The 278,625-nt window shown below is 47.9% G+C and overlaps 3 protein-coding genes and 1 long non-coding RNA gene across 9 annotated transcripts; 3 read left to right on the forward strand and 1 right to left on the reverse strand.

The window, feature by feature from the left end:
- The first annotated feature begins 10,095 nt into the window (after positions 1 to 10,095).
- Sim2 (SIM bHLH transcription factor 2) lies at positions 10,096 to 51,297 on the forward strand. The gene is made up of 11 exons (XM_021185166.3): positions 10,096 to 10,867; positions 19,144 to 19,226; positions 21,975 to 22,064; positions 29,345 to 29,453; positions 31,141 to 31,226; positions 34,073 to 34,272; positions 39,659 to 39,765; positions 46,117 to 46,264; positions 47,574 to 47,742; positions 48,139 to 48,547; positions 50,469 to 51,297. The coding sequence occupies exons 1-11, from the start codon at positions 10,693 to 10,695 to the stop codon at positions 50,861 to 50,863; spliced, it is 1,971 nt and encodes a 656-aa protein (XP_021040825.1). The 5' UTR covers positions 10,096 to 10,692; the 3' UTR covers positions 50,864 to 51,297.
- Positions 51,298 to 54,281: 2,984 nt separating this feature from the next.
- On the reverse strand, positions 54,282 to 237,836 carry Hlcs (holocarboxylase synthetase). Of its 6 annotated transcripts, none has more exons than XM_029470266.2 (11): positions 237,785 to 237,836; positions 212,972 to 213,106; positions 201,063 to 201,225; positions 199,879 to 200,810; positions 195,122 to 195,304; positions 158,983 to 159,254; positions 64,760 to 64,827; positions 62,160 to 62,320; positions 59,659 to 59,773; positions 58,013 to 58,226; positions 54,282 to 56,947 (listed from the first exon to the last, which is right to left on the reverse strand). In XM_029470266.2, the coding sequence occupies exons 3-11, from the start codon at positions 201,112 to 201,114 to the stop codon at positions 56,776 to 56,778; spliced, it is 2,169 nt and encodes a 722-aa protein (XP_029326126.1). In that variant the 5' UTR covers positions 201,115 to 201,225; positions 212,972 to 213,106; positions 237,785 to 237,836; the 3' UTR covers positions 54,282 to 56,775. The 6 variants fall into 6 exon arrangements, with proteins under 6 accessions (XP_029326126.1, XP_085688603.1, XP_029326125.1 ...); XM_085832477.1 differs by lacking the exon at positions 237,785 to 237,836 and adding an exon at positions 237,082 to 237,459; XM_029470265.2 differs by lacking the exon at positions 237,785 to 237,836 and adding an exon at positions 228,155 to 228,650 and having other exon boundaries at positions 213,007 to 213,106.
- LOC147000688 (uncharacterized) lies at positions 216,666 to 224,991 on the forward strand. Its single transcript, XR_015045786.1, has 3 exons — positions 216,666 to 216,967; positions 218,230 to 218,353; positions 224,596 to 224,991. It is a non-coding gene; the product is annotated as an uncharacterized LOC147000688 (long non-coding RNA).
- A 15,819-nt stretch (positions 237,837 to 253,655) lies between the features above and the next one.
- Positions 253,656 to 261,554, forward strand: Ripply3 (ripply transcriptional repressor 3). Its single transcript, XM_021185516.3, is given in 5 exon segments — positions 253,656 to 253,845; positions 254,546 to 254,621; positions 258,349 to 258,416; positions 260,380 to 260,555; positions 260,558 to 261,554. Coding segments are annotated over 5 exon segments (552 nt in total). The 5' UTR covers positions 253,656 to 253,744; the 3' UTR covers positions 260,689 to 261,554.
- The last annotated feature ends 17,071 nt before the right edge of the window (positions 261,555 to 278,625 follow it).

A 278,625-nucleotide genomic window follows, 5' to 3' on the forward strand; every position in this document is an offset into this window, starting at 1 on the left:
AGCGATTTAATCCCAGTACTCAGGAGGCAGAAGCAGGCATCTGAATTTGAGGCCAGCCTGGTCTACAGAGTGAATTCCAGGATAGCCAGGGATACACAGGGAAATCCTATCTCAAAAACAAACAAACAAATAAATAAAAAAAATGAAAACTGCCAACCTCTTTCTGAGATGACTGTTAGCACCACTTATGCAGATAATAGGTTTAAGGGAGGTCAAATCTTGTACCCTTAACACAAATACTGGTGCAGAAAAAAAGTTCTGTTTGTTTTACATTATAACCGCTTCCCACCAGTCACATAAACAGATCCAGGAGTTCCAGTGCTGAGAACCTTGCTCAGGTCCTTGGTACACAGGATGCGTTAGCAGGCCAGATTCTAACTCAAAGTTCCGGTGAGACTCAGAACGTTGGCGGTGGCAGGACCTCCCTTTGTCACATAAATGCCTGGCTTGGGTCCAGCTCCCGCCTGAGTCACAGCCTGGGTGAGCGCACTGAGGAGTTCCCAGTCTGAAGGGCCTCATTCCTTTTGCAGCAGGCTTCTTCTAAGCAAGTGTCTCTCTGGACTGCACATGAGTAAGAAGAACGTGCCTGAAGCGTGCAGCCCTCCGTCTGCTTCATCCACCTTCGCACGCTAGGTGCGTCACCACCACATAAGCTGTGCCGTCTGACAACCCTGCACAGGGCACTGATTGATATTTTTAATTATGTATGGGGGGAGAGAGAGGTGTACACATGAATGCAATGTCTGAGGAGTCCAGAAGAGGGCGTCAGATCCTCTGCAGCTGGACTTAACAGGCAGATGTGAGCAGACCAGCGCACGCACGTGCTGGGAACCAAACTCAGTCCTCAGCAAGAGTAGCCATGTTCTTAACTGATGAGCACCAGGCTCCTCAATGTTCTGACTTTCGTTTTGTTTTTATGTTGATAATGGGACCATCTTTTCCCAGCAAGTGCAACTGCTCCAGTCTGGATAACTTAATAAGTTAATTGCTCTATCACAAGCTAGTCCTCACATAAACATTAGCCACTGGCATACAGTGTAGCTCTCTGACAGTGCCTAAGGCGTTAGAAACTAACTCTAAATGTATTCACTGCTACAGGCCACCTGCAGGCTTCAAAGCTTGCTCTGTACCTGGTGGCAGTGGTACACATCTTTGATCTCAGCTCTAGGGAGGCTGAGGAAGTTAGATCTCTGGTCTACAGAGTGAGTTCCAGGACAGCCTGACTATACAGAGAAACCCTGTCTTAGCAAGAGAGAGTGAGAGAGAGAGAGAGAGAGAGAGAGAGAGAGAGAGAGAGAGAGAGAGAGACAAGCTTACCTTACTCCTACCTACCAGGAAGGAGCCAACCTTAAGCAGGGATTGGTAACTCCCTGCAGAGCAAATTGGAGTCAGTAGGGTTGGTTTGGGAAATTTCCCAACTTAGGCACCAAAGTTGCCTATTGCTGACTTGAAAGTCTGGGCCTGCATTCCAATGAATCCCTTCTGACTTCCTGTTTGGGAGTTCCCAGTCTTACTGGTTTAAAAAAAAAAAAAAAAAAGCCAGATTTCTGAGTTCAAGGCCAGCTTGGTCTACAGAGTGAGTTCCAGGACAGCCAGGGCTACACAGAGAAACCCTGACTTGAAAAAGCAACAAACAAAACAACACCAACTAAATTCTACTATTATTAACGATACTCCTATTTAAAATGGTAAGTGCATCTTGGAGATTTCGAAGAATGAAACTTGAGCAGAAGAGAGGGCTCAGCAGGTCAACATGCTTGCTACAACCCCGAACCTGGAGTCCCCAGCGGAAACCTCTAACCATAAGTGGAAGCTGAAGGGTCAGGTGGTCAAGAGTTTGAGGCCATTTTGGGCTACGTGAGATTCTGTCTCAAAAAAAAAAAAATTAAAAGAGAGGCTTCCAAGGCCAGCCTGGACTACATATTAAACAAAATAAATAAAGCCTTGAGAAAATCTTTTGGCTCCCGTCACACAGGCTGCTCTGAAATGTATGGCTCTGTATTAGATCCTCCTGGCACGGGCAGAGGAAGCTTTACCCAACCAGACCTCGGTTTTATTTATTCCACATGGTTCCACGACGTGTTTGAACACGGCATGCTATAATTTTTCTGGTGATTTCTATGAATCATTTTTTAATTATGAATAATGTTCTCAGAGACACTCCTGCAAAATTTTACCCAAGGTTCCCTTGGCAACCCTCACATAAAACATCTCAAGTGAAGCAGCTTCCAGGATCCACACAGAAAACCAACTTCAGAGCAGAGATTCCTAAAGACCCATTAGTCATCTCTAAGCCATCACCCGTGACCTGTCTCTTGATTCCTTCAAAGAAAGCCCCAGAGTGAGGGCCACAAACTGACTTAGTTAAATTCAAATCACTAGTCCAAGGATTACTCTACAGATAAATTTCCTAACTTAATTTGCATGCATTGTTTCTTGTGACTAGGAATTGTCCTTGGGTTTAAATGGTTTGCTTTTCTGTCACCCTCCGAGGGGGAGCAGGGAGGATTGAGTTTTAAGCAATCTGCCATTGGCGGCTTCTTGCTTCTTAGCTCTCAATCCAAGCCACTCAGAAATTATAATGCTTATGTGAGATCTCCACTTACAGTCTTCATCTTCAGAACCCCAGAACTAATGGATCTCCGAGATCTGAGGCTGCAGCTCAACAACAGGGTCTAAGGTTAGCTTGTAGGAAGCCCTGGGTCCTCTCTCCAACCTGCAGAAAACAAGCAAAGGGATGCCTGAGGTGTCCTTATGGACCAGAGGGTGGGGTTGGTCCTGGAATCCCAGAACTTTCTGCAGGTGAATCTCTTCAGGGATCTACTGCCATTCATTTGTCAGAATTGGCTCGGAGATAGATAGACAGACAGACAGACAGACAGACAGACAGGTAGATAGGATAAACAGAATATAAATAAGTCAACTGTTACTGTGGGCTCCAGGGTGCTGCTTAAATGAGGCACGGTGTGTCCTTCTGGTCAATTACCTTAAGTAGGCATCGATAAGCACTTTGCAAATTATTTCCCTGTGTGTGGGTAACAAAAGCAAGCCCCCCAATAATCCAGTAACGAAAGCAGGTCCGCATGTGACCTTTCAAGGATTAAATAGTTTTAAAGGTATTTGACATCTCTGCTTGGTCCAGGCACTGTACACATCTAGCTCTCCTACTCTCTGAAAGCGGCTTCTGCACGTTCCCCACCCTCCACCCCCGCCCCGCCGCCTGCAGGGATTTACTGAGAAGCTGGGGTTCTCCATAAACACTTCAAGCACCCTCTATCCTGGTCACCCTACGCCTAGTGCGGGGCCTGGCAAATGGAAAGTCTCCAAAAATAAATAACTCTGAAGCTTTAACTGGCGTCCACTCCCTCGATTCCGTTCCACTGCGCGCGCTTGCACCTGTCCCCTGTCCCTAAGAAGACAAGTGACTCGCAGCCTGGGTGACAGGCCCCTGAACCCCTGTTTAATTCCAACGAGAGGGAAGCACAGAGAACCCTGTAGCCCGAAAAGAGTCCCTGTGCACATCCGCGGGATGCAAGAAGAGCCAATCCCACAGCGAACAAGAATATTTTGTCCTCAGGTTGGGGGTGAGGTGGGGGAGAGACTTCGAAGTTGGAGATCAAAAAGATCCTTAAACCGCAAGTCGTTTGATGACAAGTGTTAACTTTATTCTCTCTCTCTCTCTCTCTCTCTCTCTCTCTCTCTCTCTCTCTCTCTCTCTCTCTCTCTCCCTCTCTCCCTCTCTCCCTCTCTCCCTCTCTCCCTCTCTCCCTCTCCCTCTCTCTCCCCGTGATTCGTTTTACACGAAAACCAGCTCCACTCTGTGCGGACCGTTCCAAGGTGTTTGCTCTGGCATCTACGCAGATCTCTCTCTCCCTCTCCCCTCCTTTTAAAATTGGAGGCGATTTGGACGGACGAGGCACGTTGGATTTTATTCCTTAATCGGGAGTCACTCCAGAGTCTAACCCAAAAAAGGGCTTCCTTTCCTTCTGCTCCCGCAGCAATTCCACAACGGGGGACACGGAAGCTGAGGCCCGCGCAGGGGTAAAAGACTCACTGGCTTCCGATAGCTACCAGACGGATCCCCACACTCTACCGGAGTTTCAGCGGTCCCAGGCCACTGGTTCCCGTGTAGAAAGAACTTGTGGAGGGGGTTTCGGATCCGGCCCGAGACCCAGCTTATGCGACTTCCCACGCGCGCGAGAGTCACGCTCACTGAGCAAATCTCTAGGTTCAGGAGAGCTGTGGACCCGCTGCCAGGTTTTCAATCTGAAAAAGGCCAGAAAAATCTCATCACCAACACTGGGTCCAGAAGGTGGGGGTCTCGCAGCTGAGCCGCTTCCACCGAATTGAGACTCTTCCCGCGGGAGTGCGAGCCTGGCCCCCTCCCTCCCGCTAACCCCTGCGTACCCCAGTGTGACCCTCAGCTCCGAAGCCCGAAGTGGGGGGGGGGTCTTCAGCGCCTGGCCAAGAAGCTCACATCTGCGTCCAGCTTTCGTTAATTAGTGGCCAGGATGCAGAACTTCTGGCCACCGTTGGCCTTGGGTCCTGAGCGTCACCCCCTCCTCAAACGAAGGCTAAGAGTGTTCTAGATACACACCTCAGTAATCCCGCCTTTTACGTTGGCCTTTAAAAGAAAAAGGGAAACGAAATGAAAACCTGAGCAAGACAGGGAGAGACCGGGCCGGCCGGGGTTTAGATCCGCCACCGCCGCCCAGGCTGTGGCAAGCCAGCCCTGCCTACCCGCTTTCTGGAAACTTTCTCTCCTTAAACTTTGAACGAATCCGTATATTCCAAATTTATTTAGAATAGGGAAGAGACTCCTCGCTGGCAGTTTATAGTATGTTAATTAAACGAAACGAGTTACTCTCTATAAAATATTGAGTCCACCCTGTATTGTAGCCAACCCTAATTTAAGCTTGGGCAACTATCTAGTTACTCTCTATAAAATATTGAGTCCACCCTGTATTGTAGCCAACCCTAATTTAAGCTTGGGCAACTATCTAGTACTTAGGGGGTGAGGTGGGGGCATCATATCCACGTTTTCTTTGATGTCCAGAAATATTTATCTCAGGTGGGTAGGTTTTGTTCTGGCTCTTAAAGGGGATTTTTTTTTTTTTTTTTTTTTTTTTTAGGTTGAGAGTTGTTTTTTTTTTTGAAGGGCTGCTTCAGCGACGTCATAAATGAACTAATCGGGTTTTCAGATTTCAAGGCGGTGTGTAATTGATGTAACCACTGAGGAATTTCAGTACACAGCCCGCTAAGCCTCCTCCTGCTTAGGGGTTTTCAAACGTGATCTCGGCCTCCCTGAAAGCCATAGGGATCGTTTGTAGAGGAAAGTAAGGGCTTTGCCTGGTAGCAGGTGGGCTGCCGGGCCCCCACCAGGGATTTTGAGGGGGCTGTTTTCTCTAAGCTGCTCCAAGAGCCCTTTGGGAGAAACCAAGCTGGTGGTGGAAGGTCAGGTGACATCCACTCTGGGACCTGACTCTGCCTTCTTTTGCTGGAAGGGCCTAGCTTGAAGTTGGGTGGCTAAGTGTACCTGCAGCCTAGGCCCCAGAGTGACCCCCCCCCCAGAAGGTCACTACTGTCCTGGAGGAAGAAGAGGGAGTAGGAGGGGGAGGGACATATGTAAGCCCTCAGCTGCTGTGTCTCTCAAAGACCAGGGAGAAAGCAAGGTCAGGTGTAGAAGACAGAGAATGAGAACACGTGGAGAAAAGGACTACCCCTTCATCTCCAGACAAAATTAAATGGATTCATTTACAAACAGCCTCCAACCCAGCCCTGCGGTCCTCTCTCAGGAACTCTGAGAATACCTACAATAAGCTCCTGGTGACAGTTTCTGTTCCCCTAAATGCATCTTCTTGAGAGAAGGGGAGAGGCAGGCAGGAGTCACTGTGACCCTCTGGAGTCACCATCCTGGAATCTGTAGTCATCCCAGATGACCAGGTCTGGAACTGCTCTTCTCAAAATTTCCCCTGCATCCTAATAACTGGAGCCCTGGGCTTAGAGATGTCGCTTTCTCGTGGGCATGGATAGGCTCATGGGAACAAGAAGAGTTGGTGTCCTGACTCTGCCACCATGGTTGCTGGTATAGGGCTCTAGCTCAGACTCTGGAAACCTGATTTCTGGACCCACCATAAGAAGATAGATATGTCCCATTACTGGGATCAGTTAAATGCCTAGACCAAGCTAAAACAAACACTTTCTCCAGAGGAGTAAACTCCAGCTGGAGGAGAGCAGGAGGGAGGAGGGGAGATTCTATACAACTCAAGAAGGAAGAGGCAGGCTGTTACTGTCTTGACCTCTGCCAGAACAAATTATTCTGAAATTGCTCGGGCTACCTGTAATTATATTTTAAACAATGTGTTTGTTAACATTGTAACTGTGTTGGAATAACAATGACCCCAAGGGGAGTATGTGTAACTTATACGTGGAAGGGAGTGAGGGCAGGAGAGTGTAGTATTCTTAGGGGCAGTTCATACCAGAAAAGACTTCCAGTTAAGAGACAGTTGGATCTGTGAAGCTGGGTGGGAATAAGGCTTGCTGAAGGAAGCGCACATCCCACTGATTGCCTGTGCAGATAATGGCTTAGAAATGAATGTTTCCAATCTCCAAGGATTCAAGATTTTTCTGTTTCCTCCCATAGTGCAGGAGGTTGAAGCTCTTAAATTTCACTTAGAGGCTGGAGACAGCCAGGAACAGGAGGGCTCTCCCCCTTCACACACACCTTGGTGGTGGCTAGATCTCTGATCTCTGATCTGCTTTTATAGCACCAGCTTTCTCGGAGCCCATCATGGGAGAAACATCTGTGGGGGCCTTGATCTCCCGGAAAGTTGGTTTCTGCTGGGGATGGGCTCAGGTAGGCACAGGGTGAGCAGCTTGGCAAGAACAGACCCAAACATCTGAAGCGGAAAATTCAAACAGATGTGGGGCAGCCTGGCCCCACCCCTTTCTTCTTGGGGCCCAAATTTCATCCAGATTAGTTTTCCTAATGGAAAATTTTAAGGGGTGGGGCTGGTGGGCTGGGCTTCTGGTGTGGCAGATTGAGAGCTGGGTGCTCAGCCAGCAGGATCAGTGGGTCACTTCTTCACACCCTCCCTCTGCAGGCTCCTACCAGCCAGTAATTTATAAGTGGTACCCGAGATCCTAGGGTCTCTTCAGCTCTGCCTCTTTCCCAGGGCCCAAGGCTGGTGCTGAAGCTTGCTGCTTAGCTTTAGCCCCAGTGAGCAGACCCTTTCTCCAGTCCTGGAGTCAGAGACAAGTAGTAGATGTACTAAACTATGGTCGGTGCCAATTAAAACTTGTTCAGCGCCTGGCACGGTGCCTCAGTAGGTAAAATACCAACTATACAAAATGAGGACCTGGGTTTGAATCCCCAGAAGCCATGTAAAGAGGGAAGAGGAATCAGGGGTTCTATATTGTCAGCACTGTGAAATGGAATGAAGACAGACAGGCAGGCTGGGCCTCACATGCCCATGGTCTTGCTGAAATAAGGATTCCTCATGACCTACATATACCCATGCATACAACATATTCTCCTCCTCCTCCTCCTCACCTCCTCCTCCTCCCCCCTCCTCCTCCTCCCTCTCCTCTCCTCTCCTCTCCTCTCCTCTCCTCTCCTCTCCTCTCCTCTCCTCTCCTCTCCTCTCCTCTCCTCTCCTCTCCTCTCCTCTCCTCTCCTCTCCACTCCTCTCCTCTCCTCTCCCCCATCCCCTCTCTTTCCTCTTTCCCATGTCAAATGGAGCTGCTGAATTAATACTGTCTCTCAACAATAGACTGGATGTCTGGAGTCTTGCCCTGAAAACCCCATGCTCCAACTCCCGACGGAGAACTCCAGATGGGTCCCGACTACAGGGACCCATCTTCATTATTCCACATAGACTTAAACTCCTTCCTAGCTGCAAATCCTCTAGTACTGAGATACCCGCCCAGAGACTTGGACTTTAGACGGTGGCGCTGGGGACCCTAGTTCTGGGGAAGTGTAGTGTTAACCAATGTTTGGTGTTTGGAGAAGGACTTATGTGGAGCCTGTCTGCTGGGCCTGGAGCTACCCCATACCCACTTCAATTGCGTTTGCCATCTCCTCCCTAAAGTCAAAACGGCCTCCACTGCCAAAACCCAGTCACAAGAGCTCAGATACGCTTTCCTGTTACAAACTGGGAAATTCGTTGAGAAGTTTCAATTCTTGTTGCTTGCCGGGTTTCTCTCACCTCCACTTAGCCATGTTTCTATGATCTGGGTAATCCCTTTCAAGCCGGGGAGGAATTCTCGGGAGTCCATAATTGAGGGTCGGGAATCCTGGGCGTGGGAGAAGCGTTAAACCCTATCGTATCTGCAGAGTGCAGGGCGCATTCCTCGGAGGCCTGCGAAGCGGCGCCAGAGTTGGTCCGCGGTAGCAGGGTGGCTCCGCAGCCCCTACTTGCCCGGAGCGGCTAAAGGCACAGTGCCCCACCGAACTCCCGACAAGGGCTGCAGGTCTGGGCATTGCGTACCCGCGCCACCCGCAAACGTGCTCCGTACACGTGCACCGTACTACTGCAGGACCCAGAAAATCCTGCAAGCGCAGAACCCAGCTCCAAACTCAAAGCAAACTCCAATCTTGAGTTCCAAACTCAAGCGCAAAGCGTGAGCTCCTCCGTGCTCCCGCCTGGTGCGACTTCGCGCCACCTGACGCGCCGGTTTTTTCGTTTTGTTTTTTTAATTAAGGCGCGAAGGGCCGGGGTTTGTGCACCGCCCGAAGCCCGCGACAGTCTACAACTCCTCAAAGGCCTTCGAACTTCGGGTTTTCAAATGGGGTCCCAGAAACGACAGAAGAATCTGCTTCACGCGAGTGGTTAGGAGGCCCAGCTCCCCCGGCGCGGGTGGGGAAGTCTGCAGGACCAGGAGCTAGCTGGTCGGCCTGCAAGCTTCTCTCGGACTTGGAAGAGGAATGGAGGGAGAGGAATGGAGCAGTGGCCAGGACATGGAAATCCCGTGTCGGGCACCGGGTTTCCAAGGTCAGACTCCCTGCACCCTATAACTTTACAGCCACCAAGAGAGCCACGGGGACCACGACTACAAAAAGAACTGCCCTGAGACCTCTCTGCGTCTCTGTCTGGGATCCAAGACGTCTGGGAAATGGCATCTGACCCGCGTCGGAAGATTTAGGCTCCAAAGAGGAGTGTGGATGGGTTCGGGCGACCGCGACCGCCTGGGCACTCGACGGGACTGTAGTACCCGCATCTATCCGGGCCTCAGCAGCAGGGAAGACACAAGATTATTTAACCTAGTGTGGCGCAGTGGGAGAATGTTTGCACTCAGTGACTGAATCTCCCTTCGCCAACTGCCTCTGCTCCATCTCTGAGGGTCGCATCAGCGTTCCGGGTTACCCTGGCTCTATTATTGTCGACCTGAAGCTTTGGCCCAAAGTCGATTGCCCTGTTCCCGCTAGCGCCCCTTGGGTTCAGCGCCCCCGCGTGCCCTCCGGCCCACCCCGTGCGCCCACGGTCTCTCTCTCTCTCTCTCTCTCTCTCTCTCTCTCTCTCTCTCTCTCTCTCTCTCTCTCTCTCTCCAGGAAGGCGCCAGTCTCTTTTCACCCTGATTTCTAGAAGAGAAGGGGCGAAAAGGTCACTTCCGTGCACGCGTGCGTGTGGATGAGTGGAGGGGAAAAGAGTAATTTTTCCTCGGGCCACCCCTTTAGACTCGCGGATCGGCCACCCAAGGAAGGTGCAAGTGTGGGACCAGGATTGCCACCCCGTCGCCGGGCACTTGGCCAGCTGTTAGCGCCGCCTTTTCTGGGCTGCGCCCGCGGGTGACCTGCCCGGAGCCTCCGTGGAAACCAGCACTGCAGCCCTCCCTCCTTCCTCGATCCCAGGCCCTGACACTCAACCTCGGAGCGGGTAGGCGCGACGCTTCTCGTGCACTTACCCCGGCTTACCTTACCCCGGGAGCGCGCCGGTCTCTCGTGGGGACAGTCCCTGGAGGTGGCGACGCGGAGGCGCGCCGGAGACTCACGGGCCGCGGCGGGGGTCGGAGGCGAGGCTCACCGCCCCCACCACGGCCCCTCCCCTCCCCCCTCCCGCGGTCCCGCGCAGCCCAGTCTCCGCCCGAAGGCGGGTCCGCCATAAACAAACGCAGCTCGGTCACACGTGGACCGCGGAGCAGCTGCGCCCCGCCACCGATCGCGGGCTCCGGACGCCCGGACTAAGGAAGCCGGAACTGCCGGGGAGGGCAGGAAAGCGCACCGAGCTCAGGCTCGGCTCTGGCCACTGCCACCTCGCTCCGCTCCCGCCCCATGGCTCCGCGGCGGCCGCCGCCGCTGCCGCCCTTGCCTTCCGAGGGCCCTCGCGGCAGCGGGTGCAAGCCCTCCTTTAAGGGCTAAACAGGGTCGGCGCCTGCTCGCCCGCCAACCACAGCCCCAGGAAGGTCGAGGCGGGAGATACTGGAGACCAGAAGGAAGAGCGAGCTGGAATCAGGTCCAGCCTCCAGCCTCAGGCAGAGAGGGGGGCTGCGAAGCTGGTTTGCGACGGTCTCAGGGCTGGCGCCCTGCAGAAGACGTTGGGTGCTCCAGGCCGGTCCCCCGCACCTGACCGAGCCCGGCACCCCCGACTCACCTAATCCCTGGCGTCCCTGTCCCCATTCCGGCTGCCGCAGCCCAAGCGGGACTCCGCGGGCCTGGAGCGCAGCGAGGTCTAATATGCCCAGAGCGGAGGCGCGATGAAGGAGAAGTCCAAAAATGCGGCCAAAACCAGGAGGGAGAAGGAAAATGGCGAGTTTTACGAGCTGGCCAAGCTGCTCCCGCTGCCTTCGGCCATCACCTCGCAGCTGGACAAAGCGTCCATCATCCGACTCACCACCAGCTACCTGAAGATGCGCGCAGTCTTCCCGGAAGGTGAGGCTGCAGGTGGGCGTCCGAGGCGCGGGGGAGCTGAGCGGCGGGCTGCAGAAAGGAGGTTTCCGTGCGCGGAGAAGCCTGCGCGGCCTCCTGGCTACCGTGGCCGCGTCTGGGGAGGCCGCGCCGGGGCTTCGGCCCAGGCCTAAGCTAAGGCTGAGGGACAAGCTGCGCAGGGCCAGGCGATCCAATCACCTATAAGCTCCGGGCAGAGTCGGGAAAACCAAGCGTTATCCCTGGGTTGGTGTTTGCCAAGCTGACGGGGCAGGCTAGTTCGTTCCTGTTGTTCTTTCCCTGCCCTCTTCTCCTCTCCTCTCACTGGCTTCTCTTTCTTTTCTTCCTTCCATACCAGTCCTAGTCTTTCTTTTTCTCTCTCTCTTTCTCTCTTTCTTTCTTTCTTTCTTTCTTTCTTTCTTTCTTTCTTTCTTTCTTTCTCTCTCTCTCTCTCTCTCTCTCTCTCTCTCTCTCTCTCTCTCTCTTTCTCTCTTCTTCTTCTTCTTCTTCTTCTTCTTCTTCTTCTTCTTCTTCTTCTTCTTCTTCTTCTTCTTCTCCTCCCGCTCTTTCTCCATTATAATTTTTTCCTTTCTCCTTATTTCTCTCTCGCCTCTGCTTTTGCTCCCTCCTACCCCATTTCTCTCATTTTCTGCTGGTGGACAAGGACTCACTGCTCTATCCTCTCGGAGCGGCTGGATGCACAGCAAGGCCCGCGCACCGCAGGCCGACGCTGAGGCTGAGTTTGTGAGCAGATTCGAGTGAGAGACTCATATATCGTTTTCCCTAACTCGCCTCCCTTTGCTCTGGGAAACGATGATATGGACAGGAGGACAAGAAACTGGATAAGCTCGGACACTGCGGTTAAGAGAAAAGGGATTATTTCAATAGTGGCGGGTGGGCCTGAGTGTAACATTTCAGGATTTAAAAGCGCTACAGCGGGCAATTGTCACCGGGCCGCAGCTCTCTTGTGGACGCCGGTTTGTAGGAAATAGCGGCCTGCTGGGTGGACACGCTCCAGCGGGTGATGGGCGGCTGGGTCAGGCAACGCAGTCAATCAGGTCTGGGGTCTGAGGCTGGAGCTGGGGCTGAGGGATTCTGACATTGTCAGAAAGCACCGGGTTCCGAGGCCTGTTGTCTCCAGCACCTCCAGGCTTTAGGGCTGGTAGTGCAGAGCAGGCCTCTTGGAAAGCCAGCGCCGCGGAAGGAAGACAGAGATTTGGAGAGTCGTTGCTCTGGTGGCGACAGGTGTCCCTCGGCCACAGGGCTTCTCCACCAGTGCTGTTGCGCTGGGTCAGTAAGCCCCCTCTGCGGCTGCCTCCCACGGCCTGTGTTTACTTTGTCTGAGTCTTAGCTGAATTTTCCTCCACCACAGTGGTGAAGCTCCGCTGTCTGGTCCGCGGGTGCCAGCCTCCAGTCCCGGAGGGGCCGAGAGTAAGCGCCGGCGAACTTAGAGCACCGGGGAGCTGAGTAGCCAGAGGCCGTGGCTCGGTCTCTGCCCCCCAGGCCCACTTCGGGAGGGCCCTGCTCCAGCACCCTGCGGTCCTAAAGCATACCCAGCTGGGCCCAAGGAAAGTTCCTCGGGATTTCTCCCCCTGTGCTGAAAGTTCTTGGTCCCGGCTCCCTGCTGTCAGGACCCCTGAGTCTGAGAAGGAGAGGTGATTTGCTGCTGTCTGAAGTTTCCGTGGAAGGTTAAAATATGGAATTGGGTTTTATAACAGCAGCAACTTTTCGTTGGTTTCTTTTCCACCGGGAAGAGTGGTGTTAGCCGATGTTCTGCAAGGAGCCTTCCTATCCGCTTGCTACAAAATAGGCTTCGAGATCAGGCCTCCTGCCTTGAGGAGGTTTTAAAACCCTCCTGGGTTTTAAAAATAAAAATTATCAGAAGAGTAAACGGTATGTTGTCAGTTATTTCAAACAAACCAGAGATTAACTGGCGGGGGAGGACTGCGGGTAAAGGACTAAGTAAGCTAGTCTTGTTTGGGAGCTAGCCAGCAAACACTACTAAGCCCCAGGACACTGCTGTGTATAGCACAGTAGCCATTTAAATAAGCTCTCAGTCTGGTGCGTATAAGAAGGCACTTGGCTGCGTGGTTCTTGCGGGAATGGGCCTTCTGTGGGCACTGCCCTGAGCAAGCGTCCCCAGTGCATTGCTCAGACGCTGCCCAATTGGGAGGTGGGGGAGGGCACCTCTGCTTCATAGAAGGTGACTCTAAAGCTTGATACTCCTTGAAGGGGTCAGCCTGGTACCATTTAGCTCTAGAAATGGCTCCGAAATTGTGAGGCCAGCAAAAGGAAGGAGGCAATGCCTTAACTCCCTTCCTAGCAATGCTGTCACAGGAATGCAGTCGGAGAAAGGGTAGCCTAGGGTGTAAGGAACTCACTGCTCACTCACTCTGCGTGGTGGCACCCGTTCCTGTGCTGTCTGGGGCAGTCTTTGTCTTTGGAAGTAGCTCTGTTATGCAAAATAATGTACTCCCTTCTCCAGAGGTGTTCTTCTTGTAATTGATTTAACCTGTTTGGGGGAAACCAGGGTCAGGGTCAGCTGAGGACTGCTGCTTTGAAGTCAAACCAAAACCATGGCTCTCAGGGTCTTAGTGGCCAGTACTGGATACCGGCAGGATCCTTTTAGATCAGTTCTTCCACACAAGTCGAAAAGATTCTGAGCAAGAATCTACCCGCTAAATACAATTTTTGCCTTGAGCAAGGGTGTTTACTGGGTAAGGAAGAATCTAGAAGAGCAGCGTGGGACTTTGGAAGTGGGAAGAATGAATGCCTCAGAGCAGTGGGGTCTCTGTGCCGCCACCTTTAATGCAGTTCCTCATGCTGTGGTGAACCCCAACCATGAAATTATTTTCATTGCTACTTCATAACTGTAATTTTGATACTGCTATGAATCGTGACCCACAAGTGAAGAACCGCTGGGCTACCGCTGCCGCAGTGGAACCCTTCCTAGCTGGGAAATGTGAAGCCAAAGGCGGACAAGCCAACCAACCATTCAGCTTATGCTGTAACTGCGTGGCAGGCGGTAACGGTATGGTATGGCAGGCAATGATGAATGCCTATACTCCAGCAGTACAGAGACCAGGAGAAAGAGAAACTGGAAAGGGTCAGGCAGCGAGGTGTCCTGCAGCTTGGGGAATACCTCCAGTTATTTCTGGGGGCTTGAAGACAATTCTGCCTTCTGTAAAACAGGCTCGTTGAGTACTCAGTATTTGCACAGCATTGTTGTGGATGCAGGTGAGAAAAAAGCCAAGGAATCTTGCAACGGAAAGGGAACACCACTTTGTTGTTGTGCGCAGAAACACCTGAATAGCAAGGGTAGAGGGGCAACTGTCTGGTGTCTAAAGACCTCTCCTTTCTATCTCTGTTTTCTTTCCAGTGCTAAACTAATATGGGGTGGAGGGGGCATCTCATCAAGGCTGGCTTTGTAACAAGGGCTAGAGATAGGGAAGAGCAGGGCTCACGTCAGTGGGGTAAACAGAGCTGCGGCATAGCCTGAGTTGTCTTAGGTCATGTGCTCCGGCTTCTGGAGGAGATTTTCAATATGGGGCAGATAGAGGTGGCTGATTTCTGGGAGCCAGAGTCATCCCTGCTGTAGAGTCCACCAATCCACCTCCTCCAAGAGAGACCCAATGAGCTTCCCCTTAGTAAGCATTCTTCCTCTGGACCCTGGCAGGAGAGACTGGCCCAAGGCTAGCTCAGGATCAGGAGTCTCCATTCCTGCCTTCTTTTCATGTGGGAAGGGGAGAGGCATAGGTGCCTATCCCAATGTACTTAAGAGAAAGCAACACACACACACACACACACACACACACACACACACACACACACACACAGAGGGGGGGGGAGGTGATGTTCAAAGTCTGAATTTTACCAAAACCAAATTCTTTGGATTTTAAATTCAGTTGCACATACACACCCTCACCTCTGTCAAAATACCCACAGGCAATGGACTTAGGTCATGCTTTCTCAAAATGATTTGATTTCAATCAAGTCTTTGGCGAGGACACTCTTGCCCTATGCCTATGCGCACACACCCATCTGTCTTTACAACCATTTCTTTATTCCCACTTTGAGGCCTGAAGCTCCCAGGTCAGTCCAGCCATGGTCTGCTATGCAGCCCCTGGCTTTGGAGCAGGAGAGACAGTCTGGCACTGCAGACTGGGAATGCAGCTCACAGAAAGAGAGCTTCCCCTATGGACTCTGGGCTCTGCCAGGTAGCTTTCTTCTGGGCACTACTGGTGGGTACCACACTTAAACTAGGGCTAAGTATTTATTCAGCCTTGGAGGTTGCTATCTCAGGGGTCTTTGGCCCTGGGGTCAGAGTGTGCACACTCTTGCCTGTGGTGGGACACCCAAAGCTCAAAGCCAACCCCTTACTTGTCCCAGCAACCCAGGAGGAGGTCTTCCTACTCATCACCCACCATCAGCATCTCTTGACCTGCTGATTTGAAATGGGCGTGGGTGCCAGGAAAGGGCTTTTCAGAGACCTGGGAGAGAGCAGAAAGACTCTAAGGTAGGGACACTGGAGCACTGGAGAGGAAGGACTAGCTGTGGTCTCTCCAGGGGAACAAGCCAGAGGGCCAGAGCTCAAGCCTCACCATTATAACCCTGAGGAGGCTATAGCCCTTTTGGCCACCAAGCCCTAAGGATTCTGCGGGCACCGTACGTGTGTGTGTGTGTGTGTGTGTGTGTGTCTGTGTGTGTGTGTGTGTGTGTGTGTGTGTGTGAGAGAGAGAGAGAGAGAGAGAGAGAGAGAGAGAGAGAGAGAGAGAACAGATCCATGTGGGTAGATACTGTGGGGGTGCTGGCTCCTGTAGCAGACCTGTGTGAAGAAAATCAAGCAGCCAGCTCCTCACCCCCACCTGTTCTGAAAGGCTTGGTTTGCAATCTGGACAGTCTCAGTGGCCTGGAACCAGCTTGAAGCTGCCTTCTCCAGGAACATGGCCTCTTTCCCCGCTCTACAAGACTGCTATTTGGGGAAGGGGAGGACCAGGGACATTAGATGCAGTAATGGCTTAGAAGCTCTCCCCCTGGTGCTGCCCACCTTGGTTCTCCCTAACTTAGTCCCAAGAAGATGAGGTTTAAAGTTGAGCAGATTAGAGGTCTTGGGATGGCCTGAAGGCCAAGATTTATGAGATGCCAGGGATGAGGTAGGAGGGTTGTGTGTGTTGGGGGGGGGGCAGGAGAACAGATCTCTGATGTAGAAAGAAGGCCCCCTAACTGGGTTTTATACTCTCTTCTGTCTTTGGCAGGGTGGGGGCCAGACAGTCCCCTCCATAGAAGGAGGGAGGTGTTAATTCCATTAAATTTCTCAAGGCCTTTTTGGGGAGTCTCTATGTCACCACTTTTTAGACGCCCAGTGAGAGAGGGTGGGTGTGGAGCCCCACAGTGTTCACCAGTGCCCAGGCCTTAATTTGATCAGGACCTATCTCCTCTTCCTGGTCACAATGAGTCTTCTTGTTGGTACAGCGGTGTGTGCAAACCCAGGGTCCTTGCATCTGAGTTGCAAGTGGGCAGCCAGCCTCTGAAAGTCTGTTCTAAATGTCTTGTTTTGTAGTTCAGTGCTTGTGTTTTATGGTTTGCATCTGGAGGTACCCCCAAGAACCTGGCTGAGACCCTCATTCTTGCTCATGAGTCCTTTGTTGACCAACTGACCAAAGGGCCAAGAGAGGAGGGACCATCTTTAGCTTCTTGATGTTGGTGGTCTGCTAAGCTTTAGCTGAAGGGCAGGCAATATGGAGACAAGTGCTGACCCCAGGATGTCAGAAGAAGCCACTAGAAATGGGCACCTGGACTTGGCTCCCTCCCCAGCGGTCTCAGAAATTTCTCCCTAGGGTTTTTCCATGCAACCTGGTCTTCTACCTGGGGGCTCCTGGCTTCTCCAGGAGAGGACAGCAGTTGGGGAACCCAATCTTAAGACTGAGAAACTGCAGGTGAGGGTGGGAGGTTCCCTCCCAGGAGAGGAGCAGGTTTAGGGTACAGTGAAATGGACCGCCATTAACTATGAACCCTGGAGGCACCCTCACTTTTCAAATAAATACATAAATCCCTTGGTTAGGTCTAAATAAGGGCCATTTACCTGGTGCCTCAGTTTTCAGTGGTATACTATCATTTTCCAGGACTGGGATTCTTCTTTTCATGACAAACCTTCCTTATTCCACCCCTAAGTACAACCCAAAGTATACTTTTACGGGCTGAGTGAAAATACCTCTCCCACAGCGGTTCCTAATGGATCCGCTGGCAGAGCCATTACCCGGGATGAGGTGACTGGGGCTGGGGCGGGGGGGGGGGGATTGTCCCGTGCAGCTCAGCCACCTCCTGCCAGATTCAAAAGGGGCACGTTTTCAAGAAGTTACAGGAAAAGAATAGTGAGGTACAAAAACATCCGGGTATTTGAATTATACCGAAAAGAGTCCTATGCGCCATGGGCTCCGCTGTTGTGGAGTCAAGACATCCAGGGGTTTTCCAGGAAGTGGACAGAGGCTTCTGTGGGGGAGATCACTCTGAAATGGGAAGAGTCCCCAAAGACTCTGGGAAAAGTCAGTAACGTTGAGGAGAAAGAGAAGCAACTTTCATAGTCAGGGATGGCTCTCTGGCCAGAGGACCACCCAAACCCAGGCAGGCCGGGGAGATGGGAGGGGACAGTCGCCAGGGGACACATCTGTCCATTTTCAGAAACTAAGTTTCCTGGATCCTTACTAAATTCGTTCTTCTCTGTGAACCTCTGGAGGTTGTATACCTCCATTCTTCCAGTGGCTGTTTCGATGGGGATAAAGATCGGATACCCCAGCTTTCCTCTCCACAAAACAAAGTAACTAGCCTGAAGCAAATGGTGCTCTGGGGGGATTAGTGTGCGATGCTTGGAGGGGAGGGGATACAAAACCACCCTTGCTCACAGGCGGAGGCAGAGGGGCCAGGGAGAATGAGCTACGACTTTGCCTGGCACTGGAGGAATTGTGTAAATAGCCACTTCTCTCTGGGAGCAGAAATTAGAGGTCACCCCTTTTTCAGTTCTCAGGAAGCCTGGACTGTACTTCAGGAGGATCAGAGGCCACACGTCAGCAGCGACTCTTAAGGAACCCACTTAAACCTGTCCATATTGAGGGGTTTTGTAGTCACAAGGTTTGCTAAGGCTGGCCAGGGTGTGTGCTTAGAGTGTCCAGCCTTATCCAGATGCCCCTGGCCTGTGGTCCCACACGGGCAAGTAGAGATTTGACCTTGCTTGCAGTTCCCCAGAGGACCGACTGGGCAAGAGCGTTTCCGGTATGGGGCGAAGGCTCGAGCTCAGAGCTCCGCCTTCGAAGAGAGCAGAGGAAAGCCTCTACCTGCCCTTAGCAGCCGACCGTGGGGCGTGGGGAGAGGGAGACTCGGGAAGGGCCTGGCTCTCTTTTCCTACGTGCACTCTGGGGTAGAAGGGAGATGGTGGGAAGCCTCAGCTCTTAAAGGATCCCCTGTAGGTGGAGGGGATGGGGAGAACAGGCAAGTGCCCAGAAAAGCCAACCAAGTGAACTTGGAACCCTGGGATTGAAAAGGACCCGGTTCCGGGAGAAACTGTAAGCTCCCAGAAGACAGGGTCACAGGACCTGATGATTATCTTTGCGGGCTGCGCTCGATGGGAGTGGGAAGAGGGCGGCAGCGCAGATCCTCGGGGGAGTATTTACGGGTCAAATCGATACCCCGTTTGGCTTCCAGGATGGCCAATTTTAAAGCAGATAAGATTACGTTGTGGCATTTCAAATAAAACAGCAATTTCAGAAGCATGAACACGTGAGCGACCCTCAGGAGCAATGGGCCCGACTGGGCTTGGGATGCACGGGGGATGGGAACCCCAGAATTGTGGGCCCGAAGGAAGTTTGTCTTCGGGTTGTTGTTGGTGGTGGTGATGGTGGTGTGTGCGTGTGTGTGTGTGTGCGTGTGTGTGTGTGTGTGTGTGTGTGTGTGTGTGTGTTTGCCGTGTACGTGTGTGAGTGTGTGTATTCTTTTTTTTGAGATGGGATGTCTCTGTGGCCCTGGTTATCTGAACTCACTCTTGGACCCACCTGGCCTCAAACTCAGAGAATCTGACTTTGTCTCCCCCCACTTTAGTGCTAGGATTAAAGGCATGCTATACCTCCTCAGCTGTGGGCATTCAGGTTTACGCAGGGGGACAGGGAGTGCGGGTAGAGGTCGGAGCTGAGGGCGCACAGGCTCGGGGTGGGTGGATTTCCACATGCCTGGCCTGGAGCCCTTGCTTCGATAGGTGCTGCAATTAAATTATTTGCCTTATTCTCTTGTCCCAGGTCTAGGAGACGCGTGGGGACAGCCGAGCAGGACAGGGCCTCTGGACAGCGTGGCCAAAGAGCTGGGATCCCATTTGCTGCAGGTAGAACCACGAGATAACTGTGAGAAGGGTTCCCCTGCGGCGCCTCCACGCCGCAGAGGTGGGGGGGGGGGACCGGGAACCGGAGCGCAGGGATCTGGGAGTGCCTCTGGTCCGAAAAGACCAGGACCCAGGCATGAATCTTAAAAATCCAGATTGTAGTGTCATGCCAGCGCTATCCACCGCCTGTACCCCTCCAGTACCAGTGTTTAATCAAAGACACACGACGCCCAGAGCGGGGCTAAGTCCTTGGCACTTTTGCTTCGCTCGGTGACAGACCTAGACGGGTCACCGTCGGGGAGACAGAGCTGAATTGATGGCCATCCGGCTTGCAAGCAGAGAGCTCCGGCTCTCTAGCTTTGCGGGGAGGGGGGTAGGGGAGGGGAGTTGAGGTAGCCGAAGCAGAATCCTCGCCTGTCCTTGCTCCTCAACCCCACCCTACCATCGCTTCTTTTCAAAACTTTTCCACCTCGCTGCACGCCCCAGCGCTTCCCATTTTATTCTGAGAGGGAAATTGAAGACAAGGAAGTTGTAAATAACATCCACGAGGTCGCAGCCAGAATTGGTCCAGTTCTGTGACCCATATCAATAACTCAAATACGGGGTGTTCTCAGGCATTGGGTTTCCCCAGCCTCTATCACTATGTCGACTTCAGGGTTGCGGTTGTAGCTGGGCAGCTCTGGAGCCCGCGGCCACTTCCACATCAGCCCCTGGGGTAGCTGAGGACAGCGCCTCCTCCCTCCCATCTCAAATGCTGGCCTCAGAATCCTGTCAAGGGTGCGATTCAGTCCCCGCACTCCTGTCATTTGTCTCTGCCACCAAAAAATGCCCACTGGTGGCTATTTTGCATTTCCTTCCTCTATTTTGTGTTTTTAAAAAGTTCGCGGAAAGCCCTAATGGCTTAGGTGGGAGAGTCAGCGACCAGCAAACAACAACAAATCCCCCAGATCTTTGAACAGCTTTGCCACAAACCCAGGGTATAGCCTTTAAACTACACATCCTGGGTGGGGGTGGGGTGGGGTGGGAGGGCGGCATTTGAAGCCTTAGCGAACTTTGTAGCAGACTTGGAGAGTGGTAGCCACGAGCCTGCGCACTCCACGGTCGCAGCCAGGAGCCGGCTGTTTTTTCCGTATTTCAACCCCCTTCATATAGTGACATTCATGTCAGGGAGAAACCCGGTGGGTAGTGTGAATGCCCTAGATGTCTTCGAAGTCGGTAATTCCTTAGTTGGTGACACTCCACACTTCCTTTGAGAACAGATTTTTGTTTGTTTGTTTGTTTGTTTGTTTAAGCTACTGCTGGCAACTTTCAATTTTTAATCGTAACTTTTAAAATTTCCACTCATTTCCTTAGATACAGTGAGAGATCCACTTGTTATTTCTTAAACGAACTTCGAGCCCAGCATTCAGATTAAAACGCCAGAAATTGATTTTTATTTTTCATATTTGAAATGTCACCGATTCCATTAGGAAAAATACAACATGGCTGAGTTGAAAACGGAGAAAGGTTTTTAAAAGAGATTTTTTTTTTTTAACCCATAGTGTAAGGAAGGTAGTGACAGGTTAGAAGGCAAAGGATTTGGGTAGCAAACTTCGATTCAGCGGAAGGTTAAGGATATCTTTACATTTTATTTTTCCTTCACTTTTTTGACCATTCCATGCCTTTAAGGGAGTGGGTTTTTTTTTTTTTCTTTTAAGAAACCCAACAGTAACCTGGTTTCAATTACATGCTGTAAAAATAGTATTCATAGCCAGAAATTAATTTGGGATATTTTTATGGGTGTACAATTGAATGCTGTATGAAGCTTTTAGCAACTTTATTGTCCCCCTCCCTTTAAAGTTCCTGATCTTAAAATATGGATGAGTAAATACAGTATTAGGTTTTTCTTCTCAAAAATATTTAGTCTTTTTTTTTTTTCCCCCTTGATGGTGCGGTTGTTATTCTCTTTCTTGTCTGGATTGCTTTTTACAATCTCACGTTATCTCTGGAAGGGCTAGCCAGCTTAGACAGAAATCAGAATTTCATTGGGTTCGTTTGCATTTTTCAGAAGTCGATAGTCTTTTCCTCTTGACGTTGGCAAAGGTCATTTGATCCCTTTCAAAGTCTAAATGCTTGACTCTAGACACGGTCTGGTAGAATAATCGGACATTTTGTTTTATTTCCTCGGGAATGGCAATGGTAGGAATTTATTATTCTAACGGTACTTAGGGGTAACTAGAAAACCGTGGCAAATAAAGGGTTGGTCCTAGTGGTATAAGCCACTGCCAGTTCCCACATTAAGTGGCCTGTGGAGCGGTAGGTGCTCCCCTAAGAACCATAGAATGCCAGATTCGGATTCGTTCTAAGTGCTAAATAGGGCCAAACAATAAAGCCACGGCTGGGCTGCGTTCAAGCTGAGTGGGTTAGGACTTCCCCAATGCTTTGCGTGGTCTCTGTACTCTGGATGTGAGATTGTTTTAAAAGTGCGTTGAAAGCGTTTGAGAGCCTGGCTTGGGGATCAGGCTCTGAGCATTGTTACCTGCAATCCTTAGGGCCCTGGACTTTTAGTCTCTCCTGTAACAAATATGCACACATAAAGTTTTGTCTCAGGGCCCCAGGCAGGCTAAGCAAACACCCTCCCCCAAAGCACTTACCCCCCACCCCCAGCCCTTCTCATTTTAATGGACTCCTCCAGTCCAGAGTCTTCTGGTTGCTGGATTCACTGCGAGATGTCTAACTGCAGTCTCTCACACTGCTTCTTTCTCTTTACAGACTCTAGATGGATTTGTGTTCGTGGTGGCCTCTGATGGCAAAATCATGTATATATCTGAGACCGCTTCTGTCCATTTAGGCTTGTCCCAGGTAGGTACTGTCTAATTCCACGGACCATTGAAATATTAAATGTTAACAGTCTTGATGGCGTCGCCCAACCTGTTTGCGCATGCTTTTATGAACGAGGATAATGTACACTCGTGAAGCCCCCTCTGTGGGCTTCCCTCGACTTACATTTCTACTTTCTTTTTTCCTTTGAGGTTATTGTCAGTATGTCTCAGCTGTGGTCAGCTCTGTTCCAAGATCACTTTTTACAGTCTTTTAAAAATCAGATTTCCTGATCTGTCATTTAGTAATGTCAGGTGGTACCAAAAAGAGCTTTCCTAAGGGGGACCTTTCTATCCGTGTTCACTGTCTGCCTGTGGTACCCGACATTGCTGTGGATCAAGAGGCAAGCGCTCTTTCAACCTGGGTTTTGTGTAGCACGTGCCCTGGCAGGTTAAAAGGGCAGGGTGGGCTCATGGGCTGTTCCCGTGTAATTCAGGGTCATTTTTCCTGAGCCCCCCCCCCCCAATTCGGTGGTTGCTTCAGTAAGCATTTTACATTCTGTGACAGAACGTCATAAAATCCAGCTCACTACTGTTTGCAAGGTCCTGATTTCTTCAGAACTTTTCCAGAGTGCCATTTCTTAGAAGAAGAGCTGAGCTCAGTTTGTCTGTCCCCAGAGGGTTTGCTAGGGGGCTAAAGGCACATCTGGCCAGGGAGAGGCTGAAAGGTCACTCCTATTCACTCCACCCGTGGCTCGTGGTCACAAGGCACATCGAAAACCCTTGTTCTCTGAAGGATTTCAAGTGTGTTTAATGTGTCTGAGGACTCCACCCCTCACTGCCTCTTTTGCCCCACGTCCCTATGACCTTTCCCACATTCCTGCCTCTCTTGTTTTCTTTTGTGATCCACTGGGTTTAACTGGGGGCTTCTGTGTGACTGCTGGCCTGAAGCTACTCACTGGAGCCTAGCGGACTCGCCACTCACCAGGGAGTAGACAGGCAAAGGCAAGGACTGTCTGTGATCAGTAACCAATAGCAGGGCACCGGGGAGGGGTGGGGCCTCCAAGCCCCTCCCTCACCCGTGCCTGTAGTCCAGCCTGGCTATAGGTTGATGGGCCTGTTCCATGCAGATCCAGCACAAAGGCATTTTATAGCGGCAAACACAGCTACTATGAGCTCTGGATTGCAGTTGTGCATCATCCAGAAGATGGGTTCACAGACTTTCTTCATCTTCTGCCTCTTTCACGGTGCTCCGGGCCCTTAGAGGAGGTGGTGGAAGTGTCCCGGTTTAGAACTGGAAACTCAATGTTACTTCTTCTCTTGAGCTGCCATGAGTCTGCACAGTCTCAGCCACCACCCTCCCAGTGCAAAGTGATGTTCTCCGACTAAGTCGGAGAGGAACATGTGTTTGTTTATGTTTTTGTTTTTTTCCAGACAGGGTTTATCTATATAGCCCTGGCTGTCCTGAAACTCACTTTGTAGACCAGGCTGGCCTCGAACTCAGAAATCCTCCTGCCTCTGCCTCCCAAGTGCTGGGATTAAAGGCATGCGCCACCACTGCCGGGCCACAGTTTTTACATAGGTAGGAACTAAATGTTGTTCTACATTATGAATGGTCAGTGTGGCCGATGGTGGAAGATACTGGAATTAGCGATATAAACATGGAGAGACTGCTCTGAGAGACACCCTAGGACTCTGAGCTGCAAGCTTCTTCCTGTAGTTAAGCAAAAATGAGGCTTCTCACTTCCCAATTTCCCTCCCTCCCTCTCTTCCTCCACTCCCCTCCCCTCCCCTTCCCCTCTTCCTCCTCCTCTCTTCTTTCTTAAAATAAGATCAGCTCTTCTGAATACAATTCACTGAGGCTTAGCTCTTGTACCTACTTGACTCATAGGATTGACACACTTGTAAGACTGGAAATACTGTTGACAACGTGAGATTTACTAGTCTACAGGGCTGGGAGCAGAGCTCAGACTTAGAGCAGTAAATGCACTAGTCCTCAAAACAGGAAAGAGAAAGGGAGGGGAGGCAGGGAGGGAGGGAGGAAGAGAGGGTGTAGGAGAGGGAGAGGGAGGCTGTACCTATAACCACGTTTCCATGGTTATAGTTCTATGAATTTCTAGATCATCATATGCAGAAAGCCAGGGCCCTTTAGCTGTACCCAGACTGGTTTATCGTAACTCTTGACTTGATCTGTGCACAAATGACCTTGATCAGGTGATTTTTCGCCTCCATTTGTGATCCGCAAAAACCACCGCAACAGCATTATAAATGTTCCAAAACACTTCATGCACTTTTAGGTTGATCAATCAGCAACGTTTAAAGTATTAAAGTCCCTATTGTTGGATATTCAACTTAGATCTGAGCTTCCTAGCAGTCAAAACAAATCAATTTTACAGTTTTCACTGTCTAGTTAAACAGGCATTTCATGTCCCGGAACCATAGTTTAAATAATAAAGTAAGGCCTCCAACTCTCTCTCAAGGCATGGATTGAACAGCCACCTTGTACCTTATTAGCATCTGAACCCACGCTAGAGCCTTGGGTGGATACCTGCTGGGACTTGCAGGTTATTTGGAATGTGGTGGCTCACCCTAGGTCCTGGGGGAAGCCTAGGATACCCACTGCTTCCAGTAGATGACTTGGTCCACCAGGCAGCGCCTCCTGGTCATTTTTCCTCTTTCCATGTGAGAAATAGGGTGGATTGACTATGAACACTCTAATTAAGAACGACCAAATCATGGGCTAGGTGACAGATCTGAGCCCTGCTCCTGATTAACTCCGCTGAAGAAAAGCTAGGCAACCTCACGAGCTGTGTATCACGTTTCCTTTTGATCAGGCCCAGAAATAAAACTTGGTAGCATCACTTTTGAAAGGGGAGAGGGACCACATGCTACTATGTTGCAAGAAGGCTGTTAGGAGGAATACCTTTTGATTCTGCATCCCCTGAAGAAAGATGGATTAAATAGAGTGAAGCTAAACCAACTGTGTAGAACAACTGGTTTCTTCCTGATTTCTAAGTGAGGCTGTGAGCCCCAGTCAGCAATGTTTAAAACACAGTAACTCTGCTGCTGCTGCAGCCTCTGCTACTGGGGATCTCCTTGCTGATGTCTGGGGATCCCTGGTGAGCTGTTTAAATAAGCAACAACAAAATTTTTTCCCCAAACCCATCTCTTCTCATGATTAACGCCCCAGAGGGGAGGGAAAGCCAGGCAGATCTGCACTGTATAGAACGAGAAGTATTGCATGGGATTCCAAGCCAACTACTCTTTAAAAACATGTTTTGCCTGCTGGGCCGTAGTGAGACATACCTTTAATCCCAGCACTCAGACAAAGGCTGGAGAATCTCTAAGTTCTGGGCCAGCCTGGGCCAAGACAGCCAGAGCTACACTGAGAAACCCTGTCTTATAAAAACCAAAACAACAACAACCATGTTCTGCATCCTGGAAGTTATTTCTGTAAGTAGCAACTGTGAGGTCAATATGACAAACATTCATGTTATTAAATTTATTTACAGTTGGTTCTTAAACAAGATCATTAGAGATAAAAGTGCTGGGGGTGGGGGTGTAGCTCAGTGTTAGGCATGAGGCCTTGAGTTTGATCCCTGGAACAGCAAAATACAATGAAGTAGCGGTAGTAAACTTAGTGCTTTCTGATGAGTGACAGCCAGAGTCTTTCATAGGTTCTAGTTTCATGGTGCCATTCTGTGCTCATAGAGAGTCCAGGTCACACTCAGTGATGTCATCAGTAGATGATGCTCCTGTGGAGTCCAGGTCACACTCAGTGATGTCATCAGTAGATGGTGCTCCTTCCTGTGGAGTCCAGGTCATACTCAGCTGTAGAGGGCCATGGGGAGCACTCAAAGCCACAGTTGTGTGAACGTTCACAGCAAGGGATTGTCCCATGGGAATGGTCTATTTGAGGTAAAAATAATTCTCCATGTGTAGTAAGTCCATCTTCATTTAAAGACCACTATTACATTTTAAAAATAAATGCTGGAATAACAAATCTATTTCTCAGGGATGAATTTGTTCTCTTACTTTGCTTTCCAATTAGCAAACAAATGTGATCGCTACTGTCAAATTCTGGTTTAAAAATAACAATGAAGGGAAAATAGAGCTCTCTGTACATTTTTAGTATCCATATGGTTTAAATCTAACAAAGTTATGTTCCACAATGTCTAGGTAACCAATACTCATTTTCAAAGACGTGAACACATACGTGAAATAGCTGTTTATGGGACACATAAAGAAAAATGGAATATTTGAGAAGGATGCCAGAGACTGGCTAACAAAAATAGCAGCCATGCTGTTCAGGGGCTTGAGACGGAATTCTTTCACTTGGGGAATAAAAGGCACTGACTTATGTTTGTTTACATAGCTTGAACCCTGAATCCCAAACCATCTTAATTTAAAATGCTTCATCTGCTACACTCAGCAAAATGCCCATGCACGTTTCTCAGCAGCCAAGTGACTCTGCCTTTCCACACAGACCCTTTATCATCACATTTATCATATCAGCTTTCTGGGCAGGAAGAAACTATTCAGCAAGGCATTAAAAAGCTCTTAGCGGGAACGCCATTCCTTTTGTGGTCAGCAGGATTTTACAGACATTAAAACAGCTCATTGAAGTGCTGTTTTAATAAGGCTGAGATATGAGACCTGGGGAGTTTTGTTAAAACAAATAGGTATCTTTAGAGTTACATATATTTTGGGGACTGGGGTAAACATAGCTGTATTTCTTTCAGCATTTAAAAGAATGGACACATATATAAATACAGGAAACACCACGTCAGCCATAATTTTGAGTTAAGATCTGCACTGTTATATATTACTCCTTTTTTTTTTTTCTATGAAGACATTTCCGTTGTTTAAAGGTTATTGGGGTTCCTAGACAATCCCATTCATTTTACGATGGACCCCAGAGCTCAAAAGCACCAAGTCCTTCCTTCACAAATCTTGGATTGCCTTGTACTCCCACCTGTCACGAGAACAGAAGCTTTGAAACCAGACAGAGCAGTTTACTTAAAGGGCAGGCTGGGTCTTCAGCAGAGTCTCTGAAGATGCTTGTCTGTAGAGACATCACTTGAGTACTGGTTTTTTGTTTTTTGTTTTTCCCCCAAACAGAACTTCAACCAAGATTAAATGGTCACTTCATTCAGAAAAAAAAAAAAGCAAGGGAGAATAATTAGACAATATAAAATCCATTCCACTTCTGGTTTGTTTTTAAATAAGTTGTTGGAATTAGGGGTTAGGTAGAAGTGGATGGGGCAGGGGCAGGTGGATGGATGGGAGTGATGGACAGGTGTGTGTGTGTGTGTGTGTGTGTGTGTGTGTGTGAAGGGAGTTGGTGGAGGGAAGGAAGCAAAATCAGAAGGAGTTAGTGTTTTGACTGTTGGCTTGGACCTTCCCATCACTTGCACAGTGACAGCCCCCACCCCACCCCCAGACACCTTCAAAGAAAGGCGATGTCCCGGGTCTCAAACAGCTGGCTTCAAGGCTTATTCAAACTTTTTAGGGATTAACAAGAATGTTATTTTTAAAAAACCGATTAATTTTTATTCTCTAATTTTTAATAACATCTCCTGGCCAGGGGAGATGAGTGGTGAGGCTGCTTGTCCAAGACAGAACCCATATGATGGAAGGAGAGAGTCAAATCCAACAAGATGTCCTCTGGCCTCCCTCCACACGTATGTGCCTGCCCCCAGCACAGGCATGAAACACACTCACACACAAATGCACAAATAACAGAGAACCAACCGTAACTCCAATGTGGTTTTGAATCAGGCACTGTATTTTCACAGAGGCAAGTCTGCCCTGGGGATGGCTGTGAAGCCTCAGGTTTAGAGCGTGAGGGTTAAGTAGGTAGCAGGGAGGTCCCCCCTGTCCTCCTCTCCCCATTTGTGTAATATTGGAAGGAAAGATTCCAGGAATAATGAAGAAAATAGAATGGTGGATGCTGTCTGTGAGGTAAGGCTTAGAAACAAAAGGGAACGTGGCCCTCACATCCTGACAGACTGGAGAGCTGGCTAAGGAGGACAGGGAGACAGAGTGGCCTCTCCTTTGCTTCTTGACCTTGGGGCTGAACGCTAACAAACCTGTGGGTCCAGGGAACATGTCACTAGGCTGCTTCCTGAGGTGGCACAGTCAGAGCCCTGGACAGCTGATCCTGTGACCCACAGTACTCAGTGCCAGGTGTGTTCTCAGGACCACTCCCAGCATCTGAAGCCAGGGACAGCACCAGCCACACAGCCTCTCTGTTGTCTTGGTTTACCCTCTGCCTGGGCTGAGAGGTCTTCAGATCCACCTAAGGTTCTTGCCGTCCGAGGGCACTTGGTGAATGTGCTGAGTTTCTCCCTACTGACTGGGCTTTGAGGCCCACTGGTTCTGATGGAGTTAATGCCACCATTCCTGGGGCCCCCTAAGTAATACTAGGTATGCTGACTCAACTCTTTGGATTGTAGTTCTAAAAATAAGACCCACCTCTACTGCATAGGAGTCTACTCCAGGGCCTGTCCAGCATGGCTGTTGCCGAGGGCCTGAATGCTAATACCCTGTGGGGTGTGTCTGGGATGTCTGAATGTTGAGATAGCAACCCCAGGAAGCCACTGTGGCTTCATGTTGCCTAAGCCCCACTCCTCTTCAGGTCACAGGTCATGCAGAGGGACCCAGCCATACCCTGGGTGTGTCCACAGAGGAAGCATAGGCAGCTTGGACCAGGAAGGTCAGAGACTTATTATTCATGGCAACACCAGGAAGCTCTGGCTGTGCCTGGGGCATGGTTCAGTGCTGACACAGAAGGGCTTTTGTCTGAGTGGCACCAGAGTCTTCCTCTGTGGTTCTCAGCTGGTCAGCCTCTGAGTGGACATGGCTTTCCACGGGGTACAGAACACTCAAGGGCAGCTGGTGTCCAGCAGGTCATTCACCTTACTTGGCATGTAAGTGACAGTGGGACAGAGGCAGCTTTTAGTGTTTTGAGATATTCCCTGTCTGAAGGACATTGTTCAAGCCTCTAACCATGGGTGCCGCCTCCACCCTTCAGTTTGTCAACTGTCCTGTGTACCTTGTCCACTTAGCACCCTCTGGAAGCCCAAGCCTGTGCCCTTGGCTTTTTCAGGGGTGAGGATTAGGGACACGGTTCAGAGCCCTGCAAAGAGAAGCTCGTTTCCACCTTTGCATTTGGCCAAGGTGTGAGCTGCAAGGAGAGACCAGAGTCCTGTCCCCATGTGACGTGAGTCTGTGGAGGACAGACACCTGGTCTGTCTTCTCTCCCCTTGTCCCCACTGTGGAGAGACCTATGACATGTCTGATCCTTCCATTCCCTGGCAGGTGGAGCTCACAGGCAACAGTATTTATGAATACATACATCCTTCTGACCATGACGAGATGACAGCCGTACTTACAGCCCACCCACCGCTCCACCATCACCTGCTCCAAGGTTCGTCCTCCACGGCACAGGAAACCAGAATGAAACAGGGTCATGCTCGTACTCTAAGGAGAGGGTTTGCTTCGGCTCCCTAAACCTGCCAGTGTAGGTTTGGGTCAGATTAACAGCTGCTATACTTGTGCCTCAGGGCTGTTTGCTTGCGCTGGTGTAAGCAAGCCTGGGGCTTTGTGCTTACAGGCTGAGTGTTCATTTCTTGTCTCCCACCTTCCTCTGTGTTTTCAGTGGGCAGTTATGGAGTCCCTACTATGTGCCACAAACTGCTCAGCATTGGGTCACAGGCTGTTCCCCTCACATGCTCCTGGTTCAAAATTCCAGCACAGCCTGTTGTGAGCCTAGGCCCACCTGCTTCTTCTGAGGACAGAACCAGGAGCTGGGGAACGTTAGATACCAGGGGGAAATTATATCCATGTAATTTTGCATTTCATTTGCACGTGACTGGAGGCTTTCTGACCATGCTGCAATCATTAGAACCTTGGCTTTCTTGCCACAGACATTACAGATACTTAAAAAGATGTATGCAGTGGATACTTGGAAACTTTCTGAGTGATGAGGCCCATGACCGAATCTTTTTGTTTTGTTTTGTTTTGTTTTTTTTTTTTGTTTTTCGAGACAGGGTTTCTCTGTATTCTCTGTATAGCCCTGACTGTCCTGGAACTCACTCTGTAGACCAGGCTGGCCTCGAACTCAGAAATTTGCCTGCCTCTGCCTCCCAAGTGCTGGGATTAAAGGCGTGCGCCACCACGCCCGGCCCGTGACCGAATCTTAACCGAATCTTAATTTAACATAGTAAATAGGCAGGTACTTATATTCATATTGCTATGTTTAAAGTCTTTGATAATTCTGTACCCACACAGCTGGTTTCTTTTTGAAATCTATTTTTTGCATGTGGAAGTATTCTGAGCAGGGACTTTAGGTTGTGTGCCATGGCACAGATTGTTTTAAAAGCCTGGGCATCACACACACACCTCCTTAAATTACAGTCATGATGAGTGCTAGGAAGACACAGTGTATTCTGGAGGCCCCAGCGTCTCAATGCTCCCTGGCAGTCCCATGAGGGATGCTGACTAGTGGGTCTCCTTACCTGGGGCTACAGTTAATGGTGTGGCCAAAACTTCGTTGTGTGAGGGATGGAAAAGGCCAGAAGATGGCTCAGCAGGTAAAGGCTGAGCCCTGGTGAGAAAGAAGGGTGTTCCAAAATGACAATCATCTTACCAGCTATGGTGTTCCAGAATCTACCATGTAGCTGCCAAGAGGTAAATGTGTCTTTCTCCATCTGCCAGGGACAGGGGCTAAGTTGTGCCTGGCATTTGGTATCTGCTGCCTTAAAGGATTTTAGATGTTTCTGGGCCTTTTGAAGAGTCACCTTGGCACCCATTTCCTCTGTGGCCTGAGAAAGGGTCCGTCAGGCTGACCCATTGGTTTCCAAGGTTCTTGCTACGGTCGTAGTTCAGGCTGCTTTTCCTCAAAGTCTCGGAAACTGTACCAGGATGATCACGGTCTCTTACTGTTTCCTTTTAGACTTTGGTTGTTGGCAGGGCTCTCTGGGTCAGGGTCTGGGTGTGTGTGAGGAGGCATCTGGCTGCTGCTGTATCTGCCCAGGGGATTTGTGGGTGCAAGGTTGGAGTCTGTCGGGGATGCAAGCAGGACAGTTGCTATCTAACGGCACCTCTGCTTTCAGAGTACGAGATAGAGCGGTCTTTCTTTCTTCGAATGAAGTGCGTCTTGGCAAAAAGAAACGCAGGCCTGACATGCAGTGGATACAAGGTACACGGGACTCCTAGTGGAGACAGGAGAGGGTGGCAGGGGCCTTCACTGTGTGTATTATACTCTGCTTCACACTTGAGGCAGGAGAGAGGATGGGGGAAGCCACCATGTCACCTCTGCCAGGACAGAAGTCTTGAGCGAGGCTCAGGGTGGATTATGAGCCCAAAGACCTGGCACTGTACACAGATGTTCCAGGCTGGTTGGATTTCATCATATAAGACCAGGATTGCCATGGCTTAGCATAGATTTTCATCCCCTCATCTACGAGTTCCACTTTGCACGTCACTGATCGGCTCCACTGGACCAGCTGCCCCTGTGTTTGTTGAGCACCCTGGGCAGGGTCGGAGAGTAGCAATGAGCAGTTGATCCACAGAGACCTAACTACCAGAATGCTGAAGAGAATCTGGTATGGAAGATGGTGTTTCACGATAACCACCGAGGCCTCCCAGGTGCCAGGCTCTGACCTCTCTGTGGTACTTACACCCATCTGGCCACCCTGGCCTTCTGAAGGGAGTGACGCTGGCCTTACTTCATCCTCAAGCATGGGAGGGAAAGGGAGAAGGGACGGCATGCCAAGCTAAGTGGCACAGCTGAGACCTTGACCTAGCCCTGGTTGAATTTCCCTGCCAGCTATGGCCACTTGCTGAGGTCACTTAGCAAGCTAAGAGAAGATCAGCTACATGACCAGTTGGTAATAGTCGGCCTCAGTGTTAGAGACGGGAGATTCCAGGGGAGAATCTGCCAGGGATCCCTGAAGGAGTCTCTTGTGCTGTTTTTCTTTGGGGTGAAGGGATGAAGGGAAGTGGAAGGGGGTGAGGAGGCTGGAGGGTTCGGGAAGGGGGTGGAGCTGGAGGCAGCTGAGCTGGCAGCCTTTTCCACTTGCCCCTTGGAAAAGGAGGATGGGTTTGGGGGGTGCTATGAGGTCTTTGTGTTTTCAGTTCTCCTTTTGGAACACACCTCTCTGCCCTGCCTCTCTTTAGAGGCTTGCTTTCTCAGCTGGTGAGATCTCTTTCTTTGACCTTGACCCTAATCCCACTCCTGACTTTTGTGTTCCATGGTTACTTTTTGTATACCTTGAATTAAACCTAGTGCCTGGGCCTCAGTAGGCAAACGCTCTAACCCAGCTCTCCCACATCTCCCGCTTTTACACCTTGATGGATACACATTAATTTTCCTGAAGTTGGGAAGCCTCCTTGAGTCAGGGCGGGAAGCCCTTAGCTCGGCCTGCACCCACCAACCTGTTCCTCAAGAGGTCCCTGTATTTTACGAGTTTCTGCCTGCCACTCGTCCAGCTGTAAACACGTACATCATACATTGCCTGTTTGTCTTGTCCTTGCCTGTCCCATCAGGAAGGTGGGAGAACATGCTGGACTGGAAGGACTTCAAGATTTTTTCCAGCTCGAAACACTGTAAATTTGTGAATCCCGTAGAAAGAATCTTTGAAAAGAGAATCTGTGCGGGCTGTGGGTGTAGCTCAGCTGTAGAGAGCTTGTGCTTGGCAGGCAGAAGCCCTAGGTTTGGTCCCCAGCACGCCATTGGGTGTGGTAGCCCTAATACCTGTAACCCCAACATAAGGGGGATGGAGGGAGAAGGATAAATTCAAGGTTAAACTCCACTATGTTGTGAGTTTAAGCTAGCTTAGGCTATGTGAGACCTGGCATGGGTGTGTGTGTGTGTGTGTGTATGTGTGTGTGTGTGTGTGAATAGAGACAGAGAGACAGAGACAGAGAAGGACAGAGACAGAGAGAGACACAGAGAGGCAGAGACAGAGATAGAGAGAAAGACAAACACAGAGAGACAGAAAGACAGAGACACAGACAAAGGGAAACAGAGACACACAATGCGAAACACAGAGAGAAACAATGATAGAGAGAGAGAGACAGAGAGACAGAGACAGAGAGCTAGGGTTCAGTTGATCACTGTTGTAACAGCCATGGTCCTTGCAGGATTTCAAGTGTTTAAATGGCAACCACAGGTGGAACCCGTGTTTAACCACCGGTGGAAAGTGATTCGGATGCCTCCAGGTGCCTCATTCGCCCTGGGAACTGTGCAGTCTCTCCAGGGTGGTCTTTAGCTCTCTAACTACTGCCTTATTGTTGACTTATTGTTGAATAAAACTTGAATTATAAACAAATTAAAGGTGAACACATTAGCCTGGGGAGTCAGCTCAGTTGGTAAAGTCCTTGCCAGGTAATCGTGAGGACCCGAGTCTGGATGCCTAGCACTGGCCAGAAAATTTAAATAAAGATTTCACTTAGAGTGTTCTTAATTCCCTGGAGTGGTGAGTGTATTGGGTGATAGAAATGTCAGGTTCAATCCTGTTAGAAGTTGGAAAACATTTTAATTCCGGCAAGTGCTCATAGAAAGGCAGCCAGTTCCCTAGTGCTCTTGTGTTCTCTAGTCAAACTTAGCCAGGAGTCACATTCAAGTCCACTGTGTGTTAGTGAGCGTGGGGCAGCCCACCGTGCGTTAGTGTGTTCGTGAGCCTGGGCACCAGCTGTGCATCTGATTTCATAAGAAACAGTTAGGATTTTTGTTGTTGTTGTTGGCTTATGTTTTGGTTTTCCTTGACAGGGTTTCTCTGTAGCCCTGGTTATCCTGGAACTCACTCTGTAGAACAGGTTGATCTTGAACTCAGAGATCCACCTGCCTTTACCTCCCAATGCTAGGATTAAAGGCATGTGCCACTACCACCTGGATGCAAATCAGGCTTTTATAGGCATGTTGACCATACATCTCAACAGGAACTTGGGTGAAGGATGGTCTTCAAAAACAAATGAACAAACAAAGCCAAAACTGTTAAGGCAGAGCGGTGGTGCCCCCTGAGCCCGTGTCTTCCTTCCCAGGTCATTCACTGCAGCGGCTACCTAAAGATCAGGCAGTACATGTTGGACATGTCCCTGTACGACTCCTGTTACCAGATCGTGGGGCTGGTGGCCGTAGGCCAGTCGCTTCCGCCCAGCGCCATCACGGAGATCAAGCTCCACAGCAACATGTTCATGTTCAGGGCCAGCCTCGACCTGAAGCTCATATTCCTGGACTCCAGGTGAGTCTGCCCCCGGCTGTCACCATTGCTGTGACTGCCCAGGAAGCCCCAGTGCTGGTAACTGGTCGCAGATGAGCAAGGAAGTTAGTCATGAGGGAAAGAATTCATGACAGACTTAAGATGCAGGAACTTGTTTTAATGAATTGAATTGCCTAATGTTTGGATTGTAAGCTTGTGATGCGCACTCACCGTACAACATAAGAGGGCTCTCTCTCCCTCCCTTCCTTTTTCTCCTCTTGTCTTCCCCTCTTCCTCTCCCTTTCTTTTTCTTTTCTTTCTTCCTTCCTTCCTTTCTTTCTTTCTTTCTTTCTTTTTGTTTTTGTTTTTGGGGGTTTTTGTTTTGTTTTTTGGTTTTTTTTTGGTTTTTTTCGAGACAGGGTTTCTCTGTGCAGCCCTGGCTGTCCTGGAACTCACTCTGTAGACCAGGCTGGCCTCGAACTCAGAAATCCTGCCTCTGCCTCCCAAGTGCTGGGATTAAAGGCATGCGCCACCACTGCCCGGCTCTTCCCTTTCTTTTGAGACAAGGTCTCCCATAGCCCAGGCTGACCTCAAACTCACGTCCTCCCTGAGGATGACCTAGATCCTCCGCCTCTTCCTCTGGAGCTCAAGGACAGGCATGTGCTTCACATTTTGGTTTCCCTTTGTCTTCTCTGAAAGCTGTAACTCGAATCCTCGCTCATCTCTCCACCACACTGGTAGGACTTTGAAATAAGTGATATTCCATTCTGAACAGCGTATGACGCTCCTACCTCTGTGATAGCCACCATTAGTCAATGGTGAAAGCAGACAGCTCCCCTTCCATGTGGGGAGGCGTGACCAGAGTGTGTGGATACCTGGTGCCTAGGCTGGGGAAGGGAAGGGAAATGAGCTGGAGCAACCTCTGATCTTACCCAGAGAGCTTCAGGTCTCAAGTGTTAAATGGTTTTGTTTTTTGTTTGTTTTGATTGTTGTTTTGTTGTTGTTGTTGCCATGGCTGTCTTGGAACTTGCTCTGTAGACCAGGCTGGCCTAGAACTCTGATCTAGAACAGAGATCTGCCTGCCCCTGCCTCTCGAGTGCTGGAATTAAAGGCATGTGCCATTGCAACTGGCCTCAAAAGTTTACTATTTGACAGCCAGTAGTTATATTTTTACGGGACATCTGAGATGACTTGATTGTGGTGAGCTCCACATTTTGGAATGATCCAGTCTCCACAGATCCTTTTTTTTTTTTTTTTAAGATTTATTTATTTATGTGAGTACACTGTAGCTGTCTTCAGACACACCAGAAGAGAGGGCATTAGATCCGACTACAGATGGTTGTGAGCCACCATGTGGTTGCTGGGATTTGAACCCAGGACCTCTAGGAGAGCAGTCAGTGCTCTTAGCCGCTGAGCCATCTCTCCAGCCCCGTTTCCACAGATCTTGAAGCCTCACCTGGTGTTACCCTCTTCCATTGTCCTTGTGTAGAAGCTGTCATCTGTGCCCACCACTCGATATCCTGAAAGTCTTCAGGAAGATGAAAAGTAGCCAACAGATGTGAAGCAGCTGAGAGCTCAAAGTCTCATAGACTCACTAGGCCAGGTTACCACTTGGCTTGTGGGTTCCTTGGCTGCACAGGCCAAGGTCCTTCTAGGAACTCCAGGACTCAAGCAATCCTCCTGCCTCAACCTTATGAGATGGTGAGATATAGGCATATGCGGTTACTCTGGGCTGCTGATTTTTTTTTTCGTTCTAAGTTTTTCAAGTTAATAGAAAATAGTGTAAAGACTCACATCTATAATTATACCACTTTTGAGGCTGAGGCAGGAGGATTACAATGAGTTCCAGGCTAACCTGAAGCAGATTCAAAGCCAGCTTGGGCTACAGAGCAAGACTGACTCAAGTAAACCAACTCAAACAAAACAAACAACTTATGAAGAAAGGTAAACTAAAGCATTTAAATATCTCACAACATTGACTACTCCACCCATGTATTGGCTCTTTATTGAAAAGAAACAAACCCGTCTGGCCCAGGGTGGGGTGTGAGATGGGAGGTTAGTCGGGATTGATTCTCGTGTTCTTCAAAGCTATTCTAAGGATTGAGAGGTGAGAGAGCATTTCAGGATCACCCTAAAATTCCAGGCAAAAGTGAAACAGAATCATTGGCCAGCACTTTCTAGGGTGGTGGAATTGGTGGCAAGTGCTGTTTTGTTTCCTGCAGAAGCAAGGACTGCGGATGTGGGCCTGGGAGAGATGGTGACAGGAGCTCTTCTGGAAGTAGGCTGCATGTAGGCTGTCCAAGGCTGAAGAAGTGCAGAAGAAAGAACTGGTTTCTTCCACTCGTTGCCTCTGTTCTAGTTAGGGTTACCATTGCTGTGACGAAACATCATGACCGAAAAGCAAACTGGAGGGGAAAGGGCTTTATTCAGCTTACACGTCCAGACACTAGTCCATCACTGAAGGAAGTCAGGACAGGAACTCAAGCAGGGCAGGAACCTGAAAGCAGGAACTGATGCAGAGGCCGTGGAGGGGGGCTGCTTACTGGTTCGCTTTTCTTGGCTTTCTCAGCCTGCTTTTTATGGAACCCAGGACCACCAGCCTAGGGATGGCACCACCCACCATGGCCTGGGCCCTCTCTCATCAATCATTAATTAAGAAAATGTCTTACAGACGGATCTTATGAAGAAAGCATTTTTCTCAATTAAGGCTTTCTCCTCTCTGATGATTCTAGCTTGTGTCAAGCTGACATAAAGCCAGCCAGCACAGCCTGCATGTATTTTTCAGACACTTCGAGAAAACCCCAAGAGATTTCTCTGATGAATTCTCTCAAAGAGGAAAGAAGAGGCCGTGTCCCCAGAGGAGCAACTGGAAGTCTTTTCCAGCTCACAGCACTTAGAAACGTGGAAGTGTCTTACAGGGAAGGGTGGGGTCTTTACAGGGAAGCTAGCTCAGAGGCCAGGCTGCTGTCATGGAGACACTTTAAGGGGGTCGGGACCCTTCACCATCGCTTGAGTTTCTGTCTCCTTGCAGTAAGATGTTCTCGAAAGCCTGTTGGGTTACAGCCAGCTCTGGAGGGACAGCCCCAGATGGATGGTGGGGAAGGTGTTAGCTTGAGGCCCCCCAAGTCACAGGAGCAAGGGTGGTGGGAGCAAGGGTGGGAGCAGCCGCTGGCCACTCACCCAGCATCATCCCAGCACAACTGAACTCGGCTTAACCTGATGTTCGGATCCTCAGGGTGTTGTGGTATTCTCTTTGAAACTGTGGCTGATGCTTTGGCTAAGGTCGGGTGAGGCCAGCCATGTTTGGGGTGTGGCACATCCCTCTGATAGGTTTACAGACACTGGAGATTTGAACAAACCCAGGAGGGCACCCTGCCAAGCCCTTTCCTGGCCTTTAATTTGTAATGTTGCTCAATGGTTTGATGAGAGCATGGTACGTTCGTGATTCTTTAACCACATTCGTATTCTTGCCGATTTAGTCCAAAGGTCCAGGGGCTGGAGTCTCTCAGTTTATGCTGCAGAGATACCTGGGCTGTTTTTGGAGTCAGCCAGCTGTCTTTTACCCTTCCTCCCACCCAGTTAGACTAGACTGGGTTTGCAGTTCTAGTGACCCTTGGAGAAATCTCTAGAGTCCTGAACAAACAGAGCAGGAGCCAGTGCCTCCCCCCACCCCTCACCTGGAACCCTGTTCCCTCTCCATCTTAGAGGAACATCGACGGAAATATACATGCAACTGGAGAGCCATTCCAAGGAAATCTGAGTCTCTGAAAGATGTATGATCCAGATCTGAGCAGATTAAAGAATAAAAATGGGGTCACGTTTCCCGGTTCTGTCTGTGGCTAGAGTTTCGCAACTCTCAAGCAGGGCCCTCAGTGCCAGCCTTCTCCATTACTGTCCCCACCACTCCACCATCTCCTGAGCTGACTTCTTCCCGCTGCCACACTGTTATTGGAATCCTTTCTTCTGCTCTTTCATCTGTTCTTAAACATCTGTCACCAACATGCTTAGGGCCACCTACCTCTTTTAAGGACACAGTTCCCAGCTTGGTTGGGCCAAGTCTGTGAAGCCATACCACCGCCACACACAATTTCACCCAATGGAAGGGGCAGCCCAGTGTGGTACTGATGAGGGCTTAGCTGCTGACAGTCATTTCTCTTCAAAGCGCTGACGTGAGAAATTAATATGTCTGGGACTTGTTGAGAGTAGCGGGATCATGTCACAGGCACACTTGGGAAAGTCTTCTACTCCTGAGGAGAGTGATCACTTCCACCTTCTGGCCCGAACATTTGCAGCCATGGTGCTGTGTTCTGGGGGGTCTGTGGATAATCCCTCACGGATACCAGGCTTAAACAGTTATCCTGTGATTCTCATTGGTAGGAACCACCCGGCTGTAAGATCTGGAGACCAACCACCACGACTGACAGTACCCGATGTAGAACAGTGATTTAAAGAGCCAACCCAGACCCAAGAAGTGGAAACAGCTTCAGTACCCACCAGCAGACAAGGGGATAAACAAAACACAGAGCATAGTATCCATTTGAGAGAGGATAGTATTTAGTCCCAGAAAGGAATGCTCTGCCATGTGCTACAAAGGGAAATGGCCCTTAAACATGCTATCCTGTATGAAGGAAGGCGTAAGTTCAGGCAGACAGGAAGTTGAATGGAGGACAAGGGGCTGTAACAGAAGGCCTGGTGGTATATGAGGGAAGGAGGGCTGGAGGTGACGTTTTGAAGGTGAGGGGTTTCTGTTTGGGATAACCAGAAGGTGTGGGAAGGTGATCATGGTACAGTGTGAATATTGTAAGTGCACATGGTTAATTCACTAGACCATGCACATAAAGTGGTAAGATAGTAAATATTATGGGATGTCTATTTTATTAGAATTAAACAAACGAAGGAGCCGGAGAGATGGTGTAATGGGCAAAGGGTCTGCTGTGTAGGATGATAACCTGAGCTCAGATTCCCAGGAGCCACATACAAGCATGGTGATGTAGCCTCTAACCTCAGCACTGGAGGTCAGAGATGGGGGATCGAATGCATTAGGCCATGCAGAGAACAAAACAGGTTCACGAAGGACAGTCCCCACAGGCCCCCAGAGTGGCTCTCCCCATCACACAACTTATGTCAGTGGTCTGATCAAAGCCTTCCCCTCAGTGCCCACAGATAGGCAGGGTTCGAGAAAAGTTCCGTCGTTAAGCCATTCCAAACATGCTGCTAGCCCGTGGTTCCCGAACATTCTCACTCCCAGTTCTACAGACAACCCTGAGCTAGGATTCAAAGACTTTCTTCCTGTAAAAAAGATCATTCCAACACCAACACCTCCCCACCCCTGAGCCTCTTCACACTTGATTAGTTGGCAAAGCAAATACTGGTTCAAAGGAAATTGCCTAAGAGCAGCTTGACTCATAGAACAACCATCCTCCCACAGGGTGACAGAGCTTACGGGCTATGAGCCGCAAGACCTGATCGAAAAGACACTGTACCATCATGTCCATGGCTGTGACACCTTCCACCTCCGATATGCACACCACCTCTGTGAGTATCAAGCCACCTGGCCAGGGTCAGCTGATCAGGGTGGAGGTACTATGAACAGGGAGGGGACATTCCTGTTGCCTGGGGCTGGTGTATGTGTGAATCATAAAGTCCAGTGTGACTCCCTTTGCCCCTTGCTAAAGATGGCCCCTGCTACCTTTCTCTACTACTTACAGGCATGGTCTTAGTGACAATGTCAGACCTCAATGGCCCTGGGTTCTAGACTGTGGACTTTGAGGTCCAGCTAATCTATGGAATTTGGACTCCAGTTATGAATACCAACAATATTAGTTCAAGAACAGGGTAGAACCCTTAATACATATGACCAGGCACTGGGTTAAGAAATTAAGCAAAGGAGCTGGAGAGATGGCTCAGTGGTTAAGAGCACTGACTGCTCTCCCAGAGGTCCTGAGGTTAATTTCCAGCAACCACATGATGGCTTGTAACCATCTGTAATGGGATCTGATGCCCTCTTCTGGTGTGTCTGAAGACAGCTACAGTGTACTCCAATACATAAAAAGAAAGAGAAGAAGGAGAAGAAGAAGAAAGAAGAAGAAGAAGAAAGAAGAAGAAGAAGAAGAAGAAGAAGAAGAAGAAGAAGAAGAAGAAGAAGAAGAAGAAGAAGAGGAAGAGGAAGAGGAAGAGGAAGAGGAAGAGGAAGAAGAAGAAGAAGAAAGAAGAAGAAGAAGAAGAAGAAGAAAAAGGAAGAAGAAAAAGGAAGAAGAAAAAGGAAGAAGAAAAAGGAAGAAGAAAAAGGAAGAAGAAAAGGAAGAAACTAAATAGACTACTAACCAGTGAGAGAGATCTCTATCTTCATTTTACTTTTAAGGATACTGAGGTTCAGAGACAGTGATGCACTTGCCTGTGGCCAACCCTCAGCAGAGTTGAGTCTTGCTCCACTGGGGTGCCAGAGACACCTTCTGTTCTAGCACAGGGGGCAGGATTTGATTTACCCATGGAGGCAGTTTCAGGACCTCAGGGTTTGGAGACGGGTGTGTCAAAAAATGGCACTTTTCTTCAGGAATACAGAGAATAATTTGGGTGGAATGAAATATCTTGTCCTTCTGCCCTCCAGCCCCTTCAGGCCCACAGAAGGTCTCAGGTACTTATAGGATGAAGATGCTTGGGCAAGCTGGGAGCTTCCAGGTATGGCCTGGGTCATGTCCTGGGTCAGCTAAAGATGTTAGAGGACATTTGCTGGTGTCCCTGGAGGTGGCTGGCAAATCCAGGGGCTACACTGTCCTCTTGGCTATGCGGTGTGACCAGTGATGGTGACTAGGATAACATTTGGACTGTTCTCCTTTCTCTAAGTTCACAGAGAGCCCTGCCATGACCAGATTCCTGGCCCCTTGGCACACAGAGATGAGGAGTTAGAAACTGTGTGTGTGTTTGTGTGTGTGTGTGTGTTTATGCACATATGTAAAGTTATATATGCACAGGTGTGTGTATGAGTGTGAAAGCCAGGGGTCTCATAGGAAGTTTGCTATCTTCACATATTGACCAGGATCAGAGGGAACTCTGACAGGAGTTGTCTGTTGGTAACACAGAATCACAGGCCCTGGGTTCCAGTCCCAATAGGATCAGAAGTTAAAGGCATTGTTTTTTCTTCTTTTTTTTTTTTGTCTTTTGTCTTTCTCTCTTTCTCTTTCTTCCTTTCTTCCTCTCTTCCTCTCTTTCTTTCTTTCTTCCTTTCTCTCTTTCTTTCCTTCCTTCCTTTCCTTTCTCTTTCTTCCTTCCTTTCTTTCTTTCTTTCTTTCTTCCTTCCTTCCTTCCTTCCTTCCTTCTCTCTCTCTCTCTCTCTCTCTCTCTCTCTCTCTCTCTCTCTCTCTCTCTTTCTTTTGTGCATGAGAGAGAGACAGACAGACAGACAGATAGAGACGGTCTTACTGTGTTGGCTGTCCTGGAACTCACAAATGGCCTTGAACTCAGAAATCTGCCTGGCCCTGTCTCTGATGCTAGGATTAAAGGTCTATGACTCCCAGGAAGGCACCCTGATCTATACAGAGAGTTTGGATCTCTTGGGATACATGAGACCGTGTCTCAAAAGGAAAGTATAGGAACCTCACTGGCTGCTGCCTTCCCCACTGGCCCTCAGTCCTGGGGTGCTCTGGGACCGAGTGGGAGCCGTATGCCTCTGAGTTAATGGGGTAAAAGAGGAAAAATTGGCCAGCCCTTCTACATGGCAGTCCCCGTCGTTCTCAGCTAGGAACCGCTTGTGAGTGACATTAATCCCCTGACTCATTCCATGTCTGGTGAGAGCGTGCTTTGCTTAGTCGAGATCTCCAGCAAGCAGGAGAGCAGGTGCCTGCAGCTGGAAGCAGCCACCAGAGCCCCCGAGCCCCAGAGCCCCCGAGCCCCAGAGCCCCCGAGCCCCAGAGCCCCAGAGCCCCCGAGCTCCAGAGCCCCAGAGCCCCCGAGCCCCCGAGCCCCCGAGCTCCAGAGCTCCAGAGCCCCCGAGCCCCAGAGTCCCCGAGCTCCAGAGCTCCAGAGCCCCCGAGCCCCAGAGCCCCCGAGCTCCAGAGCTCCAGAGCCCCCGAGCCCCAGAGCCCCCGAGCCCCAGAGCCCCAGAGCCCCCTTCTCAGTCCCTCCTCAGGCTCCTCTGCTTGGCTGCTGTTCAGCTGTGCCCCAGTCTCCTGTACACAGAAGCCTCTCCTTCCCTGTCTGAGGTTCCCATTGACTACCAGCCATGACCTCATGGCTATCCTCGCAGCTCCTGCTCTATGAAAGGAGCTGAGCCACCCCCACCCCCACCCTCACCCCAGCCCGGTGCCCAAGGCTGTTGTCTCTCCTCTCACAGGAGCACCTCACTGTGTTTGGCTCCTTAGAACCCCACAGAAGTGACATAACTGCTTTCTTGAGGACCTTGCTGTTCATGATGTTTAGATGTTCTGGGGCGGCCACAGCCAACCACTGCACAGCCCAAATAGCTCTTGCAAGAGGCTTTCACTTCTCTACAGTTGTGAGGCACAGGTCCTGTTCAAGATGTCAGCACGGTCCCTCCTCTCCTCAGTATCTTCTCGGTGCTCTCAAGTGCTCAGTCGTCCGTGTGTCTGCTCCCATGCTCCATGGCCCCATTATCTTATAAAGACATTGGTCGTAACGGGTCAGGGCCCATGCCTTGTGCCACCATATTTACCTCTATAAAGTCTCTGTTTCCAAAAAGTCTTGTTCTGTGGTGCTAGGGGTGAGAGTTTCAGCTCTCTGTTTGGATGGCACAGTTCAGCCTGTAGCAGGGATGTTCTTCACACCTCTGATCCTACTTCGGCTGTAGGTGCAGGCCTTTGTGTAACTTGGTAGGAAAACTCCATTTCATGAAGATATCACTCCCTATGATGTCATGGAGATGGGGGAAGCACGGGGTCAAGGAAGCACTGTAAATACCTTACTCTACGGCTTTGTCCGTGTTCACAGAGGAGATCCCACCCTGGCCAAGCAAATGTACTGAGAAGCCAGAATTAATCCTGAGCAGAAAGGAGTAGGTAAAAATGGGTGTCACACAGCAGGGGCAGAGGGATGGCTGTCACACAGTAGGGTCAGAGGGATGGCTGTCACACAGTAGGGTCAGAGGGATGGCTGTCACACAGTAGGGTCAGAGGGATGGCTGTCACACAGTAGGGTCAGAGGGATGGCTGTCACACAGTAAGGTTAGAGGGATGGCTCTCACACAGTAGGCCTAGAGGGATAGTTGTCACACAGTAGGGTCAGAGGGATGGCTGTCACACAGTAGGGTCAGAGGGATGGCTGTCACACAGTAGGGCTAGAGGGATGGCTCTCACACAGTAGGGCTAGAGGGATGGTTGTCACACAGTAGGGTTAGAGGGATGGCTGTCACACAGTAGGGTCACAGGGATGGCTGTTACACAGTAGGGTCAGAGGGATGGCTATTACATGGCAAGATTACTTGCATGCTCTCCACAGATGTTCCTAAAGGCTTGGAGCCTTGAGTAAGCTGCATTTCTGCTTCCCAACCTCCCAGACAAAACACTTTCCCATGTTAAAACAAAATACCCGATTGTTCGCTCTAATTAGAAACTCTCTCTTTGCTAGAACTTTGGAAGATGAGAAGCCGGTCAGATAAGAGTGCTTGTGTGTGGAGCCTCATCTGTCAGCCAGGGTTCCTCAACTGTATGTCAGGGACATATGAATGAGGAAAGATAGTAGAAGAAGATCGAAGTTTGAGCGGGTGTGTGCCCACAGGCCCGTTTGCTTAAGTTAGGGTTACACTTATTTCTGCCGCCTCTCCTCTTTCCTCGGTGTCCAGTCACCAATCGCAGTCAAGCATTTCGGTGTCTGCACAGAGCTCCTCAGTCTCAACCTTCACCCCTGGAGCATACAGGCCCTCCAAAGAAACTTTTGGTCTTTAAACAGAATTGCAGCGAATCTTCCCTGCACACTGGTCTGCTTACATCATGCGTAATTCCTGCATACCCTGACCCTCCAAGTGAGGTGCATGGCTCCAGGGAGCCACCAGCCAGACTGCTTTCTAGAGAGAGCTCTGAGTCACCTGCCACCAGGCCCAGGCTGGGCCCCCACCACCAATCAGCTGGCTGGCATTCCCTGCCACCCTTTTGAACCATTTTCTGTAGGTTTTAGAGTGTTTACAATGCAGCTGAAACCTTTATGTGACTGCCCAACACTGCCAGTCTTTCCAGAAGTGGCTGCTCTGTCTCCTTTATTCCTGCCCTTCCTCTTTTGGAGCCCGTGGTCACCCATGGGCTCTGGCCCTATGGATTTGCCTACTGTGAGCATCTCACATAAACGGACCCACACAGTCCCTTCCTTTCTTTCTAAGTGCCTGCTGGAGGGCACCTGCCTTTGAGCCAAGGAGTTGAGCGATCGCTCGTTCAGTGTTTGCTTTTATGGTTACTCTTTGGAGGTTTGTGCGTGTTCTTCTCGTGCACAGCTTTTCGGTCTGAGTGCTCTGAGTAACCGTTATGAAGTCTCTCTGTGTGTTTAAGTGTGTGTTCATGTGTGCACATGTGTGTGTGTGTCTGTGTCTGTGTCCTTCAGCACACGCTAGCTCCATCACAGCCTTAGCTCCTTCGGCCTTCTCCTCTGGTCTCTGCTCAGGTGGTTTCCGGTAGGGCCCCAGGCCCACCCTGCCTTGAAGATCAGGAAAGTTCTAGAGCATGAGCTTGTGTGTGTGTGTGTATGTGTGAGTGTATGTGTGTGTGTGTGTCTGTGTCTCTCTGTGTGTGTCTCTGTGTGTTTGTGTCTGTGTCTCTGTGTGTGTCTCTGTGTGTGTGAGTATATGTGTGTGTGTCTGTGTGAGTGTATGTGTGTGTATAAGTGTGTGTCTGTATGTCTGTGTATGTGTCTGTGTATGTGTCGCTGTGTGTGTGTCTGTATGTGTGTGTGTATGTGTCTCTATGTGTCTCTCTCTCTGTGTGTCTCTGTGTGTATGTGTCTGTGTGTCTCTCTCTGTGTGTCTGTGTGTCTGTCTGTGTGAGTGTGTCTCTGCGTCTCTATGTCTCTCTATGTGTGTGTTTGTGTATGTGTGAGTGTATGTGTCTCTGTTTGTGTGTATGTGTGTAATAGCTGCCATGCTTTTGCTCAGCTCTCTGCTCTCCACTGGCCACCCGCAGCTCCTGGCATTTTCCTTTCTCCCAGGCTTCCCTTCATCTGCCTACCTGAGGTCTGCAAGGGGAGTAGTGACAGTTTATGGGCACCTAGTGGCTTTGGGGGACTGCTCTGCTGCCCAGAGTGTGCACCCATGCATAGAAGGTGGGCTCATGGGCCCAATTTTCAGGAGCTGTGTCACCAAGTGGAAGGCTTTCTTACACAAGCAACACAGGAAATTAACAGCCCGAGAGAAAAACAAGTAATTGGGAAGAAAATATAAACGGCACTTGAGGAGGGAGCGCGGGTTCTCTGAACACACACGGCCCTGCAGATGGCAAATGTCATGCCAATCTGACGCTTGGTCAGATGCACTAAAATTAGAGCTCTGTTTAAACAACTAAGTCCCTCTGCCCATTAAAGGTTGGGGGGATTAAAACATAATTGGGAGCACTTGGATACTAAAAAGTTAATCAGGTCTTTCCACTCTGTAGGTACTGGTGCTTTCCTCCTGTGAAAGTAGAGACTGTTAAGTCAGGGCTCTTAACAAGAGGGGAGGGACCACTCCAGGGACTGTGCAAAGTTGTAGGTGACATTTCTTCGTGTGTGTGTGTGTGTGTGTGTGTGTGTGTGTGTGTGTGTGTGTGTTGTACACTCACACATGTGCAAGTTTGTATGGTGAAAGCCCACCCACTCTGTTAAGAGTCCTTCCTTTGCCCTGGAAGGCTCTGTGTGTGTCAGGGGGTATGACAGGACCTTCAGAGCTCCAGGATTCATGTCACCTTGTGCTTACAGTGCTCGTGAAGGGCCAGGTCACCACCAAATACTACCGGCTGCTGTCCAAGCTGGGCGGCTGGGTCTGGGTGCAGAGCTACGCCACTGTGGTGCACAACAGCCGCTCCTCCCGGCCTCACTGCATCGTGAGTGTCAATTATGTTCTCACGTAAGTCAGCCGCATTTGTTTCTCTCCTTGCTCTCTCTTCCGTCCCTGTCATAATGCTCCAAGAAGTGTCCCCTCCCATTCCTCATTCTCTGGACGGTTTGCCTCCCTTTTTGTTTTACATTCTGTTTATAATCTGGTAGATCGGGAGCTCCCAACCACTAACGTGTGCCAGGGAGTGGCAGCAAGGATGATGGGGGAGCCTCGCAGGATTATAGCTTATTAGATCCTGGGACTGAGCCCGAGAGAGGGGCCCAGGAAGGGACAGAGTGCAGAGAGGGCGGGTATATGTCCTGTGTCAGTCACATACATCTATCTGTGCTTCTGCCCTCAGGGACAGGCGCTCTCTCCCATTTTTCTGTCTTCTCACATATTCTGTTACCAGTGTAGTCGAATATTTGGTGCCTGGAAGACCCCAGATTTTACTGAAAAAAAAATGTTTTGGAACACAGTCATATCATTGGTTGATGCTAGCTTCTATCTCACGACTCCCCCCATCAGCCTCCCAAGTACTGGGATTTCAGGAATAAGCCACCAAAAGACTCAGATGCAGTTATGTGTAAGTCCACTAGAAGTCACAGGCAAACCTTCCTGGAACACGGCTCAGCGTGAGCAGCGATGGTATACTTGACTCTCAGCCCTAGCTTCTGCCAATGAAGGGCCCTCCTTTGCATCCTGAGCACTGAGGATTCAGACCCCAAGTTCTTTCACAGAGCGATCACCAGGCTACTATGCGTTTTAGGAGGAATGATCTGGCAAAACCACCGGGGAGAAAATGCCTCTGTTCTTTCATTACACTAGCCAGGCCTGGCAGCATCTAGCAGTAACTCTCCCTTTGGGAATGTGACGTTGCCAAGTTGAGTCTGCAGGCTCGACATGAGTCTGTGTGAAAGTAGGCAAGGCTAGGAGCTGGCTCCCCACAGGTCCATCCCACCAGGCTTCTGGATCCCCCAACAGAGAAGCCTCAGGCACACAAACCAGTAGAGGTCATGAGGGTCAAGGGGGTTGCTGCCTATGCCTTGTTAGCATGTCCACTCCTTGCCGTGGTCAAGAGCGGCCTTGGGTTGTGTATGTGAACTGAATGGGTTTGGAGAAAGCATATTACAATTCCCCCATTCTTGCCAAACAGTACTAACCTTGCTCAGAACTCATGGTCACCACACTGGAGCTGCTGATGGCCTCTGTCAGAACCATGTGTCCTTCCATAAGAGATGCTCTGGGACTGGAGGAGAAGCTTGCTCAGGGGTGCAGCTCTTCCTCCACGCATGAGAAAGTCACGCATGGGCATGACTTGCCCACTCTTGCCTTTCAGGGATGTTGAATACAAGGAACTTCAGCTGTCTCTGGACCAGGTATCCACCTCTAAGTCCCAGGAGTCCTGGAGAACCACCTTGTCTACCTCACAAGAAACTAGGAAATCAGCTAAACCCAAAAACACAAAGATGAAGACAAAGCTGAGAACCAACCCATATCCCCCACAGGTAACAAGCACACAGGGCAAGATAGCATCTCTCTGGAGACTCAGGACACCTGGGCATGAACTATGAACAAGGGATGTCCTTGCAGAGAGAGAAAAGGTCCCACAAACAGCTCGGAGGATAAATATATGCTACCTCACTTGGCTTATGGTAATATCAAAATGAAACTTCTCCTCTCAAAGTGTCATTAATAAGCTCTGGGAAGTGGGAAGTGGCAAGGGTCCACAACCATCTTGTGGTATGTGGTCATCTTGGAGAATAAATTCTTTCCACTCAGGGACTTTGCGGTAACACTAGGGTCAGGCCAGCCCCAGCACGAAGGGCTGGGCCCCTCAACCTCTGGTGGGACTAGGAGGTAGCTTACCCTTGGCCTCTCCTCTGTCTTCCCTTACCGTGCAGCAATACAGCTCCTTCCAAATGGACAAACTGGAGTGCAGCCAGGTGGGAAACTGGAGAACTAGTCCCCCCACAAATGCTGTGGCTCCCCCGGAACAGCAGCTCCATTCAGAAGCCAGCGACCTTTTATATGGGCCGCCCTACAGCCTCCCCTTCTCCTACCATTATGGACACTTCCCATTGGACTCTCACGTCTTCAGCAGCAAGAAGCCAGGATTGCCCGCCAAGTTCGGGCAGCCCCAAGGATCCCCGTGTGAGGTGGCACGCTTCTTCCTGAGCACACTGCCAGCCAGCAGCGAATGCCAGTGGCACTGTGCCAACTCTCTAGTGCCCAGCAGCTCATCGCCAGCTAAAAACCTTTCTGAGCCTTCTGTGAATGTTGCTCGGCATGGTCTTGTGCCAAACTATGAAGGTAGGTCCCATTTACACGAGGGGAAGGGCAGGGGTTCAGCCTCAGAAGCAGTGGGTGGTGGATGGAAAAAGAATCCTCATGCTTTGGGCAAACTGGCCTCTTCTGCTTCTAAGCAGGGATTACTGTGCTTCCTATTGCCCATCATGGTCTCGTGGGCGTGAGTTACATCTAACAAGAACACCGGAGATGGCATAAACAGCAGAGAGAAGCTGAGTGCCCAGTCCCCATATAAGTTCTGGCTTTATTCGTGACCTCACAAGGAGGCAAAAGTGATTTTCCAAACCAGCTCCCATGTTTGACCACATTCCAGCGGCATCCTTGAGGTGCCTTTTCGCCGTTCCTCAGAGTGAATGGCAGATGTTAGTTCTCTTCCCAGACCGGTTCTCAAACTACAGAAAACAAATGCAGAAATGGCCTTGGGGACAGAAGCCATGAACAGAGAACAATTGGCACCTTCAAGCCTCTGCTTTTCTCTGTGAAATGGGACCACAGCCTATGTAGGGAGCCTACTTGGCATACTCTAGATGCCTGCTAGTTCTGCAGGAACTGCTAATATGGGAGTAAATGTCACACTTGGATGCTATGGCTTAGGAAAAAGTATCACTAGCCTTTATAAAGTAGCTCCCTGAAGTGTGTGCCCCCCTCCCCAGATACAATCATGTCTCAGTGTGTGCCCTCACACTCCCATGTAACATAATCATCTCTCCTTCTCTCCTCTCTTTCCCTCACTTTGCCTCTCTGGCTTTGCTTTCTGTGCAAACTCTGAGGCTACGACTCCATATTGTGATCAGTCTACAGTTTGTGGCCAAATCTGAGCAGAGGGACAATTATGGGAGAAGTCGGGCCTTTGTGGACACAAGGAGAACATTGTTTTCAAAAGCAGACAATTTAGAAGAGACCCACCAGCCACTGGGGCCCGCCCGCCTTGGCGCCAGCCTGGCCCCGCAGCTATGATCCCACCCTTGAGATGGTTGGATCCCCAACACTCATCTGTGCAAGGGTCCTTCACAGTCAAGGAAAGAAAAGGGGAAAGACCCTGCAAACATCCGTGTGAGCCAGACTTATTTCTCTGTATCTGAGGACTGTCCAATGATATAACACACAGAATCCCGCTTTTATTACTATTTTAAAGCAAAAATGGTTGGCAGCCGCCTGCTTGTCACATTTGATAAGACGGGCCTCAGGGAAGGACTGAAGGTGCTAATTTGAGGCAATTTGTGACCAACTTACTAGTCTTTGGTATTAAAGGAAAACAACGGCCTCATGGGAAAGCTCGGGGGAGTTACTTGAATGGGCACAGTTAATACTTTTAATTATGGGCCTACTAAACAGCACAGGGTGGTTGCCACCCACCCCCACTGTATTGAGAGATTAGTAAAACGGGTAGACTTGGTGCTGTAAAGAAGGGTTGCTTGGCTTGGATTCTGCGGCTGTCCACTAGCTCCACGTGGCTTAAAGCATCTTTTAATATTGATGACACACTGGAGTATTTGGATCTGTTGGTTAAGCGTGTTACTCAGAATGAATCCCACCTGTTCCTCTAAAGCTCCCAGCACGTTTCCAACAATGTGCGCTGGCCTGAAATGCACAAGGGGTGGCACGGACCAACGGAGGAGGACTAAAGATGGAGGGCGCGTGTGGTAGTGTGTGATGGAGGATCCCATGACTCTGTGCGTGATGGAGCAGGACCACGTCGCTCTACACGTGTGTGGGCGCGTGTAGCTCAATGCAGGACCGAGGAGGACCCTGTGGCTTTCTGTGAACGATTGAGGGCACGAGCGTCTCTGTGCAAGGCCACCGGCGTCTGTGGCTGGGCAGGGTTGAGGGTGCGTGTGGCTCAGTGCAGAGCAGAGGATGGACACGTTTCTGAGTGGGCGGCTTCCTTCCCTACAGTCCTCTCACTTGTCTCTTGTCCCCGCAGCGCCCTCCGCAGCCGCGCGCAGGTTCGGCGAGGACCCCGCGCCCCCAAGCTTCCCGAGCTGCGGCCACTACCGCGAGGAGCCAGCGCTGGGCCCTACCAAGGCGCCTCGCCAGGCGTCCCGGGACGCAGCCCGGCTGGCGCTGGCCCGAGCGCCCCCGGAGTGCTGCGCGCCGCCCGCCCCCGAGCCGCAGGCGCCGGCGCAGTTGCCCTTCGTGCTGCTCAACTACCACCGCGTGCTGGCGCGCCGCGGGCCTCTAGGGAGCGCTGCGCCCGGAGCCCCCGAGGCGGCCGGCTCGCTGCGGCCCCGACACCCCGGCCCGGTCGCCGCCTCTGCGCCCAGTGCGCCCCGGCCGCATTACCTGGGCGCCTCGGTCATCATCACCAACGGCAGGTGACCCGCCAGGGCCAGTCCCGCTCGGCAGGGCGGCCCTCAGGGAGAAGCCATAGGCCAGGCCTTCTCTGGTTCCCTTTTCACCCCCAAGGTCCAGCAGATGGAGGGGCGAACTGTATATGCACGATATAAATTAATTTATACAGAGACAACTATTTTAATAGAACTCCGCAGCCGACTTTTAGATTTTTACCGTAGATGCTGGTGTAGAGGGTTGGGACGCAGTTGGAAAATGGGGAGAAGGGACTGCCCATCCCTGTCCAAGGGCCGGTTTTCATGGGGCTGAGCATCCAGGTGTCAATCTGTGACCTCAACCTACCATCTCCAGGGATCTTGGTTTCCTCACCATGAAGCCAATCAAGCCGAGGTCCAATAATGGGAATTCAAGACATTGCATACAGCTTGGCAGACGGATGCCACTTTAAGACCCTCACTCCGCGCCCCCCGCACCCCTCCCCCCCCCCCCGCCGTGGTCCTCTGTTCCCGAGGGGTACAGACAGGGTGGAAAGTCCCTTCAGAGTCCTTTTGGACACTTGTAAACGCAGGATGTTATCCTTGTAAGTCCCACGAGCAGACAACAGTTTCTGCTGTCTTTGAACTCATGCATCTCATTTTTAAATTTAATCCTTTTAAAAATACAAAAGCCAACAAGGCGAGGCTAAGGTGGCAGACATGCAAGCCTATTGTGTGCGTGCACACGGGTGTGCTTCCGAAGCACACTAACAAGCTCGTTCATAACCGAGCCCTTAGGAACTCTGGTTGACACAAGTTGCACCTTCAAAATATGAAGTAGGCATTAAATGCAAAAACGATCTATATAGCCAGGCATGTTAGAGAATGGCCCTGTCAAGCACCTCCCTGGCAACATCCCTCCAGCCCGCACAGATATGCTAGTCCTACGCTTGTGTTTGCTTGCAAGTAGGAACTCCTAAAGCTAGTTAAACTGCATGTGCAATACGGAAACCAGAACGGACTGCACCTTGTGGAAGAAAAACATGCTTAAGGGATGTATGTGTATACATTTAAGCGTTTTCTACATAGCAAGAGCTTCATACGAACATGTTGTGTGTAACAGGTGAATGGAGACCCTTTTTATAAACTTACCAGCAGTGTTTAAAAATAAACTTCCATTACTTTTGTTTCACATTTATGGTTTATTTATGGGTGTACGCATTTTTTCTTTTGGGGTCACTAGGGCTGGGGGTGTGACTCAGTGATCCTCTGCTTGCCTGGCAGGCAGGAGATGCTGGTTTGAACATGAGTATAGAAAGAAAGAGAGAAAATCACTATTCAAAAAATGTCTCATTGCTTTGACTTGGACATCTGCCCTGACCAATAAATATCTGCTTTGGTTGCCACCTTTCAATTTCTCTACACAGGAAATATTGCATCCATTTACTTTAAAACATGTAGATTACATGGGCCTGGCAGTGGTGGAGTATGCCTTTAATCTCAGCACGTGGGGGGCAGAGGCAGGAGGATCTCTGTGAGTTGCAGGACAGTCAGAGCTACACAGGGAAAGCCTGTATGGAAAAGCCAGCCAACCACAACAAAACCCCCCTTTACTTTAGGAAACTCTTCCCACCTATACAGAAAGGTTCCATATTAAAACAATACAAAATGAAAACAAAAAACCCACTGTTGGTATCAGGGCCTCTGAAACCTGTGACATCATAGGTGGGACCTGCACACCTGTTGTCAAGTCAACAGCCACCATATTCCCAGAATCCACGTGGCTCACCTTCCACCTTTACCTGTGATTACATTATTATCCAGATATAAAGAAAAGCCCCCTTGATCTCTCTTTCCCCCTTCTCTTTCTACCGCCACCTTGCCCCTCTCTCTCCCAATAAACCTCACATGGCACTGTTTGGCCTGCGTGGTCCTTCAGAAACCGTGTGACGGTCAAGATCATAACACCCACCACTAATCCATCTAGAATCAATGGCCTGGAGAACTCTCAAAGTGTAAACTTCAGCCTGCTTTCTGTGTCACTTAGTGAGGACCCTGTTTATTCCCTATAGCGTTGGCAAGGTTAGGACCAACAATGTATGTGGAAGGTACTGGGTCATGGGATAGTGGCTCTTAGCACTCGATGCTCTCAGTGTCTGCACATGACAAGCCAAGCTTTTATGCTCACGAGTCTCATGGTTCTTGGAAGGTCTATGTTTGATCTGTGGGCATTAGCACCAACATTTTTCAATAAAGTTCCACTTATCTGCTCTTGCGCCAAGCTGTATCCACAAGGCACAAACCCTGAAGGAGGTTATTGGGAAAGGTTTTTAGCGTGTGTGTATGGGCGGGGGGTGGGGGGATGACCCTGTTGTAGATTTACAAATGATAGTATAAACAAATATAAGGGAGTCTGTGTGTTCCTAAAAATTAAAATGTCTATTAGTAAACATTTCCTTATTTGGATAAACCACCAGTTTTCATAGTCGACAATAGGAAGGACGATTCCTCAGAGAGCTAAACTGGCTTCCAGAGGTTATGGACTCAGACAAGGTTGCCAAGCAGTTACCATGGCAACCTAATACTGTTATCCTCATCCCCAAGGTTCTGCCCTGGTGTCTTTTCTCAACTCTGTGAAGCTTTAATAATGATGTGCTTTCTTTCACAAAACAACAACAACAACAGCAACAACATCATCATCATTACTGTGGGCCCTACCAAAGATGGAGCATGTTGACACAAATGCCAGATCAAATGGACTTGATGCCTAAGCCAATTCAAGCCTTTGGCCCTGCACAGGGCCTCCCAGGGAAAGGAATTCCTTTATGTTCTTGGAAGCCCCTTTCTAGAAAAGCCATTCCACTCATACCTCTGCAGAGACAGGAAGGGGTGGAAGGGCCTGGTTCCCCACCCTGCCCCCACTCCCTTCACCCTTTCAGAAGCCCAGGCCTTCCAGCAAAGCAGTTCTGGCAGCCTATGGGTTTTCTGCAGCACATGATGCAGGCTGATCCCAAACCCAGGCAAGATACATACCATTAAAACCCTCAGGACGAAAGTATCTTTAATGAAGGTTGATCAGTTCTCACAGCGGAAACACCCGTAAAGAACAGAGTCGCCGAGCGCTTGTTTTGGTTAAAAGATTTGGTTGTACTTAGAGCCTTTGTGAACTTTTTTTCCCCACTAGTAAGATCTCCTTTCTGCCAAAAATACATAAAAACTCACAAAGTACCAGGTTCCTGAATTCTTACACGTGATCTTTGTTATAAAAGCATGTTTAAATATCAAATAAAAACAGTGTAATCAGAAGCTACTGGCCATTCTCAATGAGCCCAGGGTTAAAGCAAGAATGGACTGCAGCCACAGTGAAAATCCTAAGTTTATTTTGGTAGAATTACTTTATAGGCATGGGTTTATAGTAATCCTTTTCAGAGATGATTCTTTGAAAAGCTAAAAAATAAAAAAAAGTAGCAAAGGTTTACATTTTTGTTTATTTCAAAAATGCATAGAGATGAACTAGGAATGAGGTTGCTGGCATGTCAGGGTAGCAAAGCCCCTCACTGCTTCAGCTGAGCTGTGTGAGACCCGGTGTTTGCTTACCTGTGCCTTCCAACACCCAGGGGTAGATATGCAAGCAGGGTTACACTGGGAGTAACCTGCTCTACGGCAAATACAGAGTCGGGGTTAGGTGGCCACGTCTCCAGATTAGGAGGCAGCAAAGTTAGGAGACTTGTAAAGTTCCTGGAGATCCCGGGACGCTGAGTGTGTGAATACCCTCGCATGTGGCGGGTACAGTGGCAGCCTTCACACGCCCCATCGGCAGAATGCTCTCTACGATGTGGAATCTGAAGTCTTTGGTTCATGTGAGGCCAAGTCAGGCCAGTGGGGAATGCAGCATGTGCTTCAGGCTATGTTGTCTCTCCAGACAAGGAGTGTCCTGTTTGCATACGCAAGAATACCCCAAACAGTGTAACTACCCCAGGGCCAATCAGCATGCCCAGAACATCTCTGTCTGCTCTGACATGACCACACTTCATTAGTTTTAACTTACAGAAAGGAAATTAAATGATAACATTTTTTTCCCCAAAGTAGAACTATCCAGAATAGGCCTCCAGCTTAAAATAAAACATAGCATGTTTTTCATTAAATAATCCCCCATAGAAATTTCGAATGTAATGATGGCGGTCCTGAGAGATGAACAGCCTTCTATTACAAAGTCTGAGAAATGAACCTTTGCAACAGCCAGCTTGGAGATCTTCGTTCTTGATGATATTTTACAGACGCTCTTTCTCTCTCTCTCTCTCTCTCTCTCTCTCTCTCTCTCTCTCTCTCAGGCCTGTCATTTTATAATTTGGGGTGACGTACAGTTTTATTTAAACTCGCATGAATTTTAAAAAATATCGGAACTAAATTTTATATATGTATCTTTTTCTTTTTTTGAGAAAAATGTTAATCAAAGTCTTATTTGCAAGAAAAGTTTCTTTAAAGTTCTTTTAGAGTCACAGTCTCTCAAACACGCATCAGGTTGGTATAGTTCACCCTGTATTTTTTTTTTTTTTTTTTTGCTTCAAATGGGGCTGTCTCTGCTAGCCTGAGGGTGGATGGATTTCTATACTGAAAACCTCTGGTTTCTGGAGTTGGCCTGACTACAGAAGCTGGATAAAGATGGTACTCGTTTATGACGAGGATCTTGTTCAAAGCTAAGCGATCTGTTCCGTCGTTTCCTTTCCACCCACTTCAGTGGAAGTGGCAGGAAGCAGGAGGGCAGACAGGAACTGGTTCTTTCAGGCTGGGCAGCGATGGGTATGATTCACAAGCTCCACAAAGATGGGAGGTACACGGGAAAGCACGGAGCACATCTGGAAACGCAAACCCAGAAAGGCTTCCTCTCCTTTGTTCTTCCACGGAGACTTTTAGCACATCAAGTTTTGAACATCTCCTTTTAAAGACACACACACACACACACACACACACACGCAAAATCAGGCATGCTCTGCACGCACATACATCTCTCCAAACTGATGGCATTTTTGTGTCAGTCTCTCTCTCTCAATCCTGACATTATGAAATCGGGGGCAGAAAGTCATGACTTACAATACAGTGCTGCACTCAGCCCTGCTTGAGGACACAGGCTTATGGGGATGTGCCATTCTAACAGAGCCTGATCAGCTTAAAAGCTCCAAGATTCCTCCCTTGTGTGGGCAAGAGGGTGAGCCCACGTCTCCACCAGCCTGGGCAAGCCTCTGTCTCTAAGGAAGCCGCCATCATGGCTTAAACATCTAAAACCTGACACATCTGACCCTGGAAAGGAGATAACGCTGGTTAGCAGCGTTTCTGTGGCCATCCTTCAGTCCTGTGTTCCAGGCTACTACAAGAAGCCCAACTTGACAAAGGAAACCAGCAACAACCCTACGTGCAGGCCAACACTTGTGTGTTCTGGGACAGCAGTGAGCATGCCCCTGAGCTGTGGGCGTTCACTGTTTTAACAGCAGAGGGCTAAGGGCCTTCACTCCTTGGGATATATTTGTACTATCTCAGCGCTATTCCCAACCCCTTGCTTCTCATTTCCCTCCCAGTACACACAAATCCAAGCCCACGTGGGGAAGAGCACTTCTATACCTCACAAGGCAAACTAAACTCCTAGGCTAAACTGACCCTTCTTCGCCTGTCAGTCAATCCTCACCAGATGCACCTTCAAACACCCAGTAAAACCACATATATATGTCCCAAATCCCGGGGTGGGGAGAGGGTGGGGGCAGGGAACCCACAACCTGAAGAATTAACAACTGGCCTCTAACTCTGCATTAGCTTCCCAGGCCCTAGGCAGGCAGAGACAACAGTTATGCAAGCGGAGTGCGCCTGCTCAGAGCTCCCAGGAGATCCCAGGAGCAGCTTCCCTGTTGCAGCTTGCTGCTGCTGCTCCAGCAGCAGCAGCAGATCCAAGCTGTCTGGGGACATAAGACGATGTTACTGTCGCTTGGGCACGATGAGGTTTCTCAGCATGTCGAAGGAGTTGCCGTCTGGATGCACCGTCACAACCCCACCATCCTCTTGGTGGACCTGCAGGAACCCGGAGTCATCAAGGCCCACAATAGATGCCTGTGGCCCCTCCGTGCTGCCCAGGCGGACTTGCTGACCACTGAAAATGAAGCACACCAACACTGGGGTCATGGGGGGTAACGGAAGGCTGGGACATCTTGCTCGGTGACTTTCCATTACAAGTGGACTAGGGTCCTGGCGACAGGCTAAGGCGACCTTGGACCTTCTTTGTCCCTGTGAAATGCCCTAATACTTACTCGGGCAGCCACGGGGCCGGGCTGGGGCTTCTGAGTACTGGATGACACTAATTCTGACCCCATTGCTGGTGATTTGTGCCTCCCCTCACCCAGTGCACTCTTAACTGGATGTGCTAAGAGACAGGAAAGTGGAGAGGAACGCCAGGAAGGCAGGGGAGATGAGAGGGGGGCACTGGGGGCCAATGAATATGGCCAAATTACGTTGTAAACATGTGAGATGTCATAACCCCAATTCATCACTTTTCCAATCAATCTGTGCCAGCTAAAATGGAGAAAGGAAAGAGTTTACTACATAGGGACAGGCAAGGTGGCTCAGTAGGTGAGGTGCCTGGTGACCTGGGTCCAAGGGTCCAATCCTTGGAACCCGTGTAAAAATGGGAAGAGGAACACTAACGCCATGAAGCTGTCCCGCCTTCTTGTAAGTTCATGTTGAAAGGCATGAGAGGTAGAGGCTCATCTGACACACTGTGGCTCTCACACCTCAGCTGTAGAGGATACTGGGAAGGAGTGTTAGCACATAGGGCTAGCCTCAGCCTCCTGAGTGCAGATTTATTATAGAGGATGCTGGGAAGGAGTGTTAGCACGTAGGGCTAGCCTCGGCCCCCTGAGTGTAGATTTATTAGATGCTGGGTGCAGGTGGGGCTGCCATTGTCCCATGGGGATCCCACTTTGAGATGAAGAAGGATCTACCTCTCAGACGTGCCTGCCTCCTCATAGGTCACACTAAAGTGATTTCAGTGTCACAGTCTTCCCAGCTCACCCTCCCAGGACCCTGGTCCCTCTTACTCCCGCTAGGCCGACTTAGGCTTTGTCATCAGTGTTAAGAAATCAACTATCAGACTGGAATGTTAAGAAACTCAAGTGCTAACTTTAAGGGATTTTAAAAGAACGAGGAGAGGGGCACTGACCCGTGCACCCAGTATTTATAGTAGAGGGGAAGAACGCCGTCGGGCCCTTGGCCCTGAAACCTGTGGAGCAGTTTCTCCAGCACGGTCACGGCCCTGGCTATGAGACAGTCCGCTCGCAGGGGCTTCAGGCCTGCCCCGTGCTGCTTATTGTGTTCTTCGATGAGGTCGTTGATACAAATGGTAGGATTACTGTTCGTCACATTGAATCCACAGCCTGGGGGAAAAAAACAATTTAAAATAAGCAGCTTGACATTATCAAGGATTCTCAACCCCCCTAATGCCGCGAGCCTTTAATCCAGTTTCTCACGCTGTGGTGACTTCCAACCATAGTTATTTTGTTGCTACTTCACAACTGTAATTCTGCTACTGTTATGAATCATAGTGCAAATATCTGGTACGCAGGGTATGTGATATGTGGCCCACAGAGGGGTCTCGACTAACAGGTTGGGAACCGCTGTTCTAGATAAAGGTACAGATCCTCCCAGCATTCATCCATTCAAAGTCTGAGGGAAGATAATGCTAGCAATTACCATCAACGTGGACTATGCTCTGATGCTAACCCTGAAACCTGTCCTTCTGGACTCCCCAACCGCCCAAAACTTTAAGACTATAACACAAGCCCCACACTCGGCCAATATCAGAGCGACGCCTGTCCTTTAGCTTCCCGAAGTGATCCACTGGCCTCAGTACCAGTGCATGCTGGGTAGAATCTGCACCTAGGACAGTTGCTCACTTAAATGAGGGGTGTGGAGCTTTAGGGGCATGGGGCGGCTGGCCGAGAAAACGCTGCCGGTTACAGCAGGATTGGAAACGTACGGCCTTGTGTTCTTCAGCTGGCACTGGAGACGCGATCCCACGGTTCTGTCTGTTGCTGACTTCTGAGTGACAGGTGGGCTCTCCTGGGAATTAGGGGAGCTTGGTGGTTGGATGCCAGGGTCCTAAAAACTTTTGAAACTGCCTGCAGCCTCCTCCTGGATGTGCAGAGGTGAAGTGGGCAGGGGCTGTATCTTACTTTGACTGGCGAGGGAGTTTTCGTTTAAGGGTGAGTTTCACAGCTAAGCACGCAAGGCCGGCTGCGGATGTAGTGTAGACACTGTTCCAGTTTCACGTCTGTTACTGTAGTAAATACCCCAGCAAGAAAGCAGAGGATGGTGCAGCCACACTGGGCTGGGCTTTCCTGCCTCAGTTAACATAATCAAGACAATTCCCCACAAAGACGTTCACCAACCTGATCTGGACGGCCCCTCGTCCAGACTCCCTCTCCAGCTGATTCTACAGGGGCCAAGTAGACAGTTAAGCTAATCGCCCCAGACATCACCCTATTGCTTATTATAAAATGGCAAAGGATTTGCTTCAGCCATTTCAAGTTCCGTGAGCAGCAGATGCGCTGAGAGACATCTGTTAGGTGTGATACCAATCTGGCACTTTCCACTGCCCCAGCCAGACAGGGGCTGCTGAGCCCTTGAAGTGCTCTCCGCTCATCCGGTCCTCTCTGTATCACCTCGCACTCTATAGTGGCAAGACTAGAAACATCCACCTCAAACCGACACTTGCTCTCCCAGATACAGGCATGCGCAGGAGGCATTTTAATTTTTGCTGTTTTGCTAATATTAAGAAATGCTGGAGGAAAAGTGTTAAGAACTTACCGATGAGGATATAAAATGTTTCTCCCATAAGTGTTGAATTAACCAGAACCCCACCGATCTTCATGAGATCGCTGTAGTAAATATCGTTGGGCCACTTCACTCGCAAGTTGATATCCTAAAGAAAATCTGCGTGTTAATTAAGCAATCGGCCACAGGGCATCAGACAATGAGACGGAAGATGAACAGAATAGTCTCGAAACTAACAGGGCAGGGAATGCGCCCTCTCCAGCTTCAGACAGCTGACCTCTCAACTGATATGTGGGGCATCATACGCTATTGTTTTAAATTTATTATATATATATATATATATATATATATACACACACACATACATATATATATATATATATATATACACACACACATACATATATGTATATATTTATATATATATACATGTGTCTGTGTGCCTTTTGCAGGCCTGGAGCCATAAAGGCCAGAAGAGGGTTTGGATCCCCCTGGGACTGGGGTTACGGATAGTTGTGAACAGCCACGGAGGTGCTGGGAATCAAACCCAGCACACTGGAAGAACAGCCAGTGCTCTTCACTGCTGAGCCATCTGTCCAGCCCTGGGTTACACAGTATTAAAGTCCCTGCTGAAGGTGGAAAGTAAAACTCAGACAGCGCCCATTCAGCATCCGCTCAGCACACTCCCTTCTTGTCACGTCTCTCATTAAAACACCTTTTGCACAAAACAGCCCTGAGGCTCAGGTAGGAGGAGTGCAAATTTGAGAACATAAAGTTGAGGACAGTGGCTACCGGTCTCCAAGTGTGCGGACCGACCTTCCTGCTCTGGCCGAGGCACAGTACTGAGCCCTGTCTCCACACCGCACCGGCTGCATCCTGTGTTGGCTGCACTTCTTTCCTATTTAAATTTACATGGCTCCAGAGCTGTACCTCTTGCACCCAGGGTGGGTACTTAATACTATGCTACTGGACCTACTATTACACACCTGCTAGACAAGATGCGCTCACTGCTGCAATGACTGTCAGGAGGTAGTCACCCATTCTATGATTGCACTGGAGGCCTTTTTATTAGAAGAGAATTCATGACCAACACTGTAAACCTGACCCGAAACCCATGTCTCAGGCCCTGGTGTGTAGCCTATCACTGGTGCTTTACTAAAATGGTCACGTCGTCAGACTCTTGTCAAACTGGTTATGCTTATATATTTTTTAATTGAACTATTTTTAAATTATATTTAGCACAATATATATTTTATACCAATCATAAAAATGATAGACATGTTATTAAATGAACATAAATAGATAAAGTTTTTTGTTTGTTTATTTGATTGTTTTGTTTTTAGTAGAGCTTTAAAATCTTGGCTCTTACTGTGGTACAAACCCAAAATAAGAACAATTGTATGACACTGGAGTTCATTGTAATAAGGCTGAACTTCAATGTCCCTCACATCACCAAAGGATTTTACCTCCATAGTAGCTAAGCTAAGAGTTGACAGTTCTGCTGCGCCAAGGAATGAATTGTAGGAACCAATTATTTGGATGCAGATTTCCTGCTATGGTCAAAGCTGTTTGACTTGAGTGATTGTCGTCATTCTCAGCCCACAGGGAGCAGGTTACATTCATTTAAGAAATGGTGTGTGTATTAAGATGCTCGATCCATGAAGCCACTCATCAACTGTTTCAATGAACAATGCTTCTGCTTAGTTAGTTGGAGAAAATAAAATTGGGAGGGGGATGTGTTAAGGGAGGGCGGGGGAGCAGTTGGAGGTGATAAGATCAAAATACATCACATAAGGGTAAGATAAATGAATGAAAATAACTCCACTCAAAATGGAAGTCATCTTATACAGGACGTGCCATGGTGGACTCTCCTTCCCCTAACACAGTAAGCCAGAGTGAATCTTTTCTTCTAAAAGTTGCTATGGCCACGGTATCCTATTACAGCAACAGAAAAGCAACCAGGAATGGGGTAACCAGGAGTGGTTTATTTGGGCAAGGATAAGGATGCCAGCATGCCTGTCCTTGCAGTGCGGGAGACAGCATCAAAAGAACCTAGCTGTGAACTCCATCAGCCGCAGACTAAGAGCAGCTCTGCCCCTCGGACATGAGGGGAGAGGACAGAAGTTAGCTGGGTCCATAAAACAGCCCCCCTTTAAAACTGAAAACACACACAGCTCCCACCCAGCCCAACAGTCTAATACAATATGTTCATCAAGAGAAAAGAAAAGCTTGTCCTTACTAGGATGCTAAGAGACCTGGCAGACAGCCCCGGAAGAGATTCTGGAAAACACTCCGTGGAAGCAATTACCCACAGTAGCACTGTAAAAGGCAGGCATGCCAGGCGAGCACTCTACCCCTGAGCTGTGGCCCCACTCCAAATGGTGCCACATGCACTCTGGTGACGGCTTTGCCGATTGTGCAAACACATGCTACAGATGGAAAGGCTGAGCTGGGGGCTCCACAGGAAAGGGAAGGACAGTGAAGCCACACACACACCTCATACTCTGGGATAGACCGCATGAAGTCACACGTACCTCATACCCTGGGATAGACCGCACTGCCTCCACCACAGCCAAGGACATCAAATGCTGGACAAATGGAATCCTCTGTCCCAGTTGTGACCTCAGGGGGATGGAGACCAGCAGAGTGGAAAGGGCACAGCCCACAGGGCTCAGCCAGGCATTCGGGCCCCTTCCTGGAAGACAGGGTCTTTGAGAGAAGACTGCTTCCTATGTGGATACTCCCGGAGAACAATGTCCCACTTGAGCTTGCTTGTGCTTCATGACACGCCTTGATGTTCTAGGGATTCATGCGACAAGAGAAAAATGCTCTGGGGTCTGAAGAGAGCTTGGTGAGTAGAGTGCCTGCCACACAAGTGTGAGGGCCTGAGTTTCGTCTCCAGTACTCATATAAAAACCTGGTGTGTACTCAAAATCCTGTGTTGTGGAGATGGAGACAAGCAGGTCCCTGGGGTTCTCCGGCTGGAACAGCCTCTCTGAATCTATAAGCTCCAAGTCCCAAAAAAAGAGACACTGTCTAAATAAATAAATAAATAAATAAATAAATAAATAAATAAATAAGGTGGACAGCTCCCAGTGAACAATACCGAAGGCTGATTCCTGGTTTCCACATGGAGATATATACCATACCTGTACAAATATCTGCACACACATGTGCACGCACATACACACACACACACACACACCGCTGCTGCCAAAACATAATGAGGGTGACCCCTGAATTTTGTGCTTGGACAATTAATGTCTTACAGTGTCTGAATGCTGTGCTACCACATGGCCGGGCATGAGGGTGAAAATGGAAAAGTGCTTCTGGTAGTACTGGCTGTGTGGTCCATGGAAACCCAGAGCCGTGCCTTCAGTGGTAGCAGTGTGAAAGGTTTCGCACTGTTTTTGTGCTGGATTAAATCTGGAGCTCTGTGCATGCTAGGCAAGTCCCAGCCTGAGCTCCAGACTGAATGTTATCAAGCAATCCCCGGGGGCTGAAGAGATGGCTCAGTCTGTAAAGTACTTACAGCTCATGCCTGATGATCTGTAGCACCCACATAAAAGGACAGGCAAGAAACTGGGCAGACAGCTTGACAATAAAGTGGTTGTCACACAAGCATGAGGATACTTGGGGACAGAGGGAGGGGAAACCAGGTGCTGGCTAGATAGACTACTTAGAATTGTCAAACTCCAGGGTCATGGGACAACCCTGCCTCGATAAATAAACTGGAGAGTAACCAAGGTTCCTCCATGCACACGCACATACACAGAGCCAGTCATGGTAGCCTTTGCTGTAACCCAAGTGTGAAAGAGATACAGGTAGGCAGATGGGTTCTCGGGGGCTTTGTAGCCTGCTAGTCTAGCCTATCGGTGAGATCCAGGTTCAGTGACAGAAAGACATTTGATGACACTGACCTTTTGAATGTACACACTAGTGTACATACCAACACACATGTGCAATACACATAAATGCATGCTCATGTATCACAATACACACATGCATGTACACATACACATGCACATACACACATGTACACACATACATGTACGTACACACATGTACATATACCATCATGCACATACAAATATGCACACATATACATGTACATACACACATGCACACACCACTATGCATGCACACATACACACATATGTACACACATACGTGTACGTACACACATGATCCCTGATAGCAAGTCTCTAAGCTGCTACTTATTTTTTTAAAGCTGAAGTTAGGAAAAGAAAATAATCAAACTCAGAGGTACAGGTTAATTAAAAATGCTTCTAGAGTATCATCTTTTAAGAACTCTACCATCTCTGGTGGGAATGGGTGGTGTGCATGCGTGGTGTTTATCTGTAATTTCAGCACTTGGGAGACTGCAGCAAGAAGTTTGGGGGCTGAAAGTCGGCCTGTGCTACATAGCTAGACACCCATAGCTTTTATGCACTATATTTTTCTTCTTTGTCTTATGCTCAAATCAAAGAAGTGGCAGACTCCCATCTCTCTGCTCTGAGCGAGGAGCAGATGTGGGTGGTCTGGTACTGGCTGCTGGCTGGCAGGAACATGACCCATGTTCCTGTAAAGCCTCATCCATGCCTCCTGCAGACGCTGGCAGGGTCTCTGCCCTTGCTGGTCCCACCATGGCTCTGGAACAGCGCAGACTCTCAGTCTGCAAGAGGCAGGTGGTAGAAACCTGCTCTTTTTTTGAGCAGGCACAGATCCAGTGCCATTTCGTGAGGGCTGGTGAGCGGGAGGCCTCTGAATGTGATGTAAGCTTACTACAGACTCCAACAGACCCTCCCCGAGGACCTTCAGGAGAGTAAATGTCTTAGAACTTCGTTTCCATCACAACCCTCAGGATGTATGGGGAGCGTAGGTTAGCAGGCGTGACAGCCATCAAATGCAAACACTGCGTAGTTAACAAACTGTGGACTGGGAGATTGCCTGTGCTCTACTGAAGTCAGTGGGCCTTCTCCTTTTCCCGTGCCCCATTTCAGGGGGCCGTTAAAATGGAAAGACGCTAAACTCGAGCGGTCTCAGGGTTCAGCACACACTGAGCTCTCCGGCCAGGAGACTCGTGGATTTTCGGGAAGGAAAATAACAGCAAGGACAACAAAAGAGGACTGACCTTTGCCCTGGGTCTGCCGAACTGCAATGGCGATTAAGCCCATTTCCTGCGGCATCTCAAACATCAACCTGCAAATGGTGGGAAAAACTGGTCAGTTAGAACGGACACGAAGAGGAGGGCCAGCAGCTCGGACAGAACGGGGACAAGTGTGTGCGTTTGCATGGTGGTCAGGAAGGGCCAACGACCTGCGGAGCTGTAGAAAGGAGGGGTGTCGTTTCCCCTCACAGCCTTTGGTAGGAACCAGCACAGGGGTGAAGCAAGGGGTGAAGGGCAAGAGAGTGGAGAGGGGCAGGGGTGGAGGGAGGAGAGTGGGGTCAGCCTGGCTGGTGCTTGGCTTGACTGCTAGGAGACAGTTCTTTGGACGATGTTATCAAGTTCTTTCCCTTTACCTCGTATCTACCTTCAAGTGACAACAGTGTCTGACATTTGTTTTTACTTACAGTGCGTTTCTGTTTGAACATGCACACGTTTCTGATTACTCAGAAAGCCAATATGTGGGCAGTACAGCATTTAAGAGACACCCCATCCCCTGAGAACTAATTACACTTTAACTGCAGTAAATAAATCAACACCTTTTGAGAATTCCCAAGAACCCTGGATCTGTTTGGGCTTGGGGTCTGCTTTTAGAACAGTTTCACCGAAAAGAATGCAAACGCCTCTTTGGGGTTAAGTGGCAAAGCATACCCGCGTGCATCTCTACCTGACTGGCTGATATCTGGGGCAAAGGAAAACGAGCACACGTCCCAGAGCCCTTCACTCCGAGGGTCTCCTCCAAGTCGTGCTCTCTGCATTTTATTTCCATGCTAAGACACTTCTCCTCCATCTTCCCGCAGTTGCTGATCTGGCACCAATCGGATATAGTTCAGAGCAGGAGGTGTTAATGGCCAAAGCCAAGCTCGCTCGCTCTCTCTCTCTCTCTCTCTCTCTCTCTCTCTCTCTCTCTCTCTCTCGCCCTCTCTCTCTCTTCCATCTAAATATATCTATCAATCATCTATCTATCTATATGTGTGTACTTATATATGTATGTATGCATCTATCTATTGTGAATCTGTCTGTGAATCTATCATCCATCCATCCATGTATGTATGTAATTATATATATGTGTATGCATCTATGTAGCTATCTATATATCTATGTATCTATTTATGCATATCTATATATATATATATGTATGTATGTGACATGTATATGTATGTATCATCTATCAATCTATCTATCTATGTGTACTTATATATGTGTGTACATCTATTATGAATCATCTTTCTGCGACTTTCTTTCTTTCTTTCTTTCTTTCTTTCTTTCTTTCTTTCTCTTTCTTTCTTCCTTCCTTCCTTCCTTCCTTCCTTCCTTCCTTCCTTCCTTCCTTCCTTCCTTCCTTCCTTCCATCATCATTTGTGGGAGAACAGGGGTTGAGCAGGGCAGAGGACAAACTGGTATTACATATTAACAAGAAGCTACAAGTCAGTTTGAAGTATTCTCAAGATTCCTGCAAACAGTACCCCTTAAAGCAAGCCTATGCCCTGTGTAGCTCTCCACCCTCTCCTGCAGGCTAAAAGAACCCCTAAGAGAAGGAAACTGCTTAAAAAACACCCCTTCCCACTCCCACCCGCCCAACACCCGCTGCCTCCCGAAGTGTGTAGTACTTGCATAGGGGAGGAAGCCTATGATTTCTTTGCGTGCAAAGACTATGTTGGGCAGGGTCTGGCTGGTGCAACCGTGGGTCTTCCTCACAGCTGTAGGAGCAGAACAAGGCATTCAGGAGAAACCCAACCTGTGCCAATACATGTGAAACACATCCTCACAGTATTTCTCTTGGACACTATGAATCACTCCTTGAGGTGGAGTATGCCTGCCCACCCCTGGGCACCAAGAATAAAATGTCTTTTGCTTGTTCTGGACAAGGGGAAATTTGTAAGAAGGAGTCTCTGTCTTATAGCAGGGTTAACATTGTCATTTAGGGTCTCCTGTTTCCTAGAGGGTCCCATTCCCGAGTCTGGGTTCCCGGGGTAAATGGAGGAGGGGGGAGGGGCAGGAAGGGGGGATGGGATTGAGCATTCTGTGAATGGACTGCAGAAGCTCTTTGGACGGTGGGTAATGTAGAATGCTCTTTAAACATGTGGACCTTAGACATTCAAGCGCTAGGTACACCCAGCCATGGAAAGGGGTGGGGGCAGGGCCGCAGGAACATGAGTGGCTCAGAAACCAAATGCGGACTTTTAGAACAAAGAGGAGTGATTAAGGGAGTACACACCAAACTGCTAGGGGTTTGGCAGCACTTAACAGACCGTGCTAACGAGCAGAGTGAGTCCGTGCTGCTGAGGCCAAGAGGAAACTCTGCAACAGAGACAGGGGAGGAAAGAGCTAATGCCTGTGCGAGACAACTGGAGGCCGCCAGATTTATTTGTGCTATCTGAGATAACTCTGGGGGCCAAGCCGCACAGCTCACAGTCGACAAAGGAGCATTTATGAACTTTGTCAATGCTGCGTTTCTGAAAATGAAGCCGCTGCAGTCTGCTTTAAGTAGAGAAAAAGCAACCGTGGATAGATGCCATCCTTTTCTTGATGCCCTTGTACCAAAGGGATGCTGAAGAAAAGCCCTGCTTGTGCTGAGCCTGAAACTTCTGCAGCCCTGTAAGGAATCTCTTTGCAGTCCAGATGATCTAATCCCCACACCGAGTGCTCTGATTACAGAGGACAGCACAGGGGTGCTCCGAGCAGACTGGCCAATAGGAAAAGTAAAACGACGAGCAAAAGTTTAACTAAGATGCAGCCCATCCTCTGTGGGGGATCTGGCCCAGCCACGTTCATCGGTTAGAAAAGCAACGGTCTGGGAAAGATCTGTGGGAACAGTTAGCTGAGTCACAGTGTGAGGACCCAGAAGGACAACTGGTGATCATTATAACAAGAGCTCTGACACACAGACAGAACCTCAGAGGGTACGCTGGCCCCAAAGTGCACACTGAACAGCAAAGTTCAAAGGTAACACATGAATTTATCCAACTTACGGGAACTTAAAAAAAAAAAAAAAGAGGCAGGGCAGTCGGATCTCAGAGTTCAAGTCTAGTCTGGTCTACAGAGGCACTTCCACGATAGCCAGGACTATACAGAGAAGCCCTGTCTCAACAAATAAACACACACACACACACATAATCTCAACAGATATGTAGATAAACTGTGAAGATGGCAGTGTCAGACAGTAAGACTCTAGTAAATGCACACTGACCCCCATAAGCAGGCCTTCCTGACACCCATGGATGCCAGCTTTGTCTTCTTTTAAGACCTTCTGACTCAGTAACTATGTTGCCTGCTTCTAGAACTGAGTACTCCGAGAAGAAAAAGGCTACTGAGTTATAACTATTTTCTTTTGCTCCCACTTTCTACTTTGTATTGAGAGATAACCTCCAACCATTGAAGTGCACAAATCTTTTTTTTTTTTTTTTTTTAATTTATAAAATGCACATGATTGTTTCTTAAGGCGATGCTACGGTCAGAGATCAGAATGACTGACCGCCCTGATGGGACAAACGCATGAGAGAAAGAGTTGAGTGTTTGCCTGTAGTTCTAGTCCTCGTCAGCCTGAGGTGTACAAGCAGACAGTGAGTCCTTTTTCTTCTTCATCCCATGCGGCAGTCCCTTCTGCCCGTGTGATCAGGCTTGGCGGTGATCCCGACTTCACTTCCTCCCACCAATTGTTGTTCCTTTTACATGTTATAAAGTTGTTAGTTAGGTGTGTGTGTGTGTGTCTGTGTGTCTGTCTGACTTTGTCTTAGTTACTTTCTACTGCTGTGATAAGACACCAAAGCCAAAGCAACTTAATTGGGGTTTCAGAGGGCTACAGAGTCCATGCCGGCGGAGAGAAGGAACTGAGAGCTCACGGACTGATCCACACAGTGGGGAGAATCTTTTGAAACCCCAAAGCCCTCTCCCCATGACACATCTCCTCCAATAAGCCCACTCCCAACTCTTCCCAAACTGGGGACCAAGTATTCTAATCTACGAGCCCGTGGGGGCATTCTCACGACGCTCTCCCCCACCCTCCATCCCTTCTAGCTGGACCTCTATGATAAAAAAACAAGCCAAGCCTCAGTTGTCTCTGTTCTCTCATGACCCCCTCTGCACATGGTAGGCACATGCCTACTTTCTTCATTCTCTCTCTTCCTTAGAGAGAGCTGCCACCCTGGACCTGCATCATTCTCTCTGTCTCCCTCCTTCCACTCTCTAATCTCTGATGTAGGCTGGGCATATTCAGCACATCCATGAGGTCTCCCTCATTCCTGTCTGCTCGCTGCTGTGTGGTGCAGAACTCGATGCTGGTTCATCATTTGGGTGTCCTCAGACCTTGATCACATGTATGGGGACACAGGGTTGCACCTAAAGTGTCGGAGGTGGGATGCCGGTCAGAGAGCAAGGGCTCGTGTGACTTTGTGAGATATGGCCAGACGCTCCTGACCTACTCATGGACCAATTAGAGATGACCTTCATTCCCCCACATCTTCACTGATGGCTTACAACACTTGTGTGTGCATGGGGCATCCAGTTAGGACCTGTGCACTTGTCTTTTGCCCGTTTAAAGAGTTCTTATGTGTTTGGGAAATGATCTATGCTATCTATTGCAAATATTTTCTTCTAGTTTGCTATTTATCTTTCAGTTTGGTTTATAGTCTTCTACTACTCCCTTTTTTGCCTCTTGTTTTTGCTTGATGGCTAGAGGTTCTAGAGACTCTTCCCCCATCCCTGAGTCATACAGGAATCCACTGGCTTCTTGTGTGTGGATGTGCTCCTGCCCCTTTGATACAGGAACCCACTGGCTTCTTGTGTGTGGATATGCTCCTGCCCCGTTGATACAGGAACCCACTGGCTTCTTGTGTGTGTGTGTGTGTATATGTTCCTGCCCCGTTGATACAGGAACCCACTGGCTTCTTGTGTGTGGATGTGCTCCTGCCCCGTTGATACAGGAACCCACTGGCTTCTTGTGTGTGGATGTGCTCCTGCCCCGTTGATACAGGAACCCACTGGCTTCTTGTGTGTGGATGTGCTCCTGCCCCATTGATACAGGAACCCACTGGCTTCTTGTGTGTGTGTGTGTGTGTGTGTGTGTGTGCTCCTGCCCCGTTGATACAGGAACCCACTGGCTTCTTGTGTGTGGGTGGGTGGATGTGCTCCTGCCCCGTTGATACAGGAACCCACTGGCTTCTTGTGTGTGTGTGTGTGTGTGTGTGTGTGTGTGTGTGTGTATGGATGGATGTGCTCCTGCCCCGTTGATACAGGAACCCACTGGCTTCTTGTGTGTGTGTGTGTGTATGGATGGATGTGCTCCTGCCCCGTTGATACAGGAACCCACTGGCTTCTTGTGTGTGTGTGTGTGTGTGTGTGTGTGTGTGTGTGTGTGTGTGTATGGATGGATGTGCTCCTGCCCCGTTGAGAGAGTCCCTTCCTGAGGAGGATAAGACTTTGGTACAGGCCTGGCTTTTTACTTTTCCAATTCCTGACAGTTTGTCTCGGAACTGTTGGTTGGGAAACCTTCTGTTAATAGACATACTCCCCACCCTTTGCCGTGGAGGTGTGGGACCCCTCCTTCATTTGGTACAGTGTCTAATGCACTCGGGGCTCTCTCTGGAAGGGAATCCTTCTCTGTTGGCATTGGTCCCCATCCCTAACGGTGCTGACGTCACACAGCTTTAGTTACCAAGCACGTCTCAGTACCGGGCGAGCCCCGTCCTCCACACTGCTCTCCTCTGGCCTTTGCAGATATCGAGGGTTTCTGTCTGTCTGTCTGTCTGTCTGTCTGTTTTGTATAAATACACTTTCTGAATTAATTTGAGAATTGCAGCGTTTGTGGAGACAAGTTGCCCTGTGAGCACGGAGTCTAATGTTGCATAAATACATCTCTTTAGGCATTCTTGTCATAATATTTCACTGTTATTACCTGTGATAAAATCTACTGATTGTTATGGGCTAATTTTATATCCTGCCCCTGAATGAATTCCTTGCTTAAGTTAGAGAATTATCACTTCTCTAAGATTCCACAGCAGGCCATCATTCCATCTGCACACACAGTTCTACTATTTTCCAGTTATGCCTTGAGTAGGCATTAGGTTCTGTGATGCCAACATGAAAGGGTTCCCGCTACTTTTGTTTTTTGGGATTTTTGTTTGTTTGTTTGTTTTTTTGTTTTGTTTTGTTTTTGGTTTTTCCAGACAGGGTTTCTCTGTATAACCCTGTCTCTCCTGGATCTCACTCTGTAGAACAGGCTGGCCTCAAACTCAGAAATCCTCCTGCCTCTGCCTCCCAAATTCTGGGATTAAAGGTGTGCGCCACCACTGCCCCAGGGTTCCCACTACTTAGCCTACCAGCAGCACAGCACTTGACTAGATCTCTCTAAGATCTCAAGAACAAATGAACCACCGAGCCATGCAGAAGGGTAGCTCCAACTAGTAATAGTGAGTGGGCTCTTTGGCTCTTCAAAATATCCTTCAAGGATTTGGACAGTACACAGCTCTCTGGTGCCTTTTACTGAGGCAATCCTTAAATGCCCCCAAATGTTCCCAGGTGTCATGACCATGTAATCACATTTTATGGCTGAGGAAGTGGAGGTCTGGGGGATTGGGGGGGGGGCTGGCTCACTACAGAAGACCTGCTGTTTTGTCTTGGGATCTTGATATGTAACCAGGCTAGCCTTGGACTTGAGATCCTCCTGCCTCAGCCTCTCAGCTCTCTCTCTTCACCAGTGAGACGTGAAGGCAGGAATGCCATTAGTCAGTCTCCTCAAAGGCACCTGTGTTAGTTTAACAGTTCTGGGGAGCTATAAGTTTTCCTGGAAGGTTCTGTATAATCAGTCCTAAACCTGAGGAAGGAATCTCTTTTATTTTAAACAACTGAAATAAGATCTTAAATCTTCAAAAATGAAACGCCACCAAATTTGTGGCGAAGTTCCTTTTTCCCCCCTATGAGTCTGGGAAGTTATTTTTCCTGTTTCTATGGATTTTGGTCCCCCCCCCACCCCCATCTCCTTCCCTTCCTCATTCCTCCCTTCTTTAAAGACAGGGTCTCACGTGTAGCCCAGAGGAGCCTCAAATTCTCTGTGTAGGTGAGGATGGCCTTGAACTTGTGAACCTCCAGAGTCTGGGATTACAGGCATGTTCTACCACTCGTGAGCCACGTTACTGTGGGCCACGCCCAGGACTTCCCGCACCACTTTACCAACTGAGCAACATTCCCAGGGAAAAAAAAATCTTTTTTTTTTTTTTTTATTTTAGTTTATTGTTGGTGGTACTGGGGATTGAGCCCATGGCTTTGAGCACAGCAGGCAAGGCCTCTCCCAAGGAAGCTGTTTCCAGCATGCCAACTTCCCTTCGCCGAATTTACATAAAATAATAAAATAATGAGTTTCCTTAGCTACAGAGCCAAGGAGTTTCTGAAGCACCTGGGTGGTCAAAGCAAGCTTCGTGGAATGAGTTTCTTCTATAGAGGGAAGTCCCGCCCTCCCACTTGGGCCCCCATCGAGCCCTTTTCCACTTTATTTCCATCTGTGCTTCAGGGTAATCGTCAGGAAGGACTTCTTACCCTGCCAGCTGGCCTGAAAGCCAGAGCATCTTCCACCGCCACTGCCCTGAACATCACCCTTCCTTCCTCTCAGGCTCCGCCCTGCCAGGGGCAAGAGGCACAAAGAGTGTGCAGGGGAAGCTTAGCACCAGCTCAGCTCCTTGCGCCACAGGACAAGGGGCCTCTTTCTTCAATGCAGGGCTTTGCTCCATGACACGCCGTGTTGGCGGCCCCGGGAACCAAGCCTGGTTCTGGATCCAGTGCTGGAACAGGTACTCATTCAAATCGTTATTTTCCATCCCCTCTGGGCCAACTCTGCTTTCTACCCATCTCTCCACCCCTACGGGACTGGCTTCTGCTGGGTTCGACGTTGGTGGGACTTTTCACCCCGTTCCCTCCCTGAGCTCTTCTGCTGTCTGAGTAGTTTCATTGCTGGCTGGCTCTCAGAGGATTCCTCCTTAAGCCAGCGCCAGCACATCGTCATTGTACAGCATCTGCACGCTTGAGGCGAGCACCATGCCTTTTTTATTCGGATGTCCCCAACTGGGTTCCTGTGTTCCCCCCACCCCCCAGGTTCGCTAATGCTTCCAGGATGGGATCAAGGTGAAGAGGTAATAACATCACAGGCATGCTCCTGCCCCGCCCCCTTCATTAAGAAAAAATTTGTGTATGCACACATACATGAGGAAGTCAGAGGGCAGCTGATGAAGCCAGTCTGATCTGTCCATCACAGGGGTTGCCAGGCCTCAATCCCAGGTTGTCAAGCTTGGTGGCAAGTACCTTTTCCAGCTAAGTGGTTTTGCCAGCCCCCCGGCTGCTTTCTCCTGGGATGTTAGCTTTAGGCCTCAGCTCCTATCAACTGGGAAACACAGGCAAGCTCTCCTTTTTCCCTCCTGACTCAGGGGTCAGAGCATCCTTCCGGGGCCATCTTTAGAGTCTCCACCCCGTGCCACTCCCATCACCCTGGCAACAAGGTCTACAAGGTTTCCCTTCAGGTGAGCGAGATCCTGGGTGCACCCGTGACCCTGCCTGCTGAAGTTTCAGACACAGCCCTGGGAAGCCGCCTTCTTGCTGTGACTTCAACAGGGAGAGGAGAGTCCACACAGCTGGGGTTTCTGGAAACAGTCTTCTCTCTGGTCCTTTTCCTGACCTTTAAAAATAAAGTCTGTGCGTCCATTTCTGAGACTTAACTGCCTTTTTATTTTGCTTGACATCTTAGAATCAACCTTCCATCTGTGTTTGTAAATGCTTTTCTATTTAAAAATCCACCTCCTCCCCCGTCTCTTTTTAAATTTAAGAAACACAGGACCATACTGCTAAAGGTGTCAGGAAACATGCTCAAATAAGGAAGGGCTCCAAAGACGGCCCTGCCAACAAAATGCCAGTAAAATCTGAAACCTGGGTTCAGACACACTGGGAATGTTCCAAAACTTAAGACCTAAAGAGCGTCTCTATTCCAGTAAATCAGCCTCCCTGTGAATGCCATCAAAACCTGAGCTTTAATGAGAGAGGGAATATCAGAGGAAGGGGTGGAGAGGAAAGGGTTTGGACTGGCCTGAAACTTAATTTAAAAACTATTATGAGAAGATTAGTTTCCCCTCCCCCAACCAAATATACAAATCCTTCCTGCACATATAGCTTCATTTTCTCTCCCCCCCAAAAATAAGAAAAAGGAAGGAAGAAGGGAATCTCCAGCTCATGAGACAATGATTCTGCATGTATGAGTGAGTGCATGTGGACACGTGTGTGCGCCTGCGTGTGCACATGCATGTATGCCTGTGTGCAAGTGCATGTGTGTGTTTGTGCACAAGTATGTGTGCATGTGTGTGAGTACATGTGCACATGTGTGTGAGCCTGTGTGTGTGTGCATGGGCATGTGTGTATATTTGTGTGCATGTGTGTGAGTGTATGTGCACATGTGCAAGTGAGTGTGTGTGTGTGTGTATGCATATGTGCCTGGCTGTGTAGAAGCTAAAGGTTGGTTCCAGTCCCTTCCCCTCAGCGAGGCTGGCCTGCCTGGCCCCTCCTGTTGAGTGCTAGGGCTATAGGCATGTGTGGCCATTATCTGACTTTTGTTACCTAAGTGCTGGAGATATGAACTCAGGTTCCCCATGATTACATAGCAAACACTTCATCCACTGAGCCATCTCCCAGCCCCAAGATACACTTTTCATTTTCAAAGTGACAAATATTACCTGCAGGACTTCAATGGATTGAAGTGCCATGCTAACTGTGTGAAATAATTTGATGAAACCAGAAACAAAGTGGGTTTTCACTGAATAAGGAGGATGGTGGGTAATAAAAAGCCACACAGGTTGTTTGAAGAGGGACAGTCACGTGTCCGACAAGTGGGCGTGGCCACAGATCATGCCTAGACATTGGAACCTAGCAGCTGCAGTTAATGACGTGTGTGCACACAATGCTGTATCAGCCCTTTGCAGAGGTGCAGCTTATCAGAGCCAGGCAGTACAGGAGAAATTGACAGTGTGGCCTTGGGCTTTGTAATAGGTACACACCATGTTGTCGTGCCTGCCACCTCTACTTCAGGAATGGGGAAAGGTTGGTTCTGGAAGCTTCCCTAGAGCACCCAGGGCCACGGTTGAGGCGTTTCTTTAATCTCACCAGGAACCTGCAGAGACGGACCATGAGACAGGCCCTTGCCCCTCCTGACAGTGATGGACTGCTGGCTTAGGAATCCTAGGATACGCTTTAGTGAGGGCACCTGTGGGGTTTGCTCCTCTGTTGAACTTGGTCTCCTTGTTGATAAAAGCCCTGAGCAGGGCATATGAAACACTTAGGTCACAGCTGTTCTTGCTCTGGCTTTCCTCTTATTGATGTGCCAGAGCCTCCTTGGTGGTACCTCCTGGATAAGGAGACACATACACACACACACACACACACACACTTGCACACAGGCCACTCCACTCAAGCCGTCTTCTGGCTCATCTGAGGTGCTTCCAAAGAGGCCCTGTGCACCCTTCTACCTAACATGGCTCAGAACAGATGAAACCCCCACGCAGATACCCAACAAGACCATCAATGCACCAACATCAAGGGTCTGTGTCCAGGTGATAAGGTGCCAGATTACCTGTGTTGCTAGCCGGGTTGAAACAGCCCCAAAACGTTGAGGGTTCCTGAGGGAACACTCTCTGGGACACATTTTCTAGCAACACTCTTCCCTGAACATACTTTGCTGGGGACAAACTCTCTCAGGGAAACCCTAGACATAAGCTCTTTCCTGTGAGCACTCCCCTTGGAGTACGCTGTCCCGTGGGGCACACTGTCCCGTGGGGCATGCTGTCCTGTGGGGCACGCTCTCCCATGGGGCACGCTCTCCTGAACATGTTGCAGCCAGGAGTTTAGTTCCTCTGCTTTTCTTCCCTAGTTTGGCTCAAGTTTGAATGTGGATTTATTCCATTCCAAAGCCGCTCAGCTCATTCATCATCTCCCCCAAGCTTCTAGAAAACTCTGTGTCACCGTGACTCCTAGAGATGACGCTTCTGCCTCCCTGAAACCATACAATGCTGGATCCTCTCTGTTCCTGTGCTGGATGCTTGGTGAGGCACCCTTGAGGAAGAGCCTCCCCAGGAAGTCACTCATCTGGCAGAGAGGAGGGGCTGTGCCCACCTTCCACACGTGACGGACTTTCTGGGCACATGCGCAAGCGTGCCAAACACTAGTGTGGGACAGAGAACTTTTGTCAAGGGAGAGGGTCTTAGTTGACTCCCTGGTGGGACTTGGGTGCTGGCATACCTAGGGACATACTGTTCCACACAGGCCCACCAAATGACCCTCATAAAGCTGGAGACCATACACGGAGCTTAGCGTTTAAGGAAACAAAGACTGCCCGGTGCGCTTTTCTCGAAATGAAACTGCCCGGAGCTTCTCATAAGGCTTTTTACGATAAGCATTAAAATGCAAAGAGGAAGATTAAAGTTCCTGCCACAGACGAGGCCTGAGGGGAAAGCGAGGAGGGCTGGCGGGCAGGGGCTGGTGGAGGCTGTGCACAGCATTACAGTTGGATATTATTATATAAAACGAGTGTGTTATTAAAAGGATCCTAAAGTTATAAAAACTCAAAGGAACCTTCAGTGACGATGAATAACTTCTTTGGTAAGGATGAATAACTCACATTTCCTGCAGGCTTTTTTGGGGGGTGGGATGGGGTTGGTTACCTGGCTGAGCTCTTTAATCGCTAATACTTGGATCGGGTTGTTCTTGTAGGACCCCCTGTCTAGGGGCGGGGAATCAGAATGCAGTGTTGGACTAGGAACATGCTAGGGGCCTGAGAGAAGTACTCCCCTAGCAACTGAAGTCCTTGATTATCCTAATTTTAAAAAGGTAACAAAGATTCATCTCCAGTAGCTACCTGAGCCAGGAGACATGGTATGACCTTCCCTGTAGTACAGGGGGTGGAACCTAGGGTACCATGCACAGACAAGTGGTCTCCCAACAAGCTATAAACACAGCCCTCTATTCTCCTTAAAAACTACAACACAACACAGGTTGCTGCATTCAGGCCACAGTAAGAATGAATTCAGTAAGCCAGACACTGTCTCCTGGAGCCCAGGCTAGCCTCAAACTCACTTTGTAACTGAGGGTGACCTTGAACTTCTGATCCTCCTGTCTATACTCTCCAAGTGCCGCCGCCGGGACCGCAGGTGTTTATAGCACGTCATGTGGTGCGGTGCCAGGGACAGAACTCAGGGCATTCTGCATGCCAGGCAAGTGCTCTAACAACTGAGCTACATCCCCCAGCCCTTTGGCTGACTTATGTCTTTGCCTACCTACATGGAAGGTTGCAGAAGACAGCAAACAGGCTCCATTCTGCTCCGCTCAGACCCTGGCAGTGAACCCCCATTCCAGCAGGGAAGCATTTTGGTCAGCCCACCAAGACCCTGTGTTCCAGATAACAAAAGGAAGAATTTTGGAATACTCCCCATTGCAGAACATCGTGATGTCAGCAGAACCAGTAGCAGGTCCGCAGGCCTGTTCGTTTACCACCACTGTCTATCCTTGCTGAGCCAGTACTGACTCTTGATTCTTTTCAAAGTTGGGAAGCTGGGTGTTGAAATATATGCTTTGTAAACAGAACTAAAAGATAAATGGTGACTGCACACTTATCACAGATCTGGGACAAACAGAATCATAATACAAACAAACAACAACCAAACAGGAATAAGTAGGCTTGCCCCAAACCATGGCTGGAGAGATGGCTCAGCAGTTAAGAGCACTGACTGCTCTTCCAAAGGTCCTGAGTTCAAATCCCAGCAACCACATGTTGACTCACAACCATCAGAGTCATGGCACCCATGTTGTGATGATAAAAAGATAAAGGAATTTTAGGATATGCTCCATGGGGGTGTGGTGAGGTATGGGGGGAAGAGGGTGCCTCAGTGGGCCCATGTCAGGGCATCCCTTTCCCCCGAGGAACCAGCCACACGAAGGTATAGTATAGAACAGAGTTTAGTCAGGGCATGGGGAGGGGAGTTAAGAGGGTAGCAGAGGCAGAGAAAGGCAGAAAGGGGGAGAGAGTAGAGAAGTAGAGGCCAGCCATGGCCACATAGAGAGAGGGGGGAAGGGAACGGGGAGAGATGGGGCACAAGACTGCAAGAGGCAAGAGAGAGAGAGGCAAGAGCAAGAGACAGAGGAGGGGGCAAGCAGCCCACTTTGATAGTGGGCCAGGTCTACCTGGCTGTTGCCAGGTAACTGTGGGGGTGGAGTCCAGAAAGAATACCAACAAAAATGTTCTTCATGTAACCCCTAAAATACTCTAAAAGAATATTTAAAAATTCAAACATTCACCAAAATGCAGGAGTCATAGAGAGAACTCCATCTGTAAACACTGCACATCAACAACTGCCAAGCCTCTTGCCATGCATGTGTTGGAGACCAGAGACCCCGAGCACCCAGTCAGTCTGGCAGCTCAGGCCACAGTACATCTAGAATCCCTAGCACCCCCTAATATGTGACTTCCAGAGAGGCGGCTCTTAGCATTTGAAACGGCCTAGTAGACTGCCAAATTCCTGCTGGGTCGGCCAAGAGGTAGAAACCAAAAATTAAAAAAAAAAATTAAAAAAAAAACATGAATGGTTTGTTTTTTAAAAGCAATACATCAAACACAGAAAGGGCTCTTTTGTACGTCTTGTCCATGTGGGAGCCAGAGAGGAGAAAATGGCTCACCCTCCTGGGAGGAAGGCGCTTGGCCTCACCTGTAACTTCTCTTCTACCGTGTAGATTTTTCTCACCCCATTAAATGTAACCCACCCTAGGTGTTTTTTTTTTTTTCCCCAATGTGAGAGAAATAGAGAGTGATGGGGAAAAGAGCCAGCAGGAGAGGCTGGCTGGGCGGTCATCGTGAGCCACACAAGTGGGTGTCACAGTGTCACATGGAACGTGGCTGTCCCCCAGGGTCTGTGAGACAGACATACAGGACTGTCCCTGTGGCTTCTGAAACCAAAAGCCAAAGATAAAAATGAAGAAAATAGGCGGGGGTTAAAAAAGAAACAAAGGCAGGTCAGAACAGGGTGTCTTCTTCCCAACTGGAAAGAAAAGGTCAGCTGGGCGGACACTGGAGGTCTCACGCTGAGGGGCCCACAGGGGAGTCCACAGTCTAAAATAACACCCTTGTGGATAGCAAGCTCAGAGACAGGCAAGATGCAAACGGCCCTTGGGAGCTTGCTCTGAAGAACAGCAAAAGACAATGTAGTCCCTGAGCCTCTTCCCAATAACTAGCTGCCAACAGCAAGCAAACCCATGAGGAGAGAGAGGCTGGTGAAAGACACCTGTGGGGGGTTCTGCAGGCCCTGCAGTAAGCCCTGGGGACAGGCAGCCTTTTCTTCTGTCACAGCAGGAAATCGGGCTTTGGCTTCTGTGTGGGGACAGACAGCTGCCACCTGCTTATCAACTGTCCACCACAGAGGCAGCGGGGACACAGGAACCATGGACATTTGACTGTTCAGTCGTGTGACTTGGGCTAATGCGGAGCAGGAGAGGATGGTCATGCACAGGCTTTATTTCAACAGCCCTGTTTGAGGGAGCCACTGCTGACTTCATCTTCATTGCTCTAAGATGGGGACTGCTCCCATCCCATTGCAGATGAGTGACTGTTAAGAGCACTGGGATCATTCTAAGGGCCTCCCTCGCAGCTGGTAAGAGGCATGCTCACTCCCCACAGCAAACAATTGCTCCTTAGGGAAGAGCTGACAGACAGTCCACATGGCCTCCTGGCCTAGAGACTGGGAACAGGACCAGGAAACTGCAGGGAAAGGCTTGTGCAGAGAGCTGTGTCTGTTTCTGCCTCTAGCTACACAGCAGGGATGTAGAAGATGCTACCCACACACTGTGCGGGGCCACCCCATCCGCTCCCTATCCTCTCACTGGAAGCGCCTTGACCTTCCTGGGAGGGTGCTGTTCCTACACTGGGCTGCTCTGAGAGCTCAGTCACAGCCATGGCCCTCTGGTTTCTGCTCAGAAGGACCAGCCACCAGTGCAGCGCAGCCATGCCCTTCTGGTCTTTCTGGAGCACCTGTTCCGGAGGGGCCACCACTGAGTTCCTTGAAGTGCAGGGAGAAAGGAAGAATGGGTCATGTGCCAGCCTACCCAGGCTCTGGGTGGTTACAGTGGACAAACACCCTGCATTTACCCTGGGAGCTGTCATTCTAGCGTGTGTATGTTGGGGGAGGGGCAGGCTAATTAAGGAGAACGGAGTAAAGAGGCCAGCAATGACCATGGAGTGGGAGGGACCAGGGATGGGCATGAAGGCTGCTCTGATAGGCAGAAAAAGTATAAGCAAGTATCTGAGGACATCTGAGAGCAAGGCCAGAGGCCCCGTTAGGTTTGAGAGAAACACGGTAGCCACAGAGGCTGGAGCCCACCTCTGGGGCCATAGGTGTGCTCAGGGGCAGAGCCAGGGATGTAAAGATCATAACAGAGACTAGGTTTTTTTTTTTTTTTAAATAAGAGTGAAATAAGATGCAAAACGGAGCCAGGTGTGGTCATACATGTGCTCTTTGCACTTGGGAAGCTGGCCTGGGCTATACAGTCCGAGCTGAAATCCCCATTTTAAATGGGTTCACCTGGGGTTCTATGGAACCAGCCTGAGTTGGTCGATGGGCTTGGGGGCAACCAACAAGGAGGTGTTCAGAGGAGCCTGTGCTGACTGAGGGAACGGATGCACAGGCATGTTTGAAACTGTTCCTGTGAGACAGATGGGATCACAGGAGTCTAAGGGTCCTGGCCTGGGAAGAGCTGGACTGAGCTGCAGGTACAGGGTCTGGATTAAGGGAGTGTGAACCACCCATCAGACAGCCTAGGGGATTTCCACAGTAGCCCAGGGGTGGGCTGGGACGGGGCGGGGCGGGGGAAGGCCCGGGGAAGGGAGGATCTAGGATCTTTGTTCTATCTTTACATAGATCATTTGTTCACTGTAACCACCCAAGAGCAGAGACCGACTGGCACCTGTTCTTTCAATTTCCTACACACTCAGTGGCACTCAGTGGTGGCCCCTCAGGAATGGTTGCTCTGCAAATCTGAAATATGCTTCACTTCACGGAGGGTTGGGGGAGGAGTCAAGCAGAGAAGGTGGGATTTCCCGTGAACTCCACTCTCACCCTCAGTCTCTTCCTCAGGACTCGTGAGCTGCAAACAGAGGCAAGGGTTGAAAGAAACTTCTTCCCTGCAGAGACCCAGCCCTGGAGCTCAGAGTCAAGTGCTCAAGCCTTCCGGACAGAGGGCAGAACAGGCGACACATGGCCTTCAAATGTAAACGATGCACCCACATCCTCCAATACACCGAAGACCTTCAACACAAGTGACTTGCTGTTGTTTGAACATGTCTTCCCGAAGTTTATGAGTTAGAGGCTCACACTGATGGCAATTATAGGTGAGACCTTAAGAAGTTGTTAGAACGAGAGGGGGTGGGGCTCTACCACAGCATTAGCAGCTTTAGGAGATTCAGAGAACAGACTTGCTGGGGCATGCTATGTGGCACTCTCTACCATGTTACCGCAGCAGAAGGCCTTGCTGAATTCAAGATCATACTCATGGTCTCCTCAGCTCCAGAATTATAAACCAGATACACTTCTGTTCTCTGTAAGCTGCTCAGTCACAGGCAATTTGTTACAGCGACAGAATATGTTCTGAGACACTACTGAGACAGATTCCACAGTGTCTGTGCTGTACACTTCGCCTAGAACAGTATATGGGTTTCATAAATATTTGATGAATAATGTATATTTAGAGATTTTTTAGAGCCATGCTTAATTCACAGCTCAACAAATATGCAAAAGGATTATTCCTTGAGAGACAAATGTCTGAAGGTCTCATTCACAGACGCAGACAGCTTGCCACAGGTGTAAGCTATTACTAGCTGGACACGTTATGTCTCCCTTCTGGAAGCACCACCAGCGGCGCTCTGGCCATTCATTTCTCTCCAGCACCAGGGATAATGCCCCGTGCAGAGCAAATGCCCAATAAATCTAAATAAATGTCAAATAAATGAGTGAATAAATATCCATTAAAAATTAACTGGACAGTTAATTTAGCTTACTCCCTGGGAAAAAAAGGAAAACAGTAAAACTAGAAAAGTACCTTTTTAATTTAAAAGGTTAATTAAGAACAAGGTTAAAAAAATATTTTGGTGGCTTAAGTAACCAAGCACAAACGGGGTTCAAAACAGCCACAGCTCTGAAAACCACCCATTCTGTGTCATGAAGTAGAGAGGGCAGGAACTTGTTGTGCATGCTCCATGATCCCAGCATGACTGCAATCCTAAAACGAGACGGTTAACTTGGCAGCGATAAACACAGATGTGGAAATTCTAAATAAAATGTCAACCAACTGAAGCCAACAGTGCGCCTTCTGGCTACACACTGTAACAGAGTAGTTTATCCTAGAAATGTAAAGTCGGCTTAGCATCAGAAAAACTCGGCAATGAACTACATCACATCAGTGCTGAGGGAAACCACGTGACTCTCTGGCCAGCTACGGAGCTGATCCTCCATAGCTTGTGGCTCAAGACTGGTGTCCAGATCACTGGACACGTTTAGTAGAATGGAAGGTGCTTTGAGGACTTAATCATGTCCTGGAATGAGCAAAGGTTCTTTTGTTCTTTTCGTAAAAACCTAAATGAGAGTCACTTTAACCGTTATTTTCATTTACAGCTCATGTGCTTGTCAGGAATATTTCATTCTATGCTTTTAGCCCTACTAAAACTTTAGTCTACGGTTCATCTAAAATTAACAAATTAATATTTTTACATACTATCAAGTAAATTTCCCCTCTTATACAGCTATTTGGTTGTCAGAGTACCTATTGAAATAGCTCTCTGCCCCATCCAAGAATACTGGCCCGTGTGGCACACACCTTTAATCCCAGCACTTGGGAGGCAGAGACAGGCAGATTTCTGAGTTTGAGGCCAGCCTGGTCTACAGAGTGAGTTCCAGGACAGCCAGGGCTATACAGAGAAACCCTGTCTCAAAAACCAAAAAAAAAAAAAAAAAAAAAAAGAATACTGGTCCTCTCCTCAAAATTCAATTAGTTTATAGCCTGCACACACTCACTACCCTGTTCTACTGCTACACACCTTTATCGTCATGACAACCATACTATCTGACCTACGAGGTCAAGCCAATTTTTAGGATGTCTCTTGGCTTTGTAAAGATTAGCTGTCTATGCTGAAATGTAGTTTATATATCCAATTAGCAAATCTACATAAGAGCCTGAAGTCAGTGGAGAGATCTGAGACACAGTGATGAGCTAAGAGACTTAAGCAGAGACTAAGTGATCCACAAGGGACATAGGCACTGAGAGACCTGGGAACAAGGAAGGGACTTTTCTGAGCTCATGGACCCAAGTGACTGTGAATGTATTTGGGCTGTGAGATGATCTATATTGATTGTCAATTTGACGGGGTCTAGAATCATCCAGGAGACAGGCCTCCCAACACATTTGTCAGGAATTATCTAGAGTAGGCCAGCCTTTGGGAATGCCTGAGATTATCTTAAATTGGTTCGAAGATCTGCCCTAAGGCATATGGCGCCAGTGAGTGGGCTGGGGTCCTGGACCACATACATAGGTGTGACTGAGCACCTGTGATCTTTACTTTCTTCTTCCTCACTGTACAGGCACCATGACTCACTGCCTCAAGCTCTGGCTGCTGTGATTTTCCTGTTACACTGACAAAACCCTTGAACCATGAGCCAAAACAAATGCTTCCTCCCTTAAGTTGCACAGCCTAGGAAAAGTGATAGTACAGTCAGCCTTTGTTGAAGTAACAAAGTAACCAGGTGTGGGCTCATAGTAGGTTGCATACCATAGGAAAGGTAACTAGTGTAGTCAGCCTTTGTTAAAGTAACAAAGTAACCAGGTGTGGGTTCCTACTTGTAATTTCAGCTCTCAGCAGTCTGAGGCAGGAAAATAACAAGGTCAAGATCATCTTGGACTATACAATGAGATCTTGTCTCAAAAGTAAATAGCGACTCAGTATAGTGCTGGCCATGAAAGAAAGTGTTGGGGGGTGGGGAGGCTGAGTTTAGTACCTAGAACCCACATAAAGCTAGGCATGGAGGCATGTTTGTAATCTCAGTGTTGGGGATATGGAGACTGGAAGATTTCTGGGGCTTGTGGGCCAGCCAGCCTAGCCTATTTTGCAAGTTCCAGGCAATGAGAGACTCCATCTCAACAAACAAGGTGCAGAGGACCAGAAAACAAAACAAAATAACAACAAAAAAACCACGCAAGGTCAGCCTCTAGCCATCATATATATGTGCATACATGTATACCTTCATAAACATACAAACACACACACATACACACTAGATGACAGATAGATAGACAGATGGATGGATAGCTGATAGATTGATGGATAGATAGGTATCTACCTATCTATGATGGATGTTGGATGGATGATAATTAGATGGATGGATAGATGGATGGGTAGACGGATGAAACACAGACATAAAGTGTAGCCCCCAGTGAGCTCTGGTCTGCGAACTGTTTGGTTGTCACAAGCCATGCCAACAGTGCCCAGTACAGCTCTGTCTAATTGGGATCTGCCATATTTCCAAAGGCCAAAGATTCCCTTAGAGTCCCAAACTTAGCCTGGAGGCCCAGTATGTCGATCTAGTTTTCTCACACAATTGGGACTGTAGTTGCACAGGGCCATTTATGAGCAACTAGCATGCAAAAATACAAATGAGACCCAGGTTTCCTGAGGAGAGGCCCCATGTCTCCTCCTCTTGGCTGGAGGGTTCCACATAATTCTCCTTCATGATTCCCCATGAGCCACACAGAGCGTAGGACGGGTCAGCATGCCCTGTCATCAACATCAAAGAGGACCCAGGCAACAGCCTGGAGGATGGCTGCTCTCACTGACTGAGGAAGTTCAGCAGAAGCAGATGTGACCTCCTAAAGCAGTCCATGTGGAAACGGGCACACTTACAAGATATGCCTGGTGGGCCACAGCTACACCATAAATACTCAGTGCACAAGAGATGCACAAAGAGAGACAGGCATTTGCACAATAGGCAGACACTCTGCCGCCAAGCTGTCCAACACAATGGGAACAGACATCAGATCTGGTCGGAGTACTAGAATCACCACAGTTCAGAGGGCTTTCTCTCTCCTGGCCACATCCTCAGCATCTGATGCAGAATGCCTTGTTCATCTGACTAGGCATTAACCCCTTGCACTGAAGTATTAATCCCTTGCACTGCCTAGGGTGTAGGCAGGAGGGGCTAAAATAACCTCCTTGCTAGAGATAGAAACTAAGACCCACATCCGTGGCAGAGTTGGGATTTGACTCCTGATCACCCGACTGTGGGATTCTCCAGTCTGTCCTCCGTAGAGCATTTGCTTCCCCACAAGTGGGAGCCCTTGACTGCGCATTCCCACACTGTCTTCATTACCTTAGACAACCTAACTTGCTGAACTTCAAAGTGCAATCCATCATGATGACACCCCTGCCTGACACGGGAAGTTCCACGTCGACTGGGATTCCCTTCCTTTGCAGTGTGAATTCAACCCACATTCTATCTAGCTCAGTAGTGGAGCCGTGAGGTGCCAAAGCTGTGGCAGATTCATCACCACCACCATGGCTGCTGTGACGGCAGACTCAATGGCATACTTTGCTCTGGTGGAAGCTCACTTATGGACAAAACCTATGAGCTGTGTCACGCAGATGTCCTTCAGGAAGCTGTGCTTATCTGGACAGATTTACAGAAGAAAGGTGAAGGGAAAAGTGGGAAAAGTGTCAGTAGGGCACAGGTGCCCTTCCAATAACTCCCCTCTTAAGCACAAGCACATTAACACCCAGTGCACAACAGGGACACCTCTGACTCTTCAACTGCAGTTGTCTGAAAATCAACTGTGGCAGCTCTCTACCCCGGGACATCTTGTAAATCAGGTTCTCACGTGCCATTAGCTTAAGGCACCTGTACCACATGCTATGATCCCTGAAGAACAGTCTATGACAACCAGGAAGCAGAGAGGAAACTTTGTGTCTCATGGCTCGGTTTTAATAGATATTAAGGCAAGAAGAAGCTAGGCATGAGGGCATGTGCCTTTAAATGCCAGCACTCCCTAGGCAGAGGCAGGTGGATCGCAGAGCAAGTTGCAGGCCAGCCAGGGTTATGCAGAGAAAGCCTGTCTTAAAAACAAAACAAAACAAAACAAAAAACCAGAAGATGGAAGAAGAGAACTAACTCTACCTTGTCTGTAAGAGTCACACAACCCTATGTCTACTTCGACAGTGGAAATCTCATTATTACTAATGGTTCAGGAGTGAACACACCTGTCAGAAATTTGCAAGAATTTCAGTAGGTTGTTTTATTCCTGTTTTGTTAGTTGCGGTATAACAACATGATATATTTTTTAACACTACATCATATAGTATTTATAATACATAATGCAGTTATATATAAAGAACTACTATTTCATAGGTTACCACTAGTGAGACTATGCTTAACCAAGGCAGGCTAACGTGAGCTGAAGGAACCTGACCACGGTGGCCTCCGTTCAATGCTCTCACATGGCTTTCCTCCAAGAGGTGGCTCAGGGCCTCACATATTCCCATCTGACTACAGAGGGAAAACAGAGAGTTGGGGCTCCCAGGGGCGAGATCTAGAAGAGGCACCCTTCACACTCATGCCATCTGGCCACTCAGGCAACAAAGAGGAAACAGCAGGGCTGGGGACCGCAGGCAGGGTGCTCTCGCCACTGGCCACTGTGCATAGTAGACCAGTTGGATTCCATACATTGTTTTCATTGTGCTTTCGACCACGTGCCATCACCCCCCCACCCCGCCCCCCTTGAGCATTCGATTCATTTAGAAAAAGCAGACAGGTTGAGAAGTGGAGAATATAGCACCAAACCCGGAGTATTCCAGCTGAGCCACCAGTCTACATCTCAAGCCTTTTTGTTACTCTGCATTAGACTTCAGGAATAAAACAGCTCTTGGGAAAGACTCAAGCTAGACTTAGAGTTATCCTCCTGCTGCAGATGGTGTAGTGTCACCCGATCATGGTGTGGTCCCTGTGAGACTCAGGAGGACCCAACAATGAGAGTGTGAGCAGGCCAGGCAGCTCTTGACAGTCAGTAGCCATCACCAGTCACTTGAGTGTGGAGGGGGCCCAGGGAGATGGTTCAGTCTGTCAGTAGCGGGCTTGCATACACCTATAAGCCTGACGTTGGGGAGGCAGGAACAGTAGGATCCCTGGGGCAAGACAGCCAGCCACTAGTTGAACTAGTCAGTTTCAAGTTGAGTGAGAGGCCCTGCCTTTAAAAATAAGGTGGAGAGCAAGTGAAGAAGAGACTCCGGGTCAACCCCTGGCCTCCATACACACGCACACTCAATCAACCCTGTCCCTTTAACCAAAAGCAAGGCTAAGTCTAACGCTAGCTGCTATGGTGAAAGCTGGCTTGACCAAGCTTGAAGGCACAGTACACAAAGCTGCAGTATTGCTGAGATAGACACAGAGACAGCTATAGAAGCGACACCCCGTCTATTGACAATGTCCGCTGCCTCCTTCTCTGTCTAAAGTGCCAGCCTTTCTCTGCTAAGGATGGAGGAATCTACATAACATTAAAAGCAATCCTTTTCTCTTCTCAAAATGAGTGGAACGTGCAGTATCCACCCTCGAGTCCAGAAGTACTCGCACAGGGCGACCTTGTGTCCAGCCAAGGTTTATTGCCAAGGTTCCAGTTTATGCCCACGAGGCACGGCGAGGTTCCTGCATGTGGCTGCAGCCTTTGGCTTCCCCTGACAGAGTTCCTGGCTCTGGCAGGTTTTGGCTACAAGATCTATCCTGAGACTGATTTATTCCGCAGTTCCTTTTTCTCTGCATGAATCGCATCCGTGTTGCCAAAGCAAGAGTAGAAAAAAGGGGGAAAAAAAAACAGACTTAAAAAAAATTTTTACAAGGTTAAGAAAAACAGTCTTAATACAGAAATGGATTTGTGATCAAATATCCACTTTGGAAAACTGTCAGGATCAGGTAACGTAATGGACAATTTGGTCTCCATGCCTTCATCGTGACTGAGGGCTGTGCACACACATGCAACCCACACAATTCCAGTCTGACAAGCATGAGGACCTCAGTAAGATGCCCAGTGCCTAAATGAAACTGGGTAGTTGGTCCATGTCTGCAACCCCAGACCATGGGGCAGAGACAGGAGGGTCCCAGGGGCTCACTGGCCAAAACCTTGAACTCTAGGTTCTTTGAGAGACCCCCATCCCAAAATATAAGGGGAGAGCAAAAGAGGAAGATTCTAGATGTCAACCTCTGGCTTCCACACACACGTAGAGAGACATGCACACCCATATGCACACACAGGTGCACATACATGCACACATATATACACACACAGCCCTATGGACACACAGCTATACACACACACTCTCTCATACACACATACACACAGCCATATACACACATACATACACCACACACACACACACATACTCCCCTAATATGGACATGAAGATGCACACACATACATGCACTCACACCTATATGGACACACACGTGCACACACACTCACGGACACACAGGTGCACATGTACATACACATATAGGTACACAGGTACACTAATACACACATATGGACACATAGGTGCACATACATGCATACACAGCCCCATATGGACACACAGGTACACACATACACACGGACGGACACACACACACACACACACACACACAGGTCACGCATGCCCTGAAGCTATGTGTGCTGAAGCAATGTGCCCTGAAGCAGATCTGTGCTGGCTTCCTTGGGTTTAGGTGGCTCCCCCTCCCAGGCTGTCAGGCTCTGGGCTCTGTGTTTATAGGCAGGGTGGCAGGAAGGACATGACCTCTCCAGCTCACAGCGGGTTAAGCAGCCTGATTGAACGCTGCTGCTAATTAAGGGCCCCTCTTGTCTGGCAGGACCACCGGGGTACCTTCTGCACTTGTTCATGACCACTGCACCTCTCTCAGAAATTAACTCTTGATGAGTACAGACAGGGGCCCAGCTGGTCCTCCGAGTCCTCCCAACTAGATAAATGGAAAGTAATCAGAGCACTGCTGACTGCCAAGGGGAGAGGGGCGCTCCGTGACCTCTCGGTAAAACCCACAGTATACTTTTACTGCGGCTTAATTCTCCACACTGGGGGCACTCAACGGAACCAGGAATGGTGTGAGGAGGGCTACAGTGATGGTGACCGCATCCGGGGTAAAGTCCACCTTGAGAAGGGGCTGCTGAAGGAACACAGAAGTGACTTGAGGAAAGCTAATTCCTCCATCAGCAACGTATTTTCGGTTGTGCTGTTTCTCCCCACAACATTGCACAGACCCCAAACAGCTCCTAGAATGGTCTGCAAACGACACGATGTTAAACCCTTCAAATGTTAAATCCTATTTCCTATTGCTTACAGAGGAAGCCTTCCTTAAAGCTAGATTTGTGGCCCCGGTGTCTAGCCCCTCCTTCCAAGTACAGAAAAGAGGAGGCAGGCGTGTTGTTGATTATCTCCTAGTTCCTATGGATCTGGCGGGGCTGTGCTAAGTGCCTTTGGCTCAGGGTCTCCCTCAGCACTGTAATCCTGGTGTCAGCCTGGGCCACAGCCACCCTCAGGCTTGGCTGGGGAGGCTCTAACTCTAAGCTTGTTACTTCCCCTTAGCTCTCTGTAGGCTGTCAATCAGGAGGCTTTTGCCATGGCTCCTAGAGCCTGTCAGCGTGCTTTTCCAGGCTCCCTTTAGCTCTCTGGAACAGGGAGGGAAAGAGTCCATGAGGACAGGGAGAGGAAGGGAGGGGAGGAAAAGGCAGCAAGCAAGACAGACATAGCAAGGAAGATGCCACACTCTCCTTTGTAACTCAGGAATGGCAGCTGTACTACCTGTGTTAGACTTGATTTGTCAGGATGAGTTACAATAGCCAACCTCACTCAAGGTAAAGGCTTATAGGAGAGTACCAAGGGTAGAAGGCAGAGGCCCCTGGAGTGTCATAGCTGCTGACCACAGAGGAACACTTCAGGTGTTGGATGAACCAGGGCCCGACCTTCCATAATGAGCCCCTGGAAACTACACACAACTACACAGCAAGGTCCATATGTAAACTACACACAACTACACAGCAAGGTCCACATGTAAACTACACATGACTATACAGCAAGGTCACATGTAAACTACACATGACTATACAGCAAGGTCACATGTAAACTACACATGACTATACAGCAAGGTCATATGTAAACTACACATGACTATACAGCAAGGTCCATATGTAAACTACACACAACTACACAGCAAGGTCCACATGCATAATATATATAACTACATAACAAGGTCACATGTAAACTACACATGACTATACAGCAAGGTCACATGTAAACTACACATGACTATACAGCAAGGTCACATGTAAACTACACATGACTACACAGCAAGGTCCACAGGCAAAATATACATAACTACATAACAAGGTCACATGTAAACTACACATGACTATACAGCAAGGTCACATGTAAACTACACATAACTACACAATAAGGTCACATGTAAACTACACATGACTATACAGCAAGGTCCACATGTAAACTACACATGACTACACAGCAAGGATACATGTAAACTACACATAACTACACAATAAGGTCACATGTAAACTACAGATGACTACACAGCAAGGTCACATGTAAACTACACATGACTACATGGCAAGGTCATGTGACAGGGCACATACCAGCACCATCGCTTTCACCCTTGTCATTCTTCATGTCCCATAGAAGCAGCATGGCTTCTTATCACAGATGGAGTATTCAGCAAGGAAAATCTGTGAAGCCCAGACCAGGGTAAACTAGTTTTCAGACATAGTTGTCCACTCTAAGATGCCAACTGTTGGTGGCCTGTCCCTTCTTATCACATGTGTACAGACTAGTATAGCTGCTGCTGGCACTCGGCTCAGGGGTGCACCCTCACAACAAAAAGCGCCACTGGTGTGTTGGCTGTGTGTGATGGACAAATTCTGGGTCAAACACTTCCCGGCATGATCCTACTCGTAGACAAGAAGGGATGTCAGTTACTCGTGTGACTTCACATCACTTAGGAACCACAGGTGAGCACTTCCAGGTCCTGGCAATACTCAGGTGCATTTAAACAGACAGTAACAGACCATGTATCCAAGTGGTTTAATGGTCTTACATCAGAACACTACAGATTTAGGAAATCTAAATGAGCTGGCTGTGATAGTATAAACCATTAATCCTAGCACTTGGAAGACAGAGGCAGGTGAATCTCTGGGAGCTCAAGGCCAGCCTGGTCTATAGTCTGAGCTTCAGCCACAACTACATAGTGACACCCCATCTCAAAAAATAAATAGGTTAGTAGATAAATAAATAATAAATATGTATAAAGGGAGGAGGTTGGATAGCATGTGGGTGTAGTACTCATGTGTGGAGGTATGCATTCACAGGTGGGGTAGTATACATACATAGTAGGTAAGTATGAGTATGCATGTGTGTGCATGTGTGTGTGTGTGTGCATGCGTGCGTGTGTGTGGATGAGAGGCAGTTGTCAGGGGTCTTCTTAATCACCCTTATATACCTGAGGCAGGGTCTCTCACTCAACCCCCAGACCTGAATGATCAGGTTTGTCTATCTAGCCAGCTTGCCCTGGGGATCTCCTGACTCCACACCCACTTGGCATTTATGTGGTGTTGGCGGCCCAATGCTGGCCTCATCCTTGATTGGAAGCACTTTACATACTATCTCCCCGCACTCCCCAAAACCTGATTTACAATGAATATTTGGATCATTCATCATCTTGTTACGACTTAATTTGTAAAAAACTGGTTCCTTTTGCTTGTTTTAAAAAATTAAAATGGTATCCCTTGACTCCTCATTTCCTGCTTCTTAAAAATTACTGGGATATTCATTTCAATTTCTCTTCTTAGCTGTGTTTCTTTACGTCTTTAGGTTATTGCACCAGGGACCACAGTCTATGCTATAACTTTTTATAACCCGCCACAGTCAATATTGTACCACTTCCTGTATGATGAAGAAACCTTAGAACCGAAAAGGCCCATACTGACCGCTCTAGGCTGGAGCTGCTGCGTGTACCACATCTACAGATGTTAAAAACCCCATGAGGCCGTGGAATGATCCTTGCTCTAAATAGTTATGTGGTTAATCAGAAAAATTAAATACGGGAAAAGCACACAAAGCAGTGTTTTGTACAAACAATTCATTTCCAGTTTTCCTCCTGGCTCCTACCAGGACCTGAGTTCCCTGTGGCATTATCTCTTCTCCTTCACAGAGGTCCCTTTAGCCTGTGTCACGGAGATGGTCTGCCAAAATGCTCTTATTTCCCCTTGATTCGGGAAGGACGCATCTCCTAGAAGTCAGAGTTGAAACTTCTCTTTTGGGGTTTCATAGAGACCCTCGTTCTGTTCCGTTCATTCCCCTGGTTTCTGATGAGACATCCAGAATTAACCAGACGCCACTGTTATCTGGCATTACTTCTGTCCTCAGGTTTGCCTGTCAGTCCTAGGTTAACACTCTGAAAGAATCCCCCTGGATTGCAAACCCTACTTTTCCTCTTCAGCACTCTCTGAGCATCTTGTATCTACAAGTTTCTATTTTTCAGCAATTTCTTTAAAAATTGCTATCAAAATTCCTTCAATTATCCCTTCTGCTCCACTTGCCCTTTCTCTTGATTCATTTCCTCTCAACTATAACTACTAAGTGATTTATTTTTTAATCTGAGACAATAGAAGAATGAGAACCTGCCTGAAGGGCTCTCATTGGCCAAACCTGGGGCTCGTACTCAAAGAGAATGAATCATGTAGCCAATGATATCATGTTAGATAAAAGCACGCTGTTACAGACTACTGCTTGAAGGAAAGAAAAGATAAAACTTCTTATTCTGAAAATTACTCTTTTTTTTCCTGTTTCAAAAAGCTTTATTTTCACTTGGTCCAAGACTTGGGAGAGGCTCCAGGGCAGTTACAACGCTGCCTAGTGGCCTGGAGGTCCTGAGGTGGGCTGGTGCAGAGCGGAGGAGGGAGGTGCAGAGGCCTCCTAGTTGTGCTTGAGAGTGAGCGGTTCAAAGAGATACTCCCCTAGAGATGCCTGGGGCGTGCCCATCTGCGCTGGCTGTGGCTCTGCCAGCCTAAGGTCAGGTGGTTGTCCATCTTCTTGATAAGCTTCACCTCCTTATCCAGGAAGTGGCTTTCCAATGTGTCACAGAGATGAGGGTCTGTGCGGGCAGAACCCAGGGCATGCAGATCCAAGAGGGCCTGGTTCAGGTTCTTCTCCAGGGCCAAGGCAGCTTCCATGGCCTCCTGGGTTTTACCCCATTCATCTTGAGATGGCTTTTGCATGTCCTGGAAGAGTGCACGGCCCCCTCGATCATTCTCTGCATCTGCAGCAGAGGATGGCCTTGTTGGACATCAATGGAAGGAGAGGCCCTTGGTTCTGTGAAGGCTCAATAGATGCTCCAGTGTAGGGGAATGCCAGGGCGGGGAAGCGGGAGTGGGTGGGTGGGTGGATGGTGAGTAACCTTATAGAAGCAGGGGGAGGGAGGATGGTACAGGAGTTTTCCAGATGGGAAACCGGGAAAGGAGATAACTTTTGAAATGTAAATAAATAAAATAAAATATTCAATTAAAAAAAAAGAAAATGACTCTTTATGAATGAGTAGGTAAAGAATGGAGAACTAATACCAAGGAAAATCAGCAATTTACAAAAGTAAGAAAATAACTGATCCAGGCAAGGACCACGCTGGCTATTGTATTGGAGAACCAAGTCTCATGGTTTGAGACCATGGTCAGCTGACATTTTCTGTCTTAGTCACTCTTCTGTTGCTGTGAGGAGAAGCCATGACCAAGGCAATGCTTATAAAATAAAAGACTTAACAGGCTTACAGTATCAGAGGCTTAGTCCATTATCACTATGGTGGGGAGCATGGTGGCACACAGGCAGACACGCATGTTGCTGGAGCAGTAGCTGAGAGCTACTCATCATGATTTGCAGGCAGCAGACAGACCAAAACTGGTCCTGGCATGGGCTTTTGAAACCTCAAAGCCCACCCACAGTGACTTATTTCCCTCCGACAAGGCCATGGCTCCTAATCCTGCTAATCTCTTCATTGAGTCCCAATGCTCTGGTGACTGAACATTCAAATACAAGAGCCTGTGAGGGCCATTCTTATTCAAACCACCCCACCCTCCTTTAGGAAGTGAGGTGAGACAGCTGTCTAGTACCAGGAGGTAGAGGATAAATGCTCACCTCGAGTAGCCAGGAAGCAGAGAGATAGGAAGGAACCAGGACCCAGTGAAGGACCCCTTGTGAAGTTCCCACCATCTCCGAAGGTAGCAGCTGGGGACCAAACCTTAACCACACAGCCCAAGGAGGGCATTTCAGGCTCGGACCTTCACAATCACAATGGCTTACCCGAAAGGCAGTTTCTATGTATAATGGAGGAGCCCACACTTACTGCCTTCACCAACAGGGCAGGCTCACATGCTAACAAGACTGAAGTAAGCGGCACCAGGTTGGCTGTGGGGAGAGGCGCCTCCTTACTCAGGGCGTTCTGAACAGGGTCAAGTTCTTGGTCTTAACCTCCGACGTACAAGATGCATCCAACTCAAAATGTAGCTGGTGTAGTTTTTTGTTTGGGGAGGGTCGTTTGTTTGTTTTTAAAGCTGATTAAGGAAACATAAGTACGGCAATGCATAACTGTGGCTGCATCTTGGTTAGAAGTGCACAGTCACACAAGACACTTCATACAGCTGAAGAATTTGAACACAGACTGGACACCAACGAGCCAATGTTTCTATGAGCATCAAGCTCACCCAGGAGGGAATTCTTACTGGTAAAAAAAAAGCACGGTAGAGCCAGCAGGAGTAGTATTTCCTCGAAGCAGGTCAAAATATTAATCGCTGCAGAATCTATGTGTGCTATAAACTGCTGTTCATTATACCATTTCTTCAACTTCCCAGAGTGTTTAAACCAGTACTTTTAAAACGTGGGGGGAAATCTATTCTACTGTGTGGTAAGGTCATGGCTTAAAATTGGGGATTAAATCCAGAGTGGAGTGGTTTTCATGGCTCATCCTGTATTAGCACAGAGGGCAACAAGTTGGTTTCTTTCCACCACTCTCTCTTCTTTGACAGTGCCTGGGTAGAGAAAAGTGACTCGCAGGTGGCGCCTACCCATCCCAGGCTGGCATGACTTGTTAACTCTAGTCTAGGAGCAGCCCCTGTAAGAGGCACTCCAATGTTATTAATTACTTATTCCTGGTGTCCCCACCCTGACCTACAATATTCCAGATAACAGAGGAAGCACTGGGGACAGACTAGACACCTTGCCAGCCTCCAAGGGACTGGAGTCTCTGGCCACAGAGAAGAAAGTAAACCATTACAAGTCAGTAGGACCAACAGGATGATGATTCACTCTGAGGGGGGAGGCACAGTTTTGCTCAGGGCTCCCCAAGAGCCCAGTGGACGGATGTCCCCCTACTGCCTCAGGAGGGCAGGCACGGTTTCAAGCACATAGGTCAGATGTCTAGCCTCACAGACATGGATTCCCTACTCAGTCTCCCTCTGTCTTTAGTGCAGCAAACTAACCACCGCAGAGCAGCGGCTTAGAAAACCCTGCTGCTGGTCTGGCTCATACCTGCTGCGGGTCTGGCTCATACCTGCTGCTGGTCTGGCTCATACCTGCTGCTGGTCTGGCTCATACCTGCAGTGGCTGGGGCAGCTTTATCAGGGGCAGAAGAGCCACATCAGCCTGGTATAGTTACAGCATGGTGACAGGCCGCCAAGGTGGTGGCAGTTGGAAACGTAGCCAAAGCTGCATGGGATTTGATTCCTCCTCATAAAGCTGTGTGGGCTTCTACAGTGTTCCAAGAGAGCAGATATGGAAGTTGTCAATTGCTTAAGACCCACGTCTGGGATGCCAGCAGTCGTTGCTGACCCAGAGCCCACCCAAACTCAAAGAGGGGGAGACACACAATTAAATCTAATTTTGAAATAACCCTGCTTAAAAAAAAAAAAAAAAAAGGCAACATCTTGCTCATCTTGCTATGTAGGCCAGGCTGGCCTCAAACTCACAGTGATCCTCCAGCCTCAGCCTCCTAAATGCTGGCATTACAGGCATTTGCCACTTTGTCCAGTTTTGAAATGCTCTGTGTAAGGGTTAAGAGGACACATTGACTTTAAACCATTAGACATCAATATCCAGCCACACTGTAACACAACAGACCCGATCTACTTTAGCATTAAAAGGATACATTTACCTTACACCTGCAAACATCACTATCTAGCCACATTGTAACACAACAGTCTTTGCTACCTGGAACATGATACAACAACACAGGCTTCCCTTACAAAGTCAAGCAAGGGCTCTAGAAAAAATGTACATCATTTCACAGTACAAGAACCAACTATAAACCAAATGCTCTTTCACCCAACGTTCACCATCGCTGGCACTCCCCTAGGCAGGAAGGGAACATGGAAAGGAATCAGGTGTGATCATCAGCTTCAAATTACCCACAACACTGCAGGGAGCCAAAGGCTGGCCAGTGAACTCTGGTGGGTGGGACTCATGGAAGCCAACTGTGAGCGAAGCCCGGGGAGCCAAGTGGGAGAGTGGGTGGAGTGAAGGCACACGTTAACAGCGCGCTCTCACGTATTTTTAAGTCAAAGCTTTATTAGATGAAGCCATTAAGAGAAGGCAAAATATTTATACATGAAACAAATCCAGACTATATGTAAATCAAATCTCATGTTGTAAGTCTTAAAGTGGGAATTATAAATTATAAAGACAGATTTTAAGAAAGGTTTAGGTCTGGGGTGTAGCTCAGTTGGTAGAGTATTTGCTAGCATTCAGGGAGTCCTGGAGTCAATCCTCAGCACCACATATGCTTGGCATGGTGGCACGCGCCTGTAATCCTAGCACTGAAGTGCACTTGTGCACAGACAGGGAGGTTCAAGGTCATCTTTGACTATGCAGAGAATTAGAGGCCAACCTAGGATACATGAGATCCTATCAGAAGGAAGGAAGGAGAGATGGAGGAAGGGAGGCAAATTGGTTGAAGAGCTTAGTTCCAAATTCTCCAACATGTTGCCAATGGAGGCCCTCTTGGGGGCCTAGGCATCCATGGAAAATATCTAGATTCCCTGAGACTGACATGATGAACAAAATATGGGGAGTGTGTGTGCGCACTCGTGCCTCTCACAGAGGTAGGTACAAAGATTCAGGTTCATTTCTTGAAGAAATGTGGTTCTGAAGTACAAATAATTTACAGAGGCCTCTTTTCCACTCATGGTATCCATGTGTCGTTAATCTTGGAGTCTTCGAAACGTCTGCTTCCAGAGACCTCACCTGTGACCCCACCTGCTATTAACATCTGGGGAGGGTGAGGATGACCGGCTAGGAGCTGTGGCTAGCACCCATAGATGGGGCCACCAGGTGGCCACACACAAACTGGCCCTGCATGGCTACAAGGTGTGTGCATAGTGAGATGGAGATCTTACGGAACCACCCAGGCAAAGAAGTATCTCTTGATTGGATGAAATCTAAAGGAGGCATGCTTTCCTAACCTGGCTAGCTCCCACATAACTGACACAAGACCTATAAGCTTTAAGCGCGGTAACTGAGCAGCTATTCCTAACCCTCTATGCTATCTTAGCTACTCCCAGCCACACAGCCTTGTGTTTTGTCCCTCCTTGGCTTGCTCTGCTCCATGTATGTTCTCAACGAGTCCCTTGACAACTCTTCCTCATGCCTGACCTCCCGGTGACCTCTTTCTTCTTCCTCCACCTGATCTCAGCCCTTCTTCTCTTGGACCCTCACCTGCCTTGTGGCAAACTCTCCTTCTGCCTTGCTCTTCTCTCTAGACAGAAGTCCAGCCTTTCTATCTCCTCTGCCCATCACTTGTGGCTCCACCCTTTAGTGACCAATCGGAGAGAATTGGGGATCATCTTTTATACTACACTGATACTGGAGATTCTTCTGTATTCGAGGCACTGCTGTGTCCCGGCACAGAAATCAGCATCTGAATGCACTGAGCACAAGACCCTCCTCCAACGTCTCTCTATGCATCTCAGAGTCTTATCAAGTCAGGAGTAACAGGTCCCCAATAAATTGGGGACAGAGACAAGAAAATATCTGCCCTCCTCAGCACTAGGTCTGCAAGTCCTAACAGATGGTCATGGTAATCAAACGCAGAGATCCCAGAGTGCGTTATCTACTGGATTATTTTATCATTATTGTTTTGAGGCTTCTGAGACAGGGTTTGCTGGCTCAGCCTCCTGAGCACTGGATGACAGGCGGGTAGCACTGCACACAACCTATCTACTGACGGTTAGCTGTGGAGTAACACACAGCCTAGCCAACACGAGAACCTGGCAGAGGGCTTAGAACATTCATGTTTAAAATAAGTCAACGTTTAAAAACTAAGACTTCATAAGGCACCCAGTACAGCTTTTATTATTTTTGAATTAAAGTGTTTGCTTAATTTGTTAAGTGAGTTCCTCAAAAAACAAGCACCACTTACCGATTTTAGAGAGTTTAAGATGGAAAGAACTGTCCAGGTGAAATGGCTTAGCAGGCGGCAGCAGCTGCCTCACAGCCCAGAACCCAAAAAGACTAGGTGCTGTGTGCACTCCTGTAATCCCAGGTCTCCTATGCTGAAAGGCAAGGCAGAGACATCAGAGACCCTTAGGAAACCAAGTCTGGGGAACCGTCCTCTGCTTTCTTCATGGGCTGTGGCAGGTGCACACTGACACATGACTCACACACACATACACACACACACACACACACACACACACACACACAGAGGATTTATCATAGTGGTTTACAGAAGAGAGGGAGAAGGGACAAATTAAACATTTCACATCTAACATTTTCTCCCTCTCAAAGGGAAACAAGTCATACAGTCAAGAACCCCTGAGTGTCATTGCTACACATCTTGCAAATATGTAAAGCACGAGGATACATTTTCCTGGTATTAAGAGTGTCGCTTCGGCAGATTATAAATTCACTCAGCATTCTTCGGCACCGGCCTCTCGGTCCTAAGCAACGCAAACACGCTGCCTAAACACCCAGGGTTCTCAAGCCCCCACTTCCAGTTCTTCCACCACATCATTTCCTGGATAATCTCTCTCATAGCCGAGGCCCAGAGACACACTTCTTTGTGCGCCACAGGTCATCCTGCCAACAGTGAGAATTCACCCTGTGAGAGGATGAGCTATTCAACGGAGTCCTGAAAGAACTGACCAGGGCTGTCCATCTCCCGGGGGTGGGGACGTGGTAGAAACAGATGCTAAGAAAATGGTCTAAGGCCATTTTCAATTGGAAGGATGGGGAGGGTCACAAAGACCGAGTCACATGTCGGCTTCTTGCAAACGATGCCAGCACTTGGTGCCAATGCAATTATGAGTTGGAAAGTGTGTAATGAGCAAAGCAGCCCATAACTCCTCTCGGAACATGTATGCACAACTTATTAAGTGACATTAAAAGCAAAAAGTCATGGCGCACGCTGGAACCTCCGCTCCAAGGCTTACTGCTTTGGGGCATTTGAGTCAAACCCCTTCATCTGGAAGTACCTAACAATGAGAAACGTTAGGTCAGGCGCTCTTGGAGAAACAGCTGTGAGCCCTCTGCCTAATGAGGTGATTGGGCCAGCACTTCAGGTGGCTCCTCCAGTAAGAAGCCCAATAGTTAAGTTAAGTCTAACGTAAGCCTAACCCCCAACCTGCAGAAATGAAAACACTCTTATGTCGTATGTGGGTGTTTTTCTCTTCCAAAAATTTCAAACTGCCAGCTCTCCCACCTAAAGGCACCTGGTGGAAAAACATGTCCTCACGCTCAGTGGACTTCCCTGGAGAGCAGGGACCAGCTCACTTAGTCTTTAGAGGCTTGGCAGAAATTTTCCCTCATGGTCTCCAGCCCCCACCTCCTAACACACACGTATCACTGAAGCCAGAGGAACAGCACTGACCCCTCAAAGCACCATAGCTCGTCCCTTTCAAGACTGTCGCTGAGGGATGGAGGTGAGCGGATGACTGCTAAGACCGCTCACACACCCCGTATTCCATAGAGGAACTTTTCCTTCTTCCAGACATACCGTCAGACTTCACAGAAGGCCCAGCTAGACGACAGGATCATCCCCCAAGGCTACGTGTTCAAGGCTGTATTGAGAGGTGAGGGCATCTCACAGGGGTTGGGGGACTGGTGGAAGGCCTTTCACAGAGGGTGTCTCTGATAAGGATACTGGGACTCTGACCCCTTCTTATCTGTTTCACTTCCTGGCTTTCAGGTGAGCAGCTTCCTCCCAAAACTCCTGCCATTATATTCTGCCTCATCACAGACCCAATGGGGCCAAGCAGCCATAAAAAAGAGCAGCGGCTCTCACCCTTCCTAATGCTGCGACCCTTTAATGCAGCTCCTCGTGTGCTGACCCCAACCATAAAGTTACTTTTGTTGCTGCTTCAGAACTGTAATTTTTCTACTGTTATGAGTCGTAATATAAACACCTGATATGCGGGATATCTGATATTCGACCCCTGTGAAAGGGTTGTTTGACCCCCCCCCAAGGGGTCATGACCCATGGGTTGAGAACCACTGAACTAGAACTTCTAAAATCATGAGTCAAAATAAACCTTCCCCTTTTAGAAGTTGATCGTTTAGGCATTTTGTCACAGTGATGGGACACTGATGGGACACTGACATAAACGTGAATTTCCGTTCAACAAAGGTCAGTATGGAAGGCCCTGAATTACTAGGGCAATGATTCAGGGCAAGCTGTGTCTGTATGCAGCCACAGTCACAAGTCCTAACCACGCCCTATGATGCTAAGCTACAATGTATCTAAGTCAGACCTACTAAACACATTTAGTCTCACCTCCCTCCCTCCTCCTTCCTCCCCCTTCCTTCCTTCTTTCCTTCAGTAAATTAGGATTTTAATATTTCTTTTCTTCCTTGTCACACTTTTTAAAATCTGTGCCTGTCTGTCTGTCCCAAGTGTCCCAATATGGGGATACTTGGGGCAGTCCCTGCCTATGTGGTTATTTCTCGGTTCCCACATCATTCTCGTTGGGGTAGGGTTTGTCTTCGTATCTCTGAGGTATCATGTAGACCAGGCTAGGGAGGCTTCCAGCTTCCAGGTGAGTCTCCTGTCTTCATCTTCCCTCTTGGGGTGGAAGTGCTGGAATTACAGAGAAAGCCACCACAATGGGTTCCAGGGATCAACCTCAGGCCTTCAGGAATTACTTGGCAAGCAGCCTAGCTCACATCTTGAGAGCCCCTAAAATTTCAACTTAGGATATTTTCAACTTAGATGGGTTAATGATGATGATTAAAAAAAAAACAAAAAAACAAAAAACAAAAACCTATCACAAGTTAAAAAGTATCTGCCTCAATACAGTCTAATTGGCACACGGGGTGCACTTACACTAAAGATTTGCCCCGTGTTTATCTGAAACTCAAATTCAACAAGATTTTTGGAAAGTCAGAGCACAAATATTCAAGATGGAGAAGAAGAAATGAACACCTTGCCCTCCTTTTAGCAATCAGCCTAGGAAGAGAAAAGGCTGGGAAGGAAAGGTTGGGGTGAGGGGAGGGCGTGAGGATACAATAAAGGTGTTTTCTATCCCCCGTGCTGCCTCTCAACCTGAACTCCGCTCGGGATCTGGTTGGTTTAACAGGTGGACACTGGCTGGGGCTGGGGGCCGGGCGTCTTCCCTTCTGAGCCTTTTCCAGGCGAGATGGACCCCGCTGACCTCCAGACTCATCACTTTATGAAGCCCACCTAGGCAAGGGATGATGGAGGTGATCTGAAGAGGGACTCGGCCAGCGAGCAGTGAATCTTATCTCTCCCACTTCCATTTAAATTCATTTAACTCTGCCTCCTTACAGTTCCCAGGGAGAAACTACAAAAGAGGCAGACTTGGTTTCAGACACTTAAATGGTGGCCGGAGTTGGGAGCCACGCCCGTGGCCAGGGCACACCTAGGCTCTGGAGTACTCGTGAGCAGTGTGCACGCTTTCTTTCCTCCCACTGGGATGTCCCCAGCATTAACCTAGGCGCTTGGACATATGACAGACGTTCTGCGTAGAATACACAGCCTGAAAGTCAGTCTGATGGTAGGAGGAGATCATCTGCAGTTGCCCGCCAGAGGCAAAGGCTCATGACTTCTCTCCAAGAAGGCGAAGGACTCCCAATCCAAAGCTGACACCTGTTTTTACCACTGTGTCCACCACAATTGGGTGCTACTTCCTGCCGGGGTCTTACTCACAGCGCCAGCCCTCCTCACCTCCCCCCTCCTGCCCCCCAACTCCCTCCCGCTTCTGACAGTGTTGGAGTTCAGGGCTGGGGAGCTGCTGTGTGGCTAAGGGCACTTGCTGTGTTCTACAAGAGCTGGGCCTCATTCCCAGCACCCATGTGGCAGCCCACAGCTGTCTGTAAGCCCAACCCCAGGGTATACATCGCCCTTGTCCTCTTCTGGCCTTCTCAGGGCACCAGGCACACACATGGTGCACAGACATACATGCCGGCAAAGTGCTCATACACATAAGAAAATAAACAAATCTTAAAAAGACGGGAAGCTAAATATAAATATCTCATCTCTTCTGAGTTTCCTTGTAGCTTCCCGCTGTGAGAAACCACCACTCTTGTCAAAGGCTAAGACGGTTGACAGGAGTTCTGATCGGAAGCACGCACACACACAGAGCAGATAAACGAAGCAGCTTTGGTCACTTCTACTTCCTGTATTGCTGAGACTGGCAGCACATGCAAAAATCCACCCTGAAAGCCTCTGATGGTGTGGACAATCCACAAACATGAGACACAAGCCAGCAGGACTCATCGGACGGGCACCCCTTCCTCGGTTCACCACAACCACTGCCTCAGCTATCTGAAATACTTGTTGGGGAAATCACAGATGGCAAGAACCTGCTGGTCCACACAGGCTTTCTCCAGTCAGCCCTAAATGCATGCAAATTCATCTTATAATCAGCCCACCGCCATAGTTAATCTCAGAAAAGTATCATCCTATCCACATTAAAGATGGATGCTCCCCCGTCCCACCCCCTACCAGAGACTGTCCCAGAGAGAAAGGTACAAAAGCCACCGTTAAACTTGTTCACACGATTGGTCACACCCACAAGCAGAAGCAGCAATAGAACCATTTTCAAAGTCCCTTCCTAAGGATGATTCTACCTCAGACTGAGGAATGGTCCCATACAAGGCTGAAGCAGCAGGTCCCGGCTGACCTCAAGAGATGCCAACGCACCTGATGCCCTACGCCTCAGGCCAGAGGTCATCAGCCCTCCGTGATATGTGCTTCCCACCCAGGTTTGAGAGAAACTGGCAGCTGACAGTCCCTTCCCGTACCCGGGTGCCTTGTGAAGAAGGCTTAATGCTGACGCCTCCACGGAGGACCGGTGACAGCTGCCCAGATGTCCGAGCTCCAGAAGAATTTAACTTATTTCCCTCTTCTACTTATTTACTAGGGTGGGGTCTAGTACAACCCAGGCTGGCTTGGGTCCCCTTTATAGTCTAGGATGACTTTGAACCTCTGATCCCAAGAGCTGAGTTTAGGCACGTACACCACACCGCCTAGTTTGTGCAGTGCCAGGGATCAAATCAGGGCAACTCTGCATGCCAGGCAAGCACTCTACCAACTGAGCCACATCCCCAGTCCCCACCCCCACCCCCATCCACCCCCTGCCACACACTCGCGCGCGCACACACACACACAAAACGAAGACATCCAGTGGCAAAACCCCAGGTCTAGTTGGCAGCCCTCCTTCCCAGTGATCTTGAAGAACAGCTTTGCTTGGCTCCAATACACCACAGCGGCCGGCGGTCAGGTGACTTCTCTGAGCAGAGCAAGCATCCCATAAAGACTGAGATTACATTAAAGCGAGAGGACAAAGAGGGGCAAACAAACCTTTTGCACAGCATCTTAGTTTCAAAGCGGGAAAGGATGCTTGCACACACACTGGGCATAGATTAAAAACATGGACGCTTTTCTTGGGATTTACCAGTTGTTATCTTTATTCGGTCTGGACTTAACTGGTTTCTCCTCCTCTCCCTACAGCACTGAGACTTTTCACCAAGCGACCCTGCCTTCTCTAATTTGATTTTCTGGATCCCAGACTTTCATCTTCTGAATCGCTGCTTATCCCGGGTACCGGGGTGATCAGCTCCCCAACAATTGTTTGGTTGATTGTGGCTCAAGATTTAAATTTTCGTCTCAAAGAAGAATTTAAATCTCTTAATTCTCCAAAACTCACCTACCCTCCACCCACTGGGCACCTCCCTCCCTCCCCGGCTTCCCCGCCTGCCTGCCTGGTGCATAAGGTCTTCTTGCCTTTGACATCACTCAACTCTTTGAATAAAAGAGGTTGGAATTTTGTTACCAGCGAAACGAACTCTATCTTGGAGACATCCAAGTTGTGTGGATTTGGCATAAGCTTCTTTCAGAAGCTGCTACTCCGTTATTGGGCCTGTTTGTGCCTAAAAAGAAGATTCTGTGTTCTATTGTGTCCAAAGCTTTCAAAGTACGATTGTTCAATTTGCAAACTGCAATTGGTTAACCAAGCTGAACTTAATTAGCCCAGCGATCCTACAGCCCACATCAAACCCCAGTGTTTGATGTATTCTGCGGCCCTCCAAGCCGCCTACAGCTGGCTGAGGGTCACAATGAAAAGGCAGGCAGGCTTAGGTCTGGGAACTGAAATGAGCCGTTCTGAGTGCGGCTTTCCTTGCGTTTTCTGGGGCTGCGCAGCTCTGACCTCCAAATCAATCCTCTGCGGATTAACATGTAAAGCGGAGCCGAATTAATTTCAGAAAGGGAATATGAGATCAGCCTAGGATCGTACAAAACATCTAACTCCTAAATACACTAACACCATTCAACGGGAAGCTGTCAATAAGGGGAGAGGGGGTCCGGGGAGGGGGAGCCCGAGGATTTGAAGGTTGGAGCAACCTATCAGACTGGTTAACTCACTGCCTCCTTCTGCGGCATGGCTAATGCATTCCTCGAGAAGTTAATCCTATTTCTAAGGACCCTCCTGCGAGGCGCAGGCAGGCCATGATGAATGAGAACTAAAATGCATTAAAATTCTCAACAACTTCACCAAAAGGCACACTATTAGACGCTGAGTGTCCCGGGTAAGACGGTTCATTAAAGGTGCAGGTCTTAGAGAACCCGCTTTTGTCCTCACATGCTGGGGAGAAAGGGGCCTGGGTGTGTCTTGTGATACCTGCAGTCAAAATATTTTTACATTAGGTCATTGGAGTAATCACATACACGAAGTGGGCCTTTTTCATGGTCTGTCTTAACCACGGTTATCTCTTCTGTGCCTGGAGGATACATTTCCAGGGCTTGAGCCACACAATAGTGTCATTAAACCCACTTAAAAAAAAAAAAATCAGACATGAAAGAGCACTTAATTTCCCTTGAAGAACCAGTGGCGTTGAACACTTCTCCTTCCCCCCCCCCCGCCCCCGCATTGTATTTTGCTTGTATTCAATTAAGAGATAATTTAGCCATTTATCAAGATGTGAGCTGAGCTGAGCAGTCACAGACATTCACGACAGCTGCTTCTGCAGCGGAATCTGCAGCCACCAGGCACACGGTGGGACGGTGGCCTGAGGGTGTGTGGAGTCCACAGCTACAGCACAGGGAAGGCCACACAACCCCAGATATGATCATGACAACCATGAGCTCAGAAACACCAAGGACAAAGCACTTGAGACCCTACAAGACCAGAATGGACTCAGAAAACAAAACTGCATGTCACCCAGAGGCCAGAGAGCCTTGGTGGCTCAGGACATAGAAGTCCACCCTGGGTATTAGGTGCCACCTGAGCAGAGGGCTCTGTTAGTTGGGAAGACAGCAGCGGGACACAGGCACACGGACAGAAGCTCAAGCCAGCCCTCACTGTTCCCATGAGTCATGGTGTGCCACCATGGGGGAAGAGGATCCCCAAGGTATCTGACTGCTCCCCATGGCACTTTTCCTTGTGTTAAACATCACACAGGGGACCCTGAAGTTTTCACCCTCGCATCTGCCTCCACCCCTTCTTTTATGACCTAATCAAAACTCCTATAACTAGCTTGTCAGTTTGACATGAGTGGCCATCATGGTGATCACACAACAGTTTCACACATGGACGCTCCTGACCAGGCATCCATTTTGCACATGTTACCCCTAAACCTCACGCTCCTTCAGGTGGGTGGTGTCTGTGTGACAGATGAAATAGATTCAGAGAGGGCAAGGCAGCTGTTAAAGGCAACACAGCTAAGCCACAACAGAATCGAACAGAGAGGTCTTTTGGACTCCAAACTACAGGCTGTTCCCATAAAGAAATGGTGGGGAAAAACCCTAAGGACTGCAGTATGGTTCAGATGCCACAGCCCCAAAGGCTGCAGGGTCGCTCATGCCCAAAGCCGCGTGTTAGCCTTGGGAAGAGAAGCTTTAGATGTAAATGAAAAGCCACACTGCCTAGGCCAGGCTGGGTGTCCTCACAGAGCAGCAGAGGGAGCAGGCAGGCATATTGGGGAGTCTGAAGACTGATGACCATCACCTGACAGCCCTTCCCTTCAGCAGGGGTGAAGCAAGGGGAGGGGAGAGAGCACAGAGGAGCCGAGGCCTGGAGGATGAGCTTGGGAAGTGGGCAGTAGGTGTGGAGAGATCACCCCAGAGCCAGGTCTTGCCCATGCATGTATGATCATCCCTGGACTAGGGGCCCGCTCTGACATCACACTGTCAGGTCTCAGGAAAGGGCAGTCATTGGGAGAAAGAAGAAGAACACATGGCAGTTATCTCTCCACCTGCCCCTTTGTCAGTCAGTAACAGGGCACACAGATACAGGCATGTGTGCTAAGCAGACATGGAACATGGATGCAGGCATGGGTGCTGAGCAGACATGGTACACAGATGCAGACATGGGTGCTGAGCAGACATGGTACACGGATGCAGACATGGGTGCTGAGCAGACATGGTACAAAGATTTGAATGCAGATATAAAGATACACACACAGAGACACACACGGACATATACTAAATAACTGTAATAAAATTATAAAAAAAAACAAGACGGCTATTCTTTAAGCACCAATAAACACAACATTTAATTCAAAGTCCAATCAAAAGAACTAAAACCATGCAAAAGCAAGCATATGGCATGCTGGAGTTCCATGTTCTACTGGTCAGGACATTGCCACTCATGTTTTGTGGACCTGTATGCCAGGTCTCTGTCTGTCTCTGTCTCTGTCTCTGTCTCTGTCTCTGTCTCTGTCTGTCTCTCTCTGGGTATGTATTTGTGTGTGTGTGTGTGTGTGTGTGTGTACATTCCCATAGCACTGCCATATACATAAGAACCAACAGTTTTTTAAAAGTGTAAGAATTCCCCCCAACATAGAGAACTCGTCCTGATTTCAGAAATACTAAAACTGATGAAACAGAATCGAATCAGGCTGAGCTGATCAGACCTACATTTCCTACCAATCCCGGAAATGCCAGCGTGGGAAGCAGGTGAATATTTACTGAGTGGACGGACAATCTAAGAGGTGGTATCGACTGTTAGTCAGGATCGCATGCAAGTCATCCCTGTGCCATCTTTGCTCTCTGTGCTGAGGACTCTTCTCTCCCACTCCTCTAAAGCAGGGAACACTCATCTGTGACAGACCTTCAAGACACATGAAGGGGCTGGCTCTGTGTGAACTGGAGACACACACTTCTTACCCACACAAATCCTCCTGTCTGCTTTTCCTTGCTTATCCGTGTAAGCAGGAATCTAGCCCAGGGGTAGACTGGCAGCAGCCGGGTCAATGATTTCAACTGTGCAGCCTGTGTGTGCCCGTGGTGTGTCTGCTGCACTTCCCTTCCTACACCGACTGGAGGGACGTGAGTGTGAGCAAGAACAAGAGTGCTCGAGGACTGCGCGTGCTGCCCTCACCCCGTGAGCTTGCCACCATCTGAGGTGCAGTATGAGTTACCCGGGTAAATTAAACACAGTTGGGTTTGGTGTCTGCATGACCTAGGCGAGTATTTTTCCTCTTCGGCCACATAGACCAGAACTATTTAGCGACTTCCTCCCTCCCATCCTCTGATTTGTTGTCCTCAGAGGTTCTTTACCTATCTGACCCCATGACATCAGGACAAAATAAGAGAATGGAAGGCCGTGGATGACCACAGGAGGTCCCTCCCCACACCTCCCACTTTCAGTCTGTGCTTTAGTGGGCTGTAGCCATCTGTGGTCCAAGAATATTACACTGAAAATTCCGGAGATGAGCATTTCATAAACGTTAAGTGGCACGCCATTCTGATAGCATGACCGAATGTTGAGCTCTCATTCATCCGACCTGGCATGTGACCCAGTGTGCCAACAGTGTCTAGTCCCTCTCACTGGCCAATAGCACCCGTGATGCCTGTGTTCAAATAGCCCCGTTGTACTTACTAATATCTTCCAAACATGAAAATACTGATTACTCAGGCAATTTGAATGTGCCAGAGAAGCCATCAACAAGAAATGGTTAAAGTTTGTTACGGGCATATATGTTTGGGGGACAAGCGCACATGTGTTGAGTTTGCGACGATCCCTGCATAGTTATCTTCTGGAGATATCTACACAAGAAAAGGCACAACTCACTTTCCCTAACCACGAGAGAAATGCACGTCAGTATTTCCTCTCTATCGATACCACTGGAAACAAGGAATCCAAAATAGCCACTCACATAGCTGGCTATCTGTTGCCCATCTTGAGTTTCTATGCGCCTGTGCAGTGCCAGGTAGGGCATCCGCAGGGTCTCAGTCAGTTTAGATTGGAGAAGCAGAAAGACACAAACACACACAGGTAGTGCTGCCAGGTGCACCTGCCAGATGTCAACACAGCAATGGCCAGGTGTGAGGTGGGTATGAGCACGGCCCAGCACACCTTCACTGTAATCTTCACCCAAGAAGAACATGTGTCAACACTTGAAGCCTCTCTCAAATAAAACTCTTGAAAATAATAGCACACAATCCTAGCCACTGTCAAAATACCAGACAGCACCCATCCATACAGTCTGCCATGGTGAGAGGTGTGAGGTGGCTGTTCACACTGTTCACAGGAAGCAGAGGTGCTAATTAGAAAATCATTAGTATAAACGCTTACTTCATCCAGTTCTTTCATTGTGGGATACGAACTACACCCAGATGGGTTATCTCTCCTCAGCTAAACCTCTCTGGAAATAGCCTCACCAAGATCCAAGTTCTGTCAAGTTGACAAGATTGACCATCACAGTCTCTGTAGACTGATCTTGCTGACAGACCTGGATGGAAGCCTTTGAGAAAATAAAGTGAGGAACACACTACTTCGTGTGATAACGGGATCCCCCGCCCCGCCCCCGTGTGATAACGGGATCCCCCACCCACCCCCGTGTGATAACAGGATCCCCCGCCCCGCCCCCGTGTGATAACGGGATCCCCCACCCACCCCCGAGTGATAACGGGATCCCCTGCCCCACCCCCGTGTGATAATGGGATCCCCCGCCCCACCCCCGTGTGATAACGGGATCCCCCGCACCCCCCCCCGTGTGATAACGGGATCCCCCGCACCCCCCCCCCCCGTGTGATAACGGGATCCCCCGCCCCACCCCCGTGTGATAACAGGATCCCCCGCCCACCCCACCCCCGTGTGATAACGGGATCCCCTGCCCCACCCCACCCCCCGTGTGATAACGGGATCCCCCGCCCCACCCCCGTGTGATAACGGGATCCCCCGCCCCCCCCCCCGTGTGATAACGGGATCCCCCGCCCACCCCACCCCGTGTGATAACGGGATCCCCCGCCCACCCCACCCCCGTGTGATAACGGGATCCCCCACCCCACCCCGTGTGATAACAGGATCCCCCGCCCACCCCCGTGTGATAACGGGATCCCCCACCCCACCCCCATGTGATAACGGGATCCCCCACCCCACCCCCGTGTGATAACGGGATCCCCCGCCCACCCCCGTTTTTTTTGCCATTTTCAGTATAATACAGTCTGTCCCATCACCCAGGCTCTCTAAGACCCGCTAGTTCAGTGTGTCTGAAATCTCTCTCAGGCTGGCTGAAGTCCTTGCCACGATGAGGTGTCATTAGAGCCTTATTGTACAGATGAAATGGCTCAGCCTTACACACAATCAGCAGCCAGTAATGAAACTATGGTTTGACTGTGGCTCTTAGACGCTGTGCAGCCCTGTCGACTGGGATGGGGGATGGGTGAGTTCCCAACCTAGACTGTCCTCGTTGGAGTAGAAACTAGCAAGGCCTGGGACCCACACCAGTGCTGAACAGGACAGTCCAGGGGTGCACTGGAATGTGTGAAGCCCAGATGTCCGACACAAGGGAGAACACCTGAAGTCAGTTTTGGGACCATTCAAGGGGCTGCAGTACACGAGCCACAGGGACTTTGGGGTGCCACTTGTTTGGGGATTTGGGCTTGCTCACTGGCTCTGAGACAGTTATCAGTTGAACTGTGACCTCCCTTCCCCCTGCAGTAAAAATAAAGATCTTGGAGCGCTAACACCCAGGATGTTACATAGTAACCTCATTTATGCCTCTGCAATGTCATCAAATTAGAAACAGGTTACATTGTAACTTCATTTGTGACTTTGCAGATATCACATAGAGGCGCAGGTGTGACAGGCAGTGCTTTTAGACTTTCAAATGAACCTCCAGCTCAGAGACAATAAGTTTCAGTCATTTAAAGCCACAGTCCTATAATAGCTGGCCATTATAAAACTCAAACAATCATCCTACCTAAGTTTCAAGCTCCTTGAGGCGTAGCTCAGGGGAGGAACCTTTGCATAGGAGTAAGTTTCTGGGCTTAATCCCCATCTCCCAAACAAAACTGATCAACTAAGCAATAATGTATATTCCTTTAGGTTGATACTAAAAATAATTGCTGTTTGTTAATCAATTCTTGAGATTGGTTTAGTTCTAATGTCTGTGTATGTATATGTGAGTTTGAGCATGTACCCACACAGACACACACACACACATTTGCACACACATGTGCATATTCATACATGAACATGCACACACAGACACACACATGGGCTCACACACGTGCACATGTACACACACACACAGAGTCATGCACATGTGCCCACACATGCATATACACACAAACACACATACAATACACACTGTTTTGATTTGTAAGAGGTGCCCTGTTCATCATTCTTCCTTTCTCAACTCCGATAAACCAGGTAGACTCACTTCTACCAGGAAGTCCCCAAGCTGTTCCCAACCTGAGGACCCTGACCAGCCACAAGCAGGATTAGTCCTGCCGAATGACCATGGATCCTGACTGCTTCTCAGCTACCTGGTATCACACCTGTAATGCAGTAGTTTCTGGACAGCAAACAGCAAACCAGGAACTACTGAGGATACAATCCAGTTGGAACTGGAATTCTAACATCTGCAACCCTAGCTGAAAGGCATAAAGTGAGGGGTGCCATTCCCCAAAAGACCATAGGAGAGACATCTGGAGATGAAGGAGACTCTCCCACCTAATGCCAGGAATAAGAGGCCCACGTGGGCTTTTAAAAAGAAAAGAAAGATGAGGGGGATTGCCCTGGCTTCACTCTGGACCGATTTTAATGTGAGAACAACAAACGGAGAAAGCCACCTGGCCCACGACTTTGCGCCGACCCGTGTGCTTTGTGGTACAGTTCCTGACTAGCCTACATGAATTTTTTCAGGCCTTATCTGAAATCATCTTTTAGGCTTACAGTGAAGGAGATGTTGGCTCTCTTCCTCCTGTACCGGGTCATTCTCTTTCTTACAGGCCTGGCGGAGGCACCCCCACGACAAGAGGAGCTTCTCTGATGGTTGCATGGCGGTCCTTCCCTGTCCCTTGGGATGTTAGGTCTTCTTCTTAGCTATCTCTTCTCCTTTCCATTGCAGTGGGCCAGTGATTTTTCTCTCTTCCTAAGTATACTAAAGATCTATGTCACCCAGTAATTTTAACTTTGAATGGACAAGTCAACAAATCCTATTACAAGACGACTAAAAATCCAGAACAAAAATAACCTACTAAAAGGTAAATAAGTGGGAAGGTGTGTAAGTTCTCCAAGGAGGGGAGGCAGGAGCTGTGGCCTGATGGCTGATGAGGACTAAGCCTTCACAGCAACCACGATGACAATGATGACGGCAGTATGGTGAGGATGGAGCAGAGCACAGAAGAGGAAGTCACTGAGCATGAGATGAAAGGAGGGAGGCCGCCTCTGAGAGGCAAGAAGCTGCACAGGAAGTGATATATCTCCGGGGCCCCGTGTGAAAGGGCTCTCAAAACACAGGCAGAGCTTGGATGTGGTCCAGCGTCCATGGATTATCTCAGTGGCGCCTGGTAGTGGTAAGCACCTCAGGAGACGGGCCGCGGATGAAAGCGAAGGTTCCAGAGGCACCAGGAGGTAGCAGGGCATTTCTGGAGATAAGCTTTGCAGCAGAGATGAGGCGCTAAGGAGGAAAGGAGGCACCCAGTGATGTGGAGAGACATGAGAGGGCCGAGTGGAGCAACCACAACACATCCACCGATCCTGTTTGTTCTCGGAAAAAGCCTTCTTCTTTTAGATGACCCCAAGAATAGATCAGGAATAGATCAGGGGTACTGGTACCTTAAGGTCTCCTACACTCCTTGTGGGGGGCTTTCCTGGCTTTCAGATACTGCACAAATGCACACGGGCATTCCCAGATGCCCTGCAGGTGAGGCTCGGGAGGTGCGTTCCTGCGACTCTCTTGCTGTTTTGCTCAGCTTCTGTGTGTCCAGTCCCCAGCACCACAGAGCAGCTAGAGTGCCCAGGGCCTGGCCGTATGCTTCCTGGGTGCTGTGAGCAGGTACAGCCACAGTGGAGATCTGTCGTGGGGTCTCAACTGCAAAGGAAGGTCTTGAGACCAGCAGTTCCAGTGGGGACGTCTCCTTGCTGAGCAGTGGCCGCTGCTGAGGCTATGATAGAGTCAGCACCTCGAGACTGGTCACTGACCTCCCAAGTCCCCAGGCACCTGTATTAAATCCCACTCTTCTGAGATTGTCCTAACTACTGGGCCCACAAGGGGTCTTTCTGAGCTGACTTCCAACTCATAATGAACGTTAATGTCCTGTAGCGTTTTCTAGAGTGGCCATATTAACAGACGGTTCATGTTCTGAACCAGTCCACTCACCACGAGTGACAGATACGGCAGCACCACTCCCCTTTTACCAGTGAGAAAGCTCGCCTGCACACGGCGAACCAGCCACAGAAGGAAGCGGGCTTGTCACATTGTCTCCTAGTAAGTTTGGAGCTTACTCAGGAAAGACCAAGGGAAGGATGGAGACACTGGGATTCCAGGGTTGGACGGCCCTGAGCACAGAGAAGTGAGGAACAAGAGAAGGCCGGGGTGGGTTACAGAGGTGCATGAAGGAAGGTCACAGGCTGCACGGCAGAGCCAAGAGGACAAGAGGCAACAAGGACATCTGCTGACAGGACAGATGGGAAGGGCCGGAGTTTATGACTGAGTCTGCTTGGAGAAGCAGCAACTCCTCTCTAAACGTGCACACCCAATGGTGAGAGAGAGACAGACAGAGAGACAGACAGAGAGACAGACAGAGAGACAGGAGAGAGAGACAGGAGAGACAGAGAGACAGACAAAGACAGAGAGAGGAGAGAGAGTGAGATTGAGAGAGAGAGAGGAGAGAGAGCAAGATTGACAGAGAGAGAGAGAGACAGAGACAAAGACAGAGAGAGGAGAGAGAGCAAGATTGAGAGAGACAGACAGAGAGACAGGAGAGAGAGAGAGACAGAGACAGAGACAGAGAGAGCTGGCTCAGCAGAAGCTCCCTCCTGCAGCAGCTCCTGGCGACCTTATGTCTGCTCCTCCATGGCTCTATTCTTTCTTTAAGAATTAATGTCTGGCCGGGCGGTGTTGGCACACACCTTTAATTCCAGCACTTGGAGGGTAGAGGCAGGTAGATTTCTGAGTTTGAGGCAAGCCTGGTCTACAGAGTGAGTTCCAGGATAGCCAGGGCTATACAGAAAAACCCTGACTCTAATAATAATAATAATAATAATAATAATAATAATAATAATAACAATAAAAGTCTGTAGAAGGGACATCCAGCTCTTTGTGTGTGTGGAGTCGGGAAAGGAAGGAACTGAGTTAGGGATCTACCAGTCCAGGGCACGGCGACAACACTCGGGGTCCTGACAACAGGACCGGATGTCTACAGATCATCCTCGTTTGTATCGCTGATACTGGGAACTTGCACGAGAAATCTGGAGAATTCTTCACTCCTGCCAGGATCAACACCCTGGAAATGTATGAGAAAGTGCAGGCAAAACTTGCCTTCCCTCCATTCTTCCTTTTTGCCCCAAAGGTTAGCAGCAGATTCAGCAGTCTTCTTCCTGACTGTAATAGATAACATAATGCCGTATTTTCACTAACAGCGAAAACAATTCACATTAGAAGAGGCCCTTCTATCCACCGGGTTAATTTTTTAAGTGGATAAGCAATTAAAGATGCCAAGTAGATTAAAATTGATCCCCTGCATAAAAGTTGTGATCAATAGAAAAGACCATCTGTAAATTTGATTGCATAAATCCCTTTTACTTAAGCTGGCCGTGAGCATGAGCTCCAGGATCACGCCTTTCATCTCCTCGGCAAGGAAAAGTGTAACAAAGGTCGCAGCCTTCGGAAAATGCCAGAATGTCCGTTTAAAAACTCGATAGCATCCCTAGGAGGGAGATAAGTGGGTGGGGATCGGCTTATGCTGCTAATCAAGGAAAACTGAGTGATGCTTAAAAAACAAACACAAAACAAAACACAAAGGAAAATGCTCTAACGATTCACCTCCCTTCACTTAGCGCGCTCCAGTTTGCACCTTACTGGTTTTATGGCCTAGCAACTTGACATATTTGTCCTTCATCTTGACGTGGACATAGCTTAGACATCATCCAACTCCTTCTCCTCTTCTTCCTCCTCTTCCCCCTCCCCTTCTTCCTCCTCTTCCTCCTCCTCCCTCTTCTTCATCCCCTCTTTCCCTCCCTCCTCCTCACTTCTGTTGCAGTTCCCCCGGCCCTCTGAAACTCTAGGTGGCACATTACAAATGTCTGCTACAGTTTTATTTCTAGACAAATCTCAGCTCTTGGGTCCTGAGAGGCATGCACTCAGGCTCAGCATTGGGCTCTACTTTGCCCACCCATGCCACACTGCTTAGGAGCAATTGCTAATTGTTAGTGGCTGTCTACGGGTCCATTCTAAAATCTGGCATATCACGGGCATTCATGTCATGGCATATGAGCACAGCTTACACTGTAAATTACAGATATTTATTATTACTATATATTATACTATAGACACAGGATACAGCAAAGCCTCTCCAGCTTTGACTTGTCACCATAGTGGAAGAGAAAGAAAATCCCCCTCCATTTCCTGTACCTAGATGGCTTCGCAGCTCCATCAGATTCCACCAAGCTACTGCAAGAAAGCCCAGCTAGGCAGGCCACTGACACATACGACACATACCCTCAGCTGAGAGCCTGAACACGGCCCTTCTGGCTGTACTCAGAGTTATAGCTCCACAGAAAGGTCAAAGAGGAGTAATGTGCCTGACAGAAGGGTGGGCACAGAAAGGATGCAGAACTCCCGCACTGGGTTAGTGGGGAATCCTAGGTGGGAGAAAATCACACCCAACATAACATTCAAACATAAAAACATCCAGTGTAGATCCCACGGCTGTGAAGAGTCTCTAACACATGCCAGTCAGTGGACTGAATGAGTGTGAGGTGAGATGAGAAAGCTCACCACAGCTCCAGCTCCTTCCCCTCACTCAGAGCCGGCGAGGGTTCCCACAGCCACCTGAGGCCAGCACATGCCAGAAATGGCTCTGCACCCCTCCTAGCCATTGCTCACTGGCTACTACAGTGATGTGCACATGCCCCTACTTTACAGATGGCAAGATAAGGCATGGGGAAGGTGAGTGACTTGCCCACAGCTAGCCAAACGCAGCCTTAGGTCTGACCAAGAGGGCCATCCCCAGCTCCCTGTTCACTGTCTCCTTTAAGATGTAATTGTTTGGTCACTTTCTTTCATTTAACAGACTAGCGTTAAACCAGTCTAAGAGTCCCAGAAATGTAGATAACAGAGGCAGTCCCTGCTGTATCATGACCTTTGTGAGGGTTGAGAGGGAGCCTCAGACTCACTGTTTGGCTGATCTGATAAGATCAAGGTGACAACAGCCCATCATGGCAAGGCTCACACGCGTCCACAGCCAAGGAGCAGAGTTCCAACAAGAACTAGGTTGTGCTGTAATCCTCAAGATCCAACCTTAGTGGGCCACTTCCTCCGGGGGGGGTGGTCCCCCTCAAATAGGTTTCCCAAAGAGTACCACCAGCTTGACACTAAAAACTCCAACATATAAGTCAATGGGGACATGCCACACTCAAGCCAAACTTACAAAGACATCCACGCAAATGTCTCAACACTAACTCTCTCTCTGGAGGTTCCAGTATTGTGTATTAGGTACAGTCCTGTTGCTGGGATTAACACCAATTTATGCAAGACTGTGTTTATTGGAGCTTATGGTTCCAGAAGGTTGGAGTCCACTGTGACAAGGCAGCAGGGCAGTCGGCAAGCGTGGTGGCAGGGGTCAGAAGCCGAGAGCGTAAATCTTCCACTACAAACAGAGCAGGGACAGAGAACTGGAAATGGGGTGAGGTATAAACTCTCCAAAGCACACCTCCAGTGATGATCTTTCAGTCAAACCCCCTGAACCTCCCCAAGTCACTGACTGGGGACCAAGTGTTCAAATGTCTGAGCCTATGTATGGGGACACTTCTCAATCAATCCACCAAACCAGCAAAGGAAATGTAAGATGAGGAACACTTCATATGAACAGAAGAGGGCAAAGCAGCTGCTAAGCTGGGGAGCGGTCAGAACAAACAGAGGAAGACACAGTCATGTCTGGGATATGGAGAGCCCCACACCAAAATTACTACCCGTGCCTGCAGATACTTCCAGTGGCCAGCAGTCAGCTCACACATGCCATGTGGGCTTGGTGAGGATTCTCTTTCACTGATCTCTGCCAGGCGCTGAGAGGAATATGAGAGCAACTGGGACAATCTTATCACAGCCAGGGCCCATGCACTGAGGTCTCGGGATTCTAAAGGTAGAAGTGAACGTCTTCTCTGATTGGAAGGGTGGTGTGACTTTGTATCAAAGAAAGTAATGGAACTTGAGAGAGTCTCAGTCAACTAACTGAGAAAGACAAGCATGAGTGGCATTATTGAGAGACATGTCACAGAAGTGTATGTCCAGCATCCAAGGGAACAAACAGATAGGGGAGAGCTCAACCCTGGGATGGGGCAGGGGGCAAATGTTAGGAGTGACCAGGCAGCAGAAAGAGCAAGCTCTAGGGTGACCACGCATGAGTGTCTCGTGGTCTGGCTGACGGAGGCTGCCTAGGAAGAGGCCTCCCCACAAGTTTCCAAAGCTTAACTCTGACTGCAGATGTCACGTGTTCAGGTTGAATGTCAGAGCGATATCTGAAGAAAGAACAGTTCTCGCTCAGGACCAGGCTGAGTGTCAGCGGCCTTTTCAAGATGGCCGTCCTCTGAGGTGTACAGAAGAAGGTCTCCCACCAGTTCTCGAGCACTTCTGGCTGAGCCTCTTAGAATTGGGATGCTGGAGTCAAGTTATCAGTAAAGTGGCTCTGTCCGTCTTGCATGTGGTAACAAAGATTTTACTTTACATTAAGTCACGAATTTTATGTGGCCAACTAGCTTTCCAGGACTAAACACTCTTACTTGAGTCTCATGGAAATCAGGCGATCGATCGTAACCATCATCTTGTGGGTTAAAAATCTGATTAAATCTAAATAACAACTAAAGACTGTTCTATGAGTAGTAAGGCTAAATGCAGAGCAGATGTGGATGCTGGGTATAAAGTCTCAATCTCTCCAGATTACAGCCAAAGCAGTAATTTTATCATCTGCCCCTCTCTAGACCATAAATTCAGACATAGTTCAGAAGCCATCCTGATTGCTGGCTCATACCCAGCCTGGTGCAGTATCCAGGGGACATGCTCTCTCCCTGACCCCCACAAGGTCTCAGTGCCCATGGCAGGCCACACCCAGGGCTCCCTATTCCCTGAGTTAATGAACTGGGCATCTCTCCCAGTCCAGGGCTGGGATCAGGTATCACACGAATAGGTGCTCTTACACGCCCTAGATCAGCTGTCCTGGGCAGGCGTGCCAGGGAGGGGGTCTAATGACCCACTTGAAGATGTCATGCTCTACAGGGAACAATCAACACCAGGGCAACTTCAGACCTGAAAACACTCCCTCGGGCATGTCAGAGCTGGCGTCCTCCTGTGTGTACTTCAGCCGCACCGAAAGAGCTGACTCTTATTTCCAAAATTCATCTAGGAGTCCCCTGACTCGCAGTGACTCTGCCACCCTTTCCTTCTAGCCCCCACCCCCACCCCTTCACATCTAGCGCCATGTCTCACTCAGCAGTGACATACGAATCAGAACGCTCATCCACGGTTTGTCTGGCATGGACAGTCTCCAGGACAACGCCCCCGCCTCCAAGGCAGTCTGCTATCCCCCCAGTCTTCACTGCACTCTCACCTTGTCCCGAGATATGGAGAAATCCTGGTGTGATTTTTTTTTTTAAGGCAGCAGGTGTCAAGGCAGGATCTGAGCTTCTCTCTCTTGTAGCTGGAACTGGACCAAAGCCGTGTGGGGAATGACAATGAGCACATGAGCAGCGTCCTCAGTGCTGCCTGACCCACCTGCCAGAGGAGGCTATTTATGAAGTGGAGCATTTGAAGCACTGGAGCTGTGTACTGTGCTAGTAAGTTTTTATAATCAGGCTCCTTTAAGAAACCCTAACAAAGAGGCAGCTCGAAATCCCCCCAGGATGCGATGTCTCAAGTTCAGACATTTCAAAATGCAATACAAAAAGCGACATCTTGACCACATGCATGACAAGGACAACTAAGAAAATAAAATCACCAGGAAAAGTTTAGAAATCCATACCCGGAAAGCAAGGGGAAAGGAACAGGTGGCTAACTAGTGGCTGCTGCTGTAGCTCTTAATATCAAGCTCACGAAATTACCAGCAGGAATGTAAAGATGGCACCCCTTGCCAGGAAGGGTGGACTACATGAGAGAAAAGCCAGCGGTCCGAGACAAAGCTGTGAGTGAACATTTTTACAAGCTAGAAGAGCGTGATTTTGGAGACGTGGGCAGGATGGCTACAATCAAGAAGGAACGTAATGTCGAGTTAGACAGTGGAAGCTACTCTGAGCTTGGTGGGCCTGTGGCATTGTGGTTCATATCCACCGGGGAATGACAGGACATGACTGACACACAGGTCCTCTGAGCAGAGACCTAAGCAGTCCTTGGAGAATGGCCTCCTAACCAACTGCTGCCTCCAGTTCTTTCTCCCCCCCGCCCCCCTTTCCAAACAACAGGAACCCAGGCAGGCTAACTGTAAAGGTAGAGAGCACTCAGGGACTACTCAGTCATTTTGCCACAGTCTTGGTGAACCTGAGGAACAGTCTGACTTTGAAGAAGTGAAGCAAGATAATGTTTCTCCCAGACCCAGGGCCAAGAGCACTTCCACCCTGTAAGAGGGGACCTGTCATGGCCTGCCACCATGCTGCTTACCAATGGGAGCTGTCTTTCCTTCTGTAGTGGATACACAGACTCAGAGTCCACACCCTGATATGCAGACCTGTTATAATGCCTGGTGTTTGTGGGTACTGTGAACCCACAGCTCAGAGGAGCCCATCCCACGTGGCCCAGGCCCTATATCCAACGGTGAGCATTCTCCTGAGAAGAGAGAGAAGAGAGAAGGCCATGCGCAAAGTGAGGCAGAGACCTAAGAGATGCAGCTGCTGGCCGGGGATGCCTACTGACAAGAGATGCAGAAGGAACAAAGACTGGATCTCCACTCAGAGCCACCAAAAGCTCTGCCCTGTCACATCTGATCTTTGACTGTGGCCTCCAGAATGCTGAGGGAGTTACTGTGGTGACTGTATAGGGCAGCCTCAAGAGACACCCCAGATACACTGTGACCCCTGACATCTGCAGGCAGCAAGGGCACGTCACTCCAGCAATTTCAGTGACCGCGTACCCCTGCTGGCAAGGCAGCTGAAATGGGGCCCTGCATGGCTGTCATACGAGACTGGATGCAAGAGGCCGCACACAGCATCATCAGGCTTCTTAGGGTAGTTCTAGTCCACCGCTGACACCAGCTTTCAGAACTACATCTGGGAATCTTTACGTTCCCCTGACAGACGGCAGGAAGATACTTCGCTCTAAAGTTCATTATTTGGAGACAACACACTTCCTTATAAACACACTTTGGCTTCGTTATGGGGTGTGAACCCTAAAAGGTGGAACACACAGGTAGCAGCCCAGAAAATTACAAGGCAGTGGGAGCCCTAAGAGAAGATAAGACGTACATGGCCATCAAACACCAGACCAACGAAAGCAACCAGCACACCAAAGATAAAACTGAACAGCCATGAAAGCCAGCTCACCGGCTAAACCCTGCATGTGTATGTATGTATGTCTTCAGAGAGTCAGCCGACACCTCGAAGCCGCATGTGGTCTGCAGGAACTTACATGTGTGTTCTCCATCCCAGTGACATTAGCATGGAGAACCCGGGAGAACCACACAGAATGGCGTGTTGTTCCGAATAACAAGTTCTAAAGCAGACACTTACTCCCGTGGGTGTTAGGCTGCTGGATCGTGAAAGACACACTTGTAACTTGTTACCACAACACTGGAAGCACTTTCCAACAGGCGGGAAGCATACGGACACGGACTCTACCACTCAAAGGGAAGGTTAAGGATGTGTCTTAACTAGTTCATCTTCAGGAAAAAAAAAAAAGTAAGCATTGCTTTATTTGAGAAATTCAGAACATTGCAAAAAGTTATTTATCTTAGAATTTCATTTTTATCTTTTACAAACACATAGACCAGAGATCTCTATATTACCTAATATTTTTATTTAGTCGAAGACAAAACTTAATATCCCCCAGTGCTACTTCTGTATAGAAAAAGTGAGTAGATATTTAAACAATTAATCTTTGCAAGTGAAGGAACGGGATGGGGACTTATAACGTCTCAAAGGAAAGCTCTGATGTGCCCAAGCAAAGACTCCCTAGAAGAAACCCTAGGCTCTTACCTTCCAAGGACTTAACCTGCTCATGCAGAAGTCATGAGGCCCAAATAACAACCATCTCGGCTGTGCTCTGAATGTGTGACGTTCCCCACGGGCTCCTGTGTGTGCTCATGTGCTCCCCAGTTGGTGGTGGTGCTGGGAGGCTGTGGAGCGGAGTCTTTGCTGGGGGGAGTGTCACCTCACTTCCTGCCCCATTCCAGAACTCTGACTGCAGACTCAGTGTGCGCAGCTACCTCGCTCCAGCTCTCCCTGGTTACCTGTGGCCATGTCTCCCCAGCCATGACCAGCTGTGTCCCTTAGACTATCACCCCAAGTAAGCTCCCCCCTCCCTTAAGTCGAATTTTGTCAGATAACTGGTCACAACAACTAGGAAAGTTAGGAATAGAATATCTCAGGTTTTACATTAACATTTATTCCTGATGTGCTGTTAATCTTCCTAGGTTATGAAATGAACAACAGGCTAAGCTAAACTTGCTTCTGGCTAAATTGATAATCTTCATTAGGAAAATGAATAAGAATTTGATTTTTTTGACAGAGAAATAGAGAAATGATAAAGAAAAAGGAACTAGGGTAAGATGAATTTTACACAACACAAATTATACCCCACTTTACGATTTTAAATAACATTAACTTACATTTTAAGATGACAGTATTAAAGGTGTGAGCCACCATGCCAACCCTTGAAATTTTTTTTAAATAAACATATTGTATATAAAAATTTGGTCAATCAATAATGCCCTCCTGGCACTGATGGTATCTGTGGCAAACACACAAAAAATCTGTCCCCATCCCGTTCCTTCACTTGCAAAGATTAATTGTTTAATCTTTGTCTTCTAGTCATGCTCCCTCTGATACTTCACACACAGGAGGGCTAAGACAGCAAAACTATTCTAGAAGAAAATGTAGTGGATAGATACACAGGCCAGTATATTTTTGTAAAATCTACAGAGCGTATAACCCAGGGAACCGACAGTAATGTAAATAATGATGAACTTAGAAACAATGTATCAAGAGAGGCTCATAAACATATATAATGATGAACTTGGAAACAATGTATCAACAGAGACTCATAAACCGTAAGAGCCCCACATCAGTAAGAGCAGTAAGAGTTACTTGTAACAGAGAAACACAGTGGGGTGGAGAGACACAGGACAGTTCAGGGTGAATAGGCAGAGACCCATGCAAGCGCCATACATGCTGTCAATGTAACGCTCCTCTAAGAGCAATGGGGTCGTGTCTTTAAGGGCTGGCACTCCTTGCTCGTGGTTAAGGGCATGCACTGCTCCTGCAGAGGACCCAAGTTTGGTTCCCAGCACACATATCAGGAAGCTCACAGTTGCCTGTGACTCCAGTTCCAGGGAATCTGATGCCTCTGGCTTACTGAAGGAACCTGCACTCACATGGACACATCCACATACAGAGACATACGATTTAAAGTTTAAAAAAAAAAAAAACCCTCCTCAAAAACGAATCCTATTAACTAAAAAATAAATCACCCTCCCACCCTTTTAAAGATGTCAGTATCTCTCACTGGTTTGCAGAGCACACTATGTATGCAGCAGGAAAGAGCAAAGCCCATTCCCAAGGCTTGGCCTCTGTGCGCAGATAGTCTTTATCATGTCTGGAGAATATTTAGCATGGGTATTTTTCTTTTTCTTTCTCTACTTGGCTGACAGACCTCTCTGCCTAAGAAAACATGATGCAAGACATATTCAAATAAAAGCAAGAATGAGGGTGGACTTTAATCCTGCAGAGAGAAACCCAATCGATTGGGCCATAAGGAAGGAGGTAGTCGCTAGGTGCTCCCTAATTACAGCTGCTTTGGTGGGCAGCATGCTGGCGAAGCAGATGTGGGAGGCCATTAAAGCAGGGCTCCAACATCTGTTTACAATTTTGAGGCAATTGTAAATACAGCAGGGAAGGTCAATTGGGCCAATTAAGGCCGATGTGCAAACCCACCACTGTGGATTTCTTTCCAAGCTTAGATAGGCTTGACTCTTTCTCCGTGTATTTCCTATGACCACATGCAAAAAAAGGAAAAAAAAATTAACACAGGAAATGAGCTTAATAATAACTTTTATCCATTTCAATGGTGACATTTTTTAAACAAAACAAAACAAAACAAAACGGCAGCAAACTTTGAGTTCACAGCCATAAATGTGCACAGAGCCTGTGTTTTCTCCCTTACACTCCAAAGCTACCTCTCCACTCCCTTCCAGTGGGGTCTGTGTGAGGGACACCAGGGAGGCAAGGAATGATGAGAGACACATCTTTTATCAGAATCAGGAGAGTCAGTGCAGTGACACAACCCCATGATGCTCAGACATCCCTTGGAACATTCCTGCTTCTCTCTTAGTGTCTTCAAGATAAATCTAGAACCTTCCAGAACACTCTAAGCCAATGTTGCAAAGACCAAGACTGTTTAAGCAACACATTCCAGGACCAGGAGGTGGTGGCACACGCCTTTAAGCCCAGCACTTGGGAGGCAGAGGCAGGCAGATTTCTGAGTTCGAGGCCAGCCTGGTCTACAGAGTGAGTTCCAGGACAGCCAGGGCTATATAGAGAAATCCTGTCTCAGAAACAAACAAACAAACAAACAAACAACAACACATTCCTGGTAAATCTGAACAGACAGTTGGTAGAGAGGACGAGGTGTCCATGGCATGGCAGGGTCATCTTTGGTGAAGTGGCAGCAGTTGGTAGGGGTGTTTGTAAGGAACAGGCATAGTGTATATCTTCCCCTTTGAATTCAGAATGGTGGCTACTGAAGTATATCTCGCATTGGTTTTGGTAGCCCAGACCTCTAAATGCCTCTCTTTATGGAGAAGGGGAAAGGATGGTTGGGCAGACTTGGATTCAAGTTCTGCATCTTCTGGTCAAGTGGCCGTAGAGCCTGCTTGCTCATCTGTAAAATGGTTTCTACCACCTTCTAGAGCTCTAAAACTCAGTGCATGGTAGGCACTCAATAAATGCTTGCTTCTCGAGGTCGAAATACATTGGACGATAAATGCTGGGTTCCTCGGTCCTCTTCTGGGGTCATCAAGACACTGCCCCAGGGGCTGGACTTGTGGCACCAATCATGGCAGCTGGTTCTCATGAACATTGCTTCTACTTACTTCTAAGGAAAGTCTGTCCAAGGGGGAGGTCTGTCCAGGGGAAGTTCTGTCCAGGGGAAGGTCTGTCCAGGGGAAAGTATGTCCAGAGGGAGGTCTGTCCAGAGAAAGATCTGTATGGGAGGAACTCTGTCCAGAGAAAGGTCTGTCCAGGGGAAGGTCTGTCCAGAGGGAGGTCTTTCCAGGGAGAGATCTGTCCAGAGGGAGGTCTGTCTAAGGAGAGGTCTGTCAAGGGAGAGGTCTGTCCAGGGAGAGGTCTCTCCAAGGGGAAGTCCATCTAGACTCTGGGGATGTTGTTCCTATATACTATTACCTACTTTGGTTTTGGTTAAGCAAGCAATGTAGCTGATAAAAGCATGCGGCTGGTCCTAACAGTGGCAGCGGAATGGAAGACTTGGTCCTAACTGTGACACAGCGGTGAAGGGAAGACAATACAGCCCCCAGGAATCTACACCGAGAAAGAATTTTTTGCCTTATGCCTTCTTTTTACTCTTCAATCTTGAGACTCAGCCCCTCTGGCCTGAGCTCAAATAAAGAGTCCCCTGTCTAGATAACTGCTAAACCTGAGAGCAAACAGCTCAGCCACATGTGGTTCTGCTGCGACAACCCTGTCAATAACCCGGACCTTGGGCCTGATTGGTCCAACAATGCTGGCATCCCTCTAGCAAGCAGGGAGATTTGCAAAGAGCCATTCCAAGTACAGCTCTCACAAGGTTTGTAGCCTTTTCAGAAACACAAAAATCTAAGTCAGCTGGTTGTCCCAAGGCATTCAGCTTAAACCGATTTTATAAATAGTGGTAGTTGGAACACTCACACTGCATGGTATGAAATGATAAAAAGAAGAGGTCTCCTGTCCTCCCAGCCCAGGAGAAAGTCTGGTAAACTTTGATCTTATTTAAATGCACACATAAACTTTTTAATTATAAAAAAATGGGTAATGCTATATGTATCATTTTTGGATGTGTTTTATGATCTGTTAGAGCTATGTAATAGATGTATAGAATGTATAATTAGCTATGTATAGAATATATATATACTGGACATGGGTGGTGTTTCCTGTATTATAAATCATGGATCAACAAACAGCCACACACATACACGTCACCCCATTGTCCTCGGGTTAAATTCCTAAGAACTGAGTTGTAGCGTTCAAGAGTACACACAATCGAGGTTTTTAACGCACAAGGTAGCCAAGGAGGCTATATTAAATCCACAAGTACAAGAGCATCCTTAGCCTGGTGCTGCTGCCCAAATAACTTGTGTGGGGTAGAGCACGATTGCACACTCACAGTGTGGATGTCTGAGATCTGAACTTAAGTCCTCACGCTGATATAGCAAGAGCTTTGCCTGCTGAGCCATCCCTCCAACCCCCCCCCCCCAGGAACTTTAATCCCTACTAATTTAGCATGCAAAAAATGCGTTATTTCTATTTTTATTAATAATGACATCTAGATCTTTCCCACATTTGTACTGGCCGCCTGATGTTCTTGAGAGAGTGCTCACTTCCACGATAGAAACATTAACCCTTCGATGTCAGCATTCCCAATACGTTCTCTTCCACTGGCCAACGGAACGGTGGTGGCGGGGAGCTGACACACAGCTGTATCATCAGGCCAGGCGCATAGGCCTCTCTGGCTTTGCTTGGATCTTTAACCTTTAAGGAGCTTTCCTTCCTATGAGTAAACAATCTTACCCACTGGCTGACGGTGCTGTCGTCCTGGCTTGGTTCCCTATGGATACATCTTTCTGTATTGTTTGAGAGATCTCTGCAATCCCTCTCCTCTTCCTCCTCCCCACCCTCCTCCCCTCCACTTTTCCTCCCCACTTCACGGACTGGACGGTGCTTATTTTAATTGAGGTGATCGGGAGAGCAAAGCAGAGCTGAGGAAAAAAACCCAGAAACCCCAAAGGAGGGGGAAAGAGGTGAGAAGGCTTCTAAAAATAACATTAGGCAGACACAGGCTAAATGCACGTCTAATTTGCTCCTTAGTTAATGAAGGAGAAAATGGAGATTTTGAAGAAAACGTCCATTCTAGAACTGCAATAATGAAACCCCACTGAAGACAACACCAACATTCTTGTTATTCATGGAAACCCAATCCTAAAATAATAAGGGATGTATTGGTACAACAGTACTATGAATAAATTTCATTTAAGTGATGTTATTCTAACAATGACCCAGAAAGTACTGAACTAAAGTCATCTGTTACCTGTCCCAGGTGTGCTTGTGGCAGGATAAACCCCACTTAGAGAACCGCAGGCAACCAGCAACATATGTATGGAGAGGCGTGTTCAGTGTGCAATTAATCAACTATTATGTGCTACCGGACGCCTTATGTGTGTTTATGAAGAGATTAGGCACAAATATATAATGCACACACACATAAAAAGGTAAAAAGAAACATCAAACTCAGTGTATGTTGGCCATTAAGTGTAATCATAATCTCATTAGGTTCCAACAGAGATGAATGGCTGGCCACCACTGTGCCAACCCATGTCCCTCTCAACTGGGGAAGGAAAAGGAGCCTCAGGAGTGTCTGGCTGGGGAGGCTGGGGAGGCGAACCCCATTAAGTGTGATAAAGCTGTCTGGAACAGTCTAGAAACCCTGCTGAGGAACAGGGGTAAAGGTGGCCCGGGCAGAACCCAGCATATGGCACCATCCTCCTGCCTGCCTTTCTGGGGATGTGTGAAACTCTGGCTTAACTCAGGTTCCATTTCTACCTTGCTTTCCCAGGTGTGTGCTAGTACTGCAAGCTTCCCAGCCCGAATCCTTTCTTTAAAAATGTGTGCAGTGTATGAGTGCCATCTGAGTGAGTACATGTCTGTGTGTGTGTATGTGTGTGCAGGTCTGTATGAGTGCACCTGAGTGTGTACATGTCTGTGTGTGTGTATGTGTGTGCAGTGTATGAGTGCATCTGAGTGAGTACATGTCTGTGTGTTTGTGTGCAGGTCTGTATGACTACATCTGAGTGAGTACTACATGTCTCTGTGTGTGTATGTGTGTGCAGGTCTGTATGAGTGCACCTGAGTGTGTACATGTCTGTGTGAGTGTATGTGTGTGCAGTGTATGAGTGCATCTGAGTGAGTACATGTCTCTGTGTGTGTGTGTGTGCAGGTCTGTATGACTACACCTGAGTGAGTACATGTCTGTGTGTGTATGTGTGTGCAGGTCTGTATGAGTGCACCTGAGTGTGTACATGTCTGTGTGAGTGTATGTGTGTGCAGTGTATGAGTGCATCTGAGTGAGTACATGTCTCTGTGTGTGTGTGTGCAGGTCTGTATGACTACACCTGAGTGAGTACATGTCTGTGTGTGTATGTGTGTGCAGGTCTGTATGAGTGCACCTGAGTGTGTACATGTCTTTGTGTGTGTGTGTGCAGGTCTGTATGACTACACCTGAGTGAGTACATGTCTGTGTGTGTATATGTGTGTGCAGATCTGTATGAGTGCACCTGAGTGTGTACATGTCTCTGTCTGTGTGTGTGTGTGTGTACAGGTCAGTATGAGTGCATCTGACTGTGTACATGTCTGTGTGTGTGTGTACAGGTCAGTATGAGTGCATCTGACTGTGTACATGTCTGTGTGGGGGTGTGCAGGTCTGTATGAGTACATCTGACTGTGTACATGTCTGTGTGGGGGTGTGCAGACATACGTGTGTGTGTGTGTGTGTGTGTGTAAAAAGAACAACTTTGGGAGTCATTCTTCAAGAGCTTCTACTTTGTCCTTTTGAGACAGAGGCTCTCACTGCTAACTGGAGCCACCACACAGCTAGGCAGGCGATCACTGAGCTCTAGAGACCCACCTGCCTCTACCTGCCTAGTGATAAGTACACAGCACCATGCTGGCTTGTGTGTAGGTTCTGAGACCACACACAGAACCTTATGATCACACAGTAAAGCGCTTCACTGACGAAACCATTACTCAACCTTCCCGTCTCTGGGATGGACCCCTTCGCTTGCTACCCACATTAATGTTTCTGCTTTTGACAACACAGAGATTGACACACTCTTACTCGTTTCTGACACCAGTTAAAGCACGTGGAAGCTCACTCAGCGGCAGCGCTGGCAGCGCGGAAGCATACGCAACCTGTTAAAAGCCGCTTGGCTAGGCTTTCGCTTCTCTGTGGCTAGGCCTCACACTTGAATGTAACCCTTTTATTATTGTTTGTTTCTCTGTGCTTGGGCCTCTTCTCCTTAGGGCGAGCCATGTGCAGAGCTCAGGGTGAGGTGAGGTGAGGGTGGGAGATGAAAAGACCAGAGAAAGACTGTGTGCAGCAGGGGCTGCTTCCTGCAGGGTTAGGGGACCACCTTTGTGTCTCTCCTGTTAAAAGTGAGTCAGACCAAGGCTTGCCTTAGCATCACTGTCCACGGTTTCGATGCCTGTGCACACTCAGTTAAAGAAAGGAGGACGCTGTGAGTGAGAGGGAGGACGGGGAGGTGACACCTGGGGAGCGGCTTCCCTCCTTAGCCCACTCACCCCTTAGGGTTTGAGGGTTTATCTTTGGAATTCACAAGGCTGGAGGCCCCCCTCCCTGCTTTGGGAGCTGGGAGAATGGGGGAGAATTTCTAACCACATTTCTCAGTCTTCCCAAGCCTTCCCAAAGCTGTTAGGGACAGCTTTCTTATTTTACAAACACATTAAAGGGTCATAGGGCTATCTCAGGGAACCCCTGTGATAGCAGGCCTACTCTTCAGTCCACACAGCAACACAGCATGGCCCATACACTGGCTAGAGAAGGGTGGAGTCTTGAGACAACCCTCCTATCCTCAGCTCCACCACACAAGGCTCCCTCCCTCACTGCAGAGTACAGGCAGAAAGATCCTCAAAGGATTGGGCACGGTGGCCACCTACTGTGTGACTTCCGTGTGTCAGCTGTTAATAATTTAAAGATGAATGTACACCTTTGAGAACTATGTGTATTCATCATTCACTCAGGGGTCAGCGACAAGCCACAGTGTCTGAGTCACGAAGCAGACCTGGCCCTGCACGAGGAGGTCCTCCCTACCCAGGGGCCGCACCAGAACTCCTCCCTTCACTCCCTTGGTTGTTACTACGGTGATTTTGAGTTCAGAGGGGCCAAGGGCTCCCTTTGACTTGTCCTATCCAATGAAAAAAAAATTCAATTCTGTTGAACATTCACTGAAGATGGAACATCTATCCACAACTGTCCAATTTTAGAACTTGTTTGCATTTTGCTATGTGCAGTTTTACTACACCGAATGTACCGAAGACAGTGCCACCACAGAAACCAGGTCGAGTAGGCAGAGTCCACTCAAAGCACAGGGTCACATCCTCATCACGTGGAACGGTAAACTGCGAAACAACCTCTACTTCGCACAGAGGCATGGACGTCTAACTACCGAACTCCACCTCCGAGAATGACCAGAAATGAGAATAATGCTTATTACTGTATTTTAATAAAGTACCTTATTTCTTTTGAAGCTTAAACATTGTGCTGATTTTTTAAAAACACTGTGTATAGATAGGCCGTATAACCTACAAGTTAAACTGCAGAATATTAAAGCTTGTGGTGTAAAATATTAATTATGAAATGAGAAATGGGCAAGCTACAACCTGGATGAGCCTATGAAGAACGTTCACTGCAGGCTGGGTCTACAGCACAGTGGCAAAACAACTGCTTACAGGAGCAATGCCCTGGTTTTGATCTCCAGTCTTACACACACTCACACACACACATATTCTCTCACACACACTTGCACACACTCATACACACACATACACTCTCATACACACACATTAACATACACACACTCATGAAGTAGAAGACTGACACAGGCAGCTGACGTTTATGTAACTCTAGTTGTTTCCAGTCCCCAGGACAGGGGACTCCAGCCCACTTGACAGTGGCTGCCCAGACTGGGGAGGGATCGGAGGGTATGAAGAGTGACTGCTTATGGGTGCAGGCTTCCTTGGGGAGGATGAAGGTCCACTGTAGTGAGGGCATGCTAACAGCCACTGAACTGGACTGCATGAATACTTTAAATGTCCAAGTGGCATAAGGTGTGAATTATATCTCAAAGAGGCCTCACTTGTTTGAAAACAGAGAAAGGTGGTGGGCTGCTGGCGGGGTGCCTGCAGCATTAAAACTGCTGTGGAGTCCCAGAGAGACTCTACTTAGCAGGGTGGGAAGGCCAAGCTCTGAAAGGACACACAACTGTAATAAACACGGCGGGACACTTTCCAAAATAGACTGTCTCAGATTTCAAATAAAAACCAGGGCTTTTATGGGTCAGAAAGATACAACACATACCACACCATCAGCAGTCCCTGCAGACCCAGTCAGCACACGGAACGAACGAGCCTTTCTAGGAAGCACGGCATCAGGCCATGTAACACAGCCCATGAAGCCATGAAAACAGCAGGAAGAAAAGCCCACGAACGCCCCAGCATCCCCCAGTAGCACCCAACACCAATAATCACCTAGTTAAGAGAAAACCACATCTAGGGACTGCGTTCTCTCACCTCTGGTTATGAGGTGGGCACAAGCCAGTGCATGAAATAGCTAATGTATTCCAAAGTCAGAAACACGGTGCAAAAGAACAGAGATTTATTAGCATGGAAAATCTCATACATGGGTACACACCACAGTTATGGACATCCATATATTCACACACCATACATATTCTCAAGCGTGCACACACACACACACTCATGCTCATACATACACTCATGCTCACACACACTCCTGCTCACACACTCACACACATATGCATACACACACTTGCACACACACACATGCACATATATACTCCTGCTCACACACACTCACATACACACATACACTCATGCTTACACATACACTCATGCTCACACACTCACACACATATGCATACACACATTTGCACACACACATGCACACATACACTCCTGCTCACACATACACTCATGCTCACACATACACTCATGCTCATACATACGCATGCTCACATACATGTGGTGTTATTCTGTGATTGCCTTATATTTATTAATACTTTAACAATGCTGTGGACACTTAGAATGGTGTCACACTGGTACATATGCTGGAGTTCTGCTCAGGTGTTGTCTGCCTTGTTTTGTGAGACTCACTTTATAAAGCTTGGATGGATGGCCATCAAGCCACAGGGAGCTACCAGGCTTACCCGCCTAGCCCTGGATTACAAATATGTGTCACCACACTTGAATTACTACACGAGTTCTGGAGCTCGAACTGAATCCCTCATGCTTACATGGTGGCAAGTACATGATTGGCCGAGCCATCGCCACAACCTGGTGAGGATTTCCAACAAGACAGGAAAGTAGTTTCGGAGGTGGGTGTTATAACCTACCCTTCCAGGTTTAGGGAAAGTAACCCCACAAAGCATGCAGTGGCCATGAGACATAGACGAGGGGACGGGAGGAAGAATCCAGCAATTACGCCCAGAGACCAGGGGAAGCCCCCTGGCTCCTTGCAAGAGTACTCGCCCACACCACTGACATTCACACACCAACTCCTGGACAGGTCATATGTGCGCATGCGCCCTGTACACAGGACACATAGGGGACCTTGAAGCATTTGACCCCATGAGCTTGCCCCTTCTCTGAGTGTCCATTATTATTCCTGTCTTCTGTCAAGTGAGGGACCTAAGCAGAGAGACCATGCTGCTTCTCCAAGGTCACCTCCTGCCCCAAGATCACCCAGTCAGGAAACCCAGCCATATCCTTCAGAAGGCCACACCCTCTCAAAGCCACAGTAACCCTCAAACCGGCCACGCAGAACCAAGTTTGAATGGATGGGGTGGTGAGAACTAGGCAGAACAAAATCCCTTTCATTACAAAAGGTTCAAGTCCTGCATCATGAGATCGCACTTTAACTCTACGCTACTGTTGGCGGTGCTCATGTGAGCGTTGTGTGAGTCAACGAACCAATCAAGTGGCACCATTAGCTGAATCCTGGGATGAGGAGAAGATGAAGGAAAAGAGGCAATAATAACACGGCAAAATGATTACTTCTCTCAGAAACTCACCAGAAATGAGAATTTCGAACCTTCTAAAGAGAGTCCCGTGTAGACACAGCATATCTGCAGAGCGGTACGTGCTTCCCAGATCGAAAACAAATGCAGAGGTGGCTCAGGGTGGCTGGTGGTAACTTCTCAGCAGCAGGAGCCACTTCCCCATGCTAGCGTGCTGCTGCTTAGAAATTATCACTCGATCAATTACCCTCTGCCTGGGTTTATTTTCACGGAGTGCTTCCATAAAACAAGTGAGAACAACTTCAGTCTGCTCTTTTTCTCGGTTCTTCGCCTCTCCCCGGGGTGGGTGTGTTGACAGAGAAATTACTTCACTTTATTTCCACAGACATTTATGGAAATGCTGACCAGGTCTGTGCTTGGGGCTGGAGGCATTCACTCGTCGACAAAGGAGAAACAGACCCTATCCTGGAGGAGTGCATATGTGGCCATGGCCCAGACCAAGACGCCCAGAGGAAATGTGAGCCGCAATCTCCCCAGCCTCGCCATCCTCCACCCACACCATCTTCACAGCCCAGACACATACCTGAACAACCTCAGCTACCGTCAGTGGTGGGAATCCGCTGTCACCAAGAGATGGTTAATACATTCTGGTTTTGCTGTGTCTGTTTTTATTATTATTTGCTGATTTCCTGTTACCCGTGCCAGCCTCAAAAGTACTGTTGGCTCCAGCATTAACCTGAATTCCTGATCCTCCTGCCTCCACATTCCGAGTGCTGTTATCACGGCATGCACTGGCAAACCTGGCTCTCGTGTTCATTTTAAAGAGTATTCCCTGTTGGGGGCGGTGAGGTGGGAAGGCGGATGAGAGCGGGTGCTCAGCAAACATGGGGACCTGAGTTCCATTCTCCAGCATGCACGTAAAAGGCAGGTATGTGTGTGTGCCTGTAACCCTAGCATTTCAGGGTACATGTGGGTGAATCCTGAGAGCCCTCAGGCTGGCCAGCTGAGCAGAAACAGAGAGCTTCTGGTTCAGTAACAGTCGACACAAAGAGAAATGAGATGCCTAGGCAGTAAGGCTGAGAGGGATGGAGAGGGGAAGTCGCCCTATGTCCTGCTCTGACTTCCTCATTATGTGCATGGGCATTCAGGCATAGACACACACACACACACACATACACACAGAGAGACACACACACATCCCTTCCACATTATTTGCGATGCAAGCTGACAGCTTATTCTACCGTCAGCTTTTTAAAAAATGACAACTTTACAGAGGTGTGGAAAGACCACGAATTCACCCTCTAACAGTCCAAGGTCCACAGTCCCAGCCTACTGGCTGAGCTGTTCAGCCTTCACCATCTCTGCTGCCCAAAGAGGAGGCCCCTGCCCTGAAGCTCCGTCCAGGCTGGCAACCTTGGTGCGCTTTATTTCTGTTTTGTAAACATTTTTAGATGCGTTTGTTTTAACGTGTATGACTGGTTTGCCCGCATGTATGTATCTGGGTTCCACAGGTGCCTGGTGCCCACAGAGGTCGGAGGGTGGCATCAGATCCCCGGGAACTGCAGTTATGAATGCTTGACAGCCACCACGCCATGTGCTGGGAACTGAACCTACTTCCTTCTGCAGGAACAACAACTGCTCTTAACCACCGGACCGTCTTTCTAGCTCACTCCTGTTAATCCACTCTGCATCTCTGTGAGATTTTCTGTTCTGGGCATCCCACATAAATGGAATCACACAGTATGGGTCCTTTTGGCCTCTAGCTTCTCTCACTTAGTACCATATTTTTAAGATCCACCCAGTGTGGCATCTCTCCGCACTCTGCTCCTTCTGTGGCTGGTGTTCGTTGGCATGGACAGAGAGGATTTTATGTGCCCGTTTACCTACTGATGGCGATGGCTGTTTCAGGGCTGCTGTAAACAGTGGCGCTCCACACACACATGCACAGGTTTTTATGCAGCTGCTCCTCAGTGCCAGAAATACAACTGCAGGGTTATCTCTTTGCCTCGTCAGCCGAGGCACTGCCAAGCTGGTGCGAAGAGATGGCACCATTTTCCATTGCAACAGCGTGCACAGGGTTAAAGTTCCCCACTTCCTTGCCAGCACTTGTTACTGTCTTTCTCTATCCCCCTGTACTGGCTAGTTTTGTGTCAACTTGACACAGCTGGAGTTATCACAGAGAAAGGAGCTTCAGTTGAGGAAATGCCTCCATGGGATCCAGCTGTGGAGCATTTTCTCAATTAGTGATGGGGGGAGGGGCATTGTGGGTGGTGCCATCCCTGGGTTGGTAGTCCTGGGATCTCTAAGAGACCAAACTGAGCAAGCCAGGGGAAGCAAGCCAGTAAGCAGCATCCCTCCATGGCCTCTGCATCAGCTCCTGCTTTCTTGAAGCTGTTTGAGTTCCAGTCCTGACTTCCTTAAGTGATGAACAGCAATGTGGAAGTGTAAGCTGAATAAACCCTTTCTTCCCTAATTTACGTCTTGGTCGTGATGTTTCATGCAGGAATACAAACCCTGAATAAGACACACCCCCCTAGCCTGGCTCTGCCTCTTCCTACAGCCATTTCAGTGAGTGTGAGCTTTGATTTTAACTTCTCTAATGACTAAAGAGGTTGAATATCTTTTTTTTGTGTGTTAACAGACCTGTTTCCCTGCACAGAATTTTCCAATGAATCTTACTTTTAGTATTTTTCCAAATTTTAAATTGTGGCCTGGCAGCTCCTTGTGGCTCGGCACCTTCCTCTGCCCTGTTTAGATGAGGTGTAGCCGCCACCTATCAGGTTGCCAGCTGCGGGAGGAGGAAGGACTACTAGTCAGCTCTTCCTAGGCTGTTTCCCCAGCTCCTGCGCTTGCCTGTAGTCATGTTTTGTTGTTGTTGTTGTTGTTTGTTGTTGTTGTTAGTAAACGTTTTTTTTGTTGAGGCTGAGTTGTGGGTTTTTACTGTTGTGGCTGTTGATGTTTTTAAAGAGCTGTGTGGTTCACAGTTCTGAAGTTCAAGGACAGGCCATCTGGCCTCTGCTCTAGTGAGGGTCTCAGGGTGAACGGAACAGGGTGGAAATCTGTGTCTCTCATACACAAAGATCACAGGGAAGACACAGCCACTCAGAGGAGCCAGTAGCAACCTCCCCCTCACCCATCTCCCTTTGAAAGGTCCCACCACCTCCTAACATCCCACAATGAGGACCAAGCTCCCAGCTCCTGAGCCCTTGGAAGAGAGACTCAGATCCTTCCCAAACCATATCCACAGGGTCTGAAGTGATAAGGGATTGGAGGAAGACCTGTTATCTTCTTGAATGGAAGGCACGGACTCTGGTAAAGGCCCACTCTTCCCACCATGCCATGCTGCACTTCTATTTCCTAACTGTTAGGAATTCCTCAGTTCTCCTCAGTGGAGGTGAACATTACATGAGTCACGGTGTCCTCCCAAGCCCAAGCCCTGCTTCCTAGCTGCACTGGCAGAGGGAAACGTGAGAACCACACAGTGTGACGTGTAGACCTTCAAACAGCACTGTAAAGCACCAAGGTCTCAGCGTTCTTAGACCAAAATGAAGAGGAGCTCACCGACCAAGGCTTCCAGGGCAGAGAGGACCACCCAGTGGGAGTGGCTGACATGGGGAACAGTGGGCTGGGGAGATCAAGTATGGAACAGTGTTTGCAGATATGAAGTGATATGAAGACCACGGGCAAGGCCACGGCTCACTCAAAGCTGGAAGGTCACCTCTCCAAGAGGCTTTGGACTTAAGGCACTTACGTCACAGCATCACCCAGATTGTCAAATCAAATCACTCGTCAACCTTGTGTTGGTGGAGAAACGGGGTTTCACTACAGGAATGCTTCTCGAATCCTGGGTGGGTGCTACCACATGCATTTTATATAATGCCAGGGCTAGAGCCCAGGGCCTGACACATTAGGCAGTACTCTGCCTCCTGAGCCACAGCTCCAACTGTTCGTACAGTTTCTTCTTGAACAGTGTTTGTTGCTGAGGACCAGCGTCAGCTCCACACCACCGCATGCCCCAAGTTCCTGTGTGCCCTGAAGCACACTCCAAGCCTCGGCTTCACACCCCCTGAAAGAACTGTAACAACCGAGAAAGGGGGCTGGACAGATGGGTGAGGGGTTAAGAATTCCCAGCACCCACGTAGCAGATCACAACTGTCCATGGCTCTCTCACAGATGCAGGCAAAACACCAATGTAAATAAAATAAAAATAAATAAAAATTTAAAAACATGAAAACTCTGCATAGGTTTAGGTTGGCATATAGAAAGTTTCCAGCCTGGGGGGAATTGTAAAGGATGGTATTTCTGGCTTAAGGTCTGTCATGACATTGTCAAATAAAACCATCACATGATGCTTAAGTGTACTGGAGGACTAGAAACCCGGTAGAGAGAATTCGCTACTCAGTATCTACCTTTAAAATACACAAGCAAACCCCTGAAGCCTGCCAGAGCCCACTCTTCTGTTTGCCCCAAAATCACACCCTATCTCTGCTCGATGATCTTAAGCCCCGCTTTCCACTTGCCCATATTACAATATTTATTTTAAAAAGTGCTTTAAATGATCTTATCTCCATTCTGTCAATTTTTAACCGAGCCTCGATTTGGTTCTAATCATTAATAGCAAATAACTGCTTAAAACACACAAATGTTTCCAATTTTGATTAAAATGTTAACCAAAACTTGAAAGACACTGGAAATCATATTTTTATATTTTTTTAAAACTCTGAGAATCTGTTACTGGTCTGTGTGTGTGCATGTCGTGGTATCTGGGTGTGTGTGCATGCTGACTCTGTGTGTGTGCCTGCTGACTCTGTGTGTGTGCCTGCTGACTGTGTGTGTGTGCCTGCTGACTGTGTGTGTGTGCCTGCTGACTCTGTGTGTGTGCCTGCTGACTCTGTGTGTGCCTGCTGACTGTGTGTGCCTGCTGACTGTGTGTGCCTGCTGACTCTGTGTGTGTGCCTGCTGACTGTGTGTGCCTGCTGACTCTGTGTGTGTGCCTGCTGACTGTGTGTGCCTGCTGACTATGTGTGCCTGCTGACTCTGTGTGTGTGCCTGCTGACTGTGTGTGCCTGCTGACTCTGTGTGTGTGCCTGCTGACTCTGTGTGTGTGCCTGCTGACTCTGTGTGTGCCTGCTGACTGTGTGTGCCTGCTGACTCTGTGTGTGTGCCTGCTGACTGTGTGTGCCTGCTGACTATGTGTGCCTGCTGACTCTGTGTGTGTGCCTGCTGACTGTGTGTGCCTGCTGACTATGTGTGTGTGCCTGCTGACTCTGTGTGTGTGCCTGCTGACTCTGTGTGTGCCTGCTGACTGTGTGTGCCTGCTGACTCTGTGTGTGTGCCTGCTGACTGTGTGTGCCTGCTAACTGTGTGTGCCTGCTGACTGTGTGTGCCTGCTGAGTCATTTTTCCAGCCTGGAGATCTATTTCTGAATTAGACAAAAGGGCCTTTAGATAATTATAGCGGTGGAGGAATGTTGCCAGGAAGAGAGAGAGAGAGAGATTGAGAGAGAGAGAGAGAGAGAGAGAGAGAGCGCATCAGGACTGTCCCATTCCTGCTCTGCATTTTGTTAGACTGGCAAATCACTCGCCAGCCTTTGTGGGAAGGCAGGTTTTATTATGGCAATACTTCTCCATTTTCTAAACCCCTTTCAACGTACCTACCTAAACCGTACCCTCCTCTGTCAACTTGGGTCTCTCTAAAGGATGTGTCAGGCCACAGATTGTCCAGATCCTCCTTCGATTTATCCTAGAAGCAAAAGGAGACCCTAGCTGAGGAGCAAAGGGAATTGTCACTCAGGGTCACCTCCCAGGGCCTTTTCTACGGGACACCTAGAGGTGGCTCCATTCAGAGAAGCTGGGTGCTACAAGATTAGATGGGTAAAGAGGCACCGATGCAGGGGTAAATGGGGAGCTGGGGGGCATCGAATGGACTGCGTCTGCGAGGACGGTTCAGGAACATCAAGAGCAGAGACTGAGGGTGTGAAAACTGTCGCACTTCCTACTTCAGGTTCAAAGACACTAACTACATCAAGGCAGGCTGCAGACTTCTGGTCTACCATGGTGGACCAGCTTTGTTCCTAGAAGGGTGAGCCAAGCAAGGCTAAGGGGGCAGAACAGAACTGAGGTGGGGAGAGAGGACGCAGACAGGAGATTCTGATGAAAGCTCAGTGAGTCAACTGTGCAGCTCGCCCTGCACGAAGTCCATCCCATTAGAGATCTGTCCCGGACACCACCTCCTCCCTGCCCTCTCTGATTCAGTTTTCATTCCTGTTGGCTTTTTTTTTTTTCTTCCTTCATTTTTAAGCAGAGGGGTCATCATCCCAACCGTGGTTTTCCCAAATGGTAAGATGTGATAGAGAATTCTGAACATTCCACCAGCAGTGACCCTTAGTGCTCTGATATGGTCTAATAACTCCAAATTATTCCCCACCATAAGTACTTCGTATGACATCAGCTACCACACAAGTTTTTAATACACAGTGAGCAGGTGGCCCGGCAATCCCTTCATGCCTCACATCTGGTATTGTACTCCATATAAGGTGCTGAGTCCGATTTTTTAATAAAAACATGGCCTGAGCTTGTAAAAGTTCAAGCAAAAAATATGCCTTTAAAACTGCTGTGTTTAATTTCAGTCATGAAAGTCTAAAATTATTGTAAAATAATACTCAGCCCTTTCATAGTTCCATTTGACGAAGCTTCCAATGGCTCTCCTTCTGGGAGGGGAAGACCCGCAGCTCACGGCTCCCTGACTCCATGTGCGCTGTCCTGCTTTGGGGACTTTATGACCTTTCAGTCTGGGCAAGGGTAGATTGGTTGGGACCGTGAAGGACGAGTCCACTTCAGGTTCTGGAGAGTGGGCAGTGGGAGGAATACTGGATATTACGCGGCGAACACAGGATTGAAGGGACTGTTTGTTCATTTGTTCCCTCTTTCAAAAACGAAATTTAGACCCAGAAGGAAGATATATTCATGGAAGGAAAAAAAAAAACATTTTAATACATACATGTGATTATGAATGTTTTAGATTTATTCATATGTGTGTAGTGTGTGTGTGTGTGAGAGAGAGAAAGAGAGAGAGAGAGAGACAGACAGACAGACAGACAGACAGACATATGCCCACTTGTGTATGTATTTGCCCAGAGAGGCCAGGATAAGGCACCAAACCCCTTGGAGCAGCCTGTGAGCTACCCAATGTGGGTGCTGGGGTCTGAACCCCAGTCCTGATCCCTATGATTGAGCACTGATTGCCTCACCAGCCAAGCCATCCCTCCAGCCCCCCTACATGATTTATAAACACTGCCCTGATACCATCGAGAAGCCTGTTCTGTGGTCACACGTCACAGGATGCCGCTGTAAAAGAGTGTTTGCACGTCGGCAAGGATGTCTGCCAAGTCTGCACTCGGGACTGTGTATAGACAAAAGTTCAGATGTAGATTGCTCCACACTCTCCCAAAACCTCGCCTGAGAAAGGCAGGTCCCTCTAATTTAGATGGCCTTCCATGACTGAGCAGATCCACGGGACTGTAAACTCCTCGAAGCAATCTGGCTCCAGGGCCGCTCGCTGCTTCTAAATCAAAGGGTAACTTTCATTTCCTTTAAATAATTCAGTTTCATCTTTATCATCTTCAACCACGGGCTGGAAATTGATACTAAATAAGGGCTAAGTAGAAATAAATTAGTAGTCGAAGCTGGCTATAAAACAAGTGCTTTAAGTTTCTGCTCTAATGAATCTGGTTCAATAATAACTGTTTCCCCAAGGGCTTTACACTACCGTTCAAGTTCTCATTCTTAGAGAGCTGGGGAAGGGGATGGTTACCCTCTCTGCTGTCATCATTAAAATCACACAAAATCAGCCCTGGACCCTGGCAGGGTGAAGGGTTCTCCCCATCATAAGGGCTCCAGTACAACCGGGCACACTTCTCAGGTTGGGAGCAGTTCAACAACAGCTACCAGGCCCAGAAGCACCCCCACCCCCCAGGCCCGTTCCTACAGACGATCTCCACACCCATCCGTGCCTGTGGGCATTGCAGCACTGGTCTTAACGGAGAAGCTGGAAACTTCTTATGCAGTCCACCCAAACCTGTGCCCCATCACCATTCCAGGTAACACAATTCCATGGGGACAGTGCCTCGACCTCTTGAACCAGGCTGGGTGGGCCCAGATAGAGCCAGTGAATTGTGTCACTGGCTAAAAACCATCCGGTGCTATTTCCACTCTTGCCTATGGGTTGCCTAGAACTATAATGACCAGCAGAGTCACTCTCAGGTGTAAATATATCTTTTACTCCCTGATCTAATTGTCATCTGGGAGACTTACTGCCACTGTCTGCTCACCTAGGCCTTGTTCTAGAAGCTTCTAGTCTCTGTACAACCTAATCTAGGCCTAGAATGTTCTCAGCCTGAGACCTACTGAATAAGCTCACCCTTTCTAGCTCTTTCTGAACTCTGGTTGGCTAGTTCAACTCAGCTGTTCTGGCCCAAGTGACTCATTCAAACTGGCTTCTCTGGGCTTCCCCTGAAGTGCTCTTAGCTTAGACTCAAACTAACTCTGGCAATCTGTTCTAATCTTCGGGCTCCTCCTCATTTCCTGGCTGTGTCTCGCTTGTTCTCTCTTCAACCTGTCTCTGTACAACTCTCCCAGGAAAACTCTCCTTCCTCTTTCTCTCTGCACTGCCCTAAACAGCTTCCCTTTCCCCTCTCTTCTCATGAGAGTTTTGCAGATCCTATTCTGTCAAATCTTCCCCTGATTCATCACTTTGTCTGCCACTCAATTAGACATCACTTTCAAACATGGTTGCTTTCTTCTACAAACAAACTTTACCTTCAGTGTTTGGGATTAAAGGGGTGTACTAAGGGCAGATCTGTATTCCAGCCTGTTGATACTCTGTCTGGACTCCACCCCCACAGTTACCTAGCAACAACCAGGTATGCTCCTCCCACAGCTACCTGGCAATAGCCATGTAGGCCTAGCCCACTATAAAAGGGGCTGCTTGCCCCCTCCTCCCTCCCTCCCTCTCTCTCTCTCTCTCTCTCTCACACACACACACACACACACACACACACACACGCCTCCCTTACTCTTGCCTCTTGCCCCCTGCTCCCCCTCTCTCCCCATTCCCTTCCCCACTCCCTCCACATGGTCACAGCCAGCCTCTACTACTTCTCCTCCTCCTCCTCCTCTTCTTCTTCCTCTCTCTCTCTCTCTCTCTCTCTCTCCCTTTTTCTGCCTCCACTATCCTCTTTACTCCCCTCCACATGCCCTGAATAAACTTTATTCTATGCTATACTGTCGTGTAGCTGGTCCCTCAGGAGGAAGAGATGCCTTGGCCTGGGCCTGCCGAGGCACCCCCTTCCCCCATACCTCACCATACCCCCCATATAACATATATTAATATTTCTTTATCTTTCTATAATCACAACACAGCCTTAGGGATTAAAGGTGTGTACTAAGGACTGAGTCACAGCACAACACAATCTCAGGGTTCACAGTGGGATCAAATATTCAGTAACACTCAGCCTGGGCCCACAGATGGCTCCATGGACCACCATGGCCAGGAGAGCAGGACTCTGTATCCCATTCTCTCTCTGATGCTGGGATTGAACACAGCCTACACACACAACATAAGGGAGGCTTGTATCTGAGCTGTATCCACAGCTCTAAGATTTGAAAGACAAACATTTTAAAAATAATTTTAAATTTTATCTTATGTATATGAGTACACTGTAGCTGTCTTCAGACATACCAGAAGCACCAGAAGAGGGCATCGGGTCCCAATATAAAATGGTTGTTAGCTACCATGCAGTTGCTGGGAATTGAACTCAGGACCTCTAGAAGAGCAGCCAGTGCTCTTAACTTCTGAGCCATCTCTCCAGCCCCTTAAAAACAAACGTTTAACCTGGAATACCAGCTACTTCTCAGGCTGAGGCAAAGGAATCGGAAACATTGCAGCCAGCCTGAGCAACTTAGCAAGACCCTGTCCAGAACACTGAAAGGCGGGTAAGAGTATATAGCTTAGAACTTTCCTAGTGAACGCAAGGCTATATAGTTCAATCTCTAGTATAGAAACTAACTAAATGACTAAACAAATAAATAGAAGGATTGTTGTTAAGTGCATTGCTATGGCAATATAGTCTTTTATCCTAACATAAGACCAAACAGTTCAAAGCAGTACTGGATAGAAAAATCCTAAGAAGGACAGACAGTTCTCCCAGGAGTAACGATGAAGGTAAGAATGATGAAGAGCAAGAGGAGAGATAAGAATAGGAGTGTATGTCAACATTAGTTGTAGTTTTACAAAAAAGAAAATATATTTCTGTGTAAACAACAAACCGATAACATAGAGGTGTCTGTCTGTCTGCTTTTTTTTTTTTTTTTTTTTTTTTTGGTTTTTCGAGACAGGGTTTCTCTGTGTAGCCCTGGCTGTCCTGGCACTCACTTTGTAGACCAGGCTGGCCTCGAACTCAGAAATCCGCCTGCCTCTGCCTCCCGAGTGCTGGGATTAAAGGCGTGCGCCACCACGCCCGGCTCTGTCTGCTTTTTGAGACAGGGTTTCCTTGTGTAGCCCTGGCTTTCCTAGAACTAGCTCTGCAGACCAGGCTGGCCTAGAACTCACAGAGATCTTCCTGCCTCTGCCTCCCGATTGCGGGGATTAAATGACTGCTGTGACCACTGCCTGACAACCTAGAAATCTTAATGACTTGAGTACTAATTTCGTAGTTCCTCTAAGGGTTTCATTAAGCTTCTATTTTGGCTCTACTATATAATGCCAAGTAATTCCTAGAGTGTAAAGAAAATAATGCCCCAAATAAAAGCTGCTGCTTGTCACTCACACTTCAGAAAGAGTTGGCTGGAACAACCAAGGAACTTTGTCTTCGCTGGGCCACCATAGGAGCCTGGCAGTGCACTTCTACTTCTGAGTTACCAAAACCCAGTGCAGTGCACACACTACAGTCTAGGTAGGCCCTCGGCTGGAACAGGATGTGGGGTGGGGGACCAGCTATGTGGCTTCACCCCCAAAACAAGGATAAGTGGGCTGACTCTCTCCCAGATGCAGTATCTTCCGATGAAGTCAGGACACTGTGTAGTCAGGCTCTGAGCTCAGGGAGAACAATTTTAACTGCTTGCTTTCTTTCTTTCTTTCTTTCTCTCTCTCTCTCTCTCTTTTCTAGAAGATATGCTTATTTTATGTATGTGAGTACACTGTAGCTGTCTTCACACACACACACACCAGAAGAGGGCATCGGCTCCCATTACAGATGGTTGGGAGCCATCAGGCACTTATTGGGAATTGAATTCAGGACCTCTGGAAGAGCAGCCAGTGCTCTCAATATCTGAGCCATCTCTCCAGCCAGCCAGCCTTCCTTCCTTCCTCCTTCCTTCTTTCCTTTCTTTCTTTCTTTTTTAATGGGTTAACCCCATTTTAATGGGGTTAACCCATTAAAAAAGAAAGATGATTTATTTTAGGTGAATCTTCTCTCAGCCGTGCCATGACAGAAAGATTTCTGGGCCAGTGAGATAGCTCCATGGGTAAAATGTGGTCACCTGAGTTTGAATCACTGGAAGCCACGTAAGCTAGAATGAGAGAAACCAGTTTATAAAATCCACTCACCTTCACACACATAGCATGGCATGAACCCCCACCCCACCCACACAATAACAACAATGTTAAAAAGGAGATTTTTAACAAACCCAACTTCAGTCCTCAGATGACCCCTACACCCTGCATTTTGCATTTTGAATTTTGGGAAGTCCCATGAGACACTGACTGGGTGATGCAGACGACACGGGAGAGGAACCGTTCCATCGGTTACCTCTCACAATTCCCTTCCTCACAAGACTTGGTCTGCGGAGCTTCGCAGTGTAAGAAACCCCTCTCAGGCCCCATACCGCTGCTCCAGCAATCCTTCAGCTAAAATGCACGAGCATGTCTAATGTTGTGTGTAGAGCAAGTGTGTTCAAACCCGACCCTCAGACTTCTAGACCCACCTGAGAGTCCCACACAAGCCTCCTCACCCTTGGAGTGCTGAACAGAAAGGCCTAAGCTGTTGCTGCTTCAGACTCTCTGGGGAACAGAGCAGGCAAAGGAACCGGAGAAAACTGCATCTGAAACAGCACCCTGGGGCCCTAGTTACAGTGCCCCCGGACTGCAAAGAATCCGAAAAGTTGTTTTATCACGACTTTAAAATTAACTCCACACCAGAGCATGTGTGTTTTTACTTAGGGGCCGTCAGAAATCGATACTGAAGGACTGTCAGCAGGAGGCCAGGCTGCTTTGGCTTCTGGCTCCAGCACTACTGGTAGGAGCAGGGCCTGCTGCCCTGGTAAGGAACTCCCTGTAGAAGGATCACCTCCCTCACCCAAGCTTACTTTCTTGCTACCACAGAAAGTTGTGGGGAGGCAGTCAGGGGCACATCCAGACGCAGAAAGAACTCACCCAACAGGCCAGGTGGGTCCTGTCACCTCCTGGCTGCCATTACTAAGTTACGACTCTTCACTCCTGTGCACTCTCACCGTGTGTGTGTGTGTGTGTGTGTGTGTGTGTGTGTGTGTGTGTGTGTGTGTGTGTATGTTCACAGGTGTAAGAAGGTATAACACGAACAGGCCACGTGGATGTCCAGTGTCTTCCTCAATGGCTCTCTGCTGTGTTGTGTTCCGTTTGTATTTTCACCTGGAGCTCACGGATTCGGCTAGCCAGGCTGCCCAGCAAGCCCCAGGGATCCTCCTGTCTCTGCCTCCCCAGGTCGCCTGGTTTTCACACAGGGGCTTGCCCCCAACTCACACAGCAAGTGCTGCGTTACCCACTGGGCCATCTCTTGGTCTCCTTTCTCACACCTAATGCATGGTCCTTGCACGGTTAATTTAGAAACTACGTGAACAGGGAGAGTTGGCTTCTGTCTGCCCTTCTGTCCTCAGTCACTGCCTTCACTCATGTCAGAGCCGGGAAGATTTTCTGAGGCCGAGGAATCCCCTTCACAGGGGTCAGGAGACGCAGAGGAACTAGCTTTAACATATGTCACAGGAGGGAAGTTACCTCAAGGGCCAGCTCCTGGTCCTTCAACCCAGCTGTTGGGAGAAGCCAAGGCTAGGTCAGAGGGCACCTGGCCTCCTGGGTTTGCGTGACAGTTTGAAGCTCAAGGGCAGAAAGGCCTGGGGAAAGCATGCAGGAGGAGGGCAGCTTGGCACCAACCCCTGCTCGGGCCACACCCACTTCCCCCAGAGGCTCTTCTGGGGGATTATGGGGTAAAATTACATCAGAATATACATTAATGGGAATATTTTCAATAATGAGAACACTGCTAATTGTATCTTTTCCTTTTTTTAACACGAGGTAGAATACTTTATGGCGACCCTGAGAGCAGCCAGGTGCCCGGCGGGGAGCCTCATATTCTGCACACACTTGTAAAGGCCGTGACAGGAGGCTGCGTGGTATGAGGTGTGAGAAATGAAAACTTTATGTGCATACAAATTTAGATTTTTAAAATATTTTCACTAGGGGCATAAATAACGAAAAATTAGACCCCTGGGTTTTCAGAGGGTGAGAATACAGACTGAGGTTTTTGTTTTAAATGTGAGTACTTGGGGGCACCTAAGACCTGAGGAAGTCACCGAGGGCAACACCTCAGCTCGACTTTGTGCTTTTCATGGAACTTACAGTTTTCTTCAAGGAAGGACAGGAGGTTGAACACACATGAGAGAGAGACAGACAGACAGACAGACAGACAGCATACCACACATATATACAAGTAAACATGCATCTCTCTTCAGGAAACGGCCTTTACAAACACAAAAACAGTTTACCTAAATTCATTTTTTTTATTTTAATTTGTTTTAAATATAGTATCACTGCTACTTAAAAAAATCCTCCATGGTGATTTTCTCATTATAAAAATATTTACACATTACAAGGTTGGATTTTGGCATGAACAACCCCCTCCGCCCCCGCCCCAGCCACCTTGACTCTACCGTCTATAAACACTTGCTTTAGTGCACACCAACCATGGATCCATCCAGTCATCCATCCGTCTTACCGACTCCCCCATTTCAACACAACCACAGACAGGCCGCCAGGTCAGTGTCCCTGTCGTTAAGTGCCTCAGTTTACCCACCACAGCCCAGCACTTTAGTTCTTATGAGAAATTGGCTATCTGTGGTGTTCCCAGGTCTGCTGGATTTGGACAGATGGACACCCGGTGTCAGCAGGACCTACAGACCTCAGCAGGTACCCTGTGCCCTCCCTGCTGACCACCACTCCCTGATCCACAGCCAACCACCCTGAGTTCTTCCAGCATGTTCCAGGACTTGGGTTATTCAATGGAGCCACACTGTGTTTCTGGCTCTGCCTCAAGCTTGTGAATTCACACCAACCAATGTATGTATCAGCCTGAACCTTAATTGCTGAGTAATTTTCTTTTTTTTTTTTTGTCACATATTAATCTCTCTCTCTCTCTGTACATATGTATGTAACATGTATGGCATGTATGTGCTGTGGCGTGTATGTGAACAATATGCAACAACTTTCGGTAATCTGGTCTCTCCTCCTACCCAATTCCATGTGGGCCCCCGGAACTGAACTCACATGGATGGTGGTAAGCACTTGGAACCATGGACCGCCTCCATGGCCCGGTTGTTTTTCCTTTTGTAGCTCCATTGTAAGTATATGCTACAGTTTACACACTATATAATATCCCGATATGGGGTCTATGTAGGAAAATAACTAAGGTCGGGCCACTCAACTAGTGACAAGAGCTTCCAAAGGAATGCAAACCATGTACATGCCTGGTACCCTCAGGAGTCAGAACAGGGCATTTGATCACTGGAACTGGAGTTACAGATGGGGCTGAGTCACACGTGGACTCTGGAAACCCAACCTGGGTCCTCGGAAGGAGCAGCCAGTGCCTTTAACTGCTCAGCATCTCCAGCCCCTCAGCTTGGTTTTGCCCTGAATCTTTCACCTTCATGGCTACCCTAGGGATTACAGCCTCCATTCCAAATTCATACCTTCTTTTAGCACCGTGCTATGCAGCAATGGCTGACTGCACCCTTCATTGTCCAGGAGGCCGGAGCTGACATAAGGCACCATGTCTACATGCGGACTGCCCAAGATGGCGGCTGAAACTCTGCTTTGGGTGGGATGCCATAAATCGGGTCGAGAGGGGCCTTCTGAGCCACTCAGATTCTCCCAGTGGCCTTATGGATTAGGTACTTTTCCTCGCTGCTGTAACTAGGGTTAGCTGCAAAAGCAGTTAAAGGAAGAAGGGCTGGTTTTGGCCACAGCTTGGGGTTCGGTCCCACACAGCGGTGGGGGAGGGGCATGACTGCAGGACTGTGAGGCAGCTGATCACACGGTGTCAGTAGTCAGCAAGCAGAGTGGGATTAAGTGGGTCCAAGTTAACTAACCTCAAGGCCCATCCCTAGCGACCCACCCTTCCAACTAGCCCTCCTGAGGGTTCTAACACCCAGTACAGAGCATGCCAGCTCCCAGGCCCGAGTGTCCACATAGGAGCCTCTTCTTCCCCCTGCTCCCTCACCACCTGCATTCCCTCGGGCACACACTTCGTCCTCTGCACTCCCGGGAGCTGGCTCTCTCCTGTCCTTCCATGGTCAGCTGTTCATCTGAAAACATTGGCCTTTGATGCACAAGCGTGTTGTTCTAGGTACCAATCTGGATCGACGGCTTTATTTTCTTTGAGCCCTTTAAAAACATACTTCTGGGGGTAGGGGAGGTTGGAGAGATGGCTCAGTGGGTAAGAGCACTGACTGCTCTTCCAAAGGTCCTGAGTTCAAATCCCAGCAACCACATGGTGGCTCACAACCACCCATAATGAGATCTTATGCCCTCTTCTAATGTGTCTGAAGATAGCTACAGTGTACTTATGTATAATAATAAATAAATCTTTAAAAAATAATAAAACATAGTTCTGAGTCTGTAAATACAGTCTTCTGGACTGTGTGGCTTCTGAGAAGGCCACTCCATTCTTGTGAACGAGCAGTACCGGTTCCTCGGACTGACTGACATATCCCTTTGTCATCTGGGGCTTTGGCACCGAGTACAGGGGGCCTAGGTGCATTTCACTGTATTTATTTTGCTTCGGTTTGCAAATGTCTCGAACTTGTAAATTTATGTCTTTTGTCAAACTGGGGGAACATCTGGCTGTTATTTCTTCAAATATTTTTTCTTTCTCTTGTCCTCCTGGACCTCTGATTATACATGTACTAGACATTTTCATACTGCCCCATAGGTCTCTGGCACTGTTTATTTTTTAAAATCTAATCATTATTACAGTTTTGTTTTCAAGTTCACAAAACATTAGACCTCGAGACCTACATAATTGCATTCATTCACTGTGGCTGACCTTTGAAGGGTTACCGTGAACGAGACAGAAGGTAGAGAGAGAGAGGCAGCCTCAGCTCTCACAGGAAGTTGTAGTAACTAGAAATATCCTGTACCAGCTGCTACTTAAGGACACAGAGAGAGAGCTGCTAGTCAGGACTGGGGCTGTCACCTAAGACAAGGCCCTGGGTGTGGCTACCGTCACCTAATGTAGGTCTCAGAAAAGGCTCATCTGTGTTGCTATCTACATCCACAGACAATGGCACAGAGGAACAAGCAGCCCGTCCCACTAGTAAGATGGGAAAACAAACTATATGGGACAAGAAAGTCCATAATAGCAGTCAACATTAGTCAAACCAACAGAGACACAACCAAGCACTTGGGACAGGGAGGACTAAGTGTTTTTTCTATTTAGAGTCACAGTCAGATTTCCACTGTGGAATGAGGTGAGTCTATAATTCCCATTCAGAGAGATGGAGCTGGCATGAGGTCAGTAACTGTTAACTGAGCCTGTGACAGGAGAGACTCGTTGTGGCTGCACAGACGCAACGGGGCACAGGCGGACTGCAGTAGGTGGCTGGCCTTTCAGATCTAAGAGAAAATGGGTCTGGAAAACAATGTCCACCTGATGCGGGGCACGGGAGATGGAGTCCGCCACACAATCCCGAGCCACGCTGGAGAGGGCTGTCTGTTTCACACCTGTGATCTAGGTACCGACAACACCAGGTAGATGCTGTTGTGGTCTCCAGAAGGCCTCACTTCCACAAACGCCCCTGCCGTTGGCAGCCACCGTTGAAAGGAGGGAAGAAGGGCCCAAAATAAGGGCTGTGCAAGCACTCTACGGGCCTCCTGGAGGAGTGCAGATTCTCGCCTGAGATTCACAGTCACGGATCCCAACACCCAAGCATCTTGGATCTCCTCTACAGATATCGCGGAATGCTAAAAGGCAGATTATATCTTGTTTGATTCGTTTGAGATGACAAAGCTCCACGGATTGTTTTCAAAAGTGGAGAGGACACTAAACGGAGCAGAGGGGATTTAAAGCTCCAGAAAGGGGGGAAGGCGGAACTTGCATAAGCTTCCACCTCGCACTCTGCACCCCGTTCCAAGCATAAGGACCCTCCCTGGGGGAGGGGGGCAGGCAGAGCCTGGGTGTTACCTGCTGACCAGCCAAACAAGCTTGGAAGGAACTCTAAGGTCTAAAATGTTAGTAAGACCTCACCTGAGACAGCGGCCTCACCCTCTGCTGAACTTTCCCCTCCCTCCACCGTCCTGGGCCTCTCAAGCCTCCAGGTGGCTCTGTGGGCCGGACGGCTCCCAAGGCAGCTGAGTTCTTACTGCAGTGCCACCAACTCCTCTGCAGTTCATGGAGTTACTGACTTAAATAGCCAACCAGTTATTTAACCAGGATTCAGACAGGGCTTCACATATTCCAAGCTGGTCTTGGAATCTACTACACAGTTGAAGACAGCCTTGGGTTCCCAATCTTCCGGCCTCTGCCTCCCAAAAGCTGGGATGGCAGGTGTGGACTACCACGCTGGGCCTTCCCAGCTCCCCCAAAGTCTGGCTGTTTGGCTTGGAAGTGACCCCAGGACACAGCTCCTTCCAGGGGAAGCATTTAAACATTCACCCAGACAACTGCTCCCCACTTCCACCCACGCAGATTTCCCTGGGTGCCAGAAGAGAGTTCTGGCTATCCGTCCCTAGGGCAACCCTGGAGAAGTCGAGAACTTCGCATGACACCGTGTGCTGTGAATAAGGCTCTCCCGTGGCATGGAACATCCGCAGGGAAGAGCGAGTTTACCTTCCGGCTGAACAGCACCTCCAGGAGGCATAAATGGCTTAAAGGAGAGAATGTGAGAGCTCAAAATAAAAGAAGTAAGTCAGCCAGCAAGGGAGTATCCCAGCTTGATGGGCTTCAGGTACCTTCCTGTCCAGCCTCCATGCAAGCCCTAAGGCTGGGAAAGCCCCTGAGGCCACTTGTATGTAGATTCCTGTATTTACCTCATTTGAGAAGGAGTTTATTTCTTAAAAAAATAAGCTCCTTCCCAGCACTACAGAGGTAGAGACAGGTGGATTTCTGAGTTCGAGGCCAGCCTGGTCTACAAAGTGAATTCCAGGACAGCCAGGGCTACACAGAGAAACCCTGTCTCGAAATACAAACAAACACCCCAAACAAACAAAATAAGCTCCTAACAGTGGGGGTGGGGCTGTCCCTGACTCTTTTGCCTACTTGTAGGACCCTTTTCCTCCTACAGCTGCCTTGTCCAGCCTAGACGTAATGATATGTGCTAGGTCTTACTGTAATAACTGTGGTGGGTTGATGTCCCTGAGAGACCTGATCTTTTCTGAGGGGAGGCAGAGGTGGGGAGGAAGAGACGGGGAGGCATGGGGGGCGGGGGGGAACTGTGGTTGGGATGTAATATATGAGAGAAGAGTAAAAAGAAAGAATTGCAATATTAGACATTCTTAAGCCACAGATACAACATAGCCCTCTCACCTTACAAACAAGGAAGCTAGCCCAGACGGGCTGAGAGAGTCACTTTGCACCCCAGGCTGTCAAAAGTAGCCCAAGGTTTCCAGGCTGATAACATGGCCACCTGCCCCACCAGGCACTTTCGGTTTTGGGTAAACGCTGCACACATACACACACATTCTCCAGCTCCAAACTGTGAAAACTCCATTACCATTCCGGTGACCTCTGGAACCCACAGGCAGGACTAGGCTCCCATCCTCTCTGGACTCTTCCTGCTCCCCATGCCCTTCCCACAGCCTAGGAGAAGCCCCTCTACCAGCCACTGACCTCACCCTTCTCCTTGCTAATTTGAATGCTCTTCGGGGAGTGTTAGCATTTTGTCTAAACTGAAAATGATGAATGACTTCTTGTGCAACGCAGAAAGTATGTGGCTTTGGGCTCTCCAAGTGATGGAATACCCTCCATGCAGAAACAGACCTCTCTGTCCCCGAGGTGTGCCCGAGTATAAGAACCTGGTAAGGGGCAGGTGAGAACCACGAAGCTCTTGCTCCAAAACAGGTGTTTTATTGGAAAGAAAAACAAAGGTTCTAAATAAGCCTTAAAACAAACTCAGGAAAGAGGAAGTGAGGAGAGGCGGCCTAACAAACAGGGGAAATAGCTGCTTCATTACCCAACACGATATTACGGTTATTTTTTCTTTACACATTTACAGGGTTTTAATACAATGCATTTGTAAACCCACCCACCGCTCGGCCTCTGTCTCCACACTACGTGGACACAGGTGAGTGAATGGTCACACCTCCGAGAACACACTCATGAACACGACATTCTAAACCTGTCTAAACTGTTTCTAATTAGGACTCGTGTTAACCCCTAAACCAACGTTTGAGAAGTTTTTCTTATCACGTGTGTCTGACTGCACCAGACTTGTAGACCTACTCACAGCCTCCCCTGGCAGTAGGCTCACAGCCTTCTCGGGGAGTAGTCTTAGGCTCGCCACACAGTGATCTGTCTACCTAGGACCAGATGTACAACCAGATCTCATTCTGGTCAGAAATCATGTTAAGCATTAAAGAAAAACTCTAAGCAAATGTACCCGAGTCTTGCTTTTTCTCAGTTTCCACATCGATGGCTGGCTGTGTGTACTCTCCAAGAAAGGAATGCGATCATCTTGGTTACAGACGGATTAAATGACTGCCAACCAACCTTCCACCTTCACACCACATGCCCTCCCTGCAAAGGGCCGAGCACACAGCTACCTTTCCTAGTGGCATGAACAGGCACCGATGAACCTGACATTTTTCACAACTCATGGGAAGTCATGAGGTCTGGCCTGGGCCCCAGTAGCCAAACATCCCTGGCTGACTTGCCAGGACATAGCCAGATGTCTAGTGAGCATATCCGGGTTAGCCCAGGTCAGGTCATGGCTCTGTTACTATGGGCTAACTTGTCTGTACCCTATAGACTCCAGAGAAAACACTTCCAGCCACCAGAGGGGTTCAGGTCACTTGTAAATGGCAGCCGCCTCTGTAACTTCTTTCTCTAAGATGAGCGTGAGCTACAAGGACGAGGTTTTAACCGCGTCCTCCAGATTGACTACCCTTACTGGCTGTTTCTCTTTATTAAAGATTTATTTATTCCATGTGATTACACTGTCGCCGTCTTCACACACACCAGAAGAAGGCATCGGATCCCATTACAGATGGTTGTGAGCCACCGTGTGGTTGCTGGGAATTGAACTCAGGACCTTGGAAGAGCAGTCAGTGCTCTTAACTGCTCGCTAAGCCATCTCTCCAGCCCTTGGCTGTTTCTCTCTCTCTTTTTTTTCCTTTCTTTCTTTTTACTTATTTCTTTCCTTCATATGAGACGGGCTAGCCTTAAACTCACCATGTAACCGTGGTCCTGAACTACCTGCACTGTGGTTACAGGTGTGTGAGGCCACATCAGGTTTAGACAGTCCTGATAATTAGGTACAAGCATCTCACCCCACTAACTGGTACCTGTGTCCTGCTGGAGCTCACAAGGTATGAACTGAGTGGCTGAGCTTTAAATAAAACCAAGCAAATGATTACCGAGTATACAACGCACAGAAGGAAGTAGTGTAAAGTTACCCATTTGCTAGGGGCTAACGGTCTAAACACACAGCTCTTCAGCTGTGTCTGGAAACACTGAAGCCACACAAAATTTGACAACAATAAAAGGTCTCTGAATACACAATGAACCCAAGGTTAACTCAGAATCAAACACTCAGTGAGCCCAAGGTGTTCCTGTCAGGACTCAGCTTGGTTCACCCTTCAATGTCACAGTGGACATGGTTCTGAACATACAATCCTCTTTGCCATGTGCAAGCACGCCACCACAGCGCAGAACTCCAGTAACTGCTGCTGCGAGAGAGAGAGAGAGAGAGAGAGAGAGAGAGAGAGAGAGAGAGAGAGACAGAGAGAGAGAGAGAGAGACAGACTGCCCACATCTCGGCTTTGACGCTAGCATATTGTATTTGACATAACACATTATACAGTGGTACATACAGACGTTTCTACTCTTATAGTAACACAGTAGATTAATTATGAAAACCAAGACTTTTTATATTTGCCTGCCATCCTTGTATCTCGGCAAGTATCAAGTTAGAAATTTTTTTAACGTATTACATTTACCTATTTGTCACGCATGTTTGTGCGGTGTCTGGGCACGTGAAATTAGAGGACATCATGAAGGAGTCAGTGCTCTCCGCCTGGGAGGAGGGCTGCCGGAATCGCATTCGGTCGTCAGACTTGGAAGCCACGTCTGCCACGCGCTGAGCCATCTTGGCAGGCCTCGGATTGGTCTATCTTTTGATTGTGTTAGAATGTCTGGTTTGAGACTTTCTATTTGAGTTGCGCTGCATTTGAAAACATTGTTCTGTAAATCTCGACCTGGAATTGGGACAGAACTTCTGGCCATCTCTGACCTGGCGCTGAGCATACTCTGTCTTTTTGTATTTAAGCAGAACAGCGTTCTCAGCACTGATGACTACAGAATCAAAGTATCAATCAACTGTGAAAAACGTGTCCTACAGTATCAAATACTCAGCCAAAATCTGTCTTTTTTGCAAAACCAAATAAGCCTATCATGATTCTCATTAGTGGGCACGTTTTCTTTTGCATTAAATCAACAGTAAAATTATATGCACACTAAGGAATGGTTTTTAGACAACTTGCTTTATGATTTATTCTTAGTAAATGCTTAATTCACATTGATATACTTTAATACCTGGGGCTGCACTGAAATCCCCTGTTGGAAAGGGGCCCTGCATAGAAAAAGTGGGAGCAACCTGATGTAGGACACGCTGGGTCCATCCATCATCCCAGAACAACACAACCCACCACAAGATCCGCCCTGGGTGCAGATGGAGAGTCTCAATGCTGCAGCAAGGCGCCCAGGGCAACCACACAGCTTCAGCAAAGACTACCTGAAGGTCTCAGACCTCCACAAGAGGCTCAGACCTCACCACTGAGAGTATTCAGAAGGCCCAGCTGTGCCCTAGGCCTTGCTGGGCTGAGCACCTCGCCTCTCCGGAAGGATCTGCTGAGTTGGTGGTGGGTTACATTCACCAGCACTCTCTGGTACAGTAAAGGTCGGGGTGTGCCAGGTTCAATGGTGCACTTTTCTGTGTGTCTTCACCTTCCCTGGCCCAAGCTCATCCCTGCAGTGATGGTGCGAGAGGCGGGGCCTGTGTGAGGATGAGGTTACTCGGTGGGGCTTGAGGATGGGGTCGGTGCTTTGTAGAAGGGGTTCTGAACCGTGTTCTCACCCACTCCCGCTGGCTGTCTGAAGGCAGCTATGTGCAACTCATAGCAGGGTGGGTCCTCACCAGGACCTGACCCCTGGGGGCATCCTGGTCTCTCCCTTCCAGCCTCCAGCAAGGAGGAGCAAAGCTCTGTCCTTATCATCAGCCTGCCACACCTACAAACTGACTCCAGTACCAAGATGTGAGAAACCTGGAAAGCCCACTCCAGTGAAATGTCATCCAAACAGTACATACTGTGACCATTAAACTGTCACGGTCACAGTAAGAGGTGAGTCCTGCCTCTGGAACTCTTACAGGTTCCATGCCTGCCACTCAGACGTTTGGATCCCAGCCTCACATAAACGCAGCACTGGGGAGGTGGAGATGAACGGACCCTGCGGCTCCCGGATCAGGGAGTCTAGCTGATCCCACAAGCTCCCGGGCTCAGTGAGAGGCCCTGTCTTGAGAAAATGGTGAGAGCGATTGAGGAAAACAGTGTGACAACCTCTGGCCTCCACATGTAGACATGCATACCACATACATAACACAGACATACAAACGCAACAACAACAACAACAACAAAGCTTCGAGAATACTAAAAATGGACGTGGAGATATCTCTGAGAGAAAAGCAGGGCCCTGGAGTAATTCAACCTGATTAGCCCGGCGTGTGAGGGGTTAACTTACTCAGGTGTCGAACTGGATCAACCAAATAAAATTCCTGGAGAATTTGCCAGAACAACCCTTCAGTCGTGACCACTGCAGAAGTCAAACACTGGAATTGTACTCTAAACTTTAATTTAGAGGTAAACATTCAAATAAGGCCAAACCCTGCAATCATTTTCACTTCTAAAGTACTAAATTGGCCCATTTAAAAAGAAAAAAGTTTCACTCACATTAATTATTGCAAAGCAATCAACTTCCTAAAGCCCTTTTATTTCACAATTACGCTAATATCCCATTAGTTTGGGACACTTACCAACAAGTTTGTTCTCCGCCTGTTACCTGTGTGCACATTAAGAGTATGCAGATAACACAACACGGGCATTAATATGTAAAACGCCAACAAAAGCCATCTGGAAAGCTAATGAATAATCAAGGGATTTCGAATTAAACGACAGGATTTTCCCTTAGAATCTTTAGGACAACACTGTCAAGTCCAATCTATTCGCTCGGCCTCCAGAATCAATTTTTCAAACGCTCTGACAGCTCTAATGGCTTCCACCTGTGTCTCCCGCCCGAGTCTTGACTGGCATGCTACCAGCCGGGGTGGGAATGGAGACAAAGCCGCCTATTAGGATCCGGCTGGTTCTCCACTGTGAGGTCACTCAGCCATTAAATTAGTTCCAGCCCAATTCTTGTCCTCTCTGGCTTGGACTTGAGGGGAGGGGTGCAGGGCGGAGTGAGTTCCTGGAGCAGTTTCAGAGCGGGTCAAGACTGGCTAGAGAGGCGAGCGAGCATAGGGTTGAGGAGCCGGGCTGGCCCCCAACTTTGAAGATCAAAATACTCTTTCCAAAAATGACCGTGGCCATTCTCATTAATGTGATCCCTCCCCTCCCCCCCAAAAAAAAATCATAAAAATTCTGGAAACAGGGTCTCACTCTGTAGCCCAGGTTTCCTGGAACACATGTAGCCTAAGCTAGCCTTGAACTCATGGTAGTCCTCCTGCCTCAATCTCCTCAGTGCTGCAGCTCTGACATGGGAACACTTGGGTCAGACGAAGCTGGTGAGGGTGCCAGGGCAGCTTCTGATGTTCAACGTCCCTGTCCTCACAGCTCAGGGAAGGGATGCCGCCAAGGTCCCAGAGCCATTGGAGATGCTGTCATGGCCCCAACATTTTCCCCATCGACTACGAGCCTCAGTAAGCGGTAACTGCACAAAAGACACTCGGGCACACCCCCCCCCCCAGTAGCATCTGCGTTGTCTCTACCGTGCCCTCTTCCAGACCAAGAGAAGCAGCACATCTTATGAACTATACTGTCACCAGAGTCCTTTATTGGGACTCTGTGGGAACCTGTCCTGAGGCAAAGGTAGTGTAAACTCGTGGACACAGTGCCTAGTTTACTTCATATAGTGCTGTAGGCAAACATGAAAAATCCAGGGATTTAAACAGTGGTAATTAAACATTAAATAGGAAAATCAAAATTATTCTTTACACGGATTAAAAAATACCCCAACTCTTGGCAAGCCCACCTAGCACTCACATACAGAGTTAGATTTTGTTCAGCTGGCTCGGTCCAGGATGGCTTCACAAGTAAGTCATTTCAGTATCTGACAGAGACGTGGCCTAAGTCAATCAAGAAAGAGTCTATGACTCACAGGAAAGACAATTCCAAAACTAACAATGATTCCTGATTTGGTCACCCCATGATCAAGGGCTCTGTGGCCTTAGGTCATCCTCACAAGCAGGCTGGCCCCTCATCTTACCAGTAAACAGAACGCACAGGCTCCCAAGGTACCCCATCAAAGTGAGCACTGGGAGGTGCTTCTCGGGTGATGGTCGTGTGCCTATCCACACCTAGACTGCACCACATTTGCAGACGGCTCCCTGGCCCAGCTGTAGGATGTGACCATGGAACACTCGGAGGTTCGCTGGGCCAGACACAGCCTGGATCCCATATCTTGGGACTCTACCCAACAGCTGAGCTAACTGAACATGGAAATAGCACAGAAAGAAAAATAAAGGCCTCTGGACTCCCACAGAGCCAGCAACATAGACTGATACATCCAGAAGTCTCTCCCCTTACAACAGAGCAGGGTAAAACTCGTGGCCAGGAAGATAAGCCAGAGAAAATGACCTGTCCAACCCAAGAAATAGGCCGGTGTGGCCAACTCTAATGACTGTGGACGCATCGCCCACCCATCAAGTGTTTACTTTTTGGTTTTGGAAGGGAGAGCCATATGCCCTTTGACTGCCTCTAGTAATCAGTAAGCAATTCTTAACTTCCTATTGCTCCAACTCCTAGAGTCGCAGGGTTGGGACAGAAGGTGAAGGGTCATCATGACTTCCAGATGAACCCAGTGTCACACCCAGAGACCAAACGAAGGCTCCCAGCATCTCCTGCTGCAGCTAGGTGGTTGGTTATGTGGGCTTTGCTTCAGCACAGGGGTTACATGGGCTTTGCTGCAACACAGTGGTTATGTGGACCTCGCTGATGCGGGGCGGTCAGGTGAGCTTTGCAGCAAAAGCGAAAATACAATGAGTGCCAATGCATTTATCAGGTGAGAAATCTCCAAATCTCCCCAGATTTACAGTAACAGAAGGGTGCCTTTAAAGATAGTAAGAGTGCAACAAAAAAAGCTACTGTTTCCTAAAGAGTCACTGTCTCAGGCTGGAGAGATGGCTCAGCAGTTAAGAGCACTGACTGCTCTTCCAGAGGTCCTGCGTTCAATTCCCAGCAACCACATGGTGGCTCACAACTGTCTGTAGCAGGATCTGGCGCCCTCTTCTGGTGTGCGTGAGGATAGAGCACTCTTGTACAAGTGACGTAGAATCCTATGGACATTGGGGCTTCAACATATCAACAACACAGGGCCGGGTGTGGTGGCACACGCCTTTAATCCCAGCACTGGGGAGGCAGAGGCAGGTGGATTTCTGAGTTCGAGGCCAGCCTGGTCTACAAAGTGAGTTCCAGGACAGCCAGGGCTATCAGAGAAACCCTGTCTCGAAAAACCAAAAAAAAAAACAACACAGGTCTCCAGCTACTTTTCTTAGACTGAAACACTGCCACAAAGACTTCTGTCACCACATATCTGTCCATCACTTTAGAAATGACCAGCCTTCAGTTGGGTCCACAGACGCCTCAGGGGGAAATGGCTCCGTTGGCGAAGTTTATGCCACACAAACAGAAGTACCTGATTTTGGCTCTACAGAAGGAATATAGAGAATCTGGGTGTTTTAACTCCAAACAGAGGCCACAGAATAGAAATAGAAAAGCAAAGCACAAGGTCTCAACATATTTCCATTTAGCCCAGTTATGTGTCACCCTGCAGAATGCCCTAGATTAGATGTTTCACACCGATTACTACACAAAGGAAACGGTCACCTGGCCACGGCCACCTGCTGCACTATTTTTCATAATTTCCTTCACGGATGTTTTGGAATGGCTGATTAAAGGAACAACACCAGCCACAAAAGCTGGGTGTAAAACATGAGCTCCGATCCAAGCGCTTCTTTTAATTCCTTTCTTATGGCTCAGGCGGAGGGGGACGGGGGAGGGGGAGGGGAGGGGCTGAGGAGGGCAGGATTTCCTTCTATACCCCCTCATTCACATGATGGGCAGGCCTGTCCCCTCTGCCTGGGAACAGAGAACAGACATCAGCAGACACCTCGGCCAGGCCCGGCTGGAACTCACCCATCCAGGAGACTCATGGTGGTGGAGGTCACTTCTGCAAACAGAATCACTTTCCCAAGGCGCATGGTCTGCAGATTCTGTCGATAGGTCTCTAGGCTGAAGTGCTCTGATGAAAAGGCTTCTGGGTCGGTGACCACGGGCATGGAAGATGGGGTGATCTCCGCTTCAGATGTGTAGGAGGAAACAAACTGAAGGGAGAGCTTGCTGGATTTTATGATTCCTTCAGGATCCGTGTGCCTCCTGAGCCACTGCATAAATGGATCCCGGGTTTCCTGTGCCGTAAGAAGTGGGGGGGACAGACTTATGAGTTGAGGTTTAAGCCACTGACAGTGCTGTTTCCTGAAGATGCTGCTGGGTGGCTCAGGTACTCCCTACGTCCTAACAGATGGACAGAGTTGGTACATCTGAACCCACGCAACATAATAGACGGAGTACTGTGGTTTCAATTCTGTCTCCCAGAGCTCACATATTAAAAACCTAATTCCCAAATTCACACATTAATGGTATTTTGGGATGAGACTTTTGAGGTATGACTGAGTCAAGGGGTCTTTGCCCTCTCAAATGGATTAATCCATTAGTGGATTACTGGGTCACTGAGTGAGTTAGTTATCAGGAAAGTAGGTCAGGTCTGTAATAAAAGCTAAGGTAGCCAGCCACCTTTTAGAAGCCTCTTGCTATTTGATATCCACAGCACTCCCTACAGACTCTGCAGAGTCCTCTGTCACCAGCAAAGAGGCCTTCACTCAGTGACACTCACACACGTGTATACACACACACACACACACACACATTTAAATTCTCAGTCTCCAAACTGTGAGGAATCCATTTGCCCAGCCCTAAAAGAGTAAGATACTAACAACGCTTACAGTTTAGGAATTATACACCAGGATCCAAAGAGACAAGGTGAGACCGTCGTTTACTTTCTAAACCAATTCTATCGTGGCACACATCAGAGGACCTCTCCAGCTCTAGAGTTCCTATTTATCTAGTGCACTGTGCAGTCTACAAAGCAACAGCAAAGAAAGGAAAGAAGGAGGGAGGGAGGGAGGGAGGGAGGGAGGGAAGGAGGGAAGGAAGGAAGGAAGGAAGGAAGGAAGGAAGGAAGGAAGGAAGGAAAAAGAAAAGAAAACCCGTCACCCTTACATCTTTATCCTTTTGCCCCACACTGGAATTTATTACCCAGGTTAAGGCAAAGCACCCTCACATTGTCTAATTTTGATCTGTAGAAGACACACTGCTGGCATGTAAAGGCAGCTAGACATTGTCACCAGCAAAGGGGAAACCGTGTGGCACCCTAAGCTGCTTTTCTTTGACCTACGGGTGACAACACAAAGGCAGTGCTTAGCCCAGAGTCTCCAGCCCACTTCTAAGGGGGGTCCTGAAGCTCAGAGGAGGCCGCCATGCCCATATGCAGAGGTCTGGGACCTTGCTTTGGGATGGTTCAAGAACTGTGTAGATTCCTTCCAAAAAGGTCTGCACAAAACAGATCCGGGTGTTTTAAAAGATGTTATCATTTTTGGTGTATGTGTCTGTCTGTCTGTCTGTCTGTCTGTGAAGAATATGTTTACAGTACCCATGGAGGCCAGAAGAGGGCATCAGATCCCCTGGAACTGGAGTTACAGACAGTTGTGAACCACACTGTGGGTGCTGGGAACCTAACCCAGGTCCTCAGCAAGAACAGTGAGTCCCCTTAACCAGAGTCACACCTCCAGCCTTGAGAGCCAGCGTGCTAGGACCACGCGAATGTCAGAACTTTCAAAGTAAGATAAAAAAGTGTCCCCTTCCCCATTAATATTAGGAGTGTGCCCCAAAGCTCCCCACACTCCAAAGAAAGGGCTGATAAGAGGGAATACCATTCAGCCAATCACTGCCCACCAGCCTTCAGAACTCAAACAGCAAGCAAACAGGAACAACTAATAATAATATAGGAAGAATTCCAGACAGTGAAACACATTACAGGGCTGCAGAAGAGGGGTCCTGATCCAGACAGTGAGACACATTACAGGGCTGCAGAGGAGGGGTCCTGAAGGAAACTGAGAAAGGGACGACACAGCGTGGACAGAGATGGACGCTGTCTAAATTGTTCAAAGGGTGTAATGGATGAGAGCGGGTGAGACCAGGAGTGATGTACACATCAGCACCCACCACACAGGAGGTTGGGATACAACACAGCACCTACTGTAATAGAACACAGGAGCTGGGACACAGCACAGCATCTATGGTGCCCAGGATACAGGCTGCTGGGACACAGCACAGGGCCTACTGTAATGGGACACAGGAGGCTGGGACACAGGGCCTATACGTTTGGGGGCAAGTTGAGCCACATAGCAAGGCCAAATCTCAGAAAACAAACAAAAGGCCTCCTGAAATTCGATTAGTGATTATTGGATTCTGGCTGGAATAAAGTAGTGGGAAAAGACATGAAGTAATCAGATAACTGGAACACAGGAAAGATGTGCACTCGCAGTAACAGATTCATCTGAATGTAGTATGGGAAGACACCACGGCACTATAGGAAAATGGCCTTGATGTCACAGTATATATGATTTATCCCCAGTTGTGGTGAAAGCCAAAAAGGCCAGAGGATGCTATTACACAGCCGTGGAGGGTACCAGAAATGATTGTTACATGTTTCTACTCTAATCTCCTCCACGTTTAAGATTGAGCGAAAAGTCTGTTTGTTTGTTTGTTTGTTTGTTTGTTTGTTTTTGAAGTGGTGAACTAAAATAACAAATTCAATTAGGATACATTAGCCACCTACAAATTCATCTATCCACTCAACAAACATATTCATTCAACAAATATCCCGGGCAGGTCACCTTGTGGGCTCTGAGGAAGCAGCAGAAAGTAAAGGGGTCTCCCTGTCTCAGGGGCTTCTCTTCTCCTGTGTGAGCCAAAAGCCCAACAGGCAGGGTGCTAGGCAGAGAGGAGGGTTAAGGGAAGGAATTAACAGGAGAAGGAGCATGCTAGAGGCCAGCCACTGGGGGTCAACACAGAGATGGGGAGCTTACTGAACAAGCACCACTGGGAAAGACCTGGGAGGGAGGGAGGGACACAGGGAAGGAGGGTGGGAGGGACACAGGGAATGGAGACGATAGGGAAGGAGGGAGGCTTTACAGTGTGATCTGTTCAGAGTCAGGCTCAGCCATCTACTTTGTGTCAGAGTCCCATGATGCTCCCACAGTGAAGAAATCAACACATTTCCCAGAACACACCCATGTCACTATGCAATGCTTGACTGCAATGACATCATCTGTATTTATCATGGAGAAGGGATTCCAGAAGAGCAGGGCAGATGCTCCAAGAAGGCAAGTATGGAGACAGCAAGAAAAGGGAAAGGATCTGGAAGAACAGAGGGGCCAGCCGAGGAGGTGAAGGGGCAGAGAGATGGTGGAGCCCACCTGGGAAGCAACAGGAAGCCCTTACAGGATGAAGCGACTCTGTTGGAACAGGGTCCCTGCCCTGACTTCTGGGTGGAGTGACAGAAGGGGAAGAAGCAAGTGGAGGAGGAATGAGGCCACAGGCTGTAGCTGCATGACAGGACACATGGTGAGAGCATGCTCTTGGTGCAGGCTAGCATTTGCTAGCAGGTCATACTTGGGATGTTATCAAAACGGAGAGGCCAGGCTCAGCAAGATGGCTTAGTGGGAAAAGGTGCTTCCCAACAAGTCTGACAACTGGAGTTTAATTCCTGGAACCCACACAATGGTAGAAAAGAGACTAACATCACAAAGTTGTCCTCTGACCTCCACACACATGCTGTACACGCACAAATGCATGTGCGCGCACACACACATGCACAGAGATACACACACACAGATATACACACATACACAAACATATACACACATACATGATATAATCATCATGCATATACACACACATATACACAATCATCTTATATACACACATATACACACACACATGCACATACAGAGATATACATACAGATATACACATATACATAAACATATACACAATCATGTATACACACATACAGATACACATATGTACACACACATACACACATACAGATATACACACAGAGATACACATACAGATATACATACACGCATGCACACACACACATTTACACAGAGATATACACACATACACATATGTATACACACACACAGATACACAAACAATCATCATCATGTACACACAGTATAATAATAAACAGAAAATTTTAAGTGGGTAGATCACATGTGAGCTCAAGGTTTCTGCTCTAGACACTCTGAAGGACAGCTGTTACCAGCAGACATCCAGAGACCTGGTGTGGGAGGAGCTGAGGGTCAGCATGGCTGTGCTCATTTGAGGGACAACTGGAATTACAGCAAAGTTCAGTGAATGAATTCAGAATTTCATTCACAGTGAAATAAGCAGTAGAGGATGTGCGAGCCAGGAGCCCAGGGAGAGGGCAACGTAGGCCCAAATCCGGGGACCACCAGAGGCAGATGATGAGTGAAAGCCAGAAGACAGCAAAAGATAATGAAGATGTGGTGTGTGTTAAAAGAAAAGGTTGTAAATGGGCTGAATTCATTCTCTGAGGTCTGGTAACAATGGCCACACACTGGGGAGCTATACAGGACAGCAATGAAACAGCTGTCAAGGCCACAGGTTAAATCAAGGTGAGGCAGAACCAGGCTCCCTCTGAAGGCTTACTACACTGTGACTGTGTCGTGGTTCTCAGTGAGATCATGTTGAGAGATGAGATCTTTCAGAGGCAATTCTTTCGAGGCTTTGGGCGCTCCACACAAACCTCCCCTCTACTCTACCACCAACCATGAACAGGAAACTCTAAGTGTGTTTACAGGAAGTATAAACATTTACACCAGTTTGTTGCAAACTGGCCAACTGTGTCCTTTCAGATGCACTCAGATGACAACAATGACTCAGCAATAAAAAAAAAAATGCTAGCCAGAGCATGACTCAGCAATAAAAATGATGACCTACTCATGTATAAACATGTAATGACTCTCGAACACAGCGCCAATCAAAAAATATGACAGTCTAGGGAAATGGTAACGTGTTCGCCTTGCAAGAATGAGAATCCCCAGAGCCCAGCTTAAGGAAGCTAGGTGCGGTGGTGCACTCCGAGTACACACTAGAATCCCTAATCTCATCACTGAGGCGGGAAACACGGTACATGCCAAGGCTCCATGTCCTCACTGTTTGGTAACTTCCAGGGGAGCAAGAGAAGAGAAGAAAGATGTGGAGGTGGGGGTTAGGTCCCACCAATGACCTCTGCACGTACGCACACACATGCACCTGAACATGCGCAAACATGCACACACACAGTAAGATAAACATGTACAACAGGATCCCATTTAGGCAACATTTCAGAGAGGCCAGGCTGACGTCCATGGTGGTAGAGGGCAGAAGTGTGTGTGTGTGTGTGTGTGTGTGTGTGTGTGTGTGTGTAGGGAGGGTGATGTGAGGCTGGGCTCGGGGACGAGAGCTCAGGAGGACCCACAGAGACCGGAACAGGGAAACCCAACCTTTCGTCAAACTGTGCACCAGGGCAGGTGCATTATCTTGAGTACAAATCATACCTAAATAAAATTAATTAAAAAAAAAAATCAGGGGCTGGTGAGATGGCTCAGTGGGTAAGAGCACCCGACTGCTCTTCCGAAGGTCCAGAGTTCAAATCCCAGCAACCACATGGTGGCTCACAACCATCCGTAAGGAGATCTGGTGCCCTCTTCTGGAGTGTCTGAAGACAGCTACAGTGTATTTACATATAATAAATAAATAAAATCTTTAAAAAAAAAAAATCAAATGGCCGTAATCTTAAAGTCACACAGAAACAAGCCCCCAATATTAGTGTTCAAAAGCACACCGTGGGGGCTTTGCTTGCGCTAGTGTGAGCGCTCAGAGCGACAGTCTGGTAAACACAGTAACTTGAGTGCAGCTAAGATGGGGACCTGATGCTAACTGTCCCTCTAGAGCCACCTCCCCTCCCAAAACCCGCTGTCCATCTGACAAATCAACGTTGGATTAAAAGTATTATTACCGTCTGCGATTGGGTTCTGAAGTTTCACTTCCCAATCTATAAGGCTTTTTATCTCAGAGACACATTTGGCTCATGATAAATAGATTAGTCCTGCTTCGGTCACAACATCGGCAGTTGCTAGGCAACCAGAAGCTGGCAAATCAGAAAATGAGTCATCAAAGACAAGGCACTCAAGCCCTTTTTATGGGTGTCTGGTTCTTAAATACCTCAGGGAACAGGAACAAATGTATGTCTACCTTCACGGAATGTATGGAAAACAACCCAATTCTTCTTCCTCTTTTTAAAATCTACTCAATTAAAAAGAAAAAAAAAGTAAAATGTTTAAGCTTTAAGTCCATCTCGCTGACCTATGACCCCAGCCCCAATAAGAATGTACAGAGCATCTACACAGCAATGTCACAGTGACACCTGTATGAGATGACCCAGCCCTGCAGGAAGCCCTAATCCAGGCAGGCGAGCGAGCATGAAGTGTGCTGTCCAGCTCGCTGGCTGTGCCAGTGTGAAGAGTTCTGTTTTCCCAGGAAAGCGACTCTTGGACTACTCGAAAATCACCATGCTCGCTCCCAGTCGTATCCCTTCCCACCCAGCCTTGCAGGATGCATTGAAGCTCCTAAGTCATTCCTTAGGAAATCCTGAGGAAGTGAAAAGGCAGACAGGCAAAGACGTGAGCACAGGCTAGGGTGTCCTGGAAGGACGTGCACAAGGCTCTTGGTGGCTGAGCTTCAGGAAGATGTAGCCTCTGAACTAATATGAGAGAGAAGACCCTCTTGGACACAGGTTGGGATTTTTAACTTTCTCACCCAGCAGTGGTGGAGCACTCTGGAGGCTGAGACAGGCAGATCTATCTGTGAGTTCGAGGCCAGACTACAGAGTGAGTTCCATGACAGCCAGGGCTGCAAAGAGAAACCCTGTCTTGAAAACACACAACCAAAACAAACAACACAAAAAAAAAAAAAAAAAGATTTCACTTTCTCCCTTCCTGGAATCTGGAGCATCCCAAATCCGGGAAAAGTGAAGGGAATTTTCACAGCAATGGAAGGCAGTGACTAAGATAGGGCACTCCTGTAACATGGTCCCTCCAGACAGCAGGCCAGCAAAGGGGCTCCCGGTGGCAGGAAAACCTCACTATATCCTGCTACACAGCACGGTCCCTTTGACAGCTCCTAACCAATCACTGACTGGGAAAGAAGCAAGACCCAGAGAAGGACACACGAGTGTCCAACCAGGGACTACCCAACCACAGCAGAGCCTGCTACCAAGGGCAGCTTTAGAAGCTGAGTCTGAGGAGTTCCATTTTGCTGGCCTGTGGTGGATTCCATGTAAATTGGAGGCTAATAAACCAACTGTGCGTTCTATGGGAGGAAACCGCCCAGTTCCTCCTATTATTAGTACTTTAAACACTGCATAGCCACTGGTAATTGCACACAGCCCGGTATCCATCACACTGCACAGGGGTGGATAGCACTAAGGATATTGTCTGCCTGGGTCAGAACTCCACTGAAGACTGGGATTATGCTCACAGCACTCTCCAGGTGAAATCTGACCCCAAGCCGAGCAAGGTTCGGCAATGTGTGAGAAACATCTGCAAACACCTGTGCAACTCCTCACCTGACAGTCCCCAAGCCAGCTGCCGCTGTCCCAGCCACCCGGGCCATGTCTGATACCTGCAGACTCTTCCTTACAGGGAGGACTCGGTTTCCCAGACCCGGTTCCCGAGATGCTGCCTCGGCTCAGGAGCTTAGTCACCAACCCCCACACAACCGGGACGACTCTCACCAAGGGACAAAGTGAACCTTGGTCAAAGAAGTCTGCTTTGACCCTCCTACGTGGGTAAATTGTGGGAAGCCGTTTCAGAGTGGCAGTTACAGAGTGGCAGTTGCAGAGCGGCAGTTGCAGAGTGGCAGTTGGCTACTGCTGGCCACCACACATACATAGGCAGTAAAGGTTCTTTTGCCAAGATGAGGTTTTGAGAATTAACCAAAGTTAACCAATCAGATGAGAGACAAGTTAACCAATCAGATGAGAGAGAACGCCTCTCCTAGGCCTATATAAGCAGCACCAGTTCTGGGCTTGGGGTCTCTTCGCCTCTACAATCAAGCTCTCCCAATAAACATGTGCAGAAGGATCCTGTTGCAGAGTCGTTCTTCCTGGCCAGTTGGGCGCGCGCAAGAAGTGGTGCCGAAACCCAGGAAAAGAAACATCTTCAGGCACAAGTGAAGACCCCCTGCTACAGGGAGGATTCAGAACTGCATCTCGGGGAAGGAGCGGTTAATAAAGTGTTCCCGTAAAACAGACTGCTGAGAAAGATCCAGTGTGGATTCAGAACTCATCAGCTGAGGAACGGTGGTACCAGTAAGTCTCCCAAATTGATCCCCGGGTTAAAGGTGGATAAAAAAGAAAAGAAAAGGGAGGAAAAATAAAAGAAATCAGTGATAATGAAAAGGAAATAGTGAAGAAAAGGGAAAAGAAAGGAAAGGAAAAGAAAAAAAGGGAAGGAAAAGAAAGGAAAGAGGAAAGGAAAGGGGAAAGGAAAGGAAGGAAAGAAAGGATCGAGATGATAAGGTTCCCGGCTTTGGGACAAGTTAAGATTCATGAGTTCTGCTTTTTTCTCCCATTGACCCTTTGTGGGTAGGTCTGATAGTTTTGGCCTTGTTTGTTCTGATATATGGACTCTGTTACTGTTTAAAACTTTGTGTCAAGACAGTCAAGACAGGTCAGAAAATCCTTACAGAGCAACAAGAAAGTATGTCAGAAGAGGAGAAGGGCTTAAAAAGAAAAAAGAAAAAGAAAGGAGACACAGTGTTATCAGGTGGACAGAAAGGACAAAATAAAAGAGCCGAGGCAGAGGAGGAAGGCAAATTAGCTTTTGTGCCCCCTCCCTATGCCTCCTTGGCAGCCGCCTATAAGCAGACCTTCTGTCCGGAGGTTTGGAGAGAGGTTAGATTCTCCTTGCTGGGGTTGTGTTAAGGAAGGGCAGCAACTTTTGCAAGAGTACCAAGAAGACATATAAGAAACAGAAAGAAATGAAAAAGAAGACGCACACAGAAAAATAAGTAACTTAAGAAATATAAAGAAGCCGGGCGTGGTGGCGCACGCCTTTAATCCCAGCACTCGGGAGGCAGAGGCAGGCGGATTTCTGAGTTCGAGGCCAGCCTGGTCTACAAAGTGAGTTCCAGGACAGCCAGAGCTACACAGAGAAACCCTGTCTCGAAAAACCACAAAAAAAAAAAAAAAAAAAAAAAAAAAGAAATATAAAGAGAGAAAAGGAAAGGAATATAAAATATAAAGATACAGAGGATAATATAAAGATACAACGGATAATATTAAAAATGAAGAACAAAAAATTAAGTCATTTTACCCTCCTCTCGAGGACTTTGACTAAAGAGGCAGCCTTCATCAAAGGCTTAAAGATAGCTCTCAGGGAAAGAGTAACTATTAGAAGCAGCCACTGTGCAGAATTCCTAGAAGAAGGAGAAAAAATGAAAATAAGCTATTTCAGAGCCCTCCTAGGGACAGAAGGAAAACGGGAGACGTCCTGCTTCCTCTCTGGCTCCTATGGAGAGATTTTTAGCTCCGGATAGGATATCTGTGTCCCTTTGAGACATCAAGTTCTATTCCCATCTATTGTCTGTTTTTGGTGCATCAAATTGTCTATATGTCTGTCAACTCATATTTGTTTTTGTTTGGATGATTGAATGATTGTTGTTCTGTGTTTCATGTTGAAAAATATAAAAATCAGTCTCAGTCTGCACAGCAGAAACTGATGAGTTAGATGCACTGGGAGTCAAGTACAGCTGAAAAAGCCCTGATGAGGGCCGATTGCAAATGGAGCTCTTAAAGGGGCAGGCAGCCTTTAGCTTGTAACAGAAAGTTAGCTTAAAATTGGAAACTCAAGGTTGGAGTCATTCTAAACAACATGAACGAACCTAAGAAAACAGGTCATATGCAAATGTAGTGTACAAAGGGTAAAAAGAGTAGGTTTAAAAAGAAAGTACATATCTTTACAAATAGAAGGAAAAACCTTTCAAGGTATAAGATATTGTGATTTGTGGACCTGAAGAAGAAAGTATACAGCAAGCTTATGGCTTGCTTAATGAAACTTTAAAAAATAATGGCTTGATTATTGCACCAGAAAAAGTATAGCAGTCTAATGTTAGTCATTTTTTAGGAGCCACTATTACTCTACAGTGTGTCACCCCACAAAAGATTAGTATAAGAAAGATCATCTAAAGACATTAAATGATTTTCAAAAATTATTAGGAGATATAAATTAGATTAGACCTTATTTAAGGATTCCTACTTCAGAATTAAAACCTTTATTTCAAATTTTAGAAGGAGAATCACATATTACCTCATTGAGACAATTGACACCTGAGGCTTCTGATGTTCTTAGGAAGGTAGAAAGAGCTATCCAAAAAGCACAGTTAAATCATATAAATTAGCAAGAACCTTTGTACCTATGCATATTAAGAACCATAAATTTGCCAACTGCTGTATTATGGCAAGATGGTCCTTTAGTATGGATACATCCACATATATCCCCTAATAAGACTATAGAGCATTATCCCACCATGGTGGCAAATATGGCCCATAAAGGCATAAAAAGTTCAATTACTCACTTTGGAAAAATGCCTGATAGCATAATTGTTCCCTATACTGCCGCACAAATGCAAATGTTATGTGCGACTATAGATGAATGGGCCATTCTTACATGCAGTTATTCTGGTTTAATTGATAATCATTATGCTAAACATCCTTTATTACATTTTATGCTATTGCATCCAGTGATATTTCCAAAGGTAACGGCTAATTCTCCTATAAAGGGAGCCGTTGATATTTATACTGATGGATCCAAAACAGGAATTGGAAGTTATGTGATAAATGAAAAGGCTGTAAGGTTGCAATTTACACCAGGAGCCCCTCAATTAGTAGAATGTTTGGTGGTTTTAGAAGTCTTTAAAAGATTTCTTATGCCCATAAATATTATCTCTGATTCTGTTTATGTGGTTAATGTTGTACTAGCATTAGAGACTGCCAGAAATTTTAAGCAGTCTAGTCCAGTATCTGAAATTTTGATGAAAATACAAGATTGTATTTTGATGCGTAAGCACCCCTTTTATATTCAACATATTAGAGCACATACATCATTACCTGGACCTATGGTTAAGGGAAATGCAATTGCTGATTCAGCCACCAGAGATATGGTTTTCCTATCACAAAACTCTATAGACAGTGCTAAGAATTTTCATCAACTTTATCATGTCCCTGCTTCTACATTACGACAAAAGTTTAAGCTCACACGAACAAAAACTCAAGATATTGTCCTACAGTGTGGTAGATGTGTAGAATTTATTAATGCACCTTCCGTGGGCGTTAATCCTCGCGGATTGCAACCCCTAGATGTTTGGCAAATGTACGTCACGCATATCCCAGCTTTTGGGAAATTACAATATGGACATGTGTCCATCGATACCAGTTCTGGTGTCCTACATGCCTCTCCATTGACAGGGGAAAAAGCAGTTCATGTCATATCTCACTGCTTGGAGGCTTGGGCTACATGGGGCAAGCCTTTAGTGCTAAAGACAGATAATGGTCCTGCATATACTTCTTCTAAATTTAGCCAATTTTGCAAACAAATGCAAGTGACACATATTACTGGACTGCCCTATAATCCACAGGGCCAAGGCATCATTGAGAGAGCCCATCATACTTTGAAACAATATTTGCAAAAACAAAAAGGGGGGATAGAGGATATGACGCCAAAGATGGCTCTATCCCTTACAATATTTACTCTTAATTTTTTAAAATTGGATGATGCTGGAAGATCACCAGCTGAAAGGCACGGACAATGGCCTCAATCGCCCAATAAAATGGTCAAATGGAAAAATGTCCTTGATAATAAATGATATGGCCCGGATCCTATATTAATCAGATCCCGGGGAGCTATTTGTGTTTTTCCGCAGGGTAAAGAAAATCCACTTTGGGTTCCAACGCGACTGACAAGGACCGTGAAAGATCAAGATGAATCCCAAGATGATGCTGCTATTCTTACTCCTGATGATTGAGACCGGGATAAGTATACCTTTGTGGGCCATAGTAAGATCATGGCCAGTACCTTTACCAGTACATCCCAATTCTTCTACCTGGCCTTTGTTTTTTGCAAAGGAATGTTTTTTGGATGTGCCTTATGCACAACAAACTCCTCAAGAGCCACAGGTGTATAAGAGTACTAGTTTTCATTTAAATTATACACTATGCTTTGTGCATAATGTGGATAAACCTTTTACACCCTGTATGTTTTTTAAAGAAAAAGATTATCTCTAATTGGACAGATCAAATTAATACTGCTGACACTATAAGTCAGATAGCAAAAAAATCGTCTGAGGCATTGCTTACCCTGCAAAGGGCAGATTCTCATATCGCCTCAGGGTTAGTGTTAGTGAATCAGAAAATGGATATTTTACAACATAACATAGAACAGATGATGGATGTCATACAAATGAGCTGTGTGACATCCACTCCACATGTGTGCACTACTCCCGTTAGGTATATTAATGATTCTTTTATTAGAAGTACAGACCTATCGAATTATCTGAAGGGGAGCTTGTCGCAGGAGCTAGAAAGGTTGCAGACGAAGCTGCAGATACAGATCCTGAAACTTAATGGAACCAGAGTAGAACCAGTGACCCTTGGAGGCTTTACCTCTTGGCTTACCTCTGCATTTTCTTACTTTAAGGAATGGGTGGGAGTGATTTTGTTTGGTGCTGCCATATGCTGTGGACTGGTGTTCATGCTCTGGTTGGTATGCAAATTCAGAACCCAACAAAAACATGACAAGGTGATTATAACTCAGGCACTTTTAGCTATTGAAAACGGCACCGCCCCTGAGGTTTAGTTTTCTATGCTCAAGAATTAGTTGGCATCTGAGTTCTCTGCTCTTGCACCCCACGGATTTATGGATCCATTACACTGGGATGAGAGAGACTCAACGATCATTGATCAGCCCTTGCACATCGCTGAGGTTTCCTCATTGCACGCGATAGGGTGATCATGATTTCCCCACTAATTCATTTTTTGGCTGGCCTCTTTTGTAGAGTTCGCCCTAGGTCATTTAGCAGTTACTGTCACACAGCACTGCGGTATCCAGAGACGGGCAACTTTCCTCATGCACAGACCAACCTAAGACACGGGGCCCAGTGGCGATAGGGTTACCCTATGACAGAAAAGGCTGTGACATTAGAGGAATGACCTAAAACAGGAGCCACGACAGATGGACATAATTGCACAGGCCTAGACCAGCCTCATTTTATTAAAACAAAAAGGGGGAGATGTGGGAAGCCGTTTCAGAGTGGCAGTTACAGAGTGGCAGTTACAGAGTGGCAGTTACAGAGTGGCAGTTACAGAGTGGCAGTTACAGAGTGGCAGTTACAGAGTGGCAGTTGCAGAGTGGCAGTTGGCTATTGCTGGCCACCACACATACATAGGCAGTAAAGGTTCTTTTGCCAAGATGAGGTTTTGAGAATTAACCAAAGTTAACCAATCAGATGAGAGACAAGTTAACCAATCAGATGAGAGACAAGTTAACCAATCAGATGAGAGACAAGTTAACCAATCAGATGAGAGAGAATGCCTCTCCTAGGCCTATATAAGCAGCACCAGTTCTGAGCTTGGGGTCTCTCTCTTCGCCTCTATAATCAAGCTCTCCCAATAAACGTGTACAGAAGGATCCTGTTGCAGCGTCGTTCTTCCTGGCCAGTTGGGCGCACGCAAGAGTAAATCACCCCACCACGGTGGTAACGCCCACCTTTGATCCCGAAGCAGAAGCAGGCCGATCTCCGGTCAACAAAGTAAGTTGCAGTCTGGCCAGAGTTATGTGGCAAGAACCTGTCTCTGAAAAACAAAGACAGAATTGGGGTGCATCACCCCAAACTTCTTGCTTCTTTTGAGAGTGGAATGAGACCAGGTTGGTGTACAGCGAAACGCAGTGAAGATGCCGGGAACAGAGTCGCTATTTTTATGCTGGCCTAAAAAGTTAGTTTACAGTATTTTTTAAACATTTAATACAATTTATATTTATTCATTTAGTGAGTGTGTGTGTGTGTGCGTGTGCTCATGTGTTCACACACCTGTGTCCCTGTGGCGCAGGGAATGTTCGGTGATCAAAAAACAACTTTTGGTAACTGGTTTTCTCCTTCCACCATGTGGTGAATTTTGAGGGTTGAACTCAGGTCATTAGGCTTGACAGGAAGTGTCTCTACCCACCAAACAACCCAGCCCTCCCCACGCCGCCCCCCTCCCCACTTCACCATTTAAAGAAGAAAACACAGAGACTTGAATTTAAAGGAAGTTTCTAGCTGCAATCAAGCCAGTGCCCTCATTCCATAAGGTCGCACCCTCCAACTCCTCCCCCACAAGCATTGGATTGAAGACCCCTCATCCGGCCATGATATCAAGTTGGGCACCAATCTCGAAGGCTCTCCCTCAAAGCCCTGGACAGAGCATCCTTCCATGTCCCTCCATGTCGAGCAACCAAGACTTCCAACAGACAGGGGCAGCGTTGGGGCTAGAATGAGACCCACGGATTTGTGAATGTAAATACTTGGTGGTGCTATCTCGGGAGGTGAGAGGTGCTGCTGGGCTGTTGAAGGAAGAAGTGTGTTACTGTGAGCGGGCTTTAAGAGATTCTAACTGCACCCCACTTCTTGTTAGCTCTTTCAGCTTCCTGGTCTGCCACTGTGCCTTCCCTGCGTGATGGGTTCTTATCCCTCTGAAACTCCATGTTAAAATCAACTCTTCCATAAGTCGCTTTTGGTCATGCTTTATCATAGCAACAAGGAAATATAACTAGTGAATTGTGTTTATGTACTTCCTCAAAAATTTAAACACAAAATTAACCCATAACCTAACAAACTACCCTCAGGTCCACAGCGTCAAACCAGCCTCTCTTCGAAGCCTAACTGTCCATCAAATGAGAGAGGAAAAACAAAACACAATATATACATTTAACTTAATATTACCCAGTCAAGAAACAGGAAGTTTTGATACATGTATCTTTTAACATAAGACTTTTGATACTTCAGTGGATCTTGAAGATACTTTGCTAAATAAAAAAGGCCAGACACAAAAGGTGTTCATACACAATTCCGATGCTGAGCAAGATCTAGAACAGGCAAACTTGTCAAAACAGGAAGTTGGACAGAGGTCGGCAGGAAGCAGAAGAGGAGGAAGAGGTCCCAAGAGTTTCTGCTTGGGTTGATTTTTTAAAAAGAAATGTTTTAGAGGGCTGGTGAGGCTCAGCAGTTAAGAGCACTGGCTGCTCTTCTAGAGGTCCTGAGTTCAATTCCCAGCAACCACATGGTGGCTCTCAACCATCTATGGGGGGGATCTGATGCCCTCTTCTGGCAGGAGGATGTATATGCAGCAGAGCACTCAGACATTAAAGAAATAAATTTTTTTAAAAATGTTTTAGAAATAGACAATAGAGATGGCTGAGAAACACCGTGGTGTCATTTATGCTGCAGAACTGTTAACCCAAGGATGGTTAAGACATCAGATTTAATTTACACGTATGCACGGGCGCGCGCGCGCGCACACACACACACACACACACAGGGACCATAAAGAGGAGCTGGCAGCCGGGTGTGGTGGCGAATGCCTTTAATCCCAGCACTTGGGAGGCAGGGGCAGGCGGATTTCTGAGTTCGAGGCCAGCCTGGTCTACAAAGTGAGCTCCAGGACAGCCAGGACTACACAGAAAAACCCTGTGGGCTGGTGAGATGGCTCAGTGGGGGCTGGTGAGATGGCTCAGTGGGTAAGAGCACCCGACTGCTCTTCCAAAGGTCCAGAGTTCAAATCCCAGCAACCACATGGTGGCTCACAACCATCAGTAACGAGATCTGGCGCCCTCTTCTGGAGTGTCTGAGGACAGCTACAGTGTACTTACATATAATAAATAAATAAATCTTTAAAAAAAAAAAAAAAAAGAGGAGCTGGCAAATGGCTCAGCGAGTGAAGGTGCTTGTCACCAAGACTGGTGGCCTGAGTTGTGGCCCCAGAACCCACATCCTGGAAAGAGTAAACTGATTCCCACAAGTTATCCTCTGATCTCCACATCTCCCATACAAATAAACACGCATAATTCAACATTTCAGAGGTCAGATGTCTATTCCGCTACTTCCAAGAAGCTCCCCACCAACTCGCACTGAGCCCCCCACAGCCTCCCAGGAGGATGTGCAGGATCCCAAGAGTCTTACTACATTCCCCCCACCCCCACACAGTATGGCCCCAAAGGAGGAGAAGCCACAGAAAGGACCTCTCTGCACAGGTCTCTCAAAATGACTTTAAAGCGATGCCGGAGATGTTAGCGGCAATTTCCTCTGCTAACCGATTTTAAATACCATGTCACCACACAAGCACCTACAACAGTGCAAAAGCCTCTGATGGTTTCAGTGAGATGTCCCCCATGAAAGCTTGGTGTCCCCACCACCATCACCACCACTGCCACCACCCACATTGGTGGCTCAGGAGGTGTGGACCTGCTGGAGGAAGTAGGTCACTGGGAGCTCTGGGTCTTTCTCAGCACTTCCCCTTGCCGTTCAGGCACGTGTGCTCTCGGTCTCCTGCTCCAGCTGCCTCGCCAGCCTGCTGGACAAACTATGCACGAATACCCCTCCCCGAGTAATAGTGATGGACTCTTACCCCTGGAACATAAGCCAAAATAAACTTTTCCTTCTGTAAGTTGCCTTGGTCGTGGTGTCTTATCACAGCGACAGAAAAGTAACTCAAACTGCCACCATCTCCAATGCACCTGCTCCCTCCCAAGCACTGCTCTAAGTAATTCAAACCAGAGGACGTCTCTGTGTGCCTCGGACCTCCCACTGGACAGGAAAGATGGCCTAAGAAAGCCAAGGTGGTCGTCCTGTGCCACCACTGAAAGCAGCCAGAGGAGTCTTTAAAAGAGCTCCACTCAGCAGGGTGTGCTGGTGCCATGAGAGAGGCAGAGACACGTGGGTTTCTGTGAGTTTGAAGCCAGCCTGCTCTACAGAGTGAGTTCCAGGACAGGGAGGGTTATATAAAGACTCTGGAAGGCAGGGGTGCAGGGAGAAGAAGAGAGGGAGAGGGAGAGAGGGAGTGGGGGAGACTGAGAACAAACTCCAGGTAACCAGGTAAAACCAGATTCTTGGCTTTGCCACTGAAAATTCAGGACAAGTCAGTAGTGAGCAGAGTTGAAGTTTATTAAAATCAATAGTTTGTGCCTGTTTGCACATAATATGCATGTACATTATAAAATGTGTGTGTTTGTGTGTGTGACTGTGACACACGTTTGCCACAGCAGACGCTTGAAGACAGCCCCTTGTCCTTCTACTCCATTTGGGACAGGATCTCTTGTTTGACACATACCAGGCTGGCTGGCCCTGCAAACTCCCGGCATCCTCTGGTGTCTGTCTCTCACCTCACTACAGGAAGACCAAACTAGATTACATGGACTCTGGGATTTGAGCCCAGGCCCTCAATTTGCACAGCAGGAATTTTATGCACGGAGCCATCTCCCCACCTCTGAGAGACCGGTTTACATATAAGAAAAGGAGTTATTAGAAAGATGTTCTGAGAGAAAGCGAGGCATGTCCAAGAATAGTCACAGTGTGCACCTGGCAGGACTCCAGTTCACAAAGCAAAGCTAGAAGACCTGGGATGTAAGAAGTCAGAAACTCTAACTCCACCTTAAGCAAAGTCTGTTCGTGAGACGCCTATAAAACATCCGAGGAAGGAGTGAGCCTTTGCTAGGGGCCATGTACAGTGGGGCCTGAAACCTCTTTCCAATTAACACTCTTGCGCATGCCTTTGAAGGTGATGGGGGAAGGGGAGGGGACCTCCTGTATCCTCCAGAGCCTTTTGCCTTATGCCCTCAAGGCAGGGTCTCACTGACCCCAGACCTCACTGTGTCTGACTGGGGGTGGCCCCAGGATCTCCTTATTTCTGCTATAGAGTGCTGGGGTTACAGGCCAGTGAAGCCACACACGGAAGTTTTGTCTGTGTGTTTGTTTTAAGATTTTATTATTTTCGTGTGTTTGAGTGTTTCAACAGTTGTGAGCCACTGTGTAGATGCTGGGAACCAAACTCAGGTCCTCTGTAAAAGTAGTAAGCGCACTTAGTCACAGAGCTACCCACAGCCCCTGCACCCAGGCCTTGCTAGTACTTGGGTCCCAAACCACCAGGTCCCCACGCTTCCAAAGCAAACGCTCTTGCTCACTGAGTCACCACCTGACCTCCCTTTTAACATTTTATTCATTTTCTTGGGGGTGGGGGGGCAGAGATGCCATACTCATGTGTGTGTGTGTGTGTGTGTGTGTGTGTGTGTGTGTGTGTGTGTGTGTGTGTGCATGTGTGTAGGTCAGAGAAAAGCTTACAGGAGTGAGTCCATTCTCTCTTTCAGCTAGGTGGGTCTTTGGGATCACAGTTGGTCAGGCTTGGCAGCAAGTCAGCCTCCCAGCTATGTTGGTGCTCTTCACAGCAAATGTTGGCTCTCAGCTCACCAGGGGCTTTAGACTCGGGGGGGGGGGGTCCCTCTCCCTCCCCACGCCGCCATAACATCCCGCCTGTCCAACCTGCCTCACAATCACACAGGCAACAAGTGGCAGAGCTGGAACTTGATGCCATGAAACCAAATCCACCTGCCCGGGAATTCTTGCTCTTATTCCTCCCCACGGTCTCCAGCAATGGCCCCCGCCTTACTCAGGTCCAAGCAACACAGACTATTATGGCCTGCTAACAGTGCCCCACAGACTGATGCAAACTTTGGCAAGTGCTAGTTGGGGGTAGTGATAATACAGTGCAGCTTGGAGCTGGGAAGGCCTGTGGCTCAGTACGAGGAACTTCAATCTGAAGCTTGGATTCGTCATCTCCCTGCTGCTTCTATTCTGACAGATGACATCTCTCACTCAGAACAAAGTTTATCGCGTAGCAGTTACTCCTGGCCTCACGGCGATCCTGTTTGGGCAGGATATATTGCGTTCAGAAGGTCCAATAAAGATCTCTTCACAGAAGTGTGGGCAGAGTTGAAAGAATCAGAGTGAGGGGCGATGAGGCACCCGGGGCCCACAGGACAGGAGGAGCAAACGGGAAGAGCCTCTCATTGGGAACACAGAACAACCTCACGATGGAACCCACCAGAGGTGGGCGCGGGAGGACCACGACCCTCGGACAGTGCTGAGGGTGAGGGAGGACTGTGAGCTGCCTGGGGAGGGTACTCACAGGCCAGGCCTGGCTTCTGTCCCTGCTGCCATCTGCCTTTCTGCACACTCTGATCCTCTCTGCCAGAACCTAGGCCAAACTGGAACAGGAGCTCTGCGACTCTTAGCTACCTATCCGTTGTGTCCAAACACAATGAGATAAAACCCGACGGGCTTATGGAAGGAATGGTGGATTTGAGCGGTGGTGGGATTTGAGCAGGTGGTTCCTCCTGGCTGGGAGGCACAACAGTAGGAGCGGTGGCCAGAACAGGAAGCTGAGAGCTCACGCCCTCAACTGTGGGCTCTGAGACAGAGGGAACTGAGAGTGAGGTTAGGCAGCGACCTCTCCACCCCCTGGTGACTACACCCCTGCAGTAAAGCCACACCCCTGAAGAAACACACCGTGTCCCCAAGTGTGAGACCAGGGGACACACCTCATTTAAACCACCACAGTCTACTATACACGCCACCTGTGAGATGAATCTGAGGGGCGTGCTCCTCCCCATCTCTATCCACACCAGTGCCTCAGCGAAGTAGGCACTCAGTATGTGTCCAGTAAATCGTCTTCCTTTTAGTATGTAAAGCGATAGCCTCGCTCAGTTGTAGTAAAAGGCCCTAGATTTACTACTTTCTACCCCCCCACCCCCAACACTCCCCCCACCGCCCCCCACTACCCCGCCAACTAGTGAAGACCACAAAGGGCTTGAGGGGGAACAGTAACAGGAGAAATGAATAAGTCATTTCTAACAAGGCTGGTTTTATGGGCCTCACACCTCCTCCGGGCCAACCAGGCTCGTTCTAGGAGCACAGGGACGGACGGGGAGGGCTCCTAGACAAAGGGAGGCTTTAGGCAGGAATCAGGCTCTGCCCTTACAACAAGAGGGGTGGACTTCCACTCACAGGACTCCTGGGTTTGGGTCGGCATCCGCAGGAGTCTCCAAGGCCTTCATTAGCCGTGCCTTATGCGAAACGCCCGCCATTTGTCAGAGTCCAACACAAACCAACTTCTGACAGTTTGGGGGACGTGAAGGGGGCAAAGCCAAGGAAACCATGCCTGGGGTGCCAGTTGGAAAAGCCTGCTCAGCTCTCCTGGAAGTGGACTCACCTGGCCTCTTCGTACTTCCTGCTATGGTCTGGGTGTAACCCACAAGTTCCTAGTCATGGCCCAAATTCCATAATGCAGCAGTGTTGCGGGGTGGGGACTTGTGAACAGTGCTTGGGTCACAGGGACTCGAGGAGCCCCCCACCTTCTTCAGAGGCTGGATGGGTCGCCTGACAGCCCACTCTCACAGAGCAGTTCATCCCGTATGTTTCACTTCCTCCACAGAGATCTGCTGCATGGCATGGTCTGCTGGTGGCATGTACCCCAGAAGCTCACATTTGGACATTTAGTCCCCTGGTGGAAGCGCTACAGGAGCTGGGAGCCTTCGACCAGGGGCCGGTCTTCCAGGTCCAGCCAGGCCAGGCAGGGGCTCAAGCATGCAAACACCGCCCTCCGCCACTGAGCTGCTCTGACATGCGGAGCTACAGTCCTCTGAATCCACAATCCAAAGCAGAACCCCTTTGCTTACATCCCCTCTGTTGGGTGCTCTGTCCCATGATGGCTTCTGCTGGCCACCACGAGCTGAGACACTGCCTCTGCATCTAGGATATACTCAGTCCCACCATTTTCCACATGCCTGTCTTCTGTCTGCCTGGCCTGGCATTCTCTGGAGCTTTGCCCATGGTGCAATTGTCACTGGACATGGTGGGGTCAGATGAACTGACCTGTCACCAACCAACTATAAAGTCAAGTGAACACGGCTTATGCTAGACCTCCGGGTCTCCATTTTCATTAGGCTGTTGTTGTTGTTGTTGTTGTTGTTGTTGTTGTTGTTGTCTGTGGTTTTTGTTTGCTTGTCTGGATTTGGTTTGATTTTGGGGACAGGGTTTCTCTATGTAGCCCTGATTGTCCTGAAATAGCCAGGGCCACTTGGGAGCTAATGTCACTCTCTGACAACCCTAGAAGTAAGTCATAAAAGATGCTGCCTGCCCTGGAAGGAAATGAAGAGGGCTCAGAACCATTTTCCTTATTAGTAATAACACAAGCATCTTTTAAAAAACAAAAGGTCCAGCTCGGGAGATGGCTCTGTCAGTAAAATGCTTACCATGAAGGGATGGGGACCTGAGTTTAATATCCAAGGACCTGAAAAAGTTGATATGTCAGTCCAGACTATAATATCAGCAACGTAGTAGGGAGGGAGAGCCAATGCATCCTTGAGCTCACAGGCCAACCTGTGCGCTGAATCAATACGCTCCCAAGTCAGTGAGATCCTGTCTCAGAAACCAAGATGGGAAGACCTACGCAAGCCCTCCATGTTGACCCTTGGTGTACAGCCTCATGCCCGTATGCATGAACCGATCCATGCACGCACATAGCATGCTCACACATGCATGCATATACATGCACGCACACACATACACACATACAGACAGACATGCAAGCACTCTTGCAGCCCTTTTTATCAGCAAACTGTCAACACTAGTGACCTTGTCTGAAGGTTTAAGTGTGGCCTAAAAAGTTCTCCTCGTCCTTTTACCTTTCCAGAACAAAAAATGTGGATTGAACATTCTTCTAGAAGAATCTCTAAGGCCACTTCTGTCACTAGCCAAAGATGTGGCCCTCTTAAAAAAAAAAAAAAAAAAATCAAAACAGCTGAATGTAGTGGTTCCCATGAAAGGCTGAGGCAGGAGAGTGTGGCTGTTAAAGCCAGCCAATGGACAAAATGAGACCATAGTTGGAAAAACAAAACAAAACAAAACAAAACACCAAAACCTTTTCCACCCCCCCCCCAAATCAAAACACAAGCTAGAACACATTCGGGCATTTTGCATTTAGCTGGATCTGAGGGTGCCCCTCACCTCACTCCCTTGCTGTCTGCATCAATGCAGGGCTGCTGAGGCCATGCCAGAGTGAGAAGCATTTGAGAGGCTTCTCGACTGCAGAATTCCACCGTCATGGAGCAGTCCAAAGACAGGCAGGCAGGCCACGCAAGCCCCGGTGCGTTTGTGAAGCTCCTCGTGTGAGGGATCGGTGTGAGGGAGCGGGGTATTCGGAAGAGCTCACTGGCAGGGAATGCAAAGCACACACGTCTTAGTCTTGGGACTTGAACCCTGTCCAGATGCTACGTAATCGCTGGCTGACAGGGCTGCAGCCTGAGTGTGCGTGGCGACTGCAGGCTGCCTGGTGAGACCTGAGTTTTGAAACCAGGAATGGTAGCTTAACAAAATTTACGGGTTGCAGAAAAAGGCACCAGCCTCTGAGGAGGTGAGCTCAGCCTCACCCTTCTGACAGCTGCCCCGGGTGGCCGGTTTTGGTGAGAAGTGTTGGCTCTCATGCCGAAAGCTTCAACCTCCCCTTCTTAAAGAAGGTCGCTACAGGCAGACAGGCCATTCCAGGGAAAAACTGGGGGTGACCAGGGAAGCAGGAAAAACCCAAACGAAGGTGTGGCTTTGAGCCACGTAAGTGACCACCCCGTGTTTAAAAAATAAAAACAGTAAAAGTCCTATCTTTCAAAAGTAGAAGGTCTCCACCGCAGCACTACATGTGCTCATGCGCAAGCGTGCACACATGTACAAAGAGTAAATGGAATTGAGTTGTGCGTGTTCGAGGTATATGCATCTGTGCGCGGGTGCATGCACACATCTGTGTGGGTGCACACTGCCTAAGCCTGGGCCTGTGGAGGCCAGAGCTCAGTTTCTGGTGTCTTCTATCATTCTTTACCTTGGTGTTGGAGACAGGGTCTCCTCAATGAACCTGGAGTTAAGTCAGTGGTTCTCAGCCTTCCTAAGGAATGTGACCCTTTAATACGGTTCCTCATGTTGTCGTGAACGAGAATTACTTTCATTGCTACCTCATAACTGTGATCTTGCTACTGTTATGAATCATAATGTAAAACGCTGTGTTTTCCAATGGTCTTTGAAAGGGGTGGCGACCCACGGGTTGAGAACCACTGAGAAAGTTATTAGATTGGCAGAGCCCTCCAGGTCTCTGCACCCCAGTACTATCTGGCTTTTTATACGGGTTCAGGGTCTCCAGACTTCCAATTACAAAGCAAGCACTTTACCACTGAGACATCTTCCAACCCTGAGGGTCTATAGCTGAGGGGCTAAAGTCAGACCCGCACAAAGGATTTTACTTTTCCGCCTCTCTACATAGGACTACAGTCTACCAACCTCTGCATTCTAAACTTAGGTAGTCTTTCCTACAACATAAAGACTGCTTCTCAGGGCAGAAACTTGTAGAAGGCACTGCTAGCACAGAGCAAACAAGCAAGCACTCAGCACCGTGAGGTCTTCAGAGTCACATTTTGAGATATAAACAGAAGAATCGGAGGCCAACGGAATGCAAGGCAGGGAGTCTAAGGAGCAGAAGCGGTCTCTCCTCTTCTTCCAACAGTGTGGCTCAGCAGAGAACAATCTGGAAACAATCGGCTGGCCAGCAGCTGCTCTCATCAACAAACTGTTTATTGTAACAAAGTGGCTGGGTCAAAGGCTGAACATCAACCTGAAACTGAAAGCAGAGTACAACCCAACACTTGCTAAGGAAACGGGGACTCCACACAGGGAAAACAGAGGCGAGAAGCTCACACTCGAGTTCTTTCTGAAAGGGCCAGAGTGGGGATAAACCTATGCAGGTCAGCTCAGCTCGCCTGTTGTTCTGTGTGGCCACAGCTATTTACTGCTGCCTCCAGAAGGGCCTTGGAAGAGACAGCACATCTCCCTGTCTCCACCAACCCGGGTTACAATGGCTTCCCAGCTGCTCCCTCTCTCGTCTGTCTCTCAGCCGCCTCAGCAGCTTATGCACGGTGCCTAAGCAACCAAGACAGCCTGCTCTTCAGTGTGTCTAAACAGGAGCTAGAGGGGAGAGAACTGGAAAACAGCCCTCAGTCAGGGATGCCAGAGTGACCTCGTAGCAACATTTTCCAACAGGGCTGTTATCTCTTTAGAAGCGTATACTGAAATACTCACAAGGAGAGCCAAAACAATAGCTGGGATTTGGTTTGGAATCACTGCACGGAAGGCGTGGGTGTGGACAGATGGACTCTGACTGGCTGTAGGTGGACAGCCGCGGAGAAGCGTGCCGAGTAGAGGGGCGCACTGTGTCCATTCACAGCTGCGCATGCGGCGGTTTCTGTAAGGTGTCTACTTTTGCTCGAGTGCACAGTTCAGCAGTGGCTCAGAGAAAAGAATGTTTTCTCTGAGAATGTTTTTGACTATAGGAAAGTTTTGAGTTATCAAAACAAATACATGAGTCCCGTCAAGTATGGATAGACATGTTCCCGGTGCCCGCTCGACACTCTCTGAGAGATGTCTGAGCAGAGCCGTGACTCTCTACCCAGTGCTGGAAAAGCGGAAGGGATACGCCACATCTTCTCGGCGTGTCCACAGCCCAGTCGTCAGAACCGGATGCAGAATGAGAACCAGCAGATGGTATTGAAAAAGGCCTGGAAACATTACTCAGAGGTAGAGCGGGTGCCCGGCGTGGGTGAGACTCTGGGGTCAATTGCTAGATAGACACAGAGACAGATGGACAGAAAGACAGACAGACAAGTGTGCATGCACATGCACACACACACACATACAATTATTTTATGGCAAACATGAATTTGCATCAGAAATCACCTCCCTCAGACTAAAATCACTGCACCGTGGAACAGGCGAACAGGCAGTAAGAAAACCTAATATCAAGTAACAGGGACCACGGTCTTACCACAGAAAGCACAGTCTTTGAAAATGTAATTTTGTTTGAAAATCTGGGACTAGTTTAGACCGTAATGATAATTCTTACAGTAAAGATAAATTAATTTGAGACAATGCTTGACATTTAAAAAAAAATAAAAAGTAAAATATTCTTTAATTGTGTTTAAATTAAGCGCTGATCGGTCTCCAGTCGGGATCTGTTCCGGTATAAAGCTGAAAGTGACAATAATTAGGGTTTTAGGACAGGATGCATCCCAGGGAATTACCTCAGAGGGTTGGTTTGGCTTTTGTTGTTGTTTTGTTTTGGGGCAGAAGGGGGGGTGAGGGGTGTTTTTAAGCCTGAGAGTTTTCCTCTGCAGACATACATAAAGCTGAGTTGGAGCCCCAGCAACACAGACGCACATGTAAATTCATTCACACACGTGTGCACACTTGGGACTTTTAGTCTAACTGCTTTGCCAATTGCATCATAAACACCTCAAGGCACGGGGAAAGGATGTGGAGGGCATCTCGTCTCTTCGTCTCCTGACAGAGAGGGACGACTCTGGGGTTTGGTGACCGTCTTTTACGAAGGCATCTCCTATGAAAGACTCAGAGTGAAGAATCCGCAGCGCTAGGCCTATGCCCGACACCATGGAAAGAAAATGATCCAGAGGAGAATCTTCAAAGTTAGAGACTTTGGACTTTTAAATATTGTAGACTCAGCGGCTGCAGGAGAACAGACAAGCACCAGGCATGCATCAAGGTTGCCGACAGAATACTCTCGTTAACCCCACTTGACACTTTCAAGCAAAGGAGATTAAATATGCCCTATGTGCCCTCCAAAAGTTAACCACCATTTTAGAATATGAAACCACTGTTTGGTACATCTTTTAAAAGTAGAAATTACAAATGGGAAGGGGAAGCTGATCAAACATCACACGATATACACATCCACAGGGAATCCTGTAAATATGTACAACTTCCACGTTTTTATTAATTAGTTAATTTTCTTTTATTTGTAAGAAACTGAGAGGGGAATGGGCGAGGCCATCCTCTCAGCTTTCTCTGAGAATTTTACTCTTTTATTATTATAGCTTCTAGTTTTAATTTTCTAAACTTTCACTTGCGTGTAGGGGGTAAGCTTATTTCATATTTGTTAAAGTTCGGGCTGAAATAAGCCTTAGCCTTAGTTTGCGATGCTGACACACAGAGTGGCCCTCCTCCTGTCCTTACCGACAGGTGATAACTTGCACCTTCACAAACATTTAGAATTTAAATGCCCTGCGCTAAAGCACACCTTCACCGTTCCCTCTCTCAGGCAAATGCACACAACAGACACACACACAGCACCCCTTACACTGTGACCCTTCGTGAGTCACAGGGAGAGGTGTGACCTCCCTTGGTGTCAGAGGTCTCCAGATATCCCAGCAGCATCTCCTTATCCTGGGGGTCAAAGAAGGAAACACTGCTTCACAGAGACAGGCTGTCCCTCGGGAATCTTATTTTCAGTACAGTTTTAGCTACAGGAGACACACGTTTAAATGGATACACACACATGCGCGTGGCTAACATGAGAAAGTGAAACGCTACCAACAGCAATTAAAGCAAATCTTCTAACGGCTGTGCCGTTTTCACCTATAGAAGCCATGTTCCTCAGGAGATAAAATGAGGCGCAAACTCTAAAATTGTGTTATGCGGGATACTCTCCCTCATGACCAGTCGGAGCCGGCGCTGTAGTCTTTAACTCCAGTACACCCTCTTCTTCATTGACACATTAAATCTGTATACATTTTATAGTGAACAACATGATGCCTGACCTGTGTCAGCTATAGATGGGAGCTCCGACCCGCCTTCCTCTGATTACATTACTGAACCAAAACCCCTTAAGGAAGGGAACTTCGCGTACTCCCAGCAGGAGCCTAGAAACACAGCCCCCAAACCCTCAATGCACACAATCTTACGCCCGCCCACCCACCCAGGGGTGGACTGAGCAATGGAAGGTCTGCCCAGAATGTATGCTCTGTCTGTAGTAAGTGCCTGGTGGACATACAGGCAGGCAGACTAACCTTGGTGGAGTTCCCTGATTTCCTAAGGAAGCCAGAGAAAGGTGCCAGAAGGACCCAGACCAACTGCAGCACCCTGACCCTCTCTGCTGAGGCTCGGCCCCCACCCGGGTGCAGCGTCAAGGCTGGCCTGACTGTTTTGAATTTTCATGTTTGTCCAAGATGCCAGCTCTGCCATCAGAGCAACGTCCAGATTTCTAGCATGGACAGAAAGAGCACGTGATACTTGCTCTAATGCATACATTTTCCAAGTGGCCATCAGGTCCCAGACACTCACATTCCTGCACTGACAGGAATTCCTGGCCACAGGGCCAGGCCTTGCCAGTTACCATGGGTGCCTACCACCGGCCACCTTGAATCCAGGTCTCACCTCTGCACCTGATCACAGGGCCTTTTGATGGTGCCCCCTAACCCAGTACCAGTGTGGGCTATCTCCTAGGGATGTGTCTGTCGGACCTGAGAGACAAAATTCTGCTGGTAAGAACGTTCCGAGATTTAGTAGAGACGGCTTCAGTCGGCTTCCCGGGAGGTAACGAACGGCACAATGCAAACCCGCTCACACATGGCAGCTATTAGGGAGCTAGTGTAGGAGACAGAAAGCATTTGCTCTTGGAGGATTTTTTTATTCCAAATGAGCCTGCTTCCCATCCACAAATCTGTGACTGCATAAACGCTGGATATAAATAGTCTATGGAAACAGAGCCGCCCTTCCTAGCCACGGCGTAACCATGAGCAAGCGGCTGCAGAGCTGCGTGGACCTCCACCAACCCCTCCAGATCCCACGGCAAAAAAAAAAAAAAAAAAAAGAAAAGAAAAAGTTAGGCTCAGAGAAAACCAAAATCTCGCGCCGAAACTCAGCAAGGCCAGGCCGGGAAGCAACGGGAGCCGGGAGCCATGTGTGTTTTGTGGGCATCTCCTTCTCCTGTGAGCAGTTCTCTCCTGCCTGATGTTTGCCCTCCAGTGTGGACCACGAAGGCAGCTTTGGAACATGCTTGTGAGAACAAGATCCACACACAAAGGCAGGTCACCCAGTAGCTCAAAGCCTCCTCGCAAAAACAGCCTGTAAAAAGGAGGCTGAGGACAACACCCCGTGAATTACGCTTTTTGCATTTCGGAGTCAAAAGGGATTGTGTCGCCTTTACACGGGCATTGTACTTGATAACAGGAAGTCAGTCGAAATGAACAAAAAAAAAAAAAAAAATTCCAGTATTGGTGGGGAGAGAAAGAAGAAAAGAGAGAAAGGTATATGAAAGACCCTTGAAAACATTCGCAGCTATAAAAGCTTTTAAATGTTGGCTTTAATCTGCCAGCTGCTCTGAGTTGTTCTGTAAAGTAGCCGCCACAAGACCTCAGCAGACGCACGCACGCCAGGAGCCACCCAGTGCACCTGGGACCCCGACTTTCTCTCCGATTTGGATCTCCAAAGAAATATTTCTTTAACTGTATTTTAAAGTATTGCTAGAAGTTTGTCGCTTATTTAAGATTCAGGAGGGAGGGGAGGGCTCCATGTCAAAACTATGTTTAAAAAAAAAAAATCTGTCAGGTAGAGATTTTTTTTAAATGGAGTATTGAAATTTAAAAAGCAACAACACTAGGCACTTTAGGCTCCAAACGGCTAGTTCACAACCTGGGAAGACAGCTCGGCATGCACAACACTGGCAGGGTGCAATGGTAAGACAGTAGTTCTAATGCAGGGGATGCAGACAGGGGTCCCTGGAGCTATTAGGCAGCTAGGCTAGCTGAAACATGGGGAGAGCCATGTTCAGGGAGAGACCCTGTCTCCCAACAACAACATTACCATTGCGTAGAGAAGTGATTGCAGACAGACAGATCTCGGTCAGTCCCTGGCCGCCCCACACACTCGCCAGGTTAAAGCCATACTGCATATATCACCCCGCAACACAGTTTTGTTTTTAAATATTAAGAAGAAAGAACCCGACTTTCAGGCTGAGGACACGGCTCGGTAATGCAATAGTGAGGCCCTGGGTTTGAGTCCCACCTAAGTAAATAAGTAAATGAAAGCTCGGGGTCCCCATCCCAGGGGATGGACGGACAGACAGACAGGCAGGCAGGCAGGCAAGGCACGCACCTCATCCTGCCTATTGGGGAGTCCAGATGAGACCATGAAGCACATTAAGAAGACACGGTTAACCAAAAAGCATGTCATCAAGATAAGAAATGACTGTGTCTCCCAAACTGCCCCAGCACCTGTCCCACCCTCATTAGCTCCCAAATATTTGCTGAATGAAGTGGCCAGTGCGGACAGAAGGGAGGTCCCGCGTGGAATGACTTGTCTACATTCCATCACAAAGCAACAAGGCCAGAAGAGAAACTTGCACTTCGTGACAGCTATGTGTTAAAACACCACACTAAACACCTTCAATGTGAGCAACTGAAAATGAATTTTCAGGAAGGGATTCCCTGGGCAGAAAGGCCACACTAAGGGCTTTCTGATACATCTACAAATATAAAAACGATTCTCACCAACAACAGCCATTCACCAACAGGAGCTGGAGTCTGAGGAAGGAAATAGTTTCTTTGTTTATGATTTGGGGTTGAATCAAAACGGAATATTGTAACCCTTTTCTGTCTTTAAGCATGTACTGATTCATGCCACGACTCCCACAGCACCGACATCACACACACCACACCACCACCATGAGTCTGCCCAGCTGCTTTATCAACAAACTCAGTTGTCGCTTCTTGTTATGGTTACATCTTGATCCCAAGGGCAAGTAACTGGATGCCCTCAAAGAGCTCCTGCCAAGCAGGAGTCCAGCGGGAGTCTCCCAGGTCACCTACACATCACTGCGCCCAGCCTCGTGCACACCTAAGAAAGCAAAACAAAAACAAAAACAAAACAAACTAACAAAAAAAAATGTGTGTGTGCTCCCTAACTGAGTGGAAAGCCAGGCCGGAGGAAATCTGCAAACAGCCTGGGTTCCTCACAGCAATGGCAGCTCCCCTGGTTAGAGGTGGGGATTCTCAGAACAATGGCAGCTTCTCTTGCTAGAGGTGGGGGTTCCTCAGAGCAATGGCAGCCGCCCTGGCTAGAGATGGGGCATCCCTGCTCTTCTGCATCCTCTGACCACCCAGGAAACATCAACATGTCACTCGGACAGGGGTGGTATGAGATGGAAGGTGGGGGGTGGCTCTAAATCCCAGCTGGCCTAGTCGTTCCACAGGAGCCGCCAGAGACTCCAGTGTGCCCTCCTCCTTGTTGCCCTCCCTCGGACAGAGATTAGAAGGCATGGGAACAAGACAGTTTTCACTGAAAAAAAGAAGTCTGCTTTTATTTACAAAATTATTATATTTTTACATAAAATAAATGTTTAAGTTTTCCTACACAACATCACAGAAATGGGTTCCTTCTCTGTTTTTTCCTTACAAAATGTGTGTCTCCTACGGCATACCCCACAGTGATGCTGCATTCCTGCCAACGCCCTGCCTTCTACTGGATGGAGGGCTGACAGAAGGCCACCATGTAATGCTAGCCTATAATGTATCTTACATCAAGCGTTCGGGCCGTCAGCCTGACCTTCGCCGGCCCCTGTATGAGTTTATTCATGGAGAAGTAGTGCGGAGGGCTCTGGGCCACCCCAGCAGGAACAGGACTCCAGTCGTGACTAGTCCAGCAATGCCTTGTGCTCACACGGGTGAACACCAGGGAGGCACCCACACTCCAACCCTGGAGCTCACTATTAAGCCAGGCAGCCATGACTGTGACATGCCACTCACAGGAGTCAAACAGCCCACCGGCAACGCTACACCCCCTAAACCAGCGGTTCCCAGCCCTCCCAATGCTGCGACCCTTTAGTATAGTTTCTCATGGTCTGGTGACCCCCAACCATAAAATTATCTCAATGCTACTTTATAACTGAAGTTTTGCTACTGTCATGAATGAAAATATAAATATCTGATATGGAGGATATTTGCTACCCAGATTGAGGATAGCTGCTCCCAATAATTAAGTCAGATGTCGAATTTCAACCAAGTGTCAGAGTCCAAACAATCAGGTTTTAAGTACATGTGAGAGGCTTCCAAAGTTAATGACACACTAGCTTGTTTTTTTTACTTATTAATAACTAGCTTGGCTCAATATGAAAGTAACATACATCTATCATAGACAATTTTGAAAAATATAAAGAAACTTTAAAGTGTTATTAAAATTACATTAAGCTTACCACCAGAATGTGTATGTATGTGTATATATACATATATATATACACACATATATATGCATTTGTACACGTGTGTATGTGTATGTTTGTATATATAAGTGTGTTTGTGTGTGCATGTGTATATGTGTTTGTCTGTGTATGTATATGTTTGTATGTGCATGTGTGTATATGCATGTGTATGTGTATACATGTACACGTGCATATGTGTATGTGTTTGTGTATACATGTGTATATGTTTTTGTGTGTACATGTGTGCATGTGTGTGCATGTGTTTGTGTGTGCATGTGTGTATACGTATGTGTATTGTGTGTGCGTATACATGTGCATATGTCTACACACCGTGGCTCTTCCAGTCTTCTTTTAGTGGACCGAGGTACACAGCATGCGGTGTTGGTGGTTTTCAATATACTGGCCTCAGCTGCGGCCTGACCTTCCACCTGTCCCTGGGAGGATGGATCAGATGTAAAGACCCATGTCGGAAAGGAGGGCAGCATGGCAAGGGAGCTGCCCCTCAGCAGAGCCCTGCTTTGCCCTGCCTTCCCAGTAGTCTCACCGGTCACCATGGTGGGGCTTTACTAAGGGGGTCCCATGCAGGTCTTGGTGTTCAGGTAGGAAGGGAATTCTCAGCGAATAGCCCTCACGGACACCAAGGGTCCCCAGTTTCTCTTTCTATCACGGTGGGTGACACAGAAACATGGGGTGGAGGGATGTCATAAATCTTGCGAGCTTCTTGCCGTCAAGAGCAGCGTCAGGGCTCCACGCTGAGTAAACACAGCTGCGCCTCAGTGGAGGTATTTAGATAATTTCTCTATTTATTTTGTTCTTTCACATCTTGTACTAGGACGGGACTTAATATTGAATAAATGTTGAATGAATGGATGGATTTTATGAGCTGTGGCATTGAAATGACTTCTACAGACCCAAAAGAAAGTGCCACCAATATAGTAGAAAATGTCCAAATTACACTCTGTGACACTGATATACGGAGAATAAATTAAATTTCTGAACAGTTACAGTTAGAGGGGTCTGTAACGCAGGTAGCCTAGCTCAGCAGCGACATCATGTGGTGAGAGCGTGGATTTCCATGAGCAGAGAGCTTTACAGGAAGCAGGAAGTCTGCACAAGCTCCTAAGGCATGCGGCGGGTCCAGTGCATGGGAAAGGCCAAGATCCTCCTCCTGTACCTTTCATCCCAGAGAGGTCAGTGAGACCTACTGTGCACAGATGCAGGAAGAGAGGTCAGTGAGACCCTCTGTGCACAGATGCAGGAAGACAGGTCAGTGAGACCTACTGTGCACAGATGCAGGAAGAGAGGTCAGTGAGACCCTCTGTGCACAGATGCAGGAAGACAGGTCAGTGAGACCTACTGTGCACAGATGCAGGAAGAGAGGTCAGTGAGACCCTCTGTGCACAGATGCAGGAAGGAAAATCAAATTGCCTCTTGGGTTTATAAACTGAGCTGCACAGGAACTTGAAGTGGCAGCCTCAGCATCGGGACAAGGGCAGGGAGAATCTTCTGTCTGCCCCCCCCCCGGCCCCCCGCCCAAAAAAAACAAAACAAAACAAAACACCTCTTACTGTTTCTATTTTCAAATAGTTTGGAGAACTTTTGCTCCAAGAAAACACAACACTTGATCAGTACTAGGAAAGGAAAAAACCCTGACCTCTGACCAGAGCGTTGAGAAATAACATCAACAAAGACACACCACGGTCACACGTGTGCTCAGTGCCCTGAATTCTCAACGTGAAACAGAAGTCAGTAAGAATGAAGCAGCCAGGAGGAATGACCATCCTCAGAGCTGACCTCAAGTCCATGAGGGAGACCGGGACCCAGAAAGAATCTCAAAACTATTCTTGCCAAGACTACATGTGTATGCTAGACAGACGACTACATGTGTATGCTAGACAGACGACTACATGTGTATGCTAGACAGACGGCTACATGTGTATGCTAGACAGAGCAAACATGGGCTTTCCCCTTTGACAAGAACTTCACCCCGTGGATTGTGAGTGGGGAAGCTCACGTTCCTCCAGCCAGCAAATGCCACCCCCACCGCCACTGGCTGCCACTGGGCATTTTAAAGAGTCGAATTCACTCTATCTGCGTGTCTGCACACACATGTGTGCAAGTGAGTGTACATGTGTGTGGACACGTGTAGAACATGTGTGTGGTCACATGTAGAAGCCACAAGTCCTCTCATTTGTTCACCGCTGTATGTACCGAGGCGCGGTCTCTTGCTGAGCCCAGAGCTAGACAATCTGGCTCGTCAGCTTGCAGAGAGGTCCACCTCCACTCCCCACAGGCTGCAACTGCAGGCAGGCTGCTGTATCTATCCAGCTTTTTATGCAGATGTTGAGGGCACCAAGTAAGGCCCCATTGCGAAGACATCCAGAGCTTGTCCACAGTGTGTCCTCCTCAGTCCAAGAGCTGAGAGACTAAATACCAATTGCTCTTCAGACAAAAAAAAACGCAGCTTAGGTATTTCAGCTGTACATGTTCTACCTAAAGAGTAGAACCTTCCCAGGAAAAAAACCCAAGGCTATCTTTCCTCTTCATTTCTCTGCTGTGGTCAAAAGGCCTACAGTCAGGCCTGGGAAAAGGGTAAGCAGACCAGGGGCCAGCGTTACCCTCTGACCACCCAGGCTGCAAGCTTGCAGGGATCACACACTTAACCTCATCTCCAGTTCAATCCTCAGTGTTCAGGAGAGGGAGTAAGGAGAGGGCCTAGGAGGCTGACGGTCATATTCCACTGAAGACAGCTGGCCTTGGCCCACACGGGCAAGAACCTAAAGCTCTGAGGACTGGCTCTACTTGGCATTTTTATGTCATAAATCACAGTCGTAAGTTTTGCCAAATGAACTGAACATGAAACAGCAATGAGTAACTTGGAGTTGAAATTCCTATGATGAAGACACAAACAAAAGCCATATGATTAATGCATAGAAACGGTGCGAACTGCGGAGCCGGGCTTGGTGGCTCACATGTGCTGAGGCAGGGAGATCCCTGCAGGCTTAAAGGTGGCCCCTGCTACAGAGTGTGTTCCAGGCCGGCATGGACCAGTGAAAACTTGCCTCGAAAAAAATGTTTAGAAATTAGATAATGAAATGTAATAAAAGAATGGTTTTTAAAGGACAAAAGAGCATCCTGTGTTGATATTAATTTTTCAATTGGAAGCATTTCCTTCCATTTCTTAGCCTAGATACCGGGAACTTATTAAGCACATCATGTTTTCTTAACCCAATACACCTCTTAACAATCCAACCATCGCTGCATTAACTCGCTGCATTATCGTTTAAACTGCAGTGCTTACACAAGTCTCCCATGCTGCCTCCTCTGGCCCTCACACAATCCTCTCGGATCGTCGTCGGTCTCTCTCTGTCAGTACGGTGCACCCACACAATGCCAAGCTCTGATCCACACAAACCAAGCTCGCCCAGGGGCAGCAGCCAACCTGGAAGGCAGCGCCTCCCCTTTCCCCAGTGCAGGCATGAAGGGTGGATTTTGCTCTTTTCAAGCAAAGCAGGTGGGTTTGGTGTGTGGCATCCCCTGGCCACCGAGCTTTTGCTGTGTTAACATCACTAACCCCACAGACTGGCCTGCTGCTGGCTGAGAACAGAAAGAGCTCTGCAAAATCATTTGTCACTATGAATAAGAAATTGACAGCACGTTACCACGACGGGATTAGTAGGAACACACACCTGGAGAATCTGGCAGGCTGCCCAAAACCAGGTATCCCACACAGACCAGCGATGAATACAGGTGGGAGGTGGATACCGGAAACACTGCCAACACTTCCGTTTTCGTTTTAGACACGAGTGGCAAACATAACTCCTAAAGCCTTCTGGACATCAGCACACAGAAGTAGTGATTTCCCGCCTACTGAGGAAAACCCAGATCAAAACAACTGGCTTCGGTCCCAACTGATGGCAGAATCCACCACATCAGTCATGCTCAGGGAACTGGTTCCTGCACCCCTTCCCACCGACGCCAAAAGCCAGACTCTCAAGTCTTATACAGAACAGCGCAGCATTGGCATATGGTCTATGCATGTCCTCCTATAGACTTTAAGCAATCTCTAGGAGGCTAGAAACACGTCCTACGTTGCAAACGCTATGTAAATACTTGCTACGCTGTTCTGTGTATTGCTCGGGTAACGACAAGAAAAATAGTCCGTGCATGTTCAAGAGAGGCAGGATTTTTTTTTTTAGCATGTGTGTGATGTGTGTGATTCTTGTGTGTGTGTGTGTGTGTGTGTGTGTGTGTGTGTGTGTGTGTATATGCTGTGTTGTGTGTGTGTGTGATATGTTATGTATATATACACGTCTGTGTGTGTTCATAAAAGTAAGGGCAAGCATGCGCCAGGGCACACACGTGTCAGAGGACAAGCTTGGATGTCCCTCTTCTCCCCTGCTGGAGACAGGGTCCCTTGCCATGCAGGGTGACTGCTGGCCAGGAGCCCTGGGGACTCTCCACCTCCGCCTCACAGAAGGAGCATACACAAGTTCCTAGGACCGAAATGTCAACACCCTACACTTGGTCTCTACCCCCTGAGCTGTCTCTCTGGCCTAACATAGGCTCCTTCCTTATGTTTTTTTTTCAAATATCTCATCTACAGTGGTTGCAGTCACACAGATACAGAACCGCACGTGTGGAGCTGCGGCCATACACTCTGAGCTCATAGGACCCAGCTCCATTTCTCCACAAAAGGACCACAAACCTCAGGCTCCACGCCCCCAACTCCACAGTCACCTCTACTTTCCTTACACGCACACACACACACACACACACACACACAAAATACTAAAGATGCATTAATAGTTTCCAAACCCAAACCCAAAATCAAAATAGAAATCAAGGCTGAACATGGTCGTGACAGACAAGTTGAGGAGCCGTGGTTTTGAGGCGCCCACGGCTGAGCCCGCTCACCTCAGTAGCCAGCAGTAAGTACAGAGGCATTAAGGCAGGAACCTGTGGTGCGTCACAGCTCAGACCGAGGGCGGTCAGGATCTCCTTAAGGACCTCGTGTCTTCTCACGTTGCTGGATTTGAGCACATTAAAGTCGTCTTCGGTCTGCACCAGGGAGGCGCCTGGTGGGAGCTCCAGGTGCACCTGAGGGGAAGAGAGCAGCAGGTGAGTGGTGGGCGCCCACTTCGGGGAGACAGAGCAGCAGAGGAGTGGTGGGCGCCCACTTCGGGGAGAGAGAGCAGTGGGTGAGCGGTAGGCGCCCGCTTCGGAGAAGCAGCTTCCACGCTAGGTTTGATGGAGATCTGAACGTGACTTTTCTTCTTATGCCATCAGCCCGGAGCCTGACCATCCACAAAGTGATGTGGAGAAACATCAGAATGGGGACTGGAACGGGCCACTTCAAACAATGTCCCCCCAGCTCAAAGATCATGGTGGAGCCCAACCCTGGATGGCCACCAGCCTCTTTTCAGGTCATGGCTCTTGCCATCAACAGTCCTGCTACAGGTTCTTGGGGAAGTCACCAAAGCTGGACTAAAGTATTTGGGAACAAGATTCTGCTGGGGATCCAGCAGAACACACTACAGAACCTAGGGAGGAATGATGGGTCAGGCTAGGGACTTCCATTCTGCCTCACAATCAGAATAACAGAGTAGTGTAGTCATCATTTGGAGACTGTCTGCGGGATGGGAGGCGGTTAGAGTGGACTTCCTGGACAACAGAAGGGCTTTCCTTGACACCCCCCCGCCCCCCCCCCGGACCTGTCTGGATTCTAAAATTTGGGGCTTCCTAGATGAAGTCAGGTGTTAAATCGATATTTAGGATGCATAGTAGAGACCACACACGAAGGTTATAAACACACAAGTATCTCCCTCAGCATCCCTGTCGGGAAGAAGCAGCTCCCAGCTCCCACGGGAGCAGATTTTTACATGCAGTGACAGCAAAGCACCCACGCTTCCTTTGACTTTGGTTTTGTGTACTGATTTCCCAAGTGGAAGGAACCTCGGGAGGCTAAGGAAGCACAGTGCCAACCTCGGGTTCATTCAGCCACTCACTTCTCACCTAAGCTGTAACCAAGGTGAGTGTAACCTCCAAGCATTGTCCATAATGGGGCCAATGTTGAACTTGGGGGCCAATCTGAAGAAGGTGGCAAACAGTGGTCAGATTATCAGTGGACAGCAGGTGGACCTGTTCCCCAGACAGCCCTCGAGGGGTTAGAAAAGAAAGGGATGCCTGCAAGGGCATCACCCATCTAAGCACATGCTTGCCCTGGAGGATAACCTATGCGGGTGGCATGAATAAAATGAGCAAAACTTTGGGGGAGGGGAGGCATGGCACACACCTTTAATCCCAGCACTCGGGAGGCAGAGGCAGGCAGATTTCTGAGTTTGAGACCAGCCTGGTCTACAGAGTGAGTTCCAGGGCAGCCACTTGGAGAAACCCTGTCCAAAAAAAAAAAAAAAAAAAAAAAATCCAACAAAGAAAAAGAGTGAAAGTTGTGCTCCTGCAGGCGTTCAGAGAGACAGGGAGGCTCACTGCTGAATGCATGTGGCCGTCCTGGATGGCATACACACAAGTGCATGCCCAGTGAGGTGTGCTGAAGTGATCTACACATGAGAAAGATGCACAGGGGAAAGGCTTTCATCAGCAGGCCTCCCGGCCCACGGACACCGCCGGGAAAGCTGGAGAGATGCTGTAGCTGGTGGGCTGTGGAGGGGCCTCAGAGGGCAGTGTGTGCTCGGCATGTGCGAGATCCTGGTGCTGCCCCGTCCGTTAATGACAGACAGAACAACAGCACATCAGCCACTGGGCGTGTAGCCCTGCCTTCTGTTCTTCTGTAATCCTGACACGAGTCTCACAGCCGTTTGCTTTAATGCAACGGGGATGCCGGTCCTAGATCCATGACCTGGCGTCATCGAAGCATACGGCTCCTCAACTGGACTGAAGGACAGAAGAAACAATGTCTCTAGCAACAAACACAGAGAGGGGTGGCCGCATCCACTGGGCAGAGACCAGAAATGCTGATAAATGTCTAGAGTTTATAGGACCACGCCTCCCCACAAAGACTGATCTGGCCCAAAATGTCAAAAGCTGAGAAACTCTGCTGTGAATCATCTTCCCTGAACTAAGCTGGAAAAGCAAATGAAATCTCAGATTCATTCTCACGCTGTATTTAGGCGACTTCATACCAGAATCCAGATCCATTTGATAACCAAATGGCAGCCTTCATTCTCAGCTTTACATTTCCCCAGTAACTGCAGCCCACATGTCAGTGGCTTGTGCATCACTAGTGAATCTTTTCTTGTTCCTATGAATGCAAAGGCAAGCGAGCTGGGGTGCCCTCGCCTAGCGGGCAGTTTGTATTCTGCCTTCTTCTACTGGGTTACATCATTGCTAGATTTATTACAAAGATGAAGGCTACAAAATTGAGCAGAGGAAGCTAACCAGCCAGTAATAATATTTATTGGTCGATTTCAGTGAGGTAGGACAGCAGCAGAGCAGCAAACGGTGACCCTGCCACACAGGAGACTGGAAGTCATTTAGAACCAAAAATGACACTCTAATCCCCGGACTCTGATTTGTGAGTCTGCGTCATATCGCCTTTTTTCTTCCTAGGGCAATATACTGAGGTATCAAATTTTATGGTAGTATTGGGGTCAATTTGAACGGCGCAACAGGCAGATGTGCCGTGGAACTCAGAGAAATGGGTTGTGACATGCCGAATCAATTTTCTAGCACAAGTCTGTGCACAGAAGTGAGGGGGGAAAAAAGAAAAAAAAAAAAAAAAAAAAAAAAAAAAACTCTTCAAAACTGAAACACGGCTCCAGGAAGTAGGGTTTTCAAGAGAATTTTTTTTGAGAATGCATGGTTGCTATAGTGACCATATTTGCAGAGGGAAAGATAAGAGGAGCGTTCATTGAGCACCCCTGAAACTAACCCATGTGGTCTGCAGCCTCACAGGAAACCTGCTGGTTCCGTGGGTGAACATCTGTCCTACTGTCCAGATTTCTGCATTTCGAGCATCATCTTAACAAAAAGTGGGCTTTAGAACAAAGAAGCAAGAGTGGGAGAGAGCTCGAGGTGAGTGCTGGCTGCGTAAGTGTGCAGACCGAATTCCCAGAGCCCACAAAAGACAGATTCAGCAGCACGCATCTGTAACCCCAGCATTCCTACAGAGATGGGAGGTGGAGGCGGGAGACTCCCCAGAAGCTGCCCAGGTAGCCTAGCACAGGCAGGAGTGAGCCAGACTCTGCCAAACAAGGACCGTGTGTATAGCTGGCCTCTGGCCTCCACACGAGAACCATAACGCGTGCAGAGAGAGAGGATTTATTATGTCCGTGTGAGTATTTGTGTGCCTGTACATATGTGTGTGCATGCAGTGCCTGTGGACACCAGAAGACCCAGGCTGATCCCCTGTAAATGGAATCACAGAGGGTTGTGAGTCACCTTGTCAGTGATGGGAATCAACCCAGGTCCTAGAGCAGCCAGCCTGCTTAACTGCTGATCCAGCTCTCTCGTCCTAAGCACTTAGGTTTTAAACATAACAGATCGTAGGAGGAGAGCAGAGGCCGTGAAGATCTGCCCAGTGCTGCATGCATACATAACCAAGATCGTCGCTAAAGGAGACAGCAGCTAGTTTCTAACTGCTACCCCTATGCCTTTGAGCTTCTTGCTTTAAACAAGGGCTTGATGATATTAACCAGTGTGTGCTTTGAGGCAAGAAAATAAAGTAACATATCTTTAGGAAGAGTGATACTAATAACGATTAAAATGAGAGAGAGTTTTCTGGCTAATCCTTGGTAAACCTGATGGTTTAGCTAACCTTGCCACCTTGGCTCCTCAATCACATGCAGTTCACCAGCAAGTATTCATAAAAGCCCCTGACCTCGCCCTGCACAGACCAACAGCAGACACTTAGCCAAGAGTACAACTAACCACTGTCACTTAAAAGCTTGTGTCTGTCTGTCTGTCTGTCTGTCTGTGTGTATGTGTGTCTGTGTATATGGTGTGTATGTGTGTGTGTCTGTCTGTCTGTGTCTGTCTGTGTGTGTGTGTTTCTGTGTGTCTGTGTATGTGGTGTGTATGTGTGTCTGTGTGTGTGTGTGTGTGTGTGTGTCTGTGTGTGTGTGTATGTGGTGCGTATGTGTGTGTGTGTCTGTCTGTCTGTGTCTGTGTGTATATGTGTGTGTGTGTTTCTGTGTGTGTGGTGTGTATGTGTGTGTCTCTGTGTGTGTGTGTGGTAGGTATGTGTGTGTGTCTGTGTGTGGTGTGTGTATGTGTGTCTGTGTGTGTGGTGTGTATGTGTGTCTGTGTCTGTGTGTGGTGTGTGTCTTTGTGTATGTGCGTGTGTGTATGTGCATGTGCACACACACACAAGAACACAGAAGCTTATGGATAGAAGACAAGGATAGTCTCAGCTGCATTTTCTCAGTGCTGCCCACCTTGGTTTTTGAGACAGAGCCTCCCAGTGGCCTGGCACTGTCCAAGTAAGGTACACTGGTTGTCCAGCAGACCCCAGGGAACCCAGCTGTCTCCACTTTCCCAGCTCTGGGATTACATACACACACCACCACGCCCGATTTTCAGGTCCTCATGCTTGAAAGGCAAGCGCTTTACTGCTGTGTTACTGACCCTGCCCCTCCTGGGACCTCTCAAGCCTTAAAGAGCATGCTCTGTCCCAAATAAACCCAAAAGCACCATACCAATACCACCCCCAGTACCTGACAGAGAACGGCTTCCCCTCCGAGGGTTCCAAAAGGCACGTGCACAATCATTTTATCCTTGTCCTCATTCTCCAGGTGGCCCTGGAGCCTGCCCAGGCTCGGGCCTTCTTCATAAACGTAGCCACTGCTCAGGACATTGAGCCGTACCTCACTCCCATCAGCCTTAGAGAAAACCAAGTTCTGGACTGTGTTCCGTAGCACGTCTCTCCTGGTCACCTGAAAGCCACCGAACGTGAAGGGGGAAGACAGGCCCAGCACCTTCCCTCCCTGAGAAAGATAGGCCATGAACTTGTGGTGTATGTCTTTGGGGATGGGGTCCCTGCTGGCAATAACTAACAGGAGGCAGTTGTCAGGCCACGGGTCCCTCAGAGCGCTGTCTTCCAGCAGGTGGTAGAGAGTGTAGCTGTCCGTGTTCACACAGTCAGTCAGGACAGATCGCACCTGCTGGAGCCGGCCCAGTGCTTCCTCGGAACCAGAGCCCACATACAGCAAGATATTGGGCGCCTTTCCCGAAATGTTGACTCTCTTCCCTTTCCGTTCAGGGCAGAGTTCGCCCGCAGCACCCTCCACGCCGCTGTGATCACAGGGAAGGTCTGGAATGTTCTCCGCAGACGCACACCTCACCGACTCAATGGTGCTGTTCTCGAGCTCCAAACACTCGTGGCAGATGGACAGGTGGAGTTGACAGAGCTCTGTGGAGCTCAGCCCAGGGTCCCCATCTGCAGCAGGCTCACTTCCAGGGGCACAGCCCGTCCTCCGTGGGGAAGGGCCTTCATCAGCGGCCTTGCAATCACCTTGGCCAGCATGCTCCATGACACCTTGCGCAGGCTGGGCCTCAGGGGAAGCTTCTGGGCCCGGGGGTGAGGCCTGCACTTGCTCGTCCGAGGCTTTGCTGAGTTCCTTCAGAGCAGAGTCCTTTAAGTGGACTGCTAAAGTGTGAATGGGAGAAGAGATCGTCAGCCAGCACCACCAGTCGGAAAGCCAGCAGATTAGAACGCACTTCCTGTCCACCCCAACCCTGCACCTGTTGACTGCACACTTCTGCGGTGCTGCGATCAAGCCTGTTGGCTGAAACTGAAAGTAAATAGTCGCCTAAGTCATGGCTTTGGGAAGTCACAACAGCCCAGTGAAGGACCAGGGTGACATCCCCGAGCACGGAGGCGCCTTCTGAAGTTACTTACAAACGATCTTCTGGGCTATCAGGCCGTTGTCCATCTGGAGCCTGTCCTCCATGAAGGCCACCCCGAGCTTGCTGAAGTTGTCCACGCTTGCCTTAGCAATTAACTGGTAGGGGTCCCCGGGTCGGCAGGCTAACGGCAGACAGCAGTCGGACCATTTTACAACCTGAGGAAAGTGAAAGACAGGGAGAGGGGGAAGCTGGGACTTCTCACATCTAAAATGACCAGACACAACACTTCACCCTCGGCCTCCTCAACACCAGGTTACAGTCAGACAGACAGACTTATCCGGCAGGTTACGCGGCGTTGCCTTTGACTGGGAGCAAGGACGTTTGGGCTCAGACAGTCTATGCTGACCTGACAAGAGTGATTGGTTAAAGAGCACTAACCAGAACTCTGCCATTTGATGTGAGCCTGCTGTGGCGCGGATGCCTCTTACACCAACAGCACCAATTAGGCTAAGGCCTGAGGCTCTCAACTTCAAAGCCAACATAAGCCACGTAGTGAGACCCTTCCTCAAAAATCAGAACAGAGGGCAAGAGAGATGGTTCCATGGCTAAGTACACTTGCTGTTTTTCCAGGGGACCTGAGTTCAGGTCAGGTCCTGAGTTCAAATCCCTGCACCCACGTGGTGACTGACAATCATCTATAATTCCAGTTCCAGGGGATCTAATGCCCTCTTCTGGTGCCACGTACACATGAAATTTAATTTTTTAAAAAAGATTTATTTATTTATTTATTTATTTATTTATTATATGTAAGTACACTGTAGCTGTCTTCAGACACATCAGAAGAGGGCATCCGATCTCATTACAGATGGTTGTGAGCCACCATGTGGCTCCTGGGATTTGAACTCAGGACCTCTGGAAGAGCAGTCAGTGCTCTTAACCGCTGAGCCATCTCTCCAGCCCCATAAAATTCAATTTAAAAATAATATTAAAATAAAAGTAAATGTAATTTGGAAATAAATGAAGGTAAGCAAAGCCTCAGCTGCTTTAGACACTGAAGGTGCCAGGGACATTCTTCAGACATGGGTAAACCTAACCTTCCTTTTGTGACAGGCACAGGACCCTCCTGAGAGTCCAGAAAACCCAATAATGAAAAAGGAAACCTGCCCACCAGCTATTTTCAAGAAGTGGGGGGCCAGCTGCAAAGATCTACCTGATGGCACATCAGATCTCCATTCCCAGAATCCTAACCTTCCAACAGGCACCGGTTACCACGGGAAGACACCACAGACAGTTTACAAGCCCACCACTAGAGGGCGAGAGACACACAAAGAGAAAAGCCTTCCAGTTTTGTATCGAAGGGTCTCACACACAATCTCGGAAGATTCCCAGTGGAGCCTGGCTGCAGAGTCTGGACTCAGACTCCACTTCCCGCCCTGCGCAAGCATCTGCACCACAACCTTCAGATGACAGCATCACTGTCACCTCACCTCAGATCTGTGTGGCGATGAGATCAAAGAGAGCCTGGAATGCCACAGGGGGGCTGGATTGATGCTCAGCCCCTATGAGCACATCCTGCTGTTTCTGAGGACTCGTCTCCCTCTTCAGGTCTGACACACATATACGTAAATAAGTATAAATAAATAAATAACAAGCCTTTACCAAAAGAGTCTCCAGTTAGTGGCAGCTGTTGCAACGGTGAGCATGATGCTAAGATGCTACAAATAAGTCCACTAAGCCCGATGGCCTAAGTTCCACCCCCAGGACCCACACGGTGGAGAGAGAGAACCGACTCTTGCGAGTGTGGTCCACTGGCCTCCACATGTGCTCCAAAGTCCATGCGTGTGCTCACACACAGGTACACAAACAATAAGTGTAATGAAGTAAAACTGTAAAAGAGAAATCGGACTTTGAATGCCTTGCTGGCTGAGATGCAAATAGCTCAGCATCTTCAAGAATCATCTCAGGGTTCTTCAGATGTTAGACGCTGGGTTAGCACATGACTGAGCAATTCCATCTGAGTATGTCTCTGTCTCTGACTCTCTCTCTCTCTCTCTCTCTCTCACACACACACACACACACACACATACACACACACACACACACACACATACACACACACACTGGCAAACACAGAGTGCATAAGTGCCCACAGCGCTGTACATATCCCCAAACCAAACACAATCCTACTAACCCTGTAATAGGTGACTGTCTGAAGTATGCACATTGCATATCCATAAATGAACAATTAAGCAGACGCTAAAGTACTAACACAACACAATCGCAGGCAAACCGTGGAGAGCCTAAAAGATCCAGTCTCAGTCAGGTTTCTATTGCTGTGATGAAACACCATGACCCAAAGCAAGGGGGCGGGGAGAAGGTTTCTTTGGCTTACTCTTCCATATCACAGCTCATCATCAAAAAAAGTCTGGGCAGGAACCTGGAAGCAGGAGCTGATGCAGAGGCCATGGAGGGGTGCTGCTTACTGGCTTGCTCCCATGGCCTCCTTAGCCCACTTTTTACAGAACCCAGGACCACCCGCACAGGGTGGCCCCACCCACAATGAGCTGGGCCTTCCACATCAATCACTGATTAAGAAGATGCACTGCAGGCCAGCAGTATGGAGGCATTATCTCAGTTCAGGTTCCCTCCTCTCAGATGGCTCTAAGTCTGTGTCAAGATGACATAAAGCTTGCCAGGACAGATGCCAATAAATAAAGGGCATATATGATCCTATGAATGTATGATATGCATGCATATGTATGATATGTATGTATGATATGCATGATATGTATGTATGATATATGAATGATATGTATTATTATATGTGTATATGTGTATGTATGGTATGTATATGTATATATGTATGTATGATATGTATTATGATATGGATGGATTATGATATATATGAATGTATATGCATATATGTATGATATGTATGTGTATGTATGTGTGTATGGTATGTATGTATGTATTGTATATATGTATGTATGATATGTATGTGTTATATGTATGTATGAATGATACATATGTATCTATATGTATGTATATATAGGTATATATATTCATGTGTATATGGTATGTATTGTAATATATATGTATTGTATGTATGCATGCATGTATTATATGTATGATACATATATATCTATGATATGTATGTATATGTATATATATGTATATATGTATGGTATGATATGATAGTAGGTATGATCTATATGTATGTACTATATGTATGTATGATATGTATGTATATGTATGCAGCATATCTAAAGTAGGTAGATCCACAAGCAGAACATAGACTAGTGATGGGAACAATTGTGACAGCTGAAGGGAAGACAGTTTCTGAGGTGAGGATTGATAACTGTAAAATGCTGGGCATGCACCAGAAACTGTTTAAATAGCTTGTACACAGTCGAAGGATGAGTCTTACAACATGTAAATTGCCTAGCAACTTTTCAAAAGATTTACTTTATTTTCATCTGTGTGTGTATATGTGTATGTGCACTGCTGCCTGCAGAGAGCGGAAGAGGGTATCAGAGCTCCCTGGAGCTGAAGTTACAAGTGGTTGTGCGCTGCCCTACTTAGGTGCCGTGAGCCCAACTTCCACCCTGTGCTGGAGCACCAAGAGCTTTTAACCACAGAGCCATCTCTGCAATCCCCAACTCCAATCTTCCCATGAAGAACGAAGCCGTTGGCTAGTCTCCACACTCTTCTAAGACAACCTCGTCAGTCAGCAAGAGACTGCACTTGAACCCTGGGGCTGACTGATCTGAGCTTCACTGGTCTTGAACTGACAAGATCCGCTCCATGAAAGATTTAAATGGGAGGCTCCTTAAAGAGCCAGGTGATTATCCCAAAATGTCTCGTCCTCAGAGCAATTTCTCACGCACAAAACACAGAGGTGGTGTTAGCATTTCTTCTAGGCGTGGCCCAACAGTTACTTAGCAACAGCCAGGTACAAGCCTGGCTTGCTATAAAAGGATTGCTTGGCCTCCCTGGCCTCTCTCTGACACCTTTCCCTCTCTCTGGACTCTCTCTCTCTCCTGTCCTCTCCACGGCCCTCTCCACAGGATCCCAGCTGGCCTGTTCCCTTCTTCCACTCTCCTTTCTCTTTCCATCCCTCTCTGTCCCTTTCTTTCCCACACTCTCTTCTCCCCCTGCTTCTCATGCCCCAAAACTTCATTTTATCCTAGACCTGTGAGGGGTACCTCAGGAAGGGCTCCCTCAGCATGGATCCACTAAGGTACCCTCTCCAGCCACATCATGGCAACGGTATTACAAAATATATCAGGTACACAAAGGAGTCGGAGCTGGGAGATGGCTCAGCGGTTAAGAGCACTGACTGCTCTTCCAGAAGTCCTGAGTTCAATTCCCAGCAACCACATGGTGGCTCACAACCATCTATGATGACATCTGATGCCCTCTTCTGGTGTGTCTGAAGACAGCTACAGTGTGCTCATATAAAGAAATAAACCTTTGAGGAGGAACAGTGATAAATACAGGACCCTGTGGTCAGAAACTGACAGAACACACACAGAAAGAGAAACGGAAGGATCTTCTTCTAGGCAAACTCAGAGCCTCCCCCAACCTCATCACACATGGAGCCCATGCACAGTGACCTCCGGTCAAGCTGAGCAGTGTTCAGTTCCATGCTTCAAAACTGACGTCTTAGTTGGACACAATGGCTCACGTCTGAAATCCCAATACTTGGCACTCTGAGGCAGGGGATTGCCCTGTGTTCAAGGCTTTCTTGGGCTACAGAGGGAGACCCTGTTTTCAAAAACTGCTCTTGTGAGTGTGTGTACATGCAGACACACAAACAGGAGAGAGAGACAGAGACAGAGACAGAGAAGAAATAAATAAATAAAAATATGTAAAACCCTGCTGACTTGGACGCTGGGCAGCCAGCTGAAGCGTGTAACAGACAGTGTGCTGAGGCCATGCACATGCACAGCAATGGGGCAGGGCTGTGCTCAGAGGAGACACTAATGCAGGGGTGGGCTTTTCAGATGAAGGTAAGTGGAGCCAAGCAAAAGAGCAGAGCAAAGTAGGCCTGGCTCCCGAGAGAGGCCACCGGAGGGAGTCACAGGTGCCAGTGGCTGCCGGCTGCACACAGAGCAGCTCATAATGCCTGTGCACCTGCTCCAGGGCAAAGGAGCCAATGGTTAAATCCCCACACACCTTTGAAGAAACAAAGGAAGCTCGAGGACAGGAAAAGGCCACGGAACAACACAGACACACCCCTGATCGAGTTTCTCACCTAAGTGCACTTCCTTTCTCTAAGAACGAGGTCTGGGAGCCCCGACCATGGAAACTCCTCCAAGCAGAGCAGGGGCTCCGATCAAAGTGAATATCTGAGTATCCACTGACACCCCACAGGGGTGGGGTCACCTTCCAGCCGGTAAAGGCAAACAGGACGCTTCAGATGTGCACTGGGAGATGGAGACAAAAGAGTAGAGAAGAAAGGGGAAGCCATGCAAGAGGCCGATGCCAAAGATCAAAGCAGACGAAGCCGAGGCTGCCCCTGAGCACGGAATTTCTGAATTTCCTCTCACACGCCACGGGCAGAATCTGTCCGGGCACTGAAGCTCTGTGTCACAGCTTCTGACAACATGCAAGGATCATCCGTGGTATCTGAATTAAAACTCCAGTCCAAGAAGCAGAGAGTGAGACGCCAGGTACACTTTTCAGAAGCTGCAGGCTGTTCAGGGGCCCACGTTGACACTACGCCAATGTTCCTTATACGCTATGTGTCTGCTTCCTGATCATCTGAAAGGCACGCTCAATAGGTTGCTAAAAGTTCTAGTAAGCAGCGCACGGTGGTGAAGGCATGGAACACCCTTCTCAACACATGGGAAGGAGAAGAAGAAGTGCTAGTTCGAGGCCAGCCTAGGCTGTGTAGTGAGAGCTTGTCTCAAAATGTAAAAGCTGGACATAGTGATACACACCTGTAATCCAGAAGCCAAAGCTGAGGCAGGAGGACTGCCATGAGTGTGAGGCCCACCTCAGCTATATAGAAGATCGTGTCTCCATAACACAAACAGAAAGAACAAAACAAAAGGTCCCGGTAATGGCGGGGGATGGAAGAGGGTAACATGGCACCGGTCGGCATCTGTGCATAGGGGTTATTCTCTGCTGTTACCTGTGCTGCCTCTCAGGGTCGGGAATATTGTTTGATTTAGGGTCAGGCATGAAATGTCCTCACCAGGCTCACTCACTGAACACTTGGTCCTCAGTGGCAGGTGCTACTTTGAGAGGCCGTGGGAATTTTAGAAGTTAGTTAGGACCAAACTGTAGGTGACTATGGGTAGGTCCTTGGGCACTTTGTCTTGTCTCATACCCCCGCCCCCACAACCCCTAACTAGCCCCACCCCCCTCTCTCATCAGGTGAATGAACATGCCTGCCAGAGTCCAGGGCAGAGTTCTAGTTCCCAATTAAAGTACGGGTGGCCTTTTTGACTAGGCTGCAGTGATTCTCAACCTGTGGGTCAAGACCCCTTTGGGGGTTGCATATCAGATATCCTGCAATATCATATGCACTATGATTCATAAAGAAATTACAGTTATAAATAGCAATGAAATAATCTATGGCTGAGGGTCACCACAGCTTGTGTTTGTCACACACTTAAGAATATTCAGTTCTGAGCCGGGCAGTGGTGGTGCACACCTTTAATCCCAGCACTCGGGAGGCAGAGGCAGGAGGATTTCTGAGTTTGAGGCCAGCCTGGTCTACAAAGTGAGTTCCAGGACAGCCAGAGAAACCCTGTCTCAAAAAAAACAAAAACAAACAACAACAACAACAAAAAGAATATTCAATTCTGCCACATCGTAAACCAGTAGAACATACTCATGAATTAAACTCTGTATATTTTATCTTTTTTAGAAGTTTTTCTTTCATGTGTATGGGAGTTTTGCCTGCAGGTATGTTTGTGTGCCACATGCGTGCCTGGTGCCTTCAGAGGCCAAAACAGGGCATCAGATATCCTGGGCCTGGAGTTACAGATGGCTGTTAAGTGCTGAGAATCGAACCTGGGTCCTCTAGAAGAGTAGCCAGTGCTCTTTAACTTCTGAGCCGCCTCTCCAGCCCCCTGATACCTGCTTTATGATACAGAATCATAAACCTGTGAGACATATAAGGACAGACAAACGGGACCCGTGCATGCGTGCGTGCCAACCTGGACGTAAGGATAGAACAAGAGCGCTGCTCAAAGATAGGAGGTCACGGATGATCAAGTGTGATCGGCAATCTCCATGGTCAACTTGATTCAATTTAAGAGCACCTCTGAAACACATCCCGTGGTTTGGCAACTGAGGAGGGAACTGCCACGCTAAACTCAAGAGGCTCTACGCCATGGGCGGGGACGCAGGCTGAACAGGAAGCAAAGGTCTGATTATATCAGCATTCTTCACTCTCTCAGCCTCCCAGTCTGCTTCAGTGTAAGCAAACAGCAAACAGCTTCACTCCTGAGGCCACAGCCTCAGGACCATTCAGCGTCACCTCTCCCAGACGTGACAGCGTCCTCACACTGTGATCAGAGCAACCCCTTTCCTTAAATTCCTTCTCGCCAAACAGTTGGTCACAGCACCAGAAAAAGGACACAAATCATGCTACATCTAGATGTGAAATTACGTCATCCCCAAACCAACCACTCTCTCCAGCCTCGTGGATACTCTTCGTAAAAAACGCAGACAAATAACAACACGGCTTCCAAGCTGAGCCACGGTGACTGCAGGAATGCACGTCACGTCATTACAACAGAGCAACAGCACGTTGGCTTCGGGCACCTTCCTCCCATCTGCTGAGCCATGGCAAACTCTGGGCGGCAAGAACGAACGGCTGACACAGCAGAGGGACTGCACGGCTTACGACCCAAGCATGTGGTCCTGCCATCATGGCTATCCGATCCAAAGTGTTGTTCCACCCCAGACCTCTCCTCCCTTCTCACTGATCACTACACTGACTTGAACATCTTCTTGATCTGCCAGCCTGTTTTGTGACCATGGGGGCAGCGGAGGCAGGTGGATCTCTGTGAGTTCAAGACCAGTTGGGTCTATTGGACAGTACCTTAGATAGCTAATGAGGAGACATTTGTGGCAAGCGTGCTAATGCACACCCATATCTATATCCCTCTTCCCCTGAAGTGGCAGCACTGAGTCTTTGCTGAACCCACAGAGTCCAGTGCAGGACAGGACTTCTTGTCCTTCCCTACAGTTAGTGGACCAAGGACACTCAGCGTCTAAATCTGGGCGACTGGATGGGAGCAGCAGCCCAGGCAATCTGTGGACCGTGGTGTCAAAGAGGGAGTTGCCATCTTCCCCTTTTCTCTCTTCCCCTCACCTGAGGGCTATAATGTATGTGCAGTCCTGATAGAGTGCCAGGGCTCACCCGGGATGGCAGAGAAACAAAACAAAAGAGAATTGGTGCCCTAGCTGCCTTAACACCTCACTGTTAAGGGAAGTTCACTTTGGCCTGCCTGGGCCTGGGCCGCTAAGTTGCTATGGGACTCTTGTTACAGCAGCTGTCCCATGCAGTGCAGCAACCTTGTCCCTTAAGAGGTGCGTGTCCTTAACCCCATGGTAATGTGCAATTAAGTAATGATTTAGGAAGATAAAAACTACAGCAGCTAGCTAGGGGCTAAGGGTATCGCTCCATGGTGGAGCGATTGCTTAGTGACGCCAGGGCCTATATTCAATACCCAGCTCCAAACGCAAAGAGGTTACCACAGTTACATCTTGATGTTTAAAAATAAACTGCACACATTTGATATTTCATCATAATGCTTTAAAATTTTTAGCTTTGGCGGGTTTTTGTTTGGTTTGGCTTTTTGAGGTTGAAATCTTATTAAATTTACACATAATACTTTCGGCTGCACAAGGCTTGGTGTCTTAATTAGGTTCCTAGTGCTGCAATGAAACACCCTGACCAGAAGCCTCCCGGGGAGGAGAGGTTTCCCTGACTTGCAGGTCACCGCCACCGGCAGAGGAAGCCACGCAGGAAAAGGAAACCAGGAATCCAGAAGCAGGAGCTGAGGCAGAGCCACGCAGGGGTGCTGCCACTGGCTTGCTCCCCATGGCTTGCTCAGCCTGCTTCCTTGTAGCACCCAGACCACCTGCTCAGGAATGGCACCGCCCACAGTGAGCAGGACCCTTCCACATTCAAGAATCAAGAAAATACCCTATAGACTTGCCTAAAGGAAACCTGATGGAGGGATTTTTTTTTTCAGTTACATTTCCCTCTTCCCACATGACCCTAGCTTGTGTCACGGTGACAAAGATCTAATCAGGGTACATGATCACCTGAGTTTGATCTCTGTGACCCATTATGTGGTGGGAGCAGAAAACCTGCCCCCTCAGGGTCCTCTGACCCCATACATGCTATGGCATGTGCACACACACTTACACAAATAAATAAGTGTAGTAAGAATACAAATAAAATACCCAAAGAAGAATATGCAAGCACATCACACAAACTTTTCATAGATTACGAAAACAAACGAACAAACCTTGAAATAAATATAAACAATTTTATGTGGTTTTAACTAAATGATTGTTAGCCATTTGTTTTGAAAATAATTCTTTAAAAGGTCAGTATATAAACAGTCATTTCTACGTATAAAAACTATTCAAGTTCATCAAAAAAGAAATGGCCTCAATAGTTGCTTTCCTGACACCAAAGTGGACTCTAGTCAGCCACAGGTACCGCTGGCTAGACTCAGCTTTCAAAACCTCTTCCTCTTTAGAAAACTCAGAATCAACAAATGAAAGCCATTCACGGTTCCTCTGGCAACCAGGAAGGACATGAGGCATCAGCAAATTGCCACGGGGCCCCCAGTAGTTTTAGGCACCTCAGTTTCCTTTTAAAGACAATAATGGAGGCACAAGGCTCTGAGCATCGGATGCAATGAACATAAAATATGTCCAGGGTCTCAGAAGAGCGTCGCCTTTGCCATTAGAGACGGAGAAAAGGTAAATGATTCGTGAACGTTCTGGAGAGGAAGTGGGGTCTTTGGGACTGCCTGCCCCCTCACTCCTGCCAGCCGCTCCCTCCTCTCCTGTCTCTCTCCAGGCCTCAGGACTGGTCAGGTGGGCGGGAGAGCTTGTCTCCCTCTCTCTCCTTCCAGAAGGAAGTACCAGCAGATGGTTACTCAAACTAGGGATCCTACAAACCCCGAGTGCAGCAGCGAGCAGCGGTGTGCTGGTGGAACCCCTGAAGGACCGGCAAGTGAAAGCAGGAAGCCGAGCCTGGCTCACCACAGAGGGGGAGGAGACCCCAGGCCGGGGAGAGTCAAACTACCCTGCCTAAGGATCAGGGGTGTGATCAGGGGTGTGCTCCAGGACTAGAACTCTCTCCACAAGACAAGGCAGAAGGACGCTGCTCCAGCTTTGACAGAAGGCTCAAAATGAGGATGAAATGTGGCAATCAAGATAGGAAGCTGTGTGACCTGTTATGACACAGTGGGAGGGAGGAGGTGAAGAGATCTTAATTAGGAATTTCTGTCTGTCTCTCTCTCTCTCTGTGTGGCTCTGTCTACTTTATTTTAATTAACAGATTTATTTATATGAGTACACTGTAGCTGTCTTCAGACACACATCAGAAGAGGGCATCAGATCCCACTACAGATGGTTGTGAGCCACCATGTGGTTGCTAGAATTTGAACTCAGGACCTCTGGAAGAGCAGTCAGTGTTCTTAACCCCTGAGCCATCTCTCTAGCCCTGTCTCTCTTCCTTACAAACAAGTTTTGGACCTGTGACTGAGTTTGAAGCATTTTCAGCATGCTCCAGACAACCTATCCCTCTGTGTGTGTATATGTGTGTGTGTGTGTGTGTTTGTGTGTGTGTGTGTGTGTGTCTGTCTGTCTGTCTCTCTGTCTCTCCTTACATGCAAGTTTTGGAGCTTTGACAGAGTTTCAAGTGTTTTTTTAGCATGCTCCAATAAGGAGGAAGGAGGTAGTTCTGTAAGCCAGCTACTTGGGGTGCCTGGGAAAGGAAGAGATTACAGGGATGGACCAGTCCACCTGGGACAGAACACGAGAGGGACTCTATTGCCCAAACACACTGCAAGATGGCTCAGTAGGTGAAGGAACTTGCTGCCAGTGCTGACAACCTAAGATGGACCCAGGCCCAGCAAGGAGGAAGAGAACTGACTTCAGGCAGTCGACCCTTGGGTGCTACCCTCCCTGTGCACACAAGCCTCCATGTGCACACATCTATACACAATCCATCAACCAACCAGTAAGTGTAAACGGAAGAAAATTATACAAGAAAAAAAGAGGGACGGGGAAGTGGCTCCATCTGTAAAGCGTTCCCCATGTTTGCACAAGGACCTGAGTATAAACCCTCGCACCACACCATGCCAGGAGTGGTGATCCTTCAAACACTCTGGGACAGTGGGGACTAGCGGATGGGTGAGCCCCAGGTCCCAGAACCAGACTGTCTCAAAAACAAGGCAGAGAAACTGAAGATACCTGAGGTGGTCCCCTGGCCTCCATATCCACCCATACGTACAAGCACACACACAGAAACACACTCACACAAACACATGTACATGCACAGACAAACAGATGAGAGCAATTTTACTAGTACATTTTCTATAACCCAATATATCCCAAAAGAAGGAAAGTTATACAGAAAGTCCAGGAAAGATCACTTATTAAAAAATAAACAAACAGACCAAAAAATAATAATAACAATATAATAATAGTAACAAACAAAAACCCACTTGGGTTTGGACTAAGACACATCCTTAAGATACACAAGTAGGGGATCAGTGGTTAAGAGCTCTGACTGCCCTTCCAAAGGTCCTGAGTTCAATTCCCAGCAACCATGTGGTGGCTCACAACCATCTGTAATGAGATCTGACGCCCTCTTCTGGTGTGTCTGAAGACAGCTACAATGTACTCATATACATAAAATAAATAATTCTTAAAAAAAAAAAAAGACACACAGTAGGACATGTCACTCACGGTTTCTGAAGACGATGGCTCTTGAAAACTGGTACCTTGTATCCAAATGCTCTCTGTCACAAACGCTATATGTTCTGCCTCAAGTATGAAGGGAGACACAAGAAACAGGGCCCATTTGTTCAAGTCATCAACAGACTACAAATAAGGAAAGAAAGAAAAGGAGTCAGTGTCACCTCCCATATGTGTCACGTGGGGCAGCGTGGGGTAGCATGCCTGGCGTGCCCTCCCCTGGCTCCTTCTCAGGCTGCTGGAGGCTCCTGCAACCCTTGCTTCTTATCTGACTGTGCTGTTTAAACACCCATATGGTCCAGGGTCTGGTTCACAAGAATGTCAAAGTCTAGATATTTGTTTTCACTGCAGTCATTCTGACCATTCCTCCTTACAGCCTAACGTGCGTGCGTGAGCTTCCCAAATCACACCTGGGAGGAAGGATGTTTAACGGTGAGGTCTGTGCCTGGCACTTCTAAAAGTCACACAATTGTCAAACCCGGAACCTGGAGCTACTTCAGGGGAGAACCTTTCCCACATGCAGACGTGCCAACAGACATGCTTTAAAGGAAATGTTCGCCCAGTCAGGAATTCATCGGAGTTTTTTGTTTTTTTAATTACATATTTTCCTCAATTACATTTCCAATGCTATCCCAAAAGTCCCCCATACCCTCCCCCCCACTCCCCTACCCACCCACTCCCACTTTTTGGCCCTGGCGTTCCCCTGTACTGGGGCATATAAAATCTGCATGTCCAATGGGCCTCTCTTTCCAGTGATGGCCGACTAGGCCATCTTCTGATACATATGCAGCTAGAGTCAAGAGCTCCGGGGTACTGGTTAGTTCATAATGTTGTTTTAAGAGTGGTTTAGAGGTTAACCAATCAAATGTGTCTGGCCATTTTTACCTGTGGGTTTTACATCCCTGGGTTCAAACAAAAAATAATTATCTGTACAAATAAATTTACTTTTGTTCTTGTCATTGACCCCCAAACCACACTGTATGATAACCATTTACAGCTTTGCCCTGCATCAGGTATTGAAGTAACCAAGAGATGACTCAAACACAGGAGGACCCACACAGAATGCAAATCCCACGTTTACACCAGGGACTGGGCATTCCTCAGGGACTCATCTCTTATCTTAGGTGTGTTAGCAACCTTGAAAATCTACTTCCTTCATTTTCAGATTTCTGGCAGGATTGTGATTTGATTTTAAAAGGTTTTAGTCTACTAAAATCAAGGGACACCCGGAGCAGAAGAGTCACAGCCCTGAATCCAGAAAGACACAGTAGGGATGTGTGGGCAAAGCTAGGGTTGAGAGACAAGCAGGAGTGCAATGAGGGACAGATACCCATAAGGCTGTGCCCTACTTGGGGTTCTGAAGCAGGGAAGAACCAAGTAACTAAGCTAGCATAGTTAGAAAGCCAAGGGCATGAACATGTTCAAAGTATCAAAGAAATTATCTTTGGCAAATTCTCTACTCTGATACAAACCCCAAAGACTTTGTTTTAAATAAAGGCTTTGTTTTAAATAATCAGCTTAGAGACTGCCACAGTGGAAAAGTCCACCATCGGTGATTATTCTTTGTGATGTCTCTTAAATGGTTTAGGAGAACTGAGCCCAGATATTCTAAGAGGGGCAGATCTGTGTGCACTGCACCTTCCTTGCTCCAGGTGGTGCTTGGGAAGCCTGAGAGATCTCGGTGTGTAATTCACACTGTATTCTTCTTTAGATTCATTTATGTGTACAGCTGTCTCGCCCCCGCGTGTGTACGTGCACCATCTGCATTCCTTGGACTCTCTGGAAACTGGAGTTACAGATGGTTAGGAGCCACCATGTGGGGACTTGTAACTAACTAGACACGGATGCTCTGCAAGAGCAACAAGTGTCCTTAACCGCTGAGCCATCTTCAATCCCTACACGGTGTTTCTTAGAGTGTTGTCTTTGTTAGTTCCCTAGAAGCACGATTCCATCCTCATTGCTAAGCAGCTTGACAAAAATATTCACCCTGAAGTAAGATTATGATTTTCGTATGGGTGTTAGGGTTTGACATCTATGAAAACTCTCAGTTTAGTGCTGAAAGTGAGGCAGATTTCCAGAAGGAAACGGAAAGGGCAGAGACGGCTGAAAAGCAAAACACTGAGTGATGTTCACGGAAACAAGTGTGTCCAGAAGTGTATGGTAGGAAGTGCACTGTGAAGTCAGGTCCCTTGCCTGCAGCCGACCTGTGCAAACGGCCAGAGTGCCCCCTTCCCAGTGAGGGGCAGCGGCCATCACCCTCCGACAGGACCAGAAGCTAGCCCACGGGAACACTAGGTGCCACGAGGGATGTCCGGGATGTGCCTGCTGCAGCTGCAGGACCGGAGACACCAGGGAGGGGCAGCTGGCCCGCGGCCCACAGGGCACAGCAGGGCTTCCCGGGCTCCCGTGCACGCGTGGGCTGTGCGAGCCGAGCGGCAGCGCCGCCGCCGAGCCCCGTCCACGCGGCGACCCCGCCCGCCGCCCACCTGGCTCTCGCCGACGCAGAAGACGCGGCCGCCCCGGCTCAGGCACACGCGCGCGCCCCCGGGCTGCGCGGCGGCGCGGCAGAAGGTGAAAGAGCAGCGCGAGGCACGCAGCCGCCGCACCGTGGACAGCACCAGCGCGGCCGGCCGGCGCCCCCAGCGCGCCCACAGGTACAGGTAGCACAGCGTGATGAGCATGGCCGGCGCCCGCGCCCGGCTCGCGCCAGGCCCCGCCCCGGCCGGAAGCGAGGCTTGGGGAGGGTGTGGAGTGCGCGTGCGCTGCAGGAGGGGGCTGGGGGCGGAGCGGGTGTGCGGGGCAAGGAAGGATGCAGGAGAGGGATGCGCTAGAGGTGGAAGGATGCAGCAGGCTGGGTAGCAACTGGGGGCGTCAGGACCATGGAGAGGGTGCCTCGGGTAAAGAGAGGCTACAGGAATGGAAAGGGCAGGCAGGACTGAAGATGGCATTGGAAGAGAGGTCACTGTCTGGTCTCAGGAGGCTGGCTTTTCCAAGAGGGGCTGGGGGAAGGGTGAGCCAGGAGATTGAAGGTGTGCTCTAGAGATGGAGAGACCTGGGCTGCACAACCAGAGTGAACTGGGGAGATGAGAGGGGCTGTGCTAGGGACATACAGGGACAGGGGCAGAGTAGTGAGGGACTGGGAAAGTATGGGGGGGGGGCGGAGAGGGTGAGGGAGGTGGATAGCCTGATCAAGTCAAAGTTCAGCCTCCATTCCTTGAGGGTGGAGATGAGTGAGGCACTGGGCCTAAGTTTATGTCAACAGCCAGTATTTGCGAACTATCAACACATTACAAATCAGAGAACTGACAAGACTGACGGCCTCTACCCGACCCATTCGGTAAATCAGGTGTGGCTGTTTTATTAGATCATGCTAAACCTTCAAAAAGTGCTACCGGGTAAATTACATGGATTCATATGAAGAACACACACACACACACAAAACCCCGAGGTATTCCCACTACATGTCTGTTACCAGTTTAACTGTGGGCATCCTGAGCCCAGTGGAAGGAGGGAACATCAGTTATGATTCCCAGAGGGCCTATCCCAGGGGAAGCAAAATTCTCCCAGCAATTAAAAAAAGCAGCTTTCTTCCCCAGAGCCTCCCATCCACAATAACTCTGAACAAACCATTTGTAGTTGCTTGCTGCCCTGACCCTTGCTCCCGCACTGTAAACAAGCAGCATAATGTGTTAACAACAGTCAGGTACACTGGCCATGGATCTGCTCATCTCAAATGGCCACTCACTCTGCAGTGGTGGCACACGCCTTTAGTCCCAGCACTTGGGAGGCAGAGGCAAGCTAATCTGTGTTCGAGGCCAGCCTGGTCTATAGAGTGAGTTCCAGGACAGCTGGGGCTACACAAAGAAATTGTGTCTGGAAAAGAAAAGAGAAGTCCACTCACAGAACTTCAGACTTGTGGTCAGATGGCGGAGCAACAACAGATTTAACAGGAGGGTCCAGGAAGAAACGATTGGGCTCATGAGGAAGGTACATGTCACTGAGGACGGGAGGGCAGGCTGTACTGAGAGGAAGGCAGTCAGCTTTCCCCTGGTGGAAGTGGCTCCCTGCAAGGCACTAATTACTACCAAGTAGTGTTTGTTTGGATAGCGTTATGTCAACTTGGCACAAGCTGCAGTCACTGGAGAGGAGGGAAGCTCAACTGAGAAAGTGCCTTTATACGACTGGGCTGTGCTTGTAGTGCAGTGGTTCTCAACCTTCCTAATACTGTGACCCTTTAATACAGTTCCTCTTGTTTTGGCGACCCACAAACATAAATTAGCCCTGGATTCTATAAGTAAGCTAAGCAAGCCACTAAGCAGCGCTCCACCGTGGCCTCTGTATCAGCTCCTGCCCTGAGGTCCCTGTCCTGCTTGAGCTCCTGTCCCTACAGTGATGGACTGTGATGCAGAAGTGTGAGCCAAATATCCTTTTCCTCCCCGGCTTACTGTTGCCTGTGATGTTTCATCTTGGCAACAGTGAACCTAATTAGGACACTGTTCTAGTTTTCTTTCTATGGCTGTTATGAAAACACTGATGAAAGCAAACCTGGGGTGGGAGCTGCTTTAGCTTACATCTTGGAAGCCAAGGCAGGAGACTGACAAAGAAGCCACGCTTCCTGGCTGACTTACCATGGCTTACTCTATCTTTATTATACTGTGCAGTACCCAGGGATGGCACAGCCCACAGTGCCATGCTACCACTGAGCTAGATCTCCATACTGATTACTTTTTTTTTTGTCTTTTTTTTATTAGGTAATTTCCTCAATTACATTTCCAATGCTATCCAAAAAGTCCCCAATACACTCCCCCCCCCAGTCCCCCACCCACCCACCCACCCCCACCCCTTGGCCCTGGCATTCCCCTGTACTGGGGCATATAAAGTTGGCAAGTCCAATGGGCCTCTCTTTCCAGTGATGGCCTACTAGGCCATCTTTTGATACAAATGCAGCTAGAGACAAGAGCTCTGGGGTACTGGTTAGTTCATAATAATGATCCACCTATGGGGTTGCAGTTCCCTTTAGCTCCTTGGGTACTTTCTCTAGCTCCTCCATTGGGGGCCCTGTGACCCATCCAATAGCTGACTGTGAGTATCCACTTCTGTGTTTGCTAGGCCCCGGCTTACTTTTATTTTTAAATGTGTATATATGTGATGGTTCATATATGCTTGGCTCACGGAATGGAGGTGTGGCCTTGTTGGAGTGGGTGAGTCACTGTGGGTACAGGTTTTAATACTCTTGTCCTAACTGTCAGGGAGCGAGTATTCTGCTAGCAGCCTTCAGATGAAGATGTAGAACTCTCAGCTCCTCCTGCACCATGCCTGCCCGGATGCTGCCATGTTCCCACCTTGATGATACTGGATTGAACCTCTGAACCTGTAAGCCAGTCCCAATTAAATGTTGTCCCTACAAGAGTTGCCTTGGTCATGGTGTCTGTTCACAGCAGTAAAACCCAAAGGGAGAAGTTGGTACCAGGGACTGGGGTATTGCTGTGATAGGCCTGACCATTTTTTTTGTTTGGAAGAATGGGGATTTGAGGACTTTGGATTTGGAAAGCCATGGAATGTTTTAAGTGAGGCTTAATTGGCCATGCTAGTAGGAATATGGAAAACTTTGTTACTGTGAGTGATTTGAAACGTGCAGACCTGGCCCAAGAGGGTTCAATGGAAAAGAATTTTAGTATGTGGTCTAGAGACTGTTTGGTGGAATTTTGGTAAAAAACATGGCTGCTAAAGAGTTTGCCTGAAGCAAAGGTGAAGAGACTCAGATTAATTGCATTGACAAAGGAAGTCTCAGAAATGCCAATCATAGACTTTGTTCTCTGGTTAAGTCTCGTGAAGAGTGTTTTAAACAAGTGTAGCAAGCTGAGAAAGGAAAAATATAAAATATATGGTTCAAGGGGCAATAGGAAGTGAAATGGAGCTGAATCCTGTGTTCAAGGATATTAAGTTGAATTAAGGGAGTGGTGACCTTGGGGCAAGATCCTTCCCAGCTAAGTTTAGGTCCAGGCATGGTGGTACATGCCTTTAATCCTGCATTCAGGAGATAGAGCCAAGCAGATCTCTGAGTTCAAGGTCAATCTACAGAGCAAGTTCCAAGACAGCCAAGCTTAGGCAGTTAGAGTTGGAAAACTGAAAGCTGGTAATAGAATAAGGGGGAACATGTTCCAGGCCCAGCAAGCAGCAGAACTTGGCAGCTTTGGCTATGTGGCTCTAGCTTTAGAGTACAGAATAGAAGGGACTCCTGGGACAACAGATGCTGGGTAGCTGGACCTAAGAAGTTAGTTGTGGTTGAGAAGAGACCAGCATCACTGAGGTGACATCTTCTGGGAAGTGTTTTCTGAGAGAACAGAGAAGCTGTGTTCCAGAGATAGCCAAGGTTGTACCTCGTGCTAGAGCTGGGCTTGGTAATGTGTAAGAGTCACTTAAGTAGTACTGGTTTTGAAGGCATGAAGGGGTTGTGGAGAGCAGCTGAGGCTTGGCACTATGAGAAGCCAGGGAAGGCCATTGGTGAAGGTGCAGCCTCAGTTGTACTTGATGGTCCAAGACTGAAGGGGTCATACAAAGAAACTGAGACTTAGCACCATGAAGAGAGCCTATGAGAGGCTATTGGTGAAGCCTTGTTACAGCAGAAGACCACAGACGATTGGAGATGCCAATTCCATGAGATGGTCACCAAGAACAGCAGCAACCTGATCAAGTGGATCAACCTGAGCTTAGAGTGATACAGAGGGTAGGGCTGGAGATGTGACCCAAGCCTTTTGGAGGAGCGCAAATCATGTGTGGATCCCAGACATTGAAAAAAGAAGCTGTAACATTGAAGTTGCCTTGGAAACTCCAAGATGTAAGAGATGCCAGAGCCATGGGCTATCTGCTGAGGAAAGCTTCCAACATGCAGTGGAACCAGCCCAAGAGAAAGAACGTTGTTGAAATCAACAAAGATGAAGAAGGAGTTGGAGATCTGAAAACCGCTTTGACATCAGCCATGGAGATGCAGAGTTTGGACTTTGCCCAACTGGTTTCCTGTATTGCTTTGGGGATTAAATTTAAGTGTTTGGATAAATCTCAGAGGAGACCTTGAACTTTGGACTTTTAACATTGTTGAGACTCCTATAAACTATAGGGTATTTAGAAGTTTGATATAATGTACTTTTAAAATTGTGCTTTGACTAGGTATGGCCTCCATAGTCATATGTTTGAACAAGACTATGGGGGCCAGGGATTGGAATGAGATGGTTTGTATATGCTTGGCTCGGGGAGTGGCAGCATTAGGAGGTGTGGCCTTGTTGGAGTGGGTGTGTCATTGTGGGTGTGGGCTCCTCCTAGCTGCCTAGAAGCCAGTCTTCTCCTAGTGGCCTTCAGATAAAGATATAGAACTCTCAGCTCCTCCTGCACCATGCCAGCCTGGATTCTGCCATGCTCCAGCCTTGATGATAATAGACTGAACTTCTGAACCTGTAAGCCATCCCCAATTCAATGTTGTCCTTTATAAGACTTGCCTTGGTCATGGTGTCTGTTCACAACATAAAACTCTAAGATAGTATAGAAAGGAAAAAAAAAAAAAAAACAAAGTTGTCAGAAAATACTTTCTGATCTTCAAATATAAACACATTAACACATTAGATGGGCCAGCCTGATGACTAAGCTGCCAAGTCCCTGAGACCCACATGACCATGAGAAAGGAGAAAAATCAGTTCTCACAATTTGTCAATTTGTCCTCTGACCTCCACACAAAGGTTGTTGGGTCTCTCTCTCTCTCTCTCCCTCTCTCTCTCTCTCTCTCTCTCTCTCTCTCTCTCTCTCTCTCTCTCTGTCACACACACACACACACCATACTTAAGAACTACCTAGAATGGCAAGGATAATAAAACAACAGAAAGGAAGAATACACCAACATTAATATCCTCAGGCTAGCCGGGCGTGGTGGCCCACGCCTTTAATCCCAGCACTTGGGAGGCAGAGGCAGGTGGATTTCTGAGTTTGTGGCCAGCCTGGTCTACAAAGTGAGTTCCAGGACAGCCAAGACTACACAGAGAAACCCTGTCTCCGGGGGGAAAAAAAATCCTCAGGCTGGAGGGACAGCTCTACAGATAAGAGCGGTGGCTTCTCTTCCAGGGGACAGAGTTTGGTTCCCAGCATCCACATTGTGGCTCACAGCTGTCTGTAACTGCAGATCTAAGGGATCTAATGACCTTTTCTGGCCTTCTTGGAAAACAGGCACACACCTGGCACACAGACATACATGCAAGCAAAACACCCATGCTCTTATAAGATTTAAAAAAAGAAAAACAAAAACAAAAGAAAAACCTTTAAAAAATGCAGATTAAGACCATCCATTTATTTGGAGGCACACACTCGATGTGAAAGAGACACCAGAAACACAACTAGCTGATAAAGCATTCAGACCTGAAGTAAACAAAGAATGCCAGACTCATCAGACGTAGTTAGGCAAGACAGAGAGGTTGAAGATGCACAGGGCTCCATGAGCAGGTAAGAGCATTGGTGGACAACCTGATGCTTGACCCCAAGGCATTAGAAAACACAATCGGCTAAGAACCGGATTAAACAGGTCTGGCAATCAGAGATCCCTTTGTAAGCCCCATCATTTTGCATCTGCAGCACTGCAGAAGCAATTGTGCTGAGTTTCTGCATCTGTGGCTTTCCAACCACAGTTTTGCTGGACAGCAGAAGCAACTACACAGACAAAGGGGATTCACCAGAGAGGGCTGGCTGGAGCTTGATGAGAGTGCAGTGCGGTGACAGAGCAGGACAGACACCTCTGCCTCAGGACGGTGCATGCAGCCACTGAGAACATAGCCTAGACCTAAACTGAGAGCACAGAGCCTCTGCCACCGTGGGGCTGGGCATAGAGCTCCGGGACCCAGGCCACATGATAGAAACCAGAACCCACCAGTCCCTCCTGTGGAAGATGGAGGAGGAGGGAGGGTGGGGGAGCACCTTGTGGCTGAAGATCCCTGAGGCTGAAGCTTTCTAGAATCAACTGGCTCTGGGACCCATCAGGGAAAGGCAGGAAGTGTAGGGTGCCAGTAGCCAGCCTGTGGATCTTTCAATGTTCAAAGTCCTGTTTCTAGTCCAGTGTTTATGGGTGAATTGTACCCCCACCCCTAATTCATACAGTGAAGCCCTAACCCCTGAAAATTCATATGCAGCTGTAGTTAGGGGCGAAGCCTTTCCAAAGGCGATTAAGGTAAACTGAGGGCATAATCCAGTAAGTGTGACTACTGTCCTTGCAAAGGACATGGGTGTGCAGAGGAGAGATCATTCAATGACACAGAAAGCTGTCACCACCATCCAAGGAGAAAAGCCTCAGGTACAACCAGCCCTGGTCACCCCACCTTGGGCTTCTAGCTCCCAGACTAAGCAGTCCTTTGTTACAGCACCCTTGGCAGATGAACACCTTTGAGCCATCAGGCTTGGGAAGGTCTTTGCGCCAACTTCCAGCCCAACGTCCACTATCGTTGAGGATCCTGCCCACCCTGCTGGCTTCAGCCACCACCACAACCCACTGCTGTGATGCTGTCCTCTCCCAGACTCCAGTGCTACCGTGTCACGTCCACACCTCACTGTAGTGCTGGCTGGCACTTCTTCAAAGGCAACTTGAATAAAACTAAATGCATTTCCCTCGACAAGTCAGCTCCTGGTTTCTCCTCCCTGTGCTCACAAGAGCATATTCTCTGTGATGCTCTCAACCAGAATTTGGTCATTTTAGAGCCCTGACGCCCTACCTCCACATCTCACTTGTTTCTCCAGCAGGAGAACAGCCATGTTTAATCTTTTTACTCTAAAATGGCCTCCTTGGTCCCTTTGATCCCTGCCCAAATGCCTGCTGTTCCTCTCCTCAGGGGATTCAGACCATTCAGGCCTGGCTCAGCTTCCATTCATTCATAAGCCACACCACAGTCCTGTACCCACCACGCACCAGGCATTTCATACGCCCAGGCCTCTCAGTGAGCTCGTGCTGTGGCTTGATGTTGTTGGTCCCTAAGGGTTCATGTGCTAGAGCAGCAGTGACCTATTGGTCGTTTGGGGACTGAGTCTTTCACAGATGTCACAAAAGACCATCAAAAAAAAAAAAAAAAGACCATCAAAAACCACAGATATTTACATTTCAATTCATAACACTTATGAAGTAGCAAAAAATAATGCTACGGTTGGGAGTCACCACAGCATGAGGAGCTGAATTAAAGAGTTGCAGCGTTAGGAAGGCTGAGAACCAGAGGCTTGGTGCCCAGTGCAGCAGTGATATGGCCAGCTGCAGGCACGTCCAACCTTCTTACCTTGTGGTGGGCATTTTCTTTCTCTCTTTTTTTAAAAGATGTAGCCATCTCTCCAGCCCTGTGGTAGGCATTTTCACCTAGAGGAGTCACACTTGAGGACTGGACAGTCAAGTTAAAAGGGAAAAAAACCCTCACAATGTTTGCAGTAAGTTTGTGATTTTGTGTCGGGTGGCATTCATGGCTGCCCTTGGGCTGCAGGGTAGAACTGCCTGCCTAGAGGAAGGTGTAGAGGTCATGGCAGATTGTTACCCTCAAAGGGATTAATGGAGTTCCCACAGGATTCAGATCAGTTCTCAAGGATGTGATGTTACAAAGCAATAGGTGTGCTTTGCTTCTGCACATGACCGTTTCCCTTCCTGTTTCCCAGAAAGCTCTGCCAGAAGCCAGACTAGTGGGATTACCTAATCCTGGCCTTCAGACTCCAAGACTGTGAGCTGGGTAAAGTTTACTCATTGCCCAGCATTCAGTAGATGCTGTAACAACAGAAAACAGATAGGTATAGTGACTCAAGCCTACTTGGGAGGCTAAAGTGGGAGGGTCAAGACCAACGGGGATTTTAGGAGACCCCTCCATCAAAAACTTAAATGAGGGCTGGAGAGATGGCTCAGAGGTTAAGAGCACTGCCTGCGCTTCCAGAGATCCTGAGTTCAACCCCCACAAACCACATAGTGGCTCACAACCATCTGTAATAGGATCTGATACCCTCTTCTGGGGTGTCTGAAGACAGCCACAATGTACTCACATATATAATTTTTTTTTTAATTAAAACAATAGAAAACTGATATACAGTGCAAAATGGCCTTTGTGGCCATCTTTTTGCCTAGACGCAAAGTGGAATTTAGAGTAACCGACTGTTTTTCCCCAGCTCTCAAAACCAAATAAGACAAGACAGGCAGATCTCTGTGAGTTCAAGGCCAGCCTCATCTCTAGAGCTAGTTCCAGGATACCCAATAAGACAAGACAGGCAGATCTCTGTGAGTTCAAGGCCAGCCTCATCTCTAGAGCTAGTTCCAGGATACCCAAGGTTACACAAAGAAATTCTGTCTCAAAAAATTGAAAAATGAGTAAATGAATAAATAAATTAAAAACAAAACAAAACGGGGTTGGCAAGATAGCTCAGTGGTTAAGAGTGCCAACTGCTTTTCCGAAGGTCCTGAGTTCAAATCCCAGCAACCACATGGTGACTCACAACCATCCGTAACAAAATCTAATGCCCTCTTCTGGAGTATCTGAGGACAGCTACAGTGTACTTACATATAATAAATAAATCTTAAAAAAAAAAAACAAGTGAGGAAGCTAAGGGATGAATCTATGTCTTTCTAGCTCCCTGGATGAATGCAGTTCCCACGAGGATGACAACTGAGAGCCAAGACCTGAACAGTGGCTCAGCAGGTAGAGAGATGCACTTGCCACACAGGCTCTGAATTCAACCCTGGAACCCATAGTGAAGGCTGTACCGTAAGTCATCTGTGCTTCACACATATGCTGATGGCACGCACACAGCTGCACACGCACATGTGCATACATCATCATCAAAGATCCACACCTTACTAAAGGCACCTTACTAAAAGTCCAGATTTGTCACTGTAAGCCCTGAGGACAACCTTCTGTATGCAGCGCGGAGGAGCTGGGACTGTCCCTAACTTGTACACACCTGAAAGCTGTGGGTGGGAATTATCAAGGTCACCCCAGGAGACAGCTTGCTCTGAAAGTGCAAGTGCAAGCTAGGAGGAGGAGGAAGAAGAGGAGGGGGAGGAGGAAGAGGAGGAGAAAGAGGAGGAGGGGGAGGAGAAGGAGGAAGAAGAGGAGGGGGAGGAAGAAGAAGAGGAAGAGGAGGAGGAAGAGGTGGGGGAAGAGAAGGGGGAGGAGAAGGAAGAAGAGGAGGAAGAGGAGAAGGAAGAAGAGAAGGGGGAAGAGGAAGAAGAGGAGGGGGAGGAGGAGGAGGAGACCTGGGATGGGTTTTCTGTACAGACACTGAATGTCAATAATTCAGTACCAGCTGCAGAAACTTGAAGTAGGGGAAACCACCATTAAAACTTAAAAAGCTCAGCAGCCAACAGTGGTACCTCGTGCCTATAATCCTAATGGTAATTCACGGGACTCAGGAGGATGGCTGTTAAGTTTGAAGCCAGCCTTTATTACATAGTAAGTTCCCAGGTGGCCAGGCATAGAGTAAGACCCTGTCTTAAAAAAAAAAAAAAAAGAAAGTTTTAATTTACTAATTAAAAGTTCAATGCCGCCCTTGTGCAAGGATGACACGCAAATTCGTGAAGCGTTCCATATTTTTAAAATCTTCAGATTAACTGATGTCCAAAATACTGTCTTGAATCATGAGATCCATCAATTTTTAGTATTGATTGTCTAGACCTGCAAATAGAACTACACTGTAAAATCGTTTTCAGCATGTGTTAAGATGTATGTGAATATTTCTGTCAGTTTTTGTCTTAATAAAAGTTCAATGCCAGGCATGATGCTGATATCTATTATCCCAGCACCCGGGAGGTGGAGGCCAGCCCAGACTACAAAGGGAGTTTCAGGCCTTCAGGAAACATCCTGAGAAACTTACTTTAAAAAAAAAAAAACAATAATAATAAGGCTGGCGTGATAGCTCCCAGGTGTGCTGGTTTGACTGCGGACGGCCCCCAGACACTCATACTTCAATGCTTAGTCGGAACAGAACAGAACTGTTCATTAAGGATTGGGAGGTGTGGTCTTACTGGAGGAACTATGCCACTAGGAGTGAGCTCTGAAGTTTCAGAAGGCCACATCAGGTCCAGTCTCCACCCCCTCCATCTTTCCCTTCCCCGGCTTCCCTCCCTTCCCTCCCCTCCTCCCTCCCTGCGGACAGAGGACGTAAAACTCTCAGCTACTGCTTCAGTGCCATGCCTGTCTGCTGCCTGCTGTAAATAAGCCCTTAATTAAATGCTCTCTCTTATAAAGAAAAAAAGAGCTGCCTTGGTCACGGTTTCTCTTCACTGCAATGGACCGGTGACTAAGACAGTCATATAGGACCTCGCTAATAAGCAAGCCTAGCAACGTGAGTTCAGTGCAGGAACCCATGTGAAAATGGGGAGGGAAACGACTCCATAAAGCTGTCCTCTGTCCTTCAAGAGCAGTGCACATGCTTGCACACACATGATGATGGTAGTGGTGGTGGTGGTGATGATGGTGATAATAATATATAAATAAAGGTTTGATATGCAATGTGAAATCCTGGGATGGATCCTAGACCAGGAAAAAAAAAAAGACACTAATGGGAAAACGGGTGAGATCTGAAACCTGCACTTGCGTTTGTACGTTGCATTAACCTGAGTTAGGATTGATTAATCCATGGTTGTGTAAGAAAGATGTCAACGTTGATGGGAGCTGAGGAGAGATGAGAGAGAACTCTTAGTGCTATTTCTGCAACTCTTTAGTAAAGTCTAGGGTGACTTCAGAATAAGTATTACAGAGTGACTTTCTCCTTAATTTTATTAGCACTCCTTTTTCTGTTCCTAAATAACTATGTAGCCATAAGCAATTTACTTCATCTTGCTGAGTCCACCTATAAAAAATAAAATGAAGTGACAGCCAGGCATGCTGGCAGATAAATACAGTTTGGTTACTAGGGAAGCTGAGATGGGAGGACCAGGCACTGGAAGCCAGCCTGGACAGCAGAGAAAGGCTCATATCCTGAGCCAGCAAGATGTTAATAGGGAAAGTGCTCATTGTGCAGGTCTGACAGCAGAGTTCCACCTGCAGAACTCACATTCGGCCACACACACTTTTGAACACGGGGCAGGAGAGATGGCTCAATGTGGACAAGGACCCGGATTCCATTCTCAGAATACACATGGTGGGTCAGACGCCCTCTTCTGGTTTTTGCAGGCACTGCATGCACACAGCACACACATACATACACATTCAGGGAAACACTCTTACACATAAAATAAAAAATAAATATTTTTTTTCAAATAAAAGAAATATTGCTTTTAAAAGAGAAAATTCCTAACCTCAATTTTTAAAAAGGATGGACACAAACTAGATAGTTTCTGGTTGCCTCCCTCTGTACCCCCCAACTCTGACACTCAGATCCCAAGACGGCTACAACATGACTCAGCTTACAAGGCATCCCACCACAGCCCTGGTGTTTAGCACCATGCCTGCACCAGTAGATTCTCAACAGAAGTTTCGGAACCTAAAACTCCATTATGTTTTTTTCCAGTGAGGCACAGCTGCCATCTCTTTTGCCTGCTTGGCTATTAGAAAGCAAACTGCTCGCAAAACTTTCTACACAGCAAGTAAATCCATCTTCATTGAGCGCGGGGGAGTGGGGGGTCCTTTACAACAGAATATACAGGCTGCAGAACGGAGGCCCGCTCCTAACAATCGGAGGGGACCTGGGCTTGAACAGTACACACAGCTTCCAGATGAGCCCTTAGAGCCACTATCTCCTGCCCACCGAGCAGCATTCACAGATTTCCAAAGTCAGAACCACCTCAGTGGCTGTGGGCTAAAGCTGAAAAGGGGTGAGCCCCACTCCCACTTCATCGACTGGGTGAGGTGTCCCCACGTTCATAAACAGTAAACCCCAGTGCAGAGAGAAGCTAACTACTTAAGAGGCAGAGAGCATGAGGCAGCTGGATTGAGCTGGCTTTCCACCGCCGGTTTCCTACCAGATCCTGGCCCTGAAAAGATGACAGTATCCAGACCGGTCAAGCAAAGCCAGGAGGGCCCCGCTGTGAAGAAATTATTCCTGTCTATAAATAACTCCCCCTGGGGGGACAAACAGAAACATCAAAGCCAGGTCACTGGAGCCGAGCTAGGCAAGCCCGCTAGCTCCTGTGGAGCTAGAAAGGGAGTGTGTCCCCAGTGGGAGCCACGGTCACCGTGCAGCACGTACCTGTAAAACCCGGCGGCCACAATCCCTCACCGGTGCTCCTGGCCTGAGCTACCCGCAGCTCCTGGAGCCGGTAGCAAGCGGCGAAATGCACGGGAGTGGGTGGCGCGTCTTCGCCAACCACAGGCAGGTGGCAGCCTCGTGAGCAGGAACAGACCACGGGGAAGGGCCAGATCCCCGCAGCCCCAGATCCCGGACACACCTCAGCCAGGTTCAGACGGTGCTAGGACTACCTCTAGCCACACTCCGGGGGCCCTTTGCACACAGGGTCGCTCCTCAGTAGCTCAGCCTGCCCCACAGCAGGCTTGTCCTCAGGGATGCTAGCCTCAGTGATCAAAACGTCTCCTCCCTATGGAAACCTGCAGTACCCTGCTGACCCTGTCACGGATTGCCTGTACACCTGTGCCTGCCTGACTTGGTTCAGAACCCTCTGGGATGGACGCTCGAGCTCTTCGGGTTGTCCCCCGACCCCCGCAGGTAACAAACCCCATGGAAAGTTTTGCTTAGTGGGTAAGAGAAAAGAAAGCAGATCCAGCCCCTTTAGAGAGCTCCTCCTCCTCCTCTCAGCCTTGTGAGGGAGGTTCCAACTTCCCAATACTTAACTCTTCTAGTCTACCCTTCTCCCCTAGGGAGGGGAGGCCTGAGAGGGTCTTGATTCTGACCTCTGAGTCCCACCCCCAATTTCTTCATTTTCTTGTCAACAGTTCCAAGAAGTCCCGAGCCTTCTCTGTTGTCTACCACCCACCCACCCCCACCCCGAGCCTTCTCTGTTGTCTACCACCCACCCACCCCCACCCCCCACCCCACCCCCCCCCCACACACAGGAGGCACAGGCACACATCTCTCCTTATAATACTATTTTTAGACAGTCTTACCAGTTTACCTAAGCAAGCCATGAACATTCACTGATCCCCATTAGCTGTAATTACAGATGTGTGCAGCCAGGCTCTGGTACAACTGGAGGATTTTTTTCTTTTTTCTTTTTTTTTTTTTTTTTTTTTTTTTTTTTTTGAGACAGGGTTTTTCTGTGTAGCCCTGGCTGTCCTGGAACTCACTCTGCAGACCAGGCTGGCCTCGAACTCAGAAATCCGCCTGCCTCTGCCTCCCAAGTGCTAGGTTTAAAGGTGTGCACCACCACTGCCCAGTTGGGGGATTCTTTATTCTGGGTATGATATGGGTTGGCACCTGAGATTAACTGAGACACTCTTCTGGTGAGGGACTGAGACTGGGAAGCGCCGGGAGGCCAGGGACCTCATTGTGGGTGCTTTGCACAGAACCTTGTACCTAAGTTCCAGGGGCTTCCTGTCCCTGCTGGGGTTCCCAGTGCCCCTGCAATTCAAAGGTGATCCAAATCTTCAAACACACAGTTCTCCGTGGCTACAAATATCCTGCACCCAAAGGTTCTGTACCCCTTCTTCTTCAGAGCTTGCCTGCCTCTCCCCATGCCTGCTCACACAGTACTGAAGAGGACAGTCCCAGCAAAAGCTAGAACATATCTGCATTAATGTCGACTGGTTCTTGTGAAGTGCAAACTGGTGCAGACCAAACTGGTGTGGCAATTCCTCAAAGGGGAAAAAAGCACAAACCAACAACAAAACAAAACTACAAGTAGATTGGTCATAGGACTGACCCAGCTATTTACTCCAGGGCGTGAACCCAAAGGACTTTGTTTTCTGCTCTCAGAACACAGGCTTACCCATATTCACAGCTCCTTTAGTTGCAACAGCTACAACAAAGAAACAGCTTAGATACCCATCAGTTGGTGAATGGATAATGAAATCGTGGCAACTATATACAAAGACATTTTATTCAGTGGTAAAGAAAAATGAGACTTGTAGGCAAATGGATGGAGCTGGAAGACATTGTACTGAGTGAGGTTACTCAGACCCAGAAAGTCAAACATCGCAGGCCCTCCGCGCATGGGTGGAGCTTAGTGTCAAAGCTTTAGATCTGTGTACTTAATTTGGAGTACGTCTGGAATCCAGGTAACTAGAAAGAGACCATTACTGGGGAAACAATTATGATCTGGGGGGGGGGGATAGTAGAACACAGGTGATCTGAGGGGGGGAGAAGGAGATAGGGATTGAGGTTTAATTGGAGAGAGGGACAGAGGGTAGGGCTGAGGGGAAGATGGGGTAATGGAAAACTAACACTAGATATTTGGAAAACCCAAATGGAAACCTCTTAGTTTATAAGTGTAATAGTGACCTTTCTGTTGCTGTAATGAAATATCAGACCTTCAACAGCAAGCATGAAGCAGGCGGTGAACTGGAGGTGGGGTGAGGCTATGAACTCTCAAATGTCCCCAGTGGCATATTTCCTCATTTGCAAGACCACACTTCCCCCCCACACCCCGTTTTTTCGAGACAGGGTTTCTCTGTGTAGCTGGCTGTCCTGGAACTCACTCTGTAGACCAGGCTGGCCTCGAACTCAGAAATCCACCTGCCTCTGCCTCCCAAGTGCTGGAATTAAAGGCATGTGCCACCACTGCCCGGCAAGACCACACTTCTTAAACCTCCCAGAACAGAACCACCAACTAGGTACCACATGTTCATCAAATACTTGAGCCTGTGGGGGGCATTTCTCATTTGAACAATCAAGCTAAATTTCCTAAGGGAGAGAGGGGTTGGTGTGGGGAGGGGAGATTTAATCCAGCAAAGCAGCTGCTCTGTCAAGGGATCACATCCAAAGACCTTCTAGATCAGTGTGATCCGGCTGGAATGACACACCTATAATCCCTCAGACTGGAATGTGAACCACCCTTAGTACATACCTTTAATCCCAAACAATGAAGGTAAAGTTAGTTTGTAGAAGGAAACAGCCACAAAGTGATGACTCAGAGAAAGATATGACAGAAAGAGTCAGAGATAGAATATGCCCAACTCTCGGGAGAAAAGCATTGGAAGGAGAGGCTACTTATGGGTACCACAGAGGGAGCAGGGAGAGAGAGGAGAGAAGAGGCAGTTTTACAGGAACAGGCTGTAGGTGAAGACAGAACCAGCCAGAGAATGAGGAGCCAGAAGATTAGAACAGATTGAGACCAAGCAAAGCAATTCAATGAGAAGCCAAGAAAAGCCAGTTTGGATCAGTCAGCTTGGAGAGGAGTTTGAGCCAGAACAGCTGAGTTGAACCAGCCAGCCAGAGTTCAGAAAGAGCTAGGAAGGGTGAGTTTATTCAACAGTAAGCCTCCGAGGTAACAATTACACCTGGTGAACAACTTTTACATGTGTGTGTTTATGTATGTGTATCTGTGTATACTGTATGTGTGTGATGGGATGGAGGTTCCCCCACCCATAAACCATAAGTCAACAAATAAAAACCCCAGTGCCAGGTATTGGCTACCTCTGTCTGAGTTGTTGGCCAGAAGTGTTCCAGAAACCTCCAAAATAATACAAAATATCACTGATGCCCTTGGCTGCCCCTCAGAACTTGATAGGAAGACCCTGCTGCTGAAAACACAAAGCTGTCACCAGACACGGAGAAATCAAGTTAGTACTGACCAGCGAGTGAGTTTACTCCATGCTAGCCCGGCTTCAGTGTCGGAGGTACTCTGCAGGCCGCATAGGGGGAACCATGAGTAAGGACACCTAGCTTCAAACCCTGCAATAAGGAGCAGCACGGGAAGATTTGCCTGTGCGAGAACTAGTGGCTCAGATGTTATGGAGATAATTAACCACTGTCTGGTTGGATTTAAGCCAGTCCCCACTGGAGGAACTGCATGCTCGGTGCTGTGCATCTAGCCAAGAAGCCATGGCTAGAAGCTCATTAGCCCTAAGAGTGAGGCTCTTACTGTTACTCTGTTGAATGGAAATAGTATGAAACTTCCCATCAAACACTTACTCCACACCCATAAATTAGTGCAGCTCCCAGAGCTCAGAGAAGGTTTCTGCAGTGGACAGTAGCTATTACAAAATTCACAAGTGGTCAGAGAGCAGAGAAGAGGTGCAGGGCAGTGCTCCCCCACAAATGTGACATCTGTATGCTGTATATAACAGTCAGTGCATGCACACACACAGACATACACACTCACACACAACACACACAGAGACACACACACAATAGACACAAACACAACAGGTGCAGACACACACTCTCACACACTCTCACTCACAGACACACAACAAACTCACATACAACACACACACAACACTCACACATATAACACACACAACACAAACTCACATATAACACACACATAGAACAATCACACAACACTCACACATATAACACAGACACACAACACACACACTCATACAACACACACACACAAGTATGAAGTACAATTACACACAGGGCCTGAGAGTGAAGTTAGTAACTTACTGGAATAAAACATCCGTTAGGAGCTGGAAGATGACTTAGCAGTTAAGGGCACTGGCTGCTTTGCTGCTTTGCAGAGGTCCCAGGTTCACTTCCTAGCACCTACATGGTGGCTCACAACCATTGGACTTCAGTTCCAGGGGATCCAACACCCTCTACAAGCACACATGTGGTGCACAGACATATATGCAGGCAAAACACCAAAACACATAAAATAAAAATAAATAAAAACAAAGAAGCTAAGACTGCAGCGGCTGTCCAAAGAAACCTGGATTACTTGGAAGTGGCGACCAAGAAACTTGACACAGCTTTTGAAAGTATTGCTATTCAATACATTATGACATTGTGGAAAGACAGATGGACATATGCTTGTGACACTGCATGCTCACACGAAGACAACACTAAACTCTTCCAAATACTGGCATTGACCCAAATCTCCATTATCAGTGGGTTTTTTATCTCAACTCAGTATTTTAAGGTCAGGAGTTTCATATTTATTTGTTTTTCCATTCAGATTTTAGGTTTCTACTGATTTCCACAAGTGTTTTGGAGACCAGTGAATCTCTGCACACAATGCTTCACACGGTACTGCTTGGGAAAATCTCCTAGAGGCATCGCCCCAGCTAATTACAGATACTGCATTGTCCAAACTCTAAATCTAGGTCAGAGCAGCCCCAGGATAGTGCCAGGGGCATTTCTAACTTCCAGGGTTCCCAGGAACACGAGGCTCCTTTGTACAAAGCATGCACCAGCTTACAGAGAGCATGGCGTACGCTAGCCATTTGCCCTACAAGTGGTAACAATGGAAGAATAATTTTTTAAGGAGTAACCACCTAAGCTGGAAATTTTAAGTGTTCAACATAGGAAACATACTCAGCAAACGTCAGTGCATGCAGAACAGTACAGAATGTCTTCTTCCCAGAATGATTTGAGATTCGGCTGCAGAGATCATGACCCTTCATCCGTAAGCATCGGGGTGTATTTCCTAAGAACATGTCTCTTACCCAATCATGCTGCAGTAACTGAATTCAGATTTAAATTTCCCCACAGCTAATGACTGCCAGCTGTAAGATTCTCCCAGGCCTATCAGGTTGCATCTGCTGTGGTTTGAATGTGTCCCCCCAGCCCTGTTGCTGACTCTCCCTGGGTTTGCAGAGGGAGCTGGGACTTGGTTGGGGTGGGGATGGGTCAAAAAGGCTCTGCTTTTGTGAATGGTTTTAGGCAGTCTCCAGGGAGTTGGTCAGCTGGCTGATCAGCTTTTCTAGACAGTGACCCTTCTTCACTATACGATGACATTTCAGGGTGTCCAGTTTTGTCACGTGACATCAGTTCAATCCACACTGGTCATGCTAACTCCAATTACATGGTGTAGGTGTGTCCAACAAATTCCTTTTTAATCTTCATAAAACATTGTGGAGTGACACTCTGAAACTGTAGTGTTTACTCCTTGGTCATTCACCCAATGGTTGTTTGTGTGTCTGAACCACGACAGTCACACTGGGCTGTTCCTCCAGCATCTCGTTACGTAGGCTTGTTCCACTACAGCTCAGGAATGCCCCCCCCCCCCCCATTCTACCCTCTACCCTGCTCACCTGGCTGATTTTATGTTTCATTTGCCTTAATCACTCTTGAGTGGCGGACTTTTTTTCTTTTCGCGCGCGCGCGCGTGTGTGTGTGTGTGTGTGTGTGTGTGTGTGTGTGTACATCAATGCACGTGGATGTGCTTGCACCTGTGTACGCATGCACGCAAGGTGGCTAATCCTCAATCATTCTTCCACCTTATTCACTGAGGCAGGGAATCTCAATCAAATCCAGAGCTCAGTGATGTGGCTGGAATGGGCCGGCCACGTCACCACGTCACCACGTCACGAAGCCTTTATGTGGGTTCTGGGGCTCTGAACTCCAGTGCTCACCCTGCACGGCAAATGCTTGACCACTAAACCATCCCTGGCTCCAAGTCTTTTCTCCTCAGTGTCATTATCCAGTACTGCCACCATTCACTCTCACGCTCAGGTGGTGCCAGGCTTGACAAAGGAAACTCCACGCCCTCTGGTGTGCGCGCCCCCATCATCTCTGGACACCTCTGTGCTTTCTGGCAGGAGCCATTCCGGGCTCATCTCTCACTCTCCCTGAAGGAGGCATTTCTCCAAGGACCGCTGGCTCCTTTTCAGGCACAATGATATTTAGAAACAAAGATATGGGTCCAGGGAATTCCCTTTCCTATGGGTGGCCCTGTTCCCAGTCTCCTAGAAATAGTTGCTTAAAAATAAATCCAAAGGAAAATCTGTCATTCCAATCCATGGGGCCCCCTTTTCTCCTAGTGAGGACCCTGGACCTCAGCACTATCGTTCAATTTAGTCAATTTAATGATTTACTTAAACCTGCAGTGCACGCACACGAACACACACACACACACACACACACACACACACACACACTACTTAGAAAACTGCTACATGGGACCATGACCGACGACTAAGCTCAAGACCCCTCGCAGCTTTGGTGTCCACATTACATACTGAAGACTGAGAACAGAAGTTCCTAGAGAGTTCTTTGGACTGACTGATCAGAACTTCAGGATTGTGTAGTTAGAAGGGTAGAGCTCGAAACCCCAGATTGCTTGGGCTTGTTCATACCTTAACAACCTTTTACCATATACCTCCGCTGTTCATCTTACTATCCTCTTGACTATCGGTAGAACCTTCAGAATGTATTAATTTAGCAGGCTGCTAGGTTGCAGCAACCCCAAAGCTAAAATTAGCATAAGCTCACACCTGAAACCTGGAGTAGAGAGCTGGGCAGTCTGTGGAGCCTGCATGCCTGAGGTCCCTGGTTTGTTTTTGGTTTTGTTTTGTTTAAATGGTGTCTCACATCTCCCAGGTTGGCCTCTGCTCTAGTTTGGTTTCTATCGCTGTGTTAAAACATCACAACTGTAGTGATTCAAATAATACCAACAGGTATCGGGATTTTTGAATGCTATGTTTGCCCAAACAAGTGGCAATTTAAAAGATATGGAGCTGAAGAGATGATGGCTCAGTGGTTAAGAGAACTGGCTGTTCTATCCAAAAGACTAAGGTTCAATTCTCTACACCCATACTGGAACTGACAAGTCTATAACTCAATTCCAAAGGATCAGACATGAAGATGTCTGCTCACCACAGGCACCACACAAGGGGTACACAGGCATATATTCAAGGAAAACACAAGCACCTGTACACACACACACACAATAGGGAGGAATAATGTTTTTTAAACTTCAGGACTGGGGTAAGGACACTAGCTGCCCAAGGGCAAACACCCAAGTTCAAATCCCTAGCACCCGCCTAAAAACCTGGGCATAGCCACATGCGCCCCTGTAACCCCAGCACTGTGTGGGTCAGGGAGAGAAAAGAAAGGGGTGTGGCTGGAACTTGCTGTCATCCAGATCAGTAAGGACTCTGTCCCAAGGGAGTGAGAGTGATAGACCAGGAGTGATAGATATCCTCCTCTGGGTTACTCAGGAAACAGGCACAGTGCTCTCTCTGTCTCTCTTTGTCCCATACACACACACACACTCCACACACACACACATGCAGAGACAGAGACAGAGAAAAGCGCGCGGGGGGCGGGGGGACTTCAGAATTACAAAGTCTTTCCTAAGGCGTGCTTGGGAGACAAAGACCTAAATGATAGAGTTAAAACCTTTTTTGTATTGGAGAGAGAAAGATCCCAAACCAAGGAGAGACAAGACCCTAACAGATGCCTCTCCCTTGTGCTGAGAGCTTCAAGTGGTGAGCTTTAGATTATTCTTTCCCATCTCAGTTCATTGTGAAGCCATGTCTTCATAAACTACAGAAAAGCTGGGTGATCCTCAGCTGTACTGGATGGACAACCGAGCAGCAAACTCAAAACCCTCTGGCAATATTTCTACCAACTCTGACGCTTTCATAACAGTTTGCAAATTTTTTTGCAAATATTGCAAAAACAGTTTGTATCTATTACAAAATGTCTGAGATATTTGGGATTTACTTTGGTTTATTTTCTTAAGTAATAAAAAATGACAATTTAGAGACACCACAAATGAAGATAATGGTACCACTTCACTGACAGTGTTTCCTTATAAACATTGCTTATCCAATCCCCCTGCTTTCCATAAACCTTCTTCATATTTGAAGAGATCTTTCACTTTTCATTTCTTCAGTATAATTATTTTCTTATGGGGGGGGGAGAGGTATTGGCGACGGAACCTAGTCCTGACTCAGGATAGACAAATACTCCCCCACAGAGCTGCATCCCTACTCCAGAGTAATTTGGCTAAAGATAAACCCCAGGTTTTAGAATGGCAAAACGCATTAAATCTTCCCTTCATTCTTTCATTAAAAACAATACTAAGTTTTTACTAGTTCTCCCTTCTCACCGAAAAATAATAGTTATATAGCATTCGTGTATGCCTAGCTTTCTTCCATGTGCCGGTGAAATCTAGAAATCCCTCTCTCAGATGACATCTCCTCTGCACAACCGAATGGTGCTGCATTGCGGATTCATCCAACCAATTACTGTTGTGCTGGCTCTGACGCTGTCTGCAGAGCTGTGCCCCTGCAGGCGACTACACTGAGCAACCAGGTTTCACATACCTCCCCACTGCGGTGTTCCTAAAGGGTGAGTGGGTACAGGAAAAATACATGCGAAGTGCATGGATATCATCAGTTCCCTCTACCGGAGTGATCCCACTTTTCATCAACTCCGATGTGTGAGCCTGTTTCCCCTCAGAATAGCGGAGTCCCACGGCGGGGTGAAGGCACAGGCTGCGCTCGGGCTCTTGGAGAGATACCGAGTATCCTTCCACCCAGCAGAAACCAGGCATTACGTCATGTGGTGCGCGTCCGCCATTCCCGTCCCCTCATTAAATTGACTTTTTCGTTACCCTCAATCTTCAAGATCCATCTACGTATTATGGACACTAATCTTTCATCTGTGACATATACTGGAAATGGTTTTGATCATTTATCAGTTGTCTCTTACATTATTTAGGGTTTTGGATTTTTTTTTTTTTTTTTTTTTTTTTAACCTACGCAGTTGCTTTTCCCTTTCAGGAGGGCGGGAGGCACTTCCCAGCGAGTTCCGGTCGCGCGACTGCACGCATGCGCAGTGGTGGTAGAACAAGGGCCCCCGGATGAGGACCCACCGGAAGCTCCGCCTCCGGCGCCGAAGCCCCAGTCGCACGACTCACGCTGCAGTGCCGGGACGATACCCCGGCCCCAGCCCGCCATCCTGCCGGTCGACGGCTCCAGCCCGCCGGCGAGTCCCCGACACCGGCCGCCGCGGCGCCTCGCTTACCTCGGAGCCCTGAGCGCGGCTGCCCGCTCCGCAGGGTGGTCGCACTGAGATCCCGCTGCGCCCCCTGGCGGCCGAGGCGAGCAGCGCGCGTGGATGCGCACTGCGCAAAGCTGCCCGTGCGTCCGGGACGCGCAGCCAGGCTGCAGTCTGCCCCTGCAAACTGGATCCCGAGCTCCCGGTCCCCTGCAAAGCCAGGCTTGCCATTCGCGCTGCACCGCGTGCCATACAAATTTGCTTCTGGGTACCCACCCCGCGGCGTCTTTTCCCAGTACCCGAAGACAGATGCTCAGATTTCCCACCCAGCGTCTAGCAATTCAGTTCCAGAGCCAACCCCCACTTTATCAGGTCCCAGCTATGACAGCTGGGAAAGCCAGAGCTAGGCAGGGGGTTCTTACATAACCCAAGTGTACAACCACAGTAGGCTGAGCCCAGCATAAATCAAGAAAATATCATAAGTATATGGTATATATAGAGGGGGGACACGATCTTTGGTCTTTCTCTGCCTAGCTCTGATGTCCCCACTTAAAATGGCAGCCCCAAGTGGGTGTATAAGCTACCCTCATTTCTGCCCATCCAGTCGGAATTGTGAGATGGCCACAGGAGAACCCACCCCACCTCAGGCTTAAATAGCTCCCTACAACAGCGCTTCACTGTTTCCACTCCTTTCACCTGAGAAATTTTCTCACAGCCCCAGTGTTTAGCTATATAACGTAGTTACATAAATCAAACGTCTCCTAACAAATTACAAGATAATTCTTAGGTTACTTGAAGGCAAATCTGCAGGCTAGTAGGCTTGGTTTTACATAAAGAGCACATACAGACTGAATAATATTTGATACTTAGAGTATTGTGCTAGTATATGAGGAGAAAAGGATTATTTCTGCTTCCACTTGTAGCCCGACATGAAGTCAAGGCAACATTGAAGGCAGGAACTGGTGATGAGCCCAGGAAGCAGGGAGGGAGCGGGATTGGTGCTTCCTAGCTTGCTTGGCTAGGTTTCTTATATAACCCAGAATCGATTGCCCAAGTGTATAACCACGGTGGGCTGGGCTCAACATAAGTCAATAAAATAAAATATATATGTATGGTTTTTTTTTTTTTCTGATCTTTGGTCTTTCTCTGCCTAGCTCTGGCTGGCCTGGAGCTCCCTCCCTATGCAGACTGACTTGACTTGAACTCACAGAGCTCCTGCCTCTGCCTCCCCAGTGATTTAAGGTATTTAAGGTGTGCAGCACTGCAGCCTGCTCTATAAGCCAGCCTTGTGGAGGCACTGTCTCCTGAGGTTTCCAATTTCCAGACGAACCAACCTGTGTCAAGCTGACAACAAAACTAACTACCACAGGTGTCTTCTGTAAGTTTCAGAATTGATCAATATTTGATTTTTACAATCAGTGCTGAGAACGCCGCCTCACATAAATCTCTGTATCAGACTGCAGAAGTATATTTAAGGCCATTTTAGAAAATGCTGGAAATTCCATGCTAATCTCAAGCCAAAATGTACTAAAGACTTCTTATATGAAGCTCAGCCCAGGCAGCAGCTTTGAAAATCAAACATTCCAACATGATACAGCCCAAAGCTATACATACTAGTTTGATACATGGTGACAAATGACATTAGGAAAATATCGAAAGCTTTTGCTTCTGTAATTAAATCATTAAGTTTCTGTAAGAGCAGAAAACTTCCTGTGTAAGTTGGTACAGGGACATCATGGGTGCCAAGCCCAGATGTGTTGGACAAGTGCTGCCCGCATGAACAAGTGCTGCCAGACACACTGACACATTATGCATTTGACTGGTGTGGTGTCTATTCCTGGTTGTCAACTTGACTACATTTGGAATGAACTACAATCCAGAATTGGAAGGCTCACCAGTGACCCTAATCTGGGGGCTTGGAGATGGAAGTTTCTGATCTGGATCTTGGTATGGAGATCTTGAGGCATAGTGACTGTGGATTCCAGAAGAGTAAATCTCTGAGTTCAAGGTCATCTGGGATTAAAGGTGTGGTGGAACACCTTTAATCTGGGCTACACCTTCTGCTGGAGACAATATAAGGACATTGGAAGAAGGGAGTCTTGCTCTTGCTCCTTTGCCTGCTTGCTGTGTGAGACTGAGTAACTGCTAGATACTTGGACTTCCATTCACAGCTGCGACTGAACCATTTTTGGGAATTGGGCTCCAGACTGTAAATCATCAATAAGTTCCTTTACTATATAGAGATTATCCATAAGTTCTGTGACTCTAGAGAACCCTGACTAATACAACTGGGGTTAGCTTATGGTTGTTATGTCCAAAACCTTCTACTGTTGCCAGGTTCTTAGAGACCAACACATTCAGCCACATGACCACATATGGGGTGCAATACCATTTAAGAAGCTGGGTCCTAGAAAGACTCACACAACACAAGTAACAGCAACTTGCTGTTACCAGGTTATCTCAGAGGATACAACCCAGAACAGAGAAAGAGAAGCATGCATAGCTAAAGTGGGGAAGAGAAGGGCAGGAGGGTTTCACACCTCTCTGAGATGGTCACCTCCCTGAACCTGTGTAAGCCACCTACTCCTGCGTGGCCTGGAATTCACAGACCCTCCTGCCTCTGCCTCTGGAGTGCTGGGATAAAGACTCACGTGTGTCATCATGTTTCCTTTAAAGTGTTTGAAATTGTTCTTGTCTGACTTTTTTTTTTTTTTTTTCTGTTAACTATAAAAACTTCATGAAGTTGTCACCACACTGGAGCTTTGTATTTGGAGCAACCCAAATCCATATTCAGTCACATCTGGATCCAGAATAAGTAATTTATTCTCTTTAAGATAGGAGCTGAGTTTAGCAGCCACAATCCTTAGGTCATTGAGGGAGACCCTGAAGGGGACTATAGGATCCTGTCCTCTGTTGCAGGGTATTTGATCACACCCCGAGATTGTGTTATTTACTGGAAAAACCTCTTTTCAGTTGTGGTGTGGCTCAGTCTTAGCACACACCTTTAGTCTAAGGACATTCTTCTTGAATATTGTAGACATGATTAAATAAAGTCAATAGGTCGAGAGTCGGAACAAGCAACCAGTTGACAGGAAGTGAACATAAGATTAGTAAGAAAAAAAACCATAGAGTCAGAGGGAGCGAGGGGGGCAGATAGGGAGATGGACAGGAAGTAAAAGGGGGAAGGATCAGTTTGAAGGATCGTGTAAGAAGGGCAATTCTTCTGGGATGTCTGCTGAGGAGGAAGGTCAGCTGGGTGCTTTCTCTGCCTCTTCTAGCTAGCAGACTTTCACCCCAGCATATGGCTCCCAAATTTTCATTGGTAAAATGGAACGATTGAGACTTTGTTAAAGACAAGGGTCCTCTCTCTGGTCTTCCTGGTTCGCGATGTGTGCCATTTACATGCACACACATCCCGCTGTTGCTAAGCAACAGAATAGCAGAGACCCAAAGCCATGGAGCTTTCCCATCTTGAACTGAACCCTCTAGAACCACGATCTGTACAAACATTTATACCTTAATTGCCTCAGCCATTTAACTGCAAGGCAAAGCTAACACAGACAGCAGCTAGAACCTGAGAGTCCTTTCCGTTTTGAGGACCCTGTCGATGGGTGTCACTCATTACCGATGAAATCCAGAGAAAAGATGCCTGCTCCCTCATCAAGGCAGGAGGCAGAAGCATGCTTCTGCCTCCTGCTCTGCCTATGGACTCATTTGGGCCCTGGATCCATCCGTGGGCTGAGGTGCCCTATCACTGGATCTACTAGGTTCCTGTCCCAAAAGGCTGTATGTGGGGTGTAGAGGGAGTGCTGGGTCTCCAGGAGAGTGAAGAAGTTACAATGTAGTTTCCAAAACTGAAGGACATTCATCGGCATCATGGGGCACAGGGTGGAGATCCTCATTGAAACCCCAATTTTACTCATGAGGAAAAAGGACAGCAGCTATAGGCTCTAAGAGCAGACCTTTCTGCTCAGGCCAGACCCATCCCACCCACCCGCTTCCACCTCTCTTCCCCTCTCTCACTAGCTAGGACCACAAGGAGCTCAGCCATAGGAAATCAGAAACCTTCAACCTCTCTCTTCCTACGATGGGGGGCGGGGGGGAGACCCAACCCCTGACCCAGATGGCCTTGGCATAAAGCTGGAAGGAACTGGGCAATCCAATTCTAAATGGATAGTGTGTTTGTGAGTTAAGGTTGTCTTAGAGTCTAAAAGCAGAGAAGTTTGAAGCTGGTTGTAGTATGTGTTGAATTAAGGCCAGGTCACAGTGGCTCACACCTATCATCCAACCTCTAGAGAAGCTGAGGCAGGAGGATTGCCAGGAATTTTTTGAGAACCTGTCTCAAAAGCAACCAAATAAACAAAAGCTTAACAAAAGCCCTGACCTCTAGTACCTTGGCTTATGACCTTCGAAGCGGTGTGACCGGTCGGTCAGATCAGATGACCGACTGGTGTTTTACAATTTGGTGGCTTGGCTCTCTAGTGTTGGTAGTGCCAGGGTTTAGAAATTGAGTCCCAGGCCTTGCACATGCTAATCACTGTCCTACCACAGACCTACACTCCCAATGTCACCAGATGTGCTACAGCAAAATGCAGCACAGGAAAAATCATCTCAAGGCAGAGTGTCGCGCAGATCAGAGCAGGGAGAGGCTCAGACAGGGAAGGCTGTGGCTCTACCCACGTGTGGGATCACGAGACAGGAGAAAGGGAATTCCAAGCAGATCAACTGTACTTCCAAGCATGCAGTGCTGCTGGGTGGGAGAGCAAATCCTACCAACCAGCCGGCCGATTTCACCAGACTGCAGCTCTCTGCTCCCTCTAGGCATACAGTCTACCCCTCCTGACTGCCTAAGGCTGGGAGCTTTCTGTTGCTTTATCTTTGGCATTTATATTGACATATGCACTTAATGTATATTTTAGTTTCCCAAGGAAAGTGCAAACTTGTTTGATTTTTCCCCCCTATATCCTTATGGTTTAGGGATACCTTTCATCTTAAAAGTTCTGATCCATGAAAATATTCTGCTCCTTGCGAAGTTTTGAATGTGCCCCCCAAAATTCACACACGGTAAACTAGCCATTTAACCTGTTCCTGACGTTTGGAGATAGAGCGTGTGCACGATAGTTAAATCATCAAGGTGGTGGCTGGCTGCGATAGGTGTGACTTGTGAGAGGTGTGTACAAACCTGAGCTGGCACACTTGCTGTGTGTGCCCATGGGACACCCTCCACCTTTTTATGAGGAACATAAAAGGCCACAGTAGGTACTGGTGCCACCATCTTGGACCTCCCAGCCTCCAGAACCATTATCTGAGCTCAGACTCTTACTTTTCTTTCCTTTTTTTTTTTTTGGTTTTTCGAGACAGGGTTTCTCTGTGTAGCCCTGGCTGTCCTGGCACTCACTTTGTAGACCAGGGTGGCCTCGAACTCAGAAATCCGCCTGCCTCTGCCTCCCGAGTGCTGGGATTAAAGGCATGCGCCACCACGCCCGGCCTTTTCTTTCCTTTTTATTTTATTTTATTTTTTATTTTTTGGGTTTTTCGAGACAGGGTTTCTCTGTGTAGCCTTGGCCCTTGGCTGTCCTGAAACTCAATCTGTAGACCAGGCTGGCCTTGAACTCAGAAATCCACCTGCCTCTGCCTCCCAAATGCTGGGATTAAAGGCGTGCGCCACCTGTATCACCACTGCCTGCTTCAGCACTTTCTTATAACCTATTCAAACCCACATCAGTAACAATGTATCAAGGCACAGAGGTACCTGCCTGCAGTCCCAGCTGACAGAATGAACAGGCTAGTGGTCTGGCTAGTCCAACAATGGCTGTCTCCTCATGGGAAGGCCAAGGGTCGGTAGTCGTTCAGTCCACAAGCAGGATGTTGCAGTCTACACTGGAATCCGGAAAAGGTAGGGTCTAATACCAGGGAAGGAGTTTCTCAGCCACAGGATAGATAAGCAAGTCAGCCAGAGGGCAAGCTGTCAAAAAGCAATTCTTCTGTGGCCTTCTCTTTGGGCTGTCACCAGAAGGAGTGGCCCAGGGTCAGGGTGAGTCTTTAGCCTCAAAAGATCCAGATTTAGAGTTCAAGTACTCACCTCCAAAAAAACCAATCAAGAAAACCCTTCATGGGTTGGAGAAATGGCTCAGTGGTTAAAAGCACTGACTGCTCTTCCAGAGGTCCTGAGTTCAATTCCCAGCAACCACATGGTGGCTGACAACCATCTGTAATGCTGTAATAGGATCCAATAATGCCTTCTCTTGGTGTATCTGAAGAGAGCAATGGTGTACTCATATACATAAAATAAATAAATCTTTAAAAAGAAAAAAAAAAAAAAAGAAAACCCTTCACAGGTGTGTGCAGCTGCTAGGTTTTAGTTGGTTTCAGATATAGTCAACTTGACAAACAGGATAAGCCATCACAGATAGCTTAAACCTAGGCGTTCAAGGCCAGCTATCTGACATATAAGAACCTATTTCAAAATTGGGGCCAGAAAGCCAGATGGGGTATCATACACCTTTAATTCCAACACTTGGAAGACAGAAGCAGGCAGTGGTCTGTGAGTTCAAGGCCAGCCTAGCCTGTGGTGAGAATGGCAGGCCAATCAGAGCTCCAAGGTGAAACCTTGTCTCAACTGAGGGATGGGCAAATGGCTCAGTGGTTAAGAGAGCTTGCTGCTGGCCAAGTGGCTCAGTGTTTAAGAGAGCTTGCTGCTGGCCAAGTGGCTTAGTGGTTAAGAGAGCTTGCTGCTTAACCCTAAATTCAGGTTCTAGCCATCACGTAGGAAAGCTCACAAACACCAGTAACTCCAGCTCCAAGAAATCTAATGTTCTCGTTTGGTCTCCAGACAGTTCACACATATGTACATAGTCTTACACAGACACATATATAAGACACATACACATAAATAAAATAAGAATAATTTTAAAATATAAATTGTAAGTGTAGCTTTTTATTCTCCAGAGGTAATTGTTGTCTCGGAGGCTTACTGCCTCCATCTGCTAACCTAGGCCTGGAAGCTTCTAGCCTGTGTACAATGTAATCTAGGCCTAGAATGTTTTCAGTGTCTGAGATTTGCTGCTGAATAAGCCACTGTTTTGAGCTCTTTCTGAACTCTGGCTGAGTGGCTCAACTTAATTTTCTGCCTCAAACTCCTCTCCAAGCTGACTGATTCTATCTGGCTTTTCTCAGCCTCTGACTGTCACAGTGTGATCAAATATCCTGCAACAGTAAATTAATTATAAAAGTGAATCTGGATCCATCACTCAGTGGTTGAACACGTCTCAGGCCTGCCTGAGGCCCTGGGCTCAGTTCTTAGTCCTGTGAAAATAAATGTAAAAGAATGTTTCAGTTGTGTCTTTAAGGAATGCGTTGTATCCCATTGCTCTCTATAGTGACACGTCCACATGTTCTCCATTGATAATCTCTCCCTCCAGCAAGTTGTTAGCATTTCACCTAGGCTCTGCCCAACAGCAGGTTGCTGTTACCTAGCAACAGCCAGGTATGAGCCTGGCTTGCTATAAAAAGGACTGTTTGATCTCTCCCCCTCCCTCTCCCTCTCCCCCTCCCTCTCCCCCTCCCCCTCCCCCTCTCCTCCTCTTCCTCTCCCTCTCCCTCTCCCCCTCTTCCTCTCCCTCTCCCTCTTTCCCATGTCCCCAGCCAGCCTCTTTCCCTCTTTCTCTCTTCTTCTCCTCTCTTTCTGTCCTTCCTGTTCCCCTCCCTCCTCGGTCTCTACCCCCTCACCCAGGTCCCAAATCAACTTCCTTTTACATTAGGCCCGTTGCATGACTTGATTGTTCAGGAGACCCCGTGGCAGAGTCTGCCAAGGCAACCCACATGCTGCTGCTTTATAAAACACAGGTGTCCACTGAGCACCTTACAAGACCATATAAGAGTTCCAGTTGCCTCTTCATATCTGTTTTGGTGTCTCTCTCTACCTGATGCGCTTTCAACTTGAGGCAGGGTAACACAGAATCATGATTGTGCTTCCCAGACACCCCTGCAACTAAGGCTGGTCATGTGATCAGGTCCACAATAGGACATAAGCAAATGTGATGTGTGCAACATTTGGGTCTTATTCCGAAAGACAAGGTGTTGTGAACTAAATATTTGTGTGTGTCCCTCAGCCAGAAATTCATATCCAAGCCTAATTCTCAACATCGTCAAGGAAGTCTCTGTAAATCAACTAGTTGATCGGAGGGAATCTTCCTGAATTGGGCTAGTGCTGTCGTACCAGAAAGCATTTGTAAACCCTAAAAGACCACCAAGGAGTTGATTCCAATGAAATCACATTAGGGTCTTTTTATTACAAGCTCAAACTTGGGCTCCCCACCAACTCTGACACAGCAGGAAGGTGGATCCCTGAACCTAGTTTTAGACAAGTATTTATTATAGAGGCAAGAAGGGGGTATCTAGCCTGGCACACGTCTGATTGGGGGGCCTTTATAGCTGTTAAAGTAATTGGCTGGTACTGGGAACCAAACCATAAACTTCTGCTTTTTTTGCTGATTGGCGGTTGTTAGGAAGTGAAGTGTCAGGGGACAGGCTTATAACCTAGAGGTGCAGATTTGTTGGGGGGAACCTGAAAACTGGTGCTAGGTACCGGCCTATTGGTTAACTTGAGTTTAACGTTAGGTCGGGTTCTCTAAGATGGAGTCTGAACCCAAACGACCTGGTCATTCAGTGCCTGTGCGGTTGATTTGGTTGCTAACAGGACATGGAGGCACATAGAAGACAAACCTTCGGGCAGGCCTATGAGGGGATTTCCAGTTTGGACTAACTGATGTGGCAAGACTGGCCTCAGATGCAGATTGCACCATACCATGGACTTGGAGCCAAGGCTGAATAAAAACAGAGAAAGCTGATCACAGATTTCACCTCTCTCTGCCCCCTGACTGTGACCCCTGCTATGGACCCATGCCTAGCCTTCTCTCTCATGTAGGTCACTGTGTTTGTGATCTAAGTGCAGCCAAACTAACCATACACGAAACGGAGATTGTCCCGGGCTGTGGGAACAACAACAAAAAAGGTTCCATCCCATGTAGGAAGGAAGACAAGTACTTTAAGAATGAAAAGAAGATCAGCTTGTACATTACAGAGACGTTTATAGAGACATGAGACAGTGTCTTAGCAAGATGTGGCCACTGATGATGTGGTTGGTTGCTTGGTTGCTTGGTTGCTTGGTTTTTCAAGACAGGGTTTCTCTGTGTATCCCTGGCTATCCTAGAACTTGCTCTGTAGACCAGACTGGCCTCAAACTCACAGAGATCTGCCTGCTTCTGCCTCCCAAGTGCCAGATTAAAGGTTTCACCACCACTGCTGGGCTGGTTGTTGTTTCCTTTGTTGTTGTGGTTCCAAGGCTGGCCTAGAATTTGCTATTAGCTGAGGATAACCTTGACACACCCGTTTTCTGCTTCCATCTCCTGAGCGCTGGGGCTATGGGTGTATGCCATCAAATCTGCCTTCATTCACTCTTATTTCTAAGGTTAGAACCTTTTGTACACATTTCCAGGAGTCGTGGATGCTGTCCTTACCCCAACCCCCATCAAAACATGTGTACAGTTGTCTGTCTGTATCCTCAGGGGATTGGTTCTAGGACCATTAGATTAATAATGATAATAATGATAGGTGTTAGCTTAGTGATCAAGAGAGAACATACTGCCAGCTGGGGACCAAACCATCAATTCAGGGACCTGTAAGGGATACTTTAGATTCAAGTTGTAACAGGACCCTTTTGCCTCTTTACTTCTGAAGCTGTCCACATCAGGTAAGCTGCTATTTTCTCTTGTTACATTGTCTCTTGTTAGGTAGATTGGCTGTGACCTTCATGAGGGTGAGGAGAGTTACCACAGCTTCCTGCACCTGCAGCAGAACTGTTAACAATCACCAAAGGCAGACCCGGTGTAGATTCCATGGTTAACATGCAGTAGAACAATATTCAGCCATCAACAAGGAGGGAGATGGGACTGTCAAGATGGCTCCTCAGGTAAAGGTGCTTGCTGCCAAGCCTGACTGTCCACACGGTAGAAGGAGTGAATCACATTCTGCAAGTTGTCCTATGGCATGGACACTGCATCACACCTTTCAACCAACTGACAAACAAACAAATGTTAAAAAAACAAAAATGGGAAGGAAGGTGATTGGGTCCCGTCCTGCAACATGAAGGAACTTTGGGATCACATGCTAAATGATACACTCAAGTTGCAATTGGACAAATGCCATGTGATTCCACTCACATGAGCAACCCACTGAAACCTAAACGAATCCAATTCAGAGAGGCAGAAAGGATGGGGGTGGGGGGCGGTGCCAGAGTCTGGGTGGGAAGGCAAGGCAGCCGGTCACATGATCCACTGTCAATGAGAGAGCAGACCAGAAGTGGAATAGGGCTACAGGACCTCAAAGCTTGCCCTCCAGTGACTCACTTCCTTCCGCTAGGTTCTGCCTCCTAAAGGTTCTACAACCTTCCAAAACAGTACCATGGTCTGGGGGACAGTTTTCAAATATGTGACCCTGAGGTGTTTCCGCAGTCAAAGTGCAATGGAAGTTACTGTTTTAAGAATTTCAGTATAGGGCTGGAGAGATGGCTCAGACGTTAAGAGCACTTAACCGCTTTTCCAGAGGTCCTGAGTTCAATTCCCAGCATCCACATGGTGGCTCACAACCATCTATAAGAAGGTCTGGTGCCCTCTTCTGGTGTTCAGGCACATATGCAGGTAGAACATTGTATACATAAGAATAATTTTTTGTTTGTTTGTTTGTTTGTTTTGTTTTTCCGAGACAGGGTTTCTCTGTATAGCCCTGGCTGTACTGGAACTCACTCTGTAGACCAGGCTGGCCTCGAACTCAGAAATCTGCCTGCCCCTGCCAAAACAAAACAAAAAACTAAAATATATCTCTTATTCCTTTGGAACATTACACTATTGATGTTGATGTTGTTGTTAAGAAAATTATGAGGGGGCTGGAGAGATATCTCAGTGGTTAGAGATAGCACTTCTGAAGGTCCTGAGTTCAATCCCCAGCAACCACGTGGTGGCTCACAACCATCTGCAAAGGTATCTGATGCCCTCTGCTGGTGTGTGTAGAAACTACAGTGTACTCATATAAATAAAATAAATCTAGAAAGAAAGAAAGAAAGAAAGAAAGAAAGAAAAGAAAAGAAAAGAAAAGAGAAAAGAAAAGAAAAGAAAAGAAAAGAAAAGAAAAGAAAAGAAAAGAAAAGAAAAGAAAAGAAAGAGGGAGAGAAGATTATGAGGACTGACAAGATGGCTCCTTGGATCTAGGTGCTCACCAGGAAGTCTGCTAACCTAAGTTCAATCCCTGGGTCCCAGATCATGGGAGGCGATGACTGACTCTCAGAGGCTGCCACCTACCTCCACACAAGTGAGCACCCTGGCACAGTGACATAAAAGTAGTTAAATTTTATTTTAAATCTTGAACTCAGGGTGTCACTCATTGGTAGAGTAGTTGCTTAAGCAGACCTCCAGTTTGATTCTCAACCATGAAAGAAAGGAAAAAAAAAAAAAAAAGAAAAGAATAACACGCCCAGGAATAATGGCTTCCAGGGCTGTGCAAGGCTGAGAGCAGATAGCAGGAAGTAAGGCTGAACCAAACAGAAGGAAAGGAAATGATCACTTCCCTGCTTGTCTTCCCCACTGTTTATGTAAAAATACTCCACCCTCTTAGATGTTTTGGCTTCGCTGTCCTCCTCAGAGATCTGCCGGAAACCCTTGGATGGCAGAGGGCAACTTTACTCTTTGTCTCTAAGAACTCACCCTAGTCAGTGTCTGAACAAGAGTTTTTAATTAAAGACAAGAGCTCGAAATAGGATCTCTGTTTATTTCCTATTCGTCACCTGAGGTGGGACTGATACCTGTGGGCTTTCCCTCTCTTCTGCCAAATGACTTCTCCCGTAGAGATCTGCCCTGGACTCAGAAGTTTGAGAAATTATTATACTTGAATTCTCGGCAACACAAAAAGGCCTTTATATTCTCAATGGCTTTTATTGTAGATCATTTCTTTTGCTGTAATTTGTTTGAGTATTTTACAGGATCTAAATACAGAAGAGCACACCAATTGGTTATCCAATACCAAAGGGTCAGCCCTGAAAACATACCTACAAATAACATCTACACATATTAAGCAGGTTGTGTGTGTGTGTGTGTGTGTGTGTGTGTGTGTGTGTGTGAACAATTAAGGAAAAAGAAGCCATGAATTTGAAAGAAAGGAAAGGGTAGTACGGTACATGGGAGAATGTGAAGGGAGAAAAGGGGGAGGGGTAATGATGTAATTATATCCCAGCATTTGGGAGGGAGAAGCAGGCAGATCTCTGTGAGTTTGAGGCTAGCCTGATCTACATAGTGAGTTCCAGGTCAGCCAGAGCTATTTAGAGAGACCCTGTATCAAGAACAAACAGAAAAGCACACACAGTTGGACCGCCTAGATGGATCAGTGGGTAGAGCCACCTTCTGTTCATCCATGTAAGCCCGGCCCTGCAGAGTGGCTCTCTGCATTAAATGAAACATCTAAAGCACACAGAAGTTGAATTTGAGGGAGAATGAACTGCAGAAAGGACTTGAACACTTGGACCTTATCTGTTATGGTGTCTTGTCTACCCGTCACAGTTTTCAAATTTTCATTTATTAAACATATATTGACATAACTAGAAGCTTGTGGATATTTATTTTTTACACTTTGAACTATAAGCAGATGCTCTGTTACCCAAACTGTCCAACTTTTAACCATGGAGATTGTACATTTCTTTAAACATAAGTTAAAAAAATAAAAAATAAAGACAGAAGATGAAAGACAGCATGCCACTGTGCACATGAGCTGGCCACTGTGCACTTGTGCTGGCCACTGTGCTCATGTGCTGGCTACTGTACTTGAGCGCTGGCCACTGTGCACATGCTCTGTGCTGGAGCTTTTTGCTTTTGCATTTATTTCTGGTGCTGTTATTTTTTTTTTAATCTTTCCAAATTATTTAATTTTCTGGTTACTTAATCTTTCCGAATACCAGCTTCTTCTACTTTTAAAACTATGTTTGCCCGTGTGTCTAGAGAGCATGGGAGGCCAAACCTACTCCATCTTGGAACCAGCCTCCATCTTTAAAGAAAAAGAGCCTGAAAATTTATCCTACAGCTGAATGCAAGCCACTCCCAAGTACCAGGAAGGACCCCCATGGCTTATCCTTGGCTCATACCCCAAGAGTTACTCCTGAGCTACTTCCTAGCAACAGTCAATCAAAGATGAGTCTGATTGTTTCATGTACTTTCAGTCCATTTGTGATTGTTCGTGGTTTTGCTTCAAAGCACCCACCTGTTGGCTTAAACCCCCTTGTTTCCTTGCCATTCCCTATAAAACCTTATCATGGTGAGGGCTCCGGGCTGCTCTACCTTCCTGTCCTGCTGTCTCAGGTCTGACAGAGTGCCCAAGCTCAAGTTGTAATAAACAGACCCTAATGCAATTACATCAAAGTCAGCTCCTTGGTGGTCTTTTGGGGCTCACAAATGCTTCCTGGCACAACATGCAAGTATGTGCCTATGAATGCTGGTGCCCACATGAGAGAGCGTTAGATTCCCTGAAGTCACAGCTTGTCGAGAAACACCTAATATGAGTACTTGAACCCCAGTCCTCTGCAGGATCAGTTATAGGCTCTGAACCACTGAGCCATCTCTCCTGCCCAGGAACAAGATCTGGTTTCTTAATCTGCAGACTGAAGATAGTGCCTAATTTGTAGGCTTGGAGTGAGGATGATAACATTATATACTTCACAAAGGAACACAACAGTTACTTTTATAGATACAGAAATTAGAGTAGTGGTTACCCAGGGTGGGGGAGGGGAACCTAGGTCCAAAGCAGTGACAGCTTCAGTGTGGGATCAAAACCTTCTGGGGAGCCAGGCGGTGATGGCACACACCTTTAATCCCAGCACTCAGGAGGCAGAGGCAGGTGGATTTCTGAGTTCAAGGCCAGCCTGGTCTACAAAGTGAGTTCCAGGACAGCCAGGGCTACACAGAGAAACCCTGTCTCGAAAAACCAAAAAAAAAAAAAAAAAAAAAAAGCTTCTGGGATGAGGTGGGTGTGGGAAGGGGATGTGAGTACTTTATCTCACTCACTTAAGTGTAGATTTGAAAATGGTTAAAATGGTAAGTTTGTATTCTACTTTGCAACAGTAAGAAAAGCAATATGTTCATTGTTGAAAATTTAGAAAACATTTTAAAAATCCTTAAAGCTGGGTCAGTAAGATAACTCATCAGATAAGAAGCTTGCCAGGAAATGGTGTTTCCTACCCAGAATCCACCTGGGAGACAGAGAGAGCAGCCCCCCACGAGATGTCTTCTGACCCCCGCATGTCTCGCCCATACACATAAACAAACAAACAAATGTAAAAACAAAGTTACCCTAAGCAGCCCCTCTTTCTAAACCTCATTATCTAGGGGCTGGAGACACAGCTCAATGGTTAAGGGCACTTGTTGCTCTTGCAGTGGACTCAGATTTGGTTCTCAACACCCATATGGTGGCTCACAACCGTTTGTAACTCCAGTTCCAGAGGAGGAAAGGTAACATGGTGGGCAGACCTGCATGCAGGTAAAACGCACATAAGATAAAATGATCTAAAAATAACCTTTTATCTAATTTTCCATAGTGTTCAGGACTCTGTAAGAGTTCCTGGATTTCAGACACAGGACTAGGAGAAAAAAGAGACCTGCACAAATTTATTTATTTATTTATTTATTTATTTATTTATTTATTTAAGTTTCTGAGACAGGGTTTCTCTGTGCATCCTTAGACTGTCCTGGAACTTACTCTGTAGACCAGGCTGGCCTTGAACTCACAGAGATCCCCTAGCCTCTGCCTCCTGAGTGATGGCTCAACATGAGTGTGTTTTTATCAGCTATATAACATATCCCCATTCTTTACATACTATTGGGAACACTTGGCTGTCACTAGACACCTTTTCATTCTTTGGGCTCACAGATACACGTTATCAAAGTTCTGTAAAAGGCACCCACATCTAGGTGTTTTTTTATTAAAACAACAAGAAACCACTGACACCTTACTGTGTTCCGTGAGTTCACATTGTTTGCTCACTCCCAGCTTCCTGCTTTATATTCAGGGCTTTTAATCCTGTAAATAAAATTTGTAATTTCTCCCTCTTTCCTATTTGCCCTTAATTGGTGCTAAATATTCCCCAGATCTTAAATAAACCATACGAAAACATTTTATTCCCCACCCCTCTCCGTTCTTAAAAAACAGTCACTTAATTTAAATGACACAGACCAAGCTACAGTGTTTACATGCAGTCACCTGGCACTGGGGAACAGGTTATCCTACCGGGGTCCTGACTGGTGACCCCCAACAGGAAGCACTCCCTCCCCCATCTTAAGGCTTTCGACGGTGCGGAGGTTGCACCTAAACCCTCGCCTGGCTTTGTCGTACCCAGCTGTCACCCACTCGTGGGGCTGTCCGGACCCTCGGTGTAGAGAGGACTCTGTGCCCCACACTCACCACCTCTCACAGTGCTGAAAGGGAAACTCTGGGGGAACTGGGGTGCGGGGTGGGGCTTCATGCTTTAGGGATCAGAGCCCCGAGGGCAGCGGCCCCAGGAGTTGCTCAGCAGTGGGGAAAATTGTTCCCCGGGACGCGCAGCCGCCACCCGTCATCTCGGAGGCCCTGTAGGCCGTCTGTCCCGCCCTGCGCTTCCCGCTCCGCCAGTGACCCTCCTGGTTTTCTTTTGTCCTTTCTCCACTCTGGACACACACCCCTCCCCGCCGTCCGGACCCCGCTCTCTTCCTTGAGCCTTTCTGGTCTCCACCCTCTGCTTCCTCCGTCCCTTCCCGAGGTCCCTTGCCCTCCCCCTCCCCACGGGGCACAGTTTCCCCGAGTCCCCTCCCCGCCCCGCCCCAGTTTTTAAACCTGGCGCGGAGTGAGCGGGTAGGTGAGCCCGTTCAGCCAGGGGGACCAGGCGCCGTCGGGCTGAGGGATTCGCGCGACACCCGCACCATGAGACCCGAGGCGGCCGGAGCCCGGGAGGCGCAGGGACGTCTCTGCCACTGTCCGGGGGATGATCCCGGGAGGCCACCACTGCCACGCGGGCCCGAAAGGTGAGGGTGTCCTGTGGCCCCGGTGGAGGTGCACCCAGACACTGAGCTCCTTAACCTGAGATCGACTACTGCAAACTCCTGTCTGAAGTGCAGGGACCCCGCGGATATCGGGCAAGGAAATGGGCAACACTTGCGTGTATTGAGGATCTGAAATTGATCCAGTTGGAAAATACTGGAGGCTGGGAGCCCCATAAGAAATTTATAAAAGGATCCTGCGGGTCTATCACAAAGTGACAGTCTCCTGCCCTACTCTGGGGATCGGTGTTTGCCCATTCCTGGGACCCAGCTATCTTTAAAGCTGTGAAGTTTAAGGAAATCAGATTAGCTGGGTAGGGAACGGAGCACTTGGCGATGCAGAAACGCCTTTGGCATAGTAGGCTAAGGAGTCTCCAGCAGCAGAGGTGGTGTAGTTGAAACCAACCAGCTGTATTAGAAAAATTTGAGGTATCAATGAGAGATTTGCTAGGAGAAAAAATAATCTCGACTCACACGCGCCCTAATAATAGTGTTAGATATGGGGCTTTCCTTCTCAGAGTGTACTAGTAAGCAGAGCCCGGAGAATTCTTCAGGAGACAGGAACAGGTAAAGTACTGACTGGCCCATCAGCAGATAGACCTTAAGGGATCATGGTGTGTGCAGGGACTCTTTGAGGGGCGGCAGAAACGCCAGGGGTTCAGTCTCTCCTGGTGCTTGTTTCCAGTTCCATTCCAGCCCCGTGGAGACCATGGATGTCGCCTCCCCCCGGAGATGCTGAACTGACCAGAACGGAACGTCCGGTAAGCTAAATGTGACTGTTGTAGGCAATAGTCAATCCAGAAAGCAGCACCACGTCTATAATAACTTTGAAAACAAAAACAAAACCCGGGGGAAGGACTCCTCTCTCCTGCTTAGCTTGGCCTAACCCACAAGTAAGTTCCTGAAGGTCTAGTGGGTAGAGCCCAGAGTGAACGGAGGTGCTAATGGGCCCACTGGGCTCGCGATTGCTCCTCCATCCTTGAAAAGCAAACAGCTGAGGACATGGGCTTTGCATGGTAATTACATGCAGCGGTGGGGGAGGGGGTTCTTCTGTAAACCAGAGCATGGGGGAGGGAGGGGCAAAACCCAGCCCCCTTAGAGAAAAGCTGATTATGTACCACACTGCAAAGTAGGCAGACCTCCATCCACCTCAGGTGCCCAGACAGTGCAGTTAAAAGCTCCCACCCTTGTCTGGCCCTGTCTGCAAGAACTCCTGCAGGATCTTCTGTTCTCTGTGCAAATACACTCAAGCACCGGGCTTTGTCAGCAAAGATTAATTGCCACAGCTATCCCTTTATCTTTGCCTTGCCGGTTAATTGCTTTTGACTTATTAAGAGAATGTTTTGCTTACATTTGCTATATTCTCAAATATAAATTGACCTTTAAAACAGCGGAGGTAGCTTATGAAGGGCCATGCATCTCACTTACACAACACCTGTGGGATACAGCTTAATGTACAGATAGATGTGATATGAAAAGTTAACTGTGGGGAATTACTCCTCTATTATTCTTTTACATTTAAGTTATTTTCTTTGAATACTGAGTGCTTTAATTCAGTTAGTATTTATAGAAGCTTAAAGAACGAAGCAAACAGGAGGGCAGCTAGAGTCTGCTACATGGTTTTGTTTCGGTCCTGATAATCCCTGCTCCAAATTTCTAAGTGACTGAAGAGAACTTTCTATCTCATTCCACTCAGACCTGAGTTCTTAAAGGTAAGATTTAAAAGAACTCACTAACTACTAAATTTTCCTTTAAGTGAACCGTGAGTATGGAGGTCGCTCAGTTGTGTGGGAGACTAGAGTACTACGGCACACACAGGGCCTGAGGCAGGCAGCTTCTGGTTCCACTATGAGGAGAAAGCCCCTTGTGATTATCCTAAAGCACAGCCCCTTTCCAGTTGACTGCACTTCACACAAGGTGGTTAAGTCCTGGATTTGGGCAGATGGGGGAGCCTGGGGTTCTGTAGGGACTGTAGAACTGGCTGCCTTCCCACACGCCTGTCAGGGCGAGATCTTGGGATCCACCCCTGGGTCTTTCCTTGTCACTAGGTTCTGGATTTACCAGGGAGCTAAACTCCCAGCTCTATGCAGAAAGCTCTTCATAGATGTCACACACAGGTTCTCTGCAGGCCTTAGTAAATCCGGTTCCTCCTAGCAGGCTGGGAGCTTAGGCCACACAGTTTCTAGCTGATGACATTGGCAAAGCGGGGAAATTCCTCATCCCTAGTCTCCATGACACTTTGTAGAGGATTCTGTGAGGGACTGGGGCTTGGTGACCCATACCAGGACTTCCAGCAAGCAGATTGAAATTGGAATAAGATACAAGTCTGAGAAAAGCCCCAAGGCCTTGTTCCTTGAGCAGAGGAATAACTATACCCACTTGATGCCTAGACAGCTGTATCCTCCCCTGGATCGGGGGGAAAGATAGACAAAACAAAACAAAATAATTTTTTTTTTTTGAGACTGGGTTTCTCTGTGTAGTCATGGTTGTCCTGGAACTCACTCTGTAGACCAGGCTGGCCTTGAATTCACAAGATCTGCCTATATTTGCAGGGCCTAACGGTGTGTGCCACCATGACTTGGCTGATAGACCAAATTAAAAGAAGAAAGAAAGAAAGAAAGAGAGAGAGAGAGAGAGAGAGAGAGAGAGAGAGGAAGGGAAAGAAGGAGGGAGGGAGGGAGGGACACAGAGAGACCGAGACAGAGAGATTGGTTCTGAGGATGGCCTGGGACTGGCATATCTGATGCTAAATGTTTCTATCACTGTGCGGCATGACAGCCCCACCCTCACCCCCAGCCTTGATGGTTTTTGGCTTTTGGCCTCCGCACATTTCCCTCCTGGCCATTTGTCTACACTACCAGGGCCTGGGCCTGGGCTACAATCCAGGATTCCCGCCACAACCTTACAGTCAGAGGTTCATGACTGAAACTCTCTGCTTGAGCCTGTTCTTTGGAGCTTAAGAAGATGAACATACCTTAAACCCACTGCTTAGCTGGCTTATTGTTCTAGTCTCATTAACTTACCAAAGTATGAGTGTTTCAGTGTTTCCCTCCATGAGAACTGATCTTTTACTAAGGCCGTTTTGAAAGCCAGGTGTGGTGCCTCATGCTTGCAGTCCTAGCACTTGGGAAGATCTCTAAAAGTGTGAGGTCAGCCTGGACTACATAATGAGACTGTGGGTCAGCCTGTGCTACATAGGGAGACCCTGTCTTAAAAAGTCAGAAAAGGGGGGTGGGAAAGGCATACAAAGTTAAGAGCCCATGTTTGTGGGGTTCCATTTCTACAGTTCCTGTATTGCAAGTTGCTGGCCTATTCAGGACAGGGCACTTAAGGAAGCAGCAGCCTTTCTCTGGTCAGACTAGCATTACCCTTAGCCATCTACCACAGTGTACACTGCTGCCCCCTGCAGGTCACCTTCAGCAGGACAGGATTGCAAGGTGAGAGCCTCAGTTTAGGGGATTGTTTATGATTACAAACATGAATCCAGAAGTTGTTTCCTGTAGTTCTGGAGAGTCAGAAATAATGGAAAGCACTGTGTTCCGAAGACCCTTGCATATATCCACTTAGCTCTCAGTGCATCGTGGAGAAACACTGCTAATGCGCTGTAATGACTGCAGGGGCAGCCTGTAGCCCAGGTTACTTACAGGTACTTTATACACACACACACAGGCACACACACACACACACACTCACATGCCATGCATATTCATGCACCAAGGTTGACTAAATGGTGAAATGGCATGGATAGCAACCATTGCAAGACCTTCTGAGTCCTCATTCACACACACATATGCATATATATATATATATATATATATATATTCCAAAAGTACTTGGCTTTTCTCATCTCTCTGCTCAGCATTTCAACTCCACAACCCACTCCACTTTGTAAAGCTGTCAGAGACCTATCACTGCATAGAAGAGAAAGAAGGATAAAAGGGAGAGATAGAGGTCCCCAAATCTAATTTCTCTCATCTCTTCTTTGAGCACGACTACTAACAAAGTACAATCACTCCCCTGAACTACCAACAACCAACACACCACGCCTCTTGGGGCCCTCGCATTTATATATCCTCTGAAAAGTTCCCAGAATTCCAAACAACAAACATAGAAACTATCTGCAGCTGGCAAAACCATGCCTCTGCTAGAGCATGAGACAAATCACAGTCAGCTGCTGCAGACAGTCGGAAGCAGCCCCACATCTCCACCCCTGGGATTTAAAACGAAAGAACATTCTTATATTTCTGTGTTTTTTTTTTAAGGAAACCAAAATCCCAGAATTGTCACTACAACCACACGCGTAGATGTAAGGTTTGAGCCTTCACAGTACCTGGTTAAATATTCTGGAAGCAGAACTTGTGAGATACCATGGAATGTTTAAGCTCTTAAGGCTTGAGATGGTGACAGACTTGTGTTTTTAAAACTTGAAGATGGCACCTTCAGGGGCTCCGCAACTACACCTGTGCTTCTACATATTTGTCTTTGCAGTGTGAGTCTTGGGGGGACCAACACACATCGGGATCAAAGGGAGCCTTTGGATTCCAGCATCCTGTCAGGTAAAAGGTTACTTCATGGTGAAAAGCACGTGATAGGACACATTAGCATTTTTAACAAAATAGAGAATTAAATATATTATCTAGTTTTGTTTGTTTGTTTGTTTGTTTGTTTGTTTTTCGAGACAGGGTTTCTCTGCATAGCCCTGTCTGTCCTGGAACTCACTTTGTAGTCCAGGTTGGCCTCGAAATCCGCCTGCCTCTGCTTCCCGAGTGCTGGGATTAAAGGCGTGCTCCACCACACCCGGCTCCTCTATTATCTAGTTTTATTTTGCTTCCTTACCAAGGGATTTTAAGGATGATTTGTTATATTTCTGGAATCTGTTCTTGATTTTATGCATTTAATGTTTCATTACAAGCTGGGACTGACCATATCCCAAATCCCGTTTGCCCTTCAAACTCATTGGCAAACACTTCGATGTAACCAGCTAATTTTAAGCATGGCCAAGCCTAAGCCTTGCTCGCACTTCTGTTTTAGATGTGTTGGTGCATGTTGCGTGTGCTCTGTCTGCTACAGGGCTCCTACCACACTGACTGCTCAGCAGTACACTCGGCAGCACTTTCCACTCCTGCCCAGAAACACCAGGAGCTTTCCCTCAGCTGTGTTAATCAAAAATGTCTCCAGACGTTGCAGAGGGTGCCTGGAGGTAGCACGGATTCTGCTGAAATCTTAGGGTCTCAGGATTCTATAGCCAGATTAATCACACACAGTCAGTAGCCTGCGTGTTCGCTCTCTGTCCTCTGTCCAGGAAGGAGAACACTAGCTGAAGTTGGCAGCAATCAACTGAGAAACTCTACTTCCTCAGAAGATCAAAGGGGAAAAGCCAAATGAATGAATAAGTGAAAAATATTAAGAGATTATTGGTATTTTTTAAAACTTTCCATTATAACTGGAATCCTCAAATCCTTAAAATTTGGGGATTCCAACTTTTATGTATTTAAACATTTTCCTTCTCTTTCTCTTCCTCCCTGGTCTCTCTCTCCCTCCCCCTCCTTCCTTCTTCCTTCTTCCTTTTATTTTATCCTTCCCTTTGTCGTCTTCTTCTTCTTCTTCTTCTTCTTCTTCTTCTTCTTCTTCTTCTTCTTCTTCTTCTTCTTCTTCTTCATAAGACAGGGTTTCTCTGGCTATCCTGGAACTCACTCTGTAGACCAGGTTGGCCTTGAACTCAGAAATCTGCCTGCCTTTACCTCCCAAGTGCTGCCCAAGTGCTGGGATCAAAGGCGTGCGCCACCACTGCCTGGCTGTCCTTTCTCTTTACCTTCTCTCTCTCCTGTTCCCTTTCTTCCTCCCTTCCTCGTTTTCCTTCTTAGCTTCTTCCCTCCCCTTTCCCCATATCCTCCCTCCCTCTCTCCTTCTGTCTCTTTGTCTTTCCCCAAATGCAACTTTTCCTTCTGTTGAGAGGGACACACCCTCCACCTTCTCTTCACCTCTAGAACAGAACAGTCAGTTACTCCTCCAGGCCAGAGTTTCAGAGTCAAGTTTCCTCCAAAGCTCAGAGGTTTACGTTCCTGTCTTCCATGGTGTGTGTGTGAGAGAGAGAGACAGAGACAGAGAAAGACAGAGAGACAGAGAGATAAAGAGAGACAGAGAGATAAACACACACACACACACACACACACACACACGACAGAGACAGAGAGAGACACACAGAGAGAATTGGAGAATTGAACATCTACTTCCAGGAGGGCTCAGGTCATCCATCTGATGAGAGCTGGTCTTTTAAGATTAGAGCCCAGTGTCTTCGTAGCCTGTTAATATTAACGTCTTTGCTGGTGGATCTATGTGGATTAGTGTGGGGTTTTAGCGAGTCCCTCAGAAGGTGTTCAGTTCTGTGTTCTGGTAACTTAAATTCACCATGCACACAGAAAGCACAGGAACAAGGAACAGGGGCTTTTGGTGGGAGCTTGGGCCCCCCCCCCTTTTTTTAAAGGTTGACTAATGGTTTATTTGTTTCTTTAATATTAGACTTTACTTACCCATTTCAAAGCGTCAAGAATACCTTCAGAGTTCTGGGGAAAAAGTGCTGGCCAGCTTCCCAGTGCAAGCCACCATTCATTTCTACAACGATGACTCTGAGTCTGGCTCTGAGGAGGAACAAGAGGAGGAGGTCCAGCACAACCACCTTCAGTGCCTGGAGGCAGAAGTCAGGGATTCTGCTCAGGAGGAAAGGGCAGGATAAAGCTGGCAAGCCTGTGGGATGAAGGAGTGGCCTCTGGGAAGGGTCAGCTGCCTGCAGGTGACACTGTAGGGGGCAGTGAGAGCTCTAGCAAATGAAGGGAGCCTCTCTCTCATGCTGGTCACTGTGTCCTGGGGACAGCCTTGCCTGCCAGGACTCAGTCTCTTCTCCAGACTCCTGTGTTGGAAATTCAGAGGTTGGACTGTGCTCAGCGCCTACTCAGGCCAGGAACTCCACTTTCTTATTTTTTTTCCTGATGTGTGTGTCTGTCTGTGTGTCTGACTGTATGTCTGTCTCTGTGTGTCTGTCTCTGTGTGTGCACACATGTGCTCATGCGTGCTTTTGAGGAAAGGTGCCTGATCTGATGAGAAGGTGTTCTCAGGAAGAAGGCCTCCAGAGCTCACTGCTGCTCTGAAAATGACTCCTCCCTAAGCCTCACCACCCCTCTCCTGTCCAGAGACCCATTTTCTAGTGATTCTCCCTTCGTAAAAACAATGTAGACATTAACTCCCATTTTAAGAGTTCATTTGCAGGGCTGGAGAGATGGCTCAGCAGTTAAGAGCACTGACTGCTCTTCCAGAGGTCCTGAGTTCAAATCCCAGCAACCACATGGTGGCTCACAACCATCTGTAATGAGATCTGATGCCCTCTTCTGGTGTGTCTGAAGACAGCTACAGTGTGCTTATATAAATAACATAAATAAATCTTTGAAAAAAAAGAAGAAGATATGATCTCTTTAGGAGATAAAATAGCTGTTTCTGAGAACTGTGTGTTTAAGTATATATGTCGTAAGGGTTAATTCTTATTACTCGGTGACCAGCATGGTCTTGTTATTTGCATGAAATGATACTGTTAAAGTTTCTTATGTAAAATTATTTTGAATTTTATTATTTTGATACCCCGAGGACTCTGCTCCTCGAACCTCTCCCTGATTATCTTTCCGGATTCCGACTTCCCACACACACCACCCTGTATGAATTTCTACTTGGAATAAAATATTTTGAAAGAATGTTGTTTGACAATCATCTTTTTGTGTAAGATGTTCTTAGAGTAAATTAGTTCCTGCACTAAAAGTTTTAAAGATTTTATTTTGTATTTAAGTCTCTTCAAATTATATATTTTCACAAATGCAAAAGGGGTCAGCAAGATGGCTCAGTGGGTAAGGGTACTAGCAAGATGGCTCAGTGGGTAAGGGTACTAGCAAGATGGCTCAGTGGGTAAGGGTACTTGCCACCAAGCTGAGTTTGAGCCCCCAGATCTCATGTGACAGAGTTGTCCTTTGCCCTAGAGACACACAGAGTGGCATGATGACCCCTACCACACCCACACAGGGTCAATGAATGAAGAAAATAAAAGAACAAGCCTACAAGGCTGAGGCAGGAGAACCCCAGCTCAAGGTCTGCCTTGGCTGCTCAGTGAGCTTAGGGAAAGCTGGGTATTTAGTGCAACCATCTCAAAAGAACAAAATAATATGAGAAGAGTTAGGGATATGGTTCAGTGGTACAGTGTTGACCAAGCATGTGTGAGGACCTGGGGTCCATTAACAGCAAGTAACACAAACACATAACAAGAAAACACACTAAAAAAAGAAAGCAAGATAGCTTATACCGTCACTGCCCAAACAACACCTTAATAGTTACAGAAATACAAACAGTGCAAACACTGTAACAGATGCAATGGTGCAGAAAGCTCTGTCGTTTTTCTCCCTCTGTCTTCAGGTAATAAACAAAAAATATTCCAGACAGGATCTAGCTATACATTTCTGGCTGATCCGGAAGTCTCCACGTAGACCAGGTTGATCTCAGGCAGAATCCACCTGCCTCTTCTTTGGGAACTGGGACTAAAGTGAAGCCACACTCTACCTCCATGGTAGTCCTTAAAAAACAACAAAACAAACAACAACAACAAAACCCCCAACTCTTCCTTATTTCCTTTCTTCTCTCAGTGCTGTGGCTCAAGCCCAGGGCCTCGGGCACAACAGACAATTGCTCTACTAATGAACTTAGAGTTCCAGAGTAAAACTTGCCCTTAAAAAAAGTTCTTAGCAAACACAGGAGTGGATGTTCACAGTCAGCTATTGGATGTATCACAGGGCTCCCAATGGAGAAGCTAGAGAAAGTACCCAAGGAGCTAAAGGGATCTGCAACCCTATTGTTGGAACAACATGATGTACTAACCAGAACCCCGGAGCTCTTGTCTCTAGCTGCATATGTATCAAAAGATGGCCTAGTCGGCCATCAATGGAAAGAGAGGCCCATTGGACTTGCAAACTTTATATGCCCCAATATAGGGGAATGCCAGGGCCAAAAGAATGGGAATGGGTGGGTAGGGAAGTGGGGGGCGCTATGGGGGACTTTTGGGATAGCATTGGAAATGTAATTGAGGGAAATATGTAATAAAAATATTAAAAATTTTAAAAAAAGAAAAAAAAAGTTCTTTTAGGGCAGCTGGAGAGACCACTCAGCGTTTAAGAGCACTGGCTGCTCTTCCAGAGGTCCTGAGTTCAATTCCCAGCAACCACGTGGTGGCTTACAACCATCTGTAATGAGGATCTGATGCCTTCTTCTGGTGTGTCTGGAGACAGCTACAGTGTACTCACATACATGAAATAAATAATTTTTTTTAAAAAAAAGTTCTTTTAAATACATTTTCCCCCCACATGATCCTTGAGCTCAGCACCTGGCTTCCCTGGTAACTGTGGTTGCACTGATCACAAAATGAAATCCATAACTTGAAAGCTCTATGCTTTTTTTTTCTTAATCGTGTGTGCATGTGTGAGTGCAGGTGTGTTCATGCCACAGCCCAGGTGTGGAGGTGAGAGGATAAACTTGGCTGTCAATCCTCACCTTCCACCTCCTTGTGGCTCCTGTTTATGGCCGTGCAGCAGGCCATCCGCCAATGGGATTCTGAGGGTTCTCTCTCCACCTCCAGAATGGCCCCTGGTGCTGGGGTTACAGATACACTGCAGGATTTGACTCCACATGAGTTCTGGGGATCCAACCCAGAACCTCATACTTCCATGGCCAGCACCTTACTATCCAACTGTTTAAGTCAGGGCTCTCTAGAGTCACAGAATTTATGGGTAGTGTCTATATAGTAAGGGGATTTGTGATGATGACATAGAGAGTGGAGTCCAACTCCCCAACAATGGTCAGCTGTGAATGGAAGTCCAAGGATCTAGCAGTTGCTCGGTCCCACAAGGTAAGCAGGAGAAGAAGAATAAATCTTCCTCCTTCCAATGTCCTTATGTAGGGCTCTAGCAGAAGGTGTGACCCAGATTAAAAGTGTGTGCCAACGTGCCTGGATCTGGGTGCTCTTACCCACTGAGCCATCTCACCAGCCCCCCAGATGACTTTGAACTCAGAGATCTCCTTGCCTTAGTCTCCTGGGAGTCACATCCACTGTGCCTCAAGATCTCCGTGCCAAGATCCAGGTCAGAAACTTGAATCTCCCGGCCTCAAGATCAGGATCACAGGCAAGCTTCCAATTCTGGATTGCAGTTCATTCCAGATATAGTCAACTTGACAACAAGGAATAGCCACTACACTAGCCATCTCCCCAGCCCCAAGTTTCACACATTAAAAACTACTTTATCACTTACTGGCATGGATAAACTGTGCTACCGTCACAAGCACTAATCGGACCTACCCTCTCTTTCCCGCCATTTCCCTTCCAATATTCTATATCCAGGTGGATTTAAATGTATGTATGCACACACACACACACACACACAGATGTGGAGGTCAGAAGAACTTGCAAAAGTTCCTTCTACAGTGAGTCCTGGGGACCAAGCTCCAGTTGTGAGGTTTGGAGTAAGCCTCTTTATCTGCAGGCACCAGGTAAACTTGGTCTCCTCCCCACATATGAGAAAGGACGTCTCTCTATGCTTGGATTACTGCTCCTAGCTATTGTGCTTGCAAATGACAGGATTTCATTCTTCTTTATGCCACAGTGTTGATATGCAACGTTTTTTTTTTCTTTAATTTTTAAAGATTCACATGTTTTACATGTATGGATGCTTTGCTTGCATACGTGTATACCGCATGAGCACCTGGTGCCTGTTGAAACCAGAAGAGGGTGTTGGATCCCCTGGAACTGGAGTTTTAGACAGTTGTGAGCTGCTATGTGGGTGCTGGGAATTGAGCCTGGGTCCTCTGGAAGATCCAAATGTGCTCTTAACTGCTGAGCCATCTCTCCAACCTGATCCCATGTTTTACTTCTCATCCCTCCCTGGATAAGCATCCAGGCTGATTCATACCTCAGCTATTGTGAATCCTGCCTCAGTCAGCATGGGTGTGCAAATATCTCTTTGCTATGGTTTAGTTTCTTTTGCTTATATACAATATTAGATAATTTTGTGTAGTTCCGAACAGAATACCTGCGGAGACAATTATATGAAGGAAAATCTTATTCTGGCTCCTGGTTTTATTCTACGACTGCAGGGGAGGGCACAGCATCAACGGAGTGTGATGGAGACTGTTCATATCATAGCTGAGAACACAGAGGGAACCATGGTCACTGGCAGACGCAAGAGACCTGCCCCTGGTGAGTAACTTCCATCAGAAAGACCCTGTATCCTAAAGGTGCCAAGGTCCCCCTGCCCTACAAGACAATACTATTAGCTATCTGGGAGACAAGACCCAGAAATGAGCCTGTGGGAAATATTTCAGGTTCAAATCATAACATAACATATTCAGTCAATATGAATGCTGGATCACATTGTGGGACACAAACAAAATGTACTGACTTTACTACCAAAGGATAAAATTCAGCAAAACTCCATTAAAAAAAAAAAAAGCCTTCCAGAGGAGAACATGGTGGTGCCTGCCTCTAATCTCAGTACCTGGAAGCAAAGGTCCGTGGGTAGCTCTTGAGTTTGAGGCCAGCCTTGTCTACATAGCGACTTCCAGACAAGGCAAGGCTACATAGTGAGACCCTGCTTCAATCAATCAATCAATCAATCAATCAATAAAGGCTGCTTGACAGAATTCCAATTCCTCCAGGCCCAGCCTGAATGAGGAGCTGCATCTTCATCCCCCAGGCTGCGGGCCTTAGATGCACATAAAATGGATGAAGGAGAAAACCAGCTGATGCAAGCATCTTCCCTCTCTGACTCTGTCCACTGTGATATGATCTCCATTTGTTCTTTCTGGGTCTCTGGGTCTGAACTGAGGCAATGGTGTTCACAAGAGTCACTCACCCAATCATGGTCCCCTGGCTCTGCCATGACCCCACCATTGCACACCCATGACCCTGCCCTTGCACACTCAGGACCCTGCTGTTGCATACCCATGACCCCACGATTGCACAGCCATGACCCCACGATTGCACAGCCATGACCCCACGATTGCACACCCATGACCCCACCATTGCACACCCATGACCCCGCCCTTGCAGACCCAGGACCCTGCCATCGCATATCCTCCACACTAACTGCAGAACTCACCAGCATCTTTCAGTCTTACCTTGGGCCCTAAACAGTCAATCAAACTCACTTCTGCTTGCTGGGATAATCCCTTTACTTCTGCCACCTAGATGTGATCTATCCAAGCAAGAGGAAACCTGCCCTTCTCAAAAGCACAGATGGAGGGAGGCCTTGCTGCTTCCTGAAGGAGCAAAGCATGACTCATTTTTATAAAAGTGCTGAGGAAGGATCAGTGCATGTGTGTGCGCTTGTGATGGACAACATGAAAAACAGGTAATTAAATGCTGACAGAGATGTAGCTGCCTCAGAAGGGGACTTACCGAGAACCTAAAATACACAGAGAAGGAAGGATGGCTGCATCTGTGTTTAAAAGTGAGAAAACAGACATTTGGAGGGTGTGGAGAATCTAGAGCCACAAACTGAACGATGAAAATGTAAACTAGCACAACCAACTGGGGAGACAGGTTAGCAGTTTCGTTAAAAAGAAAGCATAGCTTACCATACAACCTAGCAGATTCACTTCTAGGACTCTCCCCAAGAGAAACAAAGACATCCATCTATCTGTACACAGAAAGACATTCATATGGAGGCCCTTACAATATTCCCAAACCAGAAACTGCTCAAATAAACATCCACCGATAAATGGGTAAGCAACGTGGCACAGAATTGCAAATGTCCAATGTATCCCCTATATACCTCAGTTGCTAGTAAGTACCTAGTCACAGTAGCCATCTAGGTCATCAGAGGTGAGTTGCTGAGGTAGAGCAGTTCTTCTACGTAGGACTCACGCCCTCCGGATAAGGATGGACTATTGTTCGTTTTGTAGAAATAATATTCTACAAAAAAAGAGATGTGACAGTGATTCATGATGGAGCATGAAGGGACCTTGAAAACATGAAAGAACCCACGGAGGCTGCGTGTATAACTCGTCTGACTTGTGTACATTTCCCCAGAGAGCGAGGAAGACCGGGTGGGGGCACTTGCAGCTATAGAAGCAGAGCGGTGGTGGCTTAGAGCTGCTGGTGGCACACAGTTAATTACAATCAAGCACAGGGACACTTAGGAACGGTGGATGTGTCCCCAAACTGGACTGTGGTGACTGCCGAGCAAATTCACTAAGGCACTTGTATTATATAAGGCAACAGGGAGAGACACATAAATTACACTCTAAAATTATTTTTTATTGTTGTTTTTTGTTTGTTTGTTTGTTTGTTTTTGGTTTGGTTTGGTTTTGGAGTTTTTTTGTTTGTTTGTTTGTTTTTTCGAGACAGGGTTTCTCTGTATAGCCCTGGCTGTCCTGGAGCTCACTTTGTAGACCAGGCTGGCCTCAAACTCAGAAATCCACCTGCCTCTGCCTCTAAACATTTCTCTTTAGCTACTTTACTGAGCTACTACGGATTAATTTTTATTCTTCTGTTTTTCAGCCATGACGTAATTTAAATGTTTAACAGTAACTCAAAGGAAACGGTTCCAAGTGAAGCGTCCGTTGCCCACCTAACATCCCTTGTTTTTGACTCTGGGGCTTATTTATCGAGACGCTGTCCTCTGAAGACTTGCGGTGACCTCTGAGCCATCCATCACCGGAAGGTAAAACGGTCCCAGGTGTACTTTAAGGATAATGAGTTCATTGCAAAATAAAACACGAAGATAAGAGTGGTGGCCCAGTTTCAGGTCATCAGGAGGGTAGACCTTTATGATCTGTGTTCAAAGAACATGTCTTAAGTTATTTTGGATTGTTTAATGTCATGGTAGGGCCAATATCCAAATTTAGGTTAGGCATAAGACATAGGGCTTTGTATCTCAACAAGGCAAAATGACAGCAGTCTCCACTGTATATAATATATTATATATATGATATTACAATGAATATATACATACTCATCAAATATGTGTTACTATGTACATTATTAAAAGAGATTTTTAAATCTTTTTTTTTTTTTTTTTTTTTTTTTTAGGTTTTTCGAGACAGGGTTTCTCTGTATAGCCCTGGCTGTCCTGGCACTCACTTTGTAGACCAGGCTGGCCTCGAACTCAGAAATCCGCCTGCCTCTGCCTCCCGAGTGCTGGGATTAAAGGCGTGCGCCACCACGCCCGGCTCTTTAAATCGTTATTTTAAAGTACATTTTTTTCTCTCCACATAAACAGGTGGAGGAAAGGGACGTACTCAGAAATGCCTCGATGACTTCTAAACGTCCCTCACCTCCCGAGACCCCAGACAGCTACCTCTTTTGGTTTCTTCACAACAAATAACTACTGTTCTTATTTCCAATACCATAAATCCACGTTACCCAATTTTAAATTGCCTGTAAGTATCCGTCATGATGCTTGCTCATTTCTTCAGGATTCGTACACTGGACATCATGTCTGTCAGTCGTCCATTGCCGTGTGATGCTCTGCTGGGGAAACTTCTCGCTACTTCCTTTAGTTGGTGGATGTTTGGATTGCTAGGTTGAGGCTGTCATGAGTAATGAGACTCTGACCTATTTGATGTGTCTTTTGTACACACGTGTGAAAACGTCTCCCGAATACCCATCATCATGGTGAGTTGTGGTAGAAATCGTGCTATTTTGCTAACCTCTCCAAAGCCATTTGAAGTGGTTTCACCGTAAACAAAACCAAATGCAGAAATCCCTTAATATAAACAGACGTTCATTCTTCTTCAGAAGTGGCGTGAGCAAACACTTTCATGGGCAGGACAATTGAAAATCAATCACAAAGTTACTGGACTGTGGTGTCACACAGCCTGGCAGCTTCCGAAGACACCATCCCCTGTGGAGAGGGGATTCCTTGGGGAATGTACCCTTGGGAGCTTCCCAGCATGCCCTGAGGCTTCCATGGTGGAGTCTGATGGACGTGGCTTGGACTCAAAATAAAAATGTGTTCCATTTCCCCCTCAGAAGTCTGCTTGTTAGTTTATTGTCTATTTACTTACATGTTGGCTCATGTGTGTGCACGTGCACATGTATGTACACGCAACATGTGAGAAACACACACTAACCTTGGGTGTCGCACAGGAGTTATTCACCTTGGAGTTTCTGTTATTGTTGCTTTAAGACTATCTTTTATTATTATTGACAATTTCATAGACGTATAAAATGGGTTTTTGTTTTGAGACAGAATCTCTCAGTAAATGCAGAGCTCACTGATTCAGACAGACTGTCTGGCAGGTGAGCCCCAGGGACAGGGAGAGTCTGTCTCCTTGTCCCCAGTTTTAGGATATGCCCACTAGACTGTCTCCCATACACATAATTAAAGATTAAAAATAAATGTTAACAGTGGAACAAGATGAGCTTAATCTGGCAGAGACTTGGTGTGCCAGGGTGGGGGACCCCACCCTCTCAGAGGAGAAGGGGAGATAAGGGGAGGGGAGGGTCTCAGTGAGGGAGAGTTGGGAGGGAGCAGCGCTTAAGATGTAAATTAATTAATTAATAAAAAATAAATATTAAGAGTGCACACCTTTAATCCCAGCACTCAGTAGGCAGAGGCAGGTGAATCTCTGTGGGTTTGAGGCCATCCTGGTCTACAAAATGAGTCAGGATAGCCAGGGCTCTGTCACACAAAGAAACAAAACAAACAAAAAAACCTGTCTTGAAAAACAAAACACACGCCTTTAATCCCAGCATTTGGGAGGAAGAGGCAGGTGGGTTTCTGAGTTCGAGGCCAGCCTGGTCTACAGAGTGAGTTCCAGGACAGCCAGGGCTACACAGAGAAACCCTGTCTTGAAAAACCAAAAAAAAAAAAAAAAAGAGAGAGAGAATGTACCAGATGTTTCTTTTCTCTGTTTTATTTGGTTTTAAAAGTTGCCATAACTTTTGATGTTTTTTACTTGCTAAATTAACTTCTTGAATAATCACACAATCTTGAATATCTGTAAATGTGTGTGTCTGTGTATCTGTATATGTGTCTGTGTATGTGTGTCTGTGTGCGTGTGTCTCTGTGTGTGTCTGTGTATGTCTCTGTGTGTGTATATGTCTGTATGTGTGTTTCTGTGTGTGTGTGTCTGTGCATGTGTGTGTATGTCTGGACATGCCCTAAGACAAGGTTCATGAAAACCCTATTGAATGCTAACTCTTCTGTACAGTGGCACACAGCACTAATCACTCATTGCCTTGAGTTAAATGTAGAAGTAGATTATTTATTGTTTTTAAGAACCTGTATCTTGTGATGAAATGTCATTTAGAGTGTATTATTCCTTGCATCTCAGATCACTGTGCATAAGGACAGTTAGGTACCAGCAAGGAGGCAACTTTGCCAAGAAGACAACCAGCCTTCCTCAGTCAGCAGCTTATTCTATACACTATATGTTTGGGAAGTCATAAATATGAATGGATTCAAAGCTTCTTGCTGTTAGCAGATTTCATCCATTAATTTTGTAAAAAACAAAAGTGTGTGTGGTATGTGTGTGTGTATTTGAGAGAGAGAGAGAGAGAGAGAGAGAGAGAGAGAGAGAATGTGTGCACTTCAAACACTGGTGTACCTATGACCAAGCATGTGTCAGTGTGATTCTCCTGTCGGCCTCCACATTGAAGGCGTTTTGTGCACTGTGTATTCAGATGCTGATTTCTGTCCCACAGATCTAGTGCAGCCTGGACTTTGACATTGTCATTATTATAAAGCATACATATCCTGACTCAGCATTCTGTAAAACATTGCTCTCTGTCACTTTCTGGTTGGTTAGTTAAAGAGCTGGGCAGAAGAGTAAAAGATAGGGCGTCTGTGCTTGGAGAGAGGGAGAGAGTCTCAGGGAGTGGGAAGGGGGGAGTCCAGAGGGTCACTATTGTGACTCAGATTAAGAAAGAAGTGCTAGGGCAGAGCCAGATGGCAGAAACCGGCCCCAGCGTGTCTAGTTACGATAGTTCAGAATCTGACCAGCTAGAAACGTTTAATAAATATAAAGGTCCTTCAGAGCAAGGACGGGCATAGAAAAGCCTTCCACCTCTCATCTCATGGTCGGAGAGGATTGAAGATGTATGTCATTACACCTGGCTTTTCATGTGGGTTCCGGGGATTGGACTGGAGTCACCACGCTTGTGTGGCTACTGTCTTTACCCTTTGACATCTCCCCAGCCTCATTCACTCACTCACTCATTCATTCATTCATTCATTCTTAAGCAGTTATGCTGAGATAATCCATATACTCTATAGCTTTTCTGAAGTATACAATTTAAGAATTATGTATTCATAGATATGCGTGACTATTACCACAAACAACTGTCGACCTCCCCTCCACCCAAACAAGCTCCTTTTAGCTACCAATCCCTATTACCCAACTCTCCACAACTCTACATCTACTCCTCTTCGTCTTTATAGATTCTCTCTCTCTCTCTCTCTCTCTCTCTCTCTCTCTCTCTCTCTCTCTCTCTCTCTGTGAAAGTGTGTGAAGGTCTGAGGTTGACATTGGGTGTCTTCCTCTATGGATCTCCAACTCATTTTTTGAGACAGCGTCATTCACTGAACATGGGCCTTGCCAATTCAGCTAAGCTGTCTGGCCTGTGAACCTCATGGATCATCCTGCCTCTGCCTCCTCAGTGGGATTACAAGTGGACCACCATGTCCACCTTGTCTTTGGTGGGTGCAGGGGAAGGAACCCCAGGTCTTTATGCTTGAACAGCAAGCTCTTTATCCACTGAGCCATCTCAGCAACCCTATTCTTGATCCCTTCATATGAATGGAATCAGATACTATGCAGCTCTTGGTGAATAGGAGTTTTATGCACAATGTACTTAGATTCACACAAGTCGTAGCGTGTATGGGTACTTCAGTCCTCGGTCTGGCTGAATAACAGGTCATTTATTGCCTGCTGGTGGATGTTTGGACCATTTTTCTATATATCTAAAAGTTCCCTGGAGTTTTGCAATCCTGTTATTTCTAAACATGAGGTTACCCCATCCAAGAGTAGCTAACATTTAGCAAGAGAGTCGTCAACAGGATTTCTGTGTGTGCCTCTTTGGTAGATGTTTGCCAAAGAAAAGTGTCTGGCATGCACACTGGCTACATGGACCTCGTGAGTTCTTCGCCTTACCAAATCCTAAGAGGAGCAAATGGCTTTTTACCTTCTTTAAATAAAAGGACAAAACCATCCTTCTTTCTCTTCATTCCTGCCAACTCTTAACAAAGTTGACCCTGAACACCAGCACACTTATTTTTCTGCACACTGGAAGCCACAGAGCCCGAAATCATAGTGATTTCATTGTCTGCTGTTTGGAGTAATCTGGCCTTTGCCAAGCATGTCAGAGGGAAAGCTGTCGCAGTAGCCTTTGCCTTCGCCATTGAACAAACTGTCTAACAGGTGACAAAGAGATGGGACTGGGATAGTCAGCTTTTCATTCCTGAAACAAAACACCTGCAATAACGTATAAAAAAGGGAAGGAGGGCTGGAGAGATGGCTCAACGGTTAAAACCACTGGCTGCTCTTCCAAGAGGTCCTGAGTTCAATTTCCAGAAACTACATGGTGGCTCACAACCATCTGTAATAGGATCTAATGCCTTCTTCTGAAGACAGCGACAGTGTACTCATATACATAAAATAAATAAATAAATAAATCTTTTTTTAAAAAAAATCTTTAAAAAAAAGACTTGTTTTGCTTTCAAAGTTTTTAATTATTTGTTGTGTGTGCTTGTAGATGCATCCTTGTGTGTGCACATGAACATGTATGCACATATGTGTGCAGGCCAATGGCCAGCCTCCAATGTTTTCTTCCTCACTTGCTATCTGCCTTGAGTTTTTGAGTCAGGGTCTCACTTCCTGGAACACCCCAATTGGGCTAGGCTGGCTAGCTAGTGAGCCCCTGTGACATTCCCGTCTCTGTCTCCCAGTGCAGGGATTTTGAGTGTACACTTTTCCTTATGCTTTTGTTTTTAACAAGCGTTCTGGAGCTGGACACAACTCTGTGTGGCTGCATGGCTACATTACCAAAAAAACCAATATTAATTGAGTACCTACTATCTGCCAAACCCCGACTTGGATAAGGCTGCTTGTACTGGCTGGTTTTGTGTGTCAACTTGACACAGGCTGGAGTTATCACAGAGAAAGGAGCCTCCCTTGAGGAAATGGGAGGAAATCCCCATAAGATCCATCTGTGGGGCATTTTCTCAATTAGTTATCAAGCGGGGAGGGCCCTTGTGGGTGGTGCCGTCTCTGGGCTGGTAGTCTTGGTTCTATAAGAGAGCAAGCCAGTAAGTAACATCCCTCCATGGACTCTGCATCAGCTCCTGCTTCCTGACCTGCTTGAGTTCCAGTCCTGACTTCCTTTGGTGATGAACAGCAATGTGGAAGTGTAAGCCGAATAAACCCTTTCCTCCCCAACCTGCTTCTTGGTCATGACGTTTTGTGCAGGAATAGAAATCCTGACTAAAATACTGCTGTAGGCAGATAAGACAGTAAGTGGTCACTCTCCGATGATGTCTTCAGACTCTATCCACATTGTTTTTGAAACAGAGTCTCCTAATTGGTGTTGGGGTTCACTGCCAGGCTGGTTCAGCTGGTCACTGAGCCCCAAGACTTTGCCTCCCCTCCTGGAGTTACAAACACATGGCCTTATGCTTGGCTTTCTTATCTGGGTCCTGAGGCTCAAACTCAGATCCCTGTACCTGTGTGCCAAGCCCTCTAATGACTTAGCTGTCTCTGCAGGCCTGGCTTGCCAAGGTTACAATCACAGGTGCTTGGTCTCATTGCCTCTGGGGCTGAGATGAGGCAGAACAGCTGCTGGAGACAACTTGTTGGAACAAGCTGTTTTGGCCTCATGGTGTCTGGGAATCAAAATAAAAAATAAAACAAGAGAAGCCAGATATGCCCTTGAAGGGTGTGTACCCAGTGATTCTACGGCCCTACTTCCTCTAGGTTCCACCACGTGCTAGCAGCACCTTGGGCTGAGGGGCAAGCCTTCAAAACAGCTTGTAAATGTTCAAGAGCTTGGAGATTAGCACTAGTTCTTACCTGACTTCATTTTCTTTTCTTTCTCTCTTTCTCTCTCTCTTTCTCTCTCTCTTTCTTTCTTTCTTTCTTTCTTTCTTTCTTTCTTTCTTTCTTTCTTTCTTTCTTTCTTTCTTTCTCTCTCTCTCTCTCTCTCTCTCTCTCTCTCTCTCTTTCTTTCTTTCTCTCTCCCTCTCTCTCTTTCTTTCTTTTTCTTTTGAAAAGATTTATCTGTGCAGCTAAAGCTGGTCTGGAACCTTCTGTAAAGCTCAAGCCAGTTTTTAGAAACATAATCCTCCAGTCTCAGCCTTTTACATGCTGGAATTACAGCCACTTTTTTTGTTTGTTTGTTTGTTTGTTTGTTTTTGTTGTTGTTTTGCATTTGTTGCTGTTGTTTTTTAATCAACCCTCAACCTGGTGCTTACTTAGAGCACATTCTCTTCAAACTTCAAATTTAAATACATTCTATTGAATAGAGAGAGAGAAAGAAAAAGCAATGTTCTACAATAGTCAAACAGTGCCCTTATTTCCTGAGACCGACCACGATGGTCCAGCTGTGGTGGAGCATTGGCAGCTCGTCTAGAAACAGTGGCTCAGCTCTGGTACGGACACGAGCCGTGAAGAATCCTTTCTAAGTTCGTGGTCTCGTTTGTCCAGTTGCAGGCACTGTCTGCAGCCTGTGCCCTATCAGTTCTCCTGTGGGAACTATCCTTAACTCATAAGGAAAGCCAAGCCGGAGAGATGGCTGAGCCTACCGTATGAACACTGAGAATCTGCTGAAGAATGCAAACCTAGGCGATGTGGCCGGAAGAACAAAACTCATCACTAAGAGTTCCGGTTAATTCGTTCTTCTTGGCTCCTTCCCATCTCTGATGCCCAGCTGCCTTCCTGCCCTGGGTTCTGTATCCTGTGTGTTGCCAATGACAACAGGGACACAGTTACATACCAGCTTTTTCATGCTCACTCTGCCCCGGGGACTGGCTTGTGAGTTTTGTTCATCTCATATGCACATAGCCCTGTGGCTTCCCCACGGACAGCCAAGGAACTGAAGTTCAGGTATGGATATTTGAGCTCTAGCAGAAGACGCTTGGGAGCCAGCATCTGCGACAGCACTGCCAGACGCTAGGCTTAAGAGTGGGGGCCGTGCAACCATGTTCTATACAAAAATTTCGGTCTTGACAAATCCTGAGCTAAAGCCATCACAGATCCGTTCTGTTTTATACGTTATAGACGTGGGTCTGTACTGAGCTCTCCACAGCTGTGTGCAACCATCTGTAAACATGTCTGTGAGCCATAGGTGGGGGGAGGGGGAGGCCCTCACGCGCATGACTTTCCTGAGAATGCAATGAGCCATCAGGACACAAGCACACCAGGGCTTGGTGTGGCACGCAGCACCTCTGAAAAACCCACCTCAGAATCACCCAATGCCCTTGCTCGGCCCCGCTCCTCTGCATACATACAGGCAGACAGACAGACAGACTGACTTTATTTTTGGGCTGGGTCTACCTTTCATTTATCTTTTTAGTTTTATTATTTTATATTTGGTTTTTATGACAGGATCTCATGTAGCCCAGGCTAGATTTGAACTTCGCTACATAGCTGAGGGTGACTTTGTAGTCCACGGTCCACCTGCCCTAATCATAAGGGGATATGCAAAGAGTCCCTAATCTATTGCAGACTTAGCCCAAGCTGGCTCTCCCTCAAAGTCAGGTTTTCAAATAGCAGGGGTTACTCTTTGGAGTCCTCCACACTTGACTGGGATGACCCCATTACTCTGTTGTCTCCTACAGACTCTATCTTGAGTGTGGGGTCCTGATGGCCTCCCCTGATACCCTATGTCCAGTCTCCGTGAGGCTCAGCTTCATCCTCATTATCAGAGACCCATGCTGTACACTTTAATGCTGCCTCCTCACAGTCTCTTAGTATGGTGGGTTAAATAGGTTTTGTCTCCATAGACTCCTGTGTTTGAATGTTTGGCCATAGGGATTGGCACTATTAGGAGGTGTGGCCTTGTTGGAGGATGGGGATGGGCTTTGAGACCCTCCTCCTAGCTGCCTGGAAGCCAGCCTTCTTCTGTTTGCTTTCAGAACAAGGTATAGAACTCTCAGCTCCTCCTGCACCATATCTGCCTGGATGCTGCCATGCTTCCTGCCATGATGATAATGGACTGGACTTCAAAATCTGTAAGCCAGCTCCAATTAAACGCTGTCCTTTATAAGACTTGCCTTGGTCAAGGTGTTGGTTCACAGCAATGGAAACTCTAAGGCAGCCCCCATAGTAAACACATATGCACGCATGTACGCACACACACACACACACACACACACACACACACACACATACAGATACTCACACAATTTAAAACCAACACAAATCCCGTCCATGCCAGACCTTAGGTACAGAATGTGATTAGGACAGAGGACCCCTGACTCCCACAGGGCTTCCTGTATAGCTGAAGATTAAACAAGGCCAGCTGCCAGCGCCAGAGGTTGAGGCTGAGCCCCAGCGCATATGTTACCAGGCTAGGATGAACAAAATGGAAGGAGTGTTCAGAGACTTCCACAACAATTTGGCAGAGAGTTTCCTGTTTGTAGAGTTTAGGAAAACAAAACAACTCGGTTCCTATTATTTATTTTTTGAAATTTTCTAGGAATTCGTTATTATATTTTACATAAACACAGAGCAGCAAAACGTTGCAAATTTTGAAAAACTCGAACCCCCACCCGCATACCCAATGATGAGAAGAGATATTCGGTACAACACACGGACCCGCGTGCCATGAGCAATGGGCTGGAGAACGAGGGGAGCCGCGGTACAGCCATGTCTGGTGACCAGAGTACCAAGCATGAGGCCCTAGCCAGGGCAAAGGCTGGAGGAGTCCCCCAGGTGCATGCAAAGCCTTAGGCAAGTGTCCTGAGGCAATGTGAACCTGGAGAATGAGATAGATGGGGCTGGTGGAGGCCTAGCAGCGGCAGGGAGACTGCGGGAGGCGAGCAGAGGCCTGTCAGGTGCTGATGAGGCTGAGAGGATCTGAAGGGATGCAAAGCAGAGGGAAGAAAAGGAGTAGCTTTTGCTGAGAGGCTTCCCCTGCCGTACAACACACTGGAGCTGCACAGGGAGGGGCAAGGCTATGTAGGAGAGGAGCGAAAGCGTCTGGCATCCAGGAGTGGGGCAGCAGACATGGCCAAGACCCTGAATTTGATGCACCAAAGAAAGAAGAGAAAAATCACAAAACAAAATTGGGACCTACAAAATGAGGATCCGATGGCGTCCTGCTTCCTCCCAGGCCCTTCTAGAAGCAAGCAAAACCATTTCTGCCATGACCTTAGAAGAAATGAGAGAAAGAGAATCACATTGCATCTCAGCCAGACGGAGCCTAAGCTCAGCCAGGCTTTTCAGGGTGGGCTTCCTTGCAGAGGTCTCTTTGAAGGGACTTTCGGTTTCCAGGACACTTAACAAGTGAGATAACATGTAGTCAAGATGAAATTTCACACACAAAAAAAGGATTTTCTTTTTTCTTTTTCTTTTTTTCTCTTTCTTTCTTTCTTTCTTTCTTTCTTTTTTTTTTTTTTTTTTTTTTTTTTTTTTTTGAGATAGGGTTTCTCTGTGTAGCCCTTGCTGTCCTGGAACTCACTCTGTAGACCAAGCTGGCCTCAAACTCAGAAATCTGCCTGCCTCCTTCTGTCTCTGTGCTGGGATTAAAGGCATGCGCCTCCACTGCCCCGAAAAAAAAAAAAAAAAGGATTTTCTTAAAGACACTAACTGCGGATAGGCAGAAAAAGCTAAAGATGAAAAGGGAACTTAATAATTTTCGTGATAATAATGAAGAGGTTATAAAAAAGCTGCTTGAACTAGCTTTCTCTAGCAGTCGGTTACAGGGCTGTGAACTGCGCAGTAGAGAGCTCTTGCCGGTGATGCAGAACTGTGCGTCTCTATGGTTACCTGTAACCCTTCAAGGCACCGGAAGTCAGGACAGCTGAGGAGGTGTGGTCTCTGTTTTCTCTGTTTGAAAGTATGATGGAGGGCCGCTTAACAGGACACTGCAGAGGACGTTACAGCGTCTAAACGTCTATAATCAGATCACCACCTTTCTGTGTGCCCGGCCAATGTCAGAGCTGCTCACGGTCTTCATGGATTACAGGAAGCTGTTGTGAATCTCTTAGGCAAGATACAAACCGACCTAAAATTTGAACCATGCTCGTTATTTTTTTTTTTTTTCATTCTTGTCAAAGAATTGCTTGGTGTAAAGAGAGTTTCAAAAACAAGTTTGAGTTTGTCATGTGCATAAGGTTGTTTCTGCTCCCTGGGGGCACAAGCAGCCTTCACCAGAACTTTTTTTTTTGTATGTAAATGCAAAGAGTGTTTTATTCTGTAGAAGCCCAGCATGTTGGGGTCTCTCATTACCAAGATGGAGAGACAACCAAGTGAGCTCTCAGGCCTTATTTAAAGCAAATTAGGGGAACTCCAGTGTAGGTGAGCTTTATCTTATTCTATTTAGGCATTCTAGAACAGAACTTTTCCTATCAAGAAAGTCTAAGTAAATTTCTAAGAAATAATAGCCTCTTAAAAACCATACTTTCTAACTTCCATGGATCTATTTCATGATTCTGAAAATTATCATGGCAGACCCAGTATTGCTTTCTTGAGCAATTCAAGCATAAAGTGTGTATTAAATAAGTAACAGCGTTGGCAATACTA

This window comes from Mus caroli, unplaced genomic scaffold, assembly GCF_978045245.1.
Source record: "Mus caroli unplaced genomic scaffold, Mus_caroli_1 scaffold_17, whole genome shotgun sequence".
In the NCBI taxonomy this organism is placed as follows: domain Eukaryota; kingdom Metazoa; phylum Chordata; class Mammalia; order Rodentia; family Muridae; genus Mus; species Mus caroli.

Excerpts from the sequence above, each read along its gene's own strand:
- Hlcs (XM_021185502.3), bottom strand. The coding sequence starts at position 215,661 with ATGCTCATCACGCTGTGCTACCTGTACCTGTGGGCGCGCTGGGGGCGC. Across the intron at positions 213,107-215,466 it reads TCTGCGTCGGCGAGAGCCAG|TCTGTTGATGACTTGAACAA; the intron begins GTGGGCGGCGGG and ends CCTTATTTGTAG. Across the intron at positions 59,774-62,159 it reads GGTCTATCCCAGGGTATGAG|GATATCAACTTGCGAGTGAA; the intron begins GTACGTGTGACT and ends GATTTTCTTTAG.
- Sim2 (XM_021185166.3), top strand. The coding sequence starts at position 10,693 with ATGAAGGAGAAGTCCAAAAATGCGGCCAAAACCAGGAGGGAGAAGGAA. Across the intron at positions 10,868-19,143 it reads GCGCGCAGTCTTCCCGGAAG|GTCTAGGAGACGCGTGGGGA; the intron begins GTGAGGCTGCAG and ends CTCTTGTCCCAG. Across the intron at positions 31,227-34,072 it reads TGACATGCAGTGGATACAAG|GTCATTCACTGCAGCGGCTA; the intron begins GTACACGGGACT and ends CTTCCTTCCCAG.